The sequence below is a fragment of the Tachypleus tridentatus genome, chromosome 4 (genome assembly GCF_004210375.1).
Source record: "Tachypleus tridentatus isolate NWPU-2018 chromosome 4, ASM421037v1, whole genome shotgun sequence".
Classification (NCBI taxonomy): Eukaryota; Metazoa; Arthropoda; class Merostomata; order Xiphosura; family Limulidae; genus Tachypleus; species Tachypleus tridentatus.
In genome coordinates, this window is record NC_134828.1 from 108,339,572 (window position 1) to 108,608,105 (window position 268,534).

At 33.4% G+C, this 268,534-nt stretch overlaps 3 protein-coding genes across 13 annotated transcripts; 1 reads left to right on the plus strand and 2 right to left on the minus strand.

Annotated features, from left to right (window-relative positions):
• Positions 1-5,114: 5,114 nt before the first annotated feature.
• Positions 5,115-88,188, plus strand: LOC143249864 (uncharacterized). Of its 2 annotated transcripts, XM_076500425.1 has the most exons (8): positions 5,115-5,502; positions 49,528-49,668; positions 68,550-68,690; positions 70,669-70,813; positions 75,039-75,226; positions 80,434-80,537; positions 84,074-84,212; positions 85,223-87,852. In XM_076500425.1, exons 1-7 carry the CDS (start codon positions 5,337-5,339, stop codon positions 84,188-84,190), a joined length of 1,002 nt encoding a protein of 333 aa, XP_076356540.1. In that variant the 5' UTR covers positions 5,115-5,336; the 3' UTR covers positions 84,191-84,212; positions 85,223-87,852. The 2 variants fall into 2 exon arrangements, with proteins under 2 accessions (XP_076356540.1, XP_076356542.1); XM_076500427.1 differs by lacking the exon at positions 84,074-84,212 and having other exon boundaries at positions 85,223-88,188.
• Positions 88,189-92,453: 4,265 nt separating this feature from the next.
• Positions 92,454-162,281, minus strand: LOC143249865 (signal peptide peptidase-like 2B). 7 transcript variants are annotated; one of them, XM_076500429.1, is made up of 16 exons: positions 162,150-162,281; positions 155,945-156,067; positions 152,488-152,676; positions 148,716-148,802; positions 147,203-147,342; positions 138,094-138,269; positions 130,959-131,055; positions 128,681-128,794; positions 119,764-119,927; positions 116,170-116,231; positions 112,646-112,720; positions 109,259-109,312; positions 108,043-108,142; positions 106,838-106,915; positions 100,474-100,628; positions 92,454-95,430 (listed from the first exon to the last, which is right to left on the minus strand). In XM_076500429.1, exons 1-16 carry the CDS (start codon positions 162,231-162,233, stop codon positions 95,272-95,274), a joined length of 1,857 nt encoding a protein of 618 aa, XP_076356544.1. In that variant the 5' UTR covers positions 162,234-162,281; the 3' UTR covers positions 92,454-95,271. The 7 variants fall into 7 exon arrangements, 6 of the variants coding, with proteins under 6 accessions (XP_076356544.1, XP_076356543.1, XP_076356548.1 ...); XM_076500428.1 differs by having other exon boundaries at positions 109,259-109,327; XM_076500433.1 differs by lacking the exon at positions 162,150-162,281 and adding an exon at positions 162,004-162,117 and having other exon boundaries at positions 109,259-109,327.
• A 29,967-nt stretch (positions 162,282-192,248) lies between these two features.
• LOC143249867 (uncharacterized) lies at positions 192,249-223,727 on the minus strand. Of its 4 annotated transcripts, XM_076500438.1 has the most exons (5): positions 223,620-223,702; positions 223,104-223,270; positions 211,041-211,479; positions 199,714-199,825; positions 192,249-199,250 (listed from the first exon to the last, which is right to left on the minus strand). In XM_076500438.1, the coding sequence occupies exons 3-5, from the start codon at positions 211,418-211,420 to the stop codon at positions 199,017-199,019; spliced, it is 726 nt and encodes a 241-aa protein (XP_076356553.1). In that variant the 5' UTR covers positions 211,421-211,479; positions 223,104-223,270; positions 223,620-223,702; the 3' UTR covers positions 192,249-199,016. The 4 variants fall into 4 exon arrangements, with proteins under 4 accessions (XP_076356553.1, XP_076356552.1, XP_076356555.1 ...); XM_076500437.1 differs by lacking the exon at positions 223,104-223,270 and having other exon boundaries at positions 223,620-223,727; XM_076500440.1 differs by lacking the exon at positions 223,104-223,270 and having other exon boundaries at positions 223,569-223,646.
• Between the last annotated feature and the right edge of the window lie 44,807 nt (positions 223,728-268,534).

The window sequence follows — 268,534 nt, forward strand, 5'->3', positions numbered from 1 at the left end:
TAAAATTCCAACAAGAGGAAAGCTAGAAACAACTTTTATTATGAGAACTTTTATCATTGTGATTACCTGTTGTAAATCAAGCGGATAAAAATGTCAAGGTTCTATTTGTGACACTTACGTAACATCATGCAGGTAAGAACCACCAGTTCCTTGAACACCTATTTGAAAATACTTCTATTCGTGATAATAGTCGATAAAGCACAAGAGGTCATTTGGTTTTCGTACTATAGGATTCGTTAAAGCAAACTGCTAAATTAATTTGGCAGCTTGAAAGTTGAGACATTAAATTAATAAAACAGACGATTCTATTTCTCAATCAAAATCCTGATTCTACTATATTTCGCAAGTAACACTATGTAACAATATTTTTTACTTCTTTTGTTCCTGGACAGAAAGTGTTATTTCCCAATTGATTATGCCTAAAGTAAATGGAAAAGACCTATTTTTCTCTTCAAACTTTGTTTTGTGACGTGGGAGCGCATAACGAAAACATGATGGGAGACTATATTTGGGGGCTGATACGTAAAAATGATTTACATTACAGTCGCAAATCTCGAAAAACTACTCACTTCTAAACATTTTTGTATAACTTTAGTATAAATACATGTAAATCTTGATTCATATGTTGTTTTATTCAGACCTTATGAAAATGTGCAAATTTGACCGTTTTTACATAGAAAATAGGTTAATTTCTAAATTTCATTATCCAGGTCACAAAAGCAAAGTTTGAAGGGAATAATGGTCATTTTCTGTACTTTTACAACATGAACAATTAAGAAATAACACATACTATCCAGGAACACAATTTGTGTTACATAGTGTTATTCAATGTAATGAGCATTCAGATGCAACTTAATTAACTGGTTATTTTCTGATGTAATGTTTACTTCTTGTTATGAAACACCGCATAATAGTCTTAGAAAGTATGGAACAGAACTTTTGTTGCTGTTAATCGTTTCTAAATATTAATTGGTTAGCGAAGATTAGAAACGCGAACTTCATTGTTTTGGCCAATTAATGGAATAATCATGATGTCGTTTACTGGCATTTCCTCCTGTGACTCACATTCAGACACGAGACAAGTACTGTCATCTTTTTTATACTGATTGAAATGCTTTATCAAACGGAGCACTAAATAATCCACACTCAGACAAGTTCAGACGTTTCAAATAGTTAAATGCACGATACATTTAAGAAAGTGGCCAAGATCAATTACTTTTGCAATATTGTTGGAGGTTGATACAATTATGCTTCTCTTTGTTCCTAAGAATTATTAGTAATACTACTGAGTTGTTTCAGCAGCCAAAGACAATATTCAACAGTAAAATACATTAACTGCTATAATCAGCCACAAAAACCATCAACCAAACTATCAACGTAGCGCACTGCCCTCTATGTGCTCATCTATCTACTAAAATTTGGTAACACGAAACATTTTTAATAACAAAAATATAGTCTATTTTACAACATAAGCAATTAAAAAATAATACAGGAACAAAATTCGTGTCACATAGTGTAATTAAACTAATTACCTGATGATTTTTATGTCTATATAAAAATTATATATATTATTTTTATCTGTAGAGGTTTACGTTTAATATACCACTGTTTTCTTTGTGTAAAATGTGATTTTTTAAAAGTTAGATATTTGTATTTTGTTTGTCGTAGTTTGGTGGGAGAGGCTTAAGGACTAGCACTGTTGTGGTATACAGACACACTGTGTTTGCTTTTTTTAATTTTAATTTATTAATTTTTAAACTTTATTTGCTCAGGTATATGCAGTTTTCATATAGAACATTGATAAAAAAAAGCCACTAAGCTCCTTTCTCTCTAGTTGCAAATCATTCTGGATCATTTATCTAAGGTATCACTAATCTTCCTTAGGAGTAGGTCACCTGTTAGGGAAACAGTATATCTTTGAATTTACGCTACTAATATCAGGAGCTCGATTTTCCTTGGTAAATACAGCAGATAGCTTGATGTGGCTTTGCTATAATAAAAATCTATGATAAGATTCCTGCACTGTTTTATTACTATGTAAAATTAGACAGCGATTATTTCCAAAGGCGGTCGTCAAGATACAACCTCGCTTGTGTTGCAATGGAAATATCCAACAGTCGTGTAATCAATACGTATATCCTGAGAATGTTGTTTTGTGTATTTAATACCAGTGTAGTGTCTTTTGAATAAGTAGAGAAGAGTCCCATTAACAATTAGAGGCCCTCGGAGTTTGGGCTTGTTGTATATTCTCGGTGAGTTGCGACAGTTAAGTTATACAGGAAAAGAGAAGGCGCAGATTTACACAAATAAGAGTTTAACAGTTCGCAGTCAACAAAAAAAAAAACAACAATAATTTACTGACACACGACGCAATAATTAAAAAAGCATGTGGTACAGTGGTCAAATAACATGCATGTATGTGAGTGACAAGAACTAAATGAAGACTATTGAAGAATACAGTTTATATACTTCTCGCTAACTTTGATTGAATTCAAGCTTTTATTTGGATTTTATTAATAAAATCACTAAAATTACAACAACTTTACAGATATTTCAAACCCAATGTGAAACAAGATGGAAACCTAATGTTTCACTCCAAGTGTGAAGCAAAACTGCTAAATAAGTCCACTTATGACGAAGCAAACATAAGTGAGGAAAACTTAACAGTCACAAGAACCCCCTATGAAACAAAAGTAGACGTTTGTTTGTTTTTGTATTTCGCGCAAAGCTACACGAGGGCTATCTGCACTAGTCTTCTCTAGTTTAGCAGTGAAAGATTAGAGGGAAAACAGCTAGTTATCACTACCCACCGTCAACTCTTAGGATAGTCATTTAACAAAGTTACATTATAACGCCAAACAGCAGAAAGGACCATTCTGTTTGGTGGGATGGGGATTCGAACCCCCGACCTTCAGATTTCAAGGCAAGCGCTCTCACCATCTGATTATGCCAGACCGGAAGAGAAAGTAAGGAGTAAGGAAAAATGTGGTAAAAACTAAATTTTTTTGCTGAATACATACTACCATCAGAGAAAGAAACGCACAATAACCAATAGGCTGAAAAATGTATGTAAACTGTATAAATCTGAAGAAATCGTTATGGAAATAAGATTTCTTTTTTCTGATCTTAAAATACATACTACCATCAGAGAAAGAAACGCACAATAACCAATAGGCTGAAAAATGTATGTAAACTGTATAAATCTGAAGAAATCGTTATGGAAATAAGATTTCTTTTTTTCTGATCTTAAAATAAAGATAAAATTATCGAAAATTCTCCTCTCTGAAGCCCCAGGACTGCCTTAAGTATAACAATGAATTCTAAAATTCCTGATACAAGAAAGCGGTAATTGATTTTTGTTAGATCAATAAAGCCATATTCTCAGCATTAGTAATTAAATAGTGACAATTTTTTATGCTTCTGCTGTAATATTTCTATGTTTAACTATCAACTGAGATACGAACGACTTCATTTGCAATTTGGTAGACAAGATCGAAGCATCACAATAGTCAGTAGTATGATGAGCAGATAGAAACACTTTGAAAACAGCTATAGGCATAATATTTTACAAGACCAAAGTGGTTCTAGACGGGTCCTTGAGTGTCCATGGTTCTTATGCTTGGCTGGTAATCTAACAATAACAGAATGTATTATAGCCACTTTAAAATCATCTGTCGCAAACCCAATGCTTAAATATTACGGGAAGTCTTCTTTTTAGCTAATAAAAGTGTTCAAAGACTTCAATTAATCGGGATGGGTAAACTGTTTCAATAAAAATCTCACCTATCGGCTCGTGAGTTTTAACTGAAGATAGTGGAAAATGTATTTCAAGCCCCCAACTTATACTAGGGCCTCCCAGTCCAAGAGAGGTTCTACAAATACCTAAGTTTTAAACACAAGGAGTTCTTACCAGTAACGACACTATCCTTAGTCTGTTTTTTTAATTTCATTAAACATTGTTTCTTCTAAACTTACATAGTGTCCAGTCTCGTTCTCCTTTAAAACTCAGTTTGAGGTACTCCATAAGAATACCACACGTTCTTGATTGAGTTTGAGGTACTCCATAAGAACACCACACGTTCTTGATTGAATTTGAGGTACTCCATAAGAATACCACACGTTCTTGATTGAGTTTGAGGTACTCCATAAGAATACCACACATTCTTGATTGAGTTTGAGGTACTCCATAAGAATACCACACATTCTTGATTGTGTTTGAGGTACTCCATAAGAATACCACACGTTCTTTATTGAAAGTTTAGGAAACAATACAAGTTATATGGAATGTACGTTTGGCTGGAATCAGATAATTATTGATTTTTGAGTCTATTACAATGGATGATTTATTGATTGATTATTGAGCTACTAATTTGTTCCATTTCGTGGTTATTGAATGTGGTCCCTAAGAAGAAATCGAGGAACGAAAAGCTTTTCTAACTACTATATTGTAGCTTAAATGTTTTACAAGTTGGCAGTTTTTATTAACAAATGTTAATGGTAGAAATATATTAAAACTGCATTATCCAGTATAAGTATGGTCTGTTTAATGCGTTTTGCTTAAGTGTGGTATAACATTGTTGATCAATGGTGTTCATCTATATAATTGGCTAGCCGTAAAAATAATAGCAATACTAAACATAAATTTCAATCTTTTAACACGCGTTTCCTATCATCATTACAAATTATAACAATAAAAAATTCAAATTGTAATTTTCATGAAATGTAAAAGAAATATATGGAAAAATATACATTTTTCTTACAGAAACGTTATTATAACTGTGTACGGTTATACCCGTTGTTTTGTTTTAAATCACATTGAGTTTTACAATAAAAATTGGGTTGTTTATATGCAAAAACGCTCGTTTGGGTTGAGAAAATATTTTACATAGAAGAGCGAACAACGTTTCGACCTTCTTCGGTCATCGTCAGGTTCACAAAGAAAATTGGGTTGAATGTTTTTTTGAAAAGTGAATTTTGTCTTATTCGAAGTTTAATATATATATATATACACTGAATCATTAGAAAAGAACAGAGCAAATTATTTTTTGTATAAATCTAGGTAGCGCTATAGAAAACATTGTCAAGGAAATGGATCATTCCAAATACAGAGGGCGCTAGCTGAAGTTATTCGTTGCATCACTAACTGCGAGTACAAATTTTAGCTTTCCGTTTATACCTACAAGATATACTAATCGAATCACCCCTGCTAAAGAATGGTTGCTGCAGGACAGTTTCAACAACCGAAACCTCTGTAGCAATCTATAGTTAGTTGTTCTGACGTGTACAGGTGAACTTATGTGAATCTAATACACATTCTGTCGGTTTGAGTCAAACGTATGGAACCATCTTCTTTGCAATTTCAAATGAAGACTTCTAGTCACAGCCTAATGATGCTTATAGTAATATGCTTGCTTTGGAGCTCACATCTTAAAACTGATGCTCAGACAATACCTCAATCCACAACTCCATCACCCTCCATTGGTCAGAAGAACGGTGTCACTGGTAAACTATATCCGGCGGAATTTCTTCAAATTTTTACTTTCCATAGCTTTAGTATATTTACACTTAAATATCTTTTTATTATTGAAGTAAACCATAAAAATGCATGTCCAGTTTAACAAAACAAAGTATAACGAGTTTTATTACTTTGGGTTAATAAGCGAGCTTATATATTAATATATGGTTGATTAAAGGCTACTTACATAAATATAATAAAAGTGCTTTTAAATAATGAGTAAGCAGTAATAATTACTCATGTTATCAATTTTGAAGATGCCTTGTTATTGTGAACTACTTCGCACAGGAATTATATGTTTATCTTCCTTGCATATCTTCTCATTTCCCAACATCATATGTTTTATATCTCGTTATTTTACTGCACATCTTAGTATAAATTACTGATTTGTGTTTGCTTCTGTGTTCAACAGACAGCGTGCCTTGTTGTTTTATGTGTGTATCTTTACGGTATAACAGTACATTAAATGCAGGTACTGTATGAACTACTTTTAAGGGATAAACACTATAACAAATGCATGAACCGTTAATCGTGCAATGTCGAAAAGACTACAAAATACTAGTGGTGTCTAATGATATGGACCAAACAGTAACGCTGAAAACCGCTTCGGCTTTTAACCGGTTACTTGTCTTGTAGAGTTTATTTTTGAATGGCTAGTTCGCTATCTGATCACTGGAAAGTACTGTGCAAAAGCAAAACAAGAAATTAAATATGCACACACTAGGGGAAATAGAGCAAAATAAACGACTATTTTTCTGTTACTTGTTTGTTTCTGAATTTCGTGCAAAGCTACACGAGGGCTATTTGCGCTAGCCGTCCCTAATTTAGCAGTGTAAGACAAAAGGGAAGGCAGCTAGTCATCACCACCCACCACCAACTATTAAGCTACTCTTTTACCAACGAATAGTGGGATTGATCGCACATTATAACGCCCCCCACGGCCGAAAGGGCGAGCATGTTCGTAACGAACAAATTGAAGTTATATTATAATTATACAGTTATAAAAGTTAGGAAAAGACTTCGAAACCGATGTAGTAAAATATACAGATGTGCTGTTAACGACTTTTCTGTCAACTGCCTCTCACGTTAAAATATATCATTTCAGTATTTCGCATATGGTTTATCCCTAATTTATATTAACTCGTAAATAAGTGTCGAGGGTGAGAGTGAGGGAATCATAAAAATTAGCGTAATTAAACTCAGAAGATAATATTTTAAAACTACCATGATTTTAACTACGCTAACAACTATATACGTATCGGCAAGTAGCCAAAATTAACATTCAACAAACAAGTCACCAACAATGACTCAACGGCGAGATAAAATTGAAAATTTGATCGCTGAAGTTAGCTTAGCGTCAATCGCAAATTGTGCAACTTTGCGCTAAAAAAAAACCGTAAACATTTTTTACATACTTATCGTTTCTGGTTGGAATAACTTGAAATTCCTTTTATTTTTTTTAAACTTTCCTCTGACGAAAACAACTTACTTCACGTACCATCCTACATAATGTAAAGACGTTGCTCAACACGAGGCCTAATTCTTTGAGGCATTATCTACTTCAACGGTGATTTTAAAAACTCAAAGCAATTTTTTAAGTCAAATGAATTTATTTTGGAGCCAGAGATTATTTCAGAAGTTAAGACACATTTTAGAATAGCTTGCTACTTTCATATTGGTAAAAATAATGCAGCTATACTAGTTTTATCTTAAAGCTTTTGATAACACTACGGTAGACGTTGTGGTTTTAAATAATAGATAGAGCGAAATCGAATCTAATGGCTTTGAAATAAAAGGTATTACGAAATCATACCTCGTGGCTCGTAGATGAGAAACATCAACCATCAGACTACACTGCACTGGATTATATTTGAAATGAAAGTTTTAGTTTTGTGAATCATTTTTCAGATTTTACCATCATTACATTCTTATGATTACCCTGAAAAGAGTTTATTTATTTTCATTGTAATGGAATCCTTGGACGAATAGCATATTCACTACAACACTTCCTGTGATATAAATTCGAAAAAACAACATTGTACCCGAAAACTCACTAGTGTCTTTTTAGAATAGTTGATATTCCATTAGCTTAAAATGATGTGTGCGTGTTTTTCGTTTGATGACGTGATCTATACCAGTTAAGTCATAAAGTTACGTCTATTGTGGTTTATCACACAACTTTTGCTCTATCAACGTTCTGTCTTATAAGTTGATTATTCCAAATAATTTTGTAACTTTCGTTTGTTTGAACGTAAGCACGAAGCTTCACAGTGGGCCATCTGTGCTTACCCAACACAGGTATCGAAATCTGGATTCTTGCGTTGTAAGTTCGCGGACATACCGCTGTCTTATTTTAAAATAATTTTAATTTAATCTATTTTAGTGACCTTTGTTCCGACCTTTTCGACTTATTATCTGTTGTTTGTTCAATTAGTAATAGTATCATATCGGATGATATTTACAATATAATTAACGAATTGTTATTGAACAAATCCAAAACTTTCACCTGACAACATTGTTTTTAACCCTAAACCTTATATTCCAACGTGTTTATGTGTATATATAATTATTGTTTACCTTAGAAGAAAACGAAAAAATATATAGTCGATTGGCTAAATTCTATACTACATTGTTGACCAACACCAAGTAAATGTTATTAGTAGTTAATTATTGGTTAATAGGTAGTTTAAACGACTGAGAACAGTCAAGTGGTCAACGTTACTTTTTGATTACTTGATAACGCCAAGTTGCTAACGTTTTCTCTTTTTCTATGAGCAATTTAAACGACAGAGAATAAAGAAATGACTACATTATTGATGACGAGAAACACTTGAACTAAAACTGTACAGGCCCGGTATGGCTAGGTGGATTAAGGTGTTCGACTCGTAATCTGAGGGTCGGGGGTTCGCATCCCCGTCGCGCCAAACATGCTCGCCCTTTCAGCCGTGGGGCGATATAATGTGACAGTCAATTCCACTATTCGTTAGTAAAAGATTAGCCGAAGAGTTTGCGGTGGGTGGTGATGACTAGCTGCCTTCCCTCTAGTCTTACACTGCTAAATTAGGGACGGCTAGCGCAGATAGCCCTCGTGTAGCTTTGCGCGAAATCAAAAAAACAAACTAACTAAAACATGTATCTCAAGACGGTTGGTATCGATACTAAAACTTTTATTAAAATAAAGTAGAGAACTACGTTTCGAGCTTCTTAGGTCATCTTCAACGTATTGAGATACATAAAATGGTTACAGTTGTTTGGCGAACACCTGTCAACGTTGACTATAATTCTTATTAACTTCATCAGTACATGTTAAAGTTTCCATCTTTCAGCACATCTGGTTTCCATACGGACCCCGCACATATTTAATGATCATAATGTTGAAACTATGGTTTAGATGTTGAAAAGTTAACGTATTGGCTTCTCATAGGATTGTGCAGATAAACTGTAAGAAAGACTTAGTACCATAAGTATATAATATGTGATTTATTATTACAAAATATTAATTTTACTTATATCCATTTTTCTCATATTTAGACAAAAAATTGTCATCATTGACTTGTATTTTGATAATACAGGACCACCACTTCTCTAACTGACATCTCACAATTAAAACTAATAAAATACTGAATGAAGAAACAGATTTTTCGAATATGTAACAAAAAACACCAAATTGTACGAAAATGTGTTTGGGGTCCGAACGAACCGAAGGGGGTCGAACTACATCAAATTTTGTTTCAGAGCTAAACTAGTGCCAAATTTCGGACAACATATAAGCAGAACTATTCTGAGTGAACATGAAGTTTCTCTGTTACCAGTCTTTTATACAAACACTCGTAACACTGTGTGTGGAGTGATCAGCGTAGACATGGTTTCCACATGCTGCCCAGGTTTGACGGACTTTCCTGTTCGCGATTTTTGGGCAAAGATAACATCTTCTGTTGTTGTTGTTGGAACATCTTAACCAGCATGCTGTCTTGTGTCAAGCAGTACGAGACCTACAAAGGCAGATTCTATGCCTTTCTGCATTTCGCGGGGATTCTGAAGACGTCTCTGAAGTAGGTTGTGCGCATTGCTTCGTTTCAGGAGAGATCTAAATACGCAATCACTGGTTATCACATTGGACAACCTCTGTGAATCTATACACACAATGTCTGATGAAGATACAGAGCTTCAAATCTGAATATTACTTGGGATCCATACGGACCACATACAACTTTTTACTTACAAAAACTATTCGACTACAAAACATCAAAAGTTTTACTATTTGTGTATCAGAAGATGATAATGTGACAATTACATAAAAACATAACTGGCCAATGAAAAAATATTTAAAAATATTTATCGTTGGGGTCCATATGGACCCCAGGTGTACTGATGAGGGTTAAGTAATAAAATATAGTAAAGTAACTGAAGTCCAAAACGGTGCATTACCCATGGTGGAATGACCCAAACAAGACGTGTTAAATATAATTTGGATCACTGAACAATCAATTTATAAACAACTGTTATGGACCTAAGTAGAACATCTTAGTTGTTTGGACACGTATCATTTTGGATTTACTAAGTCGTACCAGTGACGAAGGCGTGAATTGTTATGGACTCACGAAGTTCTGTTACTGATAGTATTTCTGTTACAGTTTCTGTTTTAGTGAACTCTCCTGAAGAAACTGTGAACAGAAATGTTGAGTGTCTAATTAAATAAAAAAAATTAACATTTTGGTTACAAGATCGTTCATTTCTAGAACCATTTTCCCGTGCAATAGTATTGTAAAACATAATTATTTTATAAAATAAAACTGGTTCGACCTAGCCAGGTGGTTAAGGCACTCGACTCGTAATCTGTGGGTCAAGGGTTCGAATCCCCGTCACATCAAACATGCCCGCCCTTTCAGCCGTGGAGGCGTTATAATGTGATGGTCAATCCCACTATTCGTTGGTAATAGAGTAGCCCAAGAGTTGGCGGTTGGTGGTGATGAGTAGCTGCCTTCCCTCTAGTCTTACACTGCTAAATTAGGGACGGCTAGCGCAGATAGCCCTCATGTATCTTTGCACGAAATTCTGAACAAACCAAACCACAATAAAACTGTTTTTCACTGAAGCAAGTGTCTTAATCAAACCAAGTGCTTGTTATTATGGTTAACTGTCCAAATGCTTTGCAAGCAAATGATCACATGGTTTGTTGTTGTATACTAACTTATTAACCACCTGCTACCAAACGCTTAGGCAAACATTGTGAAAACATCCGGAATTGTTCATAGTTACAAATAGTATAACAAATGTATAATGTCACCTCAGGGTACCTGCTGCATTAGAAATATATGTATTTAAACGACAGAGTATCTGTTTAATTAGATATGTCTCTGTTTAAATTCAAAAGTATCTGTTTTGCTGAATATATATGCATACATATGTATAAACCACAACGTATCTATTGTATTAGCCATGTGTTCATATTCCATAGTGTATTGGTTTCGTGACACATGACCTGTGTATCAATATGACATATATATTAGTGTTTTCTATTTTTGTGAACAAGACTGAAGTTCACCTACTTGTTTACTATTATTATTTTAACTGTACAACCTCTTCAAATTTATTTTGACCAAAATATTCGACCCTACTTTAGTAAACATCAAACATAAACTGAGATTCAAAACGTTTTCTCTGAGAATATTTAGACGTTTAGAACATTCACGCTGACAAAAAACATTTTCATGGAATAAACCATGAAGTATACATCTGAAACTGTTGCTAATTAAAACGTTAAGACATATCCGTCGTTGTTAGCGTCTGTCTTGCTTGCCCGCTAAACTGAATAATTACTTGTTCGTAGCTAACTGTTTCATGTCGTGTGTGGCATGCGGATAGCTGTATAGTGTTGTGACATATAGGTAGTGTTTCATGTCGTGACATTTGTTCTCATTGGTTATATTGTTTGTAGTCATAATAACGTGTCATTAATACTGAAACTTCATTTTGACTGAAATTACCTCTATATTAATTACTGAAGATGAAATCAAGTGCGAGTGAAAAAGAATATAATAACAAATGAAGGTAACTAATTATACAGAGAACAAACGATCTAGTAAACATATACATCTAACAAATCATGATCTCGAATCAAGTAACTAATAATAATACATCTGTAATAATAAAAGGGCGTGTCTGTGGGTCTCTCTCTCTCTCTCTTTGTGTGTGTGTGATGGCCATAATTCCAAGGGGAAATCACCTGGGAACCTGAAATTTTGCACATGTACTGAGTGTAAACTGAGGGTATACACCAAGGTGTTATTATTTATTTACGTGCAGGTGCGCGTGCAACTTTTGGGGAAGTAAACAAGCGAAAAAAAAAAACATAGAAAGAATATCTGACCGCTATAGCTCCAAGAGCAAAAATCAAGAAGCCTGAAATTTTGTGGAAGAAGGTTTTGTTCTCTGATGAGAATAAAATTATCCTGGATGGTCCAGATGGCTTCCAACGTTACTGGCACGATAAGGATATCCCACAGAACACATTTTCTACACGACACAGTGGAGGAGATTCAACCATGATCTTTGGTGATTTCTCCTTCCATGGAACTTCAGGTTATACAGGGGCGTCAAACAGCAGCTGGTTACATTGGCATGTCAGAGAGAGCATCCTTATTGACTGAAGGCCCTCGCTTGTGTGGAAATGACTGGATCTTTCAACAGGACAACGTTGCAATCCACAATGCCCGCAGGACAAAGGACATTTCCATGGAGAATAACGTGATTCTTTTGGACCATTCAGCATATTCGCCCGAACTGAACCCCACTGAAAATGTCTGGGGGTGGATGGTAAGGGAAGTCTATAGGAATGGACATCAATTCCAAACAGTGCACGATCTTCGTGAAGCCATCTTCACCACTTGGAATAACATTCCAGCCAGCCTTCTGCAAACGCTTATATCGACCATGCCAAAGCGAATGTTTGCAGTTATTCTCAATGACGGCCGTGCAACTCACTACTGAGACCTCTTGTTGGGCATTTCCTACCCTGTTTAGGACGTTTTTTTGGTATGGTCTTAAACTTTTGACCAGCTAGTATTTAGGCTAATTTCATAGTGTTCACATTTTCCCTATTAAATGCTAAAAAAAGTTTTTTATTTTTATTTTCCCTTTTCTTATTTTCACCTTTCGAAGCTTTACTTAAATAAGTGGTTGAGTTTATCAACGCAAAATGCATATTTTTTCATGTTCATTGACCTTAAGAGTTTGACCACTAGTGTATGTGATTGGTGTCGCTTTACTCCAACATACAAAATTATAAAACATCTTACTCGAAGTAATTCGTTATCTTAAAGTGGGAAGTAGTCTTCTTATTACACTCAGGGTCCATTTTGTTTAAAATTTGGTCATTTATTTATGGTGTTCGCAAGTACTGATTTGGCATTCGGAACCGGAAGTAAGCTGTATTTTGATAAAAAAAACACTGTCTTTACTAGTGGACGTAATCTTATTTGGCAAGTTATCAACTGCGAACACACTTAACAGAAGTTATGACCAGAGTTAATGGTTGTTGTATTGCTGTTGTTAAGAGGGAAGGCGAGTATGCTGTGGTAAATGCATTTTGTGTGTGTATACGTGTTTGCTTAGAGCAAAGCCTCATCGGGTTATCTGCTGAAAGTGCATTTTGACTTCACTAATGTTTTTTCACATTGTGTAGAATACAAAGCGCTGTTATGATGTGATGTTGTTTGTATATTCCCAGTGAGATTAGCTAGAACTAAAACGATTTGAAAAGGTTTTTCTTTCTTTATTCTGGCTAACTTACTCCAGCTGATATAGTGCTTGACATTCCGATCATTTCTGGTATTTGATGAGATTTCCGTTAAATTATTTCAGTCTAAAATTTAAATAAATGTTTCGTCAGCTCTTAATGTGTATTTCCTTATTTTGGCAAGCGCTGTGACCCGGTATGGCTAAGCGTGTTAAGGCGTGCGACTCGTAATCTGAGGGTCGCGGGTTCACATCCCCGTCGCGCCAAACATGCTAGCCCTGTCAGCCTTGGGGGTGTTATAATGTGACAGTCAATCCCACTATTCATTGCTAAAAGAGTAGTCCAAGAGTTGGCGGTGGGTGGTGATTACTAGCTGCCTTCCATCTAGTTTTACACTGCTCAATTAGGGACGGCTAGCGTAGATTGCCCTTGTGTAGCTTTGTGCAAAATTCAAAACAAACAAACCCGTACTTGATCCGTCAGCCCACGTAATACAGCCAGCGCTGTTCCTTTTTTACCCGTTCTGTCGATTTTCCTTGTACGTTGGAACAGTTTTGCCACATCATGTGCAGTTGCCATAGTTACTACCGCACAACAGTAGAAATTCATAAATGTTTAGTGTAAAACAGCATATAAATAGTTTATGAATTGTGTTCACGCATGGTTTTTATTTGGTTAAGACAATTCACAAATTACATGCGGTTTGATTCCAATGAACTTGTTTGAAAAACAGAGCATTACAATTGTAGACCCCGTATATAATATTGAACGCCAGTACAATTTCAACTTAGTTAATCATGAGTCGTGGTATGTTTGTTCATATTCCCCTGGTGGACAGTTTCATTTTCTTTTTTTTTATGTTCTCAAGCTCAGTTTTACTTTTCTTCTTGTTTCTAGTCTTTGTATTACTGCTGTAATTTAACAATTCTGTCTACTTGTTTAGCATATGCTGCTCATTGGATGGGACTTAATTACAGTCTTATGATGCTCACTGGATGAGACTTAATTACAGTCTTATGCTGCTCACTGAATGAGACTTAATTACAGTCTTATGAAGCTCACTGGATGAGACTTAATTACAGTCTTATGATGCTCACTGGATGAGACTTAATTACAGTCTTATGCTGCTCACTGAATGAGACTTAATTACAGTCTTATGATGCTCACTGGATGAGACTTAATTACAGTCTTATGATGCTCACTGGATGGGACTTAATTACAGTCGTATGATGCTCACTGCATGAGACTTAATTATAGTCTTATGATGCTCACTGGATGAGACTTAATTACAGTCTTATGCTGCTCACTGGATGAGACTTAATTACAGTCTTATGCTGCTCATTAGATGGGACTTAATTACAGTCTTATGATGCTCACTGGATGAGACTTAATTACAGTCTTATGCTGCTCATTGGATGGGACTTAATTACAGTCTTATGCTGCTCATTGGATGGGACTTAATTACAGCCTTATGCTGCTCATTGGATGGGACTTAATTACAGTCTTATGCTGCTCATTGGATGAGACTTAATTAGTCTTATGATGCTCACTGGATGGGACTTAATTACAGTCTTATGATGCTCACTGGATGAGACTTAATTACAGTCTTATGATGCTTATTGGATAAGGTTTAGTGACAGTCTGTAGAGATGGCCCGGAATAAATGGCTATCGCATACTGCGTACTGGTCGTCAAATTCTCAGTTCTTTCTTATAACAGTGAAAAAGGATTTAAAAAATCTAACTTAGGTTTCCGGAGTTATCAAAAGCCATTAAAGCCTTCAGTTTATCCATCAGACATCGATAACCTGCGAGTAGTACAACAGCTACATGTTCTGTTGATTATTGTGATTCTGACATCAACAGGGATAGCGCACCAATGATTGAAGTTATTGTGGTGGTTGTATTTTAACTTAAGGAGCGAAATGTTTCCTTGTAGTGTTTCACTATCTTCAATAAACCCTATCAATCTCTTAACCCATCATACCAGGCTAAAACTACTGCCTTCTGAGGAATGTTTCATTAAAATAAGGCCCAGCACGGCCAGGTGGGTAGAGCGCTTGAGTCGTAATCTGAGAGTCGTGGATTCGGTTCCCCATCGCACCAAACAAAGTCGTCCTTTGAGCCGTAGGTGCGTTATAATGAGATGGTTAATCCCACTATTTTTTGGTAAAAGAGTAGCCCAAGAGTTGGCGGTGAGTGGTGATGACTAGCTGCCTTCCCTCTAGTCTTACACTGCTAAATTAGGGACGGTTAGTGCAGATAGCCCTCATGTAGCTTTGCGCGAAATTCAAAACAAACAAACAATCATTAAAATAAGGAAGGAAAATAAGTAATGAAAAAACTTTTGTAAAAATAAGGATTCTGGAAAATATAAGGATGCCAGAAAGTACAAAAATATTTTGTTTGCGGAATATTACCATTAATATAATACTTAAAAGGAATAACAGTCATGTGAAAAGTTAAAACACCCTATGAAAACCTATGTATTTTTGTAACATTTTTTGATATATAGATATTTAATCTCAATTTCAACAATACTGAGAGATTATAGGAATATAACTAAACGATTAAAACTGAAGAAAAGACTTTTCAAGATCTTCTGTACATGTAATTCTACAAAAATGCATATTCTAACTGAGGAACAAGTTAGGACACCCTACCCCCAAATAGCTAATGTTATCCCCTTTGGCTGAAATAACTGCAGTGAGACGCTTCTTGTGGTCAGCTACCAGTCTCTGACATCGGTCTGAAGAAAGTTTGCCCCACTCCTCGATGCAGAATTCTTTCACCTGTGAGATGTTTGAGGGGTTTCTTGCATGTGCAGCCCGTTTCAATTCACCCCATAGCATCTCAATGGAATTAAGATCTGGACTTTGACTCGGCCATCCCAGGACTCTCTATTTCTTAGTAGTCAGCCAGTCCTTGGTAGATTTACTGGTATGTTTTGGGTCATTGTCGTGTTGCAGGGTCCAGGTCCGCTTCAGCTTTACCTTTCTTACAGATGGTCTCACATGATCCTCAAGCACCCTCTGATATACGGTAGAATTCATGGTGGATTCTATGATTGTGAGCTGTCCAGGCCCTGCTGCAGCAAACCAGCCCCAAACCATGACACTTCCACCTCCATGCTTCTAAGTTGGTATGAGGTTCTTTTACTGTAATGCTGTATTTGGTTTACGCCAAATATGTCCTCTGTTCTGGTATCCAAATAATTCAGTTTTGGACTCATCTGTCCAAAGAACATTATTCCAGAAGTCCTGGTCTTTGTCTACATTCTCTCTGGCAAACTTCAGTCTGGCCTTGATGTTTCTCTTAGAGAGCAAAGGTTTTCTCCTTGCACACATCCCATGCAAGTTAAACTTGCGCAGTCTCTTTCTGATTGTAGAGGCATGCACTTTCACATCAACAGTAGCCAGAGTCTGATGTAGGTCCCGTGATGACATGTTAGGGTGTTTGCAGTCTGCTCTCGGGGTAAACTTGCTTGGACGACCAGATCTGGGCATATTGGCAGTTGTTTTGAAAGCCCTCCACGTGTTGACTATTTTCCGGATAGTGGAATGGCTGATTTCAAAATCTTTTGGGATCTTTTTAAATCCCTTACCAGACTCATAAGCTGCTACAATTTTCTTTCTGAAGGCCTCAGACAGCTCTTTTGCTCTCACCATGGTGCTCACTGTCACTTCAACAGTCAGGAGCACACCAAACTAAATGTCTGAAGTTTAAATAGGGCAAGCTTCGTTCAAAATGCTGAGTAACGATCTTCTAATAATGTGCACCTGGTGTGATACACCTGTGTGTAGGTTGAGCCATTTTAAGTAAGAATAAATGTGGGGGTGTCCTAAGATTTTCCTCGGTTAGAATATGCATTTTTTGTAGAATTACATTTACAGAAGATCTTGAAAAGAAGTCTTTTCTTCGATTTTAATTGTTTAGTTATATTCCTATAATCTCTCAGTATTGTTAAAATTGAGATTAAATATCCATATATCCAAAAATGTTACAAAAATACAGTGGCTTTCATAGGGTGTCCTAATATTTTCACATGACTGTATATTCTATGACCCTTTGTTCTACAATATGTTAGTGCAATAGGAACTAGTTTTAGCCTAATGAATGACAATGCTCTCCCCATCTTACCAGCCTCTCAATACATTCCTTAAATAAGAATTTGACAGAATATTGTGTTGTTGTTGCTTTATTTTCATCGAACTTTTGAGTTGTTGGTAAACTTGTCACGTACTCTCCTGCAAGCGATTTAAATACCCAAACAAACTTTTCCAGTGGAAGGTTAACTCACAACGTTATCAACACTCAGGTTAACACAACGTTATCAACACTCACTAGTTTTAGATTTCCAATACTTTCACAATGTCTGTACTTCAAAATGAAGTAGAAAGTCGTGAATGTGAAGATGTAAAACAACATCTATCTGGTACTCAGTTATGAGTGCAAACTGCATTATTATTCATTTCCATTTCATGTCATGTGACTGATTTTCATGTGCCTAATTTACAAAAAATTAACTGAGAGAGAGATGACTGATATTGAACTATCTATAATAATGACGTTAGCTTGTCATAGCTGAAACATTAAACATTCTGTGTTGTTTTAATCTAGGTATCCAAACTCTTTCTATAAACCGTTTCAGAGAAACGTCAAGGAATATTAGTAATTAAATAGAACTTGTCTCCAGCTTTTACAGCGGTAAGTCTGCGGATTTATAACGCTAAAATCAGGGGTTCGATTCTCATAGGTAGACTCAGAAGATAGCCCAATATGGCTTTGCTGTAACAAAATACAAACAGCCACTGAACGATGCTAGAAAATAAATTATAATATTTCAATTATCATCCTGAATATTTCGAAATGTCTGACAATGTTTTAAATTGATTATTTGTGATGGTAACAAAAGACCATATGACAAGTGGAATTTATTGACACTTTAGGCGTGAATGAAAGGTTATAACGTCAGTCTATTTTGAAAAGTGACGCTTATTCTAATGTTGACTCACCTCGTTATAAATTGTAATTAGAAGAAAAACATTCATCAGGGACTTAATAATATATAATGAAGGAGTATTGTCAACATTTGATATGTTTGTTTGTTTGTTTTAGCCGTCCCTAATTTAACAATGTAAGACTAGAGGGAAAGCAGCTAGTCATCACCACCTACCGTTAACTCTTGGGCTACTCTTTTACCAACGAATAGTGGGATTGACAGTCACATTATAACGCCCCCACATCTGAAAGGGCGAGCATGTTTGGTGCGACCGGGATTCGAACCCGCGACCCTAGGATTACGAGTCGAACACCTTAACCCATTTGGCCATGCCGGGCCTATAGTGGGACAAAATTGATTGTTACATCATAACGCCCCACGGCTGAAAGGCCGAGTATGTTTGGTTTGACGAGGATTCAAATCCGCGACCCTCAGATTGCGAGTCAAGCGCCCTAACCACCTGGGCATGTCAGACTTGATATAAGAAAAACAACACATGAAGTAAAATTATATATGAAATTATTTCAATACCAAAATATTGTCAAGAAACATTAGAACAATTTGAAGAAAACATTAAATCAAAAAAAGTTATAAATTCTAGATGTAGATCTATAAAGGATGTATTTTCGTTTTATTATTTTATAAACTAGTGAACAGTTACAGAAATAACGTGTAAATTGTTTCATTATTTTGTTTCTTCCAAGGTGTTTTGTTTTTTTCACTGTCAAGACATGTTTACGAAATTATGCACTTTAAGCTAGAATATTGATTTGTAAAACTGTTAAAAGCTTTAGTTTGAAAAAGACCTGTTAAAAGCACCATAAAAGAAACCTTTTAATATAATACAGAACGTTGCTTTGTTTTCATTCGTGCTAAAGTAACGATTCGTTGGAATCAAACAAAGGCTTTCTCCACATTTAAGAAGAGCTGTCGCTGTAATAAAATTACTTATAAATGACTGTGCAGTATTAGAATACAATAAATAAACGTTCTTACTATTATCTCTGGAGCTGGAAAGTTACATTTGCACGCCAATGGGAAATTCTCCTATCTTTTCGTTAGCACACTTTTTAGTGTAGTAGGTTTGTAACTAGTGGTCCATTAAAGAGGTTCAGGGGGTTCGTGAACCGGGAGCAAAAAAGATTTTTCTATCATTATTTTGTTTGCAACTATGCTTGTATGTGTTTATGTGCATAAAACATTGCACCATTAGCGATAACAACGTTTGTTTTAGCACAAACCCACAAAATGTGCGCTTTGTCCACCATGGGAATTGAGCTCCGAATATTGGTATTCTGAACCCGTAAAATAATTAAATTTTGTATAACAAGCTCACAAGAAGTATTTACTCTCATAATATTCATTAAAACAATGAAGTCAGTTCTACATAACAAACTGACTAGAAGTACATACTATCATAATATTCATTAAAACAATGAAGTCAGTTCTACATAACAAACTGACTAGAAGTACATACTATCATAATATTCATTAAAACAATGAAGTCAGTTCTACATAACAAACTGACTAGAAGTACATACTATCATAATATTCATTAAAACAATGAAGTCAGTTCTACATAACAAACTGACTAGAAGTACATACTATCATAATATTCATTAAAACAATGAAGTCAGTTCTACATAACAAACTGACTAGAAGTACATACTCTCATAATATTCATTAAAACAATGAAGTCAGTTCTACATAACAAACTGACTAGAAGTACATACTATCATAATATTCATTAAAACAATGAAGTCAGTTCTACATAACTAATTGACTAGAAGTACATACTCTCATAATATTCATTAAAACAATGAAGTCAGTTCTACATAACAAACTGCCTAGAAGTACATACTATCATAATATTCATTAAAACAATGAAGTCAGTTCTACATAACAAACTGACTAGAAGTACATTCTATCATAATATTAATTAAAACAATGAAGTTAGTTCTATATAACAAACTGACTAGAAGTACATACTATCATAATATTCATTAAAACAATGAAGTTAGATCTATATAACAAACTGACTAGAAGTACATACTATCATAATATTCATTAAAACAATGAAGTTAGTTCTATATAATAAACTGACTAGAAGTACATACTATCATAATATTCATTAAAACAAGGAAGTTAGTTCTACATAGCAAACTGACTAGAAGTACATACTATCATAATATTCATTAAAACAATGAAGTCAGTTCTACATAACAAACTGACTAGAAGTACATACTATCATAATATTAATTAAAACAATGAAGTCAGTTTTACATAACCAACTGACTAGAAGTACATACTATCATAATATTCATTAAAACAATGAAGTCAGTTTTACATAACCAACTGACTAGAAGTACATACTATCATAATATTCATTAAAACAATGAAGTCAGTTCTACATAACAAACTGACTAGAAGTACATACTATCATAATATTCATTAAAACAATGAAGTTAGTTCTACATAACAATCTGACTAACAATACACATAACCTGAATGTAAGTATTCGTGTTTTCTGTCGTACACAAATCCTGAAGTATTGGTGTGTTTTTCAACATAACCCGAATATTAGTGTTCGTGTTTTCAGTTTTACATATTCAATGAATTAAATTTCCAAAAGATAATAAAACACTAAAACGTAAAATCAAAGGAATACTAGCCACGTTTAGGTTCACCGATTTTTAAGTGTGACACTAGAAGTGGTATAAACTGGTATCAGTATCAGCCACTAAAACAAAAACAAATTTTTTAACACCAATAATGCAGGTTTAATCAGACTAATGCCAAGTAAGAAATGGTTTCCAACAAATTATCTAGCTATAGAGTCAGTAGGGAAATGAACAGAAGTGTTAATAAATTATAAAATCAAATAATTACATGTCATAGAAGGGTATAACTTATTAATACTAGTACATATAATATTCAAACCCAACACCAAGTTCCTATTGCCTCGTCACAGTATAAGAAATAATAAACACAGCAAATTAGAACCTAAGATCTTAGGTAAGGAAATAACGTATATAAGACGTTGTTTTATTACACTATGTATCAAACTTTTTACTGTTTATTATTCCTGAGCAGAAAGTGTTATTTCCCAATTGCTTGTGTCCAAAGTAAATGAAAAAAACCTATTTTTCTCTTCAAACTTTGCTTTTGTGACCTGGGAACGTATACCGAAAACATGATGGGAGACTATATTTGGGGGCTGATATGTGAAAGTGATTTATATTACAGTCTCAAATATCGAAAAACTACTCACTTCTAAACATTTTTGTATAACTTTAGTATAAATACATGTAAATCTTGATTCATATGTTGTTTTATTCAGACCTGATGTAAATGAAACTGTGCAGATTTGTCCGTTTTTACATAGAAAATAGGTTAATTTTTAAATTTCATTATCCAAGTCACAAAAGCAAAGTTTGAAGGGAATAATGACCATTTTCTGTACCTTTACAACATAAGTAATTAAAAAATAACACGTACTATTCAGGAACAAAATTTGTGTTACATAGTGTAATTTATAACATTTTTGTCGTAATGTTGTTCTATATTTGAAAACACAATTAACGTTTATAAAATAATTGATAATATCATTGTCATAATATTTCGTATTGTTGATTAGATCGTTTTCACCTTGTTTTATTGCTGGTATCAATGTTATAATATTATTAATGATAATATAACTGTCGAAATGATCTTTTATTACTGATGATATAATTGTCGTCATGTTTTTTATTATTAATGATATCATTGTTGTAATCTTCTTTAATTATTAATGACACCACTGTCTTGAGCTTTTATTATTGTCGAAATCAATGTCAAAATACTCTATTATTATTGATGACACTATAAGAGAATTATTGTTTTATTTTTGATGATATCGTTGACGTAACGTTGTTTTATTATTGATAATATCACTGCTATATTGTTGTTTATTATTGTCGAAATCAATGATAAAATACTCTATTATTATTGATGACACTATAAGAGAATTATTGTTTTATTTTTTTATGATATCGTTGACGCAATGTTGTTTTATTATTGATAACATCACTGCCATATTGTTGTTTATTATTGCTGGAATCATTGTTGTAATATTGTTTTTATTATTGACGTAAAGTTGTTTTACTATTTAAAGTAATTTTTTGCAATGTTTTGTAACTGAGAATATATATTTTTTGCAGTGTTTCGTAACTGGTAGGCCCAGCATGGCCAAGCGTGTTAAGGCGTGCGACTCGTAATCTGCGGGTTCGCATCCCAGTCGCGCCAAACATGCTTGCCCTTTCAGCCGTGGGGGCATTATAACGTGACGGTCAATCCCACTATTCGTTGGTAAAAGAGTAGCCCAAGATAACATCATAGTCAAAATGTTGTTTTGTTATTCATTATTGCATCATTGTATTGTTTAAACAGAAGAGGAACGTAATAATTCCATCATCAGTAATCTTGAGGTAAGAAACAAGCAACAGAAATAGGACATACGTATGAGCAAACAATTTGAATACACGTTCAAGTAGGGAAAATGAAAACGTAGCACAATTGAACTTGTTAAATAAGTTTATATCTAGTGAATACTATGTATTATTTAGAATAGTTAAAATAAGTTTATATCTAGTGAAGACTGTATTATTTAGATTAGTTAAAATAAGTTTATATCTAGTGAATACTATGTATTATTTAGAATAGTTAAAATAAGTTTATATCTAGTGAAGACTGTATTATTTAGAATAGTTAAAATAAGTTTATATCTAGTGAATACTATGTATTATTTAGAGCAGTTAAAATAAGTTTATATCTAGTGAAGACTGTATTATTTAGAGTAGTTAAAATAAGTTTATATCTAGTGAAGACTGTGTATTATTTAGAATAGTTAAAATAAGTTTATATCTAGTGAAGACTGTATTATTTAGAGTAGTTAAAATAAGTTTATATCTAGTGAAGACTGTGTATTATTTAGAGTAGTTAAAATACGTTTATATCTAGTGAAGACTGTGTATTATTTAGAATAGTTAAAATAAGTTTATATCTAGTGAAGACTGTATTATTTAGAGTAGTTAAAACAAGTTTATATCTAGTGAATACTATGTATTATTTAGAATAGTTAAAATAAGTTTATATCTAGTGAAGACTGTATTATTTAGAGTAGTTAAAATAAGTTTATATCTAGTGAAGACTGTGTATTATTTAGAATAGTTAAAATAAGTTTATATCTAGTGAAGACTGTATTATTTAGAGTAGTTAAAATAAGTTTATATCTAGTGAAGACTGTGTATTATTTAGAGTAGTTAAAATACGTTTATATCTAGTGAAGACTGTGTATTATTTAGAATAGTTAAAATAAGTTTATATCTAGTGAAGACTGTATTATTTAGAGTAGTTAAAATAAGTTTATATCTAGTGAAGACTGTGTATTATTTAGAATAGTTAAAATAAGTTTATATCTAGTGAAGACTGTATTATTTAGAGTAGTTAAAATAAGTTTATATCTAGTGAAGACTGTGTATTATTTAGAATAGTTAAAATAAGTTTATATCTAGTGAAGACTGTATTATTTAGAGTAGTTAAAATAAGTTTATATCTAGTGAAGACTGTGTATTATTTAGAGTAGTTAAAATACGTTTATATCTAGTGAAGACTGTGTATTATTTAGAATAGTTAAAATAAGTTTATATCTAGTGAAGACTGTATTATTTAGAGTAGTTAAAATAAGTTTATATCTAGTGAATTCTATGTATTATTTAGAATAGTTAAAATAAGTTTATATCTAGTGAAGACTGTATTATTTAGAGTAGTTAAAATAAGTTTATATCTAGTGAAGACTGTGTATTATTTAGAATAGTTAAAATAAGTTTATATCTAGTGAAGACTATTATTTAGAGTAGTTAAAATAAGTTTATATCTAGTGAAGACTGTGTATTATTTAGAGTAGTTAAAATACGTTTATATCTAGTGAAGACTGTGTATTATTTAGAATAGTTAAAATAAGTTTATATCTAGTGAAGACTGTATTATTTAGAGTAATTAAAATAAGTTTATATCTAGTGAAGACTGTGTATTATTTAGAATAGTTAAAATAAGTTTATATCTAGTGAAGACTGTATTATTTAGAGTAGTTAAAATAAGTTTATATCAAGTGAAGACTGTATTATTTAGAGTAGTTAAAATAAGTTTATATCTAGTGAAGACTGTGTATTATTTAGAATAGTTAAAATAAGTTTATATCTAGTGAAGACTGTATTATTTAGAGTAGTTAAAATAAGTTTATATCAAGTGAAGACTGTATTATTTAGAGTAGTTAAAATAAGTTTATATCTAGTGAAGACTGTGTTATTTAGAGTAGTTAATATAAGTTTATGTTTAGAGAAATCTGTGTATTATTTAGACTAGTTAAAATAAGTTTATATCTAGTGAAGACTGTATTATTTGGAGTAGTTAAAATAAGTTTATATCTAGTGAAGACTGTGTATTATTTAGAGTAGTTAAAATACGTTTATATCTAGTGAAGACTGTGTTATTTAGAGTAGTTAATATAAGTTTATGTTTAGAGAAATCTGTGTATTATTTAGAGTAGTTAAAATAAGTTTATATCAAGTGAAGACTGTGTAGTTATTAGAGTAATTGAAATAAGTTTATATATAGCGAAGTCTGTGTGTTATTTAGAGTAATTGAAATAAGTTCATATATAGCGAAGTCTGTGTAGTTATTAGAGTAGTTAAAATAAGTCTACATACAGCGAAGTCTGTGTATTATTTAGGGACGGAAGTAGAGTTTTATGCCTAATGTTTCTCTTATAAGAAGTTCATTGTAATGTTTGACTGTTGAGAAAATACTAGAGATAAAGAAAACAGATGCCCTGTTTCTGTACTGGGCTGATAGATATCAGAGTCTGGAGGACTTGTAACCTTCCTTCCAGTTTTTATAAATACACCTCTCTACTCACATGGTCACCGTAAGGTACGAGAGGTTATAACCTTCCCAATTCAACTGTATATATGAGCAGGATATCGGGTTTCTCTCTCAAACTGTAAAAGTTGTATCAATGAACATGATAAAGAACTTCTTATAAAAGAAACATTCTACACGAAAGCTCTTCTTACGTTCCTAAATAATACACATTATTTATTGGATTTAAACATATTTGAACAATTTAAATTGTGCCACGTTTTGGTGTACTAAACTTACATTGCTTCACTAAACTTGTTTACTCTTGTGTATATATATCTGTTGTAATTACAGATATTGTTTGTCTTGTACATCCTGGTTGCTGATGACGGAATTGTGATGATTCCGAAACGTTTAATAAATGCTTCCTATCATCACGTTCGTTTTTATTTTTATCATTAAATTACGTTTTCCGGAAAATGTGCCTAATGCTGCTTAAATATTAATGAAATAATTGCCGTAATATTATTTTAGTGTTAATGACACGGCCCCGCATGGCCAAGTGATTCGGGCGCTTGTTTCAAAATCTGAGGATCGAGGGTTCGAATCCCCGTCACACAAAACATGCTTGTTCTTTCAGCTATGAGAACGATATTACGTTTCGACTCATCCCACTATGCGTTGGCAAATGAGTAGTCCAAGAATTGTTGATGGGCAATGATGAATAAGCAACTTTCCCTCTAGTCTTACACTCCTAAATTAGGGACGGCTAGCTCAGCTATCCCTCGTGACGCTTTGCGCGAAATTCAAAACAAAATATTAGTGATACCGTTGCCGGAATGTTGTTTCATTATTGATGACATCATTGTGACGTAATTGTTTATTATTCATAACATTATTGCCCTAATACCCTTGAAATGTCACTGTCAAAACGTTTTATTTTTCATGACATAGTCAACGTAACATTATTTTATTATTGATTATATATTTTCATAAAGTTGTTTTATTCTTGATGTCATTGTCGTAATGTTCTTTTATTACTGACGACATAATTTACGAGATATTGTTTTGTAATTGATGATTTCGTTATTGCAATGTAGTTTTAATACTGAAGAGATCATTCTTGTAATAGTTTTTTTTATTTTTGATGACATCGTTGTCGTAATGTTGTCTTATTATTAACGACATGATTGTCAATATATTGTTTCGTAATATATTTTATCGTTGCCGCAGTGTTGTTATAATACTTAATAGATCATAGTTCTAATTGTTTTATTATTAATGACATCGTTCTCACAGTGTGTTTTCTATTAATGATAACATTACTTTCGTAATGCTATCTTATTATTGACGTTATCATTCTCGTAGTGTATTATTATTGTGACATTATTGTCACAATATGTTTTATTGTTGATAATATCATTGTCGTATTTTTTTATTATTTATGAGATTAGTTTTAATATTGCTTTATTATTAATTTCCATAGTGTATTATTATTGTGACATCATTGTTACAATGTGTTTTATTGTTGATGGTATCACTGTCGTAATTTTTTATTATTTATGAAATCAGTTTTAATATTATTTTATAATTAATTTCCGTAGTGTATTATTATTGTGACATCATTGTCACAGTGTGTTTCATTGTTGATTGTATCAATGTCGTAAATTTTTATTATTTATGAGATCAGTTTAATATTGTTTTATAATTAATTCCCGTAGAGTATTATTATTATTACGACATCATTGTGACAATGTGTTTTATTGTTGATGGTATCATTGCGGTAATTGTTTATTATTTATGAGATCATATTTTAATATTATTTTATTATTAATGTCATCATTGTCTTAATGGTCTTTTACTATTGATTACGTCATTTTATCAATGTTTTATCATGGATAATATCATTGTAGTAATGATATTTTAATTACATCACTGCCATAATGACATCATTCTCACATTCGTGTTTATTATAAAGAAATGTTGTTTTGTTGTTGATGACATCGTTGACGTAATGAATCATGTGATATTAGAAATCGTTTATTCGTCCTTTCAGATACTTCACAATTCCATCATCAATGTTCGTGAAATAAAAGCAAATAAACAACATTTGGTGTTACAACAGATATACATATACAAGTGTAAACAATTGGAATAAACAAATATAAGTCGAGAAAACGAACATGCAGCACAGTTGAAACAGTTAAAATGAATAAAGTTTAACTCTCGTGAAGACTGTGTATTGTTTTGTGACGAAAGTAGAGTTTTTAATTCTCGTGAAGACTGTGTATTGTTTAGTGACAGAAGTGGAGTTTTTAATTTTCGTGGAGACTGTGTATTCTTCAGTGACGGAAGTAGAGTTTTAATTCTCGTGAAGACTGTGTATTGTTTAGTGACAAAAGTGGGATTTTTAATTCTCGTGAAGACTGTGTACTGTTTAGTGACAAAAGTGGTGGCCGAGCGCGTAAGGCGTGCGACTCGTAATCCGAGGGTCGCGGGTTCGCGCCCGCGTCGCGCTAAACATGCTCGCCCTCCCAGCCGTGGGGATATATAATGTGACGGTCAATCCCACTATTCGTTGGTAAAAGAGTAGCCCAAGAGTTGGCGGTGGGTGGCGATGACTAGCTGCCTTCCATCTAGTCTTACACTGCTAAATTAGGGACGGCTAGCACAGATAGCCCTCGAGTAACTTTGTGCAAAATTCCAAAACAAACAAGACAAAAGTGGAATTTTTAATTCCCGTGAAGACTGTGTATTGTTTTGTGACGGAGTAGAGTTTTTAATTCTCGTGAAGACTGTGTATTCTTTAGTGACGGAAGTGGAGTTTTTAATTCTCGTGAAGACTGTGTATTGTTTTGTGACGGAGTAGTTTTTAATTCTCGTCAAGACTGTGTATTGTTTTGTGATGAAGTAGAGTTTTTAATTCTCGTTAAGACTGTGTATTGTTTAGTGACGGAAGTGGAGTTTTTAATTCTCGTGAAGACTGTGTATTGTTTTGTGATGGAGTAAAGTTTATAATAATCGTGAAGACTGTATATTGTTTAGTGACGGAAGTGGAGTTTTTAATTCTCGTGAAAACCGTGTATTGTTTAGTACAGAAGTAGAGTTTTAATTCTCGTGAAGACTGTGTATTCTTTAGTGACGGAAGTGGAGTTTTTAATTCTCGTGAAGACTGTGTATTGTTTAGTGACAGAAGTGGAGTTTTTAATTCTCGTTAAGACTGTGTGTTGTTTAGTGACGGAAGTGGAGTTTTTAATTCTCGTGAAGACTGTGGTATTGTTTTGTGACGGAGTAGAGTTTTTAATTTTCGTGAAGACTGTGTATTCTTTAGTGACGGAAGTAGAGTTTTAATTACCGTGAAGACTGTGTATTGTTTAGTGACGGAAGTACAGTTTTTAATTCTCGTGAAAACTGTGTATTCTTTAGTGACAGAAGCGGAGTTTTTCATTCTCGTGGAGACTGTGTATTGTTTAGTAACAGAAGTGGAGTTTTTAATTCGCGTGAAGACTGTGTATTGTTTTGTGACGAAAGTGTAGTTTTTAATTCTCGTAAAGACTGTGTATTGTTTAGTGACAGAAGTGGAGTTTTTAATTCTCGTGAAGACTGTGTATTGTTTAGTGACGGAAGTGGAGTTTTTAATTTTCGTGAAGACTGTGTATTGTTTTGTGACGGAGTAGAGTTTTTAATTGTCGTGAAGACTGTGTATTCTTTAGTGACAGAAGTGGAGTTTTTAATTCTCGTGAAGACTGTGTATTGTTTAGTTACGGCAGTGGAGTTTTTAATTCTCGTGAAGACTGTGTATTGTTTTGTGATGGAGGAGAGTTTTTAATTCTCGTGAAGACTGTGTATTGTTTAGTGACAGAAGTAAGAGTTTTTATTTCTCGTGAAGACTGTGTATTATTTAGTGACGGCAGTGGAGTTTTTAATTCTCATGAAGACTGTGTATTGTTTTGTGACGGAGTAGAGTTTTTAATTCTCGTGAAGACTGTGTATTGTTTAGTGACGGAAGTGGAGTTTTTAATTCTCGTGAAGACTGTGTATTGTTTAGTGACGGAAGTGGAGTTTTTAATTCTCCTGAAGACTGTGTATTGTTTTGTGATGGAGGAGAGTTTTTAATTCTCGTGAAGACTGTGTATTGTTTAGTGATAGAAATGGAGTTTTTAATTCTCGTGAAGACTGTGTATTGTTTTGTGATGGAGTAAAGTTTATAATAATCGTGAAGACTGTGTATTGTTTAGTGACGGAAGTGGAGTTTTTAATTCTCGTGAAAACCGTGTATTGTTTAGTACAGAAGTAGTGTTTTAATTCTCGTGAAGACTGTGTATTCTTTAGTGACGGAAGTGGAGTTTTTAATTCTCGTGAAGACTGTGTGTTGTTTAGTGACGGAAGTGGAGTTTTTAATTCTCGTGAAGACTGTGTATTGTTTAGTGACGGAAGTGGAGTTTTTAATTTTCGTGAAGATTGTGTATTGTTTTGTGACGGAGTAGAGTTTTTAATTTTCGTGAAGACTGTGTATTCTTTAGTGACGGAAGTAGAGTTTTAATTACCGTGAAGACTGTGTATTGTTTAGTGACGGAAGTACAGTTTTTAATTCTCGTGAAGACTGTGTATTCTTTAGTGACAGAAGTGGAGTTTTTCATTCTCGTGGAGACTGTGTATTGTTTAGTAACAGAAGTGGAGTTTTTAATTCGCGTGAAGACTGTGTATTGTTTTGTGACGAAAGTGTAGTTTTTAATTCTCGTAAAGACTGTGTATTGTTTAGTGACAGAAGTGGAGTTTTTAATTCTCGTGAAGACTGTGTATTGTTTAGTGACGGAAGTGGAGTTTTTAATTTTCGTGAAGACTGTGTATTGTTTTGTGACGGAGTAGAGTTTTTAATTCTCGTGAAGACTGTGTATTCTTTAGTGACAGAAGTGGAGTTTTTAATTCTCGTGAAGACTGTGTATTGTTTAGTTACGGAAGTGGAGTTTTTAATTCTCGTGAAGACTGTGTATTGTTTTGTGATGGAGGAGAGTTTTTAATTCTCGTGAAGACTGTGTATTGTTTAGTGACAGAAGTAAGAGTTTTTATTTCTCGTGAAGACTGTGTATTATTTAGTGACGGCAGTGGAGTTTTTAATTCTCATGAAGACTGTGTATTGTTTTGTGACGGAGTAGAGTTTTTAATTCTCGTGAAGACTGTGTATTGTTTAGTGACGGAAGTGGAGTTTTTAATTCTCGTGAAGACTGTGTATTGTTTAGTGACGGAAGTGGAGTTTTTAATTCTCGTGAAGACTGTGTATTGTTTAGTGACGGAAGTGGAGTTTTTAATTCTCCTGAAGAGTGTGTATTGTTTTGTGATGGAGGAGAGTTTTTAATTCTCGTGAAGACTGTGTATTGTTTAGTGACAGAAGTAAGAGTTTTTATTTCTCGTGAAGACTGTGTATTATTTAGTGACGGCAGTGGAGTTTTTAATTCTCATGAAGATTGTGTATTGTTTTGTGACGGAGTAGAGTTTTTAATTCTCGTGAAGACTGTGTATTGTTTAGTGATAGAAGTGGAGTTTTTAATTCTCGTGGAGACTGTGTATTCTTTAGTGACGGAAGTGGAGTTTTTAATTTTCGTGAAGACTGTGTATTGTTTTGTGACGGAAGTACAGTTTTTAATTCTCGTGAAGACTCTGCATTGTTTATTGACAGAAGTAGAGTTTTTAATTCTCGTGAAGACTGTGTATTGTTTAGTGACGGAAGTGGAGTTTTTAATTCTCGTGAAGACTGTGTATTGTTTAGTGACGGAAGTGGAGTTTTTTAATTCTAGTAAAGACTGTGTATTGTTTTGTGACGGATGTGGAGTTTTTAATTCTCGTGAAGACTGTGTATTGTTTAGTGACAGAAGTGGAGTTTGTGATTCTCGTGAAGACTGGGTATCGTTTAGTGACAAAAGTGGAGTTTTTAATTCTCGTGAAGACTGTGTATTGTTTAGTACAGAAGTGGAGTTTGTGATTCTCGTGAAGACTGGGTATCGTTTAGTGACAAAAGTGGAGTTTTTAATTCTCGTGAAGACTGTGTATTGTTTAGTACAGAAGTGGAGTTTTTAATTCTCGTGAAGACTGTGTATTGTATAGTGACGGAAGTAGAGTTTTCATGCCAAATGTTTCTTTAACAAAAATTCACTATCATTTTTAGTTGTTAGGAGAAATTTTAAGTTAAATAGTGAGAAATGTGGTGTCATGTTTCTGTATTGAGCTGATAGATAGCGGAGTCTGGAGGGTTAGTAACCTTCTAGTTTTTTACAGATATAACCCTGTATTTGTATCTTCACCTTAATGTATGATATCATTGCTGTAATGCTGGTTTATTATTGAAGACTTGTCTTTGTCGTAATATTGCTTTATCACTGGTAACATCATTCTAGTAATATTTTCTATTATTAATAACGTTATTGTTATCATGTTCTTTCATTATTGTTCACATCATTTTCGTAATATTGTTTTTTATTGATGATATAATTAACTGAGTGTTTTTTTGATGATATCATTGTTTTACCGTTCATTTATTATTGATGGATTATTTTCATAACGTTGTTTTATTGTGATTACATAATTGACGTAATGATTACTCCATTGGTATAATGTTATTCAGCTACTGTGAGATCATTGTCATAATGTTTCTATTAATGATAACATAATTGTGACTGTGTTGTTTTTTTATGACATTAGTGTCGAAATTTTGTCTTATAAAACTATGTAACACAAATTTTGTTCCTGGATAGTTTGTGTTATTTCTTAATTGTCTATGTTGTAAAAGTACAGAAAATGGCCATTATTCCCTTTAAACTTTGCTTTTGTGACCTGGATAATGAAATTTAGAAATTAACCTGTTTTATATGTAAAAACTGGCAAATTTACACATTTTCATTTACATAAGGTCTGAATAAAACAACATATGAATCAAGATTTACATGTATTTATACTAAAGTTATACAAAAATGAACAGAAATTTTTAGAAGTGGGTAGTTTTTCGAAATTTGCGACTCTAATGTAAATCATTTTCATGTGTCAGCACCCAAATATAGTCTCCCATAATGTTTTCGTTATACGCTCCTTGGTAGCGGCGTTCAAAGTCCAGTATCTCTTCAGTATCCAGTATCTAGCTTTTGGGGAAATTTTGTGTACTCCAGAATCTTATTTATTTGTGTTCCAACGAAGACACCAGCTTTGATCTTTGCCTCAGACAGCTTAGAGAAGAAGTCTCGAAGGTACTTGAAGGCTGCAGATTTATTATCAAGAGCTGTGACAAAGTGTTTCATAGGACCCAATTTTACGTGCAATGGTGGGAACAACACCTTCTGGGGGTCCACTAGTGACTCACACTTAATATTGTACCTCCCCACAGGAAACTCGGTCCGTTGTGGCCAGTTTTCTTGTTGTAGTGCGCTGCGGTGTCTATGCTGTCTTAAAGGCAAAGATAACAGGGACACTGGCTAAAGCCTCTTTGGAGACCCATCAGGAATGCCACCATTTTGAAGTCTCTGATAACCTCCCAGCCATACTCATCATACTTGAAGGCTTCTAGAAAGGTCTTGACGCTGTTGTATTCCTCTTTGAGGTGCACAGAATGATATTTGAATTTCAAAAGGTCTAAAATTTGTATAATATAAAATCTTACTATTCAAGCAAGCAAAAATTGTCCGTCTTACTTTCTGTAGTTTTTTTTTGTTTTTTTTTTGCAGTGCTCGCAGGTAAAATGAGGTGCCCAGGGTTTGTCCCTGACAGGCATGCTGAAATATACCTTGTAGGCTGCACACATTTAACAGATGCTGTCACAGAGTAGTTTTTCGCTCTTGTCTTGATAAATTGGCCACATACATAGCAGAATGTGTCTGGAGAATGCTTGCAGCTTCTTGATGACATCTCTGATAAAATCAGATCGGTCTATGTGTTCACTTAGGCAGTTAGAACTAAACTGAATTGGTAAGCCCCTGTATATATATTACTATGGAAAGTTCTAGAAAATTCTAAAAGGTTCTTGAAAATTTTCGTAAATTATACAACATTCTAGAAAGTTCTTGGAGAAACTTGTAAGTTCGAGAAAATTCTCTATCAGCTACTCAGCACCGAATCTTTCTGAAATGTTCTAGAAAATGGGTAAATTTGAAAATTTCATTACCCAGGTCACAAAAGTCATGTTTGAAGAGAAAAATAGGTCTTTTCCATTTACTTTAGGCATAAGCAATTGGGAAATAACACTTTCTGCCCAGGAACAAGAAAAAAGTAAAAATTTTGTTACATAATGTTATTGATAAATTATTGTCTCAATGTCGTTTCATTATTGATTACATCATTATAGCAACGTTTTGTTGTTATTCACATCATTGTAGTAATATTGTTTTATTGTTCATCATATCATTGTGTTAATATTCGTTCATTAATGATGGTATCATTCCTGTAAGATGGTGTTTTAATATTGAAGACATTTTTCTTGCAATCTTGTTTTGGTGTTCAAAACATCATTGTTTTGTTATTCTTTTGTTATTAAACATCATTCTTATTATTAATTACATCGTTGTCGAAGTATTGTTTTATCATGAATAACATCACTGTCGTGATGTTATTTTATTATTGATGTCATCACTACCGTAATATCATTGTCGTAATATTGTTTTATTACTGATTTCCGTAGCGTTGCTTTATTATTGATGACATCATTGTAATAATGTTCTTTTGTAATTCATTACAGAATGCAAACTAGTGTATAAAGTAATGTCGAAAAACCTCTGATATAATTTTATTGTTTTAACACTAAAACAACGTGTTATCGATTGCTGATTCAATTATTTTATTATTGTTGATGACATCTCTTCAGTGTAGATTTTTATTACGCAGTTACTGAATAATTGGTTTTCATAACTCAATAGCTAACCTCTGATTGACTGAGCTGTAAGTCTGCCGACGTACACCACTAAAAGTTTCGATATTCATGTTGGGCAAAGCACAGATAGCCCATCCTGTAGGTTTTTGCTTAACACATTAGCTCCCAAGGTCATATTTGTGGAATTCTGCTGTGGCTTAACTATATTTTTCATACCGAATTCAGTATTTATCACATTTAGGGTTATGAGGTATAAATATGTTATTTGGTAATTTAAAAAATGTGTGGCATGGACCTCTATGAAAGTCCGTTTACTTCCAGGACCGTGTCACTCGCATCGTTTTGTTCTAACAAGAGGCGTATTTTATATTTGTAATTAAAAACACAGCTCAGAAATAAATAAAAAAATACTCTTGACAAAAATTTACATCTAATTGTTATATAAATATAAAAAATATTAAGTACAAGCCTTATAGTATTATGAATCGTATTTACGTGACATTGACAACATATCGTGTGTCACTCGTTCGTGAGTGACGCGGCACACATTACCATAAAACCACATCACTCATATATGATCGACGCAGGAGAGAAAGTGTTAACAGAAACCGAACCATGTGTGATTTGGGCTATTTACTACAATCAGTATAAACAAACATTATTATTATATTACTACTAGAAAACATGCTTCAGATGAGACTCTTGGCCTTATCACGAGAAAAATAATACATCTAAAATAACGAAATATTGTCATTTATATAATCTCAAATATTATTAATAACTCTCTGAAGATGAAATTCAGTTTTAATTCACTTTTATCTTTTCATCATATCCAAAAGTTCCCTAAAGTGTCAGCGGTAAATCGACAGACGTACAGTGCTAACATTTTAGGCTCGATTCTCCACAGTGACTAGAGTGCAGATAGCTCATTATGTTGCTTTGTGTTAAAATAAACACATGCGTTATCCCGTTGATATGATATTCCATGCCACAGTTTAGCTCATTAGGGTTAGGTCTTCTCTACAAAGAATGGCTAATCAGCTCCATTGTCCTTAACTATTAATTAATAGATAGACTTAGTTAGAGACTTGAATAACAATGTAAAGTGAAAGCTGTGACTTCAGCTGTTTTGTTTGTTAAAGTATGATATAAGTTCGTTATCCAGTATTGTGTTGTGACAGTGACGTCTTCACCGGAGAGTTTGTCTAGACGGTCTTTATTTATTCAGTAATTGTCGCTTTCACCTGAAGTGTACTGAGCACTGCAGCTACAGTAGCCCTAATGTTCTATGCTACACCATTCTCTTTCCGAACTCTATTAAACAGTAATAAATTCATAAACAAGTACACACAGGCAAACACACGACCATAAAAATACTAATACTTTGATGTAAGGTTTGTCGCATAAATATTGATCGCCCTCATCTGCGTATTCAAACCTGAGTACATGCATACTGAGGTAGACGTTTGGCATTGTGAAAGATTTAACACTAATAATTTTATCTTCCGTGGGCACGATGTACCTTGTTCTTTTTTTATAGTTATATTCATTAACAGCACTGGCTGGATTGCTTAATATATCTAGTTTTAATATTTTTTTAATTTAATATTTTTATTGTAAAAATTGTTTTGCGTTGCTAAATTAGTGTGTATATTTAGGACTAACCTGAATTTCCTTAGCTAGCTGAACCTCATAAGTTATTATTGGGTTTACGGCCGAAAATATCGTTAACAGCGAGAATACCCTGCAATGTAATCTTTACAAGTAGAAACGAAATATATATAAATATTTCCAGTGATAATCAGTTTGAGTTTCGCTTTTACTACATATCTCATTCTAATCGTAAGTTATTGTTTTAACAGAAAGTACCTATTACACACTTGGACTACGGGTGAACATGTGCATGAAACGCATATTATGAAGCAATACTGCTATTACACATATCGAAATATAGGTACTGAGCACAATACGTAACATTACTGCCATTGTGTGTGTAAATCGATGTTAGATATACTTAGGTCGTTATTAAATATGTTACATATGTAACAGAAGCACTTGTATATGTTACGTAGAGAGTCGTATTATCACTGTTCAAATATCAAAAAATACATACATAATAATAATGACATCACGTGTGTAGGCCACTGTTAAAACGTACAGAAATATGCATACATGATACATGATAGTATTGATATTACGTGTGTAGACCGATGTTAAAGTATGCGAGAATATATTTAATATAAAATGTGTATGGTTAGTAATGAGTTTGTATATTTTGATCGGAAACTGATTTTTATTTTTAATATTTAGTAAATGTCCTAGTAGCTTATATATTTAATTAGGCTTAGCTCCATCTATTCTTGTAATACGTTTGTATTTGATTGCGAAATGTAAAATAAGATTTATGTAGTTTTAAATACACAACTGAATTATGTATTTTTATTACGGTTTTATGTAACGGGATTTCTTTTTCAATGCGTTTAAATATTTTTTATAATATTGGAAGCTGTGATTACTTCTACATTTATTACAGCTCAAGGCAGTAGTTCTCATCATGGCCATATGCGCCTTCAGGGGGCCACAGTAAATTCTGAGTGGGCCATCGAAATTTCACTGCCTGACTAAAATATTTGAAATTAAATCAAAGGATCCCGTACTCCCCCACAGCTCAGAAGTGATGTTACCAGACGTGACTAGTACTCTAGTAACAATTAAAATATTTGTCTGGTATTTGTGAATGTTTTTCATCTAATTCTCAATAGCACCAAAACTATCGCTATGTGGCGCACCACTCCACCAATCAAACATTCATGGACAAATGCTGCCACGTCATCTGACAAACTGTACAGATGATTCTCACTCCATACAGCGTTATAAAATAAACTGTAACTCACTCTGGGTGCTCCCTTTTAGACCAGAATTATTTCTAACAACAGTTATTATTTTTACAACAAATGAATGTGACAACAGCTCTTTCTTGCATCGCAGGACAATATATCTCAATAACAATTGATCAGAGAACAAATAACAGTCATCCTAAAGACACTCGTCAGTAAATGACAGGAAAAATTTAGTTAAATATTAATGTACAGTGTACATTAATTGTGTGTACATTGTACACAATTGTAGCCAATGGGTCTGAAAGGGAAACGTAAATTTGATTAAGTGCAAAAAAAAAAATCATGAAATAAAATGTTTTAAAATTGTTCTGGTTACTGTTTTTAATAATTTTATCGTTAAATTAAAACTCGAGGATGTTATTGGTGGGCTCATAATTTCAACAATGTCAAAATGTTTACGTGCATTAGAGTCTGATTGTTGCGTGACGATTTTGTTTCATCTCGAAGCCTAAGCAGGGTTTAAAAACTTTTAAGAATTATCACTGAACATCGAGAAACATACGGTGCTGACCTCTAATTTTGTGTCAAAAGGGAGAGAACATTTATGCCGTGCAGTAGGTGAGTAGATCAAAACGATCTAAAAGTTAGGGGTTTTTGTATAAGGAAGTGTAATTCGTCCTTTTGGTAAGTACTGTTCCAACTTTTTTCATTTAAAATATCGTGCGTTTTGTAAAAACATGGCCTTTAATCTGCGTGATGGCTTTTTGTGATACTAACCGTGAGGTGAAACCCCTGGTACCAATAATTTGTTTTCTTCAAAAGATGTTAACTCTAGATTCATAAATTTTTTTGGAACTGACACTACTCTTAAACTCACGCCTTTTAGATTATGTGAAAATCTGATATATTTCAAAATAAAATATTTTATTGAAAAGGAAAAAATTACACGACGGAAACACGTGTGAAGAACAAACACTGTACATGGGCTCATAATTTTTTTAGTTTCATCACATACAATTTTCCCTTTATATTGCAACACATGAAACATTCTTCCTCTTCTTGGGTGGAAAAAAAAGACACAAATCTTTTTCCCACGGCTCTTGTGGATGTTCAGTTTCATGTATAACATTACTTTCTAAAATGTCTTGAATGTTCCTAGTTAAGGAACGGCACAAAGTTGAGGTTTTTTTCAGGTACGCAACCCCAAGGGGCCCGCGAGTTCCCACTGTGTCATTGATTTCATGTTTGTCTTTGACGAAATCGTTAACATGTGTTACGTATAAATTCAAAATTCTTCGCACCATGTTCTCCAAACAGCTTATCAACTTACTTTAATAATGTCTTCCACGGTTCTACCCACTTCAGTTCTCTGTTTACAAGCAAAATAATGAGATCAAAGTGCTAACTACCATCAACACATGGTAAAACACCTTATTTATTTGAAAAACTCCTCGTGGTGTTACAGCACGACAGATGAAAAACTTGATTCTGAATACTGTCAACAATGGTCACTAGAGATGGTACAGCCACCATTCTGATGACTCAGACGTAATTTTGTTTGTTTGTTTTTGAATTTCGTACAAAGCTACTCGAGGGCTATCTGTGTTAGCCGTCCCTAATTTAGCAATGTAAGACTAGAGGGAAGGCAGCTAGTTATCACCACCCACCGCCAACTCTTGGGCTACTCTTTTACCAACGAATGGTGGGATTGACCGTCACATTATATCGCCTCCACGGCTGGGAGGGCAAGCATGTTTGGCGCGACGGGGATGCGAACTCGCGACCGTCAGATTACGAGTCGCACGCCATAACACGCTTGGCCATGCCGGGCCCAGACGTACTTTGTTCTTTGTAAAATTAACTGGATAAAAAATACAGGAATTTTATCATATATCTTTCTTATTATGAGTTTGTACAGCGTATATTCAGACGGAGAGGGAGGTTGCGATGAGTATTTCAACGTTTAACCGAGGGGGGCTGAGCCCGGTTTATATTCAGTACAATACAGTAAATAGGAATTCTGATACACAAACTTATCTCTGTGGTAACAAAATGTTGATTCTTTACTTTATCTATAAATTAAGTAACATTATTATTATTATTTACGTTATTTTTATTTTTCAGATTATCAACGTATAGTGAGGTTGAAAAGAAATGTCAACTATCTGTACTGACAGTGTGATACCAGTGTACCGACAGTTTGATACCAGTGTACTGACAGTGTGACGCCAGTATACTGACAGTGTGACACCATTATACTGACAGTGTGACACCATTATACTGACAGTGTGATACCAGTGTACTGACAGTGTGACACCAGTATACTGACAGTGTGACACCAGTGTACTGACAGTGTGATACCAGTATATTGACAGTGTGACACCAGTGTACTGACAGTGTGACACCAGTATATTGACAGGGTGACACCATTATACTGACAGTGTGATACCAGTGTACTGACAGTGTGACACCAGTGTACTGACAGTGTGATACCAGTATATTGACAGTGTGACACCATTATACTGACAGTGTGATACCACTGTACTGACAGTGTGACGCCAGTATACTGACTGTGGGGTACCAGTGTATTTAATATGTATGGCTAAAGTTTGAAATGAAATCTTGCGCCCATATAAGACAAACCACTAGACTACTTCAACAAATTGCGCGATTATTTCCAAATGAGGATAACACTTCACAACAAACACTGCACAACAAACACTTCACAACAATTTGTTTTCAAAGTTTTGCTTCCTGAAAAGTTTTTGCTAATTGTGACAGGTACCTGGTGGGTATGCACAAATGTAGTTTTGGTTTTGCTTCATCACGTAGGAACTGTGAGAAATAGACAGTTAACTGTTTAACGGCAATAACGTATTTAATTGCGTTTATGTTCCTAATACGCTGTTAAGTTCAACATAATTAAAAGTGTTTTGTTCCTGATTTTCGTTTGTATTCAATGTCCGGTGCATCACGTTGTAGTGTCCAACAGTGGTCAGCAAGCATTGACGGATTCCAGTTGCCCTGATATCGTTTTTCCATTGTAGCAAAACTGAAGATTTCGATGAAACGGTACGTGATGGGCAAATTTGGATGTGATTTTCGTGATCAGCAGCCAAAAATCTAGAAGAAACATCCAACAGCGTTCAAGAAGCAAAAACGTTGTTGTGCAGTGTAATGGTAAAACGAATGTTGAACGAAAGAGCATCTACGGTAGACAAAGGTTTACTTGCATCCTACGACATTTCCAAATTAATAGCAATAGCTGACAAGCCACATGATATAGGTGAATCTTTGATTTTGCTAGTAGTGTCTGTTGTAATTTCAACTGTCATGAATCAAACAAACTGCACATGGAATTATTCAAGTCATGCCTTTGAGAAACTTATCAGTATCAAGACGTATTGATTAAATAGCAGTTGATGTTGAAAAACAACTAATCGCACAATTACAAGTTAAAAAAGTAAATTCCTGAATCCTGTTTACAGGATAATGAAGCCCAACCGATGACATATGTTTAGTTTTTGAAGGGTAATCAGTTCAGAGAGGAAATGATTTTTATTTGAAAGCTTACAACAGACACCAAAGGTGAAACAAGTTTTGAAGAAATGAAAAGTTATTTCTAAAGCACAATATCCTTCTTGGAAATTTATTGGCTTGTGCAACTGATGGTTCTGTTTCAATGGTAGGTAGATACAGTGGATTTATTGCTCATTTAAAAAATGTGGTGCCTGAAATTGTTTGCATACAGTACGTAGTTGACCGTCAACATTTGGTTTCAAAGAACTTGGAAACAACATTTACATGACTTTCTTGCTGTTGTAATAAAGACTCTTAACTTTATCAACTCTCATACACTTCAAGAACGTCTCTTCAGGCAACGTTGTGAGAAAACTGAAAAGGTTTAGAATTCCTAGTAATGCATACTAGGTTATGCATTCTGTTGGTTATCAAAGAAAAATTGTTTTCATCGTTTTGTTACACTTTAGGACAATTTTGTGTCATTTTTAAGTGATAAGCAGCTTGGAGAAAAGATCGTTCCTGTTAAGTTTGACGTATTTTATCTATCAGATATTTTTTAAAAGCTGAATTTGTTGAAAAAACAATTACAGGGAAATAACTGCAATCTTATATCTTGCAAAGAGGTCATTACTGCTTTTCTTGGAAAATTAAAGATGCACTAGAGTAATATTGGACGTTTAGAGTTCACGCAATTTCCTTCTTTAGCCACTGTTGACACTGAACTGCAAGATGACGACCTTTTGGTGTATGTGGAGCATCTAAACTATTTATATGGTAATATGCAAGTTCGATTTAGTGACCTGCTGGATATGAATATTCTGGATTGGCTGGTGGATCCATTTAGGATGAATGCGGTTGATGTTAACATCACATTACAAGAATATCTCATCCAACCGCAGAGTGATATAACAGCCCAAGCTAGATTCAAACGTGACAAACATTATTTCTGGATAAGTAGTGAAATAACTCACGAGTTTCCACAACTCTTTGAGAAGGCAAAGTTGTATTTTATCGCTTTTCCCACATCATATCTGATTGATTCTGGTTTTAATAGTCAGTTGACTTATTTGCTATCAAAAATACATAGCCGCCTTGATGTTGTGAAGAGAGGTGATCATAGATTATCACTGACCACACTGTAACCGGGCATTTAAAAACTTTCAAGTGTTCATTAGGCTCGAGGATCACAGTGAATTGAATGTCAGTGGTCAATAGAATATTTTTACTCGTATAGTAAACAGTATGTTTGTTATAAACAAAGTATTTAAAAACAATACAATATTGTAAATCTGATATAAATCAACAATGTGGAAATAGAGTAACTTTTATTCTAAGTAACAATGTGAACAAAGGGGGAGCCACAGAGATAAATCAAACTCGAAAGAGGGGCACAAACAAGAAATGGTTGAGAAACACTGGCTTAAGGTAAACATCTCCTTTGATATATCTTATAGGCTTAAGTATATGCGTTTTTGAAACGAATTTAGAGACAAAGTAAATTATTTTTCGAATAAAAATGTCTGTAAAATTACACGTTCCGGAAAATCCGCGAAGCTAGCATATCCTGCTATATAGTTACATTACATCACTACTTCCCTAGGTGGACTCAGCAGACAGCCCGATGTGGCTTTGCTATAATAAAACACACACACACACATACATCACGACACTAGTTTATAATACGGCGATAGCTTCTCAGTATTTTCATTGCGTTTACGAGAAGCTAACGTTTAATGTCAAATATTCAGTCTAAGCATTCTACGTTCTCATGGAGACGTGGATGCTCTTTTAATTTAAATTTTGAATATTTTACAGAAAGTTTCAGCAGAACCTGTATATAAACATAATTAATCTCTCTGCAAATCCTGAAATTATTCGCGATACTGTTTTTACTTAATATTTCTTACATATTGTTGATATACAAGTCGAGCTTTGCTAGTATCAGTCCTAATATTCTGTATCACTGAGATGTCGCTAGTGTTTTATGACAAGAGTTAGACAGTAATTATGTTGTTGTTTTTTGAATGTATTTTTTTGTGTGTATTGTCTTTGGTCTGACAAAAGTTTGATAGCTCTTATTAATTATCATGACAGGTTTGAACGAGGGTTACGTGTTATTTTTCTACACCGTGTAAGATATTGTGAAGAACATATTGAACTGATTTCACAATATAAATTATTTGTCGAAATTAAAACCATTCTTAGTGAAAAGCAGTTAAATTGGAATAAGAAACACGTCTTATTTGACAGATTTACTATCGTATATTTATTTTAATATGGATGTTTGGTTCAGCTCAATATATATTTAGAAACGTATTTAACTTATACTGTTGAATGTGCATTGTGAAATTCCCGTCTGTTCACTAAATTTGTAGAAGTTTCTCGTGTGTAAGAATCAACAATGTAATACTAATCAGTATTAGTGATTACCAGTATTGTTGTTGTAGCTGAAATTTCTAGACCCTTGCATAATGATTATATAATATAGCCCTCATTACACGCAGAGAGTCAGTATGTGTTGTTGGTTTGCTACAGTTGGTATAATATGAATCTCGGAAAGTATAACTGTGATTAATGCTTATTAATCGGAAACTACAAATATTCAAACGTTCATATATTTCGAACATTGCAAACCGTTTAACAACAGTGGATTAACATCGGACGATAGTATTTTTACGAAGATATTTGAGCCAGGTTTATTGTTATACATTTATTTTAATATCTGTGTTTGCTTCAGTTTAATGCATGTGACGTATGTCGTTAAATGTGTATTGAGAAAGTCCTGTCTGTTCTCTAAATTTGTAGAAAATTCCAGTGTAAGAATCAACAATGTACGATGTACTTAAAATATTAGTGATTGCCAGTATTTTTGCCATTTCAACTTTTTAGAACCTCGCTTAGAAGATTATAAATAGACGCCCCAAGAGACAGAAAATAATATTATAGTCCTCAGAAGCCGTAATTGTTTTTAACGCTTATTAATAGGAAACCTACAGATATTTGACCAGGAACGTTATAGAATTCGAATATTACGAACCGTTCAACATCAAAGAATTAACTTCAGACGTCAGTAATTTGACAAAAACATTAGATGTCTGTCTATTTTCCTTTGTGAAAAGTAAGCGTCCAAACCGTATTAGGCCTAACAGCAATAGAGCCAGCTAGCATTCCCGTCAAGTGTAGTGTATCTGTGTTATCAACATACAAGTTTTAAATTGTGTTTTTTTTGTTTTCTTTTTGTGTATTAAAATATATTTGTGTTAAGATTGAAAATTATTGTATCAATCTTGTTGGCAAGTATCATAAATCTGATACATATCGGCATTCAATTAACTTCTGAATTCAAATCCAAATTTCCGTTTATGTGGAATCCCAATACGTACGTGACATGACTAATCGAAGACTTGTCCGAGATAAATTATAATACGCAGCACATTATATAACTTCAATTACACAATAGTCGCTTGTCCCTTTTCTGGATAATTTCAATTTGAAAATATTTGTATTTTAATAGTTTTACTACCACCCTACAAGGAAGGCGACCGTAAATTTCAATTTGTAGTTTGGATTTGTTCACGCGCTATATACGTAGTTTCCATGGTAACATTCTTGGTCGGGAGTTGGATGTTTTCCCTACCAACTTTTCATTCAAAGGTTTATCTTTTGTTCCTAAACATGGTTCTTTGAGTAGCCAAAAGAGCAGAAAATGCCTTTGTTTGAAAACACGCTCAAAACTACATAATGAATGAGTGTACATAATATACAATTGACATGTATGTTTCACTATATTTGTCACGTATGTCTGGTACACAACGTATAATCCATATAGAGACTAGACCAGTACTGCTGTTCAAGCGCTTGCGTGCTGCGCGATCGATTCCAACATAGAGTAATGTTAATTAAACGGGTAACTTCAAAGTCTCACTTTTATAACAGGTTAACGGAAGCCCAGGTTCCAAGTATGGCACGAATAGCTGTAACTAACACATAGGAACGTTATGCAGAGTTTCTCTTTTTATTATTTATGCAGATAAAGAAGTGAAAATTGGAGAAAACATGTGGTTAGTTCTATAGGAGCGCATTTGGACTTATTTTGATCTAATCTTAGACTAAAATATTAAAACAACATGTTTTGTTTAATTGAAGTGTTAAAAATATAGCATTTCGGTCATTTTTATTTCATCCTAAGTAGTGACGAACAGCCCACTAAATATTTAATTCCAATATCTCTATAGAAAACGTTGTAGCAAGTGGGCCGATAATTGGTAAATTTATTAGTTATATCGGCTAATTTTCCTCTTCAACAGATGTACCACCCACAATCTTTCCCTCGTATCTTTACTTGTTGGTCTGCTTCAAATGTTGTTTGGGTGTTGGCTGGTGTAGAAATAAGTTCCCTGAGATTAGTTCTTATATTCTGGAAACTATGACCCATATATACTCTATCACTAAGGGATTTCGCGGTTGATGTATAGAGAACAGGTTATGGCTGTTTTCAAGGTTCTTGCACGACCCTCAGATAATGACATCTCGTAAAGCTTTTTCGTGGACAGCAGCTGCTGTGTCGTCATTCGTCTTATTTGTGATACTGATCAGTTAGAGTTGACAAACTAACTTTGTGCTGGTCATTTATTTTTCTTCTATCGGTACACTGCAGTGCCCAACAGAATTATTCTAGGCTACAAAATAACAGTTATTTTGGGTACTTGTTCAACATCCAGAATGATTTTATATTACAAAGGAAATGCCAAGTTTAACTGTAATATACTTCCCTCACAAATGATCTTATTAGGCTCTCGTTCGATATTCTATTCATCAACTGCCGAACAACAGTGATGGGAAGCTGTGTTTTCTATATTATGATTGTAGGACTTTCACTGATATCTTGGTTATTATTTTTGTTTTTCTAGCCTCGCTGTTTTTAGCTGTGAATCTGTTACGACATATAAACTTTCGTGTTTTTAATCATTTCTGTACATTTGATATTGTAAACCTGTATAATATTTACAACATGTCTTCGTTAGTGTGGAGTGGATCCTATTTATGAAATATCGCAAAAGTGTTTTTGTTTTAGAGCAAAGCCACATTGGGCTATCTAGTGTGTCTACTGTAGGGAATCAAACCACGAACTGTACTGTTCTATGTCTGTAAACTTACTGCCGTCCCACCGTGGGAAGCCAGGTGATTAAGGCACTCGACTCGTAATCTGAAGTAAATCTCACTATTCGTTGGTAAAAGAGTAGCCCATGTGTTAGCGGTGGGTGGTGGCGACTAGCGGGCTTCTCTCTAGTATTACACTGCTAAATTAGGGATGGCTAGCACAGATAGTCCTCGCATAGCTTTACGCGAAATTCCAAAAACAAACAAACCCACCGTGGGACGATCACAAAAGAAAAAAAAATATCCAAAAATTAAAAACATAAAAAAGACAATCCTACAAAACAAATTTTGCAACGTTACGGTTTTCGTTAAAACAAACCAAAAAATACATTTATATCGAAAAAGTAAGATAATAGAGAATACAAACAAAAGAAAAAGTAATCTTAGCTGTCTCATTATTTGGGTTGGTTTATTTTTTACCAACGAATAGTGGGATTGATCGTAACATTTTAACGCCCCAAGTCTGAAAAGAGAGCACGTTTGGTGTGACGGGGACTCGAATCCGCGACCCTCAGCTGACGAGTCTAATGCCTTAATCACCTCGCCATGTCTCATGAGAAACGTAGTCGAGAGAATCAGAATGCTTACATAAAAGGATATTTTTCTAATCTATAAAACCTACGTGACTTTCATTTATTCACGTTTCTAACCATACCATAGCTGAAGCTTTTACTAGTTTCATTGTTTATAACTAGTGTATATTCAGGTAATTCTTTTACTATTGTATTTTGGATGTCGAAAGCTTATAAATATAAGATAGTTCTTTTAACTAGATAAAGATTACACACAGCATCGTTTAAAATCTTGTGTTACTTTTGACCATTTTAAGAGGTGAAACGGATACGTGTACAAATAGGTATGAATAAGAGTGATCTTTTCTTAATATGCTATTGGGAATATTTGATAATGGAGTACACTTTTGCCCTTTGTAATGATATCAAAGCTCAAGATAATTGTTTCTATCCTTGATCTATGCGGATGTTTTAGAAAATCTCTTCACATTTGTAGTCAGAATACAATCATAATAAGAAACAGGGAAGTCGACCACAGAGTAAAATTTACATAAAAATACAAACGCAAATAGATTTTAGCTTTTATTGGAATCTAACTGTATTGTGTTTGTCAAGTTTGAAATGATTGCCTGCAGTACAGTTCCTGACTTAGTCGGTGTGCTTTAGGAAACTTTTTACTACCTGGGGGATATACACGTGCATGAATACAACAAACATTGAATTTTGTATCCAAATATTTTGAAACCTTTGTCAGATTTTCAGAAGTTAAAAGCAGGAAAAATCTGGAAAGTCATTCTTATTAATTATTCCCTTTAACGTTTAAAATTAGTTAACATTTTAGACTGTTAACAAGGAGAGTGAAATGTAGTTATATTTTTTACTTGATGTCGAGTCACAAACAAATCATCATCATTTGTAGCATACATTCGTTTGTTTTATCCTGTCAAGGAGTTTCTTACTTAAAAATGTTAATTACAATTGTGGAATTTCCTCGGTTAATGTGTATATATGTATTTTTCTTTTAGTAAAGCCACACTGGGCTACCTACTGTGTCCATCGAATTGCATCGAACCGCCATAGACTTACCGGTGGCTCACCAGGGGTTCTCAATCAATATGTTTGTTTTATCTTTAGTCAATAACATCAGCTTCGAATGATTTTAAAACTCTTTCAGCGATTTTTTTTTTTTTTTTTTGTATAAACCGGTTCTGACCGGATTTATCGATATATTACCTCGCGCGTACGCCAGAAGTTTCGTCATTTACCAAATCTGTTTACGTCAGTAGTACCTGAAACGTGTTTTTATTTCAACTTGTTTTTGTCTAATTATTTGTAAATTTAATAGGAGTCTTTAACAAAGAAAGAAAATGTTTGCTTCGTTAAACATTACATATTAGAGGAGGTTTTTAAATAAAAAACGAACTATAAATAACATAACATCCAGAAGTCAATGCCGTATTAAGAGATTCTACAAACAGAAGTTGATATTTTACTTATTATTGTCTTACCTTCTTCTGTAATAACATGTTTGTTTGTTTTGAATTTCGCGCAAAGCTACTCGAAAGCTATCTGCGCTAGCTGTCCCTAATTTAGCAGTGTAAGACTAGAGGGAAGGCAGCTACTCATCACCACCCACCGCCAACTCTTGGGCGACTCTTTCACCAAAAAATAGTGGGATTAACCGTCTCATTATAACGCACCTACGGCTCAAAGGACGACTATATTTGGTGCGACGGGGAACCGAATCCACGACTCTCAGATTACGAGTCAAGCGCTCTACCCACCTGGTCATGCTGGGCCTTATTTTAATGAAACATTCCTCAGAAGACAGTAGTTTTAGCCTGGCTTGATGGGTTAAGAGATTGACACTTTAGACGTCAATGAAAGGTTATAACGTCAGTCTATTTTGAAAAGTGACGCTTATTCTAATGTTGACTCACCTCGTTATAAATTGTAATTAGAAGAAAAACATTCATCAGGGACTTAATAATATATAATGAAGGAATATTGTCAACATTTGATATGTTTGTTTGTTTGTTTTAGCCGTCCCTAATTTAACAATGTAAGACTAGAGGGAAGGCAGCTAGTCATCACCACCTACCGCAACTCTTGGGCTACTCTTTTACCAACGAATAGTGGGATTGACCGTCACATTATAACGCCCCCACGGCTGAAAGGGCGAGCATGTTTGGTGCGACCGGGATTCGAACCCACGATCCTCGGATTACGAGTCGAACGCCTTAGCACGCTTGGCCAGATAACATCTGATAACTATGTTGTACTTTCTCATGTTCAGTTAAACAAGCAGCGCCAGGTCATCGTTCAAGTTGTATTTTCAACTCTGTGTATTGATGGCTATCTGACACCAACAAGATAATATTATAAAGCAAACCTATCAGTAAATCGGTGGAAATTCAGTTAGAACGGCGTAAAATACAGCTGAGGTCAAACGGTTTTTATTTTAACCGCTATTTTAAAAATATCCTTGAGCGAAAACGTTATCTTTCTAAGAAATTATCTTTAAGATAACACTAGCAACTGTAGTGCCTTTGTACTTTATAATTAAAACACAGCTAACCAAATCGAAAGTAAATTTTAATATCGATTTTGGTGCTCGTTTTACAGAAGGGTCAACGTACAAGTCTGACACCAGCCTCATCAAGATGAATTAACAGATGTGATGCCGGATTGAAATAAATTAGGTTAACAGAATTGAAATCAGTTTGTTAACATCTTCGTGTATGTTATAATTATCTAAATGCGGTAGAAAGGAACAGATTTACCTTGGAATCAACTATGAAGGATAACTTTAGAAAAATATTTTATTCAACTTTTAATATCATTCTGAAAACTGATACAAGATGACATACGAACGCAAAACAAGGAAGTCCTTAGAGGCGAAGAACTTAAATCGACAATGCTACCGTGCTGTAACTGGACATAAATGACTATTAGTATTGTAGTTCCTAAAGGACATCTTCTTAGAAACATTGTGAGTTATTTTACGTCATGTCCATATTCACATTGTTCTGGAACTTTCTACAAGAATCTGTCTAAGAAACAAATGTTTCTTCACAAACAAAACCACGAATCCCCATACTTATCACTTCTCTCTATGGTTTACGACCAAACGTAATTTCCTTTATCATTCAGAAGTTTTGTTTATATTTTCTTATATATGAACTAATACGGCCTATTTACTAAGCTTCTACTACCATATGATATTTAAATAACCAGTAACTACGTGCCACCATTTTGAATTATAGTTACTGAATTATTATTCATTATTATTCGTTATTGAACGAATTCACTGAAAACTTTCTAACTTTTGTTGTGATTGTATGCGCTAACCCATGTCAACATCAGTGTTACATCATTTCATAACTTTAGAGAACTGGTGATAGGTCTTCTATATTAGTTTTGTTCTATGCACAAGATTGAAATTATAAATAATTATAAACTGTTAAAATGGCATTCTTTACTTATTCTTTCAGATCCCCAGAAAGATCCCAACTACTGTGAAAGTAATTATGATTGTAAAAACATTCATCATATCTACTGTGATGAGGTAAGAAACCGATGCACGTGCAAAAGCAGCTCCGATATTCTGTCCAGAGAGGGCTGGTGTTATCCAGGTAGGTAAGGTTTCATACTTCTCTATCAAAACAAGGCTAAGTAATGGATAGTTTACCTATTATTCTAATACATAGTGCTAATTAATAGTTTACCTATTGTTCTAATACATAGTGGTAATTAACAGTTTACTTATTGTTCTAATACATAGTGGTAATGGACAGTTTACTTGTTGTTCTAGTATATAGTGGTAATAGATAGTTCACAAGTTGTTCTAATACAATGGTAATGGATATTTTAACTACTGTTCTAATACAGTGGTAATGGATATTTTAACTACTGTTCTAATACAGTGGTAATGGATAGTTTAACTACTGTTCTAATACAGTGTTAATGGATAGTTTACTGTTCTAATACAGTGGTAATGGATAGTTTACTGTTCTAATACAGTGGTAATGGATAGTTTAACTACTGTTCTAATACAGTGGTAATGGATAGTTTAACTACTGTTCTAATACAGTGGTAATGGATAGTTTACTGTTCTAATACAGTGGTAATGGATAGTTTAACTATTGCTTTAATGTGATAGTGGAAAGCGAGGACCTTTTATCTATTAGTGTAATACGAAGTGGTAAAGAATATTTTAACCATTGTTCTAATGTGATAGTGACGGTAAAACTGTTAAAATAGTGTAATACGAAGTGGTAAAGAATATTTTAACCATTGTTCTAATGTGATAGTGACGGTAAAACTGTTAAAATAGTGTAATACGAAGTGGTAAAGAATATTTTAACCATTGTTCTAATGTGATAGTGACGGTTTAACTGTTAAGATAGTAATGGACATTTCACATATCAGTCTTTCCGTGAAGACAGGGTTTCAGATTTGAGATACATTCAGTTGTTGTATCGTATTGCTTCTTGTGAATATCTGTTTTAACATTTTTTTAACATTACCACACACATTATTGAGAGTTTTCAATGTAATGTAGTTATGTTTTAAACAAAGGGGTAGTTACTGTCTATTAAGTTAATAAAATAAGCTTTCAAATCTCTGCTAATGACTTATATTAAGTTAAATAACTTTGAATATCACTTTAAACCCAAGGTGACTTTGTAAGTCCAGTTACCCTGGGCAATGTGTCTTAAGCTATACAACCTGTTACAAGTCCAGCTACCATGATTAAATATTACACCTTTAGCACTGCTAGATGTCTACTAAGAGTAGCCTTGATAGTATGGTCTATAAAGATGTGGAAAACCTTGTACACTGTCTAATGTTCCCTACGATGTTTGGCAGTCCGATAATCTTGAAGACCGAACCTTAATCAGTATGTGACCCTGTTCATTATGTCCTACATTTATGTGATTTATATTATGTTCAGCTTCCTTGACCATTGACCTGTAGTTTTTTCTAGTATTACTCCAAAATTCCTTAAAGGTCTTATTCAGGAAAGTCAGTGTTTGTATGTTTTTCTTATGGGCTATCTTTGGAGTCCACCAAAGGGAATCAAACCCCTGATTTTAGCGTTGTAAATCCGTAGACTTACCGTTGTGCCAGCGGGGGACAAAGTGAGTGTTTGATTGAATTACATTTGAATTCAATTCTGTGATCATTTTACGAATACCCAAAAGGATTTTATTTTGGTTTTTGTTAAAGTGCAAAGCTACACAATGTGCTAACTGTGCTTTGCTTACAACAGGTATCGAACCTGATTTTTAGCGTTGTAAGCAATACTCACAAGTAAAACTAATTAACAGAAAGAAAGAATCAACCTTCTGGTCCCATTGAGTAACTAGAATTATCTAAATATTTTGTTTACCCCTAACATGTAATATTTTATAAAATTCTTACTGTTAATTTTTATGTTTTCAGTCAAAATTTTTCATACATTCTTTTGGATGTTGTCATTTTCAACAGATTTTTTAATTTTGTTTTTTTCTAAAATATCAGTAAGTTTAAATTTCTTGTATTTCTCATGCTTTTCTTTAATTTTATCTTTTATTCCCTTTATGAGCCAATCTGTTTTTTTTACTTGTGGCTACCCTGTATGGAATATATTGGTTTTGAATACTTAAAAAAAAAAATCCATGTTTGTTCTGTGTCTCCAAATAACTCAGCTGCCCAATTCACAATGGATAATTTTTGTTGCATCCCTTTAAAATTTTCTTTCTTGAAATTTGGAATCAAAATATTATTTCTTATATTTCCATATATAACAAAAAATCAAACCTAGTGATCACTTGTACTTAGGTGTTCCACATTTTCTACCCTCTCAACCATACCTATCTTAGAAGCTACCAATAAATATAAAATAACATTACTTGTGCTAATTTCCTTGGTGAAGAGTGCTTTTCACTGGATTTCCATAAACAGAAATCCAAGTGGATCCAGTGTCCTTTTTAGAGTCCTTAATATTCTCAACTTCAACAGGATGTTCACCAGTTTCCATCTTCTCCATTATTTCTGTATTTATAGTTGACAATAAATCATTGTTTACAGCAGTTTCTTAACTAATTGGTGAAGAAAATCATCTTGTTTCTATAAACCTTTTTCCCTCACAATTTGACTCTAGTATTTCTCAGTCTATGTTCCTAAAATTAAAGTCACCCATAGTTTTGACTTCATTATTAACTGAAATCCTAATCTCATAGTGATGCTTCTCATTACGTTCATCAGTATCGTTTAATGGTCTGTAACAAATTCTCTCTAGAAGCCTTTTCCCTTTATATCCACTAATAGAGTCTGAAATTGAATCAATATCCTTGCTATTCTGTTTGACATCTTCAACGTCAACAGGATGTAACTCGTGGTTTACATATAAAACCACTCCTTCCTCTATTCACTACTCTTCCCTGTTAAATAACCTATAACCATTTCTGTCATGACAATCATCTGTTGTTAACCATGTTTCAGTTAAACCCATAATATCAAAATATTCTGTTGTTACCAGTGTCCTAAAGTAATGTTTTATTTTTTATACTTCTAGCAGTACAATATTAACAATTAGTCTTTCCTTATAACTACTGCTATATTGATTCTCTACGCTAGACTTGCCTCTACATTTTAGTTTTGTTTATCTTTTCCCTCACCACTATCTAGTCCTAGTTTAAAACTTCCTTTACAGATGACTTAATAACCCTTACAAACATGCTAGACCCTTTTCCACTTTGATGTAAACCATCCATTCCAAAAAGTTCCCTCTTCCCACTGAACTGTTCCCATAAGTTCCACCAGCTAACCTGCTTATCCTGTCATATTAATTTCAACCTAGAGTTTTGTCCTAATGACCTACTCAAAATCTCTTCTCCATGGTTACTTCTTAGTAATGTCTCTCTCACAAATAACTTATGGCCTTTATCTGTAACTGCTTTTACCAACCCCTTGTACTTATTAATTACCTTGTCTGACTTACCTTTCCTTATATTGGCCCCTCAGTGGCAGAATCACACCACTAGAAACTGGTTTCAATACCTGTAGTGAGCAGAGCACAGATAGCCAATCAATTTGTCCTTGTATCATTAACCTATGTACACAACAAAGACTGCACTGTTGCCAGTCCTCTTCATTATATCTCTTGCTCTGTCAGTTATATCTTCCACCTATACCCCAGAGTAGCATAATCTATTTTCTCCCCATTTACCCCAAAGGCTATTCTGTCAACATACTGTGTCAAGGAATCACCTATAACTATAACCTCTTTAAGTTCATAATCCATATCCTTCTCCATTATTTTTTATTTTCCTCCCTCCAATAGTTCCTTGTCAACATAAAAACCAAGGGCTGGAATGTGTTGCCCAACAGATTAGGGTCGTCTTTAGAGTTAAGTTCTTTACTTTTAGTAAAGTATTTAATTTGACTTACAATCTCACTGCAGGTTGAATTGTAACTAAGCAAAGAACCGTTATGCGTACTATACCTAATCAAACGTTACGCTACTAAAATCTGAATTAAAAGCATATACCAATTCATTTAGTCCCCATATTTACTAAATCTAGTTAATATTTTGTGAATTAATTATATTAAAGATAAATTTACCTACTTATACAGATTTTTAAAATCATGCCAGACTGTGGAAGCAAGGATGCGTTTTTTTACCACCAAAATATAAAAAAAAAATCACGCTCCGCAAATTAGGGTCTTATATGTGTTAGAATAATAATAAAATCTAAATATTCAATATGACAGAAGTAGACAAAGATTTGGCAATGGATGACGTTTACTATCAACCTTCCCTGTAATCTATTCTTTGAAAATTAGAAACTGTTATGTACAGATACAGACAGCCCAATTATAACTTTGCGCGAAATAAATGAACAACAAAATAACCATGCAGATCTTAAGATTTGAGAAATAAATTTATTTGAAGCCTCGTCAGTTAGTTGACGACCTTAGAAACAAGATGTACAACTTCGTCCAATACTTTTCTCATTATGCTTGCTAATTACGTCAAATTGACTTACGATTTTATAATTTCTTCTCATAAATAAGAAAATAATGAGTGTTATATTTTGTGGAACACCAACTTCCTTTTATTTAAAACATAATCTATCCTTCTAGTAGTTATGATATTACGAAATATATATATATATTCATCGATAATGACTAAAACCATCGCGTAAATATACAAGGTAATCCGCTACTCATAAAAACGTTAAATTAATATATTTGGTTTAAATGGCTTGGTTAATATACGTAATGAATATTCTAACATCGACGTAGGAAACGTTAGTTTCAAACACGGGTTGAAACAGATAGGAGCTTTAACGTAATGAAAACCTGCAGTAGAACTAATTGCTTAGTGATAAAGATAGTGGGTGACTCTACTGCTCCTTGTAAAACGCATTATCCTGAATAAAAAAAGCCTTGTTGTTCAGAAACAAGTGTTTATATCAGTAAGTGCAACATGCCATTGAATCTTTACCTTCTTGTTTGTTTCCAAAACAGAGGTCAATCAAAGGTTAATAGTATAAGTGGGTTTAACGCGTTTTTGTGTATGTATTTTTCTTATAGCAAAGCCTCATAGGGCTACCTGCAGGGTTCACGAGGGGAATCAAACCCCTGATTTTAGCATTGTAAATCTATAGACTTGCCGCTTTCCCAGCGGGACACAAGTGGGTGTAATAATTTGTTTCTGTATTTATCAAATGACAACTGCTAATGCAGTCATTGATATAATGACGTTGACTCTAAGCTTGAGACTTTTGATGTCACAAGTCCTTGATTCGAAGATGTTTTTTTTTATTATTTGTAGTAGTCTGTATGTTATTATAGTTCGAGCTTCGAAAATGAGTGAAATTTTAAAGTACATGATTGTATCGTATAAATGGAAATTGAAATGTCTAGCCAGTACATTGTGGTTCTATCAGACAGTGAAATCCTTCTATTCGATCAGACAAGACCAGCTTATGAATTGGACGATTTGAATACCTGCCCACCTTTTCTCTTATCTATCAGTCGAAATTTAGAATAACCATAATGTAGCTTTGCGCGAAAGTTCTAAAACAGACCTTTATAAACTTTATTGTTTTTCTTTGTGAGTGCACGATGCAGGTTTGTCGAAAGAAAAGATGTTGTAAATTCTCCATACGTTTTTAATTAGTGTATTTCAGAATTTATATGTAACCATAACATAATTGAAACTAAAGAGTTAGCAACAGCGGTGTAAGTTTATTTCCAGATGTGGTTAGGCTTAACGTGTCAGATTGTTACTCCCACGACAGTAGGAGTAAATATTTTCTTGACATGCCTACTAATATATATATATATGTGAAAGTTAAATAGAAATCTTTTTTTTTTAATCCGAACGGCACGTTATACGTTCATGAGCCAAATGGTCAAGTTACTGATAAATCATATTCGTCTTTAACTTTGAACTACTGGTCAGAAAGAAGGCAGAAAACCAACAACACTCGTCGCCAAAATTACTTTGTCCAGCCATTTTAACCGAATTGCTATATTGACTGCCACTTTTATAATGCGTATGTAAAGAAAATGTGGAGTGTATCTAGTAGACCCTTCGGTTCGATATCTAACAGTTTAACCTCTTGGTTATACCTGCACACTAATGAACTAGGGATACGAAATAACACAGTATCTGACAAGACGTCACAAAGATATTCTGATAGTAACGTTTATAATATAAAATTATTTCGTTTGTTCTTAAACACAGTGGGCCATCTGTGCTATGTCCATAGCCGGAATCGAACCTTGATTTTTTGTGACAAGCCTTCATACGTACAGCTGAGTCAAAGGATAGTCATATTTTAACGTACATAGAATTAATACGTTGTGTTCTTGAAAATCATTATATTTAAGCCGAAAGGACTACTGTTGGGAAATATATTCAACTTCGTTACAATTTGTGCAGTTTTTAAGTAAATGTCGGCTAAAGTTATTCATTGTTATATAAGAATGAAGAAATGTAACTAGTTGATGAAATACGTCTAAACCTCTGTTCTGAGACATGGTCTAAGGGTTAGGAACACTCGACTCACAATCCGAAGGTTATGGGTTCGAATGCTACATCCGAATATTCTCGTCCTTTCAGCCTTAGAAACGTTATGACGTAACGATCAATCCAACTATTCGTTGGTAAAAAGTAGCCCAAGGGGTGGAAACGGATAGTGCTTTCCTATAGTCTGTCTCTTCAAAACTAGGAATGTCTTGCACTAATAACTTTCGAGTAGCTATACACGATATTCAAAGAAGAAAAACTTGGAAGTTTACAATGTACTCTCACATACGTCTCCTTACGATTCTAGTCATGTCCCAGGTCTTTCTATATATTTATCCCAAATCAGTAATAACTTTTAATGCACACTTTTATTTTGACGGTGTGATAATATACCAATCTCACGTGTCTCTAATTTCGAACCCCACCATAATGACCACCCACAGCCAACTTTTGGGCTACTCTTTAACCAAAGAATAGTGGGCTTAACCGTCACATTATAATACCCCCATGGCTGAAAGGGTCGAACATGTTTGGTGTGACGGGGATTCAAACCCGCCACCTTCGGATTACGAGTTGAGTGCCTTAACCACCTCGCCAGATGAATAATATCAAACAATCACTGATGTAGCGTAACAGTCGATACGTAAACAGAAACAATATTTGACTCGCGACATATGGCAACCATATATACAGATAACAAGTAGGATAAAAAAAGACGATAGAAATCGATCCATTAAAACATACTAAGAAATAAAACACGAAAAGATATAAAACAGTTAAGACTACACACATGGGGCTACTACTGCTCACAATTAAACTCACAGACCTTAATTATTTCTGGACATATCTGAAACGATTTATCAACAAACACAACACAGACAAAGAAAAATGCTGTAGATGAAACCACCAAAAAGTTAACTACAGATATATAAATATTTTAATATATATATACATACTGCTGTCGATACAACGTTTCGATCAATACCCTTCTTCAGGTATCACTAACTGAACAGTAAATCTGTAACCGAAAACATACTAAATTGGAGGTCATGTTTATTCATTATGTAAGTAACTTACATCCTTCATTGTCTTACATTCATCACATTTCCGATTCATCACTACCATTCTTAGATATTCTTCTTTCTGTATCATTATGTAAGTAACTTACATCCTTCATTGTATAACATTCATCACATTTCCGATTAATCACTACCATTCTTAGGTATTCTTCTTTCTGTATCTTCGTACAAAATAATAATCAATGTTCATTATAAACCTACAGACGACCACAACTGTTTGTTCGTTAATCCTAACCATCCCATACGTATAAAAAAAGACTCTTCCAACCCCAGTTTATTAGGCTACGTAAACTGAATACTAAATCTGATGGTTTCAATGGTATAAAAGTGTGTAGTGAACCTGATGATTTCAGTGGTATAAAGCTGTGTAGTGAACCTGATGACTTCAATGGTGTAAAACTTACAAACACAATCACGAATATAGAAGCAGTCACATTTGTAAAACACACAACACGTTAACCACCTGGTGAGAATGTTATAAAATCATTCTCCTTAAAAAAAGGTCCCCTGAAATTGTTTGATTTCTTAACAGCATTATTCAATTTATCTCAAAATTCTTGGTTACATCACCGCTTCTTGGAAGCAAGAAAATGTTCTGATAGGAAGGAAAACCGGTAAATAACCAGATTTACCAACTAAATGTCACCAGTTGTTTGGGTAAAATTCTAGAAAGAATAATTCAAAATCTGTCTTCGCTTTTCTCATCAAAATTATCCGGAGTACGAAACGGTTTCAGAAAATGTCGACAAACTACATATCATTTAGTTTGATTAACTGAAACTCTAATAGGTAGTTTTAATACAAATGCTCAGTTGCCGCCTTTCTCGATCCAGAGAAAACATTCGACACTGAATGACATAATGTTGTAATATAAATAATAAGATAAATTAGTTTATTGACACGTGTTATTCGTAGGTTATTTACCTTTCTAGAAAACAGAAAATCTCAAGTTAACCTAGTGGGCACCTACTCAAGACTATTTTATTCCAGAGGTGGGTGTCTCCCAGGAAGGGGTAGGTACCATCTTCATTTTGTATGTAAAGCGGTATTTCCCTAACAGATCCAAATTTCAGTTTTACAACTATAGGAAAGTGCTGAACAATCGTGTCAACAGCTGCCCCAAGTTAACGACTAGTTCTAAATCAAGTAATGGAATATTGTGAAAAACATGAATTATGATAAATGTTCCAAAACTGATCTCAAAATCAATAAAATAATGTAGACATCCACCAGAAGTATATATATAAACCCGCCTGCATGTCATCATATCAGGAAATTTTCTAGGATTATCATATTCTTCTAAAATATTATGGAATAATGATATTGTCTACATCATAAAAAAGTATGACAACTAGGAAACTATGCTAGAATATTGTCGAATACAAATAGTGGAGCATCTCCATAAAATATCATTAAGATATATTAACAGTGAATTTATATATCTAGTAACAGAATATGTCTGCCCGGTATGGAGTAACATTAGACGTTACCAAACCACAAAACAAAACTCAGTAATCACTTTAGCATAAAGAGTATACAGGCAAACAAATACGAAAATTCGTACACAAAATATGAAATCATAAAACCAATTCACGACAGGCTACTAGACTACACGTTTAAATATTTTGATAAAACTGTACAAAAATGATTTACTAACCTGCATAGCCTCATAGTAGCACAGCGGCATATCTGCAGACTCACACCGCTGAAAACCAAGTTTTAATACTTACTTCCAACAAATTGATAAAATGCACCACAAATTAACCAACAAACAGCCATCATTGGTACCAGACATGGACCGATTACGCTGCAAGATAACGCCAGACACCATACCTTACAAATCACCATTTTCAAATTGAGAGAATTGAAATACATAATTTTGGAGTACTCACGATACTAATATAACCCGTCTCCAACTAATTATCACCTTCTCCGGTACTTGGAGCTGTGTTTTTTTTCGGAACAAAACATTTAGGAATCAGCAGACTATTGTTTAGGTCTTTGAAGAGTTTATAGTCTCCTAAACAACGGAGTTTTATAGAGACGGAATATTTCATTTGTATCCCGTTTGGGAGAAAACCATTGTAGCAAATGGAGCACGTTTTGATTAATAAAATTGGTGTTTGTTGAAAATTTGGAGTTTTAATTTTTACCTATACATTTAGTCATTTCATAGGAAACGAACTAATAGCTTTGTGTTAGTGCCTTTATCTTGTGAAAACACTGTAGTGATTAGTGTTTAAACAGTGAAGGTACAAACAGTAAGGGAGAAATAAGAGATTTAAAAGAGAACCAGAGCTTCCGAAGTCGATGTTCGATCCGTTGGCACAGATTTACAGTGTGTGCAAAATTATATGGAACGTTTTATGTTTTCGAATATTCGAAATGACATCAAAATTAATCTATGTTTTAACTTTTTTTCTTTATCCCAGAATATGACATGTTTAACCATCGCTACTGTGTTGTCAAAGGTGTATGTGTACATTTCAATGTACATTTTTACCCTATCTGTTTGTAAGTAACTATTGAGTTAAAATAGTTAGTAAACGATTTGTGTACAACCTTGATTATAATGTACAGTGTATTATGGTAATTATATCGATAATACGAATTTTTTATCACGAGTCTTCGCGGCAATATTAGTTTGAAAATAGAATTTTAATTTTTGTTGTTGTTAGGACTGACTGAAATTTATCGACCTGGATAAACGGTACACCAGCCCATGTAGGTGAGTACGTGTACATAGGATGGCGCCAGTAATATTGTCAGTTTTGTGTAACTGGGCAATTTGCCAGTTACTATGGTAACCGAAAGTACAACTTTAAGAAGAATTCGTACTGAGCGATGACTGTTATTACACCTTCAATGCTTTTTGTTGGAAGTTAAGCAGAACGCTACACAATGGGCAGTCTGCTCTGCCCACCGCGGATATCGAAACCCGGTTTCTAGCGTTATAAGTCCGCAGACGCACCGCTGTGCTCCTGGGTAGCCACCGTTAATTTACAAGTTAACTTGGACACTGTATAAATTATCAATAAATTATTCAAACACTGGTGATTAGTCGTTAGAGTTACTGGATTATGTTATACACATATTGAAAATAAATACTAACAAACTTAAATGTATTAGTACGCCACTAGACTCCTGTAACAATCTAATATACACATTCCACTACATTATAGTACAGTAATCGAGTTAATTCATTTGCCTTTAAGAAAGAACCGCGTTCATTAAAACTGTTTGAAAGATTACCTGAAAACAAATTATTTTTACCCTTACAGTTTTAATAAGAACGTACGTTTGGATTTAGATCCGGATTTAAAAAATACGCTTAAAATGTGTAGAATTAAGGTTATATTATGTTTTATTGTATGTTTACCAAGGAGAAAGCGTAACTTTTCTGTCGATGAAACGTTTGAAAAGTGAATTTATTTTTCAAGTGCTCCTTTCGCTCTGCCACATTGGATATCGAGGGGAGGGCTAGTGAAAAATATGCTAATTTATCTAGCAGTCAGTCGTGATTGACAATTCACCGATATTTGTGTACACTTTCAGCACCAAGTAAACTGATGCATCATTAAACTCCAGCCAACAGGGATAGAGATAGTTTACTGGCTTGTTTTTGTGCTAGCGAAACGTTAACAGAAGAGTGAATATCTCAATACACTTATACAGATATTTCGTTTCCAGAAGTTACCTTAGCCTACTGCTCACGCAAACTGGTGTATATTATTTTGACTAGATGAATATTCCTGTGTGCCATAGGGGTTTAGGTTTTGTTTATAAATGCCGTCAATATCCGTGCGTTTACTTTCCAACAGAAGTTTACAGTATGTTTTTCAAATACATGCAAGAAATAATTAAAGCAGGATTTACGCGTTCAATAAAATTAACATGAATATTTTTCTACACATTATATAATCAGGACCTAACCCTAAACAAAATACACGAGTAGTACATCTTACAAGGGACTTCTCAACCTTACTCTAAACAGAATATACTGACAGGACATCTCAACCTTACTCTAAACAGAATATACTGACAGGACATCTTACAAGTGACTCCTCGTATATGAGCACAATAATATTCAACTCAGTATTTGTTTGTTTTAAAATGTTGCGCAAACTTCACGAAGGACTATTTGTGCATATCTGTCTCTAATATTCAACCGGTGGACTGACTATATCAGTAGAGGGGAGGTCGCAAGAGGGGTTCGAGCACCTTAGGGGCACACACCAACAATATTTGTGGTTCTAAACTAAAAAAATACAAATGTTTTCTTTCCACTTACAAAATATGCACACGAACACAATACATAAAAATACACCTGTTGTTAAAAAGTCATTTCAATTCACAAACTCACACCGCTGCGCTGTTACGTTTCCTAAATCATACACAGTGAGCAATAAACATTACATCTGACCAAGGTTATCCTTGAATTCACTGATGGCACCCCTGTAGCTATTATACCTAAAATTGAGCTTCCATGTGAACAAATTCCATCCATTGCTTTCTTAATCTAACCTTCATAATATATACAGTCTTTTCAATAGATAACTGAAAATTCAAGAATAAATACATAAAAATTTTAAATTCACAAATGTATAATTTTGGACCATACACAAGCATTTGGAGTCTGTAACATTATTTAAAAAGGGTAGTAGATACGTAATAAACCAGTTGAAGATACAATTTTTAAAAAAATAGTTGTGAAAATATTATTTAAAAAATTACCACCTTATCATTAATCGGCCAGTTGTTTGATTGTTTCTGGTTGTTTGTTGAAGTTTTGTTTATTCGCTATATTTTAACACCACTCAGCTTTATATACAGGAATGAACAAATAAGTGTAATGTAAAAGTGTGGTAGTTTGAGTTATCTATGTTTAAAAATGCCGTATAAACACACACTAGTGGTTAACCCTTAGCTCAGTTGGTATCGACAATGCGTGCTTTATAAGAGTGGCATTGAGACAGTAATAACTAATAGACTGACAGTGGGACTGTTGTCTAACCAACTCTCCCCTAGTCTATCACTTCATTATTAGGGACAACAAATAGTCGCTGTGTAACCTTGACGAATATAACAAACAAATAAAAATGTACTCTAACTCAAACTAAACTTCAAATAAGCAATTACAAGTGAAGCGACTAATGCAGTAGGTCAGATAATAATAATTATAATAACCTAAAATTACAGAATGGTAGAAGTAATAAAATATATTATACAGCCTTGAGAGTACCTATACACAAGCTGAACCTAATTATTATTTTAAGAACTGAAACTTTTCGTTTTCAGTGCATATATTCAGAATGAATACATGGCATTTGTCTTCCAGATATAACCAGGCGGGGTTCGATTTTCATTAGTAGAATCGGCAAATAGTCTGATGTGGCTTTGCTATGAGAAAAAAAACACATAACCAGGCCTCCCTACTGTGAATAATTATAATAGCCATAGGATAAAAATAACAATTCGTACAGATTTATGACAGTATACGTTTTCACTATTACCCGTCCATGAATGTTGATCACGAATGTTTGTTATTAAAGAGTATCGCGTGCCCCCCCCCGTAGCACAGCGGAATCTCTGCGGACTTACAACACTAGAATCCGAGCTTCGATACCCATAGCAGGCAAAGTTTGTTTTGTTTTATTTTTAAATTTCGCGAAAACTACTCGAGGGCTATCTGCGCCCTCGATCCCTAAGTTAGCAGTGTTAGACTAAAGGGAAGGCAGTTAGTCATCACCACCCACCGCCAACTCTTGGGTTACTCTTTTACCAACGAATAGTGGGATTGACCGTCACATTTATAATGCCCCCACGGCTTAAAGGGCGAGCATGTTTGGTGTGACGGGGATTCGAACCCGCGACCCTAGGATTACGAGTCGAACGCCTTAACCCACCTGGTCATGCCGGGCTATAGTAGGCAAAATACAAATAGCTCATTGTGTAACTTATTAAACAAAATATGCTTAGTATCCAAGACAGTAGAATAGCGTTATTGGAAAAGAAACTTTGTCCATAATAACAGTCTGTTCCTGGAGAGTCTCAACAAGAGAAAGGATAAAGTAATTTCACATTATCCAGCGCAATCTTGAGCCAAGGAAGGTTATTTTGAGCTGTCAAAGCAGTTGACTTTAGCCTACATAGAGTGTTATTACACCTGTGTTTTTTGTAGCAGAGTATATGAGAAAGCTGTTTGGGAAACCATATCAAGACATAAGCTAGTGTAATTCTCATTTAAATTATTTTTGCCTAATGTAAATCATATTTGAAAACTGCAGCGTTTTTATTCGATTTCCAGTTGTTTCAGGGTTGTATATAAATATATCGTGTTTTGGAAGGTATATTTTTTTGATATTCCGCAGCTACCTAATTAGAACTTCTTCTGTAAGAAATTTAATCCATCCTGCAAAGTGTTCTGCTTTTAAAATTGCAAAAATGTTGAAAATTTGGTAGTCATACAAGGAAAACACACAAACTAACAGAAGTAGTTTGTAAGATAGTTTAATGTTTTGAAGTTTAAGTTTACACTGAACATATATGGAGAATTCATAAAGCAATCTGCAATTAAGTATTGCTGCATCGTGAGTTATGTTACGTTTAGAACAAACGTTTTGGTCGATGACAAATTTCTGACCAGTGGACAATGCTGGAGAGATGTCTTAAAGCACTTTCCGAAGAAGAAGAGACTTGGCAAAGCCTGGTTGTTAGGGCGCTCGACTTGCAACCTACAGATAGCGAGTTCAAAGTCCTTTCACCCAACATGCTCGCCCTTTAGGGTTGCTGTCAGGGCCAGCAATCCCAGCGGCCGACCCTGTTTGGGAATAAGACTGAAAGGAGATAAAGAATCGCACAGGAAGATATGAGTGCTTATTTTGAATTTCGCAAAAAGCTACTCGAGCGCTATCTGCGCTAGCCATCCCAAGGTTAGCAGTATAAGACTAGAGGGAAAGCAGCTAGTCATCACCACCCACCGCCAACTCTTGGGCTACTCTTTTACCAACGATTTATGGGCTTGACCGTTACATTATAACGCCCCCAAGGCTGGAATGGCGAGCATGTTTGATGTGACTGGGCTTCGAACCTGCGACTCTCGGACTGCGACTCTAGTGCCTTAACCACCTCGCCATGCCAGGAAGATATGATGACAAAGGACACCACATTTGAAGAAGGATGTACTTCAATGTCTTCCATAGAACTAAAAGCACTTCCATTTCTTTTAGGTTTAGGACAATAATGGCTTCCAAAATCACACTTCAACCGAACCCTGAGCAATAGTCTTCATTCACAAAATGATAGCTATGGTTGCGAAAGAGAACTCTCCGACTCAAAAGACCTTTATCACCTCGAATTTTTGGAATATTATCTTCTCAACTCTACTACAATATATGCTCAGATTTTTTTCTGATATTGGTCCACTAATTTCTGGATGCTTTCATGAGAAAGATGTCCAAAGAAACGAGATCACAACATCAATCTAGCCTCAATGGATATTTATATCTTTAGTCCTGGAAACCGGTTTTCGTGTAGTCTGTGGAAAGTTTATCAAACCTTCTGGTCTAAAAGTGATTTACAGAAGCTTGTTACAATGTAAAGTAATTTGATAACAATAGAAGAGAAAATTTAGTTAAGTGTGAAGACATCAAACTGATATATTTTTAGATCTGATCTAGGTAAGTAGTTTACTTTTGCAGACATGCTAACGATTTCAAATGACTGAGCGTAATGATTGTAGACAGAGCCCTTTCACAGTTTAAGTCCTTTCAGGTTTGCCAGAAACAAGACAATCTTGTGAACGTGGCCTCTTTTTTTCCAACTTGTGAACGATCGCATTGGTGTTTCTATGCCGCTTAGAAAACGAGAAATACCCATCTACGCGAGCGCTGATTGGCTGACAAGCACTGATAACGTAACTATGGATTCCCACACGTACCTAGTTATGGAGAAGCACCGCACTAAAACTATTGGTAGACGTCGGAGATACAAATATTTTTTTATTATTTCAAGCACAAACATGATTATCGCAAGTTGCCATTTGGACTATGTCTTTTATTTATTATCAAAATTTATTTGCATCTCACTAGAAATTTTCTTTTCACCCCTTTCAAGCCCTAGGGGAACAATTTATCACTTTATTGTATAGGCCTATATAATATATAATAATTTGGGAGTTGCAACAAGTCATAATATTTGTCTGTATGAGTGTATAGTCGTAACGTATACACTAAACTAGTAATGAGTACGCTTAAATCGTAATGGTTGGCATCTCTGCTTTCGTCAGGAGTCAATATTAAACAATCACAGTGAGGATGGTCGATGATGCAGGAAATGATTTCAACGACAGCACGAGACCCAGAATAACGTTTTTCTAAAGTGCATGAACTTCCCTGAAAGAGGACTGAAACCGGCCTGAAGGATTGATTGTTTTATTGTTATTTGAATTTCGCGCAAAGCTATACGAGGGCTATCTGCGCTAGCTCTCCCAAATTTAGCAGTGTAAGACTAGAGGGAAAGCAACTAGTCATCAACACCCACTGCCAACTCTTGGGCTATTATTTTATCAACGAATAGTGGGATTGACCAGAACGTTATAACGTCCCGCGACTGAAAGGGCGAGCATATTTAGTGCGACGGGGATTCTAACCCACGACCCTTTGTTTACGTGTCGAGTGCCTTAACAACCTGGCCATGCTGGGCCCGTCCTGAAGGATTCACTTGTTTTAACCACTCGCACCATTATACAGTAGTGTGTTGTCCCTCAGTCAGTCAGTATATCCTAGAATAAAATGAGGTACGTTAGCAAAACGTGCGCATGGCATGAAACACAAGAAGAATTATGCCCTCTTAGGCAGCAACATAACCTGAAATATAAACTTCGAAAACAAAGAAGAAAAATATTCGTTACCTTTAATTTTGGTTTTATTTATTTTTGAAACAACACTTTCAGGGGCCCTGCTCAAGTACATCCAGACTTTAGTGCCACCCTCCATTATTCAAGACAAAACACATAGATACACCTGTTTAGTATGAACATTGATTACACTGTTTATCCTTAAACATTAGTAATTACGTTGTGTATTTCATGAAGATATTACAGTGTATTTTCAATCAAAATTTAGTTAATATACCCAAGACTAATCACAGCAACAGCCACATTCTTCTTCGTTCTGGATTAGAAAAAATACAAACTCCATAATATTATTCTCTCTCTGGTATGAAAGTGGTATAAAAAACACGCGAAACTGTTACGAGAATCCGAGAATGATGTATGGGAGAGTAGCTATTGAAGACGGTAATTATCCTTACATGAGAACATTTCTTATTTACACTTTTGTACCAACGCAGGTGATGAAGTCAGCTCGTTTTATTTATTTACAAACTCCATTAAAACGTATAAAAATGCTATAAAACGCTAGATTTTCTCACTGATATTAAATATGTGCGACAATGAAAACATACATTGTAACTATTATACGCTCTGGAAACAGTAAGTTTCGTAATAAACCAGGCTCTATTTTCACATGCATTGTTAAAAAATGAGGAAATTGTAGCACGTTGCATTTAAGTTGTTTTCTTTCCAAAATAATAATAATAATAAAACGTGCAGAATAATCTCACTGTTTGTGGTTGTTTTCATGTAGAAAACCCTTTGAAAGTAAACTGTGTTGAAATGGCAATGTTTGGTAACGGTGCTGAATATTTAGATATAATCTGTTGAAACTTTAGTTGGTGGATGTGCTTTGCAGTGAAATCCACTGATGCGGTAAAATCGAGAACTCAAAATACTGTGTTTGTGACAATGGCAAACTACTTGTTTTACGATCTACACTCATCAACGAACGTAAATATGTTTTCTTTTTCGAGAAACATGGTGTTTTTATAACAACAGTTATCGTTATGTTCATCGTATGAAAGATATCAGATTCTTTGAAATGTTCGTTGGTTGACAAGAATTCGTGATACAGACTTTCCTGTGTTTTATTTAGGATAATATTTTGGAGTATCAGGCAGGTGGCAGCACTGTCCATGTAATAATGTTTCGCATTGTTAATCAGAATGGTATTTTAAATGTGATCAGAACATTACAGTGCTGTACACAGTTTCCTTCTATAACAATATCTATGTAATGACAAGTTCTGTAACTATCATAGTAAAAAAGTTGAATTTCTACTACTTTCTTCTGCTTATTTTCTTATTATGTGATAACTGAAAAACTAAAACAGTGATGTCAACCAGTGTCACTAGGTCGACATGGTTTGAAACGGGGTATCCGCTTTTATATGTATTATTAGCTACTAAATTAATAATTAAAATATAAAAAATTGTAATTCTATTGACGTCAGTTTTGTTAAAAACTTAAATACAGAGTGTAACAGGAATTGTTTGTTTGTTTTTGAATTTCGCGCAAAGCTACACGAGGGCGATCTGCACGAGACGTCCCTAATTTAGCAGAGTAAAACTAGAGAGAAGGCAGCTACTCATCACCACCCACCGCCAACTCTTGACCTACTCTTTTGCCAACGAGTAATGGGATTGACCGTCACATTATAACGCTCCTACGGCTGAAAGGACGAGTATGTTTGGTGCGACGGGTACTCGAACTCGCGACCTTCAGATAACCAGTCGAGTGCCTTAACTACCTGGCCATGCTAGGCCTAACAGCAATTACCAGTCGATAATAGTTAACCAATAAATATTAAGTTGGAACCACATTCTGCTTAAAACTTAGTTATAAATACAACCTTCCTATGTTTATTGAAACACTGTATTGAAAATAATAACAAGCAAAAAGTAAAGAAAAATTTTTTTCGAAAAAATAAGTAAATATATTGATGGCTGATATTAGTATTTTAAAACATTGCAAGCAAGAGAATAAGGAAGAGACTTTCATTACCTCTACATAATAGCCCAGGCACAAACTGTCGTAAAATATTAACAGGCAATAATTAATATATAGCAATATATGCAACTATTCAGTCCGGTATGGCCAGGTGGGTTAAAGCGTTCGACTCGTAATCCGAGAGTCGCGGGTTCGAATCTCTGTAACACCAAACATGCTCGCCCTTTTAACCGTGAGGGTGTTATAATTTTACGGTCAGTTCCACTATTCGTTGGTAAAAGAGTAGCCCAAGAGTTGGTGGTGGGTGGTGATGACTAGCTGTGTTCCCTGTAGTTTTACACTGCTAAATTAGGGACGGCTAGCGCAGATAGCCCTCGTGTAGCTTCGTGCGAAATTCAAAACAAACAAGCAACTATTCAGTCACGATTGACTTGAATTTATCTTGTCTGTGAAAAACATAAACGTATCCCAATAAAGGTGTTTGTTGCAGGTTATAATCACTATAAGAATGTACAAGTTTTATCTTTACAGCTAATTAACGTATTTCTTCTCTCTCTTTAGTTAGACAACCCGGTGAGTCATGCACTATTGATGAGCAGTGTGAGTTCAGTGTCATGAATTCGGTGTGTGAAACAGGAATATGCGCGTGCAGAGATAACTTCACACTGTTTCGGGACTTCAATGTCTCCACATGTATTTCAGGTACTTCAAAAGTAAACATTCATCATACTTACCAGCATTATACAATTACTTTAACTGGAAAGGGTTCTTTTCTGCTAAAATTGGAGAGTTATTACGGAAAACGGCTGGAACACGAGTCGAAAATTGTTAAAATGATAGAAAAAAAGTGTATATTTATAGTTTTGTAATTTTTTAAAGACTTTAGTTGAGACATTTAAAACTAGAGTAATACTCAGACGAGTGTATACCTAGGCCAAGCATAGATTATCATATCCATGATGACGAGAAACCCACTTGAAGTAAAAATGTATTCTCAAGATGGCTGGTATGGGTATTAAAACTTTAATTACAATAAAGTACGGAACAATGTTTCGACCTTCTTGGGTCATATTCAGCAGCTGTGAGCAGTTAGAAGTGAATCAAGTTGTACTTAAATAATTGATTTAACCTGAAGATGATCTAAGAAGGTTGAAACGTGGTTCTGTAGTTTATTTTAATAAAAAGTTTTGATACCCATGCCAGCCGTCTTCAGATTATCATATTCTATTGTAAAAAAATACGAAAATTAGGCCTATGTCCGTAGTTTTCAACCGACACAGACAATTTTTTGGCAGAACGATGAGTGGTAATATTCTATACATATCTCCATCAAGTATCATCCAAATACGAGCACATTTTACTGAATTTTAAAGGGAAAATAGTGTGGAAAATCGGTCCCAATGTTAACAGATAGAGATGGATTTATTTTTGTGATCTTTGCTGTGATCTTGATCGTTGAAAAGCTAATCACAGCTAAGTTAGATCACAGTCTAAATCTATACCATATTTCGTCTAAATTCATTATTCAACTGTTTTCAAGAAAGTTTACTGACAAACATACACACATACTGGGGTGAAAACACAACCTGCGTCTACCTTCGGTGACAGAACTAACAAAGAGGCCTGATTACTGACTTGAAAATACTTTATTAGGCCTGGATCGAACGTCACCTGGTGGTTTGCGTCCCTTTGCATAAAATCCTACAGGAGCACTGATTAGAGCCCACACCTCGGGCACGCAGTATTAATTATATTCAGCTCTTAAGAAATAAGAAAATATATTAATATGTCCGTCATTATTACTGGACGCTATTTGATTTTGGTATGTCTCTGTTGAATAATATTTTACATACGTACACCATGTTTCATCAAAATCTGATAGTTTTTTTATTGAGTTAAAGAGCAAAAGTAATGTGAAAAATGGAGTACTAGTAAGAATCCATTCAGACGAGATGATTAAAATGGTATAACAGTATGTGAAAGTCCATGGAGGGAGTATCACTAGCGAGTCTAAGAATAACGAATCAAAGTCTAAGCTAGGGGTGACTAACCAGAAGAAGGATGGTAACAGAAGTGAGAAGAAGTCAACAGACAGAAGGGTGAAGAGGTACTGGGCTTGTTATGGGCACATTGCAGTGAGTGCACGTCTCTCATCAACAAGCAACAGCAGAAACATCAACATAAAACAGCTAAAACTACTATATGGTGTTGGTAGTGACACAAAATAGTAATTATAACCATGGTTCCTACTACCAGAAGAAGTAGAATAGAGACAAGTCATCAGATTCATCACGAGATGTGTTATAACTATGCTTAACCAGTGCACGACTGATGGTCACCTGATGTGAACAAATGGGTCATCTGTGCCAGTGATGGTTGGAGGTGGCAACAAACCACAACATGCCAGTAGGTGAAGGTTATGTCGTAGACAAGAAACTGAAGGTTCTACCACACATTGGATACAGCAATACACCAGTGAGGACCAGTTAAGTATCTGATGACCAAATGACGGACAAAGTACATCTGTGTGGGATAAATTTATGTTGTGATAACTCTGTGCTCTGTCAGAATATGTCTGTTTAGGATAATGGTAATAAGAGTAATCCGAATGTTTATTATCTCTTTTCATAGTGTTACTTGTCCCATTAAAAATAAATTAAGTGTAGGTGTTTTATGGCAGGTGGCCACATGGACATGGCCGAGGAATACGACAGTGAAGAGTCACCCTCTGGTAGCGGAATGGAGACCAACACTATGATTCCTATTGTTGTGTTTTTAGGAATCATGTTCGTTGGTATGTGCGTTGCTTTGCAGCTGTTTAGTAGGTAAGAAGATCAGTTGTGATTAGGTGAATAATAGTTTAGGAAGTATAAACAAATGGGAATTACCTATTTTGGTTTGTTTATTTATGAAAAATGATCAATTTCTATTTCATATTTTAAATATTCCATTCTAATTTTAAGTACGTACGTGGAATAGAGAATGTTACTTTTTTAATGTTTTAACGTTTCTAAAATAACCGAAGTTTATTAGAGATATTTATGTATCAAATGTTTTTAATATTATATCAATGTGGAATTTATAAGTGGCTTTATTTTTATACATTGTATCTTATAATGTGTGTTTATTACAGAATTAATTTCTTTCTAAAGTTCTCCATTCATAAGTATTTAAAATCGAACGACTTATATGAACAGAAATAATTAAAGGACAGCCCGAAACATGAAGTAGGGTCATATTAACTAGGGGTTTTATATAATACCCAAAGTGTCTTGATGTTCAAATGAGCGGTTGAAGAATACTTTTTTTTTTACTAGATTAACAACTCAATATTTGTTCTGAGTTTAAATTTATAAACATAGAAAATGTGGGAGAACAGAATGGCTGCGCTACTTTTAAATGATCTTCATATGAATAGTTGCAAACCTAATAACATTCCATATCCGGTAGTTCTCAAAATTCTTAAATCACGGACCATGTCGATCCCGTAAAAGCTTGCTTATCTTTAACTTGAGACATTCCATTATTGATATAAAATTAATCTTATATAGGCGCGACCTCAAAACTTTATGTTCACTTTAGACGACGCAACAACAGTTCATTGTAGGTTTGCTCTAAAACAAGCAAGCTGTTTGTAAATGTATAAAACATATTATACACAGTAGCTTTTAAGAGACTGTGATGTCAGTGGTATCTTAGCAACCTCTCCTTCCATCTATAACAGCCCCAAAATAATCAATAACTCGGGTACATTGACCTCCGGTAAAAGTTAAAGTAATTTACTAAGAATCGATACATTCAACTCAGCTATTGCCTGTAATGAAGGTGAATCAGTATTGAATATTTTAATAAATTCCCCAGTTTTGTAAAATTGAGGGAAACACTGCTGATTAATATTATTTAGGCTTCAAAACAATTAGGGTTAACTATGACTCAAAGTCGTCTGTGATATTTTAACAGAGTATCCTTTCCGCTAATGATTGCAGTCATAATTACCTGTCTAAGAATTTTCATTTGTTTGGATGAGTTTTTGAATTTTCTCCAATTTACAGTTAACAGCCGTTCAGGATACTAGATATACCGCACTTGGTATGAAAACTGTGCTTTCAGCTGGCGACTTTCTTTCTTGCGAGGTGGGGGAAAAAGCAATTCGTTCGCTTTTATATTTTTATATACTTTGTGAGAACTTTTACGTCGGTTTATCATGAAGGATGAAATCTAAAGTTTAAATGGCGTGGAAGCTTAAAGCTACAGAAGGATCTAAGATCCTTATAGCGGGTAATTCTACAGCGAGAAGTATAATCCATGACGTAGGTAAATCCATAGCGTATTATATGATCCTTGGAGCAAGTAAGCCCACGTTGTATCGTAAGATTTTTAGTGGATGTAAACTGTTGCACGGCTCACGATTCATAATCAGTTTATTAAAAGTTAGAGTTTGTGGAATGTTCTATTTGTAGTGTTGGTTCTAACCTCTTCCCGAGGAAGGTTTGAAGTGGGTTAAATTTAAATTTGAGGAACTGAACTGCACTGCACATTTTATCATAATGTATACTCTTAAAAAAAAGAAACGCAAAAGGGATATTTTGTTATTTTAAAGAGAAATATATGTAATAACGTTACAAGCTCAGAGTATGTGATGTTACACGTGTTAAGGCACTGATTGTCAGACCAAAATGACAATAAAAGTTGTGCACTTTAAAAACGGAGGAAAACATCGGATTTTTTCGCCAAAACGCATGCTTGTCCAATAAATTTGTTTGAGAGATCTGCATGTTCTGCAAGTGCAACATGTGCAAACTCCCTATAAAAGTGACGGGTTCTCGGTTTCCATAGCTCAGTGTTAAGCCACCGACACGCAATACAGTAACGCCAAGACTGACTGAAGCACAATGCAACAACGCCATTGGTCGATGGAAGCAGGCGAATCTCGATCAGATGTTGCCAGAGCTGTGAATGTCCACCCAAGCACCATCACAAGGCTATGGAATCGTCACCAACAACATGGATCAACTCGTGACCGTCCACGATCTGGCAGACCTCGTGTGACCACGCCCACACAAGATCGCAACATCCGGTTATGTCACCTTCGGGATAGGACCACCACTGCGACGTCTACTGTCTCAACCATACCAGGGCTGCGTAGGATTTCCGATCAGACCGTACGCAACCGTCTACGAGATGCAGGAATCCGACCTCGACGTCCAGTCAGAGGCGTCATCCTCACCCAGCAACATCGTCAAACACAGCTGCAGTGGACTCGGGCACATCGGGTATGGCCTCATCGACGATGGAGGCATGTTTGGTTCAGCGATGAATCACGTTTTATGCTTCGTAGGCAGGATGGAAGGACCCGTGTTTACCGTCGCCGAGGTGAACGTTTTGGAGCAAACTGTGTGCAGGATGTTGACAGATTTGGTGGTGGCAGCGTCATGATGTGGGCTGCCATCGCCTACAATGCCAGAACAGACCTTTTGCACATTCGAGGGAATCTTACGGCTCAACGATACGTCGACGAGATTCTTAGACCCCATGTGCAACCCATCATGGTAAACGTCAACGACGTTTTTCAACATGACAACGCCCGTCCTCACACAGCCCGACTCACCACTGTCTTCTTGAGACATCACAACATCAACGTTCTTCCCTGGCCCTCCAGATTACCAGATTTAAATCCCATCGAACATCTTTGGGACGAGTTGGACCGACGTTTGCGATGGCGACAACCTCAACCGCAGACTCTACCTCAGCTTGCAGCAGCTTTGCAGGCTGAGTTGACAGTCATTCCACGGGATGTGATTCGTCATCTCATCGCTTCCATGGGCAGGAGATGCCAAACAGTTATTGATGCTCACGGGGGGCATACTCGTTATTGACGTTGAGTGACGTTAAACTTCACCTAGTGAGCGTGGACTTCGCCTTTGCAGACTTTGGATGTTCAGCAGTGAATGTGCAAAGTTTCACACACGTCATACAGAACTACCCGGAATAAACTTGTTAACAATTTGTCTCATATTTTGCTTTTTGCGTTTCTTCTTTTGAAGAGTATATATTGTAGTATTTAAGAAGTGAAACAGTCTTAACAGTGAGCATTTATCGTTTGGTGAAGAGGCTATAGAGGAGGCTAAGGCCTAAGCAAGCTCTTCCGCCCTTGCCTGTTCGGTACACCAATTTTTTAGATCATTTAGTTTAGGTGTTTTACTTACCTAAGTGATCAGTGTATTGCGTCGTCTGTCCATGTTTGCTGCATAGTCATTAAATTGTAAACATTACACATCCACTCACTTGAATGTGGCATATAAAATTGTTGTCAGTTTCAGTAACTTATAATTGTTAGTTTATCGTATAAACGTTTGACTCTAATTTGTGGGCATAAAGTATAAGAACTGGTAACATTACTTTGGGAACTCCAGCAGTTGAAGTAACGGTGGTTTAACTAACACACACACGCGCACGGAACGATCAACTGGAACAATCACTAAATGTAGCGACGTGTGTAATTAAGCCTTTCTCTACAACCGTTGTATATAAGAAACTATCCCAGTAAACTCTTTAAAAACTGGGTAAAAGCATAAATATAAATTTTAATATTTCATTACTTATCAGCCACTTGAAACTGGTAAGTTCTCTGAAGCTGTAGAAAGATATCAGCTCTACTTGAACTGAAGCCATATTTCTCAAGGCAGGTAGCGATCTATACGTCTGCTTATGGCAAGTGTAAAAGCTAAAACAAATTATCATTTTTAACTCCACTAGAAGTAACATTTCCTCCAGTAAAATAATATTCACGATTTTTTTAACTTACGAATATTATTAACTAAAACTTATAAAAGGTTGACTTTACTTTGTGAAGATCTATAAAAAAAACTGATTTGTGTAACCTCGGAGACAAACGGTTCATTGGTCAGTTTGATCTTGGTCATAATCTTGGTTCACATTCAGTATGTTGATATCATTTACTTTCATCAGAGCAATGACCTACTTATTAAATACTTCAATGTGTTTCGGAGTGTTTTGAGAGCTCAAACAATTAACAAGATATTCTGACAGGGCCCGATTCCGTAACCAGCGAACCATTTTCAACTCTCCTCATCCACGGTTGATGCACATCAAGTTGGGAAAGAAGCGCAAGGGAAGCAGCAAACGCGCCAGTCACGCGAGCCTCCACGTGCCAGGATCCAGGAGGCCAAGCACCTACTCGCAACGCTCTCATCCTTCTCCGCGCTCTCTGCGTTCAGGTAAGTGGACTGGTATTTACGTGAAACGTTTTACGTTTAATTTGCGATGACGAGAAACCCACGTGAAGTAAAAGTTTGTGCTCAAGATGGCTGCTATGGGTATTATAATTTTAATTAAAAATGTACAGAACAATGTTTCGACCTTCTTAAGTTATCCTTAGGCTAACAAAGGGAGTTCGAAACTGACCATTACTAGGCACTTCTTTAAGACGAGAGTGTAAACGGGTACGAAAGTGTAGGGGCGCTGCAGTTAGATGTTAGGTTATTAATTAGTACAGGTATAGTTAGTTAGTTAGTTATCACCATTAGATTCCATCAAGGAACATAGGGCCGCAATCGCTTGCGGATTCTTCAACAGGTATTTAAATGAGTGGGTTGTTAGCCCACTGCACCGAGCCGTCCCTAATTTAGTAGTGTAAGACTAGAGGGAAGGCAGCTAGTCATCACCACCCACCGCCAACTCTTGGGCTACTCTTTTACCAACGAATAGTGGGATTGACCGTCAGATTATAACGCCCCCACGGCTGGGAGGGCAAGCATGTTTAGCGCGACGCGGGCGAGAACCCGCGACCCTCGGATTACGAGTCGCACGCCTTAAGCGCTTGGCCATGCCAGGCCAGTACAGGTATAAAGATGTTCATTTATATTGGTTGAACCTTTATTTGAGTTGTATAAGTAGGGCTTCTTTGATTTTACGTTTGTTTATAATTGTTTCTCTACTTAATATCTGGGTGTTTTCTATGGTTATGTTGTGTTTATTTGATTTGCAGTGTTCGAAAACGTGTGAAGGTATTTTTTTATGTTCTTTGAATCTGGTTTCCATTTTTCTACTTGTTTCTCCAATATAGAAGTCGTGGCAGTTATTACATTGTATTTTATAAATAATGTTGGTGTTGTGTCTGTCAGTGTAGTTTTGCACCTGGTTTTTGAATAAATTTGGTGGAATGTTGTGTTTTGTTGTAAGTTTTTTCCAGATGTTGGTTATTTTTTCGCTGATATCTGAAACATATGGTATACAGCAGTATAAGGTTTTGTAGTTTGTTGTATTTTGGGATTTATTATCATTTGTTTGTTGTTGATTGTGTTGTTGGTCTAGATGTGTGCATCTAATTTTCCAACAGTTTTTGGAGGAAATTTGTTGATGTTAATGAAGTGTTGTTTTATTTTGTTAATTTCATTGTTAATTTTATCAGGTAAACATAGTTTTGTGGCTGGGTTTATTTGGTTTCTTAATATGTTGAGTTTTTGTTTTGTTTCATGTGCCGAGTCCCAGGAAATGTATGATCCAGTATGGGTGATTTTTCTGTGGATTTCTGTTTTGAATTGTTTATTGGTTCGCAGGTGAACTTAATGTTGGGGTGTATTGAGTTAACGTGGTTGAAAAACTAAGTGTGTGGTCTGCAGATGTGAATCCAGCTATTGTATCACCAACATACGTGTACCAGTATAGTGGTGGGTGTAAGGCTGAACTGATCGCTTGTGATTCATTTTGTGTCATAAAAATGTTGGTTAGAACTGATGACACGGGATTGCCCATACTTAAGTCATTTATTTGTAGATTTGAGTTGTTGTATAAGTAAGGCTTCTTTAGGACACTTTTACACCTATACGAACTAATAACCAAACGTCTAACTGCAACGCCTCCTACAATACTGTACCCGTTTATACTTTCTATGTCAACCTGAAGATGACCTAAGAATGGTCGAAACGTTGTTTTCTACTTTATTTTAATCAAAGTTCTAATACCTAGACCAGCCGTCTTGAAATACAGTTTTACGTTTAATTGCGAAAATATACAGAAACTATATAAAAGTGGTTTGATAGTTTATGTTTAATGGCACTTTTGTTTTTATTAACATAATTTCAGTGAATTTTGTGCTTTCGTTTTAAAACTTAAGGTCACAGGTCAGGTTTATTATGGCTGTGAAAGATGTTCTACTAATACTATTAACAGTTGTTTTCTATGAACACATCTTAATTTAAATATATGGAAAAGATTCACTCCACAATTTGTTTGTTTTTTTGAATTTCGCGCAAAGCTACACGAAGGCTATCTGCGCTAGCCGTCCCTAATTTAGCAGTGTAAGACTAGAGGGAAGGCAACTAGTCATCACAACTAACCGCCAATTCTTGGGATACTCTTTTACCAACGAATAGTAGGATTGACCGTCACATTATAACGCCCCCACAGTTGAAAGGGCGAGCATGTTTGGTGTGACGGGGATTCGAACCCGCGATCCTCAGATAGAGTCGACAATACAATAAGAAACATTATGACCTTGTGAGCATCCATATTTAAATGTGTAAACGAAACATTGTGTCCTAGAAAGAGATTTGAAAAAAGAGAGGTGCATCATCATTGTCTGACTACCACTGACAACAACAGCATAAAATCATCATTGTCTGAGTACCACTGACAACAACAGCATAAAATCATCATTGTCTGAGTACCACTGACAACAACAGCATAAAATCATCATTGTCTGAGTACCACTGACAACAACAGCATAAAATCATCATTGTCTGAGTACCACTGACAACAACAGCATAAAATCATCATTGTCTGAGTACCACTGACAACAACAGCATAAAATCATCATTGTCTGAGTACCACTGACAACAACAGCATAAAATCATCATTGTCTGAGTACCACTGACAACAACAGCATAAAATCATCATTGTCTGAGTACCACTGACAACAACAGCATAAAATCATCATTGTCTGAGTACCACTGACAACAACAGCATAAAATCATCATTGTCTGAGTACCACTGACAACAACAGCATAAAATCATCATTGTCTGAGTACCACTGACAGCAACAGCATAAAATTATCATTGTCTGAGTACCACTGACAGCAACAGCATAAAATCATCATTGTCTGAGTACCACTGACAACAACAGCATAAAATTATCATTGTCTGACTACCACTGACAACAACAGCATAAAATTATCATTGTCTGAGTACCACTGACAGCAACAGCATAAAATTATCATTGTCTGACTACCACTGACAGCAACAGCATAAAATCATCATTGTCTGAGTACCACTGACAGCAACAGCATAAAATCATCATTGTCTGACTACCACTGACAACAACAGCATAAAATCATCATTGTCTGACTACCACTGACAACAACAGCATAAAATCATCATTGTCTGACTACCACTGACAACAACAGCATAAAATCATCATTGTCTGACTACCACTGACAACAACAGCATAAAATCATCATTGTCTGACTACCACTGACAGCAACAGCATAAAATTAACGAAATACTTCTGGAATTATTGAAGTTGCTGACGGTGTCATAATTTATTCTGTCACGAAATATCAATTCATTAGAAATTACTTATTGCTCATTTGCTTTATTTATTTTAATACCAAACTTATTGGTCTGTCTACTGTAATACCACATATTGAAATTGTTTTGAAATATAACATCTTACCTGCTTTAAAGTATGGTTGAAATATAACATCTTACCTGCTTTAAAGTATGGTTGAAATATAACATCTTACCTGCTTTTAAGTATGGTTGAAATATAACATCTTACCTGCTTTAAAGTATGGTTGAAATATAACATCTTACCTGCTTTAAAGTATGGTTGAAATATAACATTTTACCTGATTTAAAGTATGGTTGAAATATAACATCTTACCTGCTTTAAAGTATGGTTGAAATATAACATCTTACCTGCTTTTAAGTATGGTTGAAATATAACATCTTACCTGCTTTAAAATATGGTTGAAATATAACATCTTACCTGATTTAAAGTATGGTTGAAATATAACATCTTACCTGCTTTAAAATATGGTTGAAATATAACATCTTACCTGCTTTAAAGTATGGTTGAAATATAACATCTTACCTGCTTTAAAGTATGGTTGAAATATAACATCTTACCTGCTTTTAAGTATGGTTGAAATATAACATCTTACCTGCTTTAAAGTATGGTTGAAATATAACATCTTACCTGCTTTAAAGTATGGTTGAAATATAACATCTTACCTGCTTTAAAATATGGTTGAAATATAACATCTTACCTGCTTTAAAGTATGGTTGAAATATAACATCTTACCTGCTTTAAAGTATGGTTGAAATATAACATCTTACCTGCTTTAAAGTATGGTCTACTTGTTACGGGAGTCATTGACAAAACTTATCTGTAATTCCGGAAAGCTAAAGGAAAAAAAAAATCTTAATTTGTATGAACCGGCATGGCTAGGTGGTTATGGCCCTCGACTCGTGATTTGGGGGTCGCGGATTCGAATCTCCGTCACACCAAACATGCTTGCACATTTAGCCGTAGGGGCATTATAATGTGACAGTCAAACAATTTATTCGTTGGTAAAATAGTAGCCCAAGAATTAGTGGTGGGTGGGTACCACTAGCTTCCTTCCCTCTGGTCTTATACTGCTAAATTAGGAACGGATAGTGCGGATAGCCCTCGTGTAACTTTGCGCAAAATTCAAAGAAACCAAACCTTTCTGTTCTTGCTAGATTGTTTTGAAGTTTTTATATAGAAGCTGTGTACCCAGATATAAAGTTGTTGCATGCAAAAAAAAAATACCAAATTCACTTTCAATAAAATAGTAATTAATCATATATATATGTATAAATGAATTCCTGACGTGGTTAAGATGTCCTGACGTGGCTAAGATGTTCTCACGTGGTTAAGGTGTTCTGATGTAGTTAAGATAACCTGACGTGGCTAAGATGTCCTGACATAGTTAAGATGTCCTGACGTGGCTAAGGTGTTCTCACGTGGCTAAGATGTCCTGACGTAGTTAAGATGTCCTGACGTGGCTAAGATGTCCTGACGTGGCTAAGATGTCCTGACTTAGTTAAGATGTCCTGACGTGGCTAAGATGTTCTCACGTCGTTAAGGTGTTCTGATGTAGTTAAGATGTCCTGACGTGGCTAAGATGTCCTGACATAGTTAAGATGTCCTGACGTAGTTAAGATGACCTGACGTGGCTAAGATGTTCTCACGTGGTTAAGGTGTTCTGATGTAGTTAAGATGTCCTGACGTAGTTAAGATGACCTGACGTGGCTAAGATTTTCTCACGTGGTTAAGGTGTTCTGATGTTGTTAAGATGTCCTGACGTGGCGAAGATGTCCTGACATAGTTAAGATGTCCTGACGTAGTTAAGATGTCCTGACATAGTTAAGATGTTCCTTACTGATTTTGTCGTTTCAGTAACTCCATCTGACAGTCAAGAAGTGTTGCGTAGTCCAGTGAAGGAACACCCTGAATCCCCAACTAAGCCCCATGGATCTTCAAACGGTGAAGCTGGACTAAAGGTACTTCATTAGCTGAAACTTGCTGAAAATTAAACAGAATATAGTCAGATACAATTCTCAATATATTTTTAACTCAACCAAAAGTGCTTTTAAATTATTGATATATATTCTGGTTACTGATACATCGAGGGACTTATTGGCACATCTAGGTTATCCAGTCCGCTAAACTAGACTGATAAATAGAACACTCGAAGTTAATCCTTTCACGTAAGAAGTTATCAAGCCTTTCTTTAGATTCATTTAAATTTACTGTATTCATTACATTTGAAGAAAATCCATTCAAGAGGACAACTGCCCTGTTATAAAAATAAACTGAAAATGACTTCAGCTTAGGAGTGGATTAACAGACGGTCCCGGGGCTAAATTATTCTACTGGGTTTATTATGATCACGACTAAAGCCGAAGGTTAAAAAAACAGAAAAACAAAGCCTCATACTGGGCCCGGGGATACAACCCATATAGCCCCCGCCGTAATTCACTCCTGCTTCTACCCTGCCAACATTTGGGTCCCCTATTCCCACTGTTAAATATGAAAACAAACGATGAATCAACATTATTAATTCACTTTACAATCTTAAGCACTTCAATCAGCCCCACCCCCCAACTCTTCTTTTTTTTTTCAAAACAATATCAGAGATTTCAGTCTCTCCTCGTATAACAACCACTTCATCCCTGACACCATTTTGGTAATCATTCTCTGAACCCTTTCCAATAAATAGATGTCCTTCGTAAGGTAAGGAGCCCAAGACTGAACACAATGTTACAAATTTGACCTAATAAGTGACCTTTACAATGAAATTATAACCCCTTTAGACTCGTGTTCAATATTTCCCAACCGCTAGCAACAGAACATTGTTTGGATAGCAGAAGAGATTAATCAATCAAAACACCAAGACTCTTCTGATCCATACCTCTTAACGTTATTTCCATCAAAATTATATATATAATTCAAATTAGGATATCCCACATGCATTAACTTGTATTTATTATGATTATAAAATATCAGCGGTTCATTTACCCAACTGATAATAATTTGATAAAGCATCCTCCTAACATGATAACAGTACTCCAGAATTTAACATCATCAACTCACTTTATTCAACCTTCTTCTATCTCTGTCGCTATTGTAAATCAAAAAGAGCAAACGTTACTAATTAGTTCTAAAAGATCCAACTTTTAATCCAGAGTGACTGAACTTCGTTTAGTTTTTATATCCAGTGAACCAACCTACATCTACAGAGATAATTTTTAACAAACCTTTTTAAGTGGACCTTGTCAACTGCTTTCTGAAAATGCAAATACATCAAATCTACACTCTTACTCTTAGCTACATGCGCAGGAATTTCTTCAAAGAATATTCTACCTAGTGATACCATGTTGAATGTTCAGAAAATTTTAAAGCTTCGTTAAACAGGGTTGGCTCACGTGCACATCGAGTGGGCTGGTGCATTTGATGCATTGTTAGAAATTAATTTTAAATTTTGTTTTATTATCCAGTATCCATACGTGATATTTCCCGTCTGTTCTCTTGTTGCCATTCCGATCTTCTTGTTAAATGTCTTTGCAAAGCATCTTTTATCAAACTGCCAAAATATTTTTCCACCACGGGTGTAAGAACAACAGGCAAGCCTAAAATTTTTGTCATCTCCTGTTGTAAAGAAGAATATCATTAGTAAACTTCCAGTCTTCTGGCACTTGCCCACTATTTGAGGACGTTTATCTCAAGATGCAGTCACCAATAGGACAAAATTGACCTGTTTCAGTAAAACTTAAAATGACAACGAAATCTTAGGGGTAAACTAACTGGCAGTTTCATTGAGTCACATAAAAACTTGCACTAATATTTTTATGTACAAAGTACATGAATGCAATGCATTCACGTAGACATGACCAACACAGTATCTAAGTGGAGTCGCATTAAAATCAACTAATAAGAGATTCCTTTGGATTTTTTAGAAATGTGTTATTAAAACTTGATGTTGAGTTTGTAGGAAATATTCCAAAGTTACTTTGTATAATGAGTGTTATTTGATTCCAGTTTATTCAGTTACTTACTTGTTTACAATATAATGACATAAGAACTCTAATTGGGTGTATTTTAAGTAGTGCAACACCTATGTGGCACAGTGGGTAAGTCACGTAGCCTCTGATTTGTTATTGTATTTTGTAGTACAGTACTTATATGACGTAGTAGTATAAATAGTGGCTATGTCACGTACTTTCTGATTGGTTGTTGTATTGTAGGTAGTACACTATCTATATAGCACAGTGGTATAAGCAGTTTTTCGATATAACTTCACTATTTGCTAAGTCACGTTCTTTCTGATTGGTTGTTGTCAGTGATATTTAAAACCTTCCTCCACTATATCAATGACAACGCCTTTAATATCTAAAGTTATTTTATTTGCATCATGATTAGCCTTTTTTTATACGTTGTCCTTTTTCCTAAGTCGACATCTAATTACAGTTTCATTTTTTATGAAATGCCCGTTAAAAATTTAAATCTGCGATGAACTAAAGACAAACTTTAGTTTTCGTCAAAATTTCCAAGAAATTTATATTACAGTTAGCGCCACCTATCCTGTCTAACTGTACACATTAACGCGATATCAGTTTTTACCTACACAATTTCCTCTAGATCAAAATAACTCAAAATGACATCTTTACACGGCTTCTCATACACTAATGAGTTAATGAAGTTTGTGTATTGTTTGTACAAACCACAGCTTTCTTCAGTGAGGAATGATATTTTTAAAACGTTCTTGAACTTTAGAAGGAAGTTTCTTGTGCTTCTTTAACCTGTTCTTCAAGTTACGTCTTGTTTAACATTTGTAGAGGACTAGGAAATTGTTATACTTTGGTTTGTAAACGTTTCCTGGTGGGATAGGTTCGTTATATAATTTTCATTCCAGAGGTGAAAATGAATCTGGTCGTCATGTTAAAGTTATATTCATGTGCTAGTCTTTTCCAAATTCCTGATAAAAGTATGCTAATACTTTCTGTATTTGGGATTGTGAAGAACACCTAAGAAGACGTGCTCCAGCTATGTATCTGGAAAACTTGGCCATTATAATGTGCGTTCTGAAGATTGTCTTGAAAGTGTGGATATAGGAATGTTCGTCATAGTTCTTTCCATGTTCCAAATAGTAGACCCTTATCAGGACTTGCAACATACCAGAGTTTTGCCCTGCAAGTTTTAAGATATGGTTAAGGCACTCGACTCACAATCTAAAGGTCACGGGTTCAAATATCATCTCTCAAGATGCTCATCCTTGCAGCCGTGGGCGCGTTATCATATGAGGTAACATGTAGCCCAAGAATTGGCGGTGGGTGGTGTTGCCTAGCTACCTTCCTCTTGTCAATGTTAGGGACAGTTAACGCAAATAGCCCTCGTGTAGCAGCTTTGTGCAATACTAGAAGACAAACAAATAATGTTTCCAAAACAATACCTTTAAGTGTCATCATACTTTATGTGACTATATAACATAAATGGAACTAATAAACAGTCGTGTTCACAGAACAACTTTGTTTTTCAGAGTGGTTTTGAATGTGACGTAAATGGTCCTACTTCTCCGACAGTTATTATTACAGACACATCTGGTACACGTTCTCAGTCCAATGGAAAATCGCCATCTTTGCCTACCCAAGTGTAATGGTGCCTACAATTCTTATATGGTGAGACACTCTACAGAAAGCTTTATTTTTTTTTTTTTTTTTTTTGTAATTCATCCGAAATTACCTTCTTTATACATGTAAGCTCTTTTTAAGAATTTTGAAAACATCATGACACGAAATAAATGTTAGCATAAGATTACATATAGAGTGTGTGTGCGCGCCGTACTTCCCTCTTTCCGTTAAAACTTGACTTTTGAGAGACTATAGGAGACTAAAAAAAGACACTTCTTTATTACAGTAAGTTATGAAAGTGGTTTTACAGTTCTTTAGATTATCTGTGATTTCTCATTTCGTGGGATGAATATCAGCATCAGGTTTATCATTTGTCAGAAACGTTTAAAACTGTCATCGTTTCGGGTAACGTTATAAATTCATGACCTCAGTTATGTGTTCATAACGTCATAACCATAAAAACACAAACGTCTCAGGGGAAAAGATGTCACAAAATCGAAACACTGGCACGTTTTCAGAATTTGGGTGTTTTATTATCCTAAAGGTGGAGTCATTCACAAGTTTTACACCATTTTAAATGTATCTTTTCTATTCCATGGCATTCTTCACATTGGATAAACATCTAACCATGTTAGACCCCAAAGCGGTGAGACAGTAATAAACTAGTTATCACTATATCTTCATTTCCTTTAGTTGTTTCTGAGATTTGAATCTCGGGTTCTCTGAGCCTTTGTTAATACTTGGATTGCTGGTTTACATGAAATATGTGACAGTTTATTTTTACTTCTTTAAGTAGTTTGCTTCTACGAGGGAGTTTTCCTGTTAAGTGTGGAATGTGTCGTATTAGAAGCAACGACTTTCCAGATACACGTTTAATAGATCATAATTAAAGATAGCTGTGGATTAATGTTTTTTTAAATCTTCAATTAAGAAAGTTTTGTATTCTCTCCACTTGTAAACGTTAAATTGATGTTTAAAGTCGTACGTGTACAGAATAGACCCACAAGGTAAAGTGGTGTTGCATGTATAGTTTGAATCATTTTTTTTTTCTTTCTCAGGTTCCTTGAGCCAACATCGGATAGCTGGAAGGGGATTTCACTACTGGAAAAATGGATAAAAACTCAGCCAGTGTTTTTTTCAAGTTGCTTTACTGGATGGATATTCTTTCAAGGTCTTGTTTACCATGCCTTTTAAAATTCATTCCACATTGCCATTAAAAGCTGTGAATGCCTTTAATCACTTATTTTACTTTACTTTTAACGCAGAATAAGCTGTTGATAAACCACTCTATGGTGTAGGTTGGTACTGTTTAAATATTATAGTCTGTAGCTAAACAATACAGTAACTTACTAATGTTCTTAAAATATCTTACTGGAATTTCAAAGAAAAATCTTCATAGCTTCAGAATTCTGTTTTCAGCGTCTTACAGTTGTTTCCATTTGTTGTTGTTTTATACTTTAAATTTTCTAAACGTAATATATTTATTTGGAATCTTACTAGGGATCAGACTAGTCTACGGAAAAAAGTAAATACATTTCTTTTCTGTATTTTCATAAATTTTTAACTCCGGTTAAAAACAAAAATTATTTTCCCAAATTTGATTAAAAAAATACATTTTCAAAAACCTGAAACACTACTCTTGTTTTAAGCTTTTGCTAAGTCTATTAACATATTGTTATTAAAAACATTAGGTTAACCAGTCAAGGTTTTATACAACTCTAGGCCGAAAATCGCTTGACAATCCCATTTTTATTTGTTTAGTTCACGTGTAAGGAAAGTATGTTAGATGTGTACCTAAAACTAAGTGTATATCAAGTTAACTTGGACCACATACACTCGGTTATTAAACTATATTTATTCTGTAACTGGGAAATTCAAATATTCTACTGATTTTCGTTTTCAGTACATGTTTATATTGCGTATAAAAATTTACGTTCAACCTAGTTCACTTGCCTCATAAGGTGAAATAAAAAGATATCGATTGTCTTCTCAGTTGGTAAATAAAAGTTTTGCTAACTCAATAAATCACATCAAATAATTTTTAAATATTAATTAGTGTATTTCCAAAGTTATGCAGTTCTAGGTGTTACCCAACCACATATAGTTTTTTTTTTATATATTTAGTAATTTATTTTTTAACAATATTACGTTATGTTCACTGTTTATCAACACAGACAGAATGGGGCAGCAACCATTTTATATCAAAATATCGTTGTACAACATTCAACAAAAAGCAACTCATTACTGATATTAAAATGCAAGCATTTCATTCTGCCAGATATTTCATATGAATAAATACTAACTATACAAAAAGGTCACGTGTGAATTTTCTGTTTATGTTGTAGGGTACAGTTTTATCATGAATCGATTTGACTTATTAAATCTTATTCGCTATTTGAAAAATTTATAAAAAAATTATTAAATGTGTGTCTTCTGCTTTACACGTGTATATAGCTAAGTAATTACGTAGTGATACTATAGCTAATTTATCTTTTTACAACAACTTATTTTATTCGCATTGGAACAACTTTATTCGTATCTCTATGCATTTAAAGGTTTATATAATTGTAGTATTTTAGTTTTTAGATGGATAAATAAATTAGATATGTAAAAAAGAAAAACAACTTGTTAGAGAGAGCGTTTTAAAGTAATCTGTATATATTCATAAACATTCACATTTAACAAATTTAGTGTAGCACGTTACTGTATCTTGCTCAAAACCAAATATGCATTTTTTTAAATCTCTCGAATGCTTTCTTAGTGTGTTAGAATTCAAATGAAAAATTATAGGTTTACGTATTTCACGTAAACACCTTCTGAAAAGTCTGGTAGGTTTCTTTTTCTATTTTTGACTAATAAATTTGGTTTAAGCGATCTATCAGCGATATTTCCAGAAAGATTGATTTAGAATTTCTTAACTTAATATAGTAGAAATTTCATGTGCACTGTTTTTTCCCTCGTGCTTGACAACTACATTGCTGAGATGAGATGGGTGAAAACAAACACGTAGTTTCCTAACCAAATGTTATGTGATAAACATTTAAACATTGTGAATAATTAGGAAACAATATATTTACTATATGAAGAACATCGTATTTTGGTGGGCACGCTTTTGTTAACGTAATCTTGAATTCTTAGAAGTTGTGCCGATAAATTAATTCCCTTTGTTACGTAAGACATTTAGTTAGTTATGTAATGGAGAATATAGAATCTTTTTTCTACAAGTGTTCGTGAACTAAAACTGTGGTATAGAGCATAATTGTTAACTTTCTGTGACATGGATGACTTTGGTTCGAGTATAAATTAGTTTTCTCAAAATTATTTTATGCGGAATAAAAAATAAGGAGATACAAAAATATCAGGTTTAACAAATTGACGTGAAGGTTTTTTGTTTGTTTTTTTACTGGTTAATTCCAGAAACTGCCTTCTTTGACATAGTATTTTTAACAGCGTCGACCTGAAAGTCCTCTAAGCAGGGCCGGGCCTTGGGGGTGGGCGACGTGTGCCCCACCACAGGGCATCAGAATCAACATTATAATTAACTGTTCTTGTCAATTTCACAGGGGAAGGGTGTCAAATATACAATTCGTACAGGCCACACTTTTGCTTAGGGCTGGCTCAATCTCTAATTTTAACTTTATGTGTCTGAGCCCCCACCCTTTATTACACATGTCTATTTTATGTTTTAATTATTATTTAGTAAACCTGAACATTCTTTTAATAGAAAATTTCAGTATTTTATAACAAAAATGAATTTTCATGACATTCTAAAACTTTATCATATACAAGACACACAGGAAATTTCATGATTTATAATGTTCACCAAAATTTATTGAATTTTTCCAAATGCTGAATCTTTTACACTAATTTAAACTCGAGTTAAGCAACATCAAAATAAAATATTGCTTTTAATGAGTTTTTATTCTTTTTTTTTATTGTAAAGAAACTTTCACCTTTATTTATGTACTCGAGAGTGGAGTGGAAGCTGTCCACTCACTATTTTTGGATAAACGCCTATGTTCCATACTTTTGTCATGATTGTTATTCGTCTCGTATAGTAGTTTTTGGAAGTTTTTTAATTTCGCTATTTTATCTCGGCTTGGGTAACACTTTACAGGTCAGTAATTATATTTTCTATAGATGTCTGTCTAACCCTGCCTGTGTTTCATCCGTGTTTAGACTATTTTAAAGCGCGATACAATTTACTCTTTATTGTGGATGTTTACCGAATATTTTTTTTATTTCCCTATAGAAAACGGAAACTGGACTTAGCAGTTAAGCCTATTATGTATTAAGCCTAACCCTTAAACGTTACGGTTAGTTGTCACCATGTTTAATTCCTTATAAATCTAAATGTTTTTATAAGTTAAAAGATTAAAATATAGTGAATCATTGGCATATGGTTCGAAGAAAGGCCTTTTTTTTTATTTTCTAGCCAGAAAAGTGTGTACGACAGAGGCATTCTGTGACCACCAGATGGTCAGTCAGTAATGCCAACTGTCAAGATTACGTTGTAAACGTGTTGTTGCACACTATGCTGGTTGCTGTTAATTTTGAAATTGTGTCGACCAACAAAGTCAATTTATGCACAATAACAACATCAAACTGAAAGTATGTAGAAAATTATCACATCAGTTTTTTGTTTGTATTAACTTTTCAGGTTCTTGAAGAAATCCTAAGCTAAAATTTACACACTTTTCCAATAACAAACAGTTCATTCAACAAATCAACATTAACACTGACAGCATACGGGACAGATAATCAAGGAAAATTACAATATATTCGTAAACAAGAATTGAACAGCAGTGAACAATTCGTTTTCTTGTTTTAATTAAGTAAATAAGTCAAGTTGATCATATAACGAGGGTGCGGATCGGTTTTATCCTTTTTAAAATAACTCTAAACATCACAGCTGTAACAAATAGTTTTGTCATGGCTAGCTATTTTGAAATAAATCGTCATATATGTACGTTATCTATAGTATATTATGACTATTAATATTGTCTTATTGAACTTATCTATCCAATTTAATAAGTGGTAAAACATGTAGAATATCAATGTAACGTGTGAATTTGCGTTACCAGTTTTTGTTATTGTTTTTTACGGGGGGGGTATATTTAGACCACCAACCGTATTGAATAATTAGGCTACTTTGTATTGGTACCAATTGATTATTTTGAGCTTTAGGCCTATCGTCAGACTGGCCATCAACGTGTTGAGAATCTCCACCACTACTGAGAATATGCGCGGCTTTTGATTGGTTGCTGTGGGGTCCCGCAGTCTACGAGGAACACTGCGTTTCTATGACTATCTGAACGACGTAGTGTTTCTCTGAATAAATTCTTCAATATCTTATTTTCACCAGCTCATCCTTATTTAAGGTATTCGATTCGGTTGTTCTACGTCATTACTGGAAATATATTTTCTGTGTATCTGTTTCAACCTTAAAATTAGAGAATAATTTTGCACAGTTTCTTCTTCAGTATTTGTACTGTTCAAAATGGTTAAAATCCACGTAGCATTGTGCGTCGGTACAGTTCTCGTGTTTGTAAGGAACAAACTGTTCCATTATACGCTGCTCAGTAGTAAAATAGAATCATAATTTTACTTTCAAAAAATATTTGACTAATATCAGTTACGATGATTCGTTTCGTGCATTATAAATATTAAGTGAGGCACCCGTACCCTAGACGGAAGTTGTGTAAATTCATAATTAATGAAAGGTTATCTAAGTTGTTTTCTTTATATATAATTTTAAAAAGTCTATAAAAACAACAAAACACAAAATGTGAAACCGTAAGTTTGCATATATATCTTAACGTACCCAACAACCTTTCCTGCCAAATTTAGTGAAGATCCATTTACAGGGATAAAGTAGTGGTAAAAACCAACAAAAAATACTCATATATCCTGCCCTGCGTAGTATTTACATGGATATACAACAGACAGCACTATTATCTTTAGATAGATGGCGCCATTGCATTTGATCCGCGTGAGTGGAATCATGACGTCTATCTGCAACCTGAGAATGGACTAAAATAAAGTTCTCCATAACGGGAAACGGAAAAATCATGACCCCTATTGCAAATCTAAATGTACACAGGATAAACATTTCGCGAAGTTAGGGGTTTCGCATCGCATAATAAAAACGTTTTTCAAGTATCATGTAAGTAAGAGTTCCACTATAGTTTCATTTGAATAATGACACACACTGTTTATTTTCTTAAAAAAAAAAACATAGTCATGGGCATAGTGTTTGTTTCATGAATGGTGGGTGTATGAGATTAGCATGTCGAAATATGGATTTCAGGCTCACCAGAAAATAAAAAGAAGTTATGCCCCACAATACAGGCCGAGGGTGCGTTATAAGAGTGAAGATTAAATCCCAATATTCGATAGTAGCCCACGAGTTAGTGATGATGTTGACCAGTTTTCTTCTCTCTGTTTATTCAAAATTGTCCCCGCTGGGACAGCGATAAATCTCTGGATTTACAACTCTAAAATCAGCCGTTCGATTCCTTTCGGTTGACACAGCAGATAGCCCGATATGGATTTGCTATAAACACACACACACATTCTTCAAAATTATGGGCAGCTAGCAAAGGTAACTCTTGAATATTTATGTAGAAGTTTTGACAACAAATAAACATAAATGTGGAAGTGGTAGTTCTTTTCATATCTGCATAAACAGGTCATATGGTTGAATGATATTGCTGTTAACACGTGAATTGGGATGAAACCCTAATTTCTGCCTATGATGCAAGATAATTTACAATATTAAATATATAGCATAAGAATACTACTAAGAATTAAGAGAGGCAGTAACAATAAATTAGAACGATTTTCATTGGTCTGTTTGATACCGTAAAGGTGTGGTAATACAATGCCACACCTTCTTTGTGTTTCATACTGGAAGTAAATTTGTGCCGATCTAAATTTTTATTTCTTAATATTTAAAATTCTGAACCGAGATGTTTGTTTCTGGAAATAAAGTTATTCAATCTTTTATTATTATTTTACCAGTCGTATAACCATGTGTTATATGAAAGTATATATAAATATCAGTTGTCAAAATGTTTCGTGTTATGTACCTACGTATATGAAACTTAGGCTGTTATTCAGGTTTACCAGTATGGTTTATTTTCAGGACACTCGTGTTGTAATAATGTAAGACTATTTTTTACATAAACTGTAATGTTGTAATGTCTCAGTAGTTATTGTGTTTGACTTTTGCTATTTAATTTGACTACAAGTCATAAATTTGTTTAATTACCAACAACTCATAAATTTCTGACATACATTGTTACTGTGGTTTTGAAATCGCTATTTTGTGTAGCATTTTGTTGCTCTTTGTATTTGTGTGTAAATTTATTAATACATTTTATGTTAGTTTACAAAATGCACATCTTTAAAAATCTATCAAATGAAACGTTATGATCAGAAATATAATCTGGTTTGGGTTAATTAAAACTAATATGTATTCCCTAAAATAACTTATATAATCATATTCGTTCTTCTGCACTACTAGGTTTTATTTGTGTATTCATTCTTGACATCAAGTTGTCTTGATTTATACTACGCGATTCATGTTTATTTCGGGACCAACATTTCTTTCTTTGCAATTAGCTCACCAAAGCTGTACTTTTATACCACTGTATTGCACGTGAAACTTTTCTTCCAATAAAGTTTATATTCAGCTTCATGGACTACTACTTCTTTCAATCAGTTTACATAATTATATATTACATCACTTAAGCCTTTATTCGTGTTTCTATTAATCAACTCAAGTTTATTTTCATATGATGCGATGGTAAAATTTTCTGTTTCGACAAACCATTTTAAAAAACCATGAGGTTTTAGATAAAAAAATATATCAAAATACTAAAGGGAGAAAAGAATTACTTTTAAAAATATTTCAAGGAATTCGTTAACTGACTTCACGTCTGTAATTCCAACTAATGTTCAAAGTCCTGTCATTCTTTTAAACTATTACTAAAAAACGAAAACCGTTTTATTTGAGTCTTATAAGAAATAACTATCAGTCACTCGTTCTGGTTGAAAACAGACATTTCTGTATGTTGTTATTATTATAAGTGGATATTACTGAGTTTTAGTTCAACTAATGATCTGATTCAACTGTCGACACAAATTACGGAATAATTCACAAGGCATTACGATATTTTGTTTTAGTTATTTTAACATGTCAACAAACTCGCCCGTATTTGTACGTAAAACGTGTTTTCTTAGTTTCATACCTCAAATGTATACCATCACAAAATATCAGCAGTATTTCCCTTAGAACCTTTTATTTTCCTCTGTAATATACTTTTAACAACAACGGTTTAATTCTCAGAAACTACACACCTTACAAAAGCACGCTAAATAACCAAGTTTCGTTTACGGAAACAGAAAAAAAATACCTGAACCTTGCTTTCTAAATGTGCTAAACGTACATACAAAGCAAATCTTGAAACTTAGATTGGCTACATACTCAAAGAAAAACTAGGAACGTTTCATGTTTCACCATAAAACATTTCTTAGAAATACTGAAATTTCAATTTAAAGGGACTTTAGAGATAAAGTTTTAAATTCATATTGTGAAGTTCAAATACATTTTACAATGGAAAGTTTTGAAAATTAAAACAGTTGAGATGATTTATAATTCGCCCAACATCATCACATCCGAAAACTAAATAGCACACAAAACACAAATGGAGACACGTCGTTTGGCCGTCAGTGTTGTTCAGGTACAAATCGATGCCTACGTTCTTTCAGTGGTATATGTAGAAAGTTACGTCTTTTATCATGTTCGCTTTAAGTTAGCAGAGCGGATTGAGTTAATGTTGTTACTGAGCATATACTGGGGCTTTGCTGGTCGGCACAATTTCAAAATCAACAACAATGAGCATAGTACAACCACACGTTTTCATCGATATTTTGATAGTAGGCATTACGAAAACACCATCTAGTGGTCAAAAGACGCCTCACAGAAGGCCTCTGTTGTACACATTTCTAGTTTGTATAACAATATTCACGTACTCTTTGGTATTTCCAAAATGTTGGGTGAATTATAAATATTTATAGTTTAAAGTCAACTAACACTGATTTTTTATTAACGACCAAAGATTTTTTAGTTTCCAAGTGTTACCAACGAAACGTTTAGAGGGTGCTGAAAATTCGTTACTAAATGTAGTTTTTCTTTCTACCTATACTGGATTTAGACGTCACGTGCATCAGGTCACCACTAAACAAATTTTCTAAACACAGAAATTAACATTTTAAAACCTGGTTTATCTGAAACTGATTTATAAAATGTATTTTTATATATAGTGTAAATATCTTTGTTCGATGTTTTTTGTTCTTTTTTTAATTTGGAGAAAGATTAATTATTTGATCTTAACTAGTACAATGTAACGTACAGTAACAAAACCTGAACATTATAAACACATACATAAGAACTTGGTTACTTGATGTTTAAGAATTATTTTATGGTTATAAAAAAAACTGGTACTTAAGTTATTTCTTCCACTTCCAGTTACTGACATGTACCATCATGTAAAGTATCTAACACATGAGAGTATCGTACACCCATTTATTTCATGAACAAAACTCGGTTATAACATGCACGTTGTAACTCATAAGTGAACTCTTACCTTTATGAGCAGACTACAAGATAAAAGTCCTCAAGATTCCTATGTACCAGATATTATATTACCATATTTCTACTGCAGGATGTGGTTTATTCTGTTTGTATTTTGCGCAAAGCTACACGAAGGCTATCTGCGCTAGCCATCCCTAATTTAGCAGTGTTAAGACCAGAGGGAAGGCAGCTAGTCATCACCACCCACCGCCAACTCTTGGGCTACTCTTTTACCAACGAATAGTGGGATTGACCGTCACATTATAACGCCCCCACTGCTGAAAGGGCGAGCATGTTTGGCGCGATGGGGATGCGAACCCGCAACCCTCAGATTACGAGTCGCATGCCTTAACACTCTTGGCCATGCCGGGCCAATTACTGAGTCACAAGTTGTGGTAATTTCTGTAAATATTACAGTAAAAGTATGAATTTCTTCTTCTATTTTCTGCTTCTCTTTTATTAGATGATAATTCGAAAACCAAAACAATTGTGCAGAATGAAACTGGAATTATCAGCCAGTAATAATAAAATAATAAATATTACAGTTGGAACCACACTGTATTTAGAACTTGGCTATAAATGCAACCTTCCTATGTCTATTGAAACACTGCATTGAGAAAATATTGAAAAATGAATGAGATGTAAAATTGACTGATATCAATCTTTCACAAACAAGATATTAGGGATTACATTTGTATCGTTGCTACATCGATTACGAGTCGATTGCCTTAACCACCAGGCCTCTACTGCAGGAAAAGATACAGAAATTAAAAGCCAAGTTAATTAGCATTTCTTGTTAACACTTCACTGACAACACAAATAATATTCACTATGAATGGTTAATAATAATTGTAACAACAATGTCATAGAAAGATGAGATTTTACCCACATCTTTTCGCATAAGTTACTGAAACTAAAATATTTTACTGTTCATTTCCTGTACTAGAAACAAACAACAACAACAACATGGAATCCATATTTATAAGTATTTGCAACAAGTAAATATAGCAGAATCAATACACTACACTAGCTTGCTTTCTTCAGTCATTTTTTATAGCAAACTTAATCACTTCAATAGGAGTTTTAGTAAAAATAAGGGCTAACTATGAGGTTAAAACTCTTTAAAACTGGTACCCTCTTCATAGTATTGAAAAAACAGATTGGCTCAAAAAAAGAAAATGAAATGCTTTAGAGATTTTCAAAAGTGACAAACTGAAACAATTGTTCTACAACAAATACACTTTGAAGAATTCAACTCACATCAGTATGACACAACTAAATATAGAAGTGTGATATAAAATGTAATCAAATACTCCTCTCCAAGCCACAGGTAATTACTTGTGTGTGGTATAAATGATGTGTGATATTTTCAGCCATGCATATTGGCAGTTGTGACTGAAGTCAAATTCTAAAGTAGGGAAAATCTTTATACAATTAATTTTGTGAATAGTTTTCTTGTATCCCTAATTATGAATGCAGCAAATTCTTGTATTCTGCATGTTCACTGGTACCTTCTCCAGAAAGAACCGGTTTTCTCTCCTCACTATTGGTAACAGGTGTTACAGGCTCTACAATCTCTACTGGAGGATTAGCTGAATCTCGCTCATTCTCTGCATTGTCGGCACGCTGAAAAGAAAAGACACATCATTCAAGTTGTTTATGTGTACTTTAAATATAACACTGTGCATTCGTAAGGGAATTCTGCCTAATTGTGTGGGTACATATACAGTACTGACTGCAACAAATTAGTTTTTAGATAAAAATCAACACATACTGTCAGGACATACTTTACAGCCATTTGCAACTATCAATTTCTCATTCCAAATTTCTATACATTTTCTAAAAATTGTAAATCCATAAAAGGTATGAAAGACATATGAACAGTTTCAAGTCAAAGATTTTCCTCTGTTTCATTCACACACTCTGCTAAACAGAGGAAATCAGGACAAGTTATTCTGACAAGTTAAAGACAAATGTAATGCATTAGACATTAGTTGTTTCTACAACAAAATTAAAACTAATACTTTTCAAACAGTTACTAAATGTTCAACAAAATAATACATTGTTATTTCAAACTATTAAATTACACTGACTAGCCACTTTGACAGGACCTCCACCATCTGAAATAGTGTATATCATTCCATTTTTAATATATACAAAACAGCTTATTCATATAGCCATATCAACTTGTTGTTGGTTGTTTTACCATAACGTCATTCATACAGCCATATCAACTTGTTGTTGGTTGTTTTACCATAACGTCATTCATACAGCCATATCAACTTGTTGTTGGTTGTTTTACCATAACGTCATTCATACAGCCATATCAACTTGTTGTTGTTTTACCATAACATCATTCATATAGCCATATCAACTTGTTGTTCGTTGTTTTACCATAACGTCATTCACCTAGCCATATCAACTTGTTTTTGGTTGTTTTACCATAACGTCATTCATATAGCCATATCAACTTGTTGTTGGTTGTTTTACCATAACGTCATTCATACAGCCATATCAACTTGTTGTTGGTTGTTTTACCATAACGTCATTCACATAGCCATATCAACTTTTTTTGTTGGTTGTTTTACCATAACGTCATTCACATAGCCATATCAACTTTTTTGTTGGTTGTTTTACCATAACGTCATTCACATAGCCATATCAACTTTTTTGTTGGTTGTTTTACCATAACGTCATTCATACAGCCATATCAACTTGTTGTTGGTTTTACCATAACGTCATTCACATAGCCATATCAACTTGTTGTTGGTTGTTTTACCATAACGTCATTCATATAGCCATATCAACTTGTTGTTGGTTGTTTTACCATAACGTCATTCATATAGCCATATCAACTTGTTGTTGGTTGTTTTACCATAACGTCACTTTTGTGAAACACCGTTTCCTTGTCTGGCTGTTCAAAGATATTTATCATTAAATTCAAAGAATGGTATTAATGCAAAATAGTGTCTATCACTTGGAAAATTTGACTAGTGCCTACTGGTAACAAACATAAGATAATGTTTAGGAACAAGGGACTTGTTGGTCCATCTTGACTGTTCCATCCTCTACACTCAAATAAATTCATTAAATAAATAAATCTAAAAAAAAGTAAAGTCAGCCTTTATCAAGCTTTTAAAGTAACTCAAATTTACTGCCACCACGACATCTGAAGGCAACCTATTCCACAGACCAATCATCCTATTTGAAAAATAAAATCTTATTAGCTGAAGACAGCTTCTACCTTGCTTAAATCTATATTTGTATTCCATAGTTCCATAATTATCCTCTCTTAAGTATAAAAAATGTTGATCCATCAACATCAATTCCCGTTACAATCTTAAACACTTCAATCAGATCCTCTCTAACTCTTCATTTTTCAAAAGAAAATAATTTTAAGGATCTTAATGTTTCCTTATATGACAACTTCTCCATCCTAGGTACCATTTTAGTAACCTTCCTCTGAACAAAATACTCCAAATGTGACCCAATCAGTGACCTATATATACATATGTATATATAAATGAAATTATTAGGGTGTTCAAAAAATAATGGTAGATTTTAAATTGTAACTTTAATAAGGAATAAAAAAATTCAAAAGCAACTTCATTAATCAAAATAGGAACCTACTGAATCTACACACTTGTGCCAATGAGAAACAAGATTATTTACATCATGATGATAAAACTAGAACAGCCATTCCCTGCTGCTGCTCTGTAGTTGAATCTTTTGTCCTGTAACAAGTTGTCCAAGTGCTTGAAAAGGCCTAGTGAGTAAGGAGGATGAGACAATGTTTTATAGCCCAATTTATTGAGCTTCTGGAGCTCATCATCATCATGAAGCAAGATTGACTAGTGCTGGCATCCTTTCATGCAACTTTCTATGCATTTCTTCTAATTCTTGACAGTGATGACGAGAAACCCCACTTGTATAGAAAATATATATGTAAAAAAGGCTGGTTTGGGTTGAGAAACATTTTTTTTACATAGAGGAGCTTAACGTTCGACCTTTTCGGTCATCGTCAGGTTCACAAAGAAGGAAAGAGGTAACTGACCAGTAGCTGACCATAAGTTTGAAGGGGATTGTGTAATTGAGTATAGGAATGTAGAGGGTGTGCTTAGATGTTTGAATATATATATATATATTATTATTATTATTGACAGTAAACCTCCACAGGGATATTCTGGCCCTGGCTGAGCAAGCTGTAATGGATAATACCAGCCACAGACCACCATACAGTGACTATAATCTTCTGTTGGTGCTTAAGAGACTGGCCAACCATTACACCAAAATCTTTCTCTTTCATAATGCAATTAAGGTTATTCTCCAAAAAAATTACACTTATAATTCAAATTACAACAACCTACATGCAATATCTTGCATTTATCATAATTAAACCCCATTTCCCATTTATTTAACCAACTCACTAAATGATTTAAATCCTTTTGTAAATCAGCAGCATCCTCTTCACAGCCAATGACAACCAAGACCTTAATATAATCTGCAAATCTAAGCAATTTATTGACCATTCCTTCATCAATGTCATTAATGAAAATCAAAAATAGCAATGGTCCTAAGACTGAGTGCTCCGAGTTACATCACATGCAACATTAATCCAGTTTGACTGAACTCCATTAATAACATCCTTGTACTTTCTTCTGTCAAGCCACTCTTTTAACTTTGATTAGTTACACTCACACCTAGAGAGTTATGTTTCTTTACAAGTTACACTCACACCTATAGAGATGTTTCTTTACAAGTTACACTCACACCTAGAGAGATATGTTTCTTTACAAACCTTTTGTGTGGTACTTCATCAAATGCCTTCTAAAAATTAAAATCCACACCTTTACCCTTGTCTCCACATACAGTAACATTTTCAACACACGTCAAAAGATTTGTAAGGAAAAATCTTCCCTTAATGAAAGCATATTAACTATCCAATAACACTAATCTTTGTTAAATAATTTTGCAATGTATATTTGATCAGACTTTTCCCACAACTGATATAAGACTAATAGGCCTAGAATTACTAGGACAACTTCTATTACCTCATTCAAAGACAGGAGTGACCATTGGATAATTTCCAATATACTGGTACTTGTGCACTATTCAAGGACTTACAAAAATTGTGGCAAGTGCATCACATATCCAATTCCTGACCTCCCTAAAACCCTCAGGGAAATATCACCTGGCCCAGAAGCCTTATCATTCTTTGAACTTCCCTATTTATTTTAACAAGCTCAGAATTTATTCAGTTGTCTTGTTCAACTTTGTTTCCATCTGCCAGTTGTTCAAGTTGAGAAATACTGTTTAAGTCTTCATTAGTAAAACTGAAGAAAAACGGAAGTTAATAACCTAACCATTATATAATTATCAGATACAAGCCTTCCTCTGTCATCCCTCAAGGGTCTTATCTTCATCCTAACATTTTGTTTACTTCTAATGCTGCTTAAAAAATCCTTCCTGTTAATTTTTATGTATTCAGCCAAATATTTTTCATACATATTTTTGGATGTCCTAATTTTCTATTTGACCAACTTTCTTCATCTTCTATAACCTTCTAAATCTTCTATAATATGAGTTAATTTAAATTTCTTAAATTTGTGATACTGTTTTCTCTCTTTTATACCCTTTATGAGCCACTTGGGTTTTTACTCACAGCTACCATTTTTTTCTGTAAGGAAATATGTTTTGAACATTGAAATATTTTCTTTAAAAAATTTCCACATTTTCTTAGTGTCTCCAAATTACTCAGCTAACCAATTGACCAAAGGTAGTTCTTGTTGCATCACTTGAAAATTTATTTTTTGAAATTTGGAATCAAACTATCATTATTCCTGATTTCCATATGCAACAAAACATCAAACCTAATACAGCAATGATCACTTGTACCAAGGTATTCCACAGTTTTTATGGTTTCAAACATTCCTGTATCAGAAGTTATCAGTAAATCTAAGATAGCATTATTTCCAGTAGATTCCTTGACCAATTGGTGAAGAAATCCATCTTGAACAGTTTCCAGAAACCTTTATCCCTCATGGTTTTACTCTAGCATTTCCGAGTCAATATGCTGAAAATAAAATCAGCCATATTTGTAACTTAATAAACAGTTGAAATCTTAACCTCACTGTAAAGTTTCTCACTAATTTTATTAGTTTCATCTAGTGGTCTATGTAATAAATTCCTACCAAGAGCTCCTCATACACATGATGGTACGTAAAAAACTAGCAAAGTGGGTGAGTGTGCTTTCAGTACAATAGACTTTTGTAATGAAAACTACACTGCAGACCACGGTAACAAAAGGTATGGTCATGACATCAGATAAAGCAACACCAGAAACGACACTGTGTTTTTAATATAACATACTCTAGCTGTTTATGTACAAAATATGAAAATTATCAAAAGAGTTGATCTACATGGAAAGCTTTCCAAAAAAAATGTCTAAAAATGCATGCATTGTTTTACTGATATTTTAAAAAGATTTTCTCTAGTAAAGTTTGGTTTCCCCTTTAGTTTTTTTCAGTTAGGCTTAACTACTTCTGAAAAAAAGAAATCTATGCTATTAGAATGCAATAAAAAAAGCCCCATACTGTATTTTCATCACAACATATTGGTTAAAACAGACAAAAATTCATATAACTCTTAATTTAAATAAATGCACCATACCTTATAACCATTCCAGATAAGGGTAAGTTCTTTTCGTACCAAACCTAGTAACAAAGGAGGTATCAAAGTGACAGGAACTAAATATAGTAATGCAGGCTGTGGAGTTGTCATCAAATACAGGCCAACAAATGTGATTATCAGACCCAAACCGTAACCTAAAATACAACACAAGTAATTATAACAAAATCAAATGTTGGATGTTGTTGCTGTAGTACAGCTTTTCATGTCATTGTTAAAGTAACATTCATGTTACCTAACACACATTTAGAATAATAAGTAATAAGTTAAACACAATGTACACATCATCAATCAGTAATTCTACTTTAATATACATAAGATACTAAGTATAAGTAATAAGTTAAACACAATGTACATATCATCAATCAGTAATTCTACTTTAATATACATATGATACTAAGTACAAGTATTAAGTTAAACACAATGTACACATCATCAATCAGTAATTCTACTTTAATATACATAAGATACTAAGTATAAGTAATAAGTTAAACACAATGTACACATCATCAATCAGTAATTCTACTTTAATATACATATGATACTAAGTATAAGTAATAAGTTAAACACAATGTACATATCATCAATCAGTAATTCTACTTTAATATACATATGATACTAAGTACAAGTATTAAGTTAAACACAATGTACACATCATCAATCAGTAATTCTACTTTAATATACATAAGATACTAAGTATAAGTAATAAGTTAAACACAATGTACACATCATCAATCAGTAATTCTACTTTAATATATATATGATACTAAGTATAAGTATTAAGTTAAACACAATGTACACATCATCAATCAGTAATTCTACTTTAATATACATATGATACTAAGTATAAGTAATAAGTTAAACACAATGTACACATCATCAATCAGTAATTCTACTTTAATATACATATGATACTAAGTATAAGTAATAAGTTAAACACAATGTACACATCATCAATCAGTAATTCTACTTTAATATATATATGATACTAAGTACAAGTATTAAGTTAAACACAATGTACACATCATCAATCAGTAATTCTACTTTAATATACATATGATACTAAGTATAAGTAATAAGTTAAACACAATGTACACATCATCAATCAGTAATTCTACTTTAATATACATATGATACTAAGTATAAGTAATAAGTTAAACACAATGTACACATCATCAATCAGTAATTCTACTTTAATATACATATGATACTAAGTACAAGTATTAAGTTAAACACAATGTACACATCATCAATCAGTAATTCTACTTTAATATACATATGATACTAAGTATAACTATTAAGTTAAACACAATGTACACATCATCAATCAGTAATTCTACTTTAATATACATAAGATACTAAGTATAAGTATTAAGTTAAACACAATGTACACATCATCAATCAGTAATTCTACTTTAATATACATATGATACTAAGTATAACTATTAAGTTAAACACAATGTACACATCATCAATCAGTAATTCTACTTTAATATACATATGATACTAAGTATAAGTATTAAGTTAAACACAATGTACACATCATCAATCAGTAATTCTACTTTAATATACATATGATACTAAGTATAAGTATTAAGTTAAACACAATGTACACATCATCAATCAGTAATTCTACTTTAATATACATATGATACTAAGTATAAGTATTAAGTTAAACACAATGTACACATCATCAATCAGTAATTCTACTTTAATATACATATGATACTAAGTATAAGTATTAAGTTAAACACAATGTACACATCATCAATCAGTAATTCTACTTTAATATACATATGATACTAAGTGTAACTATTAAGTTAAACACAATGTACACATCATCAATCAGTAATTCTACTTTAATATACATATGATACTAAGTATAAGTATTAAGTTAAACACAATGTACACATCATCAATCAGTAATTCTACTTTAATATACATAAGATACTAAGTATAAGTATTAAGTTAAACACAATGTACACATCATCAATCAGTAATTCTACTTTAATATACATAAGATACTAAGTATAAGTATTAAGTTAAACACAATGTACACATCATCAATCAGTAATTCTACTTTAATATACATATGATACTAAGTATAAGTATTAAGTTAAACACAATGTACACGTCATCATCAATCAGTAATTCTACTTTAATATACATATGATACTAAGTATAAGTATTAAGTTAAACACAATGTACACATCATCAATCAGTAATTCTACTTTAATATACATATGATACTAAGTATAAGTATTAAGTTAAACACAATGTACACATCATCAATCAGTAATTCTACTTTAATATACATATGATACTAAGTATCAAAGTATTAAGTTAAAGACAATGTACACATCATCAATCAGTAATTCTACTTTAATATACATATGATACTAAGTACTAAGTATTAAGTTAAACACAATGTACACATCATCAATCAGTAATTCTACTTTAATATACATATGATACTAAGTATAAGTATTAAGTTAAACACAATGTACACATCATCAATCAGTAATTCTACTTTAATATACATATGATACTAAGTATAAGTATTAAGTTAAACACAATGTACACATCATCAATCAGTAATTCTACTTTAATATACATATGATACTAAGTATAAGTATTAAGTTAAACACAATGTACACATCATCAATCAGTAATTCTACTTTAATATACATATGATACTAAGTATAAGTATTAAGTTAAAGACAATGTACACATCATCAATCAGTAATTCTACTTTAATATACATATGATACTAAGTATAAGTATTAAGTTAAACACAATGTACACATCATCAATCAGTAATTCTACTTTAATATACATATGATACTAAGTACAAGTATTAAGTTAAACACAATGTACATATCATCAATCAGTAATTCTACTTTAATATACATAAGATACTAAGTAATAAGTTAAACACAATGTACATATCATCAATCAGTAATTCTACTTTAATATACATAAGATACTAAGTAATAAGTTAAACACAATGTACACATCATCAATCAGTAATTCTACTTTAATATACATATGATACTAAGTATAAGTATTAAGTTAAACACAATGTACACATCATCAATCAGTAATTCTACTTTAATATACATAAGATACTAAGTATAAGTATTAAGTTAAACACAATGTACATATCATCAATCAGTAATTCTACTTTAATATACATATGATACTAAGTATAAGTATTAAGTTAAAGACAATGTACACATCATCAATCAGTAATTCTACTTTAATATACATAAGATACTAAGTAATAAGTTAAACACAATGTACATATCATCAATCAGTAATTCTACTTTAATATACATAAGATACTAAGTATAAGTATTAAGTTAAACACAATGTACACATCATCAATCAGTAATTCTACTTTAATATACATATGATACTAAGTATAAGTATTAAGTTAAACACAATGTACATATCATCAATCAGTAATTCTACTTTAATATACATATGATACTAAGTATAAGTATTAAGTTAAACACAATGTACACATCATCAATCAGTAATTCTACTTTAATATACATATGATACTAAGTATAAGTATTAAGTTAAACACAATGTACACATCATCAATCAGTAATTCTACTTTAATATACATATGATACTAAGTACAAGTATTAAGTTAAACACAATGTACATATCATCAATCAGTAATTCTACTTTAATATACATATGATACTAAGTATAACTATTAAGTTAAAGACAATGTACACATCATCAATCAGTAATTCTACTTTAATATACATAAGATACTAAGTATAAGTATTAAGTTAAACACAATGTACACATCATCAACATTCTACATCATGAATCAGTAATTCTACTTTAATATATATATGATACTAAGTATAAGTATTAAGTTAAAGACAATGTACACATCATCAATCAGTAATTCTACTTTAATATACATATGATACTAAGTATAAAGGAACGTCAAAATAGAGAATATTCAGAAAAATTGTGTGGTAATTAATTAAAGTCCAACGTATACAAATATAAAATTAGCTCTACCTAGTGTTAAGTGAAACACTATTGGAAAGGGTTCAGAGGAGGATTATTATAGTCATTACGAAGATGGGTGTGATATCTTATAAAGACAGGCTAATATGTTTTATTTTTTCTTGTGAAAATATAGTTAAGAGGTGACTGTATAGTAAGTTACAAGATAAACACTTCTTACTTCTCTGTTTTGTATTTCTTTGAAAACAATATTATCTATATAAACACATTGATCAACAGTAGTTTATTATGGCATTTATTTTAACAAGACACCTCTAATCATGTTTAATACCACATGCAGGTACATAAACAAATTAACAGAAAATGTGCAACAAAAGTATTTGCGAGGATTCAAGATTTTGAGTTCTTAAACAGGATGAAACACAAATTTATAGTCAAAACCAGCTCACAGTTTCCATTAGTTTTACAAAGTTTGACAAACAAATAACAGATGAGTCATTGATAAATTTAAAACAGTTTCATAGTTTTCTTTCATACATTATGCCAATAAGTGGCATGTACTTACAGATATATACATGAAAGGTGTGGTCCAAATTCAGAACAGTAGAAAAGTTTACTTGTGATGAATGAGTTAACCACTTTCTCTCTCATGACTATGTCAACATTATTAAGTGTTAATTTTCATAAAAATATAATATGCTAGGAGTAGTGATCATGTACAGAAATCCATGAGTGTTTTGTTCCCAAGAGAATAATATGAAAGATTAGATTATGCTTCTATTAGCAGTTATGGTACCATTAGTTTTAGTAGATTTCTAACATCACTAACCAAGACGTAGCCCATAATTATACTGGTCCTAAAGCACTCTTATGATAGATGTACAATAATTGTAAATTCATTCACCTCTTGGCCATCAATCAAACCATCAGTGGTTATTGCCAAGCAACAAGAATTTGTATTAATCTGCTAAGAGCATATTCATGCAGTCTGTTTATTCCATCTATTGGTTTCATTACTGGTAGTGGTTTTTAAACAGATGCATATCTATTGAAGCTGATTTGTATTATTATGTACAAATTTGTGGAGGTAACATTTCCACTTGTGCTCACAAAGTTTCTCTGCTGGTTTCTTGCATACCAAGTAAAGTGTATATTCTAAATTATGTAACATTAGTTTTGAAAAGTTTGAGATTTCAATTTCAACTACTTATATCAACAGTATTAGTTTCAAATTTCCCCTTCAGAGTATCCATTTAATTCCTATTGAAATAAAATTTTAACTCAGTTTCATTACATGGAGTTGTCTCCATCAGCTACGACTTTGTTTTTACTTGTTTCTCATGTGGCACATCTGATCTCAAAGCCACGAGAGTATCCACCACACTAATGCTGGGAATAGTACAACTTCTTGTATTATAGGCAACATGCTGTACAGCACTGTCTGATTAGTTTGATGACAGATAATTGCAATATAAACTATCAACATGACTGTACTATACAGTTAATATAAACTATCAACATGACTGTACTATACAGTTAATATAAACTATCAACATGACTGTACTATACAGTTAATATAAACTATCAACATGACTGTACTATACAGTTAAATTTGTGCAAAAGAGAAGAAAGTAGTATTTCCAACTGTATGTATATATTACCAGTTAAAATGTGTTCATCTACTATTTAAAATGTCTAAAGCCAGGATTTACTTAACTGTATATGCTTGAACAGAAGATATTACTCAAAAGAAGTTCAACAGCTGTTTTAAGACTGCTGTTGTTTTCTTGTTAGTTAAACAGAATTAAATATAAACATTATGTGATCATTTAGGTTAAATGATTATCATATGTCAATCTTTACAAATTGCATATATCTTTGTTCTCCACATGACAGGTTAGCATCTAGTTGTTAACACAACCTCTAAGATTATCACCAATTACTCAAAAATAAAATGGCCACCGAAAAAGAATTACTCATATGTTTACCTGGATATCAAGAGAAAGTCAAAGCTACTCCAAGGCTATCTGCACTAGCTGTCCCTAATTTAGCAGTGTAAGACTAGAGGGAAGGCAGCTAGTCATCACCACCCACTGCCAACTCTTGGGCTACTCTTTTACCAATGAATAGTGGGACTGACCATCACATTATAATGCCCCTATGGCTATAAGGGCAAGCATGTTTGTGTGATAGGGATTCTAACCCGCGACCCTCAGATTACAAGTCAAGTGCTTCATACACCTGGCCATGCCGGGTCTCAAGAGAAAGTCAATGATATGTTTATAAAAATAACTAAACAATAGCCAACGTTTTGTCTTTACATCTGAAGACCATGAAAGAGTTTACATACAAACAGCTGTTGTGATAAAATAGACTCTCCTGTTTCCAACTAACAAGTCATATCCATGACAGTATGCAACCAAGAGACCTGCAACGATAAAACAAAACTAAAATAAATCCATATCTATCCATACAGTTATACAAATTTATATAATTACATATATACTCTGGCAAAGAATATAAAAAGAAGTTTGTTATTAAAGAGAATCTGAAAGACAAAGAAACTGATTGAGGTTATGTAATGGTTGTATTTGTAAAATCATGACAGGTGCACTAAAAGAAGCTATGTTGTGGTCAAGTACATGTCCAATCAGGATATAAGGACTAAAATAAAGCTATGTTGTGGTCAAGTGCACATCCAATCAGAACATATGGACTAAAATAAAGCTATGTTGTGGTCAAGTGTGTGTCCAATAAGGACAGAAGTACTAAATAAAGCTATGTTGTGGTTGAGTACATGTGAATCATGACGAAGTACTTATAAAGTTGCGTTGTGGTCAAGTGTGTGGAGATTTATTATTATATAAGTACTAAATGAAGCTATGCTGTGGTCAAGTGTGTGTAGAATTATTATTATATAGACACTAAATGAAGCTATGCTGTGGTCAAGTGTGTGTAGAATTATTATTATATAGGTACTAAATGAAGCTATGCTGTGGTCAAGTGTGTGTAGAATTATTATTATACAGGTACTAAATGAAGCTATGTTGTGGTCAAGTGTGTGTAGAATTATTATTATACAGGTACTAAATGAAGCTATATTGTGGTCAAGTGTGTGTAGAATTATTGTTATATAGGTCCTAAATGAAGCTATGTTGTGGTCAAGTGTGTGAAGAATTATTATATAGGTATTAAATGAAGCTATGTTCTGAGATGTATGTAAAATCAGGACAGAGGTTTACCAATTCATCATCACACAAGGCATGTGAAAATGTGGATCTTCCTGTAATAGATTTCTAATAAAAATGTAATTTGAAAAATGTTGCATTTAAATCTTTAACTTCCACAATAAAACTCATTTGCCATTAGGCCATGCTGGTTTACTGGCAAGAAAAGTGGGAGATTTTTTATGTATGCTTAAAGATGGAAGTTCCCGACTTTAGGGCCCAGTTTCTCTGTGAAAATACTATATTGAGAAAAATAAAATTCTGTAATCAGAAGCACAGTTCATAAGGTTCCATTGTTAGTCTATATGTAAATAAAAACACAACTTACCAGGAGCTAGAATGTCACCAAATCCTAGTAGAGAATACTGCTTATAGCACACTGACATAGGGTCAAAGTTGAAGTGAGGTACACGTAGGACCATAGGCAGCTACAAAATATATACAAGTGAATTGACCTGTGACAGAAAACATGTGAATAGGTCAGCCACTAATATTAAATATGAAATAAAATCTCAGAATACAGGTTTTGACACTTTGTGCTTGTAGCTAATCCCTATAAAATATGAAAAATAAATATTGTACAGTGTTAATTAATAGATTATAAGATTTGTAGTTTTCAACTTCTACATTTAATTTAATTAGCAACAGGAACATTTAAATAAAGCTTTTATTCCATATTTATATACAGTTGTATACATAGTTGCTGAAAAAAGGTTTACATTGACTCCAGTACATCAAACATCCATAAAAGACCAATTCAAAAATTGACCAATGTACCAAAACCTGAAAAAGAGATCTCTTACATCTGTGAATGGTTTTAATGTTTCATTTGAGATTCCTATTGTGATCAGTAGTTCCTACACATTGAAAATTTTGGACTAGTCCTTCCAAGAAGCTTAGATAGTATTTTGTAAGTAACTTCTTCAAATATAATAAACCCAACCAATACAATCAAACAACAAAGTCAATGAAATAACACTGGTGAAACTTCTGATAAAGGCCTCAATTTCTCAGTTTTGAGCTAGTAATATTCTAAGTAAGTTTTTATCATTCTAAAATAAAATTCCATAATCTACAAACATATTTATTTCCCAACTGCTTCAGAGGTGTTTAATGTTCACCATTCATGATTAAAATAAGAGAAAAATCCTTACTTCAACAGAATTTATCTAATTAAAAATCTTTGCATATAAAGAGACTACTGAGTATGTTTGTCATAATGTTACCACATGAATATTTTTTTTTTTTACATCTGTGTAAGCATTATTATTACCATAAGGTTAATATCAGAAAATATAAGGCATTTTTTGTCAAGATATTAATTTCTAATTAAATTACCTTATAAGTTTGCCATATTTCAGACAATGTCTTCCTTTGTTAGAAGTTTACCCACCAAATTAGCATCTAAAAACTTGCTTATTTATTAGGAACCAATAAACATCATACAGTGGTAGATACCAATATGTGTAATTAGGAAAGTGGTAATTTAATGGTAAAATTCAGTCTTATTGATTAATAAATCAAAAAATGAACAAAAAAATTACCATTTCTTGGCTGCTTCCACCTGTGGCCACTTTCACCATAATACTTTCTCCTTTCTGTAAAGAAAAGAACTTTAAAAAAGTTTAAAAGAATTGTACTTTGAAGAATGAAACGAAAAAAAATTCTCATATAAAATTCAATAACAATATCTCTTAAAAAGTATAGACTGTAACAATCTGATTATTGCTAAAATTAAGGTGAACCTGAAGATGACCTAAGAAGGTCGAAACATTGTTCTCTCCTTATCAATTTTTATTTCAAGTGCACTTCTCATCATCAAGAAATCACTAAATTATGTAACAACTTCAAATACAAGCTATTGAAACACACTTTATACATTATATCATGTATTTTGAAATGATAGCATGTGTTGGTGTTTACTGTCCTGGAACTAAAGTCCAGGTTGATAATTCTTCTCTTTAAGAAAAGATCCCATATTAATTTTTCCTATGAACTTGTTTCAATACAACTTAATATTCCCATGACTGATTTATAATTGGTATATAAATTTCTTGTAGAGAAACCGTAAAGTTTTTCAATTATTTCCACGATAAATGTATTGTCACACATAATTCGTTCGAGTGTCTTATTGTCACACATAATTCGTTCGAGTGTCTTATTGTCACACATAATTCGTTCGAGTGTCTTATTGTCACACATAATTCGTTCGAGTGTCTTATTGTCACACATAATTCGTTCGAGTGTCTTATTGTCACACATAATTCGTTCGAGTGTCTTATTGTCACACATAATTCGTTCGAGTGTCTTATTGTCACACATAATTCGTTCGAGTATCTTATTGTCACACATAATTCGTTCGAGTGTCTTATTGTCACACATAATTCGTTCGAGTGTCTTATTGTCACACATAATTCGTTCGAGTGTCTTATTGTCACACATAATTCGTTCGAGTGTCTTATTGTCACACATAATTCGTTCGAGTGTCTTATTGTCACACATAATTCGTTCGAGTGTCTTATTGTCACACATAATTCGTTAGAGTATCTTATTGTCACACATAATTCGTTCGAGTATCTTATTGTCACACATAATTCGTTAGAGTGTCTTATTGTCACACATAATTCGTTCGAGTGTCTTATTGTCACACATAATTCGTTCGAGTGTCTTATTGTCACACATAATTCGTTCGAGTTTCTTATTATGTAACCTGAAGAGAACACTGTTGGCAATCAAACATATCAAGAAGGGTCTTGGTAAGGTCATGGGTCAAAGGCCATGTCATGACATTTAATGACTTGAATTCAAAATTTAATTGAATGACTATTTTATGAATTTACGTTTATAAAGTTGGTATTAATTTCTTAATTTAAAAGTATACATTAAAAAAACACATCTAATCATTGATTTTTGTGTCACATTGTAAGCTGAATGCAGCACTAGTTTAAAATTAGATATTTGTGTTTTCAAAATATAACACCTATATTTTTGTACAAATTAGGAACTCAAGTTACCAATGTTAACAAAGTAAGAGTGTAAACTAATTACCAATATTTTCCAGTTGCTAAGATATTGCTCATATATCGACTCAAACGTGGCAGCTCCACTCACATCTATGCATTTTCAGAAATGCTCCCTTACATACACTTATTTCTGTCTATGACATGTGAATGATGGTTTTCTCAGCCACTTTCAAGTATCACTTCCTCATTTCCTTTTTTCAAAACAAGACCTCAAGGAAGTAAGTTAAGTCTTTAGTCTACTCAAAATTTCATATTATTTTAGTTGCCAAGCTCGATAAATTACAGTGGAATTCTATGGTATCAATATAATTATTTATGATTTTTTGGTTATTTCAAATGTATATATTAAACCTAAAAAACTTTGCTTCATATCCTCCATTTTACAAAATACTATTACTATGGTCACATTTTACAAAGTACTATTACTAGTCCACTAAAGCATAGCCAAAACAGGTCGCCTTTATATTACTGGGTATGACAATATGAGCACATGTGTTACATCATTATAACTTCTGTAATGTTAGCCTGGAATGGTTGGAATGTCAATATAATAAATATATATACATTTATTAAGGTTATGACATTTAAACTAAACATTTGTGTCTTTGAGTGATAACACGTAATAATTCTAGAAAGAAAAAAAACAAAACCTTTATTTCCTACTTTTTTTGGTGGTTACTAGATTGGTTAAATCTATTGACAATATATAGAGATTAAATAGTGAAAATAACAGATAAATTATAAAGTTTTTTTTAGAAAATATTTGATAATTATCTGTAGGTTTATAAAGAGTTCACACATGACGTTTGACAATTTTCTGATGCATAAAAGTATTTTTAATCTTAATATGAAAATTACTCTGCACGCTGGATATATTTTTAAAAAGTTATTTCGCTAGGTTTCTACCAATTTACTGATACCAATTTTCCATGTGCTTTCGAGGCAGCCTTTGCCTAGTGTATTGTATCACTTTAGTTTTAAATGTAAATGATAAGAAAGCTGATACCAATATTATATAATTGCCAAACATTCTTTTGTAATAACTTACAATCACTCATCGTTAAACAACAGACATTAGTTTGTAAGCCTAACATTGTCGCAGCTGTTTTTAAACTCAACAGCATTATGATATGTGCACTCAGATTCTCATGTTGTCAGTTCATGTGCAAATGATTAGTACCCTGATATCTTGTAGGTATGGGCATGAAAAAAATACATAAAAATTAAAAAAAAAATTGCTAAAGTGACATGCTACAAAAATCATATATTTAGAGATAATTTACTTTATATATTATCTAATTTTCTTTGTGACGTTTCAGCAAACTATCTTTTTCAAGCCAGAAAAAAAACTCGTTGGTTAATGACAAAATATATCAGTGTGCTGATTGAGACAGAAAAAACAAAAAAAAGAATAAAAATATTCATAAAAAACAACATAAGAGTTAAACAATATAAATACATTTAATAATATAAAGGAGAGAAAAATTTATAGAATTATAAAAAAGCTTAACCATTTATTGACACCAAAAGATCTTATATAATTAATTTAAAAAGTTATTTATTGTTCAACTGATTCTTTGATTGGTGTTCGAGATGACATGTCACAGGGTAGTCATTCTAAGATACTCTATGAAATGTTTAGGTACAGGCTTATCTTGATCCTTGGCTGAAATACTGAGTAGGTGTTCTTGTGGGTGTCCCCTGAGCATGAGCTGGCTTCTGCTAGGGAAATACACCCCTAGATTTAATATAATACTATATTATAGTGGGACACACTACACAGTAAAAGGTGTAATAGCAAGGGGATAATTTGGATATTAAACAAATACATTATAAAACATTGTTAACAAAATCACATAACCTAGCATGAAAATCAGTAACAATTATAAACTAAATAAATTTACTTACCACGGTTAAAAAGGGCGTAACAAACACAAAGAAGATATCATACAAGAAAAGCAGTATGAGAAGAAGTGTACATATCTGTAAAAATATTTCATATTATGAAACATGAGTTAATTATCCCAGTAAACTACAACTAGAAATGTTACAATATAGTTGAATATCTATTTTTGTGGTTAGTTGTTCTATTACATTCAGTAGATATCGCGTATTTTATAAGTTACACTTATATTCACTGTATCAGTGAATGATATTGTGTCAGAAACCATTATCAGTTGTATTTGGTTATTTGCAAAAATCAACATTACATGTAATAAGAAAACAAAATTACCTCATTTCTGAATACTCTGACTTGTTAACTACAAAAATAGGTAACGTTAATACTACATATTCTTCACAACCATAAGTTAAGTAACATTAATACTACATATTCTTAACAACCATAAGTTAAGTAACATTAATACTACATATTCTTCACAACCATAAGTTAAGTAACATTAATACTACATATTCTTCACAACCATAAGTTAAGTAACATTAATACTACATATTCTTCACAACCATAAGTTAAGTAACATTAATACTACATATTCTTTACAACCATAAGTTAAGTAACATTAATACTACATATTCTTCACAACCATAAGTTAAGTAACATTAATACTACATATTCTTAACAACCATAAGTTAAGTAACGTTAATACTACATATTCTTCACAAACATAAGTTAAGTAACATTAATACTACATATTCTTCACAAACATAAGTTAAGTAACATTAATACTACATATTCTTCACAACCATAAGTTAAGTAACATTAATACTACATATTCTTCACAACCATAAGTTAAGTAACATTAATACTACATATTCTTCACAACCATAAGTTAAGTAACATTAATACTACATATTCTTCACAACCATAAGTTAAGTAACATTAATACTACATATTCTTCACAACCATAAATTAAGTAACATTAATACTACATATTCTTCACAACCATAAGTTAAGTAACATTAATACTACATATTCTTCACAACCATAAGTTAAGTAACATTAATACTACATATTCTTCACAACCATAAGTTAAGTAACATTAATACTACATATTCTTAACAACCATAAGTTAAGTAACGTTAATACTACATATTCTTCACAAACATAAGTTAAGTAACATTAATACTACATATTCTTCACAACCATAAGTTAAGTAACATTAATACTACATATTCTTCACAACCATAAGTTAAGTAACATTAATACTACATATTCTTCACAACCATAAGTTAAGTAACATTAATACTACATATTCTTCACAAACATAAGTTAAGTAACATTAATACTACATATTCTTCACAACCATAAGTTAAGTAACATTAATACTACATATTCTTCACAACCATAAGTTAAGTAACATTAATACTACATATTCTTCACAACCATAAGTTAAGTAACATTAATACTACATATTCTTCACAACCATAAGTTAAGTAACATTAATACTACATATTCTTCACAAACATAAGTTAAGTAACATTAATACTACATATTCTTCACAACCATAAGTTAAGTAACATTAATACTACATATTCTTCACAACCATAAGTTAAGTAACATTAATACTACATATTCTTCACAACCATAAGTTAAGTAACATTAATACTACATATTCTTCACAACTATAAATTAAGTAACATTAATACTACATATTCTTCACAACCATAAGTTAAGTAACATTAATACTACATATTCTTCACAACCATAAGTTAAGTAACATTAATACTACATATTCTTCACAACCATAAGTTAAGTAACATTAATACTACATATTCTTCACAACCATAAGTTAAGTAACATTAATACTACATATTCTTCACAACCATAAGTAACATTAATACTACATATTCTTCACAACCATAAGTTAAGTTAATACTACATATTCTTCACAACCATAAGTTAAGTAACATTAATACTACATATTCTTCACAAACATAAGTTAAGTAACATTAATACTACATATTCTTCACAACCATAAGTTAAGTAACATTAATACTACATATTCTTCACAACCACAAGTTAAGTAACATTAATACTACATATTCTTCACAACCATAAGTTAAGTAACATTAATACTACATATTTTTCACAACCATAAGTTAAGTAACGTTAATACTACATATTCTTCACAACCATAAGTTAAGTAACATTAATATTACATATTCTTCACAACCATAAGTTAAGTAACATTAATATTACGTATTCTTCACAACCATAAGTTAAGTAATATTAATACTACATATTCTTCACAACTATAAGTTAAGTAACATTAATACTACATATTCTTCACAACCACAAGTTAAGTAACATTAATACTACATATTCTTCACAACCATAAGTTAAGTAACATTAATACTACATATTCTTCACAACCATAAGTTAAGTAACATTAATACTACATATTCTTCACAACCACAAGTTAAGTAACATTAATACTACATATTCTTCACAACCATAAGTTAAGTAACGTTAATACTACATATTTTTCACAACCATAAGTTAAGTAACGTTAATACTACATATTCTTCACAACCATAAGTTAAGTAACATTAATACTACATATTCTTCACAACCACAAGTTAAGTAACATTAATACTACATATTCTTCACAACCATAAGTTAAGTAACGTTAATACTACATATTCTTCACAACCATAAGTTAAGTAACGTTAATACTACATATTCTTCACAACCATAAGTTAAGTAACATTAATATTACATATTCTTCACAATTATAAGTTAAGTAACATTAATATTACATATTCTTCACAATTATAAGTTAAGTAACATTAATACTACATATTCTTCACAATTATAAGTTAAGTAACATTAATACTACATATTCTTCACAACCATAAGTTAAGTAACATTAATACTACATATTCTTCACAACCATAAGTTAAGTAACATTAATACTACATATTCTTCACAACCATAAGTAACATTAATACTACATATTCTTCACAACCATAAGTAACATTAATACTACATATTCTTCACAACCATAAGTAACATTAATAGTACATATTCTTCACAACCATAAGTAACATTAATACTACATATTCTTCAAAACCATAAGTTAAGTAACATTAATAGTACATATTCTTCACAACCATAAAACATGCACAAAATGCAGCCTCAACTCACAGATTGGTACAGTAAAATTAAACATGGTTTACAGACTGGTACATAGCAGAGTAGAATTATACCATTTAGTCTTCCATTATATGACTTGCTATTAAAATATTCATTCTAAAATTTAGTTTTTATTCTCAAATATTTTGCTTTAAAAATATAAAATATCAACTCAACATAAGTACAACAACAGCATCACCCAAGTTATTGTGAAATGTGAAAACAACTAGATACTGTGTCAGTAAAATTACAGTTATATATCCTGATTCTGAGCTTGGTAGAATTCTCTCAACATTTAAATAAATAAATGTATTGTCAACTTAAAGTTAATACAAACCTTTAAGTTGGGAAGTCTCACAGACTTTAACATATTTATGTTGAATGCAGTCCCCAAAATGTCTTGAAGAATCCAAGAATAGCTAAATGAGTTACATACATAGTTTTAAGGAACAAAACACAATACTATATTATAATACATACAAAGTTAAATATTTAGTTTCATTAGTTTGTATCTCTGGTTAATAAGTTACATAACACAATTCATATTATAAAGCTTGCCAATATTACTACCACAAAAGTAGCAAACAAAATGTAAAAACTTGTATTTACTTTGGTTTGAAGTGAGAAGTCATTCTTATCATTGTTATGTGCCATTTTATTTATGAATTAGCATAACGTAAATTTTGTGCATCACCCAAAAGCCTCAGGCTTTAATAAAAAATTCAATTTTTTTGTGTGTGTGACTTTTCTGGATGTTATTTAATCTGTAATATCAATACTGAAACCTACAGTAAAATAACAACCATATTTACTTTTATTCTGGAAAAACAAACTAACTAAATAAATGTTATTGCACTTTTATGCTGAGTCAGATAGTAAAGCTCCACTGTACAAATCTCGAGTTTCATTCAGGACGAACTCAGTAACCACGTTTTATTAATAGTTTCTTTTACTATCACTTTTTTCATATTTCATGCTTTTAAAATTTTTTTTTGATGTTTCAAAGATGCTCTAATTCTGTATACAGCTGGATTCCAATCACTTATGATACCTTCTGAAGAAGTCAATACATTCAAGATGAGCAGAAATAAAATAAAAAGGTATAAGATGTATTACATACTGTTAAAAACTTATACAAGTTTAATTTCAATACTAAATTTACAATATTCCAAAACTAATGTACTTTTGATGAACAATGAACAAAGTCTTGAATTTTAAATAAAGGGCACTCATTTCAAGAAACCAAGATCTTCAGCTACAATAATATAGTGAAAAGAAACTGCCCACAGGTCAGTAGGAACATTAGACATGTAAAAAGAAAAACATTATGTCCTATAGTCAACCATTCATTTTGGAAGTCCCCTACTGTGATAACAATAAGTCTACAAATTTAGAATGCTAAAATCAGGGGTTCAAAGCACATAGCCCAATGTGGTTTTGCTATAAGAAAACACACATACAATCATTTTGGAAACAGAAACTATAGGGTACATGTACAGCTGTGGTATATTCAACATCAGTCCTCAATTGTAGCCTAGCAAGACTTGGAACATGAGAGCCAGTTATACACACTATAAAAAAAGTAAGCATATAAAATAGAGATAAAGAAAGGAAACCATTTAAAACACAAAGTCAACTGGAGATTCTGATAGCATTATTTTTCCACCAAAGAAACACAGGCCAGAAGAATGAAATTTTAGAAGGTATACAGGTCAAGAGTTGTATTGACCAACAGTCAAATACCACAAGCACCTCCCACTAAAGCTTCTTAACAATCCAAAACAAAGTTTGTTAAAAACCCTAAAAACTAACAAGATGGACAACAAACCAAACTTGATATGAACTGCAGATATCCAAAGGTTAAGTACATTACTGTATTTGCATACAAAGGAAATAGAATATTTTTAGAGATATACAATAAACCTAAAATACATTATGTAGAGCAACTCCAAAAGTAATGAAATAAAACAATGTGATGGAGAAGAGCTAAAAGGAAAGTAACCGTAAGTTATTATGCTATAAAACTATTAGCCTGATAAATCAGGACTATAAAACTATTAGCCTGATAAATCAGGAGTTATTCCAACCTGAAGAAAAGAGTGCAGAAAAAATATTAAATTTAAATAAAATACAACAAATTCTTATAAAAATTGTCTGATCAATAATTTGATGTCTTTAAAAATATATATAAAAGAATCAGCAAAGTTGTGGATGGAAGAAAACAAAGTGTGAACAAGGTGTTAACCCTACTGAGATGGGTCTTCTCATGGTCATAAGTCAAAAACAATGAGATTTCGTTTGCAGATTCACATTCAAAATTTCACTGAACTTTTTATAAATGTATGTCAATAACTCTGGTATCAAATTATAGATTATAATTCATATTTTAGTATTATACATTAGTTAAGGTCTTAATTTACAAGTAAACATTAAAATAAAAATCCTAAATATTGATTTTTGTGTGTCATATGGCATGTTGAATGCAGCATTAGTTCAAATTCGATGTTTGTGATGTCCAAATACAAAGTCTATAGTTTCTGACAAATTAGATAATCAAATTAATGACACTGAAGAGTTAGACTATATGATAAAAAACTTGTCTTTTTCTTTTACATCCACTAATAGAAACCCAATGGATATAACCTCCTTGCTATTATCAACTTCAACAGTACATAACTCTTACTATACATACAAAGCCACTCCTTCCCCTGCACTTTCGTACTATCTCTATTAAATAGTGTGTAACCCTGTATTTCAAAGAAATTTTTGTCATCAAAATTGTCTACACTTGACCATGTTTCAGTTATTCCATTATATTATTCCATCAAAATTGTCTACACTTGACCATGTTTCAGTTATTCCATTATATTATTCCATCAAAATTGTCTACACTTGACCATGTTTCAGTTATTCCATTATATTATTCCATCAAAATTGTCTACACTTGACCATGTTTCAGTTATTCCATTATATTATTCCATCAAAATTGTCTACACTTGACCATGTTTCAGTTATTCCATTATATTATTCCATCAAAATTGTCTACACTTGACCATGTTTCAGTTATTCCATTATATTATTCCATCAAAATTGTCTACACTTGACCATGTTTCAGTTATTCCATTATATTATTCCATCAAAATTGTCTACACTTGACCATGTTTCAGTTATTCCATTATATTATTCTATCAAAATTGTCTACACTTGACCATGTTTCAGTTATTCCATTATATTATTCCATCAAAATTGTCTACACTTGACCATGTTTCAGTTATTCCATTATATTATTCCATCAAAATTGTCTACACTTGACCATGTTTCAGTTATTCCATTATATTATTCCATCAAAATTGTCTACACTTGACCATGTTTCAGTTATTCCATTATATTATTCCATCAAAATTGTCTACACTTGACCATGTTTCAGTTATTCCATTATATTATTCTATCAAAACTCTCCATTCCTACCAGTGCTCTATCCAAAGTCATGGGTTTTGCATTTTATATTTCTAACATTAAAATTAAGCCTATCCTGATAACTACTTTATACTCATTTCCTATACTAAACTCTGCCTATTGTTTCTTTATTTAGTTTATCTTGGCCCTCACCACTGTCTAGTCCTAGTTTAAAATTCTCTTACAGCTGAGTTAATAGCTTTAACAAATAAACCAGCTTCTGTATTATTTGTATGTAAACCATCCATTTGAGAAAGCTCCCTTCTTCCAATGAACAGATCCCACAAGTTCAACCAGCCAATATGCTCATTTTTATATACTAATCTAAGCCTAGCATTTATCCCTTGTGACCGACTTATAACTCTACTTTCACCATTAATTCTGGATGGTATTCCTGTCAAAACTATGTTATGACCTTTTCCTTTAAATGCCTTTATCAATTCCTTGTACTTATAAATTAGCTCCTGTGACCTACCTTCATTAGCTGCATCTTTGATAACCCCCTTTATTATACCTCCTGCTCTGTCAGTTATATCCTCCACCTCTGCCCTTAGGTAGCATAATATAATTCTTTTCTCCCTGTTTACTCCATATCTTTTTCTGACCCATTTGTTTTCCTTCCCTCCAATAGTTCCTTCTCTGAAGAAGATAAAGGCTGAATTATTTAGTTCAACAGATTAGACTCATTACAATTAAATACACTACTTTTAACCCTAACAGCACTCTAACTTCTTGAAAGTTGTTTTTGGGTGATGTATTCTTTATGTGTAAATGTTTAAGCTCCTCTTCAACTCCAGGTGCCACTTCCCACTTTATTTATCACTTCTACTATAATTATGATAGCTTCCAACTTCTCCAACCTACAAATCTTCATTACTAACTTTCTTAAAAATACATGCCAGTGTTAATAAAAACCCATTCATTGCACCAAATACATCTAACAAACACTTTATTCCTACACTAGTCTTAGCTAATGTATCTTTACTTATAACCTGGAAATAAACAGTATCCTAACATTTAAGAACCAATTATATTAGATTTTTTTATCACTACTTTGCCTTTGCACTAAAGTAATTATGTTTATCTTTAATTATATATACCTTTATTAAAAGGGACAAGTCTTTACTTTGATGTATGTGTAATGACAATAATATAATGATTTAGTTTGATTTATATCATAACCTACCTGTAAGCTGAATTTGAACTAAGAGATTTAAGTTCAAGTAAATAAATTAATTTTTAAACCTCAAGGATATGACAGTCTTTAGATTGCACTTACTTAATAAAACAATGTTTTACCATATTTTACTAATAATTTGGTTTATAGCTAAGTGTAAAGTACCATTAGCCCTACTAAGCCTAATTCAATGTTTTAGTACATCTTGCACCACTAAACTTCAAATCTTTGACTGCCTTTGTTTATTTACCAATCTTATTAAGTCTAGTTACTTTTTGCTATTTAATTAAAATTAGTGTGTGATAATATTAAATAATTAAGATATCTATAAAAAATTAATTTTTCAATGACTTCACTGCTTTTTCTTGCACCTTCTGTATATCTGTGAAAGTCGATGTTACATTCAAAATTTAAACCTTTACTCTTACTTAAGTTAACGTTATATGTCCTGACTGAAAGTTTTATGTTATGTAAGTTTTAAGACTTTTATTTCAGTCCTTTAAAAACTATTTAAAACTTCAAATGGATTTTCACATGCCAAACAAACAAGCTATAAAAATTGTCCACTTTGTATCTTCCAGAATACAAAAAGCAGTGTGTAAACAGATGCTTACATGACTTAACTCATACATTTCCAAAATTTCTGAATAAATGCAATTGAAACAAGAAACAAGTCTCTTCAACTTCTGACACATGCCATGCTCAACTTTAACAGGTTTGTTTGAACTTTGTAGCCTACATGTAGATGTTATATGAACATATGTATAGTCATTAGAAAGAGCTCATTTTACATTATAATCTAACAACAGCTGATCTGAAATTGGCATACAGCTGTCATAACAGAGTACATGTAACTTACTGTAGAGTTTTTGGCTGCATTACTGACTATAATACTTATGGCTGTTTCTTAACTAAATATATTATAGTTGTAAATAGTGTAAGTTATATTCAGATCGTACTACTATATTATGTATGTTATGTTTTAAAATGGACAACTGAAAGGTTCAAAGTTCTTTAAATATACTTCATCCTTTGCTTTAGCTCCCAAGACTTATGATATTACAGGGTGCATGAATATTAGGTTGAATGGTTAGGTATATCTCTCAAAGATGCCTCTCGTGCCACTGACTTGTGTCATGATGAATAATAAAGGTCAAGAGAGGAAGATAAAAATATTATAAATTAACTATTTGTAAAAAGAACTAAAATTATAAATTTAATAATATTAATTTTAATTATTTCATTGCATTGTACATTGATGATAATAGTTAGGGTTAGCAGTAAGACAGAGAAACTGAAAAATATAAACATTTACCTTAACAATTTTTTTTGACATTCATTTAGGAGATTCTAAAAATGAAACATAAAATCTATAAGATGAAGAAAAGTACTTTTATACTTAATAGGTAAATCACCTTACATCTAACTACCATGCATATACTGTTATTACATGTATCTACATAACTTGCACTGCAGAGAAACCTTCAACTTATCACTTCAAGCACTTAGAAACACCTGGATAGAGAATATGATATAACTGCAAGCAGAAAGAGCTACAAACATTTTTTCAGTCCAAATAATTAAGATCTATATGGTAATGAAAGTTTATGCATCAAAAGATTGAAATAAAAATTAATACTAACCATTCTTTGAATTAACTTTTTTTGCAAACATATGTTACAAATAATTTCAAATTTATTTTTATGTGTAATAAATAATGTCATTCAATGTAAATTTATGAAGTAGTGATTGGTCATGTTTTGGTGGGTTGTTTTCATTGTATGGTTAAACACAAAAACTTTGTAATAGTGATGAAACTGTCCTTTAACACAAACAAAATATTTATAATGAAAACAGCAATATTATAATACAAAAAACTGGTTTCTCAGAGAGTGACCAGAAATTTACTATTTGACAACATTTTTTGGGCATAAGCTTCAATATTTCATCTGTAATGTATTGGGAAGGGATTTAGATTTACAGTACATTGTTTTAGAATGAGCTAATGAATGATTTAGATATACAGTACATTGTTTTTGAATGAGATAATGAATTATTTAGATATACAGTACATTGTTTGTGAATGAGCTAATGAATGATTTAGATATACAGTACATTGTTTTTGAATGAGCTAATGAATGATTTAGATTTATAGTACATTGTTTTAGAATGAGCTAATGAATGATTTAGATATACAGTACATTGTTTTTGAATGAGCTAATGAATGATTTAGATTTATAGTACATTGTTTTTGAATGAGCTTATGAATGATTTAGATATACAGTACATTGTTTCTGAATGAACTAATGAATGATTTAGATATACAGTACATTGTTTTTGAATGAGCTAATGAATGATTTAGATTTACAGTACATTGTTTTTGAATGAGCTAATGAATGATTTAGATATACAGTACATTGCTTTTGAATGGGCTAATGAATTATTTAGATATACAGTACATTGTTTTTGAATGAGCTAATGAATGATTTAGATATACAGTACATTGTTTGTGAATGAGCTAATGAATGATTTAGATATACAGTACATTGTTTTTTAATGAGCTAATGAATGTCACTAAAGTCTAAATGTTATACATTCTTTCTTTAATTATTTTATTTTTAAAAATAAATTGTAAGAAAATCTACTCTGGGTTCATTGAGAAAGAGGTACAATACTTGTTGTTTACAGAAACTGAGATAAAGTTTATCTTAAAATACAAAAGAATAAGTTACATTTTGAGTTTTTGACAGAATGTGAAACACTGATATTAACACCCAAATTCCTGAAATTTATGGTACATGTAATAAGTTAAAACTGTTATACAGTATGAAAAAATAGTGGTTTTTCAGTAATGGACCTTAATATAAAACTTGACTGAATAAACACTTAGAAAAGACTATTTTTTTTCATTCTCCAACTCAATAACTAATTCAATTGTACAATAAAAGAAACTTCAGGAGTCATGGAGAAGATATTACAATATTGAAATGTTTTCTAAAATACAGAAAGATCAGCTCATAATTTAACATTTTTTTTTATCTCATCTATTATAAACCAAATTGATTTGTATAGGTTTTTTACATTAAGTTTTGACACGTTTTAAAACAAATTTGAGAGATATACCTATATATATGATCAGAATACAAGTTTTGATAGCTTCTTAACAGATATTTTAGGTTTGATTTTGACAACTTACTGTCAATATTAACCCTTGTGATGATGAAAAACCCATTTGAAGTAAAAATGTATTTTCAAGACAGCTGGTATGGGTATTACAACATTAATTAAAATAAAGTACAGAACAATGTTACGACCTTCTTAGGTCATCTTCAAGGTTAACAAAGGTTAATCTTTGTTAATCTGAAGATGACTTTAATTAAAATAAAGTTCTAATACCCATACCAACTGTTTTGAGAATACATTCATTTTAACCCTTTTGCAATGAGTCAAGGGTCAAAGACCATGTCATCACATTTGTTCACTTGCATTCAAACTTTTATTGTACTACTATTTTGTGAATTCATAATTGTCAATAACTTTGGAATAAAATTGTAGATTATAATTCAAACTTTAATACTATATATGAGTTACTTTATTAATTTAAAAGCAAACATTAAAAGGCTTTAGTGAGCCATGTGGTATGTTGAATGCAGCACTGTTTAAAGTTAGTTGTTTGTGATATTGATGTCAAAATATAAAGTCTTTAGTTTCATACAAATTTGGAACTCAAATTACCAATACTGAAAAGCTAGAATGTAAAGTAAAAACTTGACGCCCTTCATGTACAAAATTTTAAAAGGCTTAGCAACCTATATCCAGCAACAACTGAGTTCAAAGGTCGTAGTTAGAAAAAATAACTGTTTGCTTTACTTCTTTACTTAAAAAAAAGTTTAATAATTTATTTCTAAATAGTAATAATCTATAAACATATATAATGTATAATAATTGAAATGTGACTGTATATTACAAAATACTAGTCCATTAAAACACAGCCAAGACAGGGAAAACTAAAAGTCAGTCTTACATTACTGGATATGTGACCTGAGTGTACGTAAACCTCCTCAATGCAAGTTATGTAATGTTAACTAAGCATGACTGGAAGGTTAAAATAATAAAAAATAATATGAGATTTAGGCTACTTAGACCAAACATTTATGTTTCTGTGTTTGAATGTGTAGTCATTTTAGCATGAAAAAATATATAATTTATATTTATTTCCTAATTTTTTATGATACTTATAACGCTGCTCAAATAACAGACCCCGTATAGTTAGGGTATAGAAAATAACAAAATATAAGACGTAACTGAAAACAAATGTTTGAAATGTAATTAGGAGGTTTTAGAGATTATGTAAATAATATTTGAAATTTTTGAAATGAATAATAGCTTTTTTTTTAAATGATAAAATGAAATCACCTTGCACTCAGACGAGTAATGAAACAGCCTCAATATTTTCACAAACAAATCTTTAGTAAAATTATTTCATTAAAAATCTGATTTTTTGTGCAGAAATAATTGTAATTTTTACTAAAATTCTACAAAATTTTATGAACATTTTGTATCAAAGGTTATAATGTAACCATTGTATCAAAGGTTATAATGTAACTAGTTAATGTGTACAGGAACTTGTGTATATTATACCAAGCCTGTTGCAGTAGGGTTAGGAAAGTTTCAATGTACCTGACATGGAAATTAATGAAGAAAAAACAAAAGTTAAAAATAAATCAATCATTGAAAAAAGTATTAATATAATTAACTACAAGAACCAATTCCTAAAATTTACTCAGCAGTTGAGAAAATGAGGGAAAATTATCTAAAGTAATTAAAACATTTGTAGAATGGCTTTCACAGGAAAATATTAATAAACCTATTGTTTCAAAAACAGTGAACATCAGAAGATTGTTTTAACTCTTTCAATTTAGGCTTAGCTCCAAAGACTGACCATGTGAACATTTCACTTGCATATTGTTTTGATACTATGACTTTTAATATAATGTGTATTTTCACAAAATGTGGCAAACCTTTTGTAAACATTACAAGTTGTTTGTACACGAAATATCAATTTTATAATAAAGCATTTTTGCTAACAATCTGTCCATGAACATATCAAATCATTTTAACTACTCTAAGAGCAAAATGATTCTAAACTAATATTAAAAATATTCTTTGCCTCAAAAATCTCAAACTTAATTTGCATAATTGCTTAAACTTCCTATGTAAATATAAAACTTTGTACTATAAACAGTGTATTTTATTCTTGCTGGTGGCCTGGTATCCAGAAAAACTGGATAGAAATGGAAGATAAAGAAAACTGAGTCAGATGGATTTGGATATAGATGAGGACAGGGTGAGAACTAATATGATTCCACAGTCAGAGCTAAGTGAGCTGGTATTAATATTACAAATAAAGTAATGCATAGCTTCTACGTGATTCAAGACAAGAGAAATGGCATAGAACTCAACAGTGAAAACAGAAACTAGAGGGAACCTTGTGAGCAACCACCGAATCACAACCAATCATGATAGAGCCCACATTAGTATAAACAGGAATAGAAGAATGATTTGAAAGTTGTTTGGCAGATATAAGATAATTCTAATTGGAGTATCTACCTTACTCAAGTGACTCAAAGAAAGGACAGACCCAATTAAGCCAGCTGTGCCTGGAGATCAAATGGAAGAATGGCACACCATTTAATTGGAAAGAGTACAGCCCTATAAGGAAGGAAGACAATCACATGTGGGATGCTGCAGTAAAAACTGAAGTTATGAAGCATACTGCAAAGAAAGTTACAAGTGGCAGAGGTGAAGAAAAGGTTGATAGGACTTCATGTACAAACTCTGGACTGAAGAAGTGCAGAAAGCCCCTGTGCAGAGCCGAAGCCCAAGAATGTGAACTGGATCCAATATCTTCAAGGCATAACCACAGACCAGAGATCTATTGTCTAGTTTGGATCAACTAAGGGTACAATATATTTTGAGCATAGAACATCAATCCACTCCTCTAGAAGTGGAAGAGAGGACACACAGTATGTTCAGTGCCTTTATACACTTAACATGTAGCTGCTTTATGTTGGAATGAAGGCAAACTCATGGTCAAAGACAAGCCCCAAGAACTATGCCTCAGGGACCATAGAAAGAACAACATCACCAAGATGGGGTTCGCAATTGGGGTAGAAAACCCCATTGGCAGCAGAAATGTATACAAACAGTTTTTGAGAAAGAAAAAGTAAAAACCATTTGCTGTGGTTCACTTAAAAAAATGACTGAGGGCAGTCTGAAACTGCTGCTCAATAAGCATCCCATTTGACGACTAATATGTAGAAGTTGTCAACATAGACCATGTTTCCAACGGTAGGAGGAAGTTGGGCAATAATTGTATTAATCTTTACACTGAAAAGTATGACACTCAAGTCACAGTCCCAAGGGAATTCAAGTTCCTGTGGAAAAGAACATGAAAGCATCGAGCTCACACACACTAGGAATCACTGGTCTATTAAAAAGGTTTGAATAAAGAGGGTAAATGGCCACACAACCCATATGAGTGAAGATCTTGCAAAATGCTATATCTCCACTTAGTATCTTAAGCCTTCTCAAGGTCAAAGAATATGGAAATAAAATGTTTTCACTTGAGAAAGGCTTCTCTGATCAATGTTTCAAGTCAAATTAAGTGGTCCACAGTGGAGCACTGTCATCAGAATCCACTCTGGGTGGACAACAGGAGATCGTTTGAATTGAGGAACCAAACAAGACGAGCATTACCCATCTTCTAAGACCTCGCAGAGACAGCTCGTCAAAGCAATTGGACAATAGTTAGAAATCTTGGGATCCTTCCCAGGTTTAGAAAAAGGGAGGACAATAGCATGGCATTAAGCATCAGGAAAAACATTCTCCTGCGAGATCCAGTTAAAAACAGAACAGCAAGAAAAACAGCAGAGATGGTACAGCATCTCATAACAAATATCATCAAGTCCAACTGGTGTACTGCCAGACCAATGAAAAGCAACCTGGATTTATGCCAGTATAAAGGGGAAATTACAGTCATAGAGATAATTAGTCTTCATCTAAACAGGCAGAGTGATTGCCTGAAACTTGATGACAAAAAAGGTAGTAAATGAAACAGAAGTGCTAGATGCATGAGAAAAGCTTTTGCCAAGAGTATCGGTAATATTCTGGGCATCAGCAACTGACTGGCCATCTGAGAGTAAGATGGAAAAGGGCAGAATTATACTGCCTACTGGCCTTCTGATTCTTGTCCCATATGACTTTGGAAGTTATGGTAGAAGAAATGCTAGTTGTGAAATTAATCCAAGATTCCTTCTGGCTTTGATGACTTACCTGTTGAGCATGGACACAGGCCTGATGAAAAGCAATGCAGTTTGAAAGTGTGGAATACTGCAAAAGGTATCCCAGACCCGATTTTTAGCCTTATGTGCCATTTGACAGGCAGGATTTCACCACAGATAAGGATACTATGAAAAATATGGCAATGTTTTGTGAAAAGACTGAGCAGCCACCTGGACAATACAGTTAGTCATTGCTACCACACAGTCATACTGATGGTATATAGATGGCAGCATAATCACATTCTGCTAGTTGTCCTGGTCCAACTTCTACCGAGGCATGTGGGTCTGGTGGCATCAACCATGGCCAGTATCCCTTAAAATGATAGGAATATTATCACTGCCAATCCTCCAAGAAAAGTATAGCAGGACTCACAAATAAAGAGGGAAGAGAAACCTATCCCCTTATTGTCAATTCCTTTGAATTGACAGATTAGACTGAATGAAACAGTAAGAAAATGAGAAATGAGACTGAAAAAAATCCACTTGAGATAAGTTAAAAAAACCCTGAAGAATGCAGCAAAGGTACCCCCCTAGATTGCTCCAAGATCACTAATATCAAAATATGATATCAGAAGAAAAAGACAGATTTAAATACAATATATCTTATATAATAAAAAATTCTGTAAAACATGTGTTGAAGAATTACTGGCCTTGTTTTAAAGACAAACACAATTATAATGATCTGAAAAAAGGATTGTTAAAAAAATAAAACAATTACAAATTGTGATAGATGAATTAAAACTGAAACACTTTAAAAAAATTAAACTTTGTGTAAGACTAATTGGAAAAGGCCCAAGCAACTACCCCAATTTCAAACAAGTTTTACTTCTTGATAACATCACTTGATAATCATGGAAACCTATATTGCTTACCTTTCATTCCTAATAATTACCCAAAAAACTGCAAGTGCAGCAGCAAACAAAAATACCACCACTTGATACACTTGTAAGGCTCCTTTGAAACACAGAATGTTAACTGGTGGAAGCCTACAACAATAAAATAAAAACAATAGAAATCTTTGCAAAAGATGTCTTAAGATGTGGAAAAGAAATCTGATACTAGTTAAATATGAAACATACTCGAATTACATTGACATTTATAAGATGATGTCTTAACAGAAAGTTAACAAACCAAACGTTTTTTTAATGAAATGATCATTTCATCATACGGTTGTAATTACAGGTGTCAGGGTTAAAATAACATTAACAAAATCATTGTATAAAATGAATGGCTGGTTTAAACAAAATAAAGAAATAACAATGTAACAAGATATAGAGTTTTTGTGCTCATGTTCATTTCAACAGTGGATGTTTTAAACCAAATTTCATGGCTTTATTTAACTTGTTTTATTTAAAGTTCCCTATGCATTTAGTTTTCAAAGGAACAGGAGATTATTTTTAATAATCTCACATAATATGTTGCACTCTTCTTAATACCAATAGAAATCTGTTTGTAAATAATGAAAAAAAAACAGCAAATTTAAAAACTTCTCAAAAAGAAAAAGGTAGTAAAACAAGGAAAAAATATTTATACTTAAAACTATCATTGTGTTACAAACATGACTCTGACAAACCAAATACTTAAAGCACAGACAGATGAATAATTTACAGTATCCACCCTAAGACTGATTATCCAAACATTTCAGAAACTCTTTACAAAACACTAAGAATCTTGCTAAAGGAGGTATATAAAACAGAACTAACATACTTAAATCATCTGTAAAGGATAAGTCATTACTATAGGGTAATGTGTGTGTTTTTTTCTTATAGCAAAGCCACATCAGGCTATCTGCTGATTCCACCAAAAGGAACTGCAGGGTAATAAGAGCACTAATTCTGTGTTCTTCAAAGGAATTTAAACAACAGCAAACTGAAATTTTGTTTAACCATATTAGAACATTTAATAAAGTTCAAATATTATTACCTTTTTGGTTTGAATCAAAACATTGTGAGCAGTAACAGAAATGTTCACACATAAAACATTAATAAAATGTATTATTGTTTAGACAGAGTATTCATGACGAAACTTTGTAGAATATACAGCAACTGCACAACTCCACAAGAGGTAGTTGCCATCCATTTTACAAAGTTTCATCATTAATAAAATGTTTTATTTCTATTTTAAAACCAGCAAGAATTAACATTACTTAATTAACAAAAAGCAATTAAGGCTTCAAACAAATGAATGAATAAATAAAATTTATTTTCTATAACTGAAGGAAAAACCACAGAGACAGGAAAATGACTATGACATTTACAAGCATCGATAAAGACTTGTCAAAGGTCAGCTTCCTAGTTCATTAATTCATCTTTTACAACAAATAATCCAGAATTTACATTAAACAGTAAGAGTTGAACACAGATATTAATAGTTATTTTATAACCATACTATACAGAAAAATAGTTAAAAGAATTAATATTGTCTCTATACAAAAACTTAGTATTAGATCTTTAAAACAATACAACAGTAATGCTCCACAGTTCATCTCTTTGAAATAAATCTATCTCTTCTCTCTTATTGTGTGAAACTTTTGATAAAAGTCATTTATCGTTTGCAAAACAATTGAACTATAGAATTTTTTTTTTTTCATGTGCTAACTAAGACAATATACACTGAAAAATTGTTTGTAGATACAATCACAAAGAGTTCCTGTTGAAATTAAAGAAACCAGAAAGAGAAAGCCCAAAAATCTTAGAATGTAATCAAAATAGAACAAGAAAACTGTGAAGCAGAAGAAATAACAACAAGGTGTTTCTTAACTACATTCATTTTCTTAGATTGTTCCCTGGCTAACAGACTGATCAGAACTTATTCAAGTCACAAGAAAAAGAGTAACAAAACACATTGTTTCTTCTGCAAAGTGAACTGTGTTCTACATGTCATAAATGTTTTCTTACAGTGCCAATCAAGATAAAAATCTCCCGAAGAAAAGATTTGGAAAGATATTTTATGAATACCAAAACATTTCAGTGGATGTTTCAAGGCAGGAGATTTAATGAGAAATAATAACAGATTTTCTTTTTCCAATGTTACTACCAAAATGTGGCAATGTTTAAGAATTAACTCACAATTTTAGGGTTAGGTAGATCTCTCTGTAGAAACTATAAGGTAAGATTAAAAAAAGAATTATAAGGAAACATTTTTTCTCACCTGCATGTTCCTATTGAAAGTCTTTTTACACAAGGTTCGAGACAACTGTACAAAGATATCGTAGATGCAAGAACAAACAAACTGATGATAAAGTAAACTGTAAATAAAAATCATATTTTGTCTACGTCACAGAATATCTTAGCTATGGAAATTGAGATAAGAAGAAAAGTTCTGAATAACATTTGATATCCTAGAAACCTAAATATTAGTGCATGCCATACAAATAGTACAACCAACAGAATATTTCAGTTAACGATATGTTTACTTTTGGGGCGGTTATTCATAATAAGTAGCAAAGATCTAAAAATATTCACATATTTTTATAACTAATTTCTTTACATCCATTATATACTTTTACAGTTAATATACTAAACAAAATTGAACAGTATTTTCTTATAATCAAATATATAAATAGGTTTAAAATAGGTTACACTAAAAAATACAATTGAAAAAAAAAGTTTCAACACATGAATAGACTGAAATTCTCAGTGAGAAATGTTGTAGAAATCATTGGTTTGTTTTCTTCACCTTTATCTTACTTGTTAATTTTACTGTTTGTCTGTTACCAAATTCTACTTTTAACTAATATTATCTATATTTTCATTTACATTTTTATTTAATATTTCTACTTCCATAAACTTTTAGTACCAGTGATAATCTACTTTTAGAATATCAAAACTTGAAACTATGCATTTCTACGTCAATCACAACATTTTTCTATAATAAAAACACTCCCATTTACAATCATAAAATGAGAGATCGATTCATTTTGACATAATTTTCTCTCTCCCCCAAGTTACGATAAAATGATTTACCAATAACATATATAAGAACGATATTAAAGACAGAATCTAGTGAGTGAAAACTGGAAACTAAAAGTATTTAGAACAATGAAGAACAAGAAAACAAACTAATACTGTGTTTTAAATGTATTGAAAAAAAATGATCACATACATATATAAATTGAAATGAGTACAATGATACAATAACTGCACAACCAATAATGTGCTGAAAAACAGGAACCAGCCTTATAACGTCTCAGTGTTTCAGGGCTTTCACATCACCATCTTCAAGAGTGATAATTGAAATTTCATGAAGTCTGGATTTGGCAAGAAATTTAGGCTTCCAAAGGATTCTTCAGAGACTTTGGAGTCCAGACTTGCGGATAAGAACTTAATTTCTCCAGGCATATCATTTTACTGGTACAGAAATCATGATAAAATGTTTATACCATACTTTTCAAAATAAGGTTAACTGGTATGATTTCAAAAATATTGCTGGGAGATGCAGTCTATGAACCAAATTAGTGGTGACTGTTCACTTCGAAAAGAAGTCCAAAAGGTGTTTTCCTTCCCAATGGTAACATTTATGCATCAGTTCCTACTGTTAATTTGGTTCAACTTATGGAAATGTACAAAAATCTTGAACCTCATCTCAATAAGGTCAAATACAAAGAACATGGTTGGCTACTTTGTTGAGACATAAAATTCCTTTGTATATTTGTTGGGTCAACAATCCATTTATACAAAGTTTCCATGTTTTTTTGTATGAATAGGATAGCAAAATGTGAAATTAGCAATTACTAGAGAAGCAGATTCATGATGATATAAGGATTGAAAAACACTGAACATGAAAGTCTGGTTGACACAAAGAAAGTCCTTCTCCCTCCACATAAAACTGGGCTTGATGAAGCAGTTGTAAAGACCTTAGACAAAGATAGTGACTGTTTCTAGTACCTGTGTTGGGAATTACCAACTCTTCCAGAAGCAAAACTTAAAGAAGGGATTTTTAGTCGGGTCTCAGATTAGGAAAACTGATTTTGGATGAACAGTTCAAAAGAAAGAAAATGAGAAAAGTTGAAAAAGAAACTTGGATTGTTTTTAAAGATGTTATTGAGAAATTTGCAGGAAATGAAAGGAAACCAAATTATGAAAATATTATCAATAACATGTTTGATAGATTCAAAGAGATGAGTTGTAACACGAATAACATGCTTGATAGATACAAAGAGCTTGGTTGTAACAAATAACATGCTTGATAGATTCAAAGAGCTTAGTTGTAACAAATAACATGCTTGATAGATTCAAAGAGCTTAGTTGTAACAAATAACATGCTTGATAAATTCAAAGAGCTGAGTTGTTACAGGAATAACATGCTTGATAAATTTAAATGGGATGTAACATGAATAACATGCTTGATAAATTCAAAGAGCTGGGTTGTAACATGAATAACATGCTTGAGAGATTCAAAGAGCTGGGATGTAACATGAATAACATGCTTGAGAGATTCAAAGAGCTGGGATATAACACAAATAACATGCTTGATAGATTCAAAGAGCTGGGATGTAACACAAATAACACGCTTGATAGATTCAAAGAGCTGGGTTGTAACACGAATAACATGCTTGATAAATTCAAAGAGATTGGGTTGTAACACGAAAAACATGCTTGATAGATTCAAAGAGCAGAGTTGTAACACAAATAACAAGCTTGATAAATTCAAAGAGCTGTGTTGTAACAGATCTTGAAAGTTCATTTCTTAAAGTTACATACTGACCACTTCACTGAAATTCTCAGTGCCATCAGTGAAGAACAAGGGGAAAGATTTCATCAAGATATCAGGGGAATGAAGAGGAGATATCAGGGAAGGTGGAACATCAGCATAATAGCTGATTACTGACAGTCATTGAACTGAGATGTTCTAGACAGAACACATAAAAAGAAAACCACAACACTTAGTTTTGAGACTAAAAAGTATTGATTTCACAAAAGAAATCAGGATACATAAGGATACATGTTTGTTTAAGATCAATGTTCTTCCCTTTTCTTCAGTTTGTTTGTACTTTTGTTCACAAACAATAAAAATATTCATTAACGTAAATCAAATGATAATTTGCAAAGTAAGAAAAATTTTCTTCTTCCCAATTTGTAAAATTATTTTTGAAATCTGAATTACGGAAACAAAACAAAAACCTGTGCTTTTAATTATCACAATATTTAAATGGTACTGGATGTGTTATCTAAATGACATTTTATCAAATTGTAAAATGAAAATAGAAATAAAATTATCTTTCTTTTATGAAATATAATAAAGTTGTTCAGTGTGATAACAGAAGTATTCTTCCAAACCATATTCTACGGTCACTGTCATTAAAACTTAGGACAATGTGGACAGACAGACTAAAGTGAAAGGCTACTTGGCATAAATTCACATCACAACTACATCAGTTAGAAACTTGCTTCTTGTTAAAATTACGTTTTGTCACTCTTTTAGTAAGATGCAAGTGAAATAATTACAAGCTATTTTAACTGAATAATGCAAGGAGAATGTTATAATAAAAATAATATATTCTCAACAATACCATTTTTCTGGTATATTTGTATTCTTTTGATTCATGTTATTATGCTTTAACTACAGGTTGCTACACAATTCTGATTCCAAAAAATCTTATGAGCCAGAATTCAAGTTTGATCCAGTGCAAATCAAGAGGGAATATCTCTACATTACCCCAAGAAAATAAGTAACCAGATTTGAATTTTGTACAAGTTGTGCATGCATTATTTTAACACATACACAATGCTAATTTATGCAATTTAATAATTACATGGGTCTACCAAGTAACATTTTATCAACAAAGATAATGTATTTGTTTTTTTCTCGGGCCTACTAAGTAACATTTATTAATAAAGATAACACTATGTAACAATATTTTTACTTTTTCTTGTTCCTGGACAGAAAGTGCTATTTCCCAATTGCTTATGACTAAAATAAATCGAAAAGACCTATATTTTTCTTCAAACTTTGCTTTTGTGATCTGGGAGTGTATAAGGAAAACATTATGGGAGACTATATTTGGGGGCTGATATATGAAAGTAATTTACATTACAGTTGCAAATCTTAAAAAACTACTCACTTCTAAACATTTTTGTATAACTTTAGTATAAATACATGTAAATCTTGATTCATATGTTGTTTTATTCTGACCTTATGTAAATGAAAATGTGCAAATTTGACAGTTTTTACATATAAAATAGGTTAATTTCTAAATTCCATTATCGAGGTCACAAAAGCAAATTTTAAAGGTAATAATGGCCATTTCCTGTACTTTTACGACATAAGCAATTAAGAAATAACACGTACTATCCAGAAACAAAATTTGTGTTATATACTGTAATGTACTTGTTTCTGCTCGGGCCATTAAGTAACATTTATTAACACGGATAATGTATTTGGCTTTGTTAGGGCCATTAAGTAATATTTATTAATAATAATAATGTATATGATTTGTTAGGGCCATTAAGTAACATTTATTAACAAGGATAATGTATTTGCTTTGTTAGGGCCATTAAGTAACATTTATTAACAAGGATAATGTATTTGCTTTGTTAGGGCCATTAAGTAACATTTATTAACAAGGATAATGTATTTGCTTTGTTAGGGCCGTTAAGTAACATTTATTAATAATAATAATGTATTTGAGTTGTTAGGGCCATTAAGTAATATTTATTAATAATAATAATGTATTTGCTTTGTTAGGGCCATCAAGTAACATTTATTAATAATAATAATGTATTTGATTTGTTAGGGCCATTAAGTAATATTTATTAATAATAATAATGTATTTGCTTTGTTAGGGCCATTAAGTAACATTTATTAATAATAATAATGTATTTGCTTTGTAAGGGCCATTAAGTAACATTTATTAATAATAATAATGTATTTGATTTGTTAAGACCATTAAGTAACATTTATTAATAATAATAATGTATTTGATTTGTTAGGGCCATTAAGTAATATTTATTAACAAGGATAATGTATTTGCTTTGTTAGGGCCATTAAGTAACATTTATTAATAATAATAATGTATTTGCTTTGTTAGGGCCATTAAGTAACATTTATTAATAATAATAATGTATTTGCTTTGTTAGGGCCATAAAGTAACATTTATTAATAATAATAATGTATTTGCTTTGTTAGGGCCATTAAGTAACATTTATTAATAATAATAATGTATTTGATTTGTTAGGACCATTAAGTAACATTTATTAATAATAATAATGTATTTGCTTTGTTAGGGCCATTAAGTAACATTTATTAATAATAATAATGTATTTGCTTTTTTAGGGCCATTAAGTAACATTTATTAATAATAATAATGTATTTGCTTTGTTAGGGCCATTAAGTAACATTTATTAATAATAATAATGTATTTTCTTTGTTAGGGCCATTAAATAACATTTATTAATAATAATAATGTATTTGCTTTGTTAGGGCCATTAAGTAACATTTATTAATAATAATAATGTATTTGATTTGTTAGGACCATTAAGTAACATTTATTAATAATAATAATGTATTTGCTTTGTTAGGGCCATTAAGTAACATTTATTAATAATAATAATGTATTTGCTTTGTTAGGGCCATTAAGTAACATTTATTAATAATAATAATGTATTTGATTTGTTAGGGCCATTAAGTAACATTTATTAATAATAATAATGTATTTGATTTGTTAGGGCCATTAAGTAACATTTATTAATAATAATAATGTATTTGATTTGTTAGAGCCATTAAGTAACATTTATTAATAATAATAATGTATTTGATTTGTTAGGGCCATTAAGTAAGATTTATTAATAATAATAATGTATTTGATTTGTTAGGACCATTAAGTAACATTTATTAATAATAATAATGTATTTGCTTTGTTAGGGCCATTAAGTAACATTTATTAATAATAATAATGTATTTGATTTGTTAGGGCCATTAAGTAACATTTATTAATAATAATAATGTATTTGATTTGTTAGGACCATTAAGTAACATTTATTAATAATAATAATGTATTTGCTTTGTTAGGGCCATTAAGTAACATTTATTAATAATAATAATTTATTTGATTTGTTAGGGCCATTAAGTAACATTTATTAACAAGGATAATGTATTTGATTTGTTAGGGCCATTAAGTAACATTTATTATTAATAATAATAATATATTTGATTTGTTAGGGCCATTAAGTAACATTTATTAATAATAATAATGTATTTGATTTGTTAGGGCCATTAAGTAATATTTATTAATAATAATAATGTATTTGATTTGTTAGGGCCATTAAGTAACATTTATTAATAATAATAATGTATTTGATTTGTTAGGGCCATTAAGTAACATTTATTAATAATAATAATGTATTTGATTTGTTAGGGCCATTAAGTAACATTTATTAATAATAATAATGTATTTGCTTTGTTAGGGCCATTAAGTAATATTTATTAATAATAATAATGTATTTGATTTGTTAGGGCCATTAAGTAATATTTATTAATAATAATAATGTATTTGATTTGTTAGGGCCATTAAGTAATATTTATTAATAATAATAATGTATTTGATTTGTTAGGGCCTACAAAGAGTTATTTTATACATAAACAAATCTTCATACAACTAACATTCCAGTGGCTACATGACAAAGAAATAAATATTATATTCTGATAAACATAGTAATATAATATCAAGTGTAGTTTAATAAGGCCTGCTAAGTAATATTTTATCAACTGGTAGAAAACATATCACAAAAAAATTATTTGAATAAATGAGGCCTATTTTTTAAAAGTGCTTAGATTTTTAGACTTTTTTATCATATACAGTAATTATTATTTATAAATAAAATATTTCACAATTCTTCTTGTGAAGAGTTGAAACAAATGCTACTGATATTTTTTATTTAAAAAAATCATAATATATCATTATTACAATAGTTATATGAAACATAAGATATACAATTCTTGCAAATATTGTTATATAGCATCAAGATTATATGTAGACTTCTTAATGAAAATAAATATAACATACAGTTAGTACAATGACATTCAATTTTTTTCTAACAAATGTAACTAAAAAACAATTTTAAACCATAAAATTACAGTAATCAGTTAGTTTCATCAACAATGTTATATTTTGCTTTTTGTTAATCCAGAAACTTCAGTACAGGTTACTAGTACTGTGCCCATCATAAGTATCAAAACCTGACTTTTAGTGTTGTAAACCTTCAGACTTACTGCTAAGCCACCAGGAGGGTAATAATGCTATCTAATCATGTACAACTAAATAATCTGATAAGGAACAGCTACTCACCTAAGTAATCAAAGAAAAAGTTCAATAAGAGCAACATTGCACCCATACAAAGAACAAACACTGCAACTAGAATTGGTGAAATCCTCATTGAACTCTCTTCAGACTCACGTGGTGTTTGAGGCTTCCCTTGATGCTCTATTTCAGTACTTGGCAATTTGGTAGTCTCTTTTAAGTACCTGTTTTGTCATTCGAGCAACTGAATCAATGATTTTATTCACAACCTATGTCTATGCTTTCTGTTTATAGATTTAATCTATAATATGTCAAACATATAAAATCATTATTATATAGATTACAGCAACCTAATACAATAATATATTAAAAATCCATTATATGTATCACCTCAATACTTCAGACAAATTCACACTAGCTTTACTTCATTTGGAAATCTAAAGTTAGCACTTTTCAACACTGAAAATGTATTTTTCATAGACACTTATCAATACTCACATATTAGATTTATTCAGTTTTGTGCTTCTCTCTACACAAACAATTGCCAACTCACCACTAGCCTTGAGGCTCACACCTAAACTCAAGTTTCCACATGGTATTGCTGCACTGTAGCATGCATATGAACATGTGACAACTTTCAAACTTTACTACACACCCTCTTAGCACAGCTGTATCTCTCTAATACTGATTGTTCAATCATCACTTTTCAGTTTGACACTCTTGTGTAATGACATTTCTTGCACCAGAAGTAGGGAGGATGGGTGGTAAGTATCTATCAGAAATATACGTTCAGTCTTTGAAAACATTAACTTCTAGTACGAGAACTTGCCTCCTCTCAAATCCCACAAAGAAGTTGTGGAGGGCCCAATGTGAAAGCTACCTACATGAGCCCCCTTGAGAAAGAGCTCAAAGAGAATCCAGGAAACATGATGTCCTGTGCCATGAAAGTACAGAGCCACACCCATGGGAGACTGCAACCCCTTCTGTACCAGGGTATATTCTTCACTTGTAGGGAAGATACGCATTGCCAATTCATAAAATACGCATTGCCAATTCATAAAGAAAAGAAGCTAGTCCAGAAACACAACAAAGAAAATGCAGTGTTTTATAGCATAATGTGGATAGGATGCAATAGATTATACATGGAGAGCCAACTGTATCATAGAACCAATCAACGATGGGTGAGCTTCATTTCCTACACAATACTAAAGGTTCAAAACATCTTCACCTCTTCATCAGAGAGAAGGGAAAATAATTTCCTTTCCACCAAACTAGATAATGTTCACATATACTGATCCTATACACACCTAACACCAGGCTACCAGAAACTCAAAGTCTGGGTAACAGTAGAATGGGTTAAAGCAAGTGTGGTGGAACATTTCCAGTCAAAAATGAGGCAGTGGCATGAGTTATTCATCCAGTCCTCAATAGGAGGAAGGCCCATACCAACCACATGAGTGAATATTTATCTACACCAATTTAACACCTGACCACCCATGAACTGAAATTAAGGCAGTGGTAAAGATGGGGAAAAGCCAGTAGGAGATGTGTACTATATTTAGTCATTTAACCCAGACTAAATCCAGGCAGTATTGGGAAAGTTTCATCCATTCAACACTAGGAGATAGTCCATCACCCACCTCTCCACTAAGATGAGGAAAAACAAGTTTGAGGGTTGAAATGTATTTGGTGGTTTAATACCAGACTAAATCCAAGCAGTATTGAGAGTATTTGTTCATTCCACACTAAGAGGTCGGTTTATACCATCTACACAAACAGAAAACAACCACCCTACTCTCCACTAAGATGGGGAAAAGATAGTTTGAGAGGTTAAATTCATTTGATGATTTAACTACAGACCAAAACCAGGAAGCATTTTGAAATTTTTTTTCGTTCCATGATAGGAAGAGTGTTCACATCATCTACACCAACAGAACACAACCCCTACTCTCTACTGAGTGAAACTGGTCACTCTCATAAGGAAGTCTCCATGGTCCATTTTGCCAGTAGCTAGAATATGTGAGTGGCAAGGATGCCCATACTCCAGTAGAAGAAAAGTAAAGGTGTGTTGGGAGCCCTCAGGAATGCAACGCCTTAAGACTGTGAAACAGATGACCAAGAAACCCTATTTTTTAAAGCATGTCAATTCAGGTTTATTCAACAAGGTCAGAGGGATAAGCAGCTATCCCAATACTGCTTTACTCATGATAGTCCATTAGTATGCATGCTCTGGATCAGGCCTTTTTTTTTTAACAAATAAAATACTGTGAGGAAACTTCTAGCAGTTTTGTAAACACCTATTCTCATCAGTGAGAATCACAGGCCTGAATGACTGCATGATGCAGAATTAAAGTTACATACATCCTGGCAGACACTTAATGCCACTCAGTAGGTTCCCGAGATATAAAAGATCCCTATAGAGGTAAGAAAGAAAGAACTTATACAGTAAGAGCCAGTAAGGTGTATGCATGAGAATGGAGATGGGAGGAAGTTGATATCCCAAAGGAGAAGACAAGGCCAAGTGATGAAGATACTGTGCAATGTAAATACTCAGGGTGGTCCAAACACCATCCTGCACAATCTCTATCAAATGGATGATGAAAACGAATTACAAGAGAGAAAGTAAGATGTTAGACCTGGAAGGTAAAGGTCATAAACAGTTGATGTTAATCTAGATCCAATAAAACATAGGCTATATGGATAAAATGTTGTAGCCATCTCAAGTAAATATTAGGAGAAATATCTTGGGTAGATAAAGTTTTCCAAAGAATACATAGACAGAAGTGTGAACTGTGAGAAAGAGCCAACTAACAATGCTAACAATGAATCAACGTGTGTGACACAGGAAATGATCTGGATCAGAATGAAAATAAAAGTATAAAAATTGAGGGAAAGGAAATAAGAATGAACATTTATAAGCCACAGAAAACTGAAGGAGAAAACTACAAGCAGGATAATGAAGAACAGAAGAATGCTGGAAAAGAGTATTGGAAACAGTAACAGTAAACATGTTAAACCTTCCACAGTAAGAAACAGAACTAAAGTGAAAGATAACATAAGGAACAAAAAACTAACAAGAAGAATGGTAAGGGTAAAAACAGTATTCAGGCCCAAATCAAGAAGGATTGCAGGATAAGGATAATAAAGGTAGCGAAAGAACAACAAAACAGGAAAAGGTCAGGAGAGGAGAATGCATGATGGTATTGGGAAAACTCATAAGAATTACAGAGAGCTGCTCTATAACCAGCAATAGTCAACAGTGATAAACCTTGGTCAAACATCCAAGTAAAAATTAAAAAAGATGAGAGATACAAGGATAGGAAGGGGAGAAAGTATGACATACAGATGAACTACATAAGGTACACCACTCTTGGAGATAAGCAAGGAGGGAGAAAACATACAGATGAACTACACAAGGTTCATCACTCTTGGGGATAAGCAAGGAGGGAGAAAACATACAGATGAACTATACAAGGTTCACCACTCTTGGGGATAAGCAAGGAGGGAGAAAACATACAGATGAACTACACAAGGTTCACCACTCTTGGGGATATGCAAGGAGGGAGAAGACATACAGATTAACTACACAAGGTTCACCACTCTTGGGGATAAGTAAGGAGGGAGAAGACATACAGATGAACTACATAAGATTCACCACTCTTGGGGATAAGCAAGGAGGGAGAAGACATACAGATGAACTACACAAGGTTCACCACTCTTGGGGATAAGCAAGGAGAGAGAAAAGAACAAGAAAAAAAGAAAGTCTGTACGTGAGGTGAATCTGGAACTTTTAGTAAGGCACAGACAAAACCTATACAAGAGAACTGGAGAAGGTTAAACAGCAGAAACAAGTATGGCATTATTAGGACTAAACATGGAGTGTCTTGAACAAGGGAGAAGACAAAAAGGTTGGACCAGCCCTGACTAAACAAATCCGCAGCTAGAGCTGAGGAGAGAGAAACAGAGAACCAAAAAAGGGAAAGTATGATCCTGATCTAAGAAAGAAGTGTCAAGATCAGAGAAAAGGCAAGTGAACAGCTCAGGATCATGGGACCACTCTGGAGGTAGTACCTTGACAGGCCTCAAGAAAAGATCTACAACAAGATTCAGTGCACCCAGAATATAGCAAGCTGTTGGATGTACTTGTACAAAATGGATCCAGAAAAGGAGGTTGAGAACATGGAAACAGAGAGAGTGAGACCATGTGTCCCCCTGGCAATTGATAAAGTAGACATCTGCAGAGTTGTCTGCAAGTATCATCACCAGAAGTCCACAGACCATCATAAGAATATGACCCAAAACTTTACATACTACCAAAAGATCTAAAAACAGATATGAAAGGATGATTAGTCATTGAACCACTGACCTGAATTCATATGAAAGTTGAGACATGTACCCACACCTCATCAAAGAAACATTTCAAAACAGATAAAGACCTTGATAAAAGGAAGGAAAAGGTGTGCCCTCTATGGTATTAGCCTTATGAAATAACCAGGTGAAGCCTTTGATTAAAAAAAAGGAGGAAGAAAAATGATGGAAAACAAGGGATCCCAGGCAAGGATCCAGTGATTGTACAGTCTGTTGTAGACATTGAAAATGAGAAAAGCCCAGAAGGACACAGAATTACATGGATATCACAAAAGAGAGAAAATCTGTACAGTAACAGAAGAGGATATAGTGTGGGAAATTAATCACTTTATGTCCCTCAAAAAAAAAATAAGAGAAGGCTGAGCCCTATGAATATGCAAACTGAAAACACTTGGATGAGAAAACTGAGTGCAAGATATGACTTCTCCAGGTTAACCAACCAAATAAGAAAATACATCCATGATGACAAGAAAACCCACTTGTAGAGAAAATTATATATTTAAAATCAGCTGGTGTGGGTAGAAAAGCACTAGAAGAAGGTCATCAAGAAGGTCGAAATGTTGTCCTCTCCTCTAATAGTGCTTTCCCTACCCATACCATCCGCTTTCAAATATATAAATACATCCGCCTTTGTTATCCCAAGACCTGTAGTAAAGTAAATAAATGTAAATCAATAAACTGACCAAGACATGATATATTTAAGACTGGATATCTATCCAGAAATCCTCTGGGAACCATGAAAACCCAGGAATAAAATCCTGGAAAAGAATGAGAAACTTATCCAATAGCATCTTTAGGTACAACACTGCTACAGACCAATACTGGCAAGAAACAAGATCCCTTGGAGAAGGGAAAATAAGAGAAGAAGAAAAACAAAAGATAAGGTTCTCTGAAAGAACTTCCTTTACCCAAAATTAAGCCACAAACCAACCTAAACAAGCCCAACTGACTCTGAAGAGCAATAGGAAGACAAATGTGAACAGAGGAACAGTATGTGGTGACAGGAAGAGAAGGAGAAGCAGGAGTACTGGAAATAGAGGAGCAGAGGAGAAAGAGTAAACCAGTGAAAATAAGGAACATTTGTGGCCCCAACCTACTACTCCAGAGAAACAAGTATTCCAATAAAATCACACAAGCAGATGAAAGGATCCAGACAAAGGCACATGAGAAAACTGAGGAAAAACCATGTGAGTAGTAAGAAAATAACATCTCAAACAAATCAACCAATTATGAAATAAGGTTAGTTGGTTTTGAATTTCCCGCAAAGCTACACGAGGGCTATCTGCCCTAGCTGTTCCTAATTTTGTAGCATAAGACTAGAGAGAAGTCAGCAAGTCATCACCACCCACCACCAGCTCTTGGGCTACTCTTTTACCAACGAATAGTGGGATTGACCATAAATTATAATGTCTCCACGGCTGAGAAGGCAAGCATGTTTGGTGTAATGAGGATTCAAACCCATGACCCTTGGATTATGATTCGAACGCCTTAACCCACCTGGCCAAAATGATAAGGTTGAAGAAAATAAACACCTCACTGTAGAGAACAAAAACAAAGGATATAACTCCCAAGTCTGAAAAAAAGACTCCTGACTGTAAGAGTAAAAGCAAGTCATGCCTGACCACACGAAGTACCAAAGGAAGGATAAAAAAGCATGTATAGGTCAAAATAGTGGCAAAAGTAACTGAATATAGGTTTAAATATCTGGATAAAAAGCAAAAAACATAAAAGAAAAAGCAGAGAAAAAAAAGACAAAGAAGGATGACTGAGAAACCTAGTCCTGAAATTACAAAAAATGTTTAGATAGGTTCAAGACTGAATGGATATAAGATTAAGCAAAGGTATATGTTAGGAACAACTGGCAAAATTCTTTTTGTTATGAACAATAAATATAAACAAAGATATGTCAGGTACATATGAAGGCCCAAGTTGCATGAAAGACTCCACCATCCACTATATAATAGCAAATCACTTCTCTGAACATACAAAAAACGAACCCAATACCAATGTAGTTGTTACTTCTCACTGAACAAAGGGAAGTTACTGACACTTACAAAATACTAATGTAGAAATAAAAGGCCATAAAATTTGCAGAGGCAGAAAATGAAGAAAGCAAAGATCCAATAATAAATACATTCACAATAAGTAATATTTTTGGAGATACTTTCACTAAAAAAAATGCCTATGTCTGAAACATTCAAGATCAAAGAAAAGAAAGGTCATTACACAAGTGTCAAATCAAGAAAGAGATGATTACACTATCAGTATAGAGGGAGTCAGCTATGCTAAGAGGATGTGCTACACTTGTATTGGTAAAGGGTTGTCACACGTTACAATGCAGCAGTAGCACATGAAGCCTCAAGATTAGAGGTGAACAAGCATATATGCATATAGAGGGAAGCAAATATGTGACAATAGGTAAGATTTCATGTTAGAATAACTTTTTTTTTAAATATACAATACACAAGTTTTACAAAAAATATAATGGTGTCCATTTTGTGCAAGAGTTCTCACACGTCCTCATCACCTGTAATATGTGGATAGTTAGGGTATATGAAGCAATCTCACAAAAACATGTTATAATACAATTGATTACCAATTATCAATCACACAGCTTAACAGATATGATGAGGCTTGATGTTGTACTGCGGGTGCTGTTGGCTTTACATCAACAGTAAAATTACCATCAAAATGGTAATCACCTTATGACACAATACAGAAATAACTCTTTACCTTAACTAAGTGCAAACAATATAGACATGATGACAAGAAACCCACTTGATGTAAAAATGTACCATATGGCTGGTATGGGTATTAACACTTTTATTAAAATAAAGTACCGAACAACATTTCAACCTTCTTAGGTAATCTTCAGGTTAAATCAATGATTTAAGTACAACTTGAATCACTTGTAACTGCTCACAGCTGTTGAAGATGACCCATGAAGGTTGAAACAGTTCTCTACTTTACTGTAATAAAAGTTTTAATACCCACACCAGCCATCTTGAGATACAATATATATCATGATTTTTCACCTCACTTGTGATTAGCTAAACAAAATGGACTGTTATGTGAGAAGTTTTAGATTCAGGTAGGTTTTTATGCGAGTTGAGCCTGTCACCTCTGCCCTGAATCTGATGCTAGATCATAGCATCATCCAGCCCCGTAAAATGCAAGAAACCAAATATACAATACTTATTGACTCATAATTTTAATACAGTATAATAAACAAGATACTTTTCTCATGTAACACAAAACTATCTTCATTTGACACACATGTAGCTCCGTAGCTGAGTTCAGACAACAACAATAATACATGTATATGCTGATATTTGAAATACATTGTGTTTGTAATAGAGTACCTGGATTGAATCGTCCAGTGTCAAATTACGTTACTTCTTAAACAACAATGTCAGGTCCGGAATATTTAATGATTCTTACACCCATCAACAAAGGTGTTACATTTTCACATCCCAGTACATGACAAGTTGCTCCTTCTACAGGTACACCTGTGAGTTTTACATCCTTTAGTGCACCCACAAGAAATCAGTTCAGCACAAATGTCTGGGACCTGTGGAAAACTCATGAGTTTTGGAGTCAGCTTTCTATCTTTAAAAGCAACCAGCTCATACCATTTGGTGAAGGCAAAATTGGTTTTTTGGACAATTACTTGTTGCCACACAATGAATTGATAGCAAGCCATCTGAATGGGGAAAATCAAAGCATCTGATTTTGAAGGCAGTGCTCAGGAGCTTTACAGTGGCAAATCACTTTCATACACACTAATGTAGACAGCTATGTGTGACACAGCATCACATGAAGTTAAAACATGGAGAGGAATCGATGATTTAATTACAGCTTTATTCACTTGTAGCTGCTCACAGGTGAATGTACTTCTGATGTTCCAGCTTTCATCCAAAGCTTTGTGATGCCATTTTCCTGAAGTGCAAAAGAAGCCAGATGAGTATAACTGTGTTTCTGGCCAATATAACAATAGTTTAAGCTTCAGTGAGCACAGTGCAGAATTATTCTTGTATTTGCTTCTTTGTCATGAGCATGTACTGCACTTGTGTCCCTAGCACTTACTGAAGACTACGCCAATTTTCTCTCTGCAACACTTCAGTGAAAATGATAATTCTGTTTTGCGGGGAATTTTGTATTAGTTCAAGTAATGAAAATCATAAAGGATTAGCTCTATCTCCAAAAGGTTGGTCAAGATATTAGTAAGAGGAACATCTCTGTATTTGATAAAATGTCTAATTTGTAGGACCAATCTTGACCATGCAATCCTAGTTCCATGTTTTATAGAGGTTGTATAGTATGTATTAAATATTAAATATTACTGCCTGTACAGCAATGAATCATGTCAGGATCCTAATTCCATAAGGGTGCAATCCAAGTCAATTTCAAAACAGTTGCAAACTTGTGGAGTTGTGCACTCTACGATGTTATGTTTTGATTGTTTCAGTGCTATTGATAAATAAACTAAGAGTAGATAAAAAGTTTTACAGACAACACTTATCAGTGGATTAATAATTATTATGTCAAAACAACTGCTGTGTTGACTTCAGCTTCCACACACCACAATTAGTTTGAAGGATATCATTGGGTAAATTTACTGTGATTTTTAGTATCAAAGAATAAAACTTCAGCATCTTGAGATCTGGCAAATTGAAATAGGTTAAAGAGTATGTTTTTGGACACTTTTCGAAAATGCTTCACATTCCATTAAAGCATAATTTTCTGGAATATTAGTTCAATCTAAATGACTGAAGGAATTAATACTCACAGTGATCGTCTCACTAATCCTGACCAGTATGACCCCACTGCCACAGTGAATACTGCTACAACCCAGATGATAAAGAGACTAATATCAATGTTGAATAAATCAGGGACAAAAAGCAAAACCCTGACATCAGCACTTAGGTTCTGAAAATAAATATAATAGTTTGGTTGATGCCATACTTGTAATAGTTGTCAAACAACAGTTTACGTACATACAACTATCTCAAATATTGGTTACAAGTTATTATTACTGAAATAAGTTGAATTTCATGGAAATACAGCTTTCAGTCCTGGTGGAATAAGGTCTTAATATGACCCAAAATCAATTTAACTTAATTTAATTTGATAAAAATGTGTAGGAAGTTTGTGAAAAGTTTTACAAAAACATAAATTCTTCTTCTAATGTTTTTATTTTCCCGTTTTTCACCAAATCATCTTATTTTTGTATGTATTATACTCATAAACAAAATATTACAATTTCTTTAAACAAAAACATTAAAATGTTTTGCAATATTTTCTTTATACATCTATTTTCCAACTATGATTTAGATCTTAATGTAAGACATATAAATGATTTGAGTGAAATATGATTTTTTTAAATATCTTATACAAAATACATTCATATCAAAAAGATGCATAATAATTATATTCTATAATATTTTCATTACCAGAGGTCCTGTTTAGACATCAAAATATCATGACCATATCTCTAATAACAATCTGTAATAAGAAGGTTAATTAAGATTTTTTCTAACTAATTCTTCATAGGATTTTCTATTTGAATGAACAAATTCATGAAGAATTATTTATATTTTTCTGATTCTATCTAGGATTTCTTATTATAATGACAAATAATTTTCTGCATGTTTTTGAATTTCACATGAAGACACTCAAGGGTTATCTATGCTAGCCATCCCTAATTTAGACTAGAAGGAAGATTGCCAGTCAACACCACCCACCTCCTCCTCTTAAGCTAATCGTTTACCATTGGAAAGTGAGATTAACCATCATATTATAATGCCCCTTATGGCTGTAAGTGTGAGCAAGTGCTGTGACAGGATTCCAACTCATGACCCAAAGATGGGAAGTCATGCATCCTATCCACCAAGCCACGACATGTCTATAAGTTTGTTCTAACCAAAGTTTAATAGTGAATCTTGCAAAGTACAAATTTTTGTTAATCAGTAGTCTATGTATTCCACATTTGCATCCCATCTTTCAGAAACTGCAATGAATTACTAAATGACTTTTTGTTTGCACAAAATAAAAGGAATTATGCCATATTTTCAAGATAAACATTTTTCTTCATGTAAGCATAACTACATATAACTTCATAATCTTTCAGTTTGAATCAGAAAACTTCTAAAACAAAGTTGTCATAATTTATCCTTTGTCACATGTCCTATCATAAATCATGCTCTATCAGAAATTAGAGCAAAATAATGAATAGAATACTTTCAACTGAAATTGCAAAAGAGAATTATTGAACATCAGAATTACTGATAATGAAATCTCACCTCTAGTTGACTAACAGAGCCATCAGAAATCAGAGCTACTGTAATGTTGATGTTCTGTGCTAAGGAGCTGTCACCCTCTACAGCACTCTAAAAATACAGGTTTTAATTTTCAGTAATTTTTGTTTTCTTTTTATTAAAGAAACATTAACCCATTGGCTGTGGCTGCTCTGAGCTCACGCAATGTTTGCAAGCTATACAATGCAGAAAACACTCATATTCAACTGCTAGAAGTAGACAATATCCTTTATTGGAAGCCAGTAGTCAATGGGTTAAGTATACATTTTTTATCTAAATGTTCTAAATTCAAGTTATGAATGGTAAATATATTTTCATAAAGTGTTAAAATGAACAACACAATAAAATCAATCGATATAAAAAAAGATTTCATAAATATATAAACACACACTCATAATGGAGTTTTACAGCTCATGTTTCTTGTATATACTAATATATGTCTACAATCATTATTCACCTCATAAATTTTATGTAAACTCAATACTTATAAATTAGGAACTATTACAGACCTTTTCATGTATTCTGTAGAATAAACAAGACACTAAATATTTTCTAACCTTACAACCCATATGCTTCTTTTAAAGTTATAAACAAATATACCTATAATGAATTTGACAAATTAGAATACATTTCTTATGAATCTTTCACTTAATTATACCTTGTTTACTAATAGCCTAAGTACTCTTTCTAAACTTTCCAACAGGTATGAATTGTTTAGCTGGTGTCCAACACGTGTGTAAAATGTCAAGTGCAAATGGAAAAGACATTCACTAAATTCAATATTTAAAAACAGCTGGTATGGGTAGAGAAAGCACTAGTAGAGGAGCAAACAATGTTTTGTGTGAGCGTGTACTGTTAATAGTGGTGTAAGGTACGTTAGTTCAAACATAAAGAAAACACAAAGACTTACACTTCTCGTACAATCACCATGATAAAATAATAATCTGTGATGATGAGAAAACCCACTTGCAGAGAAAATTATATATTTAGTGCTTTCTCTACCTATACCAGCCATTTTTAAACATGTAATTTTCTCTACAAATGGGTTTTCTCATCACCATGGAGACATTCACTAAATACAATACTTCTTATGGACATAGCACAAAACTGATTTTTTGTGTCAAAGTTCTCACATTAATTTCGTATTTACATTATGAGCAAAGTTAAGTTTTTTAGTGTATAGTTTTATGAAATTATATTTAAAACTAAGATATTGTGACAAAAAAATAACAAATTCCACAAACATCAAAATAAATAATTATTTTTTATCTGGGGAATAACACTTTCAAGAAATAGGTGAAAATAGAGAAACAAACCTAAATTACTATTATAAGATTCTTCAGCACATATTACAATACATCTTACTTATACTGGCTGTATATATCCTCTCTTAAATATATCCTAAACATATGAACACGTTATTTTATTACAGAAAAACAACTGTTTGTTAAATGAAATAAATGAAAATAGAAAATTGAAAATCTTATCTTGTTCAGTCAAGAATAATGTTTTAAAATCTAAATAAAGTTTGTGAGGAACTACATTAGCACTGGTGATGACGGGAAACCAACTTGAAGAAAAATGTAATCTAAAGATGGCTGGTATGGGTTTTAAAATTTTTATTAAAGTAGAGAACAATGTTTCAACTTTCTTAGGTCATCTTCAGGTTAACACTTGTACACTGATTAAAGTTCTTCACAAAATTAGGGATTAGTTTTTCCTTTCAGTACTGTTAGATGAACCTAAAGATGACCGAAGAAGGTTCAAACGTTGTTCTCCAGTTTATTTTAAAAAGTTTTAATAGCCATACCAGCCATCTTTAGAATACATATATTACCTTTGTTTTTTCTTCAAGATGCAGGTATCTTTTTATACATAATTACACAGAACTTAAATTAATAATAAGTTGCAGGTTTCCATGTTAAGGTTTGTATGATCATCTTTTCTCTACTTAAACTGCATTATATAATGCAACTCAACGTCACTTGCTTTGTACAAGGTGTTTGTTACTGATCAGTTTGTGACATACGTTTATGTTAATAACTGTAAACAAGTGACACCGATGTAAGCTGAACTGCTGCATCTAAACACTAAACTGGTGACAATAAAATATTTTGCATTACAACTGGTTCTGCACGAATTACTATGTATGTTTTAATCTACTAGTGCCTAAATGAACTAGCTTCCTAGTATGTAAAGGTAATTTTCCAGTATTTATGAATTGTCTTGTGTAATCTGTCTTTACATTTTTGAATAAATAATTCCAAGAATTACCTACATTTTGTAACCCAGTCAGTTAAGGTTATTTTCAACAACCAAGTTTTACACGATATGAAAAAGAGATCGTCAAACACGTAAGAAATGCATTTCATGTTTAGAAAGTAACAAAATATAAAACCATCTGATACCTATCACACAACAGGACTCAAAATCTGCTGAGTAAGGTGTCCAAGTTACTCACAAACTGAATCATCACTAGTAATCCCTATAACAGTTTGCCTGATCTTTAAGCTTTTCATACAAAATAACACAACATGTAGAAATAACTTTCAGTTTTATATATTCTCAATAAAATATCCAATACAAATGAAAAAGAACAGTCAAAATGCAAGACTAATCAAAATTAATTTTTAGCTCAACATATCTTGCCATAATTTATTTGCCCTATTTTATCTTATTTTATATTAGAAGTACAGCCTTCTAATAAATGTAACACTGATATTAAAGAACTGGTACCAGTGGATTTCTGTTACATCTATTTAACACTGATTATATGACTGAAATTGCCCATTTTCTGTACCACAGTAAGATCCATTAGTTTTGATATATCACAAGATCAAAGCCAGCTTTTATTGTGGTTATAAAGTCTCCTTTGACATTAGGAAACAATACAGTAATTCAAAACTTGTTTGCACTAAAATACTACAGCATAGCTTAAACATTACTAACATTTTAAATGCCTCCATTTTGTGTGTAACCCCTTGACCAATAGATTAACAGTAGTCATGTGAATATAATAAATGGACATATGAATGGTATTCACTGACTTTAACAGAGACTTCTTGTTCATCAGTTTGCCCTTCTTCACTAGGAATTTATTATTTTCAAGCAATTTTCTAATATATTGGCTGTATTCAATATACTTTACAGATTTTACAGTATTCAGTATATATTACAGATTTTACAGTATTCAGTATACTTCACAGATTTTACAGTATTCAGTATACTTCACAGATTTTACCGTATTCAGTATACTTTACAGATTTTACAGTATTCAGTATACTTTACAGATTTTACAGTATTCAGTATATATTACAGATTTTACAGTATTCAGTATACTTCACAGATTTTACAGTATTCAGTATACTTCACAGATTTTACAGTTTTCAGTATACATTACAGATTTTACAGTATTCAGTATATATTACAGATTTTACAGTATTCAGTAAACTTTACAAATTTTACAGTATTCAGTATACATTACAGATTTTACAGTATTCAGTATACATTACAGATTTTACAGTATTAAGTATACTTTACAGATTTTACAAAGGGTTACTTAACACACTGCACTACTTAATTTTGTCTCAATTGAATACAGTAAACGATAGTTTAAACAAAAATGGCAGACAAGTAAAGTTACATACCCTAATGTGTATTTTAAAGCAACCCTCCAAACAAATTTGAAATCACACAGATTATTGCATGTTTACACAGATACTCACACAGATTATTGCATGTTCACACAGATACTCACCATGTTTTCAACAGGAATATTTACCAATAATCCTGCTCCACCCAAATTCTGTACAACTTGAGCCTGAGTTACCACACTACAGTTGCTTATTCTCACCAGAACTACCTTCCCTTCGAAACTAGAGTGATGTTCTGGTGGTGGAGTGTCACAGAATTCTCTATCAGACTGGTCAAGGAGTGGCCTATAGTCCTAAAAATATATAAAAAGTATTTTCATGGCTTTCAAAATTTCTCTGTGTTAATAAAAAACATTCTGAATGTTCTATACAAACATCACCAAAGCTTCAATACATAAACGATAATGAATGTTCTATACAAACATCACCAAAGCTTCAATACATAAACGATAATGAATGTTCTATACAAAAATCACCAAAGCTTCAATACATAACTGATAATGTACCTTATCGTTTTGACCTTTATTCATTTACCTTAAAAGCAAATTTCTATACCAAAGTAAAACACTATAATCATGACAACAAACCAAACATTAATCATCTCTTATAAAACTACACTGTGAACTGGAAAACAGTTATCCAGCAAATCAGTCATAACTCAAGAATCAGTTAACGTATGAATAACAAAGGAACATTTAGCCTTTCACAAATGTTTTTACAAATCAACTCTTGAGAAAACCAAAAATTTAAATCTACCCTTATTTTTCAGTACATCAACCCCTTTAAACCCTTGTAAAGTGATGGCTTTCGTTAATTCTGGTAGCAATTCACTCCATAAAACAATTACTCTGTGAAACAAATAAGAGTATATTAACTGAAGCTGTTGATTCCCATATCTTCCAAATATTCAACTTGTATACTCTATATTCCTGTCTTCAGAATATAACAAACAAGAAATCATAGGCATTTATCCTACTGATCTCCAAGACCACCTCTTATTCTTCTTTTCTCATGACAAATTGAGTTACGAGCCTATCCCTACAAGATAACCCTTAGATAACCAGAATTATCCTAATATCCCTCCTCTGAACCCATTCCAAAATCAATATCCTTAACTAGATAAGTAAACCAAAACTGTGCACGGTATTACAAGAGAGAAGCAATTACTGATTTATATATATAAAAAAATACCTCCTTTCCACTTGTAATTATGTTTTATATGCACTGTAAAATTCTATTAGCTTTGATTTATACACTACTATATCAAAATACTTTTCTTCGGTTGCACTACTGAATAAGTTACCATGTATATTAAACATGACTGAAATTATAACCAAAATGTATTCCTTGCTTTAAAAATAATTAATAGTTATTTCATGTTTGTCTAAACTTCCAGTTGATTAAGTTAATCTTCAACACCACATCATCTTCAACAGAGCTAGTTGTATCCAAGTTAAATGACTGATTATGACCCTACCAATATCATCAACGTAAATATTAGATGTTACAAGTAATGACCCCAGAGTTCACTGCACTTGTAACAAGCTTTCAGTTTAACTGGACTCTATTAATAATTACTTTTAGCCTTCCCTCATTCCATCACCCACAAATCTTTCACTGATTCCTACCAATGTCATATAGTTTGCTAAATTTTTATGTGGCACCTGATAAAACAGCTTTATGAAAAGATCACCAAGTCCAGATACCAAGTAACATCCTGAAGAAAAAGACAACAGATTAACAGACAAGAATCCACATTGGTAAATCCAGGTTGGCTTTGTTTAATGATACTTCAATAAATGGTTTTGTGAACCTTCTTTTATCAGACTCTCCAGAACTTTTCCCATTACAGAAGCAAGACTAACTGTCCCATAGTTTCCAGGAAAACATTACCACCTTTAAAAACAAGAGTAACATAGACAACTTTACCCACTTTCAAATAACCTACCACAGATGAAAAAAACAGGTTCAAATACCTGCTATTTGGCCTCCTTTAAAACCCTAGGAAGACATTTGTCTATCCTTGATGCTATATTTTTAATTTCTCAATCTTTCTACTTAATTACCATGGGACTAATATCTCAATGATGTAGAATATTCAAATATCTTCCTAAAGTCATGTGGTTTCCAGTGGTATCTCATTAAATCTTTTAATATGTTTTAACATAACATCATATCAATTACATACAGGCACTTAGAACAAAATATGTTTACATACTTTTTTCTATCATTACGAGGGTCTTCTAAAGATTTTTATTTAATAAATTTCATTATCATCCAGTTTCTACCATTCCTTCATAATCTTGAATGTAAGTCTGACATTTCTCATTAACACACAATTTTAAATTTACACTTCCAACTCAATACATGCTTAGTATTAACACAAACCTCTTTACAACACAAGGTCATAGGTCCAATTCTTCTTTTCATGAAATGAACTTTTATTATCACTAATCAGCCAAATGTGATTGTGTACCACATTAGTTCCCATAAAAATAACACAATGATTTTTCATTTCTGTAGCAAGACGTGCATTTTGTACTTCCTGACTTATATTATTGTTAAGTACATAAAGTTACAACTAACTTTGTCATTATTAAATTTCATGACTAGTTATTAAAACTATTTTAATAAAAATATGGAAACATTTAACATGCAAATGAAACACATTTACCTTCAAAATTAAATTTTGCATAACTTTAAAAAGGAGAAGAGAGATTTGCATAATGCATGAATTTCATCTAATTACCACATAATGGAGGTTAGAGCACAAGTAAAATGAATAAACATCTTTAAAATAATGACTTATCAGCAAAGTTACTTAGTTTACAATAATTTAATGTACAAATTGAAGTTAACAATCAATAAGTAGACAGATAAGACACAACTGATGAAAGTACATTATGAATGAGTTAGCATGCAAAAACGGTGGGTGGGATAATTTTTTTTTTTATAGACAAGCCATCAGTAACATAATTTTAAAGTACAACACATAGAACTCAATGATCTCGTTTTGTCAATGTTAACTACTGTTTATATAACACAACTGCCAAACCTCTGAAACTTCTAGGAATCCATCCAAACATTTCTTAATAATCAATCAGAAAACATTTCAGAATTAAAATATTGAAAGAAACTAAATTAGAATTTAAAAATTGACATTACTACCACAAAACACTTAATGTATTTGATGTTTTCCTACAAAAGTAAACCAAAACCATAAGAATTGTTTTGCAAGTTACTGACAACAAAAACAGCTAGTGGTTATGATAAGTGATGTTCTGCTACAAACCTGAAAATTTATCAAATAATGTTAAACCTGCCTTTCCCTTCAATTAAACTTGTACCAGTAAAAACTTATTTTAACATACTTCTAGACTATCTGTAGGTCATTTTGCTCAACAGAAGATTACAAAAGATGTAATAAAACTGACAGACAAGATACATTTATGACAATCACAGATTTTACAACATACTACAATATTGAATGTTGTAAACTAATTACACCACTTAATTACCACCAACACATTCTTCACAAGGTTTTATTTATACCACTCGTACCTTTCTCTGCTTGACAGTTGGCAAGGGTAAAAAGTCTTCAAGGTACATAATACAAAAATTTTTATTTTCAGATGAGGACTCAGCAGCAAGAACACCATAATGGTAATTTGCACCACCTACTTCCTACAGAAGTAAAAGTTATTTTAATAAAACTTTATCATAAAGTTACAAAAGATTACATCCATTTCAGAAATAACAAATATGAATTTATAATTTACAATTGAAATGTTCAATTTCACACAAAACAATGAAGTTTACTAACAATATTTTTAATGTTTTTTTATTAAATGAATGATAAAACCTGGATATATACAAGTGGTAATACCACTAATAACTGGAGAAAAAGGGAGAGATTAGTTTTAACGTTTTTGCACATTCCTACAAATTACCAGTTTTCACAGACTTCATTATTCCTGATTTATAAATTAAATTATGGGCCATTTCTGTGGGCCACCACTGGTACCACACTTAAATGATAAACATTATTTTTTACACGTCTCTGTTTAAGATAGGAAGCATCAGCGTAATAATGCACTCGCAGCTTCTTTATACATGTAAGTTTTCAGTTGTTCACTGGGAGAAATCACAACAAGAATACAGTTGTTGTATGACAATGGAAAACAGTCAATATCCGGAGGAAAATATGGCCAAATATAATTAATATGTGATGAAAGTGTGTGTGGTATAGTTCACCTACCAACCTGAAAAATCTCTACCAATAGATGATGGAAGAGAGCAACCAGGAACAGGTGAAATAATGAATATAATGGAAGAAAATAACAAAAATAGCATTGGAAACTGAAGACAAGGAAGAAAAAGTTAAACAAATAAGCTGGCAAATCCAGCAGGTAGTGGTTATGGATGAAAGAAGAATTCCAATAAAATAGGAAGAGAGAAGTGAAACTAAAGATGGAAGGCATGCCTTCAAATTAAGATCAGAAAGCATGAATAAGGCAGAAGAGATGACATACACAAGAAAAGGAATACAAATAAGAAATGGAAAGGAAGAATACGTGTGAAAATAAGAATTCCCTCATGAGCCACCAAGGTCTTGGAAAATAAAACACTATAGCAACAAATATGTAATACACTGAGAGAACACACATCTGACCAACAACAACAAATGGCAAAAAGCAGCAAAATGGGTGCAAAAAGTCAATGGTATGAAAGAAGGCTGAGTAAGGGCATGGATAAAAAAATGAAATTCCATTCTTGAAGAAGCAGAGGACAAAACAAGATATATGACAAGAGGATAAAAGAGGGTGGGAAGGGCAAAAATAATTAGTGCAGAGGATAAGGTTGCCATGGGCAGAAATAATGAAATAAAATTACATGCACTCGAGGGAAACCTATCAAGATTACATCTCCTCATGTAAAGTTGCATTTCCTCGTGATTTTTATTCTGTTTAATTCATGCACTATGTTAACTTTTATTGGATAACACTAAAAGAATGTTGAGAGATGATACATTCCTGATCAGGAAAAAAAACTAAAAATATGAAATTCCTCTAGCAAAATTAAATTCATAATACTTTGATCCTTCATTGCCCCATAGTCTGCAATGGTCAAAGAGCCAAGTGAAATGTGAAATGGTGATGGATGCAAGAACTTGAAAGCAAGTAACCACAGTGCAGAGACCAATGGTTGTGTATGTCATTATCTCTTATAATGGAGAGACAGGATTGCTCCACAAGTAACCACAGTGCAGAGACCAATGGTTGTGTATGTCATTATCTCTTATAATGGAGAGACAGGATTGCTCCACAAGTAACCACAGCGCAGAGACCAATGGTTGTGTTTGTCATTATCTCTTATAATGGAGAGACAGGATTGCTCCACAAGTAACCACAGTGCAGAGACCAATGGTAGTGTATGTCATTATCTCTTATAATGGAGAGACAGGATTGCTCCACAAGTAACCACAGTGCAGAGACCAATGGTAGTGTATGTCATTATCTCTTATAATGGAGAGACAGGATTGCTCCACAAGTAACCACAGTGCAGAGACCAATGGTAGTGTATGTCATTATCTCTTATAATGGAGAGACAGGATTGCTCCACAAGTAACCACAGTGCAGAGACCAATGGTAGTGTATGTCATTATCTCTTATAGACCACCAAAAAAACAAGGTGAACCAAACAGAAGATACCAGCTGTCACGTGTGGAGAGACAGGATTGCTCCACAAGGGACCACACAAAAGTCAAGTGTGAATCTGAAGTCAAGGTAAAGTAAGATGAAACATCAATAAGTAACACCAAATAAAAATAAACCTGAATAGAAGAAGAATCAAGTGAAGAATTTACTAAAGGAACAAAAGTTGTGCAGATAAAAATGGGTTTTACAAAGGACTTGACATGTAGGGGTTTGAACGACAGTCCAACCCAGCCTGAAGGCATTCTTCATCAGAGACAAGGAATAAAGAAAGAGTGGCAAACTTGACCAATAAAAGAGCACCCCAGTGAAAGCATAACCACTGGAAGAGCTTGGAAACGTTCCATAAGGAGTGGGGTTAGATAACTGATCTGCAACAAGAATAAGAGCACTAGGGGTCCCAAAGAAAAATCCAAAGTTTGAAAACAAAGTGAAGAAGAACAGGTGCCTCTAGTCAATAACTGGAATAGACAAATGTTGAACAGTCAAGAACAATGATAATCAACCTGCCATATACAACTGAAAAAAAATTATCCGACACCCAATTAACAGCAAAAAGTTCCAAGAGAATGATGTGGAACCTCAACCTGAATGGAAACCAGTGACCCCATGAGAGTTCATTATGCCCCACAACCTGGAAGACAGATAGAATAAAAGGTACAACATGGGTCAAGATGATGGAAGAATGTCAGCCATGGTGATGTCCCTGTAGAGCCACTAGGCAAAAACAACCTGGAGAATGAAAATGTAACCCAAGGGATCCCAAACAAGATTCCATAGAGCATTAAATAGCCAGTGAAAGTCAAGCAAGAAAGCACGTGACCCAATGAAAGAGAGGCTTCCATGGAAGCCTTGCCTAACACGGCCAGGTGGTTGGGGCACTCAACTCACAATATGAAGTTCATGAGTTCAAATCCCTGTCACACCAACCAGGCTCACTCTTTCAGCTATGGGGGAATCAAAAGTGATGGGCAATCCCACTGTTCATTGGTAAAAGAGTAACCCAAACATTGGCAGTGGATAGTGATGACTAGCTGTCTTCCCTCTAGTCTTACACTGCTAAATTAGAGAAAGCAAGTGCAGATAGCCCTCATGTAGATTTACACAAAATTCAAAAATACAAGCAAACCATGGAAGTCCAAGTCGTCAAAATCAACAGAACCTTATTAGCAGTGAATGAAGAAGAGAGTTTAGCATTGCTAAGCATTAGTTCCACTGAATGCAACCAAAGAAGAGAAGTCTGAGCCCAGCTGCAGAAAATGTTGAAGAAAACCTCACAAAGCATGAGGTATAGGTCGTGACGAGAAAGGGATTCTCCAACTAAAGAAGCCAACTCACCAATAAAAAAGCATGCAAGTGGGAGATGTCTGAAGAAGTGGAGCCAAAGGCAGTCAGCTGTCCATTTTATAAAAATAATGCAGACTGTGAAAACACTGAAGATGGGGAAAGGTTATAATCACCAGACTAGAACACAGGGAATCAAATCCAGACCCAAAACTAAAATGCAGAATTAAAAGACCTAACACCCTGATGTAAAAAAACAAAGGTGATTCTGGGATAATGAGGAAAATAGGTATTTGAAGGGAATCATCTGAGACATCTAAACTCCTGGAAATATAAATGCATTGAAGGGTGAAAAAAAGTCAATAACAGAATAATAAAGGGCAATGAAAAGGTCCAGATTGTAGAATAACTAAAGGCTGTCCAATCAATCATAATAATGAATTACAAATATCCAGGATAAAACCCCAGATAAAGGTAACTGACTGGTGCAATATTGTTCCAAATGAGAAGAACCCTGGCCAATTCTGATAGATGTTGGCAAGAAAATAAAAAAGGAATTCCAAGGAAGAAATAACAAATAGGTTTGTGAGGAGCAGATGATGGAAAATGGAGTGTACTATCTACACATGTAACACCTAAGAAAAAAGATACAAGTGTGCACCATTAAGAAGAATCCATTAATAAAGGAGCCACACACACATATATATATAGGTGCTAAGGAGAGGAAAAGGGAGAATACAGGAAAAAATTTTGAGTTCAAAATGTAACTGGGTTATAAAATAAATAACATGGATCCTGAAACCCATAAAGGAAGAGTAAACTAACAAACAAACTACAGGTATCATACCTGATTAAGTTAAGGAATGACCAACAAAAAATTTGGGAACATTCGTAGGCTTAGCCCCTGACTGCAAGGCAAAGAAAGGAGGTGGTAAATCACATTCGAAACATTGTAATTCAAACAAAACACACTAGGACATGGTACATCTATCAATGGTCGGGCTACATGAAAAGAGGCCAAAACCACCTCACTGAAATACCAGAGCTAAAATCCACAGAAACAAAGTTATTTTACAGTGGCAAGTGTTATAAAAGAATGGTAGTTCTAGTTATAAGAATTAAAATAAATGAAACTTGAATGGGTAAAACAAATTTAACCAACAAACCATTTGTTGAAGAAGTTAGGCAAAATATAAAAAGAAGCAAAAACAAGAGAAATTAAAACATGTCTCCATTCAAAGATGCCAAATTAAGAAGTGAAGATTGGGTTCTATGGTATGAAAGGTGTTAGCTATGCTATGAAGGTGCATTGCACTTCTATTGGTGGTGAGTTATCACATGTTGTAATACATGTAAACAGCTGGAAGCACAAGGTTGGTAGAAAGCAAACATTTGTGCATACAGAGGGCAGTACTTGTCACAAAAAGCTATTGTGCGAGAGAGATAAATTATTGTGTTGAAATCATTTTCATTCCCTTACCCATTTAAGGGCAAGCCATTGGATACATCCAAATATTTACTGCTCCTATATGCAAACATATTTCTCTTTGGTCTGTTGACAGGACCTCCTCCACCAAAACTTCTCTTTCCTCACTTATAGCTAACTTTTTGAGTAACTGGTATGCCATCATCATGACATATTCATCTGCAACACTTACAATACCTCAGGCATTTGGCTATTACACATTTGCAGATTAGTTTTGAATCAGACCTCAGTTCCATCTCAAACACAACAAACAAACAAGAGATTTTAGCTCATTGTATCAGCAGTTTCTCACAGGTTTCAGTAAGTGATCTAGAGGTAATGTAACACGACAATACTATGACCACGATCTGAATTAGGGTAAAAAATTACACAACTCTACTGACAAAAACCAATCATAACTTTTTCAGACATCATTCAATTTTAGACTAATGTACACCTCTGGAATCACTGTAACATAATAGGTGTTCCAGTAAGATTTTCAAAAAAAAACAACTAATTGCTAGATATAGGTCCCACAAAGTGCCCTAACATTTCTGCTTCTATTGAGTCGAGATTACTTGTTGCATATAATTACTTTAAACGCTATTTCTAAAAATAGGATGAGAAAGCATTACAAGCATTGAAAAGCTTACATGAGTAACTGATGTTTATGTCCATTGATATATTTGGCTAATGTAGTACTGAATCCTCAAACAGAAAATGGCATTGGCTTACTGTAAATAGTTCAGAAAATAGTCTCTAGCATGATTCCTGAGAGAGAATAACTTATCTTAACCCGTTCCCATAAGATAACCCTTCTGTTTCTGGAATCATGCTAGTGACTATCCTCTGAACCATTTCCAGTAAGCCAATGCCATTTCCTGTTTGAGGATTCGGCAAAAACAAGTTTATAACCGTGTACTGAAAGCAAAACGCAATTTTTTAATACAGAGGACATATTACTAATAACAATAACTTAAATATGTGTTATGTTTTAACATTGACGCTGACAACCCCTAGTTGCCTACTTCAGCGGTGTGTTAATTATTTACTGTGTATTTCTAACAACGCAAAGTGAATTAGTACTAACACAATAGCAAATAACAGAAATCCTGCCTATTTTCACTTAGCCAGTAACATAATATTATTAATATTACTTTGCCAAGGTACAGGCTCAGTGAGTTTCAGTCACTCAGTGTCAAGGTTCATTCGTTATAAATACTGAATTACCGTTTCATAAATTACACTCTATTTCAAACTACGTAATTAATGTGAGATTTTTACCAATTTTTATGAAACGTACCTTAAAATATGTCAACAACAGCGTGATAATAACATAAAAATGAACAAAACTCCATACAACAATTTCACACTTAGTTTCAGCCATCACACTCAGAGTAAAATAAGTGACGTCATCGCATAATTGAATCCACACTTTTTCAATTCAAAAATGCTTTGATTATAATATTATTTAATCTCGTCAATTTCGAGAAAGATAAAGGTACGAAAATAACAAATATAATACTATTTGTTATTAACTTATTGTTGTAATTGTATTCTTGTTGCGTATTATTTGTTAATGTATAGAGTTCCTACCCTTTAGGATATGATGTTATATAATGATATTATTACAGAATTTGTTTACCACTGCATGATCGATTTCGATCATGTTACACAAGTCTAGCACTCATACAAACATCCTGGCTTTTTCCCAAAGCAGAAATATTTAAGCATTTTTAAAGGGATAGCATTAAGTTTAGTTTCGAGCATCGAACAGGTAGTCATGATGATGGTAAGAATCGAATTATAGCCATCACTGCGTCATTTGAAATTTGTATACACTGTAGTAACCATCATTGAAGCTGACTATAAGGAGTGGCAAGAAATTTCAAGAAGATGACGGACGCCGAAAATGATGGCGATTCTAGGCAGAAAATGAGGCAAAATGTTATAGCTATGCAATATATTTACAAAATATTCATTTTCAGTTAAAGTATACATCATCAACGTCTACCAGAAATTAGGATGATTACGGTTTAAGAGAGTTATAAAAGTGTCACAACCCAAACTCTATCAGAAATAGAGTGAGTAAAGTTATACCAATATAATCAGTTCGCAATTGTTGATTAACACGTTTTGACTTTGTAGAATATGTAGATTGTTACTCAAGGTGAGACCAAGCATATCCAGAAGGTTAAGGCACTCGACTCGTAATCTGAAGGTCGCAGATTCAAATCCCCTGTCACAACAAACATGCTCGCTCTTTCAGCCGTGAGGGCGTTATAATGTCATAGTCAATTTCCCGATGTGTTGATAAAAGAGTAGCCCAAGAGTTGCCAGTGGGTGGTTATGACTAGCTGCATTCCCTCTGGTCTTACACTGCTAAATTTGGTACGGCTAGCACAGATAGCACTCGTGTAGCTTTGCGCGAAATTAAAAACAAAAAACACCCTAAGAAGCAATCTGGCCAGCTGCAGTAAAACCGTGACTGGCCTTACTACAGTAGTTCATTAGTCCCTCCAATCCAGTGTTTACAGACTCCTTATATTGCTATAGAATATGTTAAGCCTCATGCATCAGGATAATAATACATGCAGTACCACTGTCAATAAAAAACATTGTAGCAATAATATCAAGAGCAATAGCCTTCCAACCTGCCTGAAGTCAATCTAAAGGTTGACAAACATCTATGTAAACAACAACGTATTTCATTAAACTAAACTATTTCAAATAAAACAGTATTGCTATTACACAGATTATATCCATGATGGACGTAAAATGATAAAGAAACAAAACTGTTAATTCCGAAAGCGGAAAATAGGATATTCAAAAAATATAGAAAAAAAGTAGCTTTAAATGAAAGTGTAATCACCAGAAAAAAAAAAAGTAAACAAGCTTTAGGTTGAGACATAGTAATCATATTATTTCTTCAAACTGTAAATTTCTATTTTGACTTCATATCTAAATGCTATAATATTTAGGAGAATAAAAATAGTGATTTGTACTTTGAGGAAATAAGGTCAACGCCACATCTCAAAATTTAATCTTGTTTGTTTAATTTTTTTTGCAATTTTATTTCCACCTTTAAGCTACCTGTTTCTGTATTTTTAAAGGTCCTTATTCCCACTTTTAAATTAACAGTTTTTTGTTTGTTTGTTTTTGAATTTCGCACAATGCTACTCGAAGGCTATCTGTGTTGGCCGTCCCTAATTTAGCAGTGTAAGACGAGAGGGAAGGCAGCTAGTCATCACCACCAACCGCCAACTCTTGGGCTACTCTTTTACCAACGAATAGTGGGTTTGACCGTCACATTATAACACCCCACGGCTGAAAGGGCGAGCATGTTTGGCGCGACCGCGATGCAAACCCGCGACACTCAGATTACGAGTCAAACGCCTTAACACGCTTGGCTATGCCGGGCCACTGTGACAAACTGTACAAAACGCATGACTGTCACTAACTTTTGATGCAATGTCAAGATATTTTACACTACACTCTTTCCTAAATTTTTTATGCACAGTTTTAGTCCTTTTAGATTTGCCAGAAATAAGACAATCTGGTGAACAAGACCTCTTTTTTTCTAACCTGTGAACGATCGCATTGGTGTTTCTATGCCGCTTAGAAAACGAGAAATACTCATCTACGCAAGCGCTGATTGGCTGACAAGCACTGATGACGTAACTATGAATTCCCCCACGTACCTAGTATGGAGAAGCACCGCACTCAAACTATTGGTAGACGTCGGAGATACAAATATTTTTTTTATTATTTCAAGCACAAACATGATTATCGCAAGTAGCCATTTGGACTATGTCTTTTATTTATTATCAAAATTTATTTGTATCTCACAAGAAATTTTCTTTTACCCCTTTAAAGCCCTGAGGAAACAATTTATCACTTTATTGTATAGGCCTATATAATATATAATAATTTAGGAGTTGTAACAAGTCGTAATTTTTGTCTGTATGAGCGTATAGTGGCCTGGCATGGCCAAGCGCGTAAGGCGTGCGACTCGTAAGGCCCTATGTTCCTTGATGGAATCTAATGGTGATAACTGACTATGAGCGTATAGTCGTGATGTATACACCAAAATCGTAATGATTACGCTCAAGTCGTAATGGTTGGCATCTCTGGTTTGGAGGAGGGCCACTTGCATGCTATCTGGAATAGAAAGGTTACCATATATGAAAATACGTCAACATATCTAAAGTAGATTTATCTTCGAAAAAGACAAAGTAAAGGGCATCTGAATGGGGTGAATAGAATTTTTAAGGAATTGGTAGTGGTGATGTATCTTTTGTTTTCTTCTTCGTACTTACTAATGATGAATTTGTAAAGTTGTGGGATATAAGTAATATAATTTTTCCAACGGGTGATTGGCATTTGTAATGGGTTACCTTCAGAAGTGATGGGTTTAATTAAGAGAGTTTAAGGGAAGGCTCGATAAATATTTTAATTAGAAGATCTGGATTTCGGTGTTTATTTTTATTTTGAAGTTTAGTTTAGTGAATTAGAAATATTGGATGGACAAATAAGTACTATATTGCCCTTGAATTGTAATCATACATGTCCATGTGTGTGTGTGTGTAACTGTTCCAAATCATTATGAAAATCTTATGGAACGCTATAATCAGTAGAGACAACAGTAAGATTTTTTAGGGGTAACACTACTTTTCTTTGTCTTTATGTTTTTCCGCCGACTTCTATGTTATTTTAATAACCTCATTTGTAGAATCTTCAAGTTTTAGCCAATACCATTCATTTACGGTTTGAACTATTAATAGAAATATTAATAATTTTGGTCACATGACACATGTGCAGCTCAGAATGACGAAGTCGAAAATATATTGTAAATTTTCCTTATTTAATCATTGAATTGTAAAAATTTAATGGCACAACATTTACAACAATGCCTCTTATTGCAATACTGCATACAATTGGAACGATTTATCCAAGATTAAAATTAGTAATAAAATATCCAGATAGGAAAACCTTGTATCCTAACTGGAAGAATCTACATATTTCAATGCTACACGAAACAGTGAACAGCATTCTATATATTAATGATGCTATATAACAAGTATTGAATAACAAGTGTGGTTTCCTTGCCAGTAGGCGTACAATTAATATGGTCTGGCATGGCCAAGTAGATAGGGCGCTCGTCTCACAATCTGCGCTTCAACGGTTCGAATCTCCGTCCCACCAAACACGCTCTCTCTTTCAACCGTTGAGGTGTTATAAAGTGATGGCCAATCCTGCTATACATAGCCTAAGGTGATGATGGCTAGCTGCCTTCCCTCTAGTCTTTCACTGCTACATTAGGGACAGTTAAAATAGATGGCTTTCGCGTAGCTTTGCACAAAATTCATAACAAGCTAACAAACCAACTAATACAGAGTAAGAAGATAAATATGATGTATATTTCAGTATTATTATTTATTTAAGCCATATACATGTTTAAACAATATAACATAGAAATTGTATGTTTTCAGATACAACGGGACCAATTATATATTATTTGAATGTTAATGTAATAATATTTGATTCAGAATAAACATTGAAGCTCGATGAGATATTCACCCATTTATAAGTAGAAAACTGTACACAAGTATATAACAACACACCAGCTAATTTAACAGCACCAATCACACATTATTACACAAATAATAATAAACTGAATTTTTTTTACATTATTCTTAATTTTTACATTTCATATTCAAAATCGAGACGTGTAAAAATAGCATTTCAGATCTGTCTTCTGTCTTTCAATGGTGAGAGATAATTTTTTTCGAAACGTTATTTATACATTTAGCGTAACTAGCTGGGGTACCTGTAACCTGGACGGTAGTTATGCAAATTCATGATTAACGTAAGCTCATCTCAGGACATGAAAAGTTGTTTCCTTTACATAATATTTAAAAACCTAAAACGCCCATAAAAACAGCAAACCACAAAATGTGAAACTGTAAATTTGTATATATACTGCATGTTGAGTTTGTTTTGTTTCGGTGCCGAGTCCCAATAAATTTATATTACAGTATGGGTTATTTTTCTGGAGATTTCTATTTTGAATTGTGTATCGGTTCTTGCGATCTTGAAGTTGAGAAATGTAATTTGATTAAACACAGCTACAAAACTATGTTCATCCGATAAAATTAACAATGAAATCAACAAAATAAAACACTTCATCAACATCAACAAATTTTCTCCAAAAGCTGTTGAAAGAATTATACGCACACACCTATCTCAACAAACAAACAACAATATATCCCAAAATATAACAAACTACGAAATCATACTTCTGCATACCGTATATTCCCGCCATCAGTGAAAAAATAACCAACATTTGGAAAAACTTACAACAAAACACGACATTTCAGTAAACACCAAATTTATTCAAAACCCAGGTACGAAACTAAAGTAAAAAGTGTAAAAAGTACACTGACAAACACAACACCAATATTATTTATAAAATGAAATGCAACAACTGCCACGACTTCCATGTTGAAGAAACAAACAGACAAATTGAAACCTGATTCAAAGAATATAAAAAACAACTTCACACGTTTTTGAATACTGTAAATCAAATAAACACAACATAACCATAGAAAACACCCATATACTAAGCAGGGAAACAAATATAAAGGGAATATAAACAAACGCAAAATCAAATAATCCCTACTTATACAACTCAAACGAAAATTAAAGAAACATAAATGAACACCTTTATACCTGTACTAATTAATAACCTAACATCTAACTGCAGCGCCTCCTACAACCCTGTACCTGATTATACTCTTGCTCCTGAAACGTACGCGGCAACGGTCAGTTGTAAACTGTTTTTGTTAAGCTGAAGGTGACTTAAAAAGGTCGAAACGTTGTTCTCTGTTTTATTAGTAAAAGTATTAATGCCCATACCAGCCGTCCTGAGATACATTTAAACTAGGACTAGATAGTGGTGAGGGCAATAATAAACTAAATGAAACAAAATTGTGATGTAGAGGTAAGTTGGTTGGTTTATGGTACAAAGGAGCTAGGCCTATCTGAGCAAAACGTCCGGTAAAAAGGTAAAACTAAAGTAAATGTAGTAAAATTCATAAAAGGAGATGAAGGTAAAACAAAACATCATTTAAAAACATAAATAGCATAAAAACAATGTTGACATCTAGTCTACAAAGTTAAGAGAGAAACCATAGCAAGAGAAGTTGTAAAGGACTTTCTGTAGCATAATGCTAATTATCATAACCCGCCAGGAAGACTAACAGGTAGGTACAAGAACCACCGTCAGTCACCTGAAGTTGGCCTTTCCAGTCCTGGTGTCGAGTTATTTAATGTTTTGGCCATTTTCTAATTTCAAATCGAACGAGAGAGACTGTGATTCTTAAAAGGGAACCACAATAAGAAAGGTTTCATGAATAAATATAAAACACTTAAATAACATTAAAAACATTAATGGCCTTTAAAAAACTAAAAACTTTATCAAGGTGGACAGTGTCACCGCCACCAATAACACTGTCCAATGTTACGGACAAACCCTGGGACAGAACATGTTTAAATCGTTACGACTCTCAACGACGGCAAGAAAGTAAAATGTGGCTTATTGTGACATGAGTGTTACATAAACTACACACTGATGCATCAGTTTCAGATAAAAGAAAACGATGAGTTAAAAAACTGTGACCAATGCATAGTCTAGTTAGAACTACTTCCTCCTTCCGATCCTTACGGGTTTTATTTGGAAAAGCTTGTTTTCGCGTTGCTCACTCCAAGTCGACTGCCAGCTGGCACGGAGCCGAGCCTTGAATACGGCGATAGTGCCAGAGCAGATAGATTATGCTACCGTGTCTGCAAGTTCGTTCCCGCGAATACCGCGAGTCACTATAAATAGTGTAGCATGAGAACTGCTTAGCAATATGATCCAGGGCAAGAGAAATGGTGTACAATTCAGCAGTGAACACAGAAGCTGTAGAGGGGATTCTGTGGGCTCTGCCATGTTTGTTGCAGTTCGGTGGTTGGTTATTCAGTGAATAAAAGACGGTACTTCCAATCGGGGGTATCTGCTTCTCTCAGATGACAAAGGTCATATTTCGGAACTGTAATAAGCCATGGTGGGATGGGATGACCAGTGGATACTGCAATGCTATCCAAGGACAGACCCAATTCATCCAACTGTGCCTGGATGCGAAGGCCAAAAGAAGCAATGGCAGATCGTTTGTTCTGAAAAAGTATGGCCCACTGAGGAAGAAAAACACAACCCGTGGTGGAATGCTTTGGTAAGGAACGAAGTTTCGAAGAATATAGTAAAGACAGTTGCAGACGGGGAAGGTGCAAAGAAGGTTCATGAGACTCTACGTATAAGCTCTGAACTGGGGAGGTGTGGAAAGTCCCAGTGCAGATCTGAAGTCCTTGATGATGAATTGGGTCCAGAATCTTTAAGGCCGAAGGTCTGGTAGAGCCATAGACCAGTGAACCATAGTCGAGTTTCGATTTAATAAGAGCACGATATATCTTTAGCATAGAACATTGATTCACTCTCCAGTTGGTGGTAGAGAGGATAGGGAGGATGTTCAGTTCTCTTGTACATTTGACCCATAGCTGCTTAATGTGTGGTATAAAGGTCAGCTTACGGTCAAAGATAAGCCCCAAGAACTTGGTCTCAAGGACCACAGGCAGCGAAACTTCACTGATACGGAGTTCAGGATCAGGGTAAATACCCCGTTGGCAGCAAAAGTGCATGCAAACGGTTTTAGAGAGGGAGAAATTAAAGCTGTTTACTGTGGTCCACTTCAGTACACGATAGAAGGCAGTTTGTAGTTGCTGCTCAGTATATCTCATGTTCGACGACTAACATAAGATGTGAAAGTCGTCGACATAGAGCTTGTTTGCAACAGTGAGAGAGAGTTGTTCAGTGATGGCATTAATCTTTATACTGAAAAGTGTGACATTTAAAACACAGCCCTGAGGGACTCCAAGTTCCTGTAGAAAAGAACAGGAAAGTGTCAAACCCACACGGACATGGAATCTCCTGTCCATTAAAAAAAAAATTAATAAAAATGGGTAAATGGCAACGTAACCCATATATATGAAGGTCTCGCAAAAGGGATGAACTACAATGTCAAGCAAGGAGACTGCAACAACGCCACAGTTTCGTGAACACTATACCCAAACACTAGCATCGGACACAATGTCCACAACACCTGTTGAGAACATCCAACATTGGTACTTGGTTGACTCTAGCTCAAGTGGACCAGTCGATTGACCCAAGGGGGGGCCACCCAAAGGCCGCCCGTCTACAGGAATTCAAGGCTAAAGTGGTGTGCTAGGGTTGGACCCCTCAACCACCAGGATTCTCTCCTCCCCTTCACCGGTCGCCACGCACGGCAAACACGTGGTTGGATGTTTAGATCACAGAGGAGGTAACCAGAAAGAACAGAACCTTCCCTGGGAGGTCCCCTCACCACGTACAGGAATTCACACCGAGGGGGAGAGGTACGTTTAGCATAGGAAATTAATATAAAAGTAGTTACAAGAATAGGCTTAATCGTTACTACTGTAATGCTAGAAGTATAAAAAATAAAATAGTAGCAGTAGGAGGGACTTTTGATATATTGAAATAAAATAAACATGTAGATGATTTTAATCACAATTTTCCTTGAAATAAATGGTTACAGGTTTTTTGTTGTGATATTGCTTTAATGTATATATTCCTTAATTAAACGTCTCTCAAAATTTTATAAATGTCTATTATTTTGTCCTGAAAGTCCACAAGTTAGTGATCATTGTGTGGTAATTAGAAACTGTATAAACACTTTACCTTTTAACAAATCTTTGTAATACAGAAATACTGCTTATTAGGAGATATTTCCATATCTAAAACTAAACCCCTCTGTGTTGTGCACTATTTATTAAGAGATATTTCCATATCTAAAACTAAATCTCTCTGTGTTGTCCTCTATTTATTACGAGAAATTGCAATACTTACAGTAACCGTTTTATACACAAGAGATTACATATCTTTTTATGGAATTGTTAAGATTTTAAACAAACTGCATCGTTGACAAAATTTTATATGCAGCTATGAAATGTTGTATCAAAACTTTAAGAAAAATAAATTGTCTCAAACTAGTTGTTTGAGTATTTATTTCTAACAGTTATTTTATAACAGCTGGCGTAGTCAAGTTAATAGTTACAACACGAAGAAGAGGGAAGTTATCAGTTCCACCACTAGGACTAGTGATATTGTATAACAACCCCACTACATCCTCACTATGCTCATCAGATAAAATTAACGATGAATAAGACAAAATAAAACAATACTTCATCAACATCAATAAGTTTCCTCCACAAACCGTAGAAAACATTATATACACACACCTAGACAAAAAGCAAAATCAACTAACAAAAGTAGATATATCCAACGATTTAAATAATCACGAAACCATATACTGCCGCATACCATATATTCCCGACATCAGCAGAAAAATAACCAACATTTTGCAAAAACTGATAACAAAAATATGACATTCTAGTTAATACCAAATTTATTCAAAAACCAGGCACAAAACTAAGGTCTATACTATGTCAAAACTACACTGACAAACACAACACCAAAATTATTTATAAAATACAATGTGATAACTGCCACGACTTCTGAATTGGAGATACAAGTGGAAAAATTGAAACCAGATTCAAAGAACACATAAAGTCATCTTCACACGTTTCCGAACACTGCAAATCAAATAAACACAACATAACCATATAAAACACCTGATTACTAAATAAAGAAACAAACATAAACAAACACAAAATTAAAGAAGCCTTACTTATACAACAACTCAAGCCCAAAATAAACCAATACAAAGGAACACCTTTATACCTATATTAATAAATATATGCAACATCTAAGCACGTCCTCTACATTCCTACATTCAATTAGACAACCGCCTTCAAACATGTAATCAGCTATCGGTCAGTTACCTCTTTCTTTCTTTGTGAACCTGACGATGACCGAAGAAGGTCGAAACGTTGTTCGCTCCTCTACATAGTGCTTTCTCTATCCATACCAGCCGATTTTACATATATATATTTCTCTACAAGTGGGTTTTCTCGTCATCACGAATATTGGACATTCATCATTTAACGCTACTAGCACATAGAGTTACTGATCATATTATTGTTTTATGTTGAATAACTAGTTATTTAGTTACAATAATTCAACTGAATTTGGTAATAAAAGGAGATAACTTATCTCCAGCAATAATGAAAGATGTAGTGATACAAACAACAAATAGAAATAAATGTCCAGCTAGCAGAAACATGAAAGTTACCTTTACTCTAAGAACCATCTATACATGTCATGACGTATGAGTGATTGACACAGAGGAAAATTATATATCAAGATTTGACTTATGAAGACATGGATGTGAGGTGTGATTAGCTTCACAATCCATAAGCACGAATTCTTCCTGTATTATATGACAATTACTGCACCAGAAGTTAAACTTTCAGTAACAATAAAGAGGGTAGATATTCTACCATCCAGGTGTAATGTTCATATCAAGACATACAAAACATAAATTATTAAACAAATCTGTAATATAACCAATTATTTAATGGATTAATGACTGGAACGAACTCCACTCGACTGGAGAGTAAATATATTATGAGGGTTGTAAACAAACAAATCATTACATTCGTTTAATGTTAAATTGGCAGTGCAAGATATGAAAGTATACAGGTAAATACTTTCGTACATTGGAACTGGTTATCTTTGGGAAAAGATGTAGAAAGCCTCACTTGAGAACAGTTTATAACCTCACTTGCAAGAGCTGCATGACTGAAGCTTTGGACGTGTTATAGTTCATCAATGTCACAGGTTACGTAATTTAAGTATAGAATATTAAGACACCTTCTTTTACTGGACAAAATGGATTAATCCAAATAAATAAGACATCTCAAACGATTAATAATGGAAACACAATGAGAATACTTTAGCTACTTAGACAACTTGAGCTTGCAAATCAGGACGAGGCTTTCAAAGAGATTAAAGACATGAAATAGCGATGGAACTGAGTACTAGATTCCTGGAATTAGGTATAGAAATTGTGAAGAAGAAGAATGGATCTATACAGTCCTGTAAGAACTATCACAAGGACAACAAAGTCAAAATAAGAATTCTGGACTATACTGTTCTGTCAAGACTATCACAAGGACAACAAAGTCAAAATAAGAAATCTAGACTATACAGTTCTATAAGGACTATGACAAGGAGAACAAAGTCAAAATAAGAAATCTGGACTTATACAGTCCTGTAAGAACTATCACAAGGAAAACAAAGTCAAAATAAGAACTCTGGACTACTATCAAGAACTGACCCTACTTTGAATGCTCTATCTGGATCGAAATGTCTTTAAACATTCTATCTTGAGAATGGATTATGTAAATCAACATAGTGGAGTGAAAATAGCCTTCACTGTAATAAATGAATTTTAGCAACCTTCTCATGTTACCATTTTTATTATGTAATGCAACAGCTCCATTTGAAAGATCAGTGAGTTTACTTTGTTTGAACTAATCTGAAGCATTGAACTCAGGTACTTGGATGACATAACCACACAGGGAAGACTTTGAAAAAGCTTGAACATTAAATAGAATCTAAAGAACTTTGAATTGCTTGTCAACAGATAAGTTCTTAGTTCTTAAGCCATTTTCTAGCACATTTCGTCGTCTAGGCAGTTTACTTGATTCATAACTACATCGAACACATTAGAATAAACAGACCAGACATGAATTGTAAAAAAGTACACAGTCTTTATAAAGTCAATGAGACCCGAACATAGTATGTATACTTGCTATTATAGTTACCCCTGGTGACTGCCTTTACTGGATAACTGAAATGAATTCTGAATATTTAGTTCAAGATAGTAATATTCAAATGATGTTCCACACTAGACTGCTCAGATAAAGATGATGTTTCACACTAGACTGCTCAGATAAAGATGATGTTCCACACTAGACTGTTCTGATAAAGATGATGTTCCACACTAGACTGCTCAGATAAAGATGATGTTCCACACTAGATTGCTCAGATAAAGATGATGTTCCACTCTAGACTGTTCTGATAAAGATGATGTTCCACACTAGACTGCTCAGATAAAGATGATGTTCGACACTAGATTGCTCAGATAAAGATGATGTTCCACACTAGACTGCTCAGATAAAGATGATGTTCCACACTGGACTGCTTAGATAAAGATGATATTCCACACTAGACTGCTCAGATAAAGATGATGTTCCACACTAGATTGCTCAGATAAAAATGATGTTCCACACTAGACTGCTCAGATAAAGATGATGTTCCACACTAGACTGCTCGGATAAAGATGATGTTCCACACTGGACTGCTTAGATAAAGATGATGTTCCACACTAGACTGCTCAGATAAAGATGATGTTCCACACTATACTGCTGAGATAAAGATGATGTTCCACACTAGACTGCTCAGATAAAGATGATTCTCCACACTAGACTGCTCAGATAAAGATGATGTTCCACATAGATTGCTCAGATAAAGATTGAGTTCTACACAAAATCCATCTTCAGTATGTACGAAACTCAGGGTAACATGAACATTGCATGTGATTGGTAATTCTCATTACACCATAAGTAGGGCCATAACTTCTAGATATTACCAGAATAACCACTGAAGAACACTGCTGTTGATATCCTGACATAAGATGTCTTAAACAGTGTTCTCCTTGGGTCCTATCAAGTATTACCTACTTTTGAAAATAATGAGAAAACAAATGTAATTCGAAACAAAACCAACCTAACAATTACATGTTTTATGAAACCTACACACATCCATAATGAAGAACGAACTCATTATAAATACTATATTAATAAAATAAGATAAAAATATAAACTGTATTCATGTATCAAAGAACCCTCTGAAATTGATTACTTGCGTTATAGAATGCAACTTTTGAATAAACCATTCAAGACAATCATAAAGTTAATATACAATGGCAAAATACAGTACATAAATGACACTCTTAACGTAGATGAAATATTATGTAATATATTTATCAGTATCAAACTGTTCAATTGATTTAGATAGCCAATGTAATATAAAACCAAACGTTAAGAATATAAATTGGAATTTTAAGAGAAAATATGTTGAAAATAATCATAAATACAGCTGTCTTTTTACATATATTTTTTTCTGCGTTGTATATGTTTCTTCTGTTCCTTATAGATTAATCGAACTGTTTTTCTGAATCATGTTTGTTCAATCTTTCTTCAACTAACTCACGTCATGAAATACAAGTTTAACTTTCTATGACGTTTGCTACGACATATATTGTTGATGCAGTTAATATTCTTACATTTACGATTATTATTTTCCATGTTCTCAAACCAACCACAGACTCAGAAAATAAAAATTGTAGCATGCAAGTTTTATAAACTGGGGAACAGTTAGCACTGAGCTTCACTGAGTACCAAAAGAAGTTCATACATGGGATACACGGATAATTACAGTGGAATCACATCTTACTGATGACCAGTTTTGTCCACTTTAAGAAAGAGAGTTGATAAACAAAGTCTGGTAGTTGGAGTTGTCTCGCCACTAAGGAAACAAAAAGCAGCTGTCTAAAAAATAACATGTAAGGCTGACAACTTCTCTGCCAAGGTAGGTGCTGCTTATTGCTCGTTAATGGACTTTGAAGACCTAAAAAACAAAGTTCCTTCAATAGACTATATTTTCGCTGTTTATAATGTTTCGTGTTACCAAATTTTAGCAGACATATGAGCTCATAATAGTTTGGTTACTGGTTTTTGTGGCTGATTATAGCAGTTAATGTATTTTACTGTTGAATATTGTCTTTGGCTGCCTAAACAACTCAGTAGTACTACTAATAATTCTTAGGAACAAAGAGAAGCATATTTGTATCAATCTCCAACAATATTGCAAAAATAAATGATAAATGTATCGTGCATTTAACTATTTGAAATATCTGAACTTGTCTGAGTGTGGATTATTTAGTGCTTCGTTTGGTAATGCATTTTAATCAGTATAAAAAGATGACAGTACTTGTCTGGTGTCTAAATGTGAGTCACAGGAGGAAATGTCAGTAAACGACATCATGATTATTCCAATAATTGGCCAAAACAATGAAGTTCGCGTTTCTAATCTTTGCTAACCAATTAATATTTAGAAACGATTAACAGCAACAAAAAGTTCTGTTCCATACTTTCTAAGACTATTATGCGGTGTTTCATAACAGGAAGTAAACATTACATCAAAAAATAACCAGTTAATTAAGTTGCATCTGAATGCTCATTACATGGAATAATTGACGTGTCCAGAAAGGTATTGGATGAACCTTATTCTCTGATTCATTAAGCATTGTACTAGTTTCATTGTAAGACGTGTGTGAGACATATTGTGGAAACTGCTTGATTATAATAAACTAAGATGTCAGGACAACTTATGTTGATAGGAACAGTTCCTAGAACATCAACAGTTTGCAACATTTTATATAATTTCTAAGACTAAGAAATCATCTGTTAACTGAAAGTGCATTACACTGTCACTTTCTAATCTATCAGCTGATGTCTCACGTAGTGCATCTTGTGGTAGCCACATGGTTACTTTATATCTAACACAAACTGTATCAATAGGTGTAATAACTAGAATGTTTGCAGTTCGTACGATTGAAAAGTATCGTAAATTTTCTAAAAACAATCGGTAACTACAAGACATTCACAGTCCTTGATTTTCAATCAATCAAGTAAACATTTCTGATGAATATTAGAAAAATGAAATCACGATTACTTATTTATTCAGAATGAAATGAACATAATGTAATTGTTATTTTTGACAAAGTTTTAATGATTAAGGTGTACAACACAACTATTTCTGAGATTTGTGGATACTACTAAACGTTTTATCTCAATCCTATTTGTGCACAAGGTAATCATGACGTAAACTTTGTAGTGTGACATAAGTTTGTCACTTTCATGGGCAGATCTGATGGGTTTGCTTTGGTACAGATATACTCTGTTATTACCACTGGCTGTCCTATCACTGGTAAGTTCTGCTCAGATTATTAACTAAGTGAATCCATTCCATTGATGATTGTTAGGGAGTAATCGTAACAGGAAATTTAAAATCTTCAAAAAGTTCAGTTTCTGCTTCCAAATTCTTCACCCAGTTGACATTTTCTCACTGATATCCTTCTACAGACTATAGACTGCAGCTGATTAAACTTATAATTTTCTCCGAATGAAGTCAATTCTCAATATAAAATTTTCCTCTGTAAAAATTATTCACATATCATGTGATGCAGAGCAGATTTTTTTCGATAAAGCCAATTTTTACACTTCGTGTGATGTAGAGAAGATTTCTTGGTTAACTTTCACATATCATTTGATGTAGAGATTTCTTGGTTAACTTTCACATATCATTTGATGTAGAGATTTCTTGGTTAACTTTCACACATCATTTGATGTAGAGAAGATATCCTCGGTTAATTTACACACATCGTGTGATGTAGAGAAGATTTCTTGGTTAACTTTCACACATCATTTGATGTAGAGCAGATTTCTTCGGTAAAGTTATCTTTTAAGTTTATTTTATCAATACTATTTTATCCATTTGGCATTAATATCACACATTATTATTTCTTCACTTCATGACGAAATGGTTTTGTTTGTTTTCAACTTTGCGCAAAGCTACACGAGGGCTATCTGCGCTAGACGTCCCTAGTTTAGCAGTGTAAGACTAGAGATAAGGCAGCTAGTCATCACCATCCACTGCCAACTCTTGGGCTACTCTTTTATCAACGAATAGTGTGATTGACCTGGCTGAAAAGGCGGGCATGTTTGGCATGATGGGGATTCGAACCCGCGGCCCTTGGATTACGAGTCGAGTGTCTTAACCACCTGGCCGTGTTGGGCCTCATTACGAAATGAAGGGTACTACTGAAGCCTGATATTCATTACGTTTCTCAACCGGAAGTTTATTTAATGTTGTAAGAACTATACTTTAAAATGGACACTAGAATGAATATCTATTTGTTCAATATTTCATCGTATAAATAATCTTGAACTGATCGTGACATCTTTTCATTTGTAATTTCTAATCTTGACTTGATAGTTCCTTCATCTTATGTTACTGAATTAGTCACATCGTGGGATTGGTTTTGGAAGAACCAAGTTTATAGTGGTATAGGAATGTTTTTGAATAACATGTCATAACAGTTATGGTGACAGGTGAATAACAAGTCATTCTATTGTAGAGATTAGACATGCTTTGGATTGGAACTCTTCACTACATGATGAAAGACGTGTAGTTGGTGTAGGCTTTGTATTTAATTGTAAACATTGAAAGTATAGAATACAACAAATACTTATATTGTAAAATCCAATAAACAATACTAACACACGTAAAGCATACGTCAGGCTTTGATTTTATATTTTGAATTACATGTGCCTTATATCACTTAACATTTATTTAGTTGTAATTCTGTTGTTATCCATTATTTGAATGAGTTCACAAGTAACCTATCACTTAATAAACCTGCTAGTTAGTAAACCTACTACTTAGAAAAGCTACTTTTTAATAAACCCATTTATTAATAAATCTACTTCTTAACAAGCCGACTAATTAATAAAGTTACTGCGTAATAAATCCACTTATTAATAAACCTACAACTTAATAAACCTACTGCCCATCTAAAACTTAGTTAACTAAAGTTTAAAGCTCTGGTTTAACATATATCCACTTATAATTTAAACCAGTAAGTCGCGTGTGGTGTGAAGTACAGTATCCAAACGTCCCTCGTTATCTCACAGCAGACATGTTTTTATTTGATTTATTTATTTTTATAGTATGTTTGTGTCTGTTTTTTTATTGCAAAGCCACATCGGGCTATCTGCTGAGCCCACTGACGGGAATCGAACCCCTGATTTTAGCGTTGTACATCCATAGACATACCGCTAAAGCGGGAGACATTATAGTGTGTTAGAATACGGTTTTTGACACTTACCGTAATGTTCCTATGTAGCGATTGTGTTTTATTTTAAATTTCGCCCAAAGGTACATGAGGGCTATCTGCACTAGCCGCTCCTAATATAGCAGTTTAAGACTAGAAGAAAGGTACTAGTTATCACCGCGAACTACAAAGCTACTATTTTACCAACGAATAATGGGATTGGTCGAAACATTATAACGACAACATGGGTGAAAGCAAATAAGGCAATAACGCGAAATTTCCCCTGCCGGTGATCGTTAGCTATTGGAATTATGCCCCTCCTGTTCTATGCATTCCTGTATTTGAACACCTGTATTTGTCTTACTTTTCTGAATCCATTTTGAGGGTGTCATCATTTTCATAACGAAGAAGGTCCTTGATGTGTTTCTTATTCCAGACATGATGGTTTTCCTGCCCTTCTGGTTTGTTAGAAAGAACAGTTCTTTCTTGGAGAGTTGTTTGTAGCCAAAATACCCGTGTTGCTTTTCTTTCTACATCTTCTGGGGAAGAAACCAAGACCCTGAATTAAGTTATTCTAATGATCTGTTTGTGATTCACACACTAGTCTGGATTAGACTCTTGCTCTATCAGTATTATTCTTAATGTGTTTTTTTTATACATCTGCGAAATACGATGCTTTCACGGTAGTTAAGGGATTGTATGGAACATATTTTATCTCGTCAATGTCTGAAAGAGGTTTCTTTTTACCTGTTCCTTTATCAGAAGTCCATAAAATACAGTGAAAACCACTTGATAATAATCTTAGAGATCCTAAAGAGACAGAATGGTGGCGACCCACCAGTTGTAAAAGTCCGTTGGAGATCCTTTCTTGGTTATTGTGTTCTTGGTCCATTCTGATGCTGTGTCTTTGTGGTTACCTACTTGTTGAAGATTGGAAAAAAGAATGTCCACATCATCTTCTAATATATCTTCAACAGCTCTACATTAAGTTGAAGTCTGGCATGGTTAGGTGGTTAAGTCATTCGACTCGTAATCTGAGGGTCGCGGGTTCGAAAACCTGTCACACCAAACATGCTCACCCTACCAGCCGTGGGGACGTTATAATGTAGCCCAAGAGTTGGCGGTGGGTGATGATGACTAGCTGTCTTTCCTCTAGTCTTTCACTGCTAAATTAGGGGCGACTAGCGCAAAACAAACACAACTGAGTTGACAAGGACTTGTTGTCCTTCTGCTCATGAGTCTTGTGATGACTTTCGTTATCTCTTCCTCCATTGGTGGAGCTGTGTTGATTTTTGATTCTCATTGGTCTCTGGTCCATTTCCAGATTATCGTATATTTTTAACTACCAAGTGAAACGTTGCCTTAAAGTATCAACTGAAGAAGCCTTTGTATATCAGCTTCTCATTTAAAGTTATAAATTCAAATAAACCAATGCACGTGCTTAAACCACTTTATTAAACTTCCCACAGAAACGAGAAATTACATAAATCAGTGAAAACATTTGATTGCTGTATTACTGTTGTACTACAGGTCATATATAGGCACTCTAAGAAACCTCTAGATTGACACCAGGTTTACATGCTTTTCTGTACGTTTTAAGTAAAAGGATTTATTATTTTTGTTTCATTCAACGTTGCCATGGATTCACACTCATCAAGGTAATATTCGATATGTTTCTCCAACCAGTAAGTCCGGACCAGACCTTTTCCCTGTTAGAAGAAGATATGTGTACATAAATGTAATGTTTTGTAACTTCATGTTAGATCATATGTTAAAGTAATTCCATTCAGTTTTGAACAGTTGATTTATTACAAGACCGGAATTATTCATAGCCAAAGCAATGACTAGGACTATAAAACTCTCACGTATAACGTAAACTATCTTCATATTGAAACGAACTTTTAAACCTTGCAGTGAATATTTTTTCTTTTTTAATTCCTATCTAAAGGTGGCCACTGAAATAAGAAACCTATAGTTCAATTCACATGATTACCTATTCTTTGTAGAAATAAACTGAGGTAAAAGTTGAACGAAAATTCATGCAAATAATAAAAACGCCAATAGAGTTATCTGCTTATAGTTTAATATTTGTAGCAAGTGAAAGTCTGATAATGCTATAAATATGCTTTTGAAAGCTTTTACCAAATCACTAATGAATTAATTTTCGGAAAGAAGAGTTGAGAATTTCATTAACGACCTCAACACTTATGTATTTTTATAAAATATTAATAATAAAGAAGTAATTAGTTAATTGTTGATAAACTTTACACATTGTTTAACAATCAACACAGTTATGGTTTAAATAATTTAATAAAAGGTTATTAAAAACAGCCCATTATTCTCTTTATTTACTGAGAATAAACATTGATAAAACAAATTAAATAGTTGTTATTCATTGGGTGGAATAAATGTTTAAGACAAGTTCGTTAATTAAATCTTAATTTAAAATCTGTAGATTGTTCTTAAAGTTGAATTTAACACGTCATAAATATATATATATCCCAAACTAACGTTAGGTTTAGAGTACGACGTTTTATCTCTGCAACACTTATTTAGTAAGCTTACAGGAACATAAGTTATTTGTTAGTCTTTGTCAGGACTGAAAAATATAAAACTTAATATATTCACCATAGTAATATGTTTATCTCTACACTCTATAAAAGAGTTTTTTTTTAAACATACTACTTTGAGAATAATTAGGTTCAATTTTTTTGCTATATGTACAGCTGTATCGCTAAAACCATTACTGTTATGTACAGCTGTATCGTTTTTTACTTCATGGATTTCAAATATGATAAAATATTCTAAATAGTAGAGTTAAGTAGTTTATTTCTAGTAATCAACACCTTCTGGAACTTAATACTTCAAACTTTGTCCGATATTTCGTGGTCAGGGTTCTCACAATTCTAAATAATATATAATCACACAGGTTGATGAGTTTCTACACGAGTCCTTTGAGTTAGAATTTTGTTTGTTTGTTTGTTTAGAATTTCGCACAAAGCTACACGAGGGCTATCTGTGCTAGCCGTCCCTAATTTAGCAGTGTAAGACTAGAGGGAAGGCAGCTAGTCATCACCACCCACCGCCAATTCTTGGGCTACTCTTTTACCAACGAATAGTGGGGATTGACCGTCACATTATACACCCCCACGGCTGGGAGGGCGAGCATGTTTAGCGCGACGCGGGCGCGAACCCGCGACCCTCGGATTACGAGTCGCACGCGCTTGACCATGCCGGGCCCTTGAGTTATAAGATGATGAGAAACTCTTCATATGTTAGCGTGCACTAGAATTATCGTTGTCTTTATTATCAGTTTATTAGGGTTACGAGCTGGTCGACATTGAGAATTGGACTATATTTATTTTATGAGACATCTTTAAAAACAATAGTTAAGTTTCCAAAAGGTCTCATAACTTATTTAACTTTTATTTTTCTCCTGGTATATCGAAACCTATGTACCAACAGTGTTAGCATGTTAAACATGACGAACATCGTAAGACAAGTATAACTTTGAGATTAAAACTAAATAAATTAAGAATTTTAGACCGTGAAATGTTCGTGACATAAAGTATTAGGTGGAAAACGAAATCAAGTAATTTAAGATATTTAAATAGGAAAGTAAAGTGACTTATATTACGTAAAGTGCTTTAAGAATTTTAATTCTACACACAGTAAGAATGTGAATTCTGTTTCCTTTAATGTAATATTCATAACGCTAACGTAACATTAACTTTGCCATTGATTTATGATAGGCTATCATTCATTGGGTAATAACGCTAACGTAACATTAACTTTGCCATTGATTTATGATAGGCTATCATTCATTGAATAGTTTTGTACAAAATATGTGTAATAACAAATTGCGTGCTTTGTTTTTTTGAATCTCTTCAGTGACTGAAAGTTATTGATACTACAACTAAGTTTCCCACTTGTATATATTATTCATATTTAAAAACAAAATTATATATTAATGTTTGTATTACGCTTTGTAGACTAATTTCTTCTCCAAGGTGATAAGCCCATAGTAGGCATAGCACATATAGCCCATATTGTAGCTTTGTGTTCTACAACAACAACAAAATAAAGAAATAAAGCGAACTGGCCTGGCATGGCCAGTTGATTAAGGCACTGGACTCATAATCTGAGGGTCGCGGGTTCGAATCTCCGTCACACCAAACATGCTCGCCCTTTAAGCCGTGGGGGCATTATAAATGTGACGGTCAATCCCACTATTCGTTGGTAAAAGAGTAGCCCAAGAGTTGGCGGTGGGTGGTGATGACTAGCTGCCTTTCCTCTAGTCTTACACTGCTAAATTAATGCCGAATAGCGGAGATAGCTCTCGTGTAGCTTCGCACGAAATCCCAAACAAACCAAAGCGAACTTCTAGTAATTCTTGAACTCGTAATTTATAAATACATTTCTCAGACCTCTCCACCCCCCGAAAAAATAAATTTATGTTTTAAATTAAAATGAAATTAATGTAATGTTTGATATCAGGTTGTAAAACATAATATAAATTCGATGGTAAATAAAAAGTTAATATAGACTATTCCTGAACGTGTTTTATTCCTTTTACATAATGCAGACGAGATTTGATTTAGGGTTGAAGAATGCGGTATTTTGGAACCAGCAGGGGGAATGCAACAACTGTAAATAGAGAAACACGTCACAACACTAATATTATGTTATTAACAACAACTGTAAATAGAGAAATACGTCACAACACTAATATTATGCTATTAACAACAACTGTAAATACAGAAATACGTCACAACACTAATATTATGTTATTAACAACAACTGTAAATAGAGAAATACGTCACAACACTAATATTATGTTATTAACAACAACTGTAAATAGAGAAATACGTCACAACACTAATATTATGTTATGAAAAACAACTGTAAATAGAGAAATACGTCACAACACTAATATTATGTTATTAACAACAACTGTAAATAGAGAAATACGTCACAACACTAATATTATGTTATTAACAACAACTGTAAATACAGAAATACGTCACAACACTAATATTATGTTATTAACAACAACTGTAAATAGAGAAATACGTCACAACACTAATATTATGTTATGAAAAACAACTGTAAATAGAGAAATACGTCACAACACTAATATTATGTTATTAACAACAATTGTAAATAGAGAAATACGTCACAACACTAATATTATGTCGTGAAAAACAACAACTGTAAATAGAGAAATACGTCACAACACTAATATTATGTTATGAAAAACAACTGTAAATAAATAAATACGTCACAACACTAATATTATGTTATGAAAAATAACTATCACAACGTCTAAACATCTTTGTTAATCTTTAAAGTGTTTTTAGCGAGTAGTATATTAAGCCCAACTTGTAAAACGAAAGATAAATAAAGAGGTAAGAACTTATGAAATATCGTCCTGATGTCCTGAAACATATCTAGATATTACTGGTTTTTCTCAATGATGTTGTAGAAACAGTAACAAAACCACTGAATTTCATTCGAATTTACTATTCTATTAATTTTTTCTCAACAGGTAGGTGTAACAATAATATCATAATGAAATTATTTTTCTATATTTAAGGTCCTCAATACACTCGACTCGTATTCCGAAAGTCGCGGGTTCGAATTCCCGTCGCATCAAACATGCTCGCCCTTTTAGCCGTGGGCGCGTTATAATGTCACGGTCAATTCCACAATTCGTTGGTAAAAGAGTAACCCAAGACTGGCTGTGGGTGGTGAATACTAGCTTCTTTCCTTCTTGTCTTAAATTACGGACGGCTAGTACAGATACCCCTTGTGTAGCTTTGCGCAAAATTCCAAACAAACCATATTTGAAGTTACGTTTAGCAGTTAAAGTTTAAATCTTATACTTTCTACTTGTTTTATATTAAATAGCAGTCGGCCTCAGAAAAATATATTAGCCACTTGTAACACGAAGGCGTGAAAAGTGATTTCTAACTTTTCATTGGCTGCTTTATAGCCTAATAAGATTATAGAGTGTAAAAATGTAACTTCAGAATGTCGATGGCAGAATTATAAAGAGAATTTTACTTTATATGTTATAATTTTTTAGGTTGGGACAATAAAACCCAGGACAGGTGAAGGTACAAGATCTAATGTTCACATTTTCACACAGTTTGTATGTGTGTGTGTTTTCCTCCAACAAAACCACATGTGGCCATCTGCCGAGTCCTACGAGAGGAATCGAACGGCTAATGTCTGCGTTGTAAATTAGTAGACTTACCGCTGTACCATCGGTGGACTGTACACAACTCTTTGTTTTTAGTTTTGAATTTCGCGCAAAGATACTTAAGGTCTATTTGCGCTAGCCATCTCTAATTTAGCAGTGTAATATTAGAGAAAAGGCAAATAGTCTTAACCACCCACCGCCAACGCTTGTGATACTCTTTTACCAACGAATAGTTGGATTGACCGTCACATTATAACACCCCCACGGCTGAAAGTGCGACCCTCAGATTACGAGTCGAACGCCTTAACCCACCTGGCCATGCCGGGTCCTTACTCAAAGGAAAAATAATAGTTTTAAATATTTTTTACAATTAAAACTTGCATAATGTTAAAACTTATTTTGTTATATATGGTTTTATGTGAAGTTGGTTCGTATAACATAATTAAATAGTGAAACTAAATGTTAAATATAAAACATCGAAACATGCGCAGTTTAACCTACTTCACGCACCTACTTAATGTATAATAATACACGCAGGCATATTCACGTTCGCTTCCAGAAAATTCATCAGTTTTCCGTATTTCCTGCTGTTGTCGATTTCCACGGTGATATTCACTTATCTACTTAAATATGAAGTCAAAACAACCGCAACCCATATTTATAATTCTGTAAAAATCAAAGCTGAAATACCAGAGGAACTGTTCACTCAAAGCTCCAAAGATGGTACATGTGACAAGAAATATTATTCTCAACATATGATATGCTAGAAACCAGTACAGGCACCTCTGATAGAAAACAGTAGAGCCCTTATTTTGTGTGTTAAACTTGTATCATTTTATAAGAAAGTGGATGGCAAAATTGGATACGACTTCAAGAAGAGGACATATTTGACATTGTGTTAATACCTAGATGTAACACTGATTATAGTATTCAAATACTAAGTCTTTTCTTGTCCTTAGACGTCTTCTTGCTAAATTGCCAAATCAGCAGATCTATAGCGTAAACCAAAATACACAGAATTACTGTGTTTGTTATAGAGTAGACTTTAAGTTGAAATTTTATTTTAATTATTTAAGTTCAACTGCGTTATATTTAAGTGAAAATAGCCAAAAGTATGTGGACACCCGACCATCACAACCCATATGTGCTTGTTGAGCATCGCATTCCAAAACAATGGGCATTATTATGAAGTTGGTTTCCCCTTTGCTGCTATATCAGCCTCCACTCTTCTGGGAAGGCTTTTCACTACATTTTGGAACATGGCTGTGGGGATTCGCTCCTATTCAACCACAGGAGCATTAATGAAGTCGAGCACTGATGTCGGACGAGAAGGCCTGGCTCGCAGTCGGCGTTCCAACTCACCCCAAAGGTGTTAGATGAGGTTGAGGTCAAAGCTCTGTGCAGGCCAGTCAAGTTATTTCACATCAACCTCGGCAAATCATGTCTTTATGGACCTTTGTGCACGGGAAGTTGTAAGCACAAATTCCCTAGAATATCGTTGTATGCTGTAACATTAAAATTTTTCTTCATTGAAACTAAAGAGCCTATTCCAAAACCATGAAAAACAGCCCCAGACCATTATTCCTCCTCCACAAAACTTTACAGTTGACACTATGCATTCAGAGAGGTAGCGTCTTCTGGCATCTGCTAAACCCAAATTCATCCGACAGACTGCCAGTTACTTTCTTGTTGTAGAGGTCGCATCCTATGACAGTGCCACGTTGAAAGTCACAAAGCTCCTCAATACGACCCATTCTACTGCCAATGTTTGTTTATAGAGATTGCATGATTGAATGCTTGATTTTATGCACTTGTTAGCAATGGGTATGGCTGAAATAATGAACCCACTCATTAGAAGGGGTTTCCACTTAATTTTTGCCATATAGTGTATATCACACAAAATATCAACTTAAGACATTGATTGTGGATTAATGATAAGTGAAGTAATGACTGAACACAGGTAAAACAAAATAATGACTGCACACATGTAAAACACAAATTCAAGACTAGGCACAAGGAAAACATAAAATGAACAATCTTTATCAAGTCAAAGAAACACAAACACAGTCTGTCTGTCTGATTGAACGTTTAATACACATTAGATTTCTTAAGACTATTTTACATGAAAACCAAGTTCCAAGTAATTTAATTCCAGTATTTCTTTGTTCTCAAAAGCCTTGTATTTATCAAGAACACCAGTGTTACCCATGTGACTGGTCGTCATTATTAGAACATCTTGGGCAGTGAACCCCCGATGAAGGACATGGGTGTCGACATCCTTACATAACATTTGGCAATGTACCTCTCAGACAGAAACAGATGTTTCTCCTTATGATATGTGGTAAACAAAACTGTTTAGTTAATGTCGTTTACACTTACATTCACAAAAATGTCCAGAATAAAAGATGAGCTCAGAATAAATATTAATATAGTACAGGAAGGTATTAACTACGGTATCTCGTGATGATATATTATGGTATATTCAAGTATCATTTGGGAAATTAGAAACAAGTTCACTCACTTTTACTTCAAAAACTCCCAACAATAAAGATGTTGTTTTCCAACTACACAATTCTTCGTACCTGATTATAACTTTTTGTATAACTGGTATTACAAAATTATGTTCAATGCATACCTACCAATTTAGATGTTTTTCTTGAGGAGCATGTTAGTACAGTAATCTCGCCTATATATATATTACAATTAAGTTTAATATCTTTAAGAAACTGTTAAACTTCTTTAAATAGATCATAAATTATCAAAACCTATCTCAATGAAAACATGTGGTTCTAACCGTATTACTTCTATTGGGAATATAAAATTAACATATCCAAACGATAGAGAGTTATAATACGCTCTACCGTTCATGTTAAAATGGTTATTCCATAATAATGCCTTGCGTTTTATCTTCGGGTGTTGTTTTCTTTATATTAAATCATGCAAAACGAATGATGTTATGTAAATAAAACTGGAACGAAATAGACAAAGAAATGTATTTTTTCGTCATACGAGTTTGTTATAAATTTCGTGCAAAGTAGCTGTGTTATCCGTTATCAGTGATAGACTAGGGAAAGGGGAGCTAGTCAACACTACCCACCGCCAGTTCTTGGGCTACTCTTTCACTAACGCATAATGATGAAACAATCAAATAAAACAATATTTCATCAGCATGAACAAACTTCTTCCAAAAACCGTTGAAGGAATTACACACACCTAGAACAACAAACAAACGAACAATAATAACCTTACACTGCTGAATACCATATGTTTCTGATATCAGCGAAAAATAACCAACATTTGGAAGAAAAAAACTTATAACATCACACAACACTCTACTACACAAATTTATTCAAAATCCAGGTTCAAAACTAAAGTCCACACTCAGAGATGCCAATTATTTCAAATGACTGAGCGTAATGATTTGTAGACAGATCCCTTTCACAGTTTAAGTCCTTTTAGATTTGCCAGAAACAAGACAATCTGGTGAACAAGGCCTCTTTTTTTCCATCTTGTGAACGATCACATTGGTGTTTCTATGCCGCTTAGAAAACGAGAAATACCCATCTACGCGAGCGCTGATTGGCTGACAAGCAGTGATGACGTAACTATGAATTCCCCCACGTACCTAGTATGGAGAAGCACCGCACTCAAACTATTGGTAGACGTCGGAGATACAAATATTTTTTATTATTTCAAGCACAAACATGATTATCGCAAGTAGCCATTTTGGTCTATGTCTTTTATTTATTATCAAAATTTATTTGTATCTCACTAGAAATTTTCTTTTCACCCCTTTCAAGCCCTGGGAGAACAATTTATCACTTTATTGTATAGGCCTATATAATAATTTGGGAGTTGCAACAAGTCGTAATATTCGTCTGTATGAGTGTATAGTGATAATGTATACACAAAATCGTGATGATTATGCTCAAATCGTAATGGTTGGCATTACGATTTGAGCATACTATGTAACAACTACACTAACAAACACAACACCAACATTATTTATAAAATACGATGCAACAATTAGAGAAACAAGCAGAAAAATAGAAACCAGATTCAAAGAACAAAAAATTTTTTTTTCACACTGCAAATCAAATAAACACAACTAGAGAAAACACCTAAAGACTAAGTAGGGAAACAAATATAAACAAACGCAAAATCAAAAAAGCCCTATTAACCTAACAACCAATTGCAGTGCCCCTACAATCTCGTACCCATTTATACTCTCGTCCCAAAGACATGTGCTCGGCAACGGTCATTTGCAAATTCTTTGTTAAGCTGAAGATTACCTAAGAAAGTCGAAAAGTTATTTACTTATCAATAAAAGTGTTAATACCCATACCATGCGTTCTGAAACACAAGACGTTAAATTAAGTGTTAAGTGAACGTACGAAGAATGTGTAATAGCCAAACTTTGAGTACATGAATGAGTTTTAGGACATTTTCTGTTATTTACTTGAAACTTAGTCACATTATTTACAATACAATAAGACTTATTTCCTTGTTTAAATCTATTTTACTTTATTCAAATGTGCAAAATGTTTACCAAATTCTTAGCTCTGCCACCAGAGGTTTTTTCACTCTATGTGTAATTTCCAGCAATATTTCTAGAAAACGGCTGAATGGGTTTGTTTGTTTTTGGAATTTTGCACAAAGCTACTCGAGGTCTGTCTGTGCTAGCCGTCCCTAATTTAGCAGTTTAAGACTAGAGGGAAGACAGCTACTCATCACCACCAACCGCCAACTCATGGGTTACTCTTTTACCAACGAATAGTGGGATTGATTGACACATTATAATACCCTCATGGCTAAAAGTGCATGTTTGGTATAACGGGTATTCAAACCTGCAACCCTCAGATTACAAGTCGTGTGCCTCAACCACCAGGTTTTACACACACACACACACACAACGTTTTTATTTAAACCACTGTTTCACCTGTGCGGCTTCATCAGGGTTAATATAAACAACTGTTTCACCAATGAACCCGGTAAAGGTGCAAAAGCGAAACGTTGGTTAAATTAAAATTATTTTATATATATATCTTGAGTTAAAAAAGTTCATTTTACCATAATGTGTAAATCCCTCCAATATGTGCAACAAATTTTGAAAGCCAACAAAACACGAATGGAATACACGTCGAATACCACTGTTCATTGTCATGTCAAAAATGTCCCGTTTCCACTCATAACCACAGACGTACTCTGCAGTTTTCGAGAGCCCAATATAATCAACACTACGTAACAAGGGTGCACACTCTACCGAGTACATCTCTAGTTTAATTACGTTTGTACCTTGATTAATAATTTTCCTTACCCTCACGTATTCAGACATCTTTCAAAAGGGCTCTCTAAAAATTATCAGATGACGTTTACTTACTGTGAAGTGTCCACCTACAAAATATCAAATATTCTCAACTGATATGACAACTATATTCCACCCTAGACAATATTAATTACTAAATCAAATACGTTCCACTAATAAAACAATTTCATCATACAAGGTAATCTACAATAGTAAATTTTCATATAATGAAAAAAATGGAATATTTTAATGATACGATTGTAGAAAGTCTTCAACAGTCACGATTCTTGTCATTCTTTTACACACAATTAGGGTAAATTAATCTACAAGGCACCCTTCCACCTTATTAGCTATATTTTTGAGCACCAGCGAAGGCTGTGCATACTCGATTCATTATAACTCATCAGGATCTCGACTCAATTTCAAATTATGCAGGATTAGAGTAAACCTACAAGACCTTGGGCATGATCAAATATATTAACTAAAAGGATGTGACCTCCTGAATCCAAGACAATAATTACATCTCAAATCAGTCGAGAGGTGACAAAGTTATCAGCTAAAAGTTTGTACAAACAAATTCAAAGGCGTTTTACGAGCCCTATGCTGCAGCTAAAACAAAGTGATAAACATAGAAAGACAGAATTAAATAGTGATAACTGTGAGGACACAGAAAGGCCAATAATGAGAAGAGAGTGATAACCTTAGATGCAAAATAGGGTACAGTGATTATAATACTGGATAAAAAGTTATATATCCCTGATTTAACCAGAAGGGGCAGTAATAGAGAGGATAACAATGGTAGGTTTGAGGAAAACTTTCACTGAATTTTACTTTTTTTAATGTAACTGTACAAATTCTCTCTCCAATAAATCATTTACTGATAACACTGATAACCATGATTGAATTTAGGAGCAGTAATCTCAGCTGATTCTTTACTTCTTCACCAAGTTAAATCTCACAAGTCACTATCTGACATTACACTATGTCACAAAGTTTATACTTTTTCTTGTTCCTGGGCAGAAAGTGTTATTTCCCAATTACTTATGTCCAAAGTAAATGTAAAAGACCTATTTTTCTTTACAAACTTTGCTTTTATGACCTGGGAGCGTATAACGAAAACATGATGAGAGACTATATTTGAGGGCTGATACCTGAAAGTGATTTACATTACAGTTGCAAATCTCGAAAAACTCCTCACTTCTAAACATTTTTGTATAACTTTAGTATAAATACATGTAAATCTTGATTCATATGTTGTTTTATTCAGACCTTATGTAAATGAAAATGTGTAAATTTGACCGTTTTACATAGAAAATATGTTAATTTCTAAATTTCATTATCCAGGTCACAAAAGCAAAGTTTGAAGGGAATAATGGTCATTTTCTGTACTTTTACAACATAAGCAATTAAGAAATAACAATTACTATCCAGGAACAAAATCTGCATTACATAGTGTTATTTTCAGCTTACTGTTTTGTAACACCTACCGTTAACAGTGTATTTTATCTGGTATCATAATGTAAAGCTAGACGTTAAGTTGGTTTTGTAGTGCGAGAAGTATATTGTTTGTCACATGAAAGTTGCTATCTGTCGAAAGTTTTTGCCTATTAAGGTTATGTTCACAACTTTTTATAATTCATTTCCAAAATAAATTGAAGATAAATCGAGATTTGAAATAAACAATTAAATAGAAATTGATAAAAACAAGTCAGAAATCTCACAAATATTTTATAAAAATGATGCACAAACACACCTGTTATACAACTGTTCCCATTTGAAGTAATGACAAACTGGTACTTCACATACACACTTTAAAACAAAAGTCTGGTGTTTTGATGTATCTGAAGAATAAACGTAGCTTTTAAAGGAATACAACTGTTCACACACACCATGTAAATGTTACAAAAGGAAATATGGAATAAAAGATCCTTTTTAAATTTAATACGTAATTCTTCTATACATAATAAACAAAGAAATCAGTTTGCAACAATAAGCACAATTACATTATATGAACAAGAGTAGAAAACAAATTGGTAATCATCAAATATACCAAAAATTGGCACTAAAGAACAATCATACTGGAAAAGAAAAAATATATTGTGGTTTAAATTCAAATAGTTCTGAGCAATTGTTTAACTGAAAATACACAGACTGTCGCAAATACTAAATTACAATACACAACCAAAAGAAAATTATGCAAAAAGAACATGGCTTTAAATAGTTTTCTTAAAGCATGGAAATCAGAAACTTGTATACTTATTTTAAAACAAGTTTACATAAAATTTTATTTCAAAATCATGTGGTATAACAGTGTAATGAAGTCAAGTCTTTTGTAGTCATGAGCAGGTTTCTGATGCAAAAATCATTTGAAAAACCTAAACATACAATAATGTAGTATATACGTACGTAAGTGCACAAACACTTAAGTGTTAATGTGACAACAGTTACAAAGTGTTTGGTTCTGAACCAAAACTTTAAGTCGTCAGCAGTAGGTTAAATCATTTATAATCTAATTATTATTTTGGTTGTTGATGTAGAAAGACTGCACATATGAGATCTCTTTCACACCACTCTGGACGACTAGTTAAAGGCAGGATGCCTGATCCAAACTTAGATGTTCTTTCTGATGTAAACTACTGCAGCAAATCCCACTGCTACAGCTGCCACCCCAACAGCTGCTATTGTGAGTGTCTGAACTATACTTGTGATGTAACTACCAACAGTTGATAGGACTTTTTCCTATATTTCAAAGTTAAAAAACAGAATTAATGAAATAAAACACTGGATATAAGGCAAAAAACAAAACAAATTGCAGGACTTTAGAAAAACAAGCATTAATTTTAGATATTAAAATGTCTGTGGTTCAATTTATATAAATCTACATATTTATTGATTTATTTCCTTTTTTCACTTTATGTTAAATCACAAATATCATTTGCAACATGTAAGGTCTAATGTATTCATTAAGTGGCTACACCCAGTAGCTGCTACAGGATTACCTATTATGGTTCTGATTATCTGATCAACCACAGTGAAAGAATGACTTTTTTTAAATGGCGAGTTGTAAACATGTCAAGACAGAACTGCTCTCTATACACACAAACTGTATCTCATTTCATGAATACATATATCACAGTAATCCAAGGTTTTACTGCTGTTATGAACTCCATTATTCTTACCGTATGGTCACTTCGAGGACTTTACCTACAAGTATGCTTGTTGTATCAGATTTGGAGTACTTATTACATACCTTGGCTCTTTTGAACTTTAAGGAAAAAAAACAAAAAACATTCTTTCTTATGCCTCATTGAGTCTCAATAACTTGGGTTCTTAAAAAATAATTCATATAGCTTTCAAATATGCATTCTAGGAGTTGGTTGTGTAGAGTTTATTAGCACAAAGCAACTGGGCTATCTGCAGCAAACAACAGGTAAAAAGGTCTAAAAGTAAAATTATTAAATTATGTAAAAAGGAATTATGCTAAAGCAAAACATAGAACAATTTTCAAATTCAGATTTTAAAGAGTTAAAAAGACTAATGGCCCTTAAAAATTTGAAAACAGTGGGCAGTGTCCAATGTACATGGTGAACCCATGGTAAAAACGTTTAAAATGGTGCCCTTGCTCTCAATCAATGATGGCATGACAGTAAAATGACTTCAGTGTCACACATTGGTGCATTAGTGTCAGATAAAAGAAAGTGACGAGTTAAAAAACTGTGACACCAACATGTAGTCTGGTCAGAATAACTTCCTCTTTCCAATCATTATTGAAACAAGATGGCCAGAGAGCAAGAGAAGGTTTGACCTGGAAAACCTTGTTACCATGTTGCTCACTCCAAGTAGACTGCAAAGTGGCATGAAGCCAAGCCTTGAATATAAGATCCATAGTCCATGTATAGAACAAGGATGGCAGTGATAGTGCCAGAGCAGACAGACTTAGTTGTGATGAAAGCAAGCTCATTCTCTTGAATACCAATGTGAACTGATATCCATAAAAAACTGGATAGAAATAGATGACAGAGATAAATGGGCAAATCAAATTTGAATATTGACAAGAACAGAGTGAGAACTAATTGCAAAGTGATTTCAGGGATAAGTGAGTTAGTACAAATAGTACAGTTTGTATACTGCACATCTTCTATGTGATCCAGGGCTAGAGGAGAGGCAAACAATTCAACAGCAAACACAAACTGTAGAGGGGATTCTGTGTGCAAGAAATAAATCACAACAAACCAGGATAGAGCCCACAGAGCCACCTGATTTAGAACTATCTGTGATTTTGAAAATGGAAGGATGGTTCACAAGATGTTTGACAAATAGAAGGTGATATTTTCAATCTGGAGTATCTGCCTTCCACCTGAGTTCCACGAGCATAAAAGGGTGTCTTGATGGCTAGGAAGGTAGGGAATAAAGCAGAAGTGCTAGATGCATGAGGAAAGCTTTTTCGAGAGTACTGGCAATGCTATGGGCATTAGCAACTTCCAGGCCATCAGTTAGTAAGATCAAAATGGGGCAGAAAAATACTGTTTACTAACTATCTGAACTTTATCCCATATGACTTTGGAACTGGTGTTAGAAGAGATGCTAGAGGTATATATAATCCAAGATTCCTTCTGGCTTTGACTTCTGACTTGCTGAGCACATGCACAGGCCTGTTGAAATGCAATACAGTTTATAAGTGTGGGATACCTAGAAAAAGTATCCCAAGCCCATTTATGAGCTTTCCTTGCCATGTGGCAGGCAGGATTCCACCAAGAACAAGGATATTGTGGGAAATGTGTCGAGGTTTTATGAATACACTGAGCAGCTGCCTAGACAATATGGTCAGTCACTGCTGCCATGCAGTCACCTATTGATGGCTTACAGATGATGACAGGATCAAATTGTGAGAAAACAGTGAAAATGGCCAGTTGGCCTTGTCCAACTTCCATTAAGGCACGTGGGTCAGTTGGCATCAACCACGGCCAGTCTCTCTCAAATTGATAGGAAAATGATTGCTGCCCCATGGGCTATTGTTAATCTTCCAAGAAAAGTGAGAGAAAGGCAAAGGGGAGCAGATAGAAAGATAAACAGCAGTAAAAAACTGAATAGGTGCATGAAAATGTTTTAGAACCAGCAATGAAGTGAGATAGGCTGTGGTCCAAGAGCATATACTCTTAAAGGAATTACCCCACCTCTGAATATCAGCACCACATGTCCATTAAAATCTTCCAGGATTAAAGAGAAAGACTGTAACTGCTCAATCGGGCACCAAAGTCTGACTGATCATAGGTCTCTTCAGGAGCCAGGCATAGAGAACAAATAATGATAGTACAGCCCAAGGAAGCATAGATGGCTGCAACCTCCAACGGTATGTTGAGTGACAAAGACAGGGTGGGAACATGGTGATCAACTAGCAGTGCCATCCCACCATGCACTTGCCCATCACACAACCTGTCATTTCTGAAGGGTGACTGTACTGGCAGTTTCAGAAATGTTTCCTGTAAGGGCACATACACATGGGATAGTAAAAATCAGTCACATCCTTAATGCCATGTATATTTGAATGAAAACTCCTGCAGTTCCACTGGATCAGAGTAGACATTTTCATATTTTTTCCACCACATTTTTTTTCTTCATTGGACGAAGGTCTATTGACCTCCATGGGCCCTGCCCTGGGTCAAGTAGGCAGGTTTCTGTATCTGGACAAAAATTCCAGCTACTGAGGGCATGAACAAATGATCAACTTACTTCTCAGAGCTGCAGATGAGGATAGACCCAATGAAACACCTGAACCCAAAGCCAAAGGAAGTGGAACCAGACAGTCACTGAAAAGAGTGGCAAGGACAGAGATGGAAGTAGGCATACATTCAACTATTTTAATAGTGGAGGGCAAAAGATTCAAATATTTTACAAATGACTCTGCTGGAGGCATAGAAATATCTGTCTGCATTCCTACTGTGGCAGTGGAATGGAGTGCAGCAGCATATGTCCAAGATGGAGTTGGGGACAATAATTTATGAGCTTCTGGGTAGAAGATGTTACAGTCTTCAAATGTTGTAGCTCTTTCTCCTCCACCCATTTAGGGCAAGAAATAAAGAGGGGTATTAATCACTACAGTTAACACAGTATAGTTTTAGTTTGCACTCTTAAATGTTATGCTCTTAGCCACCGCATCAAGCACATGTTAAAGAACCATGACATGATGTTTTTGAGTGACCGAGCAATTGCAACTGCAAACATTTGAAAGGGTTGGGAACGTATGGCCATACCTTACAGTTCAGATAACCTGCAGGATATGGTGATGTAAACATCAATATGGTAGGCATCATAATTCAGTCTACATGACTGGCGATTTGGCAAACCACAGAAACAACTTGGCTGGAGAAACCAGTGTGGATCTCCAATTGAGAAATTGTCTTAAAAACCCTTCTCAACTGTGCCTCTTGAAGAATTCCAGGTTGCATGGGGAGAAACCTCGATGGATATATAGCCAATGGTCTTCAATTTCAAAAGGAATTTGGTGTGTTGTGGTGGATTTCTGGATAAGGATTGAATTGTTAGAAATTGAGGTATAGAATCTGACTGTGATGTTGACTGTACAACAGTTGTCCATGTGTGGTCATTTCCCAACAATCTGTTTTCTTTCAATTTTTTCATAAATGGGGTATCCATAATAAAGATGCTATATTTCAGTGCCCACTGACCCCACCCACCATGAAACAAGGACACCCCAGCAACACCAGGGTTTCGTGAGCACTATATCTGAACACCAGTATCCGACACAATGTCAACAACACCTGTTGAGGATGCCCAATACTAGTACTCAGCTGACCCTAGCTCAAATCGACCAGCTAACTGACTCTGGAGGAGCCACTCCAAGCCTACCCATCTGCAGGAATTCAAGGCCAAAGCGGTGTTTTGGAGTTGGACACCTCAACCACTAGGATTCTCTCCTTCCCTTCACACACTGAAAATATCTGGGTGGATGTTTAAGTCCCAGAGGGACATTTTAGGAGACAAAAATACATTACCAGAATGCCCCAAAACTATAATTTATCTGTTTTTCAAAGTAAACAATAAATGGGTTAAAGATTTTCCTTTTAATGTTTGGAAAACCAAAATATGATCATCACAAAGTATTTTGTTATATTTATGACAAGGAAAAACTGTTCCTTCTATTGTTTAGAAACATATCCAACATATCAAGTTGATTAGCAAATATTTTAAAAAAATTAGAGAGAAGGGTGGGTTTGACAAACTTACTGATATCTTAAGCAAATCAAAAAAGGAGGAGGTTCAAACTTTATATTTTTTGTCTGTGTTTCTGAGTACCTGGAAACCATAGAAGCCTATGTTTGATGTTAGAAAAACCAGTCAAACTGAGTACCAGCTTTTAACTCTACTGGTGAATTATGGGTGAACACACAATCCAAAGAATCACATGCAATAAAAGTCAAGCACATTTAAAATGTATAACTATACACTACCTGTTGAAATGGAAGGAGATGCTTCCTGTTATCATGGGGAAGGAAAATGACCAGAGTTGTAAAAACTGATCACAAATGACAGAATAACAGTCAACAAAATAAACAGTCTGGAATTAAATTTTCAACAAGAAAGGCAGCACTTGTTCACCTCAGCTTAACAGAATAAAAACTATGTTGTTCTTTCTAATGAATTAACAAGGTTAAGCATTCTTCTTATGAAGGCCTTATAGCAGAAAATTCAGGGCCTGCTCAGTGCTATTACTGTTTTATCTCTAAGTTCTTTGACCTTGGCTGTGTTTGACATGAACCCATATTGTATACTGATAACAAGAAGGATTCCACATATCAGAAGGTTCAATTCACTTAGAAAATCTTGAAGTTTTCTTTTAGTTGCTCACAATTCAGAGATAATGATCATACTATAACATCTGAGTTGAAATGTCAACAACTGGATGCCAAAAATCTATGACCAGACAGGATTGGTTGGTGTCACAAATTTATTTATATTTCAGTAATTCAAAAAACAAGCAATATTAAATTTCACATTCAATACTTACAGTTGAAGTTTTTGAAAGGTTGGTCTCTCTTATACCATGGGAATACAGTTTAAAAATATCTGAAACAATGAGAATCGGAGGACAGATGCATCATGTAACAATTAAGAATTTAAATGTTTCATTTTAAAATAAATAACAAATGAAACTTAGATAATATAAAACTCTGAATTATGAACTTTATTTAAATGATAAATTTTGTACATATATTAGGTAATAAATTGTTCAAATACATTTTGACTATAACTATAGAGAAGTCATGATATGTACTCTTGTTATACACTTAATTTAGAAAATTAAATGAAGTTGTATTCAAAATATACAGATGAACAGAATTTCACAATAATGAATCTGGCTGTTTGCTTTATAAACAACAGTAGTTACTTCAATATTCTAAATAAACAAGTCAGTGTTGAGTACAATATAAATTTGAAGCTAATACATCATACAATGGGAAACTCACAGAAATGCTAAAACTGTAAAAGTTGATCAGAGTTGGTTAGTTACTCCTATGATATTTACATGTACATTTGACAGGACAGTAGGGCGAGTGATTGTTAACAAAGGTCAAGATAACGCTACATTAATAAGTTAACTTCTGTATATTCTTACTAAATTACTACTATATAGAAAAGTACTCACCCATCCGCCATTTTATAAACCCAAGAGCACACGCGATCTTTTATGAATGTACACGACCAATTCATAAACTGTTTACCATAGTCAATGGCATGACTAAGAAAAGCCCGTATGACCACATCAGCACAGAAGTAGAAAAGAGTTACAATACGTTCTTTCATGTTACTCCCATCAAAAAACATCTCTGACAGAAGTTCATAGAAAGTATCTGATGTCAAGTGGTTGATATCAACCTAAAAATAAAAGGAAAGTTATAACAAACCAACATACTTATACAAGTTAGGTCAACTTGAAATTGTACAGTTTGAAGTTCAGTAGTTCGTTGGATATAAAATTATTTATTCAATGACAAATTCTGAAAATCCTATGAATATTTCTTTGAAGCAAAAAACAAGTAAAGAAATATGAATATACAAGTTTCAACTTAAATAACCAAATGAACGATATCAACCTTACAAAAAAGATATCACCTCAAGTTAAAGTAACTGAAAAACTCGTATAACAATTATTCTTCCAAATAGCAAAGCAGTAAGCATTCCAAAAGGAGAAACTTCAGTATATTTTTCACTTTCAAGTACTAAAAATAAAATAACTCATTTAAGATATTTTTTTAAAACATTCATTTTTGAAGTCTTAAAACAGCAGTTGATTTTGCACTAGATGGAACATGTACAAGAGAATTTTTGATTATTTTACTTTTTCAGCCTTCTCTTTAACTTTTTTTCTCCCAGCACTCTTAGCAAACTCATCAGCAATATGTCTGAGTTCCCTACCAGTTCTGATCCATGATTCCTTCCCACTGGGAGTCCTAAATAACATAAAACAGCCATTATTTCATCATACACATATTTATGGTTTTATTAGCTACACAAACATACTGTGGCATGTATAAAGGTTGATTGAATTTTAGCTGTCTTCTTACATAATTCAACTTTATATTATCAAGTTAGCTGTAAAAACACTAATTTAAAATTATTATTTATTTATATATAAACATAAATCTGCCAAGTATATTTAATTATTATTATTATTTAATAAAAATATTAATCTCTATTATAATCCAAGTTTGTTTTTTCATACATTCAGGATAATCCAAACAATTATGTAGTAGAATTTCTCTTTTAATTATGTTATGGTGAGCCACAGATAAATGGACAATTCTAACTTGAATAAACATCTACAATGATTAAAGTATTCTCCAGGATATATTTAGAATGTCAAATTTCTAAACCATTTAGGTAATACAAAAAACAACTAATTTCTCACTAAAACATTTAGAGTTCACTTAGATTTGGAACTGTTTAGTCAATGAACATAATTAAGTTTTAAAAAACTGGTTTATTAGTATGAAACCACTTTCTATTCTACATGCAGTTAGAGAAACCAAAATAGGAATTTATTTTACAACTAACAGCACTCACACTACACATGCATATTACTTAGTTGGTTGGTAATCAGACAAAATCCAAAAAGCAGACAAACCAGAAAGAAAAGAATAACAGTGATTACATACTTGTTAATTATTTGGATTTGTATGTTAAATTAGTAAACGGTAAAGTGTAATTCAGTATTTTCCAATCCTTAATCTACCCACCCCTAGTGCTGTAGCTCCTCGTATGATGCTAAAAGGCATCATTACATCATTGTTAAAAAGATTTTAAACTGTTTCTAATAACAGCAAGTTCTTTGCAGATAATGGCACATCATTCATAACTAAACAAGAAAGTAGTGGTTATAAATACTAGCAAATGAAACAGTATTTTTTGCAAAATTTTATAATAATAAATTTGAAAATACTTTAATAAATAAATATTCAATGAGGAAACAAACCTTTCTGTCAGAAGAGGTAGTTAGCTATCTTTTATACTTTTCATTGAAGTTTATTCAGAACAGCAAAACTGGAAAGATCAACTTCAAACAACTGGCTTGTCATAGCTTTCCTATACTCGACTTAAATAACTTTATAACAAAGACAAAAATATATATGAACTACCTGAAGTGCTCGAGGTAGTTTTATAGTTTTTGTAAAGATCTATATTAAATACATCATTTTCAGAAAAGGTTTGAGGTCGGGAGAAGCTTGTAGTAGAATTTATAGTGGTTATTATTCTATTATAGGAATTTTTTAGGGTAGCTTTATTTTATTTCTAATTTCTACTTTAATAGCATCTCTTTACAGATAACTGCCTTCCCACAGTTGGCTGCAGACAGAGAGAGGCAGTAAGAGTTGAGATGCTGCGAGTAGAAGCACTCAACTCTGCACCATTACTTAGTTTCCACAACTGCTAACTGGTTTCTCATCTGCTTTTTGGACTTTGTCTAGTAAATGGGATATCCCCAAAACTTCTAGGGTGCTATTACCACAGGTCTGTTATAACCTTTAGATTATGATTAGAAAGTATGATGAATGTTTACAAAAAGGTTTGAAATTTTCTCAGTGTGCACAAATTTCATTATTGTTTTATAGTGCTGATTTTGAATGCCTGACAATTACTATAAATAATATAACAGTTCAAAATATTCCTTTTATTTACAAGATTAAGATAAAGCTATAACAAAAGAACTTGAAAGGAAAAGAAAATCGCTACATGAATGCTTTTCCAATTCCATCTGGAATAAGAGAACAATGATTGCCCACTGCCAGTATCATCAGCTGAATTGCCCAAAAATCCATATGCATGACATCCTGCAACTTCACCAGTATGTTTTTGAATAAAATGGCATGGATACTAATTTTAAAAATTGAAAAGTATAGTGGAAGAAACTTGTATGAATGTGACGTGTGTTGCTTTTCCAGCTGGAAATAATTCTTATACTGATGACATGTCATGTAACTTTGTATTCATGGAGTAACTTTAACATGATGCTGCACCCATTTTCATAGCTGGGGTATGACTTGTAAGTATCTTTGTGGATGGTTCTGGTACCCCACATTGATCTATGCTTCTTTGTGTTTTGCAATACCATTAAGTATAACCAATCTTGTAATTTTCCTAAATTTAAAGTGTAGTTCCTATAGATACTTATCTTTACTAAAATAATACATTTTCTCATTTAGTACTGCCCTCTATAGGCTCAATTTTTGCTTGCCACTAGACTTAATGCTCCCACCTACCCCTTCATGCAAATAAGCATGCAACAATTCTCCAACAATAGGAGCACAACACACCCCTCCTGGTGCAGCTGACTCCCTCAATACTGTGGAAATCAATCATCATATTGACCCAAAATTCCAAAATTCACCTTTATAGTTTTCATACTAATAAAAACTATAAATGTTTTGTGTATCATGAAAATTTGCAAGCTTTTAGTAATCATTACGTGTTTTGTAGACATAAAATCAGGAAATTAACTGAAGTATTTTCACTAGAAATTCCTCCAAGAATACATTGTCAAAGAGTTGACTGATCCAAGTTCAAACGACTTCCATGTTAAGATTAAAAATACCTTTCTCCACCTGAAAGATCTCAAATTAATTTTTGAGAACTCAAACATCCCAAACAAATTCCATGTTTTTTTTTGTAGTAAAACAAAGTTTATTTTCTCTACCCTAACTCTATACAGCATCAGTAAATTTGATCAACCTCATATCCATTGTAATAAAAAGGAAATCTAAATTATCCTTTTTACTTTCTAGATGATTTCAAATATGAATATGTAACTACATTTATCATACATAGCTTTAAACTCATAACAGTATGCATCTGTTACCACTTAAACTATTATCCTTTTACTACTCTTTGAACTGTGTTTAACTAATATTTCCACCACACAAGTTGCAACTTACTTGGAGAACACGTAGCTTATATTATCCTAGAGAACTGCATAACACATGGGCTATTCATGGTATGTTTGTGAGCATACTTCAGGAAAGTATATTATTATTTATTATTTTACTCCATCTAACCTAACAAGTTTATGATAATTAACTTTTACTTAGTTTTATAATGATAAATAATATTAGAAGTATTGTACTTCCGATTCTTTTTTCCTACTGTCATATGTAGTGGAAACTTAACCCTACTTTTTGTTTTTTTACTAATGGCACTCGATCAATAAATGATCTTTATTTAAATTATATATTGCACCAAAGAACACAGAAAAATAACATTAAAAGTACAGACAACATCCTATAACTATCACAATTTTTCTTGCTTTCTAACAAAGCAACAAGAACCATTAAAATTTCAGCTAAGCCCAATGATGTGTTTCCTGTGTCAATAAAGTTTGAACTACAAGTTAAATATACAATTCTCTGAATAAAAAATATATGTAACATAAGTCAATTGATAGATGAAAACATTAGCTTTCTATTGGTTATAAATAGTATAGTATTAAATTTCAGTGACAACTATTTGCAATTTGTGAAAGACAAGAAGTAATATGTGGGGCATGACAAGACTGACCTGATTTTCGAATTCGTGAATGTGTAAGCAATAAAATTGAAAGCTGTAAAAGTTATGTTTGTCTGAGGGATGGCCACATTGTAATAAATATTTTGCCTTACATTTTGTACTCAAGGAGCAGTGATAAATTAGAGAAGAGGGAATATACCTGAGAAAATGTCATAATTCTTATACTTGCTGAAATTGAGTTTTTTTATATTGACTTATAAAATTAAAAATGTAAAAAGTGACATAACATTAAAACGTGTGTAGTATAATTTCCTTACATAAAACTGTATTTCCAATAAATACTAATATTACAAAGTAGTTTTTTCTCATTCAGTACTAAAAATATGGGTTTCAATTTTTAACTCCCCTAAAATGACCAAAAATGGACATGTACAAATTTTTGTAAATACATGCAGGGTAACTGTAAAAAAGTATCTTCCTACAAATTTTCATGTAAATTGACTAAACCATGTAAGAATAATTGTCTAAAACACTAAAACTACACTTTGTTACATCGTAACCCCCTATAACTACTAAATATAAACAAATCCACCAATTTTGTTTGTTTGTAGAAAATTATCTTTCTACCAAATCCCATGTAAATTGGTCAATATGTAGTCAAGTAAATGTCCAAAACTCAAAGTATAACTTTTTGTTAGTTTAAAACCCTAAAACGACTCAAAATGGGCAGGATTGTAATATTCTTACAATTAAAATATACTTTAATAGTTTCGTAACTCTCTCACAAGATTAGGTTGAATCTCATATTGAGAAGGACAAAAGACTGGTGCAAGAAAGGATATGAAGTATCCAAAGGATATTTATTAATGATCATGAGTGGGAGAGAACAGATAGACACATTGCACTACTTCTGATACAAGTATACTCTGTCTTTGTGAATAACTTAGGTAACACATGGGTGGAAAATGTGAGATGCAGTGTGGCTAAAGCATGTTGGATCTTTGTAGGTCAAGTTCATCCAAAACCTCTAAATGGAACCATCATCCCACAAAGGTTGGATGAAGATCTTACCATCTTCACCTCCAACTCAAGTGTTGGGGACTAAAACCAACATCTGGAAACTACACTAGGATCAACATCCTACAACAATCAGAGACTGGTAATCTAGCACTGAGAGAAGAGATTCAACTTGTGCAAAGACTTTGGTGGATTGGAAATTTTTCTACAGAGAATAGACATCTTGCAAGGGTAGAGAACATCCAAACACCAGTGTGAGTTGAAAGTATGATGGCTTGACTCCAGTATGTGCAAGTGAATAATGTACAAAGGTCATGCCATCCAGTTTGGAAATTAATCAATTCCAGTGAAAGCATAAATGGTATCAGAAGGACACATCCATCTTTAATGAGATGAATCAACACAAGTAGAAGCCACACTGCATTTACACTAGAAAAATATCACCACCCTATTCTTGACTGAAAGTGTAAAGCCAACTATTTTGTGGCAACAATTCAGAAGGAAGTCTCTATGGTCTACTGCTTTAGAGGCTTGAAACTAGAAAGTGGCAAGGACTCCTGTACTCCACTCAAGGAAAGGGAGAACAATGCATCCGTGAGTTGAGAGGACCATTACATAGTGCAATTGGTGACCATGAAACTCAATTTTGAAAAGCAAATTACAATGAGTTCACTCAAGGTGTAGTAGGGATGGACAACAATCTGCTTTATATCTACACCATCTACGGGTGGTACGATCCAGAATGAAAATGTTTATGAAGCAATTATCACAATGCAAAAAAAAACCTTCCAGTGACTTTGTTGACTACCCCATTTCTATAGTAACTGTGCAGGGCCATGGATGAGAGTGTATGGTCAATTTGCATATGATACAGATTTTGCTTATTAGGCACCATTTGCAATTGAATGGGACCCAAGAGATGAAGTCAAAGCAAGGGGCTGTAAGAAAAGAAATCAGGAAGAAAGACAAAGTGTCTTAGCTGCACTGAAATGTGAAGTATACCTACAGACAGTAGGTGATACTCTTAAAATGCAGAAACCTTGATGCAATGGAGATAATGGAAGATGAACACTGGCATGATAGCAAACATGCCTAAGCACAGAATGCCCTCCAAAAGCTGAAAGATGAGAAGGGAAAAAGGGAAAGGGGAAGACAAAGTGAAGTAAAATGGAAGATGACAAGGGAAGAAGAATATGCCACCAGGAGAAAATGATGAATTCAACTAAGAAGAGTAATGGGAGGGAAAGAACCCGAGAAAGAGAGAGTAGCCTGGAATAAACAGCTGGGAATGGGAACCCTTTAAGAGAACTGTGCAGGCAATATAAAAAAAGGTATGCACCAGGTATAGAATTCTGTCAGGATCAGGATGAGAGTAAAATGAGAAAGAGCATAAAAATGGATGAGTTACCCTCATGGGCTGCTGATGTCAACTGAATAAAGAAACTGTCAACAGATAGAAAAAAGGCATGTAGCACAGTGGTACAATGTAGGAGAGACAGCTATAGAAAAAAAAATGTGACTGATGACACCCACAGGTCAAGAGAGGAAGGAAATGCTCTTTAATGGATAGGTAAAGTAATGGAATGGAGTACAGCAGTAATATCCTGAACAAAAAGTACTGAATGCAGAGGTGGCTAATGTATCTGGAAAAATGGAACAAAAAGGTAAAGAAAAACCTGTGGTAAGGAACAAAAATGGGAATGAGCTAAAGGAAACAGCATTCAACATGTGAAACCAGACCTCCCTGCCAAAAGAAGATTGAGAATGTGAATTGTGGTAGGAAGAACTGTCAACTGTGGTTGATGAATGAAGTTGGTGAATAATGGAAAAGAAAGTGAGTAACAATGAAAACAGAAGAACCAAGCACAGTAGTATGCATGAAGGAAACTATCCAAAGAAGTAATGAGATAGGAGAATTGACAAAGGGAACTGGTTTAATTAAACATGGGTGAAGGCAGCCATAGTCAAAACCTGAGGATGAAGAACAAGAGACCAAGAGAGAAGCATCAGTTAAATAAAGGACGGGTGAATACGTCAATATGAAGGGTACACAACCAATTGCAAGGATATCAAAACAAGGAGGATGATGGGACACTCTGTCAAGTAAACTCACTCTAAATGGGGAATATAAGTAGCAGCCCAGCTGAAAACACTTGAAACATGACAAGCAAACAGGGGATTACAAACAACCAGTGCCATAGAACAAAGACAAAGAGAATAAAGTTGGCCCTGACTGAGATAGGTATTGAAAACAACCAAAGGAACAAGGAAGCATGTACGACAAAGGATATCTACCAAGTTAATCAACCAACTCACCTGACCAGCTTTGAGAAGGAACTGAGAATTAGGAAAGGTTGACTCTTGTTTGGAATAAGCAGGAAGACAGTCATGTAGAAGAGAAAGTGCAATCCAAGAGCAAGAAGATGGAGAGCAAAAGGTTTGTATCAAAAAACATAATGGGTTAAAGTCAGTATAAAAGGGACACAGCAAAATCAGTACAATGCCTCACTCTGGACAAACCAAAGATAAAGATGAGAATGCTTCAAGATAGGAATAAAGAGATAAGCATGGGAGGCATCCAACTCTGCCAGTCTAAGACCTAAAGAAAAGGCCTACCAAAAAGTAAAGTACGAGTCTCTAGGGAACTAGGTGAGCACGAATGTATAGAGTGACTTGGGACAGGTCAATGATTAGCCTTCCAGAACTGGCTGTTTCAGAAACCATAAATAGGTGGGAGAAAAAGCCCCACACCTTGTGGGGCAGGCTACAACCACCTGAGAAGGATAGTTGCATGACCAGGGATCCTGGCAAGGAGGAAGAAAACAGCCATGCAGGATAAGGAAGGAGGAGAAAGAAGTGATGATGAGACCTTCTGACCACAGGCTGGCAACCCAAATACTGGATGTGAATGGGCTCCACTAATGAACAGAGGCCATATGACACACTCCCAAGGGATCACTGAAACTGTTGACAGCATACCCACACATTGTTATGAAAAATGACACACTGCAGAATTCTGGGAAGAAGAAACAGGAAAGGGCAGAGAAGAGAAGGTTCAGGAGATAGTAAACAGTTTTACAGTCTGCTCTGACAGAGATAAATGGACCACCAACAAAGAAAGGATGGTACATTGATGAAGAGAAGAGACCCTCAAATCAAAAGACAAAACAATCATGTCAAACATGAATGTCAAAAAAGTGATATGAAGGACTTGAAGATAAGAAGCTGAGACAATGTGTTCACAAAAATAAGGCACCATGATCCTACAGTACATGATAAAGAAACCATGTTTACAGGGTCAGAGCTGATGGTGACAAACAGGCCAATATAAAATAGAGTTGGGAGAGGATGCCCAGAGAAAATCCCTCAGGAATTCAGTGAAGAGACTCTGAAAGGAGATGGATTGAGGTTATGTAAAGCAATACAACTTGCAAGGTGAAACAAAGGTGTGAATGCAGAGCACTTTGTGGTGCACAGGAAATTCAGGACCTGCTTGCCTAACAGACAAAACCAAGCCCAATAATACTGATACTAATGCCATCACACATAAAGGAAGCAAAATACACAACAAGAATTCAAACATCAGGGGATGGGGAAAATCAATTAACCTTTTCATGATGGGCCATTATTCAAAGTCCAAGTCATCACATTTGTTGACTTGCATTCAAAATTTTACTGAACTACTATTTTATGAATTTATGTTAATCAAGTACAGTGGTTCCATTCACCTCTTCCAATGTTAGAAATGGTCCCTTGAATACTCTCACTACAATACATGACATGAGATAATGTAATCTAAAGATGGCTGGTATGTCAGTATAAAAATTTAAAATAAAGTACAGAACAATGTCTTGACCTTCTTAGGTCATCTTCAGGTTAACAAAGATATGAATAACCAATTTTTAGATCAATGTCTAACAAGTAGTTTTCTCAGACATTTTGATCTATGTAAAGGCTACCACGTTCTTTCGATCCAAGATTTCAAGAGGGTGGGTTGTATTTTAAATCTGTTCAAAGTTTCATACTTTTTTAGACCTAATTACAACTTAGTTACTAAGTTCAACAGCAAACTAGTTCAAAGGTCATAGCTAGAAGAGAATTGTTTGTTTTACGTTTTTATTTATCGTTCTATATTTTAAGAAAAATACATTTAATTTCTTAAATACTAATAACCTATAATAATTTAAATATTACTGCATGATAAAAAATACTAGTCCACTAAAACAGTTAAGACCAGGTAACACGAGTGCACATGTATATTGTCAATGCAGGTAATATTAGCTTGGCACAAATACGACACTTGAGCTACTTAGGCTAAACATTTTTATTTTCTTGTTATAATACGTAGTCATTCTTGTATGAAAAAAAAATTTATATTTCCTAATTTGTTTTATAATGGTTACAAGGTTGGTCAATGAGACCCCATACAGGGTATAAAAAGTAACAGATAGAAAGTCTTAGGGATTACACAAATAATACTTGAAATTTTAGGGATGAAGAATAGTTATTCACACTTGGACTAGTGACCAAACAGACTTGATATTTCACAAAATCTTTAATAAAAATATTTCATTAAAAAATCTGACTGTGCACAAAAATCTTGTAACTATAACTAAGTCTGCAAATTCTGTGAAGGCACACACGTTGTATCAAGTCATGGGGTAAATACTTAATGTATGCACATGTATATGAACTTGTGTACATTATGATGAGCCCATTGTGAAAGGGTTAAGGCTGACATGCAGAGTGATGTAAAAGGAAAGGACTTATGCAGGGTGTGGGAAGGCACAAATAATTGAAATCCTCATCAGCATGTTCAGGAAAACAAAGGTACAGGGGAAACAGGGTCAGTAGGAAGAAAACAAAGGTTGTCTGTATAATGTTCAATCTCCCCATAATTCAATGCTGAGAAACTCCTTGCCAGGTCACCTTTACCTGTGGTCTGAAGTAAGGTTTTAGACAAACTTGAAGTGATAACATGAACTTTCAGTATGTGTGCTTGCAATCGTTCAAACAAGCACAAGATTTAGTGTCAAACATTGGTACAATAAATACTTTGAAAATGGAAGTGAAAAATGCTGGAAATTGAATGAAATAACATGGAAGTTAAATGAAGGTAAACAAGAAGTGAGGATTTGGAAGTGGAGTGTAGAGGAAGCCACATGAATTGTAAGTATATGTACCTACTGATTAATTAGTGATGCATGATGATCCAACAAGGGAGAATGGATGGCTTGTGGCATGTGTGAAGAAAACAGTTTGTATACAGAGGGCAGCACTGAATGACAATCTTGTGAGAGCAGATAAGTACCTCGTTGGAATCCAACTTTTTTTTGTATATTAGTTTATATTTACCTTTATTGTTGTAAGTATGACTGCAGAGGAGTCCAAAATAAACATTTTTGGTTGTTTTCTTTTACCCCATAAAATCCTGACAAAGATCTAAATTAAAAAATCATAAAAGTGTCTTGGCATACTGGAACAAGGTAAAAACTTTACCAGGTTTCAAAGCAGTCTGCGAAGAAATTAAAATACAATGGTTAATTCAAAAGCTTTTGTTAGAAAAAAGAATGAAGAAGAAACAACTGAAAATCTGTATGTCTACGTGGAGACAATAAAACACTAGATCATAGCTTCTGAAGTTTGTTATACCAAAATACTGAAAATCTTCCTAACTCCTCCCAGAAACGGCACACTTAACGATGATGTTGGCTGAAAATTCTTAGAAAATTTGATTAAAATTTAATTATATAGCAAAAGCAAAACAGTGTGGAGAAGGTGTAGAAAATTCTAATAATCAATCACTGCAGGTTACAACTGATTGTCTTCATTATCAGCTAATACTGAAATTGAAAGTCCAAAATTCATGGAGAAACAAAGGTGTACAAAAATCAATGCAGTACATGAAAAGTAAAATAAAACTGAGGAATAACACATAGGTTTTAATATGGAAGAAAGATAAAATCTAAGCAATAATATTGAATACAATGGTTACATGGGGTCAAGGATAGATAAGAGTAACATATAAGCATGATGAAGGTATGTTCATTTTCATGAACAATTCTTAATAGTGAAGGAAAATCTACATATTTATTAACATGTAGGGAGATGTTCAAAATAGAAAGAATAACATGAAGGGAGAGAAAAACTTGGCCCTAATAATATTGAAATATCAGTTAACAAATTAGCTACTTAAAGCAGTGTTTTTCAAACTGTGGGGCACAGCTAACCTGGGGGTATGGTCTTTTAGCATGAGGGCCCAAAAATAAGTATGAAAAACAGAAACGAAGATAACTGAACAAAAATACCACTTTCCTCTTGAATATACTTATTCCTTACAAAAAACAAAACGCATAAAAATTTAATTTGCTGTTATCACTTGCATAAATTAGTTCAATAAGATGGTGTATAAGATACAATGGAAATTTTGTGGAGCTTGGGGGAGTGGCACTATTTTAATTTAGAAAACGCCAATCTAAGGATTTGATTTTCTTTTTTTAAACTACTTCTTAGTTATGCTGACTAATATAATTTTAGCCCATTTACCTTTGTCAAAACATACAATAACATTTCTGATACTTTAAAAATGTAACATCTCTTACGATGTGCCCGTTATGTTACAGTACAATAACATTATCAGAATAAACTTACATAGAGAGAGTCCTCAGAGGATCATAAAACATATCCTCCTGGGTTGTCAAACTGTTGTGAAGTTCGCTCGTCTCACCCTCGTCAACAGTTGGAGACGTCAGTAAACTTGGATTAAAAATCTCACGAGTGATGACTTTCTTCTTCGATTGCACATGTTCTACTTCTTCACGAACAAAGTTTTCAAACAACATGCATCCTTCCTCTTCTACTTCTTCGAAGGAAGGCTGCGACTCTATAGTCTGTACAGCATTTGTAGAAGCTGTCCAATTATTGGTGGTTACTCCATGCGGTGGGAAATGTTGGTAAAAGCCATAGGCATTTCCTGACTGAGCATTACCACCATCTCCAGAATCAAGTACTAGTTCATCTGGTTTTGCCATCGTTATAGACGCATATTAAAATTGAATGTTGAAAATCTTCAAAGCTTTCGTTAAATAACCTGGAAAAAAAATTTTAAATAGATAAATGTTAACATTCTATCCACACTTTGTGAAATAAAGTCTATACAACATTTGGTTAATTTATCACAGTTAATTTATAAAGTGAACATAATAAATAAACATACAGTGCCAGCATATATTAAAAGGTATTCACTTGAAGTAATATACTTGTGCAAATAAAAGAACATGCAGAAGAGCATTGCACTAATGAACTTGGAACATATAGCACTATAAAATGTGAGAAGCCAGTGTGTCTGGTTATGAAATGGACAAGGATACTGTCTGTATACTTCGAGCAACAACCTTGCTAGTGTGACTTCTTACAATAGTCGACTACTCAAAATGAAAATTGTTTAAAACGGGTAATTTGCTTACGGATTTAAAGTGCCGCTCACAAAGAGTACATCACTATAGCTGAGTGAAACTTTATCATAATCACTTTAAAATATGTTGAGTAATTGAATGTAGTTTAATTATTAATGGGAATTTCTCTCATGCACTTATTATGACTCCCATGTATTTGTAGTCAGAATATCTCCCATAAATTACAAAAATTAAAACTAATACAAGTTGAAACCAAAGAACATACAGTTTGAAGAACTGAAAAATAAATGAAATTGGTTTGATTAAACAACGAGCGTCAAGGTGTTGTGTACTTTAAATAATGGGTGTCAAGGTGTTGTGTATATGAGTGAACTGAATTTCCTTGTACAGTACATGTCTGTAACTTGTTGGCAATAAACTTCAAAATATAAAACACATTCCATCAGTTCAAAGTAATATGTTCAAAAACAAGTTAAATGTATGTACAAAAATACCTTACACTATGGATTGTACAGTTGTATCTCAAATCGTAAATATTTGTTTTTCTTGTCAAAAGTCCACTTAGTCTGATTCAGTTATTTCAAAATCCAAAACAAACTATTTTTCTCTACTTTTATCATAATAATATCAGTGAATAGTTCACTACCTCATGGGTTACCCATAGTTGTACCTTGAGCTTTACCTACTTGTTTTGTCAAAATGTATACAAAGTTCTCTTATTTTAGAACACCCTTTGAAACGACAAATGATTCTCCTTACCTGTTAAACTGTGAAACTCATTTTAAAATAACATCCATTCAAGTTAATCATTCACACACTAGTTAACTTCACACTTCTTTTCACTATCTAATTTTGTAACTGAATTACACTTTACTTTGTACTTCACTAGCTCTTAACTACATTGTATGTTGATCACCGAGGCCTCAAACTTTATGAAAAGGATGTGAACATTTAACACTACTCAGTTATAGTAACAAGTATTGAAGATTCTAGTAAAGTGACATCAACAATATTAGTAACACCTAGACAACAAGAGTTACATAACAAACATATCACAACTTCCATTTTTAAAACAATCAATTTTCAACATTACTGTCAAGAAACTAAACCACTAAATATTAACTAAGACAATAAATATCTTAATACACTGCCCATTTATTGCACAACTTATAATTGCAATATGCATTTTATTTGTGATATTCTCTGATAAGTTTAGTGAAATAAATAACTATTACAAGTTTTACCCATTTTCTTTACCTACAACTACACAATGGAGAACTCAATTTCAGCCATACTATAGTACTTTTTTAGGTTTCCATAATGTCTTCAAGATGATGTGAATCACAAAGTACAGGTAACATTTAACCCCATGCAAATTGGTAGGGGGTCAAACTGTGTGTCTTAAAGAATGGCATTCAGCATGACAAGTATTTGGTGTCAGAGGGACTAATTATACATTTTACCCAACATTGCTGATTTAGTAATAATTCATGGTTGAGAAGATTAAATACATTGCATATTACATGGGGGTACTGGGAAAAACTTGATAAGCAATTTGAAGGTTTTAGACTGATTCAAATGCAATATACAAATTATGTGATGGATAACAGTATTTCTATTTTTTTTTCTTGAACTTAAGATCTTCCTTACTTATTTCCAATAAATAGTCACATCTGCACACACAATAACTTGATCCATTTCATGTCTACCTGAAAGAATTGCATGGTTCTAGCATTAACTCTCACCTGAAAATCATATGTTCAAGATAAGCTGCACTCGTGCCATTATGTAAACCTTCCACAGTAAGAAGCAAAGAGAAAAAACAGAAGTGGGGGTAAACAGGTGTCTACAGCAAGTACGTATTCAGCCAATGAAAACACTTACTTCCGTGACAATATTTCTTCACACAGAATAGCTAGAATCCTGCATTAATATGGTGGATGGGTTTGCAAATATATTAAACCTAGATGAGCTTCTTTTGGAAAGTGCTCATTATGAAGTGTGACATCTTATGGTGGGGGATCCATAAAAGCACACTCGTGAGAGTCTGCATCTCATCTTGACCAAAGTACGTGGCAGAAAGCAGGAAAACATCCCAAATACTAGAAGGTAAGATAGAATTTTTGCATAACCGAGTATTCACATGACTGTGTGTGTAAATAAACAGGAAACTAGTTCAACAGCTATCAATCACAATTATCATTAAGAGATGATTTAGATCAGCACTATTATAAAATAAATAATTTATAATTATTTAATGCATTTATTTCAATTTCTGGTTAGTCATCTATAGTCATAATGGATTTAAGCATGCGCGATGACCACAAACTTTCATCAGTTGTTACTAGAGATGACTGAACCAGGAATATAAATAAATACATTCAAGTATTATATAACAGAATATACATGCACAAACTTTTCATTTATCTTTATATTCTTACACTTAGTTTGCAATGATCAAGAATGTTGTACATTTTCACTACAATAGGTAATACTTTCAACCATTTAAGAATGAAAATCTAGAGGGTGAATTCTGATACCCCATTTTCAATTCTTTTACATACTGTATGTTTTGCATAGCCTTAACTAGGTTGTAAAAAGCTAATACACACACACACACACATATATATAACTGTCCAGGTTTTGTTATAGCCTAATTAAGACTATTACCCTTCAGATTGAACAATGTAATGGAATGGTGTGTCATAGCAACAAACCACATGAATTAAATATACATCTACCGTGACCACAGCACAATCAATAGATGAACTTACAGCAAGATGTGTTTAGAAAGTAAAGAAATCTGTTGATGCTAGAGGAAACAATTCACTTCTCACACATACTCTTTAATAACACCACAAATGTAAAATGATATAAACTACCCATATCCTGGATAGAAGTTTGTAAATTAAGAATTAATGAAAACTTATCTTAATGCATGAAAACTTGCTTCCCTTAGTTGTAATTGTAAAAAATGCAAAACTCCCATATAGAGCAAAAAACACAAAAAATGAAACTTGGTATGTATTCCCACATGGACCTAATGAGCCTACACACTATGTGTAGTAGTGACATGGACATACCATGGACAACAAACAGTACTGTTATATTTATAGATTCATTACATCTAGTGCATCATATAACCTGATATCAGAAGTTACTTACTCCACTCTTTTTCTCACAGGAATTTATTGAGGCCAAATTCACTCTAAACATTTTCATGAAAAAATTCAAAAATACTATTGTGTGAACCCTGCACTAAATGTTTTGGGATAAAATGGGACCTTACTGGTCCATCCTTTAAACTAAAGTACAACAATTAATAAATAATAGTGATGACGAGAAAACCCACTTGTAGAGAAAAAATACATATATATAAACAGTTGGTTTGGATTGAAATTTTTGGTTTTTTATGTTGAGAAGCAAACAATGTTTTGACCTTTTTCGGTCATCGTCAGGTTCACAAAGAAAAAAAAAAAGGTAACTGACTGATAGCTGACCACGTGTTTGAAGGGTGTTGTGTCAGTTACCTCTGACAAAAATTTGTTCAACCCAGTCATTTTTACACATATAATTAATAAAATTAACAAAAAATTAAAGCCAGTCCTGATTCATATACTTGTAGAGCTTTCAAAAACTTCCTTACATGTATTGTCTCCACAACATCCATGGGCAACCCTCTCCAAAGGCCAATTTCCCTGATAAAACTGTGTTAGCTGAACCTACCCTTCCACAATTTATATTAGCATCCAATAGTCCTTCTGTTATTACTCTTAAGTATGAAAAAATATAATGCATCCACATTAGTAATTTCTTTTATAAACTTAAACACTTCAATCAGACCTCCAGATAATTTTCTTTCTTCAAGAGAAAACAATTAAGGTTCTTAATCTCTTTTCATACGACAAACCCTCCACCACAGGTACCATTTTAATAACTCTACTATGAACCCTTTGTAACAATTGTCTTTGTTAGGTATGGAACCCAAAACTGAACACAATGCTCCAAAAGTGGCCTAACCAGTGATCAATACAATGAAATTATAACCTCTTAAGACTTGTATTTGATATTTCTGTAGATAAAATCTAAAGTCTTACTTACCCTACCACTAGTAACATCATAATGCTTGGATAGCTTAAAAACTGACCAAACATTATATCAAGATCCTGTTTTTCATAATACTGTTTAGGTTATTCCCATCCAAATCATACTTATAATTCAAATTATAATAACCGACATGCAATATCTTGCATTTCTCATAATTGAAACCCATCTGCTATTTATTTGTCCAACTCAATAAATGATCTACATCCTTTTGTAGATCAGCAGCATCCTCTTCACAACCAGCAACATCTCAGACCTTGACATCATCTACAAAGTAATTTATTGATCATTCCTTCTACATCATTGATGTAAATTAAAATAAGCAAAGGTCCAAAGACTGAGCCCTAAAGTATCACAATTGTAATATTAAACCAGTTTGAATGAAGTCCATTTGTAACAACTTTTTTCCATCCAGCTGCTCTTCTATCCAATTTGCTAACATATCTCCTACACCTACCCAGACAATTTTTTTTGAACAAGCTTTTTGTGTGACACCTTGCCCAACACTTTCTGAAAATCCAGATACACCAAATCTAAGACTTTATCTTTATTAATTTAACAATAACTTTTTCAAATAATGTTAAAAGATTTCCAAGACAATAAAATTCTAAGCATTGTTAAAACATTTTACAAAGCATCATTTATCAGACTTTCCAAAATTTTTCCTGCAACTGATTTAAGACTAATGGGCTTTTAATAACTGGGACAATTTTTATTATCTCCTTTCAAAAGAGAAGTCAAATTAGCTAACATCCAATCCTCTGGTACATTCCCACTATTCACGGACTGACAAAAAATAAAAGCAAATGCCTCACGCACCCAGTATTTAACCTCCTTCAAAACACTTGCGGAAACATGATGTGGCCCACGAGCCTTAAAATTCTTTACATGTCCAATTGTTTTTGAACAAACTCAGAATTAATACATTCATATTATTTCTATCTATTAACTGTTCAAGACACTGCTGGAATACTGCTCAAATCTTCATTAGTAAAAACAAATAAAATGTAAAATATAATAGCCCAGCTATCTCATAATCATCAGATAAAAGTCATCCATTATCATTCTTCCCCCATCCCTTAAAAAAACAAAACAACTCATCGTTAAATTTTACCCTTTCAGCCAACCTCTTTTTGTACTTCATTTTTGTGAATTTCGTGTTTCACAAAGTTTCTTGATATTCTATGATCTTCTAAACCTCACACCATACCAGTCTATTTAAATATCGCATTATCCCTCATACTGTTTGTGAGTCAAGTTTTTGTTTTTTTTAACTTGCAGCTGTCCTTTTCTTTCTGTAAGGAACACGTTTGCCATCAATATTTAAAACTCTTTCACAATCAAACTGTAACAGCCAAGAGGGAGTCACATGTTTGCCTCAAATGAAAATAACATTCAGAAGTAAAAGAAACAAAAAAAGGTAAACATTTCTGTACCTTTGACTAGCTGTCAATAGGCATTTTAGATTATTCTTATAAACATAATAAATGTTATATTTTCTTAAAGAAATTCCTGAAAAATATCAGTTAAATTCTGTGAATACATGAAAAGGGTAATTCACATGACTACAGAGTCAAAACATGAAAAGGGTAATTCAAATGACTACAGAGTCAAAACATGAAAAGGGTAATTCAAATGACTACAGAGTAAAAAAAAAATTGAGATTAATTTAGAAACTATTAATACTAGTATAGAAACAGTTCTGGTTGCTTTTAATGTATTTTACTTTGTTTAAAAAGGGAAAGTAGATTTCCTCAGAAATAAAAAGTAGGTTTATATTTTTACTTTTCTCAAAAGTTTCCAGGGCCAGCTGTGAAACACCAAATGGATCCTTTCTGATTTATAAACAAGTTGTTTAAATTACCTATAATCCAGGATATATGAATTAATCACAGGCAATGTCTAACACAAAAAAGCCACAAATTTAAGCATGGACATTTTGACCACACTTTGTTTTTTTTATAAAGTTAACACAAAACATTTTCAATGAAATAAATATTAACCAATAAAGCAAAATTAAAGTGCATATGTTTAATTAACTACTCAATGTTTATAATAATTTACAGATCTGCACAAACACCACTTCCTGCAGGAGTATTCCTTGAATTTGGAAAGTCATCTGTCAAATATTTACTTCATATAGTAAAGAAAACAGTTTAAAATGAAATACCACAAACATTGCCAAATCCTTGTTTTATTGTAATTAAAACTTTTCTTCACAAAAGCTTAATTAAAATATTTAATTGTTAACATCATCAACAACAAAGGCCCATTTAGCAACTCATTTCATAAGCTAATCATCTTATACAAGAGATAAAACTGTCTAAATTGGAACCTACTCTGGCTCTTTCATATCAAACTTGTCTTCCTTCAATCTGTTTCCTTCGTATGTTTCTATAAATACACCACAGGTGCGTTATGTGACCAAGAAAAATATGCGAGATGGACAATGTTTATTATTTACTGGACTCAACAAACTGATTATCAGATATCTGTAACTTAGTACTATCTACAAAAATGTTTCTGATCAATATCATCTCCAAGTGTCTTACCACATATCACAAATTTTAAGAAAAGCCATGCAGCCAAAACAGAGATGTGATGCAAGAGTTTGTCAGTATTTCTTTGTCTTCTCTTTTTACACATTAAATTGTATTTAATTTTAAAATAATTTAAAAACACACTTTCTAAACTCCAACTGTTATGAAATTTGGAACAATTTACATGTTCATTCTATATCTATACAAATCCTGTACAAACAAAACAGCATTCAGTTGTTACATGAAAAAAAATGAAACTTTCTGGAAAATAATTTTTCCCAGAGCTGCAGGACAAATAATAAATGGAACAGTTCTGAAATTACTTACACAGCTTCCCCTTGGCAACTTAAAAACAGCTGTTATCCTACTTTTATCAAATTTTAGTTGAAAAAGCTGTTCTGGCCTACAACCATAAAGAAAGTATAAATATTGTTCAACAGAATAGACAACACTCTCTCTTCAACATGTGATAGCTTGCATATATGTAAGTAACAACATAATATTGTGCTAAACGACTTTATAAATATTCTTTATATTTTATAACTACTCTGCATGGTGTTTATCCACCTGATATATAAGCAAAAACTGTTTAATGTGATAAATCCATACATGCAAGTTTGTATAAAATCCATGAATGAACAGCTCACACTTGTCCATATATATATTTCTTAGACTCTGTTGCTCATAAAAAGGTGTGATGATATCTTTCATAATCACTTGTATATTCAGCTTTTTAAATATTTATATCTAAACCAAAAACACTCCAGCTTTAAAAACTAGTGTGCCAAAGACAAAGTAACAAAGAGATGTGAAATCAAAACTGCCAGTTATGCCAGTGCAGTAACTTCACTGATAACAATGAGTGAGTCGGTTCTGCGAAGGTAGGAATAAAGTTTTTGTGAAATTGACTCACGCACACCACAAATATACAGCATCCCTAAACCTCATAAACCACATTGTCCATTACAACCAATAATGTCCACATATGAATCGTTTAATTACAATCTTGGTAAATACATAGCATGGGCATTCTCCAAATATGTAACATCAGCCAACTTATTCATCAAAGACTCTTTTAATTTCAAGTCTAATCTTAATCAACTTAATCATAAAGCCTTAATGGCCAGTTTCGATGTTATATCCCTTTTTACAGAAGTTCCAACCACTGAAGCCTGCATGATAGCCATAGAATTCTAATCTGAGACCCTAACCCATCTACAGATATTTCCAGCAACCAATTAGCAACCCTCATAGAATTCACCACGATAAAGACAAACTTCATGTTTAACACCCACAACTATATACAAACAAATGGCCTAAGCATGGGCAACCCAGTATCACCAGTTCTAGCCAATATTTTTATGACACAAGTTGAAACATAAGCAATTAATACAGCATTACATCCATCACTAAAATAAAACAATACTTCATCAACATCAATAAGTTTCCTCCACAAACCATAGGAAACATATGCACACACCTAGACAGAAAGTAAAATCAACCAACAAAAGTAAATATATCTCACGTATCAAAAAATTGTGAAACCATATACTGCTGCATGCCATATATTCCTAACATCAGCAAACAAATAACCAACATTTGGCAAAAATTAGTAACAAAATATGACATTCCAATTAATACCAAATTTATTCAAAAACCAGACACAAATCTGAGGTATATACTATGTAAAAACTACACTGACAAACACCACACCAACATTATTTATAAAATACAATGTGATAACTGCCACGACTTCTATATTGGAGAAACAAGTAGAAAAATGGAAACCAGATTCAAAGAACATAAAAAGTCACCTTCACACGTTTTCGAACACTGCAAATCAAATAAACACAACATAACCATAGAAAACACTCAAATACTAAATAAAGAAACAAACATAAACTAATGCAAAATTAAAGAAGCCTTACTTATACAACAACTTGAGCCTAAAATAAACCAATACAAAGGAACACCTTTATATCTATATTAAAAAATAATAAATAATATTATATTATATATTCAAACATCTAACACCGCCCTCTACATTCCGACACTCAATTACACAACCCCTTTCAAACATGTGGTCAGCTTCCGGTCAGTTACCTCTCTCTTTCTTTGTGAACCTGACGATGAAAAGAGGAGGTCGAAACGTTGTTCACTCCTCTACGTAAAAAATTTTCTCAACCAAAATGGGCCGTTTTTTACATGCATATTTCTCTACAAGTGGGTTTTCTCAACATCACTGATTCACGTTGATATTCTAGTTGTAAACATTGAAAAAGAAACTAGAAAATGATGTGCAATTTTTATAATGGAAAAACAAAAGTGATCAATACATTACTGTTTTAATTTCAGCTGCCAAACCCTGTATCACTTTTGAAAAGACCAGTGGCCAAAGAAACTTCACTCAACACTCAGAAGCAGCCTACACATGCACAAATATACTGTTCTTATGTTTTTACTTTTATATAAAATGACAAGATGCATCATGTGATACTTTTGGCACAGAAATTTATAATCCAGTGTTTTTCTTTTGCATCATAAACACATATGATTTACCCTTTTACAAAGAGCTTGGTATAATATTCATAGTTTCTGTATACACTTGCCCACATTTAGTATTCACATTATAATTTTTGATACAGCATGTGTATATTCACTAAATATGGTAGAATTTTAGTAAAAATTACAAGAATTTTGTACACAAAAAATCAAATTTTTTTAATGAAATATTTTCACTAAAAATTTGTTTTTCAAAATAGATTCTGTTTTGTTACTAGTCAGAGTGCAAACAGGTTTTGTGTTATAATTAAAATACCTATTCTAGATCCCAAAAATCTCAAATATTATTTGCATAATCTCTAAACAGTCCTGAATACATCTTAAATATTTGTTTTCAGTAAGACTCTATATTTGGTTATTTTCTATACCCTAACTATGTGGGTCTGTCACTTAACCAACCTTGTAACCATCATAAAATTTGGAAAAAATATAAATTATGCTTTTATTGTGCTAGAATGACTACATATTATAACACAAAATACAAATGTTTAGTTTAAGTAGCATAAGTCTCATAACACTATATACAAACTTATATATTTATCATATTGACCTTCCAGTCATGACAACCTAACACTGCATTGACAAGGTGCATTACGCTTGTGTCATGTATGCAGTAATATAAAACTGATCTTTGGTGTTTCCTGTCTTTCTACTTGATTGTTGCTGGACACAGATTACTAAGCCTTTTAAAATTTTTACATGGAGGATATCAAACAAAATATTTTTTAGGTTTTATATTTACAGTTGAATAACCAGAAAATGACAAATATCTACACTGATACCATATAATTCCACTATAATTTATTTAGTTTACTAAGATTTATTTAGATTTCATAAAATATGAAGCTTCGAGCAAACCAAAGACACACCTTATTGAAATCTTGGATTGAAAGAATATGGAAGCTTTTCCAAAGATTAAAATGGTGTAGAAAACCACTGAGACATTCTAAGCTGTTGATACATTATTCACATGTCACATGTTGAAGTAATTGTATGTAAGGGACCATTTCAAACATGAAAATAATTGAACAGGGCCCTGCTTGACTCTGCACATAAGCCATATCTCAGCAAAAATAAAAAGATATGAGGTGCTTATTTTATATTCTAACTTATCAATATTGGTAATTTCAGTTCCTAATTTGTACAAACCTATACAATTAGTACTCTGACATCACACACATCTAATTTTAAACAGTGCTACATTTGACATATCATGTAACTCACTAAAACTGATATTTAGATTATTATTTTAATATTTAACAAATTAACTAGCATATCAATAAGTAACAAACCTTTTCAATCTTGTTACATAGAAAAAAAGAAAATATTACCAAGAACTTCAATGAATTAACGTTTTAGCTAAGTCTTACATTACATTTATATATTAAATTAGGCAACAGAGAGACGTACTATCAGTATTACTAATGTTAGTCTGATAATACTTAATTACATGTGTATGAAAGCATAATATTTAAATTATTTTTTCTTAATGTTTACACACTTTGTTACACCATGAAAGGAAAAATATGAATGCTGAACATTATTCAAAATGTATTATGAAGCAATAACTAAAACACTGAAAACATTTCAAATATTTTATGAATGTTTTTAAACATTAGAAATAATGTAACCAGTTTTGATATAGTCATAATGTAAAAGATAAGCTGAAAAGTAAAATACAAAAATTAAGTAAGGCTTTCATATGATTTTCATAAATTTATATAAAGGTCAAACTTTGACATGATACTACTGCTGGTTACAACCTAATAGAAATAAAAATCAACTGACATTTTTCTTGTAATGTTCACAGTTGTGTCATTTTTCAATAAAAGTTTTATTGTATTTATTGATTTTTGACAGTGCACTTGAATATTGTTTTTAATTTCCTCAAAGTTTTGTTTCCCTGATGAATGGGTAAGTTTAGTGGATAATGCTTGCTGAAAAAAGTAGTACAACTAATGTGCCTTACATTAGTACGATGATACAAGTACTCATAAGTACTAGTACTGTCACTGTCTCGATATATTATGCGGTAACACCAAACTACAAAATTTATAAATATCAGAAAGTGATTGTGAAATTAAAATAATTACCTGAGCAAATTTAAGAAGATTTGTTTCGCTTAAGCTTAATATTGTCAATAACTAAAGATGTTTATTAAGAATAACGATGCCCCATTGTCCAGTATCAAGCTTGTTAACGTTTTGGTTCTCGTATAGGCCTATAGGTGTATAACAATCAATATTCCTCCGACGAGACCCTTCATAAAATAACATGCAATAATCACTTGTTATAGTTACGTATCTTAAAAATAAAACAAAATTTATAATTAAATATATCACTAAAAAGCAACACATGGAACAAGGTTATCAATTTCCAAAAGCCAAAATTATTCTGTTTCAGGTTACAATCTGATGAAATCATCGATAATGTCACTATTATTTATAAGTGTTAGTGTTAACATTATGACGTTTCATTTCTCTTATGTACGTGAAAATATTTGAAAACTGATACAAATTTTATGGTTTACAGTACAAAAATATTAAAAATGTTGTTACCTTACGTTTGAACTCACGTCAACGTCGGAATTTCAAAATTTTATAACTTACCTGACTCTAACACACAAACACAAAAGTCCCAAACTTTCAGTTTCCTTATCATTGCTCGTCACAATTTGTTTTAAAGCGACGTCCCTATTCTGGAAGTTAAACTGAAATAATATTGCATTCTCTATCCTTCTATCATAAAAAAAAAAAAAAAAAGAAGAAAGAAAACGCAATTTCTAATAATGTTTTACAATATATTTTAATTAATTAATAAAATAATATTATAAACATATAGTAAAAATGAATATGGAAAGAACACTTTCTCTTAAGAAAATTATTATTTACATTGTTTAACACATTATTAGTGTATGTGATGAACGAGCATGTTTGAAAAATGTTAAATTTAACAATAGTTAAACACTTCAGTTAAACAGTGTTCAAACTTGTTATCAATAAACAATTGTATTAAAATAATTGGATACAACCATGGATTTTAACATATAAAAATAATGAACCGTATTTCATATGATTGAATCTTAAAAATAAACCTGTCGATTAATTAACACATCAGTACAAACAGATTAGCGTATATTCTAAATTAGGGACGCCTAGCGCAGATAATCCTCGTTTTGCTTTACGCAAAATTCAAAAAACGAACATAAAATCTTTACATAAATTATATGCAAAAACAAATAAGTTTTGTAGTACTCTTTATGATGAACAAATATTCAACAAATTAACAATGACCACTATTCCTATAACAGTATGTCCAGTGATTGAAAATTCACTGATTTCAATACAAATGCAGTGATTTTAGGGTGAAAGCATTTATATCATAACATGTTATACAAAATATAATTCCATACTATTGCAAAGCAATGAATTCTGTATAGAGGAAGTTTAATACAAACTGGAATTAACTTATTAGAGATGAAGATTGCTTATCATCATTGCTCCCCTATTGGGTCAGTGTTAAGTGAACGGACCTATAACACTACACTCTGGGTTTCGGTACCAGCAGTGGAAAGAGCACATAAAGGTAGGTCATTGTTTATCGGCCCGGCATAGCCAGGTGGTCAAGGCATTCGACTCGTCATCCGAAGGTCACGAGTTCGAATCCCCGTCGCACCAAATATGCTCGCCCTTTCAGCCGTGGGATCGTTGTAATGTGCGGTTAATCCCACTATTCGTTGGTAAAATAATAACCCAAAAGTTGGCGGTGGGTGGTGGTTACTAGCTTCCTTCTCTTTAGTCCTACACAAACACTTTATTCCTACCTATGCAAAACCGACTCACGCACACCACAAATATACGCCATCCCCAAACCTCACAAACCAGATTGCCCATACGACCAATAATGTCCACATATGAATCGTTTAATTACAATCTTGGTAAATACATAGCATGGGCATTCTCCAAATATGTAACATCAGCCAGCTCATTCATCAAAGACTCTTTTAATTTCAAGTCTAATCTTAATCAACTTAATCATAAAGCCTTAATGGCCAGTTTCGATGTAATATCCCTCTTTACAGAAGTTCCAACCACTGAAGCCTGCAAGATAGCCTTAGAACTCTATATCCGAGACCCTAACCCATCTACAGACATTCCCAGCAACCAATTAGCAACCTCATAGAATTCACCACGATAAAGACAAACTTCATGTTCAACAACCAAAACTATATACAAACAAATGGTCTAAGCATGGGCAACCCAGTATCACCAGTTCTAGCCAATATTTTTATGACACAAGTTGAAACACAAGCAATTAACACAGCATTACATCCATCACTATACTGGTACAGATATGTAGACGACATGATTGCAGGATTCACATCTTCAGAACACAATTTTTTCAATCACATTAACGATATACATCCCAACATCAACTTCACATGTGAACAAGAAGGAAGCAATCAAATATCATTTCTTAACCTCAAAATTACAAGAACTGATGCACAATTTAAAACAGGAATCCACCGAAAAATCACCCATACTGGACTATACATTCCTTGGGACTCAGCACATGAAATAAAACAAAAACTCAACATACTAAGAAACCAAATAAACACAGCCATAAATCTATGCTCACCAGATAAAATTAACGATAAATTAGACAAAATAAAACAATACATCAACAATATCAATAAGTTTCCTCCACAAACCATAGAAAACATTGTACGCACACACCTAGACAGAAAGCAAAATCAACCAACAAAAGTAAATATATCTCACGTATCAAAAAATCGCGAAACCATATATTGCTGCATACCATATATTCCTGACATCAGCAGAAAAATAACCAACATTTGGCAAAAACTCGTAACAAAATATGACATTCCAGTTAATACCAAATTTATTCAAAATCCAGGCACAAAACTGAGGTCTATACTATATAAAAACTACACTGACAAACACAACACCAACATTATTTATAAAATACAATGTGATAACTACTACGAATTTTATATTGGGGAAACAAGTAGAAAAATGGAAACCAGATTCAAAGAACATAAAAAGTCACCTTCACACGTTTTCAAACACTGCAAGTCAAATAAACACAACATAACCATAGAAAACACTCAAATACTAAATAAAGAAACAAACATAAACAAACACAAAATTAAAGAAGCTTTACTTATACAACAACTCAAGCCCAAAATAAACCAATACAAAGGAACACCTTTATACCCATATTAATAAATATAATGAAACATCTAAGCACGCCCTCTACATTCCTACACTCAGTTAAACAACCCCCTTCAAACATGTGGTCAGCTATCGGTCAGTTACCTCTTTTTTTCATTGTGAACCTGACGATGACCGAAGAAAGTCGAAACGTTGTTTGCTCCTCTACATTATAAAAAATTCTCAACCAATACCAGCCGTTTTTACATGTATGGAACCTTCTAATTATTGGTTATAGTTTGAGCCAGCCAATCAGCAGCTATATGTACTAATCTCCATTTTCCTTGATATAAGTTTTTCATAAAAGTCCTGACTCATACTTTTAACATTCACTTTCTTTGTTGCTTTTTCTCTGCTATAGTGGCATCAGTCGATATCACTCTCACACGGTGGCCCGGTAGTTAAGGTACTCAACTCCTAATCTGAGGGTCGTGGGTTCTATCCCCGTCGCATCAAACATGCTCGCCCTTTCAGACGTGTGGGCGTTATAATTGAGAGTCAATTCCACTATTCGTTGGTAAAAGAGTAGTTCAAGAGTTGGCAATGGGTGGTGATGACTAACTGCCTTCCCTCTAGTCTTACACTGCTAAATTAGGGACGGTTAGCACAGATAGCCCTCATGTAGCTTTGCACGAAAGTCAAACCAAAGCAAAGCAAGATACCTTATTTTTATTTCAATCATTACATGCTTCATCGAACACTTAGCTCGTGCACCTCACTCTCGTTATGTCATTGATTATCTCTCATTTCTGATCATGTTAATCATGTGCTAGTGTTTATCCTTGAACTTTTATCATTATTGATTAATTAAAAATCTACTAATTTTGTTCTACAACGTTCGCTTTATAATCCGCCAACCTAATTTGTTCATTATACTAGCTTATATCATCATCAATCGGCCTATTAGATGGGTCACAGTAATTTAGTTCAACTACTTCAGTAGCCTCTGGGTAAGAAAACCTGTTCTTACTCGCTCTGTTCTTTTAAATTTACACAGTTCATCTAACGTCTACAACTTTATCAAAGCAAATTTCTCTCGTTTATTTCATAACATTATACTTACTAGTAATACTACTTATCATAATGCTATCTTTACGGAATAATATATGTTCCTAACCTCTGTTTTTCTTCTTTAGCTCATAAATAATCAACATTTTGTTGAAATTTCTTAGTACATAACACTGACCTTTCAAGATGCAATTTTTGAGTTTCTTCTAATATGTATGTTAGTTTCTTAATGTCTACTTCTGCATCCATACTTTGAATTAACTGTGATTCTTTCTTGGTTAATAATTCTTGCAAATCTGGAAGTTCCACATTCAACTGAGTTCCTGTGTATTAATTTCACTCTTAAAACTTAAGGGCGATTTTGTCCCATGACCATGTACCAAACAATTTCTAGCTAGTCTCAGGTAACATCCATCTTTTATATAAACTACTCTAGTTTGACAATCAAAGTGATACACATCTGTTGTAGGTCATACTACTAATAACATTAAACTACCAAATGTTTAGGTCCTTGTTTTATTGAAATAGAACGGTTTAAGAATAATTATTCTTTTTCACGTGCCTAAAGTATTCTATTTTTAATCTCTCCATATATTATATAGTTACAAGTAACAATAGGTACTGAACACATTTCTTAATTAGGGTCCGTGAACAAATGGGTCCCTTTATAAAACTTAATGGGTTTTCATTTTCTACAGTTAAAACCAAAGAGTTGTTTAATGCTAAGAGTAAGGGTGCAATGCTATACAGTTTAATTATTATGTCAGTTGCTTTTAAGGGTATTTATACAAATATTCTCAAGGTATCTATTGCTGTAGTTGTTTTTACATCAGCCTGTGGATAATATGTGTACATATGATCAGTATGTGTGAGGATAACAAATAGTAAATGTGAGGATAATCTTTTTTTCAGTTTCATCTGACACTGTTTCTAATTTACTAAAGGACAGAAAGTATGAACTTAACATTTTATCTGTAGCTATTTAATGTGTTTGTACTAACTTAGCTAACTCAGTCCTGATACTTCCTGAAGTGAAACATGATTGTGACAAATCATTCTGAATCATAGTGTTGAAAACTGACATTTAAAGTCTTGCCTTATGAAGCTTAGTCTGGCTTACTTCAATACGTATCAATGCATTAGTAACATTTACTGATGCTCCAGATATTTTTCTACTCTTTTGTTCATGAAATTCAGTTGTCTGATTTGATGAATTTATTATAATCGCCTGTTCACCTATTAAATGAATCATTTCTCTAGATGTCTGTCTCTAATGCTCTACCTTCGTATTTAAACCATATAAAATGTAAATCGTTTGTACTTGGAGTTCTGAACAAGAATTTAAAAAAGTTTCCACGTGCATTTATCGAACCAAGCTTTTGTCGATTTTATTCTGAAATTGACACCCTATCTTTAATTAATTTTAATTGTAATAGTAAATCATTAATTTCATCACGTTATAGTACAACTATCATCTTGAAATGTTCAGTCAGTCCTTCTAGTAAAGCTCTTTCTAATTGTAAAATAGTGTTCCCTGATATTTAATACGAGGTATCGTTATGTATTTTTCTAACACATTATTCGTGTCAACTAAACTTTAGAATGTTGCTAGTTCGTCTAATAAGCCGATTAATAACTGAACATACTGCAGAAACGTATCTCCTCTACAATTATTCACTGGTGTCTGGATAAGATAAAGTTTCCTTGTTCAATAAAAAAAAACTATGCCTTCCTTATTTTCTACTAGAATCATATTGACATTTTGTACAGTCACGACTCCTATCAGCAACAACACAAGTGTCCTTGTAGACCTAAACACACCTACAAATATGTCTACTAATAGTTTGCGCAACTATAATACTTGATAAATACATATGTAATTATAGACATATAAAACTTAATTATAATTTCGTAAATAGCTTATTATATTACTGAATGCTTCTATTAAATTGTTTCTTTATTAGATTCAATATCAAATACTTTCACGTCATTTCTGGGTTTGCGTGCAATCACTTGAGGTTTGAACGTCACTCTTCAGTAGTTAGGGTCTTACTCTGGACTCTTCTGCTGATTGGCTGCCTCGGGTGGAGGAGAAAGAGGTAAGATGACATCAGAGATGAGGAGTTCATAGTTCTAAAATACGTCATATAACACACTTAAAGCTTATCAAAGTTTCTGATTGGCCCGGCTTGGTCAGGTGGTTAAGGCACTCGGCTCGTGATCTGAGAGTTGCAGGCTCGAATTCACGTCACACCAAGTATGCTCGCCCTTTCAGCCGTGAGGACGTTATAATGTACAGTTAATCCCACTATTCGTTGGTAAAAAGAGTAGCCTAAGAGTTGGCGGTGGATGGTGGTGATGACTAACTGCCTCCCTCTAGTCTTACAATGCTAAATCAGGGACGGCAAGCGCAGATAGTCCTCGAGTAGCTTTGCGCGAAATTCAGAAAACAAAGAAACAAAATGTTTGAAAAGGCCTAACGCACCGTCGTAGAATAATGTTAGAAGATTATTTATCAGTAACATTAAGTGTGATAAGGTTTAATTCTAACAGAACTAAACAAAAGACAAAAAACGTACGCAATTTTCAATATCGGTGGTACTTAATAAAGACTTAACTAATGTTAAAACTAAGACAAGCAGAGTTATAAATTTTAGTGTCTGCGATTAGAATTATTTTGTGTTACTCTAGAAATCCTGTATTTAAAGAAGAATTGTTGCAATAAAGATACCAATATGATTGCAAGTGTTTAGCGGGTGTTTACTGGTATCATTACAGATCACAATCACACAATAAATCGTGATACCACCGCCATTACACGATTCAATGTTGTGACGTCAATGATAATTTTGTATAAAAACCTATAATTACAAATTATTATTTATTTTGAATTTCCTAGTTAGAAATATAAATATATTTATCTTGAAATTATGTATATTTGTTAAAAGAAATCGAAAAGCAAAAGGCACAAAAATATGCTAGGTGACAAGTGTCCTCACAAAACACGTATGGAAACGGAAGCTGTAGTGAGGTAGTGTTTGCTGATAACTGAAAACGATAAAAGTAATTTTGTATAAAGGATTTGAGAGGAGTGGAAACAGAAAGTACTACCGTGTACGACTAGACAACGTGGCTTAACTTGTTAAACTGAGTAACTATGTATTACTCTATGTGTGACATGATATACACTCCATTAATTCTAATAGTATAGAATTAGAAGGTTAAGTCATTCAGTCACTAACAGTCACAGGGAACTAAATTAGAATATAATTTTCAATAGTTTCACTTTCATTCTTAACCAAAGTTTACTTATAGTTTTCAATAGTTTCACTTTCATTCTTAACCAAAGTTTATTTATAGTTTTCAATAGTTTCACTTTCATTCTTAACCAAAGTTTATTTATAGTTTTCAATAGTTTCACTTTCATTCTTAACCAAAGTTTACTTATAGTTTTCAATAGTTTCACTTTCATTCTTAACCAAAGTTTATTTATAGTTTTCAATAGTTTCACTTTCATTCTTAACCAAAGTTTATTTATAGTTTTCAATAGTTTCACTTTCATTCTTAACCAAAGTTTACTTATAGTTTTCAATAGTTTCACTTTCATTCTTAACCAAAGTTTATTTATAGTTTTCAATAGTTTCACTTTCATTCTTAACCAAAGTTTATTTATAGTTTTCAATAGTTTCACTTTCATTCTTAACCAAAGTTTATTTATAGTTTTCAGTAGTTTTACTTTCATTCTTAACCAAAGTAAATTTATGATTTTATGAAATTTCTGTGAAATCCCTCATCAAGTTCACTTAGGAACAACTTACACTTTTATCGATACCCGATAACAATACTGTTACACTGATTATCAATACTGTTACTATTGTTAGGGTTATAAATACTTTATTTTGTTTTTGTTTTTTTTTAATTTCGCGCAAAGCTACTCAAGGGTTATCTGCGCTAGCCGTCCGTAATTTAGCAGTGTAAGACTAGAGGGAAGGCAGCTAATCATCACCGCCCACCGCCATCTTTTGGGCTACTTTTTTTTACCAACGAATAGTGGGAATGAGCGTCACATTATAACGTCCCCACGGCTGAAAGAGCGACCATGTTTGGTGTGACGTGAATTCGAACCCGCGTTCATAAAGTGAAATCGGTGTCAAAGAACAAGCTGTCACATGCAAGTGAGAGAACGTGGACTTGTCTCACTTTTTATTATTACAATATAATTGGTTGACTATTTGTTCTGAAAGTGGTTGAGTTAAATGAGCAATTATAAGTTTGTTGAACACTATATAACAGCATAGAAAACATGTAGTCTAGTGTATTTGGGGATTTTAAGTTATTCTGTGTATCTCATTTCATCATACAATACCCCAGAATACCCTTTTGATTTGTAAAATAATTTACATATTTATCTGGGATTTCTTATTTAGTGAATTGCTACAACTTATAGTTTTAAATTATACATAAAACTGTTATTTTCATAGGTAAACATACTAATATATAAAGAAACATCAACGATAAAACCAATAATTTTTACTGTAGAGAACAAACTATTTTTCAACAACACCTTATATTATATAAAATGGGTTTTTATTTGTTTAGATGCTGCAATCATCTTCAATGTGAAAATAATTTATGATTACACGTATATACCCCTGTCTTTCCATCACAAATATAAACCCTAACTGAATAAAGTGAATGTAATTTGTTTTGTTTTTTGTTCTAAAATGTGGAATACGTTGCACAAAATGTTGTTTTTAAAGTAATGTTTCATTTATTATGTCAGTACTACAAAGGTATATAATTTTATTTCTCTAAAGATGAACATTTTGTTGATTTGTGAAACTGAGTATTTTGTTACCAGTTTGTACATTTTAGTGACTTTAATGTAACATTTACTTTTTACAGATGTAATTGTTTTTTAGTTTACTAGTTTTGTTTTTAATGTTTCAGATTATTTATATATTATTTATAATTGTTTTATTTTTTTTCAGGACATAGAATTTCCAGTGAACCCCTTACTTCGTCTGTAAGGTTCCAAACCATATGACCCAGAAGACATCACACTGTATGACATCAAAGTAGAAGTGTCATAGTGCCCTGCAAGGAATGTCATTTTTATTTTCTGTTTATAAATCCATTTCCGAAACAAAGTAAAGGCTAGTAAAATAACTGAATAACTACTATTGTATGGGTATTTTTGATTTAGTAATTTAAAATGACGTACGTTCAAAAACTGTCCCTAATTTAGCAGTGAAAGACTAGAGGTAAGGCAGCTAGTTATCGCTACCCACTGCTAACTTTTGGGCTACTACTATCTTACCAACAACTAGTGGGATTGACCATAACATAATAATGCTCTCTTTTCTGAAAGTTACAGCATGTTGTGGAGTGAATATTCCAATCCACAAGACTCAGAGTCGTGCATCCTAACTTTGTTATCTAGTTATCAGTTTTGTACAAAATTCGTATTAATTTCTAATGGAGTTTATAGCCAGAATCTCCAATATGAAAAAAATATTGTCTGTGTTACATTTTTTTAAATGTTCAGTGGAGTGTTTTTCACTGTGAATTCGTTGAGCTGTTTTTTAGAGCTATAAGTTTATCCAGATACTGGTTTTAGTTTATTTTACTATTTTGTGTAAATTGTCATGGTGTCGAATTGGATAACAACTAATGGGTGCAGTTCGTAATTTAAAAGAAATGCGGGTGTTATATGCTTTTATGTTAACCTATAGATGGCGACAGTTACGCATTTGGTGGAATGGGTGGCATAATTTTTAACAGCAACTTAACCACAAAATTGATCGTTTTGTCACCGGGTTTAACAAAATCACACGACTATCAGCAAAGTTCCTGAAAAACAACAGCTGAATCTATCTTAAACTATGAAGTTACATACCACATCTTTAACTTCTTAGCTGATCCACCACGCCCCAAACGACCTCTTTCGTGCACTAGTCAGCCAGTTCTGATCCATAGATCCAACACCAAATCCCGCATATTATCATCTCCGGTCAGCTCTTCTACGTTGACAATCTGGACTCACAAGTCATCTCAAACCGGTAACTCAAGATTCATCATCAATCATCGACGCTCCACATTTTCATCAAGCAAGCCATGCAGACTAAACCTTATGGTCGGAAAAACGCCATCTAGAATTCGACATTCAACATTTGTCGTCTTCCACTCCAAAATTTCAGGCTATTCCACCCCACTAACTAACGTCTTCCAACGGTTAAACCCATTTCCATCTCTTCATTCTCTTTCAACACAACAACTCGATGAACAAAACATCAAGTTCTCCTTCTAGAAGCCCACGTCCATTGATAATAAAGATGCAGTACCTATCCTAAATCTCAGAGACCTTTACACCATGATTGAATTTAGGAGCAGTAATCTCAGCTGATTCTTTACTTCTTCACTAAGTTAAATCTCACAAGTCACTATCTGACATGACAATATGTCACAAAGTTTATACTTGTTCTTGTTCCTGGGCAGAGAGTGTTATTTCCCAATTACTTATGTCCAAAGTAAATGTAAAAGGCCTATTTTTCTCTTCAAACTTTGTTTTTGTGACCTGGGAACGTATAACGAAAACATGATGGGAGACTATATTTGGGGGCTGATACGTGAAAGTGATTTACATAACAGTTGCAAATCTCGAAAAACTCCTCACTTCTAAACATTTTTGTATAACTTTAGTATAAATACATGTAAATCTTGATTCATATGTTGTTTTATTCTAACCTTATGTAAATGAAAATGTGTAAATTTGACCGTTTTTACATAGAAAATATGTTAATTTCTAAATTTCATTATCTAGGTCACAAAAGCAAAGTTTGAAGGGAATATTGGCCATTTTGTGCACTTTTACAACATAAGCAATTAAGAAATAACACATACTATCCAGGAAAAAATCTGTGTTACATAGTGTAATAACACATACTATCCAGGAACAAAATCTGTGTTACATAGTGTAATAACACATACTATCCAGGAACAAAATCTGTGTTACATAGTGTTATAATTGTTCTAAAAAATCTTTTTCGCTTACATTTACGATAGGGACATTAAGATGCGGTGTGAATTGTAGGTTTATTAATTAACCTACTTTCATTTGGACATGCATTTGCTAGTTTGTTGATTGATGAAATGAAGGAAAACGAACCACAACCGTACTGTTTTGACTTCCAGTGGTACAGTAGCGTATTTCTGGGCTCACAATGGTACAAATCGGATTTCAATACGAGTGATGGCCAGAGTACAGATGGTTCACTGTGTAGCTTTGTGTTTAATGTCAAGGCCCTGCATGGTCAGCTGGTTAAGGTGCTCGACGTAATCTGAGGGCCGCGGGTTCGAATCCCCGGCACACCAAACATGGTCGCCCTTTCAGCCGTGAGAGCGTTATTAAAATGCAGTCAATTCCACTCTTTGTTGGTAAAAGAGCAGCCCAAGAGTTGGTGATGGGTGGTGATGACTAGTTGCCTTCCCTCTAGCCTTAAAATGCTAAATTAGGAACAGCTAGTGCAGATAGCTCTCGTGCTGGTTTGCGCGAGATTCAAAAGCAACAAACTGTGTTTGTTGTCTTGTATTAAGTTCATATTGTTGATATACTTGTGCAATGTTTACCTGGTTTTTCTTATCGTTTCATTATAATAATATTTACATCACACTGAGGTCAGCTACAAAATGTTGAATCTTCCACTGTAGTTATTATGTTTGACTCGGTTTTTTTGTTTTATGCAAATGATATAGTGTTGCACACTTGAACAGGTGCCAGTTCTTTCAGTAACCATGGTGTCCTGGTGGAAGCACGTTAAGTTTACGGACTTACAACACTAAAATATAGTGTTAGATTCTGTGCATTAAAAGGTAGTTTAATGTGACATTGCTCATGAATAAAGAAACAAACAAATTAATAATAATTCATATTAAATTAGGGTTAGCTTTCGATTATCTCGCACTCTTTGGCTTCCGTTACTTTCTCGTACTTGATTTTCTGATGTCGTATAACTTGGCACCACGATTTAGAAGGCATGGTTTGAGGGCTATCTGCGCTAGCCGTTTCTAATTTAGCAGCGAAAAACTAGCGGGAAAGCAGCTAGTAATCACCACCCACCGCCAACTCTTGGGTTACTCTTCTACCAAAGAATAGTCAATGGACCGTCACATTATAACGCCCCCACGGCTGAAAGGACGAGCATGTTTGTTGCAACAGGGACTCGAACCCACGACTCTCAGGTTACGAGTAGAGTGCCTTAACTACCTGGCCATGCTGGGCTTATTTAGAGAAACGTCTTCGTTACTCAAATACGAAGTTGATGAATAAATTATTTAAAACCTTAGTCATACGGGTACAAAATAATGGATAAATAAGATAGTATGAATAACACTGTTGACATCGAAAACGACAGAGGAAAAAAAATACAGAACGATGAAAGTTTTGCAGTCTTAGTTTTTACATTTCAAAAGTGTGTCTTAACTTTATTTCTCACAAAGAAACAGACTCGAGTGTATTTGTAAACAGCTGCGCGAAATTTCGCATTGAAACTTACACTTGAATAATTTCCAATTGCAATAAGTTTTGTTGTTTTTGGATTCGATAAATCATTAATTCGTTACATACTTCCAGAAGTGAACATTTAATTTTATCAAATACTTGATTCACAGTCGTTCTTGTTTTTCAATAAGACGAATTTCGTGTATTAACAGACACCATCAACCAACAGACAGTACTGTTGACAATGAGTACATTTTAAAAGGTGATATATTTAATCGAAGCCTATTTATATAATTCCTATGCAAGCCACTTATCAGTTGTTGTGATAAAACTTGAAACGCGCCCGGCATGGCCAGGTAGTTAATGCACTCGACTCGTAATTGGAGGGTCGCGGGTTCGAGTCCCCATCACACCAAACATGCTCGCCATTTCAGCCGTGGGGACGTTATATTGTGACAGTAAATCCCTTATTCGTTGGTAAAAGAGTACCTCAAGAGTTGGCGGTGGGTGGTGATGACTATCTGCTTTCCGTCTAGTCTTACACTGCTAAATTAGGGACGGCCAGCGCAGACAGCCCTCGTGTAGCTTTGCGCGAAATTCAAATCAAAGACATTTGAAACCTTAATATCAGCTACGAATACCACGTGCTCATGACGTATGAGTATTACATATTTTCATCATATTTATTTGCTATGAAAGAAACTACGTCACAAAGACCACTACTTCCGTTTATTTCAGATAGAGAAATACCGTTGCTCAGAGGAAAATATGGGAACGTCCACTAGTTTACAGTCTCTACATACAATAGCCACTTTGAAATACTTCATTCAACAGGCCAGCTTCCTACGCCGATCTGCGACGAAAATCTACTATTAGTCGATTGAAAGCTTGGAAGTTTGTAGCATATCAATAAAAACATTGGTTAGAGATTTATAATGGTTAGGACGAGAGTTGAAAATTCTGTAACGTATAAATGAATCCACTGCTTACAGGCTATAATTACGTAAGTCGAAGGCTTAGATGTTCATAGCATATTAGTGAAGTCACTGTTTACAGTTACTAGGACGAAGATCTAGATGTTCGAAACATATAAACAAAGTCAATGTTTACATATAATAGTGACTATGACAAGGGTTTATAAGCTTACAACGCATAACAAAAGTCAATGTTTACTGATTATAGTGACTAGGACGAGGGTTTAGAAGCTTACAACGCATAACAAAAGTCAATGTTTACTGATTATAGTGACTAGGACGAGGGTTTAGAAGCTTACAACGCATAACAAAAGTAAATGTTTACTGATTATAGTGACGTAAACGAGGGTTTAGAAGCTTACAACGCATAACAAAAGCCAATGTTTACTGATTATAGTGACTAGGACGAGGGTTTAGAAGCTTACAACGCATAACAAAAGTCAATGTTTACTGATTATAGTGACGTGAACGAGAGCTTATAAGCCAATCATGCATGAGAAAATTTGTATAAACCACATTTCAAGTTGTGGTGAAAACATCACCGAGACAAACATACTAAAACCACAAGAGGGTCTAATTCTCACTGATATAAAACTTGATAAAAATATTACAATAAACTGGCGACGGACGTTTTATAAAAATGAATCTTATTTTCGTGGATTATTTATGTGGGTGGGACAGTGATAAGCAACCGTCATTCAATATGTAAAGCATTTCCTATGCACAATAACCCTACGATTTTACTTTCTATGGATGCCTTATAATACTTAGTGGTTATTTACATATCAATACCACGTCAGCGACGAACTACATTACTGACAAACGTAGCCGAAAACACACAGAAAAAAACACCACCAAAAACTTTACCCAGCGAACCGGTGTAACATCGTACTGTGTGCGCTGTGTCGTGTCTTATTAACTATTCGGTTTGGAATGGTAACAACATTCTAGTGTCCAGAGATTTTTATCGTATAACTCCATTGAGCACTCATGAGAACCATTCTTAAAAGCACTTGTAAGAATTATATTACTATCCACTCTGCAGACATATCGCGAGCAGACTAGTTTGAGTATAGGATTAAGAAAAGCTGGAGATAAAATCAGATGTTTCTGACAAAGTAATAAGTCATTAAGTTTTTTTTTTCTTTTTATTGGATTGATATTTGAAACCAAATCCAAGTTCATTACGTTTAAGTAGCTGCTCCAGGTGTTCAGCAGAACGCCACAAGAGGGCGGTATATTTGTCGACAACGTTATAATTCTATGCATTGGAACAAGAGGGCGCATTATTAAAGTCATGTTGCTAGACCGGATGTTGTCAATTGACTATATCACTTGGACCATTAAAGTTTTAAGATAAAATTAATGAAGTAAAATATATATGTTTTTTTACTAGCACGATTATTATTTGTAAAATTTAAAAATACATGATAAAAAAAACAACTTTAACAACTGTACATGTCTCTGTGTGAATAATTCTTCAATCTTCCGGATAAGTGTGCGTGTTTTTCTTATAGTAAAGCAATATAGAACTCTCTGCTGAGTTCACAGAAGGGAATAGAACATTGATTTTAGCATTCTAAATCTGTAGACTTATCGCTGTACCAGCGATGTACTTCAGGATAAGAGACATGAAGATTTTCTTGAGTGTATGTACGTGTATAATGAGCATTTTTTTATAGTGACGTCAATCACATAAACGATTTCCAAAACTTTATTTCCATGGTTCGTGGGCCTAAATTTCTGTTTATATTAATTTTGTTTTGATCCATTTCGAGATTCTCTTGTGTTTGTTTGTTTGTTTTGAATTTTGCGCAAAGCTACATGAGGAATATCTGCGCTAACCGTCCTTAATTTAGAAGTTTAACACCAGAGGGGAGGTAGCTGGTTATTTGCCACTCACCGCCAACTCTTGGGCTACTCTTTTACCAACGAATAGTGGGATTGGCAGTCACATTATAACGCTCCCATGGCTGAAAAGGCGAGCATGTTTGGTGTGACGGGGATTCGAACCTGCGACCCTCGGATTACGAGTTGAGTGCCTCAACCACCTCTGATGTTTAGTTCGTCTCTTTTCAGTTACCTGTTTAAGTGTTTTTAAATTATTCCAGTAAATACTATGTTTGCTACATTCTGCCAAACTGATTCACCCGTTTTAATTTATCCACAATATTCTGAGGTTTTTTTTTCTAAATTTTAAGTTCCTACTTATCTGTCCAATATAACTTAGATTACAAGTACATGTGTAAAATTATTTTTTTTTTTTTGCAAAATTATATTGATTAAAACGTTTTCTATCCTTATAAATATTTTCATGTCTTGTACACGTATTGATTTAATGCTATTGTGAGGAAAACAGGGAATTTATTGTTGAAAAATATGAAATAAGATTTAAAAGGAACAATGGAGTTGCTACAATATATCATTTAACCCTAAGTCACACGACCAGCCACTTACAAGCGTTACAAGCGCCTTCAGTAAGAATATTCAAACCACGTTGGATGAAACAATAAATCACAGATAAAGTTAGGGTTAGCATTTATTCTAACCATCTGGACAAATTACTGAGTACGTATTTAGAAAATAAGGAACTGCTTCCATGATCTTAAACAACATAGAAAACGCCAATGAAAGAAAAAATAACATAATTTTGGATGAGTCTTTCAAAACTGACGCCTGTGTATTAGAATTATTTATTTGTAATGATAATTATAAGTTATCAAATATTAATTTTGATCGACTTAAAACCGATCAGTTATTTTTGACTCTCAATAATGTGCTCTCAGTGACGTGTTGGAGAGCACATCTCTGACTCTTAATAAAGATATACAAAGAAGATTGTTTTGTTTGTTTTTTTGAATTTCACACAAAGCTACACGAGGGCTATCTGTGCTAGTCGTCCCTAATTTAGCAAAGACTAGAAAGAAGGCAGCTAGTAATCACCACCCACCGCCAACTCTTGGGCTACTCGTTTACCAACGGCTGAAAGGGCGAGCATTTTTAGTGCGACGAGTATTCGAACCCGCGACCCTCAGATTACGAGTCAAACGTCTTAACCCACCTGGCCATGCCGGGCCTTTTTTTTTAAGATAACGGACATAGATGTACTTTGACAGAGCACAGCGAACACTCAGGGAAAATTTTCTCTCTCAGCCTGTGACCATTTAAGTACACGAACATTACTTTTTATGTTTGACTGTATACTGAGTCATACTTATACCAGTAGGACTGGCAGTTCTTATGCTTAAGCGTGAAAAGTTTATATTTAACAAATACAACCAAGTAAGTGCCTACTTGTGCAATAAAATCCTGAATTGTAAGTCAGATGGATTCAGTAAGGAGCTCAATAGGGTCTACGAATTTTACGAGTGTTACTATTATGGATGTGTTATGTATTATAATTCTCATACACAGAAATTAGTTTTAAATAGAGCCACGTGGTTTGTCAGAAAGTGTACTTTAAAGATACAACATCAACTTGAAGCTCTACGGTACAAGGTTTTATTGATTTTGGAGGATGAGTTTCAGAAGATTAAATCTAGTGATTTAGACTTGATAAATTCCTTAGAAACCACATATAAGTCTCCAACCTTGACATGCGAGATGTCTTCTATAGAATAAGAGTGAACGAAACATCTGAATGATGTAAAGAAAGGAGAAAAGATTGCACATCCATACATCCATAAACAAGCAAATCCTGTGAGTATCCGGTTGGATGGACATCCTGCTATCATAACAACAGATTTCAGTGATTAAAAAAATATTTTGGTTTTATAAAATGAAACATTCTAACACCAAGAAAACTCTATTATTCCGTTTTGCTTTTTAGAACTAATGGTAAATTAATGTTTCATCTATGTAAATAATGTGTAGATTCAAGATGGCCACCACCACGTAATTACTACGGTGATGAGAGTACTTTAATCGGTACCCGGATCACTGAAAAAGTGAAAAAAGTCCAGTCGAGTGTAGTTGCCAGGTGATAAAAATATATTACATTATCATTTTCCTGTTAAGCCAAGAGATCTTTTAAATATCAGTAGATGTCCCGATGTGGCTTTGCTATAAAGAAAAACACGCACACTCTTTTAAAGAATTATATTAATAAATTTCTTAAAATAGAGCAAGAAATTTCTGGTTGGCGCTCTCACTGTGTTCAACTGGAGGCAGAACAAAATTACATTGGTGTAGTACAAAGAAAGGAGTGAAGGTGATCCCATGAAACACAGTATTTAATTTAGGAAAAAGATCTTAATTCTGTTAGAGAGGACGAACCATGACTTATCTTTGTAACATCTCTTAAAGAGTATTGCTTTTAATAAATGATAACACCAAAGTAATAAGAGATGTTACATTAATTAACGGAAAAGTGGTAGTTCTTCATTGGAAACACAGTATGATAACCTTTAAAGATTAAACCAACATCTTTCTTGTGGTTTTCATCACTGCCCATCCACATCTGAAGTTATATGATACACTAGAGAAGCTGGCTTCTTCTGTAGTGTTTTATCATATAGATAGTATTATATACTTTTCAGATGGATCTAACGATCCGTTTTTAAGGGATTGTCCTGGAGAATTTATGGACGAGCTCAACTGTTATCATCACATCACACCATGGTGCAGTGGTGGTCCCAAAAATGTGGATACGTATTCAGTGATGGAAGGTTCTGTTGTAGAATTAGAGGGTTTGTACCTTCAATTGAATCAACAGTGAGAAATTAAATTTGTTGATAATGAGAAATGAAATAACAGATATTTATCAAATCGTATCCAATAGTCTATAATGGTGATACATTCTAAGAAGATATGGAAGAAGCAGTTTAAGGTCTCAGACTATTTAAAGCAAGGAAGAAAAGGAGAATTGTCTTCCACTTTACACCAAACAACACACTCTTTTAGACATTAACACTTTGACACTGATGTGCAGAGCCTTGGTGGAAGATCCAAGTCTGATGAAACATGATCTGATGAAACATGTTGTATTGAAGTTCATTCCTGTTAAGTTATTCGTTATTAGAGTTTCAGATGTATAACTGTTTACAACACCCTTTTATGTACTTAGTATCAGGTCCAACGTTAAGTAGTAACTTACATTTTGTGAGCAAATGTTCAACTTATCATTGGGAAGTTATCTATTCATGAAAATAGTGCATACATTTATAGTAAATTTAAACAACTGTGTACAAAATTAATACAAAATATTTCTGACATTGAATTTGTCGAAGGATAGGCTGAAAAGTTTCATCATTATTTAAGGTATGATAAGAGAAAGTTTTCTATCACTGATGATCTTACGAGTGAAAGTGGTGAAAACAATCAAGTGTCTGACTCAAGGTTTTGCACGTGGAAGTCACCATCTCAATTTATCAGTGTTTTATATTATATAAAATTAATATATCAGAGAAGAAGAATGAATAGTATTAGTTTAAATTATCGATAAATTATATTTGTCGTGAATGTTTCTGATAAATCTCAGTTAATTTACTTAAACAGATGATCTTCTGCGATTGTCATCCTTAAGGAGCTTGTCAAGATACGATGAGACAACCAAGTGGTTACTTACTCATTGATTTAAAACCACAGTTGCCTGAGCAGTTGCACATGAGAACACGTGTGTTTCCTGACGATCAGTTTATAGCCAAAGTGGGTTAAAACTGATATTTTAACTCGTGTACACTCATTTATTATCATTATTGTGGCCTGATAGAATTGGAATTATTTTATGTGAACGATAGACCATATGTAACTAAAGAACTAATATACCAATGTTTGTTCCCTGTATATATACAGTACATATATTTTTGAGGAACTATATTTCAGATATGGATGGTCGTTCCTGCAAATGAATGACACATTAAAATGCAACACATTCCATGGAAAGCGGGTGACATCGAGTATCTCTACCCGTAGAGTGTGTCTAGATAGACTTTACCACCGTTTATACAAAAGGGAGAGAAAGGTATCTGCTGAAATTTCTTGTTATAAACTTTCCAAGTGTATTATATTCTCACTATTTCATACAAACAAGCTTTACCATTGTAGGGAGAAATAAAGATGAAATTGTATTTAAATATTTGTATTAATAAACATGCCCGGCCTGGCCAGGTGGTCAAGGCATTCGACTCGTCATCCGAGGGTCGCCACTTCGAATACCCCTCACACCAAACATGCTCGCCCTTTCAGCCGCAGAGGCGTTATAATGTGACGATCAATCCCCCTATTCGTTGGTAAAAAAAGTAGCCTAAGAGTTGGTGATGACTAGCTGCCTTTCCTTTAGTCTTACACTGCTAAATTAGGGACGGCTAGCGCAGATAGCTCTCGTGGAGCTTTGCTAGAAATTGAAAAAAGTGCAGTTTTTGTACGTTATACTTTCAACAGCTCTTTATTTTTTTCATCCTGGTACTTAGACTAAACCTCGTGACGAGATGCTCCAAGCATTATTTAAAACAACACGTAGATAATAAAAGTCATTATTGAGATAGTTGGTTATAAATAAAGCATCTATTGAATAGAAAACAAACTTAGTGATTCAAAAAGGAGCGTTTATAAAATCACTCGTACCACCAGTACTTTCATTATTAAGTGTTTTGCACGAGAGCTACCAGTAAAGCTGTCGGAACATCAAAATATGAAACACACAAAATGAATGATTTTCACTCTTGAAGAACTGGTTTCATCGCTTTATCAATATACATTTTAATGAAAGACCAGAACATAAAGTATTGAAATCTATAGATAAGGACATGAGTATTGTCGTAAAAAATGATACATTACCTCCCTCTATATGATTAATCAAAGACGATAAACCAGCTGCAACAACGTCCTTGATAAGCCATGAAACCAATTTGAAATAGAAGGGAATCACCGACCCGTCAAATGGCTAGGTGGTTAAAGCACTCGACTTTTAGTTCAAGGGTCGCGGGTTCGAATCCCTATCATACCAAACATACTCGCCATTTCAGCCGTGGGGGCGTTATAATGTGATAATCAATCACATTATTCGTTTGTAAAAATGTTGCCCAAGAGTTGGCGGTGTGTGGTGATAACTAGCTACCATTTCTCTAGCCTTGCATTGCTAAATTAGGGACGGCTAGCGCAGATAGCAAAAGTAGCTTTGTGCAAAATTCACAACAAACAAACAAACCGATCCATGATAATCAGACATTTTTGACAGTGTCTCTCAGAGATTTAAAAAAAAAACCCTGAAAAACTATTAAATTTAATACATTCCAATGGGGATTTAATGGGAAATGATCGAGGAGAATTAGTGATTAATGGAGGATCTACCGTAACATAATTTACCTAATCAACGTCATTCTATAATTTAAGAATATAATTTTAGTTCTGCAGTATGGAAAAAAATTGCAGAATAATTATCAGGTATAATTATTCCACAATAATTTCTTAGAAGTGCTGAAAGATGGTCACATGTGAAACATAATACACGTTTTAAAAGATTTAAATGCATTGTATCTAAATGAAATAGTATTGTCTTGGTTGTCGTAATGGGTTCTTGTCAGCCTATTAAGGTTAGTAGAAAGCTCACATTAAAAGTGAATAAGAAAGTAAGCTGAAAGAAATGACAATTGACAACTTTGAACTAAATCTATGTGTGAAAATAGAGTTGATAAATGCTTCCAACATTTAGAGATTTTTTATTATAAAGTTAATATCATGTTCATTTACATAATACCAACGTGCCCTTTGATTCCACTTTGTGGACGTTATTTCTTCTCTCCTCTGCACAGGTCTTAAGTGCAAAGATAATTACTTATAAAAATACGCTGGATACAACATACACTTTGTAGTTGATCTCATATCTTACATATCTGTTTGAGATTCTCACTTTAGCTTCGTGAAACAGGAAAATTTATGAATAGAAATACATTTTGGTAGTGCCTTACCCAAGACTATTATGTTTCGCTTATGCAGATTTTCAGTCCATTTAATAAATTAATCAGCCAAGAACATCATAACTGATATGTAAGAAACTATTAATATTCTATGGATTTATTCGATATATTCACACAATATTGTGCACGTAAAAGAAGTTTGGAGGCGTGTTTGCCAATAAAAACTACCTTAACATGCAGAAAAACAACTGTACATCATCAGTCTAGGTTCGAGTCATCAGAAGCCTGCCAGCCACTTGATATCTATTTAGTTTTGTTGAGATGAGAAAAAAAAAAGATATTTTGATCATTAGGACAACCTCAACATATCCTCAACACGAGAATATTCATCAAGAAGAACTGTCAAAAACAAACTTAAAACAAATTATACAGTAAGGAAAACTTCGGTCTGTGTGCAGACAATATGGTTTATATTAAACTTATTACCATTGTCGATAATGACGAAACGAAGACCGTCATCTAAATCTGTATCGTAATTTTATTGTAATGTATTGTCATATAAATACGTTCTTAGTAGATTTGTCTATTTATGTAGAACAAACTGCAAAAGCTTTTTTTGTGTTAAGTGTTATGACGAGATATTTTGTAATAAGCGTTATGACGAGATGTTTTGTAATAAGTGTTATGACGAGATATTTTGTAATAAGTGTTATGACGACATATTTTGTGTTAAGTGTTATGACGAGATATTTTGTGTTTAGTGTTATGATGAGATATTTTGTAATAAGTGTTATGACGAGATATTTTGTAATAAGTGTTATGACGAGATATTTTGTGTTAAGTGTTATGACGAGATATTTTGGTAAATTCTTCTACTCTTATGCTAAGCCAATATAAAATACAAATAACGGTTTTATATGCAATTAAATACAGACATGTTGAGATCCTTTCAGTAAAATCGTAATGTTGCTGAAATATCTGCCGATGAAAACATTATCCACAGTTACGCTTTTGCCTAAAGAAACGCCATTCGCCTTCGTTAATTCTAGGTAATTTTAACCAAAAACTACAAAGCAGATAAGATTAAAGTAGCAAATTTAATGTTTGAGTTATAAAGTGAAGCTGATAATAACATTTCTCAAAACTAGTAATTGCGAATACAATATTATGTATGTTACATTAAATTGTTAATTTTAAGACTTTGATTGTTGGCGACACCAACATCAACCTGTTGTTGAAGAAGCATTATCATACCAACACGTCCTCCAGTGCTTCCTCATGCCACAGCAACATGTTCTCTGTTGAGTAACAAACGAACTGTGATGCACGTGACATATCCTAGTAACCACTTTCTTGTAGCAGACAACTCCCATTCTTAAGAGTCATGATGTCATGGTAAATCTCTGGCTATGAAGTTTGATGGCAGCCTAACAATGTGCCCTCTGGTTCCACTGCGTGGAACTATGAAGTAAACGTACGTCTCTACCAATCCCCATTGTCTGATGTTGACACAGTTTCACTCTCTGGTGGTGTACCGTTCAATACCTTGTGAAACTTGTGTAGAGAGAAAACTGTCTAATATTGTAACAGAGAAACACTTTTACAACAGTAGTTAAAATTAGCATATGGTATTTCTGTTGTTGTTACTTTTATTTACAGTTTTGGTTACACTATTTAGTACATTTATTTTTATTATTATACTTTTTGACAGATATTGTTTTGCATCGTTAGCTTAAAACATGTATTTACGAGCAATCTAAGTCTTCTAAGCTGCGCGAACCTTAAGCCCGACATGGCCAGGTGGGTTAAGACACTCGACTCATAATCTGAGGGCCGCCGGTTCGAATCCCTATTACATCAAACATGCTTGCCCTTTTAGCCTTAGGGGCGTTATAATATGACGGTAAATCCAACTATTTGTTGGTAAAAGAATAGCCCAAGAGTTGGCGATGGGTGGTGATGACTAGCTGCCTTCCCTCTAGTCTTACACTGCTAAATTAGGGACGGCTAGCGCAGGTAGCCCTCGAGTAGCTTTGCGCGAAATTCGAAAACAAACAAACAAAAACAAGCGTGAACCTTGTGAGATACTATAAGTTTCAACTACAGTTGAAAATATCGTTAACAGCGGGGTATCCAACTGATGAAACAACGAGTTATTAACCTTTATAAATATATACGTAAGAAAAGTATGCATGATGAGCTTACTGACTAGCAGATTAGGTTTTAGTTTTGTTCCAAGTTTGCTTTGGTCAGAAGTTAATATTAGTAAATAAACTGTTACTGATGGGTTAAAAATTCGCTCCTATTTCCGTTTCCTGGTGAAATATTCTGACAAACTTTATCACCATGTGTTGTTGAGAAAGTGATTTGATGGTTCCTTTTCATACTATTAATATTTAACTACGAATCTTGAACGCTGCAAGCCCATATTATGCGTATTTTTACCTCCAAAAGCACTTCTCAGTAAGGCATGGTACCAACATGTGTCATTTCTTTTCACATATTTTAATAAAATGTATTGCAATTTAATACATTATCAACCATTTTTGATACACAGTTTTTGCACTTTTTTCACACCTAATCAGTTAAAAGGGTTTAGTGATAACCATGAGAGTTACTACATGAAGATATAGTTCTGCAGTAGGTAAGTTATCCGTGTTTATCCACACCGAGTAAGTAGTTCCAAGGAAAACAAGAAACAGCTCACTTCATAAAATTCAACAGCTGAGTCTAAGAGTTAGAATTTATGTTGGTAGACTTGAAAGAAATGTTAACAGCATGTCCCAAATTACTTTCACTCAACTATACATGGGTATTTAAAACATTATTTAAAGGGAAAATATAATAACACTTTAATTTGTATTTCTCACATCTTAAGATAATGTTTTCAGTATTGCTATTATTATTATTTTTAATCTGACATAGAACATCAATGAAGAAAACCCGTTCGCGCATATTGTTAAAGACTGGGCGTGACCTGCTGTTTAGCATGCCTGAATTTGGAGTTTGAGAATAAGAGGGCGCTCTGTGAGATGTCAGCACAATTTGGTTAAAGAAGACCAGTCGAAAATCTGACGTTCCTTTTCTCTCCTTATATGAGCTCAAAAACGAAAGCGAGTATGTGTAACTTTGTGTAAAATATGAAACCAACAAACATAAAGTTAACTTAAGTCCATCTTGAAACTTGGTCTTTAACACAACGATACACTTGATTTATCTTACTTCAATTTTCTATTTCAGGAAGACGTTTCTACTTAGATAAAGTTCCCCGCTGATACAGCGGTAAGTCTACAGACTTACAATGCAAAAGTCAAGGGTTCAATTCCTCTCGGTAGCCTCAGCACATAACCCGATATGGCTTTGCTATAAAAAGAACAACGCACACACCATTTAGTTAAAATGTTTTTAATTAATAATGTCTTCATTTAATGTACGTCCTCCCAGTGGCACAGCAGACGTACAATAATAGAAACCTGGTTTCAATACTCGTGGTAGGCAGAATACAGATATCCCTTTGTGTAGTTTTGTGCTCAATAGCAAACAAACTTATAATGATTGAGCATACAAATTGTTTTTCTTTATTGTAACGGACAAAGTATCAGTACAGAAGAGAACGTAGGAATACGACGTAAATCTAAGTAAGTCCAGAACAAGTGTTAACCCTCAGGTTAATGTTTGATTTGTTTGATTTTTGAATTTCGCCAAAGCTACACAAGGGTTATCTGCGCTATCCATCCCTAATTTAGCAGTGTAAGACTAGAGAGAAGACAGCTACTCATCACCACCCACCGCCAACTCTTGGGCTACTCAATAATGAGATTGATCGTCACATTATAATGCCCTCACGGCTGAAAGGTCGAGCATATACGATAAGGATAAGAACCCGCGACCCTCAGATTACTGGTCGAACGCCTTAGCCCACCAGCTCGTAACCGGACCCTCAGGTTAAAAAAGTAAATCTTCCACTTCCAGTCTTCCATCAGTGAAGTTTAAAGAAGAGAAGGTAGACAACAAACAAACAAGCGTCTTCAATAATCCTCTTGAGTAAACGTACATTATTAAAGGTGAAAGGACTGTACTAATAAAACAGTAACAGTAGTAGTTCAATACGAGTTAACGATAATAGAACAGACAAGAAACAGTAACAGTAGTAGTTCAACACCAGTTAACGATAACAGAACAGACAAGAAACAGTAACAGTAGTAGTTCAACACCAGTTAACGATAATAGAACAGACAAGAAACAGTAACAGTAGTAGTTCAACACCAGTTAACGATAACAGAACAAACAAGAAACAGTAACAGTAGTAGTTCAACACCAGTTAACGATAATAGAACAGACAAGAAACAGTAACAGTAGTAGTTCAACACCAGTTAACGATAACAGAACAGACAAGAAACAGTAACAGTAGTAGTTCAACACCAGTTAACGATAATAGAACAGACAAGAAACAGTAACAGTAGTAGTTCAACACCAGTTAACGATAACAGAACAAACAAGAAACAGTAACAGTAATAGTTCAACACCAGTTAACGATAATAGAACATACAAGAAACAGTAACAGTAGTAGTTCAACACCAGTTAACGATAATAAAACATACAAGAAACAGTAACAGTAGTAGTTCAATACGAGTTAACGATAATAGAACATACAAGAAACAGTAACAGTAGTAGTTCAACACCAGTTAACGATAATAGAACAAACAAGAAACAGTAACAGTAGTAGTTCAAAACCAGTTAACGATAATAGAACATACAAGAAACAGTAACAGTAGTAGTTCAACACCAGTTAACGATAATAGAACATACAAGAAACAGTAACAGTAGTAGTTCAACACCAGTTAACGATAATAGAACATACAAGAAACAGTAACAGTAGTAGTTCAACACCAGTTAACGATAATAGAACAGACAAGAAACAGTAACAGTAGTAGTTCAACACCAGTTAACGATAATAGAACAGACAAGAAACAGTAACAGTAGTAGTTCAACACCAGTTAACGATAATAGAACAGACAAGAAACAGTAACAGTAGTAGTTCAACACCAGTTAACGATAATAGAACATACAAGAAACAGTAACAGTAGTAGTTCAACACCAGTTAACGATAATAGAACAGACAAGAAACAGTAACAGTAGTAGTTCAACACCAGTTAACAATAATAGAACATACAAGAAACAGTAACAGTAGTAGTTCAACACCAGTTAACAATAATAGAACATACAAGAAACAGTAACAGTAGTAGTTCAACACAAGTTAACGATAATAGAACATACAAGAAACAGTAACAGTAGTAGTTCAACACCAGTTAACGATAATAGAACATACAAGAAACAGTGACAGTAGTAGTTCAACACCAGTTAACGATAACAGAACAAACAAGAAACAGTAACAGTAGTAGTTCAACACCAGTTAACGATAACAGAATAAACAAGAAACAGTAACAGTAGTAGTTCAACACCAGTTAACGATAACAGAACAAACAAGAAACAGTAACAGTAGTAGTTCAACACCAGTTAACGATAACAGAATAAACAAGAAACAGTAACAGTAGTAGTTCAACACCAGTTAACGATAATAGAACATACAAGAAACAGTAACAGTAGTAGTTCAACACCAGTTAACGATAACAGAACAAACAAGAAACAGTAACAGTAGTAGTTCAACACCAGTTAACGATAACAGAATAAACAAGAAACAGTAACAGTAGTAGTTCAACACCAGTTAACGATAACAGAACAGACAAGAAACAGTAACAGTAGTAGTTCAACACCAGTTAACGATAATAGAACAGACAAGAAACAGTAACAGTAGTAGTTCAACACCAGTTAACGATAATAGAACAGACAAGAAACAGTAACAGTAGTAGTTCAACACCAGTTAACGATAATAGAACAGACAAGAAACAGTAACAGTAGTAGTTCAACACCAGTTAACGATAATAGAACAGACAAGAAACAGTAACAGTAGTAGTTCAACACCAGTTAACGATAATAGAACATACAAGAAACAGTAACAGTGTAAGTTCAACACCAGTTAACGATAATAGAACAGACAAGAAACAGTAACAGTAGTAGTTCAACACCAGTTAACGATAACAGAACAAACAAGAAACAGTAACAGTGGTAGTTCAACACCAGTTAACGATAATAGAACATACAAGAAACAGTAACAGTAGTAGTTCAACACCAGTTAACGATAATAGAACAAACAAGAAACAGTAACAGTAGTAGTTCAACACCAGTTAACGATAATAGAACAAACAAGAAACAGTAACAGTAGTAGTTCAACACCAGTTAACGATAACAGAACAAACAAGAAACAGTAACAGTAGTAGTTCAACACCAGTTAACGATAATAGAACATACAAGAAACAGTAACAGTAGTAGTTCAACACCAGTTAACGATAACAGAACAAACAAGAAACAGTAACAGTAGTAGTTCAACACCAGTTAACGATAATAGAACATACAAGAAACAGTAACAGTAGTAGTTCAACACCAGTTAACGATAATAGAACAAACAAGAAACAGTAACAGTAGTAGTTCAACACCAGTTAACGATAATAGAACAAACAAGAAACAGTAACAGTAGTAGTTCAACACCAGTTAACGATAATAGAACAGACAAGAAACAGTAACAGTGGTAGTTCAACACCAGTTAACGATAATAGAACAAACAAGAAACAGTAACAGTAGTAGTTCAACACCAGTTAACGATAATAGAACAGACAAGAAACAGTAACAGTAGTAGTTCAACACCAGTTAACGATAATAGAACAAACAAGAAACAGTAACAGTAGTAGTTGAACACCAGTTAACGATAATAGAACATACAAGAAACAGTAACATTAGTAGTTCAACACCAGTTAACGATAATAGAACAGACAAGAAACAGTAACATTAGTAGTTCAACACCAGTTAACGATAATAGAACAAACAAGGAACAGTAACAGTAGTAGTTCAACACCAGTTAACGATAACAGAACAAACAAGAAACAGTAACAGTAGTAGTTCAACACCAGTTAACGATAATAGAACAGACAAGAAAGACATTAATACATGACGTCAGAACTTCCACGTTTGAGTTAACCTTGGCTATTAATACAATTAGTATGAGTGAAAAATAGAATTGATAAGGTTGTTTTAAGCTGCTAAAACACGTTGGTGTGTATTTGGAAAGGAAAATAAAATGCTTAGAAATATATATATCTGTGGAGCTTCTGGATAGGTGGATATAGATCTTTACTTTAGCTCTAAGAAATAAGGATATTTATTATCGTCACTTTATAAAGATAACTAAGTTTTGTTTGGTTATTTGTTAAGAACAAAGCTCTACAACAGGCTACCTGTTCGGATATAGAAAGCCGATTTTTACCGTTGTACGCTGCCACTTCTCGCTGAGTCAATGGAGGTCAGTCGTTAAGTACGACAATGACAACAAGCAATGGATATTTAAGTAAGGGTGAAAAACCTATGGATTCCCGATTTCAAGTGGCATGAAGCCTCATTTCAGTGTTAAACAAAAATGCGTACTTTTAATTAATTAAAAAATAAACTAAAGCTTTAAGTAGGATTGGACTATTAAATTCAGTTGAAACAAAAGTCAGTTGGCGAAGAAAGGATTATACCATTATGGAAAGATATATCATAATATATTGGATAAACATCCAAGAGGATATCAGCTAAAACCCTTTATAAGAACCCTGGGACTAACAGTATAATATTAGTTTTATGAATGTTGGGACAATCAGAAGAAGTGCCAGAGGGATAGCACGAGCCATCTAGAATATACTATAAAAATATCACAGGTGTCCAACATTACTTAATGGCCCATCCCTGTGAACTTGGAAACAATAGTCATCATATTGAGATGGAAGATTTGGGACTGTTCACATCACAGACACAAAGAGGAAAAAATGCAGAACCATTCATGTTGATGCAAAGTCTTAAAAGGCAGATTGGATCCCTGGAGGACAAACAGTTTTATACGTAATGACGATGCAGTGGAAAGTTTTAAGTAAAAAAAAGACGCCCTTTGTTTTTATTTCAGCACACAATTTATTCTGCAAGTGGTAGGTTCTTCTAAGATTCACCATTTATCTTGTCATCAAACCCTCCGAGAAATTACACCATGTATACCACATCATCAGTCATCAAGTTCTCTATTTTACACTTGAACTAATGTTAAAAGTTCAATACTAATAATTACACACATTTGGAATTAAATTCAGATTAACGTTCGTTTTTTATTATACATTATTGGAGGGTTCGGCATGGCCACGTGGTTAAGGTACTCAACTAGTGATCTGAGAGTCGCGGGTTTCAATTTCCGTCACACCAAACATGCTCGCCTTTTCAGCTGTGGGAGAGTTATAATGTGACGATCAGTCCCACTATTCGTTGGTAAAAATTGGTGGTGGATGGTGATGACTAGTTGACTTCCCTCCAGCCTCACACTGCTAAAGTAGGGACGGCTAGCGAAGATAGCTCTCGTGTAGCTTTGCTCGAAATTCAAACAAACAAACATTATTGGAGTCTACAACACTAATTTTGTTTTATTATTGGCTTCAAAACATTTTGTACCGGAGTTTCCTACTTAATTTGATCTTTAAAAACACACAGAACAAAGTATTTGTCATCATGATTTTATTTTTGAAAGAAATTTAAGCACGTTGATTTAATAATAATTTGTGTGTATTAATTATCAAAGACAATGTTGGCCGTAAAACGAATACTTTAGCTTTTTTATATTAAATGTCATTCGTGTATAAGACGAAAAGATTGGTTGGTATCATTTACATTTGGTTTTGGAAGCTTTAAAATATAATGGTTGGTTTCTCCAGCCCCGTCCTAGCTGTTGGTTTCTCCAACCCCATCCTAGTGGTTGGTTTCTGCAGCTCCATCCGAGTGGTTGGTTTCTACAACCTCGTCCTAGAGGTTGGTTTCTGCAGCCCCGTCCTACCGGTTGGATTTCACAGCTCCATCTTAGTGATTGGTTTATGCAGCCCCGTCCTAGTAGTTGGTTTATGCAGCCCCCATTCCTAGTGGTTGGTTTCCACAGCCCCATTCTAGTGCGTGGTTTCTACAGCCCCGTTCTAGAGGTTGGTTTCTACAGCCCCGTTCTAGAGATTGGTTTCTACAGCCCCGTTCTAGAGGTTGGTTTCTACAGCCACGGCCCAGTATCTGTTTATTATCATTACCAAGTTGTCACATTGATGTAAGTCCATACAGAGTATACTATATTGTTTTATACATATGATGAAGTATACATTTAAACACAGGTTTTTATATTATTCACAATTTTATAGATCTGTTCCTGTTTCCAACATATCCAAACTGTTCCTGTTTCCAACAGATCCAAACTGTTCCTGTTTACAACTGATCCAAACTGTTCCTGTTTCCAACTGATCCAAACTGTTCCTGTTTACAACTGATCCAAACTGTTTCCAGCTCAGATCGCTATATCTAAATTTCTGCCATTTCTATTGTTGTTATTTCCGAAAATCAAACCCAGACCGTCAGGAATGTATTATCACTGATACTTTACAATGTAAGAACTATAATTATAACATTAGTTCTTGTCGTTGACATTTTTAAAACAATGAATTTTACATTATTACCGATGCTTGACAATTGAAAAGACACAATCATTTTTGGAGAGTAACAACTGAAAATATATAAATATTACATTAATGCTATTGCTTAATATTTTAAATTAAACATAAAAACATCATGATTTCCCCAGAATGACATTTTAGAAATGTAGCTAGAGTATTATGTCTGTAATCTGACAACTTCACAATGTAACAATGTACGTGTGATTCCTGTTAATTATTCGTGGCCCAGTATGGCCAGATGGCTAAGTCACTCGACTCGTAATCTGAGGGTCGCAAATTCGTATCCCGATCGCACCAAACATTCTCGCCCTTTCATCCGTGGGGGCGTTATAATGTGACGGTCAATCAATCTAAAAGAGTAGCCCAAGAGTTGGCGGTGGGTGACGATGACTAGCTGCCTTCCCTCTAGTCTTACACTACTAAATTGTGACGGCTCAGCACAGATAGCCCTCGTGTAGCTTTGTGCGAAATTCAGAACAAACAATTAATTATTCGTTTTTAAGAGAAATGGTACCCAAATTCCGAGAGATAGAAAGCGAATGATGAATTTATATATATTAGATCATTAAGATAAAATTATATACAAAAAATTATAGAAAAATCAAAAATAAATAAAAACATATATATATATATATATATATATATATATATGTACCAATAATAATAATTAAGTGCTAAAATAAAACAAACTTCCTATGAGCTAGATCTTTGTGAAACAATTGATGGTGCAGTATACACGGATATTATCCTCTGGCCCTGATATATAAATTATTAATATACTTAGCAGTTCAAACTATCAAGGAATAGAAAGGAGGAAGAGGTCAAGTGTATCTGACCCTCCTGGATATACACAATCTATACCCAAACAACGAGAGAGTTAGTTATAAGAGAACTTAAAACCGCCCTCTATTTGTGAGTTCATTAGATTCGTTTTACACATTCTCCTTACTTCATATTTAAATACGTTTGAAGATCCATTGTAGTAAATCCAGAATTACTCAAAAAATAACTTGGCACCATTATGACCGCGTAGAACATCTGAAGTCTTAAACATGAATATGTTATGGTTGAAATGAAATACACCTCAGAAGTAAACAAACAAACCATTGCTCTTACTCACCAGTTAAATTGAGGTGTGTTTATAAATCTAAATGCATGTTGCAAAATATTTCATTTCAACCATAATATATTCCTATCTGCGCTAGTCGTCCGTAATTTATTATTGTGAGACTAGAGGGAAGGCAGCTAGTCATCACTACCCACCGCCAACTCTTGGGTTACTCTTTTACCAATGAATAGTGGGATTAACTGTCACATTATAACGCCTTAAAGGTCGAGAATGTTTGGTGCGACGGGGATTCGAACCCGCGACCCTCCAATTACGAGTGACGGGCCTAAGCAATACTACTTCTGCATACTAGCAGAATATAAAATTAACACTTCTTTTACTATCGGAAAAAATATCGGTACTTGGTATTAGCCACAGAAATCAAATGATATTTATCCTTACATAACTAGTATAGAATAGTTCCTATTTCAAGTATGACCAGATTATATTTTCAAATGATATTTATCCTTACATGACTAGTATAGAATAGATCCTATTTCAAGTATGACCAGATTATATTTTCAAATGATATTTATCCTTACATAACTAGGTAAAGATTGCATGCCACAACGACTTTTTCATTGTACATTTTGCTTTCTCTCCACGCTTCTGCTTCCAACTCCTGGAGTGAATCAATTTAATTATATAGGTGACAAAGAAATACGCACAATAAATTATACAGGTTCGAATGTTTTCCTCTTTATACGTTTATTTGGAATGATCATTGACATGCACAATTTAAGGATTGTAGGACACTGCAGTAGGACCACGACCTAACTTGAAAACTATTGTTGTTTACTTTGCTTCTGTCCTTCTCCTGCACGATTGTGTTACTTGTATCTTGGTTATTGTTCTGTTCGGTATTTAAGAACACTCTCCACAGCCCCAACAGCCAAATGCGGTCTTACTGTACTATTTGGAGTTTATCAACAAGTGAAACACACACATTAACACATTGTGTTGTGAAGACAGATTTGCATTTGTTCGTTTGTGTTCTTTTTTTCTTAATTGCTTTACACATTCATTTGAATACCTTGCATAACTCATCTAAAACCTGTACTTTTGTGGATACTTGTTCTCTGTATGTAAACCTAAATACACAACAGCGTTTGTATCTGAATTTTGCATTTATGGGCAAACTACTAAGGCTACCTTTCGTCAGCACTAATTTTAAACTACCAATGACGTATCTTCTGGATTATATAAGGTCCTATCCGTACCAATGTTTATTCTAACAATGGTATAACTTCTAAAACCAGTAAGTGAAAACAAAAGAGCACGTAAACTAAGAAACAAACGACGGCTTTGTTTGTTGCACTTTGAAATTCAGAAAATTTAAGAAGACAAATGAGACAATATTTAGTATTTCCTCAGCATTTGAAAGTTAGATCATTTGCAGTTTCTTAGACTTAAGTCTAAAAGTCTGAATTGAGAATTGTTTTCTAAGTTTATTTAAGCTGTTTAATCACAGATATTAAACTAGAATAATGATGTGTTTGCTATTTCGGCTGAACAGTGGAATTTCTAAACAACATTCACTTTCCACCATAAACAAAAGCTTTTTCTTGTAATAAACTTTGAGATCACTTAATTTGTCTAACGTGTAAGTTGAAATGTCTTTCTTCGCTAATTACTGGTTTCAGTGCATAGTAAAAGTTAACTTGATGTTTATTCATAGGTTTGTAATATTGTTTTCGTCGTGTTTTTGAAAAAAAATTGGGTTCACCAGGCCTAAATGTCTTAAAATATATGAATTGTAATCTGAGTCCAGAATTTTGTTTGTGGTAAATACAAAATAAAGTAGGACTGTTTAAACGTTACAAACTTGATTAAGCTTCGCCCGTTTCCTGTTGTCTTTCCACACCAAAGCCCTCAGAATAAGATAATAGTTAATATAATGTAAATCTCCGCATAAATTTGCTCCCACACGTTGTTTAAATATTTCTGTAACATACAATACAATACATTGTAGTCAGCGGTTTATTCTGTATGTTATAAAAGATTTTCCCTGACAGTTGTAATTAATGAGTTCTTTTTTTTCACAATTTCCAAACCTCCACCCCTCCAACATAAACACACATTGGTGACACTAATAATATTAATTTATATGACTTTTGTATAGTTTTAGTAGCTTACACAGTTTCTCTTCTTAGTAAATGAGCCGTATCGTTATTTTCATCAGATTACTTTGTTAGTTGCATGAAGAATTATTGATTGCTCACGTCTAACTTGAAATTCAGGAATACATTTTTACGCTGTCTTTACCATACTAATCACATTCTAGACAAATAACCTCATATACGTTAATTCAATAGAAATGTTGCGAATTTTATGTTCTTCGTGTGTGTGTGTCGGGCTGTCTGCTGAGTTTACCGAAGGGAATTGAACCCCTGATTTTAGCATTGTAAAACTAAATCAAAACCATGTGTTAAAAATTTTCACATTTCGCTAGTAAGAGATTCAGGAAAATAATTCTGTTTTGGTAATTTGTCCGCCAGAGGGACTTATAGCGTTAATAACCCTGGTTCGATTCCTCACGGTAGACACAGCAGATAGGATTTTCCGAGGCTTTGCTTTAAGATAAGAAAATAAACTTAATAATTTAAACATGGTATGCTTTCATTGCGAAATAAGATAATTTATGTTTCAAATATTCATTAAAATACCTAATAATGTAATTTAGTATATACATTAAGTACCATTTAAGGTGGAAGGAAGATATAATGTTTAAAAATTACATAGAAACATCGTTGATCTTAGAACGGGAGAGTTGTACAGTTATGTAATACTGTATAGTTATGTAATACTGTACAGTTATGTAATGCTGTACAGTTATGTAATACTGTATAGTTATGTAATGCTGTACAGTTATGTAATACTGTATAGTTATGTAATGCTGTACAGTTATGTAATACTGTATAGTTATGTAATACTGTACAGTTATGTAATGCTGTATAGTTATGTAATACTGTACAGTTATGTAATGCTGTATAGTTATGTAATACTGTACAGTTATGCAACACTGTATAGTTATGTAATGCTGTATAGTTATGTAATGCTGTACAGTTATGTAATGCTGTACAGTTATGTAATACTATATAGTTATGTAAGACGAGTGATTACTTATAAATACGACCAAATAATTCAGAAATATAAAGGTACAGAAAAAATAGCTATAAACAATGGTAAGTTGCGAGTTGGAGCCCGGCATGGCCAGGTGGTCAAGGCGCTGCACTCGTAATTTGAGGGTCACGGATTCGAATTCCTGATCACCCCAAACATGCTCGCCCTTTCAGCCTTGGGGGCGTTATAATGTGACGGTCAATCCCACTCTTCGTTGGTAGAAGAGTAGCCCAAGAGTGGGCGGTAAGTGGTGATGACTAGCTGCCTTCTCTCTAGTTTTACATTGCTAATTTAGGGACGGCTAGCGCAGGTAGCTCTCGTGTCGCTTTGAGCGTAATTCCCAAACAAACAAACATAGTTGCGAGTCTGTCCTGCAACAATTATTTTCGTTTTAAAAGCAAATGAAGGAGACACTGTTTGTTTTAAGGAAAATAATTAGTCTTAATTTCCCCAAACAATTACTTAATTATCTCTCTTCTGGTTTGCATTGTTTTGAATTTCGCGCAAAGCTACATCAGGGCTATCTGCGCTAGCCGTCCTTAATTTAGCAGTGTAAGACTAGAGGGAAGGCAGTTGTTCACCACTACCCACCGCCAACTCTTGGGTTACTCTCTTACCAATGAATAGTGGAATTGACTGTCCTCTTTATAACGCACCCACGGCTGAAAGGACGAGCATGTTTAGTGCGACTGAGATTCGAACCCGTGATCCTCAGACTATGAGATGAGTGCCTTAACCAACGGACATCTCTCTTCTATAATAAAGAGAAAAACTACCAATCTACCAATTTAAGTTTTATTTTCAGTTTTAGTCCAATAGCAATGTATTAAATATATGGATTTCATTTCTGATACTGCCTATCTCAGTTTTCTGTCGTCTAAGCTCTTTTGTGAGAATAGATATTTCTACAATTAGTGGCAAAGAACCGACTTTACCAAAAGCTTTGTCCCGCCGAACTCTGCTCGTGAGGGTGCTATGTCAGCATGTCCTGAAAGCAAGGAGGAATGTTTAAGGAGATCGCTTCATTCTACTATAATGGTTAGAGTGATCAATCAGAAACAGATGGAGACCAGAACATGTACTCTGCAGTGTTGCTTTTGATCATTCTATCTATATATTGCTTATACACAAGCGGTTTTACTTTAAATGTTACGTTATTGTAAGTTTCATCGTAAGTGGCACGCCAAATTGACTCACTCGGTGCATAAACGTTTACACGTGATCTAGGAAGCCATTCTTCTACGTTTTCGAATGCCCGTTTCATAATAAAGAACGAAAGAACTGTTTGTTAGCTAGCAGCATATACTTAAAGACAAAAGTGTCTTTACGATAAATAATTGGATTACGTCCCAGAACCTGTCGTCTCGAAGACAAATTACCCTTCGGAGGTAAGAACCAATTCGCTGCAGAAAGTTATTGCGGTAGTAATTATCACAGTTGTACTGTCTGAAAGTGTGAGGCGTGTTCAACGGCGTATCGCGTCTCGACTTTTTTTAATCCACTGTCCGACACATTAACTCCTGGATCACGCTCGACTAATTTGACATATGTGTAAAAATTATAACTGCACATGTCTTAATTAAAAAGTGTTTATGTTTGTTAGGCTTCACGCAATACAACACACGTTCTCTGTGCTAGTTGTCCATAATTTTGAAATGACAGAGGAGACACAAGATGTGGCACCACAGACAAATAATTTCTCGGCTATATTCCTGTCATGGACTGATAGATAGAACTAAGCACGACTTGCAATTTGCGGGATCGAACATGCTTGCCTTTTCAGTCGTAGAAACGTTTAATGTAACGACAACTAATCCCGCTACTTGTTGGTAGAGTAGTTCAAGAGTTGGTGGTGAATGGTTTCAATTAGTTACCTTCACTCTAGTCTGTCACTCCAAAATGTAGGACGGTTCTCGAGTTCTTGCGAACTTCAACAAATTTATCTATGATACTTGGCTAACTTTGCAATAAACCTTATTTTTGGGTTTCTGTTATAAGCCAGTTGATTTGGTTTGTTTTGAATTTTGCGCAAAGCTACACGAGGGCTATCTGCGCTAGCCGTCCCTAACATAGCAGTGTAAGACTAGAGGGAAGGCAGCTAGTCATCACCACCCACCGCCAATTCTTGGGCTACTTTTTTACCAACAAATAGTGAGATTGACTGTAACATTATAATTCCTCTACAGCTGAAAGGGCGAGCATGTTTGGTGTGATGTGGGTTCGAACCCACGACCCTCAGATTATGAGTCGAGTGCCTTAACCACCTGGCCATGCTGGGCCCAAGCCTGTTGAACGAGTTCTGAAAGTCCTTTAGGAGCATTACTGTTCTGATGTTAATAAAAACATTACTTATTTCAATTTTCATTTTTGAAATAATCGTCTTTGTATTCTTATTATTTTCAGTCACGCACTGAAAATACATCAGTTTTTGAAAACTTAGTAACGTCTTTATTTGATTTTTTTTTTGTTTTTAGATAACACTGCACAACAATTTTTTTTTTTTTTTATGTTTTGCTTCCTGAAAAGCTTTTGCTGATTGTAACAGGTACCTGGTGGGTATGCACAAATATAGTTTTGGTTTTGCTTCATCACGTAGGAACTCTAAGAAATAGACAGTTAACTTTTTACCGGTAATAACGTATTTAATTGCATTTATGTTTCTAATACGCTATTAAGTTCAACATAATTAAAAGTGTTTTGCTCTTGATTTTCGTTTTTATTCAATGTCCGGTGCATCACGTTGCAGTGTCCAACAGTGGTCAGCAAGCATTGACGGATTCCAGTTGCCCTGATATTGTTTTTCCATTGTAGCAAAACTGAAGATTTCGATGAAACGGTACGTGATGGGCAAATTTGGATGTGATTTTCGTGATCAGCAGCCAAAAATCTATAAGGCACACCCAACAGTGTTCAAGAAGCAAAAACATTCTTGTGCAGTGTAATTAAAACATTGATGTGCAGTGTAATTAAAACATTGTTGTGCAGTGTAATTAAAACTTTGTTGTGCAGTGTAATTAAAACATTGTTGTGCAATGTAATTAAAACATTGTTGTGCAGTGTAATTAAAACTTTGTTGTGCAGTGTAATTAAAACTTTGTTGTGCAGTGTAATTAAAACATTGTTGTGCAATGTAATTAAAACATTGTTGTGCAGTGTAATTAAAACATTGTTGTGCAGTGTAATTAAAACATTGTTGTGCAGTATAATTAAAACATTGTTGTGCAGTGTAATTAAAACATTGTTGTGCAGTGTAATTAAAACATTGTTGTGCAGTATAATTAAAACATTGTTGTGCAGTGTATTCGCACAAAACTAGACAGATGTTTCCTCTGTTGTCGTTTTTGGAGTGATACTCAAGAGGAACGTCTGCTAGTTAACAGCACTCACCGCTAGGTGTTGGTATACTTTTCGAATTGTTGGATTTGACCGCCACTCTTATAACACAACCACAGCCCCAAAGTGTAAACCGTGATTTTGTGGCAATGGGAAACGGAATATGAGTCATCAGACAAATAGTCTGACACGCTAGCCATAAGGTCACGACTAACCTATTGATACATCGGTTACCAAATAACGTTCAGATATCTTTCTTTATATTTCTAGTGAAAATCAAAATGCCGATGAAAAGTTCCTTTGAGTGAAATTTTTCATTTTATTGGATTAAAACAAATTGTGCTGTTATTAAAGAAGATAAAAACCCAATGAAAAGCAGTCCCTGTTTATAAAGTGAAATTCAAATTGTAGGGAACTCTAATGAACTTTAGAAAATAAATTGAAACTACTAACCGTATATATATATATATATATATATATATCATAATTTTAGTCAAATCCTAGTTTAGAAATGTTCGTGTAGTTTCCAATTTAGAACCTATTCACTGAATCTCTAATAAACCCTCTCTTGTGTGAGGTAGATATATATTTTTTAATAACTTATAAAGATTTATATCCAGTATTATTAACACGGGAAGTAACTGCTTAATTAGGGTTTGCGTATTAAGTCATAGCAAACTATAACGGCTATAAAATTTGGAATGATAAACACTCTTTAGTTGGGTAACATCACTTTATATGTGTTATAATTCTCCTAATTGCTGATCATATAAAGGTCGTAATTTCGTAGCTTATGGTGAAATTCGGTCGAACGAGCTGGTAGCTTAGAAACCACAGAATTACATCACTTGGTAACGCGTGTTTTACACTTTTGTGAAGTTATCTCCTAAGAACCAGTTACTTTGAGAAGTTTGTTGTTTTAAAACAGGAAATATGATGACCAATAGGAATGAGTTTGACAATTAACAGTTATTTATTGATTGAAAATCAGTTAATAATTTAGATCTGAAAACAAAAATAACATATGTGTTAATGAAGTAAATATTTTTTTACAAAATATATTATAATGCCACATTATATTGTATTTCATTATCAACCACATTTTCGTCCGTAATTCATATAATATGTCGGAAAGTTACGACATTTTGGTGAATAAAGTAACACATAAATTCATACAGCCTGATTCCGTGATCAGGAGTAACACTACACATTACAATAGACAGTACTGTGACTAGGTGTAATACCACATATAACTCTATACAATACTGTCACTATGTGTGGCACTTCACATAACATTATCCAATACTATTACTGGCTATAATACTGCATATATCTATATCCAATATTGCAATTAGATGTAATATAGCACATAACAATGCTGTGATTGGGTATAATTCTGTACATAAAAGTAACTAATTCGGTGACTAGGTGTAAAATAACACATAACAGTATCTAATGGTGTGACTCGGTGTAATACTACATATAATGGTGTGGCTGGTATTAATACCGTACACAACAGTATCTAACGCTGTTACTGGGTCTCCCACTTCACACAATTGTATACAATATCGTGACTTGAAGTAAAGCTACATACAATATATACACAACCATGCATGACTAGCTGTGACAAGGTGGAACATTACACATAAGTACATGTAACATTATGACTGAGAATAACATTACACATAACTATATATAGCATTTTGAGTGGACGTAGCAACACACACAACTGTGCACAGGTACCTTATAAAGACAAACAGTGGTCTTTTTTATTGATACGGTATCCTCAGAAGAAAATAAATTCGTTTCATGTGTTCTGTAGAACACGTTACAAATAATAAATTATGATTAAACTAAATAGTTTTTCTTCATTATGCTCTCATAGGTTTGTAATTTTCAACCTTAGTATTTAATACATTTATGTAAAGTTTCTTTATTCTGATGTGTATTATGAGGTGAAAGACGGTTTGTCTGTGGTTTGTCTCGATGACAACTTTTAAAGCACCGCTTCTTCCCCACTGACTCGTTGGAATAATAAATCTTTGTAAACCTACTCACAGCTTTATAGGTTCTTGTATCTCACCACAAACTGTTTTTGTTACTCTCATCAAACACCTTTGTCTATAACAATATTGAAGTATTCTATTTCTAACCTTAATATTTTATGACCTTATGACTAGCCTGTGGTAATATGAAACTTATCTAAGATATAAAACGTATATAGGCTTACATCTCGGGCTGTTTTCAATGTAGACATTTACATTGTAGTTGGGCCACATGAACGTCACGCGATGATAACGTAGCTAAAGTTTTGGATTTTGTCAATTTCAAAACAATTTCTTTCCGATATTTTAAAAGCTAGGACAAAGAAGGCGAAGATGCTGTTAGTAAATTAGTTAGTGCGTGATTTATTCGGTTTGTCTCTACCTCTCAGTGAATTAGATTAATGCTATAAGTTCTGAGTTTCTTAAGAAGTAAAGAGATTAAATTTAATCATGTTTAGACTTTGTTTATTTGTTATGTTAGGCCTGTCATTTGTTACACAAAATTGAATCATGTTTAGACTTTGTTTATTTGTTATGTTAGGCCTGTCATTTGTTACACAAAATTTAATCATGTTTAGACTTTGTTTATTTGTTATGTTAGGCCTGTCATTTGTTACACAAAATTGTAGAATTTTAGAACTTGTAACTGCAGAAATAAAACATTGTGATTAAGCGGACATTGTTTTACTAAATAATTAATCTAAAAGAAACAACCCAACAATAGAAACCATTACAACAGTAATGATAAATATGGAATTGTTTTGGTAAACATGAAACATAATTTAGGCCGAACTACAAGACGACAAGAAATGCTGAAAGCGAGGTCCAACATTTGTTGGAAGTGATGAAACATGTAAAGACATTTAAGAAAAATAGACAGATAATTAAATAAAGATTACGAAGAAATAGTAAACATAATAATAAAAGAAACCTGCAGTTTAAAGAACATTAAGGTACTGATTACAAATAATTAAGCCTAACATTATTACAAGAGTTACGAAAAAATCAATTTGATTGAAGAATTGGAAATGAGCAGACGAATTGTATAAGATGAAAGGAAATCAACATGTAAAAAGGAAAGTAAGAAAATAATGTAAAAATTACATAGACAAACTATTATAGAACAATAGGCATTTCAACTGCAATTTAAAATGACATATTACTAGAAACTTTAAACAAAAGCAGCCTTTAAGAAATAAAAACCGCTTCCAAAGGATGGCACGGATATAGGAACTTCAGAAAGATTCCAATACAAACGTCGAAGCCAAAAACGTAATACGTCAATAGATGATAATAAACTGAGGAAATAATATTAATAATAATAGTATTAGATTCCAGACAGATCACAGGAACAACAACAAACTAATGAGGTCTGAAAAAAATGTGAACCAGCTGGACTTAAGAGGCGATAGTTTTCATCTATACCAGTTGATATGAAGAGATTAGTACTTAGAGAAACCATCTGATAAATCAATGAGTGCATTGGTCAGAGCCTTATAAATTATTAATTACCTCTGGTTCTTCAGCTACTATTTGTTGACCTGTTCTGGCAGAGAAGAATAGAAAATTCCTTCTAGAGGTACAGTGAGAGGATAGATTTATGTGAACAGCAAAAGGAAGATAGTTATATGTTACCCTTGTTCTCTGACATTCCTATATTCAACATGATGTGTAAGTAACTGATAAATGAAAAATGCATTTTGAAATACATTTCATAAGGAGCTATTTATTTCTAAATGCGTATGACACTTTGAGACCGATTACAGGAACCTTACTTAACCCTTTACCATACACGTTCTACTTGAAAGGAACCTTAACTGACCCTCTACTATACATGTTTTACTTCAAAGGAACCTTAATTAACCCTTTACCATACATGTTTTACTTGAAAGGAACCTTAATTAACCCTTTACCATACATGTTTTACTTGAAAGGAACCTTAATTAACCCTCTACCATACATGTTTTACTTGAAAGGAACCTTAATTAACCCTTTACCATACATGTTTTACTTGAAAGGAACCTTAATTAACCCTCTACCATACATATTTTACTTGAAAGGAACCTTAATTAACCCTTTACCATACATGTTTTACTTGAAAGGAACCTAATTAACCCCTACCATACATGTTTTACTTGAAAGGAACCTTAATTAACCCTTTACCATACATGTTTTACTTGAAAGGAACCCTAATTAACCCCCTACCATACATGTTTTACTTTAAAGGAACCTTAATTAACCCTCTACCACACATTCATACATATTTTACTTGAAAATAACCTTAATTAACCTTCTACCATACATGTTTTACTTGAAAGGAACCTTAAATAACCTTCTACCATACATGTTTTACTTGAAAGGAACATCAGCTAACCCTCTATCAAACATGTATTACTTGGAAGGTACCTTAATTAACCCTACAGCATACGCTTTACTTAGAAGCAACCTTTATTAGCTCTCTACTGTCGGTCCGTTACAAGTTGTTATGTTAAACCACAACTAGGAACATCAGATATAGAATAACACAAGGAATGTGTTCATTACTCCTTGAATAACTTTTAAATGGTACTTACTGTTCTACACTTCGTGAAGTTCCTTAAGTATCTATATACAAACACGTGCAACAAAAGAACGGGATGATATATCAACAACTCGCTGCGATACAACAATGAACTTGTTTGGCCATTAATATACTGTGCAGAATACAACAACGAACTAATCTGGTCATTAATATATCCTGTGCAGAATACAACAACGAACTAATTTGGTCATTAATATACTGTGTAGAATACAATAACGAACTAGACTGGCCATTAATATACTGTGCAGAATACAATAACGAACTTGTTTGGCCATTAATATACTGTGCAGAATACAACAACGAACTAATTTGGTCATTAATATACTGTGCAGAATACAACAATGAACTTGTTTGGCCATTAATATACTGTGCAGAATACAACAATGAACTTGTTTGGCCATTAATATACTGTGCAGAATACAACAACGACCTTATTTGTTCATTAATATACTGTGCAAAATACAATAACGACCTTATTTGTTCATTAATATATTGTGCAGAATACAACAACGAACTTACTTGTCCAATAATATACTGTGCAGAATACAATAACGAACTAATTTGGCCATAAAGTATACTGTGCAGAATACAACAACGAACTAATTTGGTCATTAATATACTGTGCAGAATACAATAACGAACTAGACTGACCATTAATATACTGTGCAGAATACAATAACGAACTAGACTGGCCATTAATATACTGTGCAGAATACAATAACGAACTTGTTTTGCCATTAATATACTGTGCAAAATACAATAACGACCTTATTTGTTCATTAATATATTGTGCAGAATACAACAACGAACTTACTTGTCCAATGATATACTGTGTAGAATACAATAACGACCTTATTTGTCCCTTACTATATTGTTCAGAATACAATAACGAACTTATTTTCCCTTACTATACTGTGCAAAATACAATAACGAACTTGTTTTTCATTAATATATTGTGCAGAATACAACAACGACCTTATTTGTTCATTAATATACTGTGCAGAATACAATAACGAACTAATTTGGCCAATAAGTATACTGTGCAGAATACAACAACGAACTAATTTGGTCATTAATATACTGTGCAGAATACAATAACGAACTAGACTGACCATTAATATACTGTGCAGAATACAATAACGAACTTGTTTTGCCATTAATATATTGTGTAGAATACAATAACTAATTTGGCCATTAATATACACTGCAGAATACAATAACGAACTTGTTTTGTTCATTAATATACTGTGTAGATTACAATAACGACCTTATTTGTCTCTTACTATATTGTTCAGAATACAATAACGAACTTGTTTTTACATTAATATACTGTACAGAACACAATAACGAACTAATTTGGCCATTAATATATTGTTCAGAATACAATAATGAACTTGTCTGGCCATTAATATACTGTGCAGAATACAATAACGAACTAATTTGGCCATTAATATATTGTTCAGAATACAATAATGAACTTGTATGGCCATTAATATACTGTGCAGAATACAATAACGAACTAATTTGGCCATTAATATATTGTTCAGAATACAATAATGAACTTGTATGGCCATTAATATACTGTGCAGAATACAATAACGAACTAATTTGGCCATTAATATATTGATCAGAATACAATAACGAACTAGACTGGCCATTAATATACTGTTCAGAATACAATAACGAACTAATTTGGCCATTAATATACTGTTCAGAAGACAATAACGAAGTTTATTTGATCATTAATATATTGTTCAGATAGTAGTCATGACTTTTATCTTACGAAACTAGACTATCTTTACGGTGCTAGAACTATGCACACATCATACTAATAAAATGCACATTCTAAGTTTGTAGCCTTCTCCCATTCAATGGCTTAGTATTAATTCTGAGGATTATAATACTAAAATTTGGAGTTTGATCCTTACTGTGGGTAGACCAGATAGCCCATTGTGCAGCTCTTCTTTTAATAAGAAGTAAACAAAATCTAGGTTTTGTTATTGAAGATTATTTCGAAAACAGTCGGTAAAACGTTTTTAAGTTAACCAGTTTTAACAAATTTTAAGAACTTTCTCCACTTCAGTCAACTTAATGATTCTGAAGCTGCTTGGGCACATAGGCTGATTACGATTTTGTATGGCG

Bases quoted from the DNA above. Each gene is read 5' to 3' on its own strand.
- LOC143249865 (XM_076500428.1), bottom strand. From the start codon at position 162,233: ATGGCTGAAACTAAGTGTGAAATTGTTGTATGGAGTTTTGTTCATTTT. The intron at 138,270-147,202 runs GTGAGTATTAAT...ATGACAAAACAG, and splicing joins GGATTAGTGAGACGATCACT to GTACTTAAAAGAGACTACCA. The intron at 109,328-112,645 runs GTAAGTAAATTT...ACTTTTTTAAAG, and splicing joins TTACGCCCTTTTTAACCGTG to TTCTTTTCTTTACAGAAAGG.
- LOC143249867 (XM_076500437.1), bottom strand. From the start codon at position 211,420: ATGGCAAAACCAGATGAACTAGTACTTGATTCTGGAGATGGTGGTAAT. The intron at 199,826-211,040 runs GTAAGTTTATTC...TATGTTATTTAG, and splicing joins CCTCTGAGGACTCTCTCTAT to GACTCCCAGTGGGAAGGAAT. The intron at 199,251-199,713 runs GTAAAATAATCA...TTTTATTTTTAG, and splicing joins TTAAAGAGAAGGCTGAAAAA to GTTGATATCAACCACTTGAC.
- LOC143249864 (XM_076500425.1), top strand. From the start codon at position 5,337: ATGGAACCATCTTCTTTGCAATTTCAAATGAAGACTTCTAGTCACAGC. The intron at 75,227-80,433 runs GTAAGTGGACTG...TTGTCGTTTCAG, and splicing joins TCCGCGCTCTCTGCGTTCAG to TAACTCCATCTGACAGTCAA. The intron at 80,538-84,073 runs GTACTTCATTAG...TTTGTTTTTCAG, and splicing joins ACGGTGAAGCTGGACTAAAG to AGTGGTTTTGAATGTGACGT.